Genomic DNA, 288358 nt, shown 5'->3' with positions numbered 1-288358 from the left:
TCCTTCCCACAGATCTTATAAGATCAATATAGAATGAATGAAGAACAAAGTAAGGGACTTCAAGTTTAACTCTAATAAGCAACATTCAGCCACATGTAGGCTCTCCTTTTCTCCTATACTTGTTAGATTTAAATATATCCTTGGGTGGGGCCCCTGGGTGGCTCAGTCTTTGAAGGGTTTGATTCATGACACCGGCTCAGGCACTGATCTCAGGGTTGTGAGTTCAAGCCCTGTGTTGGGCTCCATGCTAGGCATGGTGCTTACTTAAATATAAATAAATAAATAAATAAATAAATAAATAAATAAAATCTTGAACCATTCAAGTTGAAGGACTAGTGTGTCTATTTCCTGCCATTGTTCAAATATGTATGCTACTTATTTCGATGAAACTGAAGACACCACAGGAAAAAGATGTAGGGGAAAAAATAACTTGCCCCATGGTAGAGAGCCAAGCTTACTAAGGCTGCTCACAGACCTATCAGTCTAGGGTAGCATCAATGGGCCACATTCTGTCTCTTGGAAGTAATGAGAACATCCAAAAGGGAGAGAAAGAAAGATGTGAGGCTGTGTCATCACTGACCTGCAGGAGGAAGAAAGAGGAGGACATGTGCACTATATAATCTCCCCATTTCCTTGAAAGTGCTACCTATTAGGATCCTGGTTCTCATAAAATAGCCTGGAATGAAGCAATCCAGGTCATCCCCCTCCTTCCAACTCTTCCTTCTTGATGTGGGAATGCTGTGACCTTGATCCTGCTACATCTTTGGGAAGACAGGAAAGCAAGAGGGATGGATTGTGCCCTGGACTTTTCTTCTTAGAGAACAGCAATGACAGTTACTGGCATACAGCTGCTCCTGTGTGTGTGGAAAATGGAGGCGCTACCTTGGGTCTTTTATTCTTTCCCCTTAGATGGCACTTTAAATTTTGAACAGGGACTTCACATTTATTATCTCCTTTGATCCCTATAGTGACTCTGCAACATTGATTGGGATAGGACTTTAATCCCATTTGAAAGATGAATCAATAGACTTAGGTCTATTACATATTTGAAAACATTGCCAGCATGAAAATATTTTGGAATAACTTTTTTTTTAGAGTCTATACATTTTAAAAATGATCCTTCTCAAAGTATTAGAGGTCTAGCATTCTTATTAACTTATGCAGGTATTTGTGAAAATACTATGACTTTGATTGTTGAAGATCAAATTTTTTCCTCAAATATTTCTCCACTTTTCTTCTTCTTCTTTATCTGCCTGCCCCCTTGATTTCCCTGTCCTTGCTGAATGATTCAATCTTAAATCTATTAGTTGGGACAGAAGAAGGTAGGCATCAGCATCTGCAGACAAGAGAACGCAGTGTTCTGGGATGAGTAGCCAAGCCCAGGGAGTGGGGGAGGACTATATGTGAGGGCTGCCCAAGCAGAATAAGTTGAACCTGATCATGCAAATCAGCAACCTGATGTGAAGTGTCTGGGCCTGAAGCATGTGGAAAGGTTGTCCTTGTCAGGAAGAGTCATTCCAAGTGTGCCAAAGGGGGCATCCATAAAAAGGAGCAGCCCAAGTGTATCCATTCAGGTGGGCAAGGGCAGCTACCTAACCTGGGAATTCAGAACCATAACAGGATAAAGAGCATAATCCTAAGGAAGGGCAGTCCGTGGGGAGTGTTATGTGAGATAGGTTGGTAGGACTAGCTTATAGCAGAGATTGAGAGCATGAACAAAGTGGGCAGAGGTGCCTGGCAGTGGGTGCCAAACTGAAAGCATGATCCTTAAGGGTATGTCTATATGTGGGGCTGGCTCAGGGCAGGGGTCTCCAAGACCTAGCAGGGTAAGACAGGTGATCATACAGTGTGGTGGTCCCTCGTGGGGTACTGGAATTCAAATGGAATGAAGGGCCCATGTGCTCTGGGAGAGGCAGTGAAGATGGGAGATTAGATGTGTAGGAGGAATTGACCAAATAGAAGTAAATGAAGTAGGGCCAATAGGAACCATTTGGAGAAGGGAGATACAAATCTAGAAAGAAAATGAAAATGAAAACCATAGTGTTGTAGTACAGTTGGAGCAGATTCGTGGTTTTTCAACTAGATAGATAGAAATGTGAATGTGTGATATACACACATACATTCCCTGGCTCTGTCCACCAAGAAGATGTAGGAGCAGCATCACCCCCACCTAGAGCCCATATCTTGGTTTCTTAATACCATTTCTTAATACCACTAGAAGAAGCTAGAATTCATTGGGAACTATCTAATTTCAAGGGTGGGGCAGGGATGAGATCACAAGATGAAAAGAAAACTCCTTGTGACATAGAGAAATAATATGAGCATATTAAAGGGGCACAAACCTAGCTTGAATGGAATACTGCTGGTCAAATTAGAGATAACCTGAGTAACCACATAAATAATAACAGCAATAAATTATAACACACTGAATAAAATAGAAAACCATGAATTCACACATGATAAAAATGACTTAAAAGTTTGATGACAATGAGTTTTAGTAGTTTGGGGGTGGAGTCTTTTGGGTTTTCCAAATAAAGAATCATGTCATCTGCAAAGAGAGAGAGTTTGACTTCTTCATTACCAATTTGGATACCTTTTATTTCTCTTTGTTGTCTGATTGCTGTTGCTAGGACTTCTAATACTATGTTGAAAAAGAGTGATGAGAGTGGGCATCCTTGTCATGTTCCTGATCTCAACGGGAAGGCTGCAAGCTTTTTCCCATTGAGGATGATATTTGATGTGGGTCTTTCATAGATAGATTTAATGAAGGTCAGGAATGTTTCCTCTATCCCTATACTTTGAAGCATTTTAATCAGGAACGGATACTGGATTTTGTCAAAAGCTTTTTCTGCATTGATTGAGAGGACCATGTGGTTCTTCTCTCTTCTCTTATTGATTTCTTCTATCACATTGATTGATTTGCGAATGTTGAACCATCCTTGTAGCCCAGGGATGAATCCCACCTGGTCATGGTGGATAATCTTTTTTTTTTTTTAATTTTTTATTTTTTATAAACATATATTTTTATCCCCAAGGGTACAGGTCTGTGAATCACCAGGTTTACACACTTCACAGCACTCACCAAAGCACATACCCTCCCCAATGTCCATAATCCCACCCCCTTCTCCCAAACCCCCTCCCCCCAGCAACCCTCAGTTTGTTTTGTGAGATTAAGAGTCACTTATGGTTTGTCTCCCTCCCAATCCCATCTTGTTTCATTGATTCTTCTCGTACCCACTTAAGCCCCCATGTTGCATCACCACTTCCTCATATCAGGGAGATCATATGATAGTTGTCTTTCGCTGCTTGACTTATTTCGCTAAGCATGATACGCTCTAGTTCCATCCATGTTGTCGCAAATGGCAAGATTTCATTTCTTTTGATGGCTGCATAGTATTCCATTGTGTATATATACCACATCTTCTTGATCCATTCATCTGTTGATGGACATCTAGGTTCTTTCCATAGTTTGGTGGATAATCTTTTTAATGTGCTGTTGGATTCTGTTTGCTAGGATCTTGTTGAGAATCTTAGCATCCATATTCATCAGTGATATTGGTCTGAAATTCCCCTTTTTGGTAGGGTCTTTGCCTGGTTTGGGGATCAGGGTAATGCTGGCTTCATAGAAAGAGTCAGGAAGTTTTCCTTCTGCTTCAATTTTTTGAAACAGCTTCAGGATAATAAGTGTTATTTCTTCTTTGAAAGTTTGGTAGAATTCCCCAGGGAATCCATCAGGTCCTGGGCTCTTGTTTTTTGGGAGGTTTTTGATCACTACTTCAATCTCGTTACTAGATATTGATCTGTTCAGGTTGTCAATTTCTTCCTGGTTCAATTTTGGGAGTTTATAGTTTTCCAGGAATGCATCCATTTCATCTAGGTTGCTTAGCTTATTGGCATATAACTGTTGATAATAACTTCTGATGATTGTTTCTACTTCCTTGGTGTTCATTGTGATCTCTCCCTTTTCATTCATAATTTTATGTATTTGAGCTTCTCTCTTTTCTTTTGGATTAGTGTCACCAATGGTTTATCGATCTTATTGATTCTTTCAAAAAAACAGCTTCTAGTTTCATTGATACATTCTACTGTATCTCTGGTTTCTACCTCATCGATCTCAGCTCTAATCTTGATTATTTCCCTTCTTATGTATGGAGTTGGTTTGATTTGCTGTGGATTCTCCAGTTCTTTAAGGTGTAGAGACAGCTGGTGTGTTCTGAATTTTTCAATTTTTTTTGAGGGAGGCTTGGATGGCTATGTATTTCCCCTTTAGGACCGCCTTTGCTATATCAGCCACAGCAACTTCTTTCAAGATATGTCTCCAAAGGCAAAGGAAACAAAAGTGAAGATGAACTTTTGGGACTTCATCAAAATCAAAAGCTTCTGCACAGCAAAGGAAACAGTCAAGAAAACAAAGAGGCAACCCACGGAATGGGAGAAGATATTTGCAAATGACAGTACAGACAAAAGGTTGATATCCAGGATCTATAATGAACTCCTCAAACTCAACACACACAAAACAGACAATCATATCAAAAAATGGGCAGAAGATATGGACAGACACTTCTCCAATGAAGACATACAAATGGCTATGAGACACATGAAAAAATGTTCATCATCACTAGCCGTCAGGGAGATTCAAATTAAAACTACATTGAGATATCACCTTACACCAGTTAGAATGGCCAAAATTAACAAGACAGGAAACAATATGTGTTGGAGAGGATGTGGAAAAAGGGGAACCCTCTTACATTGTTGGGAATGCAAGTTGGTGCAGCCACTTTGGAAAACAGTGTGGAGATTCCTTAGGAAATTAAAAATAGAACTTCCTTATGACCCTGCAATTGTACTCCTGGGTATTTACCCCAAAGATACAGATGTTGTGAAAAGAAGGGCCATCTGTACCCCCATGTTTATAGCAGCAATGGTCACGGTCGCCAAACTGTGGAAAGAACCAAGATGCCCTTCAACAGACGAATGGATAAGGAAGATGTGGTCCATAGACACTATGGAGTATTATGTCTCCATCAGAAAGGACGAATACCCAACTTTTGTAGCAACATGGACAGGACTGGAAGAGATTATGCTGAGTGAAATAAGTCAAGCAGAGAGAGTCAATTATCATATGGTTTCACTTATTTGTGGAGCATAACAAATAGCATGGAGGATATGGGGAGTTGGAGAGGAGAAGGGAGTTGGGGGAAATTGGAAGGGGAGGTGAACCATGAGAGACTATGGACTCTGAAAAACAATCTGAGGGTTTTGAAGGGGCGGGGGGTGGGAGGTCGGGGTACCAGGTGGTGGGTATTATAGAGGGCACGGATTGCATGGAGCACTGGGTGTGGTGCAAAAATAATGAATACTGTTATGCTGAAAATAAAAAATAAATTTAAAAAAGTTTGATGACAATGGCATATGAACATAGTGAATAAGTACTTTCCTATAAAATACTTTTTAGTTACAAAAGGAAGAGGAGTGACTTTATGGTGGGGAAGCCTAGCAGATGCAGGCTTAATCAAGGAATCAAAGAAAGCAAATGGGCTCACCCACCACCTGGTGGGATGCAATGAGAAAAATGCAACATTGCTTCTACAATATTTCTGCCAATGAACCATAACCTGAATCTAATCATAAGGAAATAGAATATAAGCCCAAAATGAGAGACATGCTACAAAACAAATGACAGTACTCTTCAAAAGTTTCAAGGTCATGAAAATCAAAGAAAGATTGAGAAATAACCGAAGGAGACAAAAATCATGCAAAAGTAGATGCAAGGCATGATTAATAACGGAGTGCTTTAACGATCAGAAAAGTTACTGGGACAACTGGAGAAACTTGAGTGAATGGTGATGATGTATTAATGCTGATTTCTCGATTTAAGGGATATGCTATACTTCTGAAGGAGAATGTCCTTGTCTGTAGGAAATATGCACTAAAGGATTGGGGTGAGTTGGACATCAGTTTGCCAAAGTACTCTCAAATGGTTTAGAAAATAAGATGTCTATATGTGTTTGTAAAATTTTTTGTAAGTTTGGGTTTGTTGTAAAAATTTTCCAAAAGGGTAACTGGAGGGATAATGCCTCATTGTTAACAAAAATGCCCAAAGTCTTTGCTTTTGATGAATCACACTGCTGTCTTGCCCCACCCTGACTTTTAATCAGAAATCCTAATTTGCAGCCATGAATGAAATGAAATGGTAGGAGAGGAAAGATGTATTCCTTACATGGTTGAATAGACCAAATTTTACAATCTATAGATTTCCTGGGGAAGAGGATGACAAAGAGGATCTTAGGAACAACAGTTAACTGCTAATCATTGCTGGGAGTCTTCTGTTTTTTAGGTGTTAAGCAATGTGTCTTCCATTTATTAACTCACCTTAGTATTTCCCACATCCCCCTGTGAGATAGGTTTTTTTAATCCCATGTTTTATGGACAAGACCACATAGCTGGTAAATAGCAGAGTTGAGATTCAAACCCAAGTTGTTTAACTCCTGGGCCCACAATTACCATGCTGATAATTATAACAATTTTGGTGGTAATAGTTAATATATATGAAGTAATTAATGTGTTCCAAGCACAGCACTAGAAACTTATCTTGTTTAATGTTCCCATAAACCCTATAAATTAGGGTTTCCAGAGAAATAAAATTTGACCAGTGGTGCTCAGTACATGGGGAAGTGGGAACTCAAATGCCCGTCTGTGTTGACACCAAAGTCTGGTCTCTAAGCAATTACACCACATCGTCTGTGTGTTGGTGGAAGTCAGTAATTCTAGAACTTTACTGTGCTTTTCACTGTTCCTCACAAGGTCTGTATTCTTTGTATGAGACCATTTAGGAAAAAGTAGTAGAGATATGGTTTGATCTTTGTCAAACTCTGTCAGTAGCTGCCATGTTTAAGTGATTCAACACTGTGAGTGGTTGGTCAGTTAGTCAATACACTTCTGTGTGACCTTTCCTAGCAGAAAACTGACTTTGAAAGTCCCCCTCGCAGTAGTGATCACGCAGTGCTCTTGTAATCCATTTTTTTCAAAGGCCAAGCTGATCAAAACCTTCTAACAGGGAGCCAAGTTGTTTCCCGAATCTTCATCTAATGGGCTCAGAAACAGCTGTACTTTGCAGAATTGCCTGTGCTACGCTGTCATTTCTGCAACAGAACCACTGGCAAGTGGGATTTGATCAACAACTGTGTATAAATAAAACCCAAAGTCAAAGGTAGCCCTCCCTGTTGTCTCAGAGTTTCAACAGAGGTCACAGAGACCTAGCATAATGGGTAATGGGTACCCCAGTATCCTAAAATAAGAGGCCATACCCCCTACATGGTACATGGAAAGGATCTGAGAAAATTGGTTCTGCCACTGAGATCACTTATCTCCAGCCTGTAAAAATGTCGAATTGGAGGTATTTGGAGAACAGAGCCCTTTGAAGAGGGCTATTGGAGTGCTGCAGGATCTCTCTTCCTCTTTCCCTTCGAGCTGAAAATGTCAAGGACTGCACCTCTTGACATTAAATTAGATGAGAGAGGGTTAATGGGACCACACTGACAATTTGCCCTGTGTCCCTGAGGACTGAGGGAAGATTAGGGTGGCATGAAAAGCTGTGAACCGACAGTCAGTAGAATTCTAGCATGTGAAAGCCATCCTTTCACTGATGTTGAGACACAGCTGTGGATGTTCTTGCCTCAGACACCAACCACAACTAAGGGATCTTGCCTGGGCATCTCAGAAGGATTCTGTCTAGGTAGATGTACCTCACTATGCCCAGTAAGAGGATGGACTCCCAGAAGACTGAGGGCTGATGGGAAATGCAAGGTTGTTCCCCAGAGAATACACTGATTTTAGTAAAGGAATTGCCCTGCTGGGAAATCCCAAGGAAAACACACAAAAGTGGTCTAAGAAAGAAAAGTCAGTTTTAACTGCTCACTAAGCTTAGACCCCAAAACCAGCTTTATGAAATCAGCCACATAAAACTATGCTCCCCTCCCGCAGTCCTTCTTTATCTGAGCTGGCCCTGGTAACAGAAGCAGCTGGTGGCCAGTGGAACCAAAGGCTATCAAGAGAAAGACAAGAAGTCAACCATACCCTCTGTCCCCACTGTGCACCAACTTGAAAGCTAAGGTAAAACGTGAATCATATTTAGCCTTACATTGCATTATTCATTTGGACAATGTGAAATTGTCATTTAAATGGATCAAAAATTATCAAATATTAACAATGTCTCATGGTTTAACCTAAAACACAAGATTGGATTAGATAGTTTAACTGCCAAAATGAAATTTCTCTTGATATTGTAAGAAACTCAAAAAGTTATGGCACACACATAAGATTCCCTGCAGGATCAGGGTAATAACTCACCCATGAGCAGGCTTGGAGGCCAGTGGGAGAAAGAACTAAGCTGTATTACAGTTGCCTTCATCGAGTCCAGTTCTTTCCATGTAATAGGAACACCTGCAATGCATTTTCCTACTGGGAAAAAAAAAAAAAAAAAAGATGACCCCGTTATGTTCATGAGTTAATGTGCTTGGTAAAGAGTAATTCTTTAACAAACTGATTTATTCAGTAAATGCTTATTGAGATATTAGGACTCCTTTCAGGTCCAAGAATACATACTGAGGTGAGCAAGACAGACAGGATCCTTGCCTTCAAGGAGCTCATGTTCTTTTGGAAGGTATAGAGGGCTAGTGACTGCCATGAAGCAAAAAAATGGATAAATATGCAAGAGCTTTCCAAGATGCTTGAAAATGTTACAAAGAAAACAAATAGCTTGGTGTGACCAAGATTATTCGGGACTTGGTGATCAGGGAAGTGCTGTCTAGGAGACAACCCATGATATGAAGGAAAAAAGGAGTCCATCAGTCGATGAATTAAAAAAAAAAAAGGATCATTCCAGGCAGAAAGGGGCACAAGTGCAAAGACACCGGGAGGCTGTGAAGGCCAGAAAGGAGGCCAGTATCTATGGTGATAATCAAACCCTTCCCCTTAACTGTAACCAACATGAAGGCTGAGCCATGTCCCTGCATGTCAGTTTCCCCCATCCCCAGCTTGACACAGCATAGGTACACAATTCAGGTGCACAATTCCTGAATGAATCTCATTTATTCTGCTTGGGGACCCTGCCCAGGCCTCAAGTCCAAACCAATTCTGAGCAAATTTCTCAGCTGGATGTGACATTTGACCAGTAAGTAGGTGCACAGCTGAGTGCAAACCCAACACCTTACTCAAAGCCCAGGTCCTTCGGGTCCCAAGGGAGCACTTGACTTTCAAGCATAAAGGAAAGAGACACAGGGAGGAGATTGATAAGGATGGAGGACATTTTCAGAAGAAAAAGAGTTCAGAAGGTTGGTCAACAAAACATCTGACCTTCATTTTTAGTATGAGCCTTCTTATTTAATCATGCAGAACTGCTCCTGAAGGCAGATGATTTTTTTTGAGAGAGAGAGAGAGAGAATGCATGGGGAGGCAGGGGCAGAGGGAAAGGAAGAGACAGAGAATCTCAAGCAGACTCCATGGTGAGTGTAGAGCTGGACACGGGCCTCAGTCTCATGACCCTGAGATCATGACCTGAATAGACATCAGGAGTCAGACACTCAACTGACTGAGCCACCCAGGGCCCCGCTGCTATCCGTTTTTTTTTTTTTTGGGGGGGGGGGGGGACTTTCTTTTTTTTTTTTTTTGCCATATACATTTTTTTTTAATATACATATATTTTTATCCCCAGGGGTACAGGTCTGTGAATCACCAGGTTTACACGCTTCACAGCACTCACCAAAGCACATACCCTCCCCAATGTCCATAATCCCACCCCCTTCTCCCAAACCCCCTCCCCCCAGCAACCCTCAGTTTGTTTCGTGAGATTAAGAGTCACTTATGGTTTGTCTCCCTCCCAATCCCATCTTGTTTCATTGATTCTTCTCGTACCCACTTAAGCCCCCATGTTGCATCACCACTTCCTCATATCAGGGAGATCATATGATAGTTGTCTTTCTCTGCTTGACTTATTTTGCTAAGCATGATACGCTCTAGTTCCATCCATGTTGTCGCAAATGGCAAGATTTCATTTCTTTTGATGGCTGCATAGTATTCCATTGTGTATATATACCACATCTTCTTGATCCATTCAACTATCCGTTTTTTAATCATAAGGAAACTGAAGCTCAGAAAGGATAACTTTTTGCACCATAGTCACATGGCTAAAAACTGACAAAGACAGACTTTGAAACCCAAACCAGAGGATTCCCAGCCTGGTGCCCTTTCCACCACAATGTATTCCTCTAAAGTACAAGCAAAAATGAGACAAGAGACCAACACACGTTGTCTACCCACCGTACACCCCCTGCTATGTAACCTTTACTGCTTTCAGTCTCACAGCGCTGGCACAATCCCCTGTCGGTTAGTCTTCTCCGGGAAGCAGTAGTCAAGATGGAACCAGAAGCCCGAGGCATTCACTGGGTTAAAGGCCTACGAGGGATAAAAGGGAGAGAGCAGGAGTGGATGCGGAAGGTCTCAGACCAAGATGCGGGTCTGGCACCTGTGAAGGGAGGGTGGACGTCTGGGTAGAAGAGCAGGGGGCTAAGGTGCAGCTCGGAGAAAGTCTCAGCCAAATGGGGGCAGCCCCAGAGCAGAGATGGGCTGTTAGAAGAGTCCCACGTGGGCAGGAATGCTGACTATAGTCCCTGCCACGTGCTCAGTCCTTGGCTGGGAACAACTGGACATCAGCTCGGCCATGGGTCCTGAAGGTGTGACAGCTAGAGCTGTCAGCCAACTCCACTCCTCACAGCAGGTTCTCTTTTGAAGAGGGGTCAGGGTGGGCCTTCCCATGGCTGTACAGATACCTACTTTATAAGTGGTGTAACAGATCCAGGGACATCGGGTGCCCTGTCCAAAATCTCTGTCATTGGGAGAATTGCTTTTGTAAACCAGGTCTGTCCCAAACCAAAGTGTTTTCCGCCACAACAGAAGGACACAGAGAAAGCAGTGAAAAGATATGGCGCCTCTGAGGGTCTCCCGCTGTCCCCCTACTCCACCCTGCGTTTCCACACTCCCAAACCTTTATCTTCACAGCCCTACCCAGACTTAACTATTCGAGGCATTTCTTTCTCTTATCCAAGGTCCTAGCCACACAGTGTTGATCTTCAGTTGGTGTTTGTGGCTGTTTATCAACACAGGGTTTATCAACACGGTGACCAGTGTTGATCGCTCTGGGACACATGGGGACGACGGCCCGTATTTGCTCCCTTCACATTATTTCTAGTGAGCAGGACTTACTTTGAATGATGAAATATAAGCCAAAGTGGCGTGCATCACTTTGGGGTGGAAGCAACCCATTGTCAGGGCTCTCTTCCCCGCCAGGGAGCATCCCAGAGGCACATGTCCCCATGGCAAGGCCACAGGTCAGGAAAGCTTGTGATGGGAGCCACCATGTGGAGGCCAGCTGCTCCAGAGAGGGCCCCACACTGACAGCAGACAGTACAGGAGCGCAAAACGCACTTGTGTTAAGTGATGCAACAAAATCTGGGACGTGTCTGCTACCGTTCTGTCAAACGTCCTGCTGCACTTGACTTAACAAAGGCACGGTCCCATTGAATCCAAGAAGTAGGTAACCCACAGCGGTTCGCTCACTCCTCCACAGGAGGGAACTCGCTTCCTTCCGACGGGAGCTTGCTCAACCTCAGATTCCCAGGTCCCGTCCACAGAGATCTGTGATTCTCCAGGCTTGGATCAAGGTGTAAGAATCTGTTTTTTTTTTTTTTTTAAAGATTTTATTTATTTATTTGACAGAGAGAGAGAGAGATCACAAGTAGGCAGAGGCAGGCAGAGAGACAGGGTGGGGAAGCAGGCTCCCTGCTGAGCAGAGAGCCCAATGTGGGGCTCGATCCCAGGACCCTGAGATCATGACCTGAGCCAAAGGCAGTAGCTTAACCCACTGAGCCACCCAGGCGCCCCTAAGAATCTGTTTTTATGAAGCTTCTGGTGGTGAGTCAGATGTGTAGGCACGTTTGGGAAGCACCGTGCCACAGAATATTAAATATAAAGCTCCTGTTTCTTTGAAAGACTTTGTCACTTGGCAGAAAGGCTTTGCCGCAGGATAGCCCATCGGTGCTGGCAGAATCTGGATTAACACCATGGTCTTTCTCGCTCTTTCCACTTCCACACCGCTTGGAGTCTGAGCTCCCCTGCGCATCACCTGTGTGTTCTTGGACAAGTCACTTCACCTCTCGGAGACTGCTTCCTTGCCTAGGAAATGGATAAACACATCTTCTCGGCTGGGTTGTTAGATGCATGAGGACGGGCCTGAAATGAACGCGCTGAAGACATCCAGTAAATGGTGCTTACGGTCACCAAGAAACTAGAGTCCTGAGGATCCCATGAACTTGCCCGAGCTTATACTGCAAGTCTGTCGTCAAGGAGGGAATAGACAGTCAGGTCACTTCTGCCTCCCCAGCTACACACCTGGGTAACTGAGGCAGAAGGAGAAACTTCAGAAAAGAAAAGGGCCTGGGCTGGGTTAGGGTGAGCGCAGGCCAGCTCTGCTCTGTGAGGCATCGGGCCATGGCTGGCAGCCTGGCACATGCCTTCCTTGGTACCTAGTACAAAGTGAGGGCCCACAGCCAGGCAGCGGGAGTGCAATCTCTCAGCAATTAAAAAACTAATGGCTTTTAAATGGAGCTGCTCCTTAAGCTGGCAAACGTCAAGTTGCCTCCAGGTTGTAGCAGAAGATGGAGAGAGAAGAAGGTGGGGCTTTTGAACCCGAATCGGAGAGCATTAATTTCAAACCACCCAGCTCTTTCATTCTTCCAGTCCCACAAGCAGTGTTTCCCCCCGAAGGCTGGCTTAGGGGTTCTATGGGCAGGGGGAGCTCAGACACCAGGATTTGGACCAGAATAGCTGTTCTCTTCTCACATCCAACCAGTTCTTCCAGAGGGGGCCTGGCTGGGCTCACTGGTAATCGGTTACTTGACAAACATGTTTGGTCAGGCTAGGACCTGTGACACTATGCTGCCCAAACAGCCCCTGGCTGGGAGGTAGGACACAAGAGTTCTGTCTCAGCTCTGTCCCTTGCCTGCCATGACCATCTAAGTGATCTTAAGAAGGTCCCTTTCCCCCTCTGAGCCTCTTCCTCTATAAAGTAGCAGGCTCATTGATTCAGACTGTAATAATGACAAGCAACACTTATTTAGTGCTTTCCACTTCTCAGGCATAGTTCTAGAGGCCTTATGCTTATAAATGTATGTAATTCTGGTAACAAATCCATTTCATCATTCCCATCTTGCAGATGAATAAAGTAAGGCACAGGAAATGGCGTAACTTTCTGGAAGTGACACATGCGGTAAACACAAGGGTCCTCAAGGTCTCAGCTCTCAGAGTCTGGATTTCAAGAATTGGAGGGGGAGATGAACCATGAGAGATGGTGGACTCTGAGGAACAAACTGAGGGTTTTAGAGGGGAGGGGGTTGGGAGGTTGGGTGATCCTGGTGGTGGGTATGGTGGAGGGCACGTATTACATGGAGCACTGGGTGTGGTGCCTAAACAATGAATTCTGGAACACTGAAAAGAAATTTAAAAAATAAATAAAAATTAAAAAAAAAACAAAAAAGAATGAGCCTCTAAATATTGCACTCTCCTGCTCTCTAGACTCTGCCTTGCTTTACCAAGGATGGGAAACGGGCCCCCTGCTCTCAGAGTTTTCTTCCCTAGTAGAGAAACAAGACCATTGCCCCCAAAACGCAGTTCTGAGCATGATGGTCTGGACTGGGAAACTCGGAGAGGATAGAGAGAGAAGACAGGTCCCAGTGAAGGCTTCATGGCAAAGCAGACATTAGATATGGTCTTTGCAAAGGAGGCAGTATTTGGATAAGTAAGGGAAGAGGGGATGGACATGTCTAGTAACAGAAATGTATCAGTGAATGCAGAGAGGTTAGAACATATGTAATAAGCAAGCCAGAGGGCTTGGCTGAGGACCCCATCCCTTTCTGAAACCACATAGACTCTTGGAACACTCCTGCCCCATCGTCCAGGCTCAGCCCCAGAAGCATCTTCTTTTTATTGTTGCATGACTACCCTCCACCCCGCACAGACTTGGCTGCTGCCATTTGTGCTATGCCTCGCCTCTCCTGCTGGACCATGAGGTTCTTGAGGTCAGAAATAGGGTTCTGTTATTTCTTTCCCACCTCTGCTCCCCAAGTCACACAGCCTGGCACCACTTGGTATGCCCCAGATGATGAATTCACATGCAGATAAGATTTAAAAGAAATGACTGGACATGGTCTTACTGACAATTAGAAGAGTTTGGATTTGATCTGAATTTAGACTGGGGAGTTGAATGATCTTGGGCTGAGGAGTGACCCCATAGAATCTGTGTTCTATAAAACCCACATTGGAGGGGTCAAGATTTAGGGTATGCCAATAGTCATTGACCTTTTTAAAAATCTTTTACCTTTTTAATATGAGTTTAAGAGCAGAAGAAGAGGAGAAAACAATGGTTCATATTCTATAAGCTTTACAGGTTAAGGTCATTGGTAGAGGAAATGACAGTAATGGTGATACCAAGGGCAGTGATGGTCCAAGTTTGTCATTTGGGTGCCTTTCTCTTTCTTTCTTTCTTCCTTCCTTCCTTTCTCTCTCTCTCTCTCTTTCTTTCTTTCTTTCTTCTTTCTTTCTAATATTTTATTTATTTATTTGACAGAGAGAGAGGGAGCACAAGCAGGGGAAGCAGCAGACAGAGGGAGAGGGAGAAGCAGACACGCTGCTGAGCAGGGACCCACCCCCGCCCATGCAGGGCTAGATCCTGGGACCCTGGGATCACGACCTAAGCCAAAGGCAGACACTTAACAACTGAACCACCCAGGCATCTCTAGGTGCTGTTCTTTCAAAAATCTCTTTCCTTAAACCAGGCATATTTTTTACTTATTTGTTTGTTTGTTTGTTTGTTTCTTTAGAGTCTCTTTCTGCCTCTTCCCACCCCACTTTCAGGTTCTAAGACAAAGCTTTTCACATAATAGTTTAAAGGAAGAAGACAGGGAAGGTGCCTTTTATAGTGCACAGCACTTAGTAAATTTTAGGTCAAACTATCTAACTGAAGATTTCCAGGAAAAATATATATATTTTTCACATTACTCAGGTAGCCAATTTGAGCATTATACTACCCTTGAAACCCTAGTGTAGTTCCTTGCAGTTAATCAACCGCCCTCCAACTACATCAAGAACACAGGGGAAGAAAAAAGAAAGATGGATCCTAAATCTAAAAGCTCCAAAGTGCCCAGAGTGGTTTTTTTCCCCCCAAAAGTGAAAATAGATAGAACTCAAGATAAATTGGGATGGAGAGTTACGAGGTCATTGACGAGGAATAAGGTGCCCAAAGCTGCTGTGATTCTAGAGCTGGCCAAAAGAATTAGCAGGCACTTTGAACTCTTATCAGCAAAACTAGAAAAGACAAGCAAAGGGTAATTCTTCAGAAATAACTAGAAGAGAACTCTCTAGTTGAAGAACAAGGAACTGAACTTGAAAGGACATTTACACCTTCAAAATTTAATTGTTCGGCTCTTAGAAAGTATTTCCAGGACCCAGGAGGTAAAGCCTTGGCTCTTTGAGAGAAGAAACATACACACGCACAGCCACAGCACATGACTGGTACAAACAAAGCCATTAGGCTCTCATGTTTTAATTTTTTTTTTTTCAGATTTTATTTATTTGACAGAGAGAGAGAGCGCAAGAAAAGGGAGCAGCAGAAGGAGAAGGGGAAGCAGGCTCCCCACCAAGCAGGGAACCCCATGAGATGCTCGATCCCAGGACCCCGGGATCATGACCTGAGCCAAAGGCAGCTGCTTAACTGACTGAGCCACTCAGGCCTCCCTTGGCTTTCATATTTTAGAACCACATCTTACAGTTATCCAAGAAGTCCTGTTTCTCACTTGAGGGACGGCTTAAGAAGACAGAATTCTGTCTTCCCTTAACCCCACCTGTGCACCTGTGCCAGACAATTATGGACCTTGAGACCCCATGGAGGAGACAGATTCCTCGTTAGGAGGACACAATACAGGGTCAGGTTCCTGGAACCTGGGGGAGTCAGTATCTGATGAGATACACCCCAGAGAGTCAGTGGAGATTGTAAATGGCATTCACTCAAACAGAAATACATCCCACACCTTTTCCCTGCACATTGAGCCCAACCGCACACCCTCAAGTACACACTCATGCTCTTTTTTTTTTTTCACACTCACGCTCTTAGGGCCTGCTCACGTGTACACAGTGCACCAGCATGTGTAACGCCTGTCACCTCTGCAAACCTCCCTTCAACTCCTCACTAACTCACAAGTGATGACGCGTTCTGTAATCTCATTTCCACCATTCTAGAAAATTCTCTACCACCATCTTGCATGCACTCAGAGGCACAGACGCTCCACTGCCATGTCACCCCCACACCCATTTATTTACTCGCACTGTTCTAAAGAATCGATGTTATGTCGGTGAACGAGATAGATGCGGGCTCTGCCCTCATGGAGCATATATTCCAGTGGACAGACAAACAGTTAATTGAATAAATAATACAGATTATATATGATAAATAAGATAGCCATAAGTGAAAAAAGAAACTGTAAACAAGGTAATGTCCTGGGGACAAGATCGCTGAGAAGGATCCATGAGCCCACACCCTTAACCACTCACAGACATCACACCTCAGACCCCCTATTGTGAATAGGCCCTCAAATATGCCCCACACACTGGCAGGCAAATGTGGTTTCCCTGTCCGCCCCATGTCGTCACCCTCTAACACCCCCACCCCATCACTCCTGCAGATAAACAACCACACACATAACTCCTTCCCCACCACGCGCTACCACACTCCACCCATCACACACTTGCCAGGATACCAGAGTCACAGTCCCACACATGTCTCCCCATCACAGCTGCCCTACATCATTGCCCATCACACACTCTCACACATAGCTATACCCACACATAGTCTGCCACAATCCCAGCTCGACGTCATCAACGTGCGCCATGACTCCATGAGTACCACACGTGATCTCATGGCACTCTGGTACCTGGGGATTGAATATCCTATCTCTACAGACACACACACACAAACACACACACACACTTCATTTACACACAAACATACACAGCAGATCTTGTATTTAGCCTCATTTTGTATCAGAAGGGTGTGCATCTGGTCTTGTCATGGACGTGCTTTGAGAAATAACACAATCCCCCAGGGGCACCTAGTGGCTCAGTCAGTTAAGCATCTGACTCTTGGTTTTGGCTCAGGTCGTGAACTCAGGGTCATGAGATTAAGCCCCAGGTTGGGCTCTGTGCTCAGTGTGGAGTCTGCTTGTCCCTCTCCCTTTGCTCCTCCCCCTCCTCATGCTTTTTCTCTCTTTTCCTCTCTCTCTCTCTCTAATAAATAACATCTTTTAAATAAAATAAGAAATAATACAACTCTTATTATTTGCCCCACCAGCCCCAAGGATTATTCAGTCCACAGGGGCCCTGGGTGGCTCAGTCATTAAGCATCTGCCTTAGGCTCAGGTCATGATCTCAGGGTCCTGGGATTTGTACCAGTGGTACCCCTTTCCCAGGGACCTCACCAAGAGAGGGCCAAAACCATGAGGTGATCCAGAGAGAAATGTTCCCCTCTCCCCAGCCTGGCATCTGCTGGGGTCCCCTCAGCCCCCAAGCACCAGTATCTCAAGGAGGTTTTTAAAGAACAACGGAAGAAACCATTCCTCCAGCTTCTACCTGCATGGTTCCTTTTTCTAGGCTCTGGACACAGGGTTAGGCCTACTCTGGGTTAGAAGCACAATTTGCAGTTTGCTTCTTCCAACTCCCCTCCCCTGTGCTCAGGCATTGGTGATGTTCCTTCTACCAAACCCCTCGACCGAGTGGACTTGTGAAAATTGCATTTGGGAGTGTGTATCCCACACTCCTTCATAGCTGTTCGCACCAGACATATTTCAGGCCAAATCTGGGATGTTTGCTACATACCAAAGAGGAAATGGAGACCCAGAAATGTTAAGAAATGTGCCTTAAAGTACAAAATAGCTACACATTAGAGCCAAGATTCTGTCAGGCTCCAAAAACCTGTCCCGGGACACCTACGTATTTCTGCAGAGATGGAATCAGTAGCCTACCTTCTTCCAGAAGGAGAGAGAACAGCACATCCTTATCCTTCTGAATCCACAGACTCAGCCCCCCTAAGGCCATATTGTATAAAGTAAATTGCTAAGAGAATTTCAGCTCCTCCTTTTTCTTTTTTAAAGATTCTATTATTTATTTATTTGACACAAAAAGAGAGAGAGCAAGCATGGGGAGCGGCAGAAGGAGAAGCAGGCTCCCCAGGGAGCCAGACGGATGGCTCGATCCCAGAACCTTGGGATCACGACCTGAGCTGAAAGCAAGTGCTTAACCCACTGAGCCACCCAAGGATCCCATCAGCTACTCCTTCTTTATGCCTTTTACTTTGCTTTATGTACCGTTCCTTTTCTTCATATGATTTGTCCTAAAGTGCGAGTCACACAAAAAGGTGATTTGACTTAAATTTGCTCAGTGGCAGGGCAGACCCACTTCTGCATGGGAGTTGGCCTAAGTTGCTCCATCTGGCTTTTCTGAAATTCATTCATTTCAGTCTTTTCTCCAAAATTTGGGGTCATTCTCTTCCCTCAGGGGAACTGGAGTTTTCTAGCTCTTTCCTCTCCTCCTCTGGAGGTTCAAACTACCACCCCACTATTTCCCTGGCCTCCTGGTTGAGCAAAGCGTGGGTCCTCCTTCCTCCCAGTGCTCTCTGGGCTGCTTCTCTCAGCTTGGAGGGACCTTTCCAGCTCAGTTCCCATGGGAACGAAGGTTCACAATGCTGAGGCCTCCTGTGGCCACAGCATCAAGTTTTCTCAGTGAAAAAATAATGCTGACATACAACAGGTTCTGGTTTTCTCTGTTTTGCTTTAAGCCAGGCCCTGCCAAAGCCTCTTGTATATCACCTGAAGGGAGTCAGGTTCAGTGGGCCTGGAGTGAGACCCAGGGATTGGCATTCTTAATGATTTTAATTATCTGAGTGAGTCTGATGTTTAGCCAAGTTTGGGAACCACTGTACTCACCAATTAACAAATCTGCCAAGACATCCTGGAACCCAAGAGTTTCCTAGTTTCATTTTTAAAACAAAGCCTCCCACTAATGAAGGTTAGGGTCAGCTAGAATGGACCCATTGCCAGACCCTGTGTCTTGCTCCTTTAAATCATTCACTCATTCACAGATGATCTTTTAGGACCTATCATGAGCCAGATGCTGATTTCAGGGAACATAGTCCATGGAGGGGCAACAGTCCTCCTCAAGAAAGTATCTATAAGGGCTCTCCTACTCTTGGAAAATCCTGTCTCTGGTCTTCAGCGCTGGTCTACCTACCCAAGTGTTAACAAGCAAAAATCCCTAGAGGGTTTGTGATCTGTGTGTGTATGTGTGTGTGTGTGTGCGCGCGTGCGCGCACGTGCGTGTGTGCATGTGGTGGGGGAAGGTGCAGGTAGTCTGGAGGATAGGTTAGGAGCAGCAAATGTGCAAGTGGGTCAGGTGTGTCCAGGGGAGGTTCATGGATACTGGCACTATTAAAAAAGTAAAGACCTGGCATCACACATGGACCAGTGGTGTCAGCCAATCCAATTCTGGTCAACGATGGTCGAGCCGGAAAAAAAGATCCATGATGTTTCTGATAGTCACAAAAGGGTCTACTGAGAATGACTGGGTTCATACTTAGAATGAGAACTAAGCGCAGTTTGTTCTAGAACTTCTTATATTATAAACTACCAAGGCCACGTGGTGATGTCTTTAAAGTAATTTTCCTTAGAGTTCTTAAATTTTATAAGTTACTGTGTGTTTGTAATAGAAAGTGAATTAAGTACCATGTCAGTATAAAATGTAGGAAATGCAGAAGCTGTAAAGAAGAATATTAGAGTATTAATATTAATTCTACTACCAGTTATAACCTCTGCTAAAATTTTGGTGTATGTATGTTCATTTCTCTGTCTGTCTGTCTCTCTAGATAGATGGATGGATGGATGGATGGATGGATGGATGGATAGTATATATGTGTGAGTGTGTAAAGATCTTACGGACTGTATTTTCTCACTTAAGTTCTACTCTGAGTTGTTTCCTTTATGGTTAAATGTTTTCTAAACCCCCTGCATCCATAAGTATTCAAATTAGAGTGCCACATCTGTGCTGGACACTAGGTTTGGTGCTGCAACCTAGTGCACACCGCAACTTGTGTCTTTCTCTTACCTTGATTTGTCTAGTCCAGCACCAATGTGGTTATTTCTCTGATCCTCTCACTCCCCCAGCACCCACACACATCCTTTCACACATTCATACATACATGTTTACACACGATCTCACGTGTGTACACACATGCACATTCGCATATATGCTCGCCTATGCTCCTATGTTCCTCTCCTAGTCTCATTTTCATCACCCATGAAATAGGGTCAGTGATACTATTTCTCAGGGTTATGGTGCCATGGAAGTGAGAAAATATTAATAAGTACTCTCATTTACTAGATATTTAATGTGAGCAAGGCACTGCACCCTGGTATGTATGGTATTACGCCTTCGACCTCTCACAATGGTTCTAAGAGAGAGGTATTGGCCACTGTGGTCTTATAAACGAGGGACCTGAGGCATAGAGGAATTAGATAAGTTGCCTGAGATTAGGTAATAAGTTCTGAATTTAAACCGAGGCAGCCTCTCTTGAGGGAACTGTACTCAACCACTAAAGAATACTGCTTGTGTTTTATATAAAGCACCTAGCAAACTGCCTGGCAACGTCGGGCGCTTGCTGAATATTTCCAGTTCTATCCCCGGTGGAAATGTTGGTAGCACTGAAGTGGATGTTCAACATGGCACTGGATTAAATGCAGTTGAGGCTGGAACTTCCTGTTGTGTAAAAGCTGGATGAATAACCATTAACAGCTACAAATACAGCTGAGGGAGCGCACTGGACAGCAGCCCAGGTAGCCAGTACACAAGAGAAGGAGCCTGTTGATTTGTTTGCCGTGGGGGAGTGAGGCCTTGGGGTGGGGCCATGCTTTTAACAGTCTGAAGGGACTGGGGAACCTAACAGCAGAGTTCATGGCTACTAGATCAATCAGGACTCAAGACGCCAATATTCTCCAGTCATTCTTGTTCCAAGATTTCTTTTATCAGGGAGATCATTGAATCTGGACCCAAAGGCCTCAGCACTGTCCATGTGTGCTTCCAATTCAGGGCTGATTTGTCACTGATAGAAGCAACTCTGGAGAGTGGTTTTTCTGCTCTCCTCCCAACCCCACCCCACGTTCCTTCAATCTCCAGTTCCTGTTGCTTCTGCCTCTTTAGTATCTGTCTCATCTATCCTTCTTTTCCATCCCCAAAGCCCAAGGTTTCTGCAGTGAGTTGCTTGGATCTTCACCATCCCACCCCTGGACGATCAGCCCATCTTCCTGCCCCAGGCTCTCCCTCCTTTGCACAGATGCTAAACCTATAAGGGCCTGCCCCTCCCAGAGGAACTTGCTTGTGGACCCCGGATGTAGGGGTGGGGCAGGCCAGGTGGAGATGTACAATCGGTGCAGCATGTGTATATCCACCAGGGTGAATTGAGATCCGATTGGCCACCTGTATAGGGGTGGGGCTCAACCAACCGCATAAAGCTTACTGTGCGAGGCTAGCAGGGGAAGAGGAGAGCTGTGATGGGAGCAGAAGGAAGAGTTGGTGGGAGCAGAAGCGTCGGTGGGAGCAGAAGAGTCCACGGGAGTGGAAGAGTCGGTGGAGTGGAGGAGCTGTAACAGCTCTTCTAAGAGTTATAATCACCGCCAGGGGTCCCGCCACCGGTCCCGCCACCGGAGGTCCCTGCGCCGGCAGCCTCCAGCCGCCTGCGCTCCCGCCTCCGGCGGCCCTGAGCCACCGCCTGCAGCCACCAGCCACCTGCAGCTTCCAGCCGCCTGCGGCCCGCCTCTGGTGGTCCCGCCTCCAGGGGCCCTGAGCTGCCTGCAGCTTCGAGCCTCCTGCAGTCCCGCCTCCAGCGGCCCCGCGCTGCGGTCTGAGGCCTCCAGCTGCCTGGGGTCCCGCCTCCGGTGGTCCCGCCTCCGGTGGCCCCGAGCCACCTGCAGCCTTCAGCCGCCTGCAGCTTCCAGCAGCCCCGAGCTGCCCAGACACAAGCGGTCCAGCAGTCCAGCGGTCAGCAGTCCCCACGCCTGCAGCCCCTAGACGCCAGTGGTCCCGAGACGCCAACGGTCAGCCGTCCCTACGCCTGCAGCCCCTGGATGCCAGCAGTCCCAAGACGCCAGCGGCCCTGAGATGCCAATGGCCCCTAGCCGCCAGCAGCCTTGCCGCAAAATGCCTTGCCACCCCGAGCCACGAGCGGCCTTGTCCGCAGCGGTGGCTTCCTCTGGGTGGCAGCCTGGTCAGAGTGGCATCGTGGGGAGCAGAGTCTGTGTCCTCTGGGTTGTCCTCCTTGTCATCGCCGCTGTCATCGTTGCCTCTTTGTCGTCGGGAGCAGCCTCGTCCGGGAAGCGGTCTTGTCCAGAATGGGCGGCCTTCTTGGGAGCGGCCTTGTCCGGGGAGCAACCTCGTGGAGCAGCGGCCTTGTCTTGGGAGTGGCCTCTTCTTGGGAGCGGCTCCGATCATGGAGCGGCCTCATCTGCGGAGTAGCCTCATCTAAAGCAGCCTCATCCGGAGCAGCCTTCTTGGGAGTGACCTTGTCGGGATCATCGTCATCGCCTTTTTGTAAGAGATAGCCCTGACCGGTCAGTCTGATTCTTGATGCTTGGCGCGAAATAAGGTTTTGCTTGACCTTCGCTTTGTATCAGTCTCGTTCCTTTGATCACGGACCTAACAAACCTATCTTCTTAAAGCACATGTCCAATCAGTTCATTTCTTGACTGAAAACTTTCCACAATCTCCTACCAATCTCAGTTAAAAAAAAAAAAAAAAAAAAAAAGCCTAACCTTGTTGCATGACCCCTGAAAACATTTTTAGGTTCCTTCTCTTTTCATTCCTTTCTCCTCTGTTACCTCAAACTTCAGTTCTCCAAACTCCCTCCAGATATAAATCCCCTCCTCAGGAAACAGACTCACCCTGTACCTTCTGCTTTGACCTGGTGAGTTAGGATCAGCTGTTGTAGCCAGAGCATGTCATTCCACCAGGAGACCTTCCACCCTGCAGGCTGGATCACATGACTTTCCCGTGTTATCACTACCTGATGTCACCTGTATTGCGGTATCTACCATGCCAGAGAGAACTGGCCAGCTACTCCCTTCTCACCCTCCCCGATCATGAACTAGCTAAGGGTAGACAGAGCCCAGGTGGCTTGTCTTTAATATCAAATGCACTTGCAGCTCTTGTGCATCACAGACACTATGTTTTACATAAACAAAAGAAAAGAAGCATGTAAAGAGATGTATATGAAGATAAATACTTCCAGATGCCAACTGCATTTAAATCAAGCGAGGGGGTCACAAGCAACTCCACAGGCAAGACCTTTCCCCAGTTCTCACAGCTCAAGGAAGATCACTGGCCATGGAGTAGGTCTCACTCAGGATCATGATTGCAAGTCACAGAGGCCTAACTCATTCTAGCTTAGGCAAATAAGGGGCATTATTGGTCCACACACCAGGTCCACACCAAGGTCAGGGAAGGCTGACCCCAGGGACTTTAAGTCCACCTGGAGATTCACCATCTGGTGATTCAACTTTGGTCTTCCAGCTCTATTCTTCTAGATCAGCTTCTCCTTTTGACAACGAAGTGGGTCAGTTGTAGCTTCCAGCTGATATCTTGACAGTCTCTTTTCTAGTTTGTAAAGTTTTTCTTACCTGCTCAGTTCTCCAGTTGGGAAGTGCCATGAAGGACCTCGTTTGCCCTGGTTTGGTTCACGTGCCTTCCCCACGAATCACCATTGTTTGGAAGTAAAATACTCTGGTTTTGTCCAAACTGGGCCATTTGGTCATCTCTGGCCTGCAGAGGGGGTGGAGTCAGCAAGATGATGGCAGCTTTCCCTTTGAACCATGTGGCTAGAGAAAGGATAGGAGGAGAGGCAGTTACCATGGCTGCCACAGTCATGATTGCTGGGGGCATCACTGGAGCTGGAAAGGCAAGCCAATCTATAAAAATGAAAAATGGCTCAAGGAAGGATTTGGCAATGCATAAAATGGAAGTGTATCAATTTAGCTAGCGCTGCATAAAAAAAACAACCTCCTAACTTAGTAGCTTAAGATAACAACATTTAGTTAGCTCACCATTCTGCAAGTTGACAGTTGGTCTTGGCTCTGTTGGATGGTTTTTCTGGTTTTGGCTGGGCATATTCCTGAATCTGTAGTCAACTGCCAGTCGATGAGCGACTCTGCTTTTGGGGGTTTGACTGGCTCAGCTAGGGTGCCAGGGCTAAGAGGACAGTGTATCCCTTGTCATCCAGCTGGCCAGCCTGGGGTTGTTGACAGAGTGTCTCAGTGTGGTGCCAAGAGAGTGAACAGAAATGTGCAGGGTCTCTTCAGTCCTAGGCTCAGAATTGGCATAAGGTCACTCTTGCCATATTCTACATCTCAAAGAAAGTCACAGTACAGCCCAGATTCAAGGGAAGGGGAAACAGAATTTACCTCTCAGTGGGAAAAGTTGCAAAATACAGGGAAGGGTGGAGAAACAGTGTCTCCTAAGATGAAGGCAGTGGGAGAGTAAGAGGAAACATAAGGAAAGGAGGTTGACAGCAAGGAGAACATGAAAAAGCCAGAAGGACTAAGGTCATGAACAGGGTTCTGGGATGACAGGGAAGTGCAGCCTGGTGGGCTACTGGCCATAGAGTCAAATCCAGGTATTGTCCTGTGTCCAAGGAATTTGATGGTAGAGGCTAGATGATACCTGTGCCAGGGTCTCAGCTTCATGGTACCCAGTTCCAACACTGCCTCTTTGATTTTTTTTGGTCAAGTTTTTATCTTAATTGGCTACCTCTAAAAAGATATTGAGATTCTGCCTTGGCCCAGGATAGCCAGGGACACGAACAAGCCAGAGAAGACTTGGGAGGCATTTCCCAAGCAGATCCAAGCTTGGTTCTCTCCTTTTGTTTATGCATTCTGCTTTATAAAAATTAAAAAGATAAAAGGAAGGCAGCCCCTGTGTTCCACTAAACTGGCTGTTAGGGGACTCCAGAGGGGAATTAGCAATCGTGTGTTATGATGATAACATCTAGTTAAACCAGCAAAATGGCACCTCCGACTCCAGCAATGGAACTGGTGGGTGGGAACTCTCGCAGCCTCTGAGAAAGCCAAGCACTTGTTCCTACCAGGCAAGTTAGAAGCCACAGCAGAGGGAACCTCCTTACTCAAGAGTTTCTGCCCTGGGCAGATGTACGAGGTGCTGGCAAGGAAGCGACTGGGTAGGATGAAGATAAGAGGGCAGCCTGGGTAAGAGCTCACAGTTTGGCAACAGAAAACCTGTATTTGTGAAAAATGCCTTTCTGCCACTTTCAGGCTGGGTGACCTTGGGCAAGTGAGGCCAAACCACAGGCGTCACATCTGCACAACAAAGATAGGAATATTAGCCTCAGTGGAAATTGTCAAAGATTTAAGTGAGGTCCATTGGTAGTAATGTGAACATTTTAAACACAAGGTATAGTTCTAGCTATTTTGCGGAAAGTGAGTTCCCCAAGTCAGAGGCAAGATGCAGAAGGAAGGATACAATTTCCTCTCTGGGCTATAAAAATCCCCACTTCCTTTCCATAGTCCCAAATAAATGGAGTTTCTCTAATCAGAAATGCTAAGGAAAAGAGCTCACCCATAAACACGACCTTGTGTCAGTAATTCCAGAGCAGTTTTTTTTCTTTTAAGCCACTTAATTATTCAACATGTATGGCAATGTGGGTTGTGCCTGGGCTGAGTTAGGACCCCAGGGGTGGTGGGACCACTGTCTCCGGCTCCGGGCTTTGGAGGTCCCCAACCCCCACCCGTTGAAACCTTGGACCGGGGCCTTTTGGCTAGAGGGATCGTACACTAAGGACGAGCAAACATATCAGCCTTCAAACCAATATGATTAAAATAAATATCACTCACACTTTAGAAAATCATCTCATTTTCAAATAGAAAAACAGGAACTACAATAAGTACAACTGCACTAAGGAGTTGTTTGCTGTTTCTTTGTCATCGAAGTCAGGGTGTTTGTATATGACTAAGACACGTTAGTAATTATGCCATTAGCACACATGGCAGCAGCTGAATGTAATAGGCAAGCATCCCCGCGTGCATTTTGGGTGCAGTGAAGCTGTAGGTGCTAGCGAGAGAGAGAGAGAGAGAGAGAGAGAGAGAGAGAGAGGTTTGAGGGGCTGGAAAGGAAGGCATCATCACACCAAACAGTTTGGGCACAGAGGTGGATGGGAGAGAGAACAGGAGGGAGGAGGCCAAAATAGCATTTCAGGTGGGGTTCAGAGAAGTAAGTCTCAGTTCCACTGCGGACTGTGGGTTTTCTTCTTCTCTTTTTTTCTTCTTCCTCATCATCATTTCCCAAGTGCCTTACAAAATGCAGGCACATATGTTCTCCATAAATGTTTGCTCGATGAGTGAATAAAAAAGTGAATGAGGAGCACACCCACTGCAAATCAGGTGGCATCCCAACCGTGGTGGAGTGTAGATTACAACAATACAATTTGAATAGCTGGTTGTTGGTGGTGTTGTTTTTTCCCCTAGACCTCTCCCTAGAACCTCTAGAAGCAAACACACTGGCAACATTTCCTCAGAGGAAGATGGAACCGGGCCTCCCATTCTACTGCTGAGGCCGTGAATCTCTCACGTTCATCTGGGCCTGGGACTGTGCCATCCACCACTTCCCCACCTGTGGCCAGACCCCGTGGCCATGGCCATGGCAAGAACACTTCCCTGGTGTGGGTTCAGAAGCAGCAGAAGGGGCTGGCTGGGCTTTTCAGCCCAGGGTGGTGGTTTAGTGAGGGATGACTATAGGTGAATGAGCAAGACTGTCAAGTTTGACTTTAGGAGGTTTATACATTGCTTTTGGTTGTTGGTGTTGGCTTCCGCACCTAAATTGAGACACATCACAAATGAGGTGAGCATGTTTCTTCAATAAGTATTTATAAAGCTCCCACTGTTCTCCAGAGTCCATTCTGAGCACTGAGGATATAGAATGATATTACAAGGAAGGAAGTAAGGATGGAAGGAAGGAAGGAAAGAAAGAAGGAAGGAAGGAAGGAAGACAAGGATCATATAATGATGTGGAAGCCCACTAAAGAGTGAAAATAAGAGCAGATACAAAATGCTATATGATAAGTGCTCTGGAGATAAATAAAATGAGATAAGAGAAATGGGGCAAACTCTACTAAATCAGGTGGCCAGGGAAAGGGAGCTACATGGTGGACCACAGCTTGGGGAGCAGAGAAGACCACACAACCCAATAGGCATCTTCTTTCAAGAAGGAGGGAAAAAAAGAAAAGACTGATCGGCTCATGCATGGTGTCTCCTTCTCAAGTCACCAAAGGAAAATTCTCAGCTTCTACAGAGGCAAACATGGGGGTGAAAGTGAGCAGTACATCCATCCATGTGGAAGGAACAGCAGGCGCAGAAAGGAGATGTTCCATCCTCACAAATCATTAAGTGGGAGAACCCAGGCAAAACACGCAGCAGTGTTTGACCCCCAGCAGGAGCTCGGTCACAACAAAAATAACAACAAGATTAATAACAACCATAATCATGAACATTCCTTAGTGTGCCATACGTGTCTGTCGTCATGCCAGGCACTTCCTGTGTGTGTTCTCCATTTTCACAACAACCCTAGGAGGCAGGCATGACTATTAAGGTGACCCAGATGGAATTAAGGTGACCCAGATGGAATATTTTACTATTCCATCTACTATGAAACCTACTTAGCTTATGGGAAGATCAGTTGGTTACTATTATGGTACTGCTGTCAATGTGCACTATCAATTTTTGAATTCAGAGAAGCCCATCAAAAACAAAATGCAAGGTAGGACGGGTACAGTGGTTTCTTCTTCCCTGGAAGAGGCTGAATTGGAATTGGCTTATCCTCTCAGCTTACAGGAATCCTCCTTGGTCCCTGCAGCATATTCCAAAACATCGGGGTCATTTCTGGCATACTCTATGCTCATCTTGGACCCCTCACCAACCAATACTTTCATCAATAACTTGGGTGAAGATCTAGCATCCTGAACAGATAACATAGTGCCAAGAGAGCTAGATGAGCAAGGATGAGCCAAATAAAAATTTGATTGAGAGTTTCCATCAAGGTGACCAAATCCAATTGGATTACATGGAACAGGAATAAACTCATTCATACATGTATGCATTTTTCATTCAAAAATGATTTATTGGATGTCTACTATATGCCAGGCACTGTGTTAGATACTGGAGATTCAGAAATGAGCAAGGAAGACAAGGATTCCACTGTTGCTCTATTGAGCTTACTGTCTAGTTCAAGAGACCAACCATAAACATGTATGCCAATAATAATCACCTGCTATGACAAGTGCTATGAAGCAGGATGAAAAGCAGGATGGAAAGCAGGTAGGTAGAAAGGGCTTTTTAAGGTATGTGGCTGGGGATTGAGGAGGGACCTGTATCATAAGAAGGAGGCAGCCATGAGAAATTATGGGAGTGGGGAGAGCCTCCCTGGCCAAGGCACTACCTAGTGCCAGATTTCTGAGCTGGCAATGGCCTTGGTGAGTTGTAGGAGTTGAAAACCACAGAAGTAAGAAGGCAGAGAGTGGCAAGAACTGAGATAATGCAGTGACCAGATGGCAAGAGGCCTTGGGAGGGAAAAATGAGCTTAATTTCTTGTGACTAAATATGCCCTAATCCCCTCAGGCTCAAAAATTACCTGCTCAAACACTAGACGAGGAAGAAGTGGGAGAGACCATGAACTTCCTTAATGACATAATGATGGGACCACAGCATGAGTCAGCACAGGAACAGCAGGGTAAGTCTACGGAGAGCTAGGGCAGCCTGGCCCCATGTGAGCAGAACCATGTGGTTCTTTACAAAGAAGATGAGCAGCCCGGTCCCTTGGAGATACTCAGCACACAGCTGCTGCCCTGTGTGCAGACCAGAGCACCACATTTTCCAAATGGTATCAACAAACAGAAGCACATTTAGAAAACGGAAAACCATCTCCTGAGGGGTCTGTAAATAAGGTGAAGTGCAGAACCATTGTAGGAAATGGCTTCTTGGAATGAAGAAAAGGAGGTTGGGGATGATCTGTCCTCATCTTGTTGAATCTGCCCGACAACCCTCGTGTGGCACGGGGCGTCGTTCCCACATTCATTTCCCATGTGAGGACACTGGCTCTCAGGAAGATCCCTTACCTAGGATTTCATAACTAGTTGGTGACAAAGTGAGATTTGAACTCAGGACCAGGCAGGTGTTCTTTCTAGTACCTCAAACTATACTCAAAAGAAAGAGAGTTTTTTGCTTTTTGCTGTTGTTGTTGTTTTTACTCGGGAACCCAAAGGACAGAGAGAAATAGAAGTTATTAAGAGGTGAAACCAGTCCCCAGAGGAGGAGGAACTTCCTAGGAACACGTGTTCTGTGTAACAGTGGAGTTCGACAGCATCATCACAGGTGCTATTTGACCCGCAGCTGGAGGATCTTTGGTCTAGGAATCAGTGATGGGATCCCACATGCAAAAGGAAGATGGACTCGGGCTCTGAAGGCCCTTTCAGGATGCACGCAATTCTCTGGTTATGTCTCTGGAACAGTTTCCATCTATGCAGAACCAGTATGCTCAAAATACGATAGGAGGGTACAGACCAAGGCAATAGAATTGAGAGTCCAGGAATAAACCCATGATGTATCTGTGGTCTGTTGATTTTTGACAAGGATCCCAAAAGAAAAAAGAAAAGAAAAGAATGTATGATAAACTCTCTCCCTTCTGCTTGGCCAGCTCCTAGAGGATGAATCTCTCACTGCCTCTTCCCTCAGAACTCTATCCAAGGTCATCTAAGGCCAAGAGCTCTGATTTGACTCTTGGCTCTGTTCCCCTCTTGGATAAAGAGTCCTATCCCAACACATTGGCCCAAGGGTACTGCACAAACCCTTCTACAGACCAGACTCAAATCCATTTTGCAGATCCATCTGACCCAGATGCCAGGCCAGTCTCATTCTAGACCTAAGTTCCATAGAAGGAGAGAGGTCAAGAGACTGGACTATTCCTCCCTTCATAAAGAACTAATCATCTAAAATGAGTCAGGAAATCCATACACATAGACTGACATAAGCGTGACCATGCCTCATTCAGGAGCACTAGATCACTTGGGTTTACGGTGTATTTGGTTAAATTAGCAAGTGCACCTTACCTTCCACACAAGGGAATGCATATCGAAAACCAAAGCACAGGACACATTCCGTAGAAACACAGACACAACTTTCTACATACCTAAGGGCACATCTCCTGTCCAATCACAAATATTCAGCACATGCACACGTCCAAATTCTCCCCCATACCAATGCATATGAGAGCACACACACACACACACACACACACACGGTACAGTCATGTTCGTAAGGGTGTATGCATATTTATTATTAATATCTATTTATTGTTTATTATTATTTATTAACATTTATTATTATAAGGGTGTGTGCATATTTATTAAATGAGTTCAACCTGCCTGATTTTTCTTCAGAAACAGTCTCGTCTCTTTTCTCTAGCAACCTTACACATGGGAGCAGGTAGGAAAACTGCTTACGACCGTCAGAGGAAGCATGTGCTGCCTGTCTTCTCACCCCGTTACAAATAAATGTAACATCACGGCCACAGGTCCCCTGGGGCAGGAGATTAGTTTGGAGCCTGAGTTGGTAATCTCTAGATAAACAATTATTCATGTCTCCCAAATTGGAAACCAGGTGATCTCGGCCAGCTGGAAAAGTATAAAAAGCCCGCCCTGCTTTGTCTTGAACAAAATGAACTCTCTTCAAATACCCTTCAGCAGAAAAGCAGGAGATAAGAAACAAATGGAAGGCTACTAATCTCTCTTTTCTTTTATAAGAACAATATACTTTTTTTTTATTACTTATTTCATCCCACAGAAAGTGGTAATGGAATTGTAAACCAGTCTAACTGCTTGTGGAAGGGGAAATAAAGTTGTAGCCTCAGAGAGTCCAGCCTTAAGACATGGTTTTCTTCCCCCTGTCTGTTTTCCTATCAGAAGAATGGAATGGGCTCTAAGAAGTCTCCTGGCTCCTTCCCACGTCCAATGTCCTATGCAAGCTAGTTCCACTTCAAGCTGAATGTCAGACTGGCCTGGATACCAATTCCAACTAGGGGTGCTTACTGAGCAATTTTAAGTAAAATAGTTCATTTTGCTAAACTGCAGATTTCTCTTCTGTAACACAGGGAATTAATGCCCCCACCCCATCTCTCACAGAATTACAGAAGTCAATGAAATAATCATTGTGAAATGCTCTGCAAAATGTAATACATCTAAAAGGATTAGTTGCATAGAGCACTGGGTGTGGTGCATAAGCAATGAATCTTGGAACACTGAAAAAAACTAAATAAAAAAGAAAGGCATCACCAAAAAAAAAAAAAAAAAGCATTAGTTGTTTGTTGCACTTGGGGGAAATATCTCAGTAACTAATTTTCCATATTTGTTAAAAAATGAGAATTATGGACCATAAACATATGCCAAGTGTGGCACAGAAAATAAAAAGTGTTTAATTACGTTAATCCTTTCTCTTCTATTACAGCAAGGTTAGGGAATTACCATAGAGCTGATAACACATACATACTATTTTTATGACCTCTTCCTCTTTTCTGGGGTCTTATCCTACATCTTAGAGCTACATCTTAATGTATATTACAGGCTCTCTGAGGACATCAGGCAGCAAAGGCTGTGCTTTGTCTTTAAAGTCAGGGCAATATACTGAACCAGCATTCATGAGGTCAGAGCTTTAGTCCTGGCTTGGCACCTTGCATGCTGAATAATTCCAGACAGTCATTGTTAGGACACTGAGGTTCTCATTTTTCTCATTTATACAGTATGGGTGCTATTAATCTATCAATGTTCCACTACACAGGGCTACTGTGAGGAACATAACCAATGTGAAAGAACTTTGGAAAGTATTTGATTATTAATCAGGTCCCTGTCTGGATCAGCAGATACTGCCAAAGTAGTTAGTTAGCCAAGGGGCTTGGCTAGTTGTTTGAAACCTCTCAACCATGACTTCTTGGTTAATGGAACATCTAGACTGGGGGTTGGTAAACTTATCCTATAAAGGGCCAGATAATAAATATCTTATACCCACTCACCTCAGTGTCTCTCAGTGGAAAGAAGGAAGATGGTCTTCATCATGAATACTCAACCCTGCTGTGGAGGGACAAAAGAAGCCACAGATAATAAAAAATTATATGGGAGTGGCTATGCTCCCATATAACACTATTTACAACAAGAGGTAGAACTTCTCGTCTAGATGAGATGACATAGGCCCTGTTTTCCCTAATCCCTCCCATGAAGCACAACTATAAGTCCTGAAAATGGCACAAGAGACAAGCAAAAGAGAAACTTAGCAAGTAGTGAGGAGAAAACAAGCAGATTTGGGACCCCAGGGCTGGAGGAATAAAACTGTGACTGGGCATCTTGTACGCACCCCCACCACCAACCCATCTCATACCCACCCCGCACCAAGACCTAATGTTTTTTTTGACCTATGACATAATACCAGAAGGCATCTCACATAGATTCATTCCCCTACCATATCAAACAGAAGACCCTCTGATAACAATTTGTCTTTAGGTAAGACAAGATCTACCACAGGTGAAGTGCTCTCATTTCTTTTGGGGCCAGAGATTTCCCTTTTCTGCTGAGAGATATCAAGTAGAAGAGGCAGAACTGGCAGGGAGATAGCTACAGGAATCACTGGGTCCAGAAAGCCTTCTTGTACCCATGGGCTTAAGACGTTACTCCTCTGCCCAGAGATGCCAGAGCAACTTAGGAGTACCAATGGAAGAATATCACCATAGTCATCCCCAACAAAGAGACATTCAGCAGCCCCAACTCCCCAGCATGAGGGAATCCCTTTCACATCAGATAGCACTAGCAGGGACCCAAAGGGAACTCTAGAAGCACTATACAAACCAAGAACAAAAATAGCACTGCAAAGGCTCCGAAAATTAAACTCCCTTTGGAGCCATAGTCTACAGAAGTAGACCAAGACCAACATGCAAAACCAAAATAAGGTGACTGTCTGCTAAAATAAAAGATTTTTTTATTTTTATTTTTTCTTTGTTTTATTTAAATTTAATTAGTCAACATATACTGCATCATTAGTTTCAGATGTAGTGTTCAATAATTTATCAGTTGTGTACAACACCCAATGTTCATCACATCATGTGCCCTCCTTAATGCTCAGATTTAAATAGAACCCACTCTCTCCCAACTTATTATATATAATGGATAAAATGTAAAAAAAAAAAAAAAAAATCATACCAAGGCCAAGAAAATTACAATTTGAATGAGAAAAGACAATCAAATGATGCCAACACTGATTTGAATCCAATATTGGACTTATCTGACAAGGATTTTTTAAAGATTATTTATTTATTTGTTATTTATTTATTTATTCATTTATTCATTTTGAAGAGATAGAGAGAGCATAAGAATGTATGGGGAGGGGCTGAAGGAGAAGTAGAGAGAGAGTCCCAGACTTTTTGCTGAGTGTGGAGCTTGACTCAGGGCTCAATCCCATGACCCTGATATCGTGACCTGATCCAAAATCAAAAGTTGGAAGCTTAAGCAACTGAGCTACCCAGGTGTCCATGACAAGGATTTTTAAAGAAGCTATCATAAAAATACTTCAATAATCAATTAAAAATTGTTTTTAATTTTTTTTAATTTAACACAGAAATCATGATGTTATTTTATTTTATTTTTAATTTTTTTAAAGATTCTATTTATTTAGAGAGAGATCACAAGTATCAGAGAGGCAGGCGAGAGAGAGGGAAGCAGGCTCCCTGCTGAGCAGAGAGTCCCATTCGGGGCTCGATCCCAGGATGCTGGGATCATGACTTGAGCCAAAGGCAGAGGGTTTAGCCCACTGAGCCACCCAGGTTCTCATGGATGTTATTTTAAAATAACCAAATAGAAATTATAGAATTGAAAATTGCAATAATATAAATTAAAAAAAAAAAACCCTCCCAGAATGGGCTCAATAAGAGTGGGAATGACAGAGGATAGAATCAATGAACTTAAAGACAGAACAATAAAATTTACCCCATCTGAACAACAGAGACAAAATGAAAAGAAAGAGAGAGAGAAGGTGAGAGAGAGAAAGATCTGTGGGACAGTAACAACAACCTAACATTCATACATCAGAGTTGTAGAAGGAAAGAAAGAAAAGAGAGAATGGGCCTAAAGCAATACTTGAAGAAATAGTGGCTGAAAACTTCATTAATTTGGTGAAAGGCACAAATCTATGAATTCAAGAGGCTGAGTTAACAGCAAGCAGGATAAACCCAAAGATATCCACACTAAATATATCATCAGTAAGATTGTGAAAACTAATGACAAAGAAATAAATCTTGAAAGCAGCCAGAGAGAAATGAAACATTACCTGTTAGTGGAATTCAGATAAAAGAGGTTTTCTCATATGAAACCATGCAAACCAGAAGGAGGTAGCTAATTCTATATCCAGTGAAACTGTCCTCTACAAATTAAGGGGAAATCAAAACAGTCTAAAGAGAAAGGAAACTAAAAGAATTTGTTTCCGGCAGACTTATCCTTAAAGACAGTTCTTCAGCAGAAAGGAAAAGGAAAAAAAAAAAAGGAATATTGGAGCATCAGGAAGAAAGAAGAAAGAAATTCAAGTGACCTTTCTACACTTCACTTGAAGTGGCAAAATATTTGTTGACTATTGTAAGTTACATGCATATACTGTAATGCCCAGAGCAACCATTATGAAAACTATACAAAAAGACTGGGATCCAGCTCTGTGTGAGGCTCCCCGCTCATCAGGGAGTCTACTTCTCCCTCTCCTCTCCACTCATGCTCTCTCTCTCGCTATCTCTGCTTCTCTCTCTCTCAAATAAAGAAATAAAATCTTTAAAAAAGTAGATGTATTAATATCTGATAAAGTAGATTTCAGAGAAAAGAAATTACTAGAGATGAAGAAGTGTACTGTATCATAATTCTAAAAGTATCATACTGCTGGAAAGACAATGATCCTAACTATATACACAACTATACACACAAAAAACAGCTCCAAAATACATGAAGCCAAAATTGAGATAGAGCAGAAAGGAGAAATAGCCAAATCCACAATTACAGCTGAAGACTCCAACACCCCTCTCTCAGCAACTAATAGAACTATTAGATTGAAAATCAGTAAGGAAATGGAAGATTTTAGCAACACAATCAGCCAGTAGGACCTAAAAGACACAGAGGAAACACTTCACCCAACTGCAGCAGAATCACATTTTATTTTCCAAGTGGTCATGGAATTCTCATCAAGATGCCATACAAAGACCATAAAACAAGTCTTAACAAATTTAAAAAATTTTTAAAGAGAGGCCAAACAAAGTTGTGTTCTCTCACTATAATGGAACCTAAGTAGAAATTCATAGCAGAAGAGTAACAAGAGGGTGCCTGCGTGGCTCAGTGGGTTAAAACCTCTGCCTTTGGCTCAGGTCATAATTCCAGGGTCCTGGGGTCGAGCCCCACATTGGGCTCTCTGCTCAGCAGGGAGCCTGCTTCCTCCACTTTCTCTGCCTGCCTCTCTGCCTACTTATGATTTCTGTCAAATAAATAAATAAATTCTTAAAAAAAAAAAGAAGAGTAACAAGACAATGTGTAAATATGAAGATTAAACAGCATACATCTAAATAATCCATAAGGCAATAAAGAAGTCTCAAAGTCAATTTAAAAAATAGAAGTGAGGGCACCTGAATCGCTCAGTGGGTTAAGTCTCCACCTTTGGCTCAGGTCATGATCTGAGGGTCCTGGAATCAAACCCTGCAAAGGGCTGTCTGCTCAGCAGGGAGCCTGCACCCCCCCTCTCTGACTGCCTCTCCACCTACTTGTGATCTCTCTCTCTCTCTCTGTCAAATAAATAAATAAACAAAATCTTAAAAAGAACAAGTGAATGAAATTGAAACATAACATACCAATTTATGTGGGATGCAGCTAAAGTATACTGAGAGGGAAATTAATAGCACTAAATGCTTACATTAGAAATGAGGAGAAATCTCAAATCAATAACCTAAATTCTTACCTCAAAATAGAAGAAGAGTGAAATAAGTCCAAAGCAAGCAAAAGAAAAGAAATAATAAAGATAAAAGCAACATGGACAGGACTGGAAGAGATTATGCTGAGTGAAATAAGTCAAGCAGAGTCAATTATCATTTGGTTTCACTTATTTGTGGAGCATAACAAAAAGCATGGAGGACATGGGGAGTTAGAGAGAAGGGGGTTGGAGTAAATTGGAAGGGGAGGTGAATCATGAGAGACTATGGACTCTGAAAAACAATCTGAGGGGTTTGAAGTGGCAGGGGGGTGGGTGGAAGGTCAGAGTACCAGGTGGTGGGTATTATAGAGGGCACGGATTGCATGGAGCACAGGGTGTGGTGAAAAAATAATGATACTGTTATGCTGAAAATAAGTAAATGAAAGGAAAAAAATGAAAAAAGATAAAAGCAGAATTCCATAAAGTTAAAAATAGGAAAAGAATAGAAAAAAAAGGATATTTATTCGAAGAAAGTCAATAAAGTCATAAATCTCCAGCAAGACTAACAGCAACAACAAAAGGCACAAATCACCAATATCGGGAATGAAATGGGGTCATTCATTCAGAGCCCATCATTGTAGGTTCTGAAACAATTAAAAGGAAAATAACCTTTTGCCCATAAATTTGACAACTTAGAAAAAAGGGATCAATTCCTCAAAAACCACAAACTACCAAAACACACCCAAGATGCAGGTGACAATCCGAATAACCCTCCAACCATTAAGGAAATTGAATTTGTAATTAAAAACTCCTGAAAAACAAATATTCAGGACCAGATGGTTTCATCAAGAATTCTACCAAATATTTAAATATGAATTAATATCAATTTTATACAATGCCTTCCTAAAACCAGAAGAGAAGGGAATACTTCCTAACTCATTTTACGAGACCAGTATTATCCTGACCACCCAAACCATACAAAAACAGTACAAGACAACTATCAACTGATATCCCTCATGAACATAAACACAAAAATTCTCAATATAATATCAGCAAACTGAATGCAACAATGTATAAAAATAATTTTATATGCCATGAAGAAGGGACATTTATTCTAAGGATGTGGGACTCATTTGAAAATTAATCAATGCAAACTATCATATCAACAAACTAAAGAAGAAAAATCCTATGATCATATCAGCTGATGCAGAAAACTACCTAACAAAATCCAATGCCATTCATGATAAGAACCTTTAGTATAAGGAATTGGGGGAAATCACGTCAATTCAGTAAAGAGTATTTATTAAGGTCCTCTAACCAGCACCATATTAATGGTGAAAGACTGAATGTTTTCATCTTAGGATCAGGAACAAGGTAAGGAAGACTGCTCTTAACCACATCCAGCATCCCTGGGACTGGGGGCCAGATAGACGTGCTCACACAAGGGCAAACTACGGGATCCTGGTCATGTCAGAGCTGTTCATTATCTTCACAACTGTGGTGGAAACCTGTACCTACACAGGTATACAATTATGTAGCACCTAATAATACACAAAAACAGAAGTGGAAAATATCTGAATAAGATTGGTGGACTGTATTGATGTCAATTTCCTGCTTGTGATATGATACTACAGTTTTGTAAAATGTTACCATTGAGGAATCAAGGGATCTCTCTCTATTACGTTTTTGCAACTGCATGTGAATCTACAAATATCTCAATAAACATCTCATTTTTTTTTTAGAAAACGAGGAAGAACACCCAGGGAAGGGGTTTTGGCCTGTGATCCAGAATTTGCAGACCACTGAGCTAGACCATTGTTTCCCAATTCTGGAAACATGTTAAAAATCACCCAGTGATGGGTATTAAGGAGGGTACATGTTGCAAATGAGCACTGGTGTTAGAAGCAAATAATGAATCACAGAACACTACATCAAAAACTAATGGTTTACTGTATGGTGACACCATAACATAATCACCATCATCATCATCACCACCTGGTAAATTTTTAAAGCTAAAAATGCCAGGGTTGGTTTTGGGTCACAGATTTTGACTTAATAGTTTCTGTCTGGGGCCCTTGGATGCACAGTTTTCAAAGCTTCCCAGGTTATTCCAGTATATAGTCAGATGAGAGACTCCTTATTACCTTGAACATAAAATGACTATCATTTTTCTCTTCTTTTTTTCTCCTTAGCCCATAGTTAGTCACACACCAAAACCTAAGATACACCCACAGAAAACTTTTTTATTTTTCAAGATTTTATTAATTTATTTGAGAGAGAGAGAGAGAATGTGTGTATGTGTGTGTGTGTGTGTGTGTGTGTGTGTGTGTGTGTAAGAGAGCATAAGTGGTGGAAAGGCAGAAGCAGGCTCCTTCCCTCCTACCCCTGAGCAGGGAGCCTGACAAGTGGCTCAATCCCAGGATCCTGGGATCATGACCTGAGCCCAAGGTAGACTCTTAATGACTGAGGAGCTACCTAGGTGCCCCACTCACAGAAAACCTGTAAACATTTCTCTTCTATCTGTCAAGAATATCAATGCCTTAATTCTGACCTTCCTCACCCATCACCTGAACCAGTACAATGGCCTATGGGCTGCCCCTGCCTGTCTCTTGTGCTTGCTCCAGAAAACTAGCTCTAATGGTACTTCTAGACTGCAAGTCTGATTGTGGCATTATTTTTCATAAAATCATCTTTCAATCCCACTTTGCTGGAAGGGTACATCTGTGCTGTTTCCTTTGGCACATTTTATCCAGCCCCACAGTCAACTCCATCCCATGGATCTGAACTTCCCATCCTCCTCTGGATGCTTTTTGACTTCTCATAGCTCCATATTTCTGTGCACACGGTGCCTAAAGTCAACTTTTTAAGCCTTCTTCAGTGGCAAAATTCCTACTTTCCTTTCAAAACTCAACCCTCTCAATGAGATCTCCTCCACCAGGAATATCTCCTCACTCCTCTGCATAGCACTCTGCCCAGACTATCTTTCTGTGTGCCTGTCCCCACATTCCATTATGTGTTCTAAAGTCAGTAGCCAGGTGGCTGGTATAGAACTTGGTAGCATTTTCAAATGCAGAAATAATTGAAATTAAAAAAATAGGGCCAAGGTACCTGTTGGAACCCTACAATTGCTACTCATCCTTGAGTCTTAGTTTAAACATGGCCTTCAGGAAGGTTTTTCTAAGGCTCAAGAGTGAGGTACGATGCCCTCAGCTATCTTCCCAATAACATCATGCTTTTTTGTATGCTAGCACTAGTCACATTTTCTCTTACACTGGCTGATTTAATTGTCTACTCTCCTACAGTCTGGAAACTCAATGACATGGGGTTCTGGATTTTTGTGGCTCATTACTTTAGGCCTAGCACCTGGTACAGAGTAGATGCTCAACAAATGATAGTTTTATGTATGAAGGGATGATCTCCATCTAGTAATCTGTCTCTTAGTACATAAATAATCTCTATTCTTTGCTTCATACTCTAGAACTATGGCTTCACTGTCCCAACATCATTTCTTAGCAACAGGATATGCTCTTTCCAAGCCAAACTCTTGAACCATCTGTACTCCCCTGACTTGGGGATGTTTTTGTTGCCCAAGCAGTGAAGAAGTGACAATAGATTCCCAGTCTGCTTTGTCAGGACTTGGATATGACATCACTCTGCCTGCTGAGTGTACAATAGCCAACAATTCCAATGGGCTTTAGGACCTGTTTACACTAATTATAGAACATCCTTTTGTTTAGGGAACAGGAGAATTTGAACTGAATGTGAGGGATCCCAAGAGGGAAGGCAGCTTTGAGAGATGCGATGTTATCATCTGTGTTATGCAAATTAAGTTTGGGTTGAAATATGAGTTCTGTTTGCCTGACTCAAAAGTGCCTGGTGAAAACATTAGTGTTACTGTAAAATATGGTGACACACTGGAGCTCACACATTATGCCAAGAGGCTCCAGTAAAGCGAGGCAGCCCAAACAGTTCTCCTTTATTCTTTTATTCAGTGTTTGAGGGAGTTGCCGATCTAATAATAAATTCTTCTTCCTGGGAAGAGGGCACCTGATGAGTACAAAACAGCATTTTTGATTAAAAAAAAAAAAAGAAGTATGCACATTGGGGGAGGAAATCACTTTGCATTTTTTCAGCTCCTTCCATCGAAGAAGGAGGTGGTGCTGGAAAAACACACACTCATTTATTGTCACAGCAGCAGAACAGCAGGGACTCCACACTGTCTGTTTTTCTAAGGAAGGAAAATGGAGCCACAGGAGAGTTCTTGAGAACTAATAGCAAGAAGGAGCAGAGACAGAATGGAGAAATGGCCCAACCCTCTTGGAACCAGAAAGGTTCTCAGGGACCATACCCTCTGAAAGGACAGAAGAATGTTCAGGTAGATTGTGACTTAGAAAGCCTAAATAAATGGTTTCTAAACTTTTAAAAATTAATTACCTCACAAGTTTTTTTTTTTTTAATGTTGATTGATCATGCATCACCAATACATCTGTTCCTGTCTCTCCCTCAACTTCCACAAGGAAAACATAAGCTCCATGAGGACAGAGACTGTCTTATTCAACACTGTATCTGAAGGGCCTAGAACAGTATTTGGGACATTGTGAGCACTCGATAAATATTTGTTGAATGAAATAATAGACACATGAATAAATACATATGTATTTATTTATGAATTATATTCATGTACTCAAACAAACTAATGTATATTCATTTAGTGAATATTATGCAGATTTCAATGCCTATTGAAAATGGGAAAATTCAAGAAAGAGAGGCAAATAAATATGAATAGCAGTTCCTGTGATTTTTCCCTACATTCCCCCTCAGAACATTACTATCTACTCCCTTTTAGATTGCATATAATATTATTTTTAAACTTCAGGGTGAATATGAATCACCAGGGAAGCTCTTTAAAAATGAGTATTTTTATTCAGTTCTTTCCTTTTTCTTCTCCTCCACCTTTACTTTAGATTTTGATTTAATAGGTATGATTAAGCAAGGCTTGGAAATTGCATTTTTACAAGTCATGGGAAATTATGTTGTAGATCTACTTGGAACTGCATTTTATGAAACTCATTGTAGAGAAAGTGTTGGTTTCATGGGGCCTAAGCTTCTCCAGGTCCAAATTTCCGGACTGAGCCTGCTCTACCTTCCACAATCATGAAGTTCTTTGGAGCCCAGTTTTACAAATGGGAACACACACACACACACACACACACACACACACACACACACACATTCTCCATGGTACTTGGAACCCTAAGGGTCATATTCAATTACAGCAAATACATGGCAGGATCTAAGAACTACTACAACAATGCTTTGGCCCCGTTGAAAACTACAAACATTTCAGAACCACGGACAGCACCCGGGAGCCAACCAGCTGCCCAACTCTCTAGGGTCGCCAATGCATGGTTCTCTGTTGTCTGCTGCCCCCTATCCGGGGATTGCAGAACAACATACATGGTAGTAAGATGTTGCAGCTGGACCCCTGCTCCCCACGCCAATGCTTGTCTTGTGCCTGAAGGACATGGTAGTGGCTTTCAAACCCCATACCCACCTTTGTTTCTTCTCTAGTGCTTCCTATTCCAGAATTCTCATGATACTGACCACTCCTTCACACCAACATCAAACAATTCATCAAACAAAACACGTAACATCATAAAACTGGACATGGCAGCAAAACAACTGGACGAGCATACATTGCATTCTTTTAAAAAAATAATAATAATTCTATTGTTTAAGGGAGTAGCGTGTTTGGAGGGTCTTTTGTGTTTTTAGGGGTTTTTAAAGTTTATTTTATTTACTTTTAGTAATCTCTATACCCAACATGGAGTTTGAATTCACAATCTCAAGACCAAGAGTTGCCCACACCTGAGCCAGCCAGGCACCCCTATTACATTTCTACTGTATACCAGGCATTGTGGAGGAAGCAACCAGATTACATGCCTATTTTGCACCCTCCCCCAGTTTTTAAAAAGATTTTATTTATTTATTTATGAGCAGAGGGAGGGGTAGAGGGAGAAGGGGAAGGAACATCTCAAGCCGACTCCCCCATTGAGCACAGTCCAATGCATGGCTCAATCTCATGATCCTGAGATCATGACCTGAGCTGAACTCAAAAGTGTGACCCTCAACCAACTGAGCCACCCAGGCACCACCTGTATTTTTCCCCTTTAAAAAACTCTTTATTTTTAAATAATCTTAGATTTACAGAAAAGTTACAAAAACAGCACAGAGTTTTTACATTTTCTAAAGTTAACAATTTACTTAACCATAGTTCAACTATTGAAGATCAGGAAATTAGCATTATAGACTATTCAAGTCTAACCAACTTTTCCTTAATGTGCTTTTTCTGTCTCAGAGACAGAAAATCCCACATTCCATATATTATTAGTGATATTTCCTTAGTAACCTTACATATGTAAAAGTTCCTCACTCTTTCCTTGTCTTTGATGGGTACTGATCAGTTATTTCGTAGAATGCCTCTCCATTTGGGTTTATCTGAGGTTTTCTCATGATTAGTTTGCTTTCAGTGACATTGCTTCAGTTCTGTCAGAGGCCAGAGATAAGAAATGCATGCACATATTCATATGTATCTAATTTAATTCTCTGTATATCTATCTGTATATATTATAGAACTGTAGGTTCATACTGATACCTCCCATTCCAACCCAATGCCACTAAGCTTATTCTAGCAGTTTCCTTTTCCTTGTGACTTCCTTCTCTGACAAAATACCTGTTCATTATCTACAATGTATTCACTTGTTTGTACGACAGTATACACATACAGTAATAAAACTCTAATGCATATGCTGTAAGGATGCAGTATTTGTGTCTAATTCTTTTTAACCTTGTAACAACCTGTTTTTAAAAACTGCTTTCTAAATGAAGAGTATCTTTGAGGTCAATTTGTGGAGTGTGTATGTGTGTGTGTGTATGTTTGTGAGTATGTGTGTTCCATTCACTACCTCCCATGATTTAAATGTGTCTCCTGGTCTCATTTCCCAAATGTACACTGAAATTAAGCCGGTAGAAACATCTGTTAATATACCAGATAACTACCACTGGTGAAGGAACAATAGGAGGCTAACAGAAGGTGTTCTGTCTCATACATTAGCTCCTCCCTGTTTTAACCCCTCTCAGTGTGTATCCTGACATGCTCCACAAAGCTTAGGATTAATTGCTTGCCAGAGATTTACAAAGGCAATAATCAAACCTTCTCTGACTATTTTCCAAAGTCTGTGTTTCCACAGACAGCTGCGCTTGCCTCTGTCATAACATTTATTGCCCTCTATTATAAACTATCTTTTTACTACTCTCTTGGTGCCCAGAATGGAGTTGGCACTCTATCAGCATTTCTTGAATGACTGAATGAAGGTGGGGAAGGCTGGCTGAAATGGTTACCTTAAATCCTTGAAAGAATATCACCCAGTGTACTTGTGGAATATGGCAGCCCTAAGCCCTACCTGGAAGTCTTCAAATTCAGTAGATTGGGGCAACCCTCAAGAATGTGCATTTTTGCAAGACACCCAGAAATTCTTACTTACTTTCAAGTTTGCTAAACACCTGCATACTTGCTCATAGAGTCCTGATAAGAAGAGTTTGGTGGAATGGAGTAATCATCAAAAATGATTACTTGAAAAGCAATCTTGAAGAAGGAGTTATTACTTGACTTTTTTTGTTTTAAGATTGTATTTATTTTATTTGAGAAAGAGAGTGTGCATGAGCAAGGGGCAAGAGTGAGCATGAGAAAGGGAGAGAAAGAATATCAAACAGACACCACACTGAGTGCAGAGCCTGATGCAGGGCTCAATCTCCCAACCCTGAGATCATGACCTGAGCCCAAAAAAGAGTCAGTTGTTTAACCGATTGAGTCACCCAAGTGGCTCTATTATCTGGCTTCTTAAAAATGGATCTGAACCTAGATGTCCATCAACAGATGAATGGATCAAGAAGATGTGGTATATATACACAATGGACTACTATGCAGCCATCAAAAGAAATGAAATCTTGCCATTTGCAACCACATGGATGGAAATAGAGGGTATCATGCTTAGCAAAATAAGTCAACCGGAGAAAGACAACTATCATATGATCTCCCTGATATGAGGAAGTGGAGATGCAACTTGGGGGGTGAAGGGGGTAAGAGAAGAATAAACGAAACAAGATGGGATTGGGAGGGAGACAAACCATAAGTGACTCTTAATCTCACAAAAAAAAACTGAGGGTTGCTGGGGCGAGGGGGGTTGGGAGAAGGCAGGTGGGATTATGGACATTGGGGAGGGTATGTGCTATGGTGAGTGTTGTGAAGTGTGTAAACCTGGCAATTCACAGACCTGTACCCCTGGGGATAAAAATATATGTTTATAAAAAATTTTTAAAAATTAAAAAAAATAAAATTAAAAAAAAAGGGATCTGAGACAGAAGGCATGAACAGACACTTCTCCAAAGAAGACATACAAATGGCTAACAGACACATGAAAAAATGTTCCTCATCATTAGCCATCAGGGAAATTAGAATCAAAATCACATAGAGATACCACCTTCTACCAGTTAGAATGGCAAAAATTGACAAGGCAAGAAAAAATAAATGTTAGAGAAGCTGTGAAGAAAGGGGAACCCTCTTACACTATTGATGGAAATGCAAGTTGGTAGAACCACTCTGGAAAATAGTGTGAGAGTTCCTCAAAAAATTAAAAATAGAGCTACTCTATGACCCAGCAATTGCACTACCAGGTGTTTACCCCAAAGATACAGATGTAGTGAAAAGAAGGGCCACATGCACCCCAATGTTCATAGCAGCAATGTCCACAATCACCAAATTGTGGAAAGGGTTCAGATGCCCTTAACAGATGAATGGATAAAGAAGGTGTAGTCCATATATACAGTGGAATATTACTTAGCCCTCAGAAAGGATGAATACCCAGCTTTTGAATCAACGTGATGGGACTGGAGGAGATTATACAAAGTCAAGCAGAGAAAGCCATAAGTCAAAGTTCTCTGCTTGACATAAGTCAAGCGGAGAAAGTCAATTATCGTATGATTTCACATATTTGTAGAACATAAGGCATAACATGGAGGACATTAGAAGAAAGAAGGGAAAAATGAAGGAGGGGAAGTTGGAGGGAGAGAAGAGCCATGAGGGACTATGGACTTCCAGAAACAAACTGAGGGTTTTAGAGGAGAATGGGAGTGAGGGGATGGGTGAGCCCAGTGATGGGTATTAAGGAGAGCACAGACTGCATGGAGCACTGAGTGTTTGTGATGTCCTGTATGGTGACTAACATAACATAATAATAATAATAAATAAATCCAAGAAAGGAAGCAAAGGAAAAGCCAATGTACCCAGATAACAAAAGGGTTGACAACAGCCACTTCACATCTCTTTAAGTTGTCTGGGAGAGTGAAGAAGCCTTTAGAAAAATCCCCAACCCTTCCTTATAAGAATAGCTACTATTTTTTTTTAACAGATTGTATTTATTTATTTATTTGACACAAAGAGAGAGAGACAGCAGGAGAGGGAATACAAGCGGGGGAATGGGAGAGGGAGAGAGGGAAGTGGGCTTCCCACTGAGAAGGGAACCCAGTGCAGGGCTCCATCCCAGGACCCTGGGGTCATGACCTGAGCCGAAGCAGACACTTAATGACTGAGACACCCAGGTGCCCCAAGAATTGCTACTATTTATATGAAAATGCAGAAGATGTGTTTTGGGGCCAGCTCTGCCATTAAGACTCTGAATCTGAATGACCTTAACAAATACCACCAATAATAATTATTACTATGGTAATATTAGTATCATTATTTTTATTATTACTTACCCAACATTTAAAATACTCCACACTGGGGTGCCTGGGTAGTTCAGTTGTTAAGCGTCTGCCTTTGGCTCAGGTCATGATCCCAGAGTCCTGGGATCAAGCCCTGCATTGGTCTCCCTGCCAGGCTGGGCAGGGAAGCCTGCTTCTCCCTCTTCCAATCCCCCTGCTTGTATTCCCTCTTTCACTGTCTCTCTCTATATATCAAATAAATAAATAAATAAAATCTTTTAAAAAAATACTTCATACTGTGCTATGCTTTCCTCGCACATTGTCTCTGTATATTGGCCTTAGACTCAGTTACTATTATAACTTCTGTATTTCAGGAGGACATGCAGATTCAGAAAAATTCGGGAACTTTCCCAAATTTGCAGAACAGCCACATTCCTCATCTATAAACTGGGAATGATATCATCTCCCTCCTAGGAGTGTGATGAGTTTTAAACTAAAAGAGTTGCTACAAAATTTTCTGACTCCAAGTGCAAAAAAACTACCAACAGTGCCAACTCTTTAGAAAGGGGCTGGGAGTTGGGATAACAAGGAGGTTAACATTCCTTGTACATTATTTAGTACTTTGTAAAATTTGTGTGAGCTTTCAATATCACAAACAAGTGAAGTAAAAAAAAAAAAATTAAAGACAGAAAAGAGTGAAAGCAAAATAAAAACTAGAAGAAAAGTAAAAAGTTGCTACCAGGCTTAGGCTGGAGGCAAAAAGAAGGGGCAGCATTACCGGAGCCCAGGGGCCAGAGTCATCAGTAGCAGCTAGAACAAAAACATGCCTGTTAGGGGAAGCTGGAGTCATTAAGGAGATACAGCCCCAAGCAGAGACAAGGCAGAGAAAAGGAAGAAATACTCTGGCATGATTGATTACCCAATATTCAAAAATAATACTCCCTGCTCTTGCTACCATGGGAAAAGTAAAACTTCCCACTGCACCGATGTTGTGCTTGACCATGTAACTGGCTTTGATCAAGAGGTATTAGCAGATAGGACAAAAAAAGAGGTTTAAAATGTGCCCTGCACAGTTAGACTTGCTCACCTGTGTTTTTCCCATTGCCACACAAAGAGCATGTCTTGTGTAGCCAACTAGTGTCTGAAGACTAAGAGACACATGGAGTAGAAATACCCCAGGAAACATCCAGAACTGAAGCATGAAGCATAGTTTCCTCAACACTACAGGTCAAAAGAGAGCCACCCCAACAGATCCATTGACAGGATGCCTGAAGTATTGCCATAGCATGTCACTCAGTTGTGCTATTATGTTGCAATAACTGATGGACACACCTAGCTGTGCCCTTTCTCCTGCTCTCCAGTCTTCCACCCATGCCTCCTATTGGCTACACCAAGCCAGAAGCCAGTGGATACAGGATCTTGGGAATTATTGCCTCCTTGTGATGCAGAGATGAGCAAGGGAAGAGCAAGGAATGGATAAGGGTTGGGGGCAGGAGAGTATGGGACAGGGGAGTAGAAATAAGCATGGATCTGTCACAGCTTGTGACAATTTTATAGTGTCTGGCATAAAATCGGTGTTCAACAAATAAAGATTATTATTATTTGGGGTAAAAAAAAGAAAATCTCCACAAAGAGCATGGCTCACCATTGGGTTCAAGCTTACCTTCCAGGATAGTCTCTGGCTTCTAGTTGAAGAATACTCCTGAGAACTAGACTGACCGAGAAGCAAAGCATAATAATGTGATGATGACAACAATGATGATAAGGCCATACCCATAAAACAGTTACCATCGACTGGGCATTTAATGTGGTACAGGCAGGTTTTTTTGTTTTGTTTTGTTTTGTTTTGTGTTTTTGTTTTTGTTTTGTTTTGTTTTGTTTTTTGGTGCGTGTGTGTGTGTGTGTGTATAACATTCTTTTTTTTAATTTAAATTTTTTAAATTTTTGGTGTAGAGAAATGCAACTGATTTCTGTGCATTTCTCTACACCAACAGCAAGACAGAAGAAAGAGATATTAAGGAGTCAATCCCATTTACAATTGCATCCAAAACCATAAGATACCTAGGAATAAACCTAACCAAAGAGACACAGAATATATACTCAGAAAACTATAAAGTACTCAGGAAAGAAATTGAGGAAGACACCAAGAAATGGAAAAATGTTCCATGCTCCTGGATTGGAAGAATAAATATTGTGAAAATGTCTATGCTACCTAAAGCAATCTACACATTTAATGCAATTCCTATCAAAGTACCATCCATCTTTTTCAAAGAAATGGAACAAATAATGCTAAAATTTATATGGAACCAGAAAAGACCTCGAATAGCCAAAGGGATATTGAAAAAGAAAGCCAACGTTGGTGGCATCACAATTCCGGACTTCAGGCTCTATTACAAAGCTGTCATCCTCAAGACAGCATGGTACTGGCACAAAAGCAGACACATAGATCAATGGAACAGAATAGAGAGCCCAGAAATAGACCCTCAAATCTATGGTCAACTAATCTTCGACAAAGCAGGAAAGAATGTCCAATGGAAAAAAGACAGCCTTTTCAATAAATGGTGCTGGGAAAATTGGACAGCCACATGCAGAAAAATGAAATTGGACCATTCCCTTACACCACACACAAAAATAGACTCAAAATGGATGAAGGACCTCAATGTACGAAAGGAATCCATCAAAATCCTTGAGGAGAACACGGGCAGCAACCTCTTCGACCTCTGCTGCAGCAACATCTTCCTAGGAACAACGCCAAAGGCAAGGGAAGCAAGGGCAAAAATGAACTACTGGGATTTCATCAAGATCAAAAGCTTTTGCACAGCAAAGGAAACAGCCAACAAAACCAAAAGACAACTGACAGAATGGGAGAAGATATTTGCAAACGGCATATCAGATAAAGGACTAGTGTCCAGAATCTATAAAGAACTTAGCAAACTCAACACCCAAAGAACAAATAATCCAATCAAGAAATGGGCAGAGGACATGAACAGACATTTCTGCAAAGAAGACATCCAGATGGCGAACAGACACATGAAAAAGTGCTCCATATCACTCGGCATCAGGGAAATACAAATCAAAACCACAATGAGATATCACCTCACACCAGTCAGAATGGCTAAAATCAACAAGTCAGGAAATGACAGATGCTGGCGAGGATGCGGAGAAAGGGGAACCCTCCTCCACTGTTGGTGGGAATGCAAGCTGGTGCAGCCACTCTGGAAAACAGCATGGAGGTTCCTCAAAATGTTGAAAATAGAACTGCCCTATGACCCAGCAATTGCACTATTGGATATTTACCCTAAAGATACAAATGTAGTGATCCAAAGGGGCACATGCACCCGAATGTTTATAGCAGCAATGTCCACAATAGCCAAACTATGGAAAGAACCTAGATGCCCATCAACAGATGAATGGATCAAGAAGATGTGGTATATATACACAATGGAATACTATGCAGCCATCAAAAGAAATGAAATCTTGCCATTTGCGACAACATGGATGGAACTAGAGCGTATCATGCTTAGCGAAATAAGTCAAGCAGAGAAAGACAACTATCATATGATCTCCCTGATATGAGGAAGTGGTGATACAACATGGAGGCTTAAGTGGGTAGAAGAAGAATAAATGAAACAAGATGGGATTGGGAGGGAGACAAACCATAAGTGACTCTTAATCTCACAAAACAAACTGAGGGTTGCCGGGGGGAGGGGGTTTGGGAGAAGGGGGTGGGATTATGGACATTGGGGAGGGTATGTGATTTGGTGAGTGCTGTGAAGTGTGTAAACCTGGTGATTCACAGACCTGTACCCCTGGGGATAAAAATATATGTTTATAAAAAATAAAAAATTAAAAAAAAAATTTTTAAATTTTTTATAAACATATATATTTTTCCCCAGGGGTACAGGTCTGTGAATCGCCAGGTTTACACACTTCACAGCACTCACAATAACACAAACCCTCCCCAATGCCCATAACCTCACCCCCCTCTCCCCCCAGCAACCTTCAGTTTGTTTTGTGAGATTAAGAGTCACTTATGGTTTGTCTCCCTCCCAATCCCATCTTCATTTATTCTTCTCCTACCCCCTTAACCCCCCAAGTTGCATCTCCACTTCCTCAACTATCATATGATAGTTATCTTTCTCCGCTTAACTTATTTCGCTAAGCATCATACCCTCTAGTTCCATCCACATCGTCGCAAATGGCAAGATTTCATTTCTTTTGATGGCTACATAGGCAGGTTTTTTTTTTAAGTTCTTTGCATGTGATCCTCAGAACAACCCTATGAGTTTAGTACTAACATACAGACAGTCCCAGACATAACGATTTTTCAACTTTATGATGGTGTGAAAGTGATATGCACTCAGTAGAAACTGTACTTCAAATTTTGAATTTCGATTTTTCCCAGACTAGTGATATATGGGACAATCCTCTCTCCTGAGCCTGGGCAGCAGCAGCCACAGCTCTCAGTCAGCCCCGCAATCCTGAGAGTCAACAACCAATTCACTGACAGCCACTCTGTATCCACACAAAAAGTGTGGTTTTCTCTTTCAGTACAGTATTCAATAAGTTACACCAGACAGTCAGTGCTTTGTTATAAAATAGGCTTTGCCCACCTGTAGGCTAATGGAAGTGTCCTGATCAGGTTTAAGGTAGGCTAGGATAAGTTATGATGTTTTGGGTAGGTTAAGTGTATTAAAATGTATTTTTAACTTTGGATATTGTTAACTTATGATGGGTTTATTGGGGTTTAACCCCATGATAAGTCAAGGAAGATCTATGTATCTATTTTGCTGGTAAGAAAATTGAGGCACAGAGAGGTGACCCAAGACCACATAGCTAGCAAATGTCATGGTCAGTATCTAAACCCAGGTAGTCTAGCTGCAGAGTCCATAGCTTTGACCACTATAGTATGAGAGAAAAAGTTTTGTGTTTTACATAGTTGAAATGTAGAGATTTTGAGGGGTGTGTGTGTGTGTTGCAGTGATGGGGGAAGGGACCAGCTCCTAAAGCTTAATCATAAGGCATTGTGAATTTACAAGCCTAGCTCATGCTGGGGAAGATGAATGGGGAAGAGGCAGCTGGGCCAGGACATGGCATCTTGGAGCCAAGTTGATGAAGATGAAGCCATAAATCCTCCTGTCCTCCTTCTGGAGCATACACTTCTTCCTAGAAGACTGCAGCTGACAAGCAGAGAAAAGGGACACTGTCCCCTAAACTGGGGATATGAATGGGGCACCTGGATGGTTCAGTGGATTGAAGCCTCTGCCTTCAGCTCAGGTCATGATCCCAGGGTCCTGGGATCGAGCCCTGTGTCGGGCTCTCTGCTCAGCGGGGAGACTGCTTCCTCCTCTCTCTCTCTCTCTGCCTGCTTCTCTGCCTACTTGTGATCTCCATCTGTCAAATAAATAAATAAAATCTTAAAAAATTATTTAAACTTGGGATATGGCTGGCAAGTCCTTCCTTGGGAGCCCAGATACCTTAGGGGCAGAGAAATGTATCCGTGACAAGAGCATCATGTGTTCTTCTCTCAGGTAGAGGAGGAAGGAACCACCCAAGGACTGTCCCCAGAAGCTCTAAAGGATAATGGGCTTTGGAATTAGGGAAACATGGGTCCCAATCTGGACTCTTTCTCCTATTAGCTAGGCCACCCTGGAGATGTCACTTAATGTCTCTCAATCAGACCACTGACATGGGGTATCTCCCACATGAAAAACTAGATGATAATAAGTAACATCTTTCTCGGGAGGTTGTCAGGGAGATTCAGTAAAATAGTGTTTAATAAAATACTAGCCTAGCATCTGGCATCTGATTACATTCAAAGCCTGTTGGAGACAACTCCTTTTCTCCTTAACTGATGATGATGAGATTAATACTGGTCATAAGTGGTTTACCTATAATCAGATGCCAAGAATCACAGCAGCACATTCTGTAAGAAACACAGTTAAAAGGAGAGGACTTCCCCGTTTTAGAGGTGGTACAGCTAATAGGCTATGCACATGGGCGTGGGTCTGAGTTATCTGGGTTCTCTGTTGAACCCAATCACTCACCTGCAATATGGCTTACAGCAAGTTAGTTAATTTCTTGAAGGCTTATCTTCCTCATCTGTGGGGCAATAAAAACAGAGCCTCTACCACCAGGGAGTTATGAGAGCCTGCTGAGCTAACGCACTTCACACCAACATTGTCTGTGGCACACAGTAAACTTTTGATGTGTTACTTGTGATTATCATTGAGAATGAGGTTAGGTACATTGACCAAGGGTGCAGGCTCTACAACCAAACCTAATGAACTCAAAACCTGGCTCTGCCAGTTACCACTGTGTAGTAAGCAACCTTGGACAATAGTTCCCCAGGAGGGTCTCACCTATGACATAGTGAAAACAATGCAATCTTCTTCATGGAGGTTGCTATGATAATATATGGCTTAAATAAGGATTTAGTAACCATTACATTGTCTTCACTTCCAAAAAGAAATCAACTTTTTTGGGCAAAGGGCATTTTTTTAAAAAGTAAGCTCCATACTCAGTATGGAGCCCAAAAAGGCTTGAACTCATGACCCTGAGATCAAGACCTGAGCTGAAATCAAGAGTCAAATGGTTAACCCCATTGAGCCACCCAGGTGCCCCAGGGCAAAGGGCATTTTATCAGGTCACAAGATCACTTCATATATACATAAAACTCATTCCATTATGGACATGAAACAAACAACAAGCACATCAAAGACCAATGAATTTATCTAGGGAAAAGGGGCTAAAAACAGGCAGGGGTTATTGACTGGTCAGGAAATAGAGAGCGGTTTCTTTGTAAGCTCCATTAAAAGGGAGAAATCACACAAACAATTCTGTCTATAACACAGAAGAGGTCCTTGAAAAATTTTACATGTATATATATAATTTATATACTTTACATATATATACATATATTTTTAAATATATAAAATTTGTAAATACAGCAAAAAAGAAACGATTCTTTATACCTGATATCTTGGAAAATTAACCTGGTCTATAGCTGGAGAGGCAGTGTGGTATATACCAGATGTTCAAGTGATGTTTCATTGAATGAATGAATGAGTACTGGAGGTATTACTCAAAATTAGGAATGATAATATGCAAGATCAAAAAAGCGTGGAGACCACTGGTTGACAGAACTCCTATAGGACTCCATTCAAGACCTAGCACGGGAATCTAAACTCTTCCCACCTCAACCTCACCTCCCTTTCCTTTATCTTGTTCTACATCCATCCTCCAACCACTTGTGATTGCTTCTCACCCCCCAAACAGAGGCTGCCTTCCTTCCCTCTTCTGAGATGACCTTCCTTTTTCCTTTGTACTCTCCAACCCATCCTTTCAAGCCCTATATTTCAATGTCCCATCCCAAGAAGTCCTTCTCAGCTCACCCAAGGACATCTTCCCTCATTTCCATATCATCTTGTACAGGTGTGCACTCGAGCTCTGATCAAAATGTGTTGTGATCATACACTTGTGTGTGTGTGTGTCTTCCCCTCTCCCTGCGTTACTATCATAGGATACTGCTAGGCACAAAGTAGGTGCTTAATTTCTATTTAATTTCTAAGGATGGATTGATGATTGAATATTTTCAATTCCTAGATGGACTCCTGCCCTCTTCTCCCCTTCCCATCTCTCCCCCAATTGTCCCTGCAGGGCTGACTGTGTCATTCTTTTACCTTTCATTTTGCCTGTCTTGTCTCCTCTTTACCTTCTGGTGCTTTCCTTGCCATTCCCAACTTGTCTTTCACTGCACTCCACACCTGATCTTCTGCCCTACCTGTTTGTTGGTACTTCAAATGCCTTCCTGGCATCCCAGGCTCTGACTGAGCCTTGGAATCTCAAAAGTCTTCTAAAACATCTGTTTGACCCTTTCCTACTGAACCTTCAGAATTCTTGCCTGGCATTACCACCTCCAGCAAATCTTCTTGTACAACCAACCCAGATTCTTCAAAAGAGCCATTCAGAATTCAAGCTATGCCGAACAAGACCAGAGCCAGGATGGACCACCCCCACCCTCCACACCCTATGGTGTTCATTTCCACTTGATGCACTCGCAGTGTTCCTGGAAAGCTTCCCACCATTCTGGCTCAGCTTCCAGGCTGCATGCTGCGACACAGGGAGTTCTGTGTCAAACTTGCAATTAACTAACTACTGTACTTAAGCTAATCTCAGCCTAATTAATGGCTGCTTGAGGCATCAGTGCTGATAAAGCAAGACTGTTGCCACTCAGGAGCTCTGCTTCTTGCAGACGCAACTGTGTCAGAACAAGGATGTGGCACCCATCCAGACTTCTTCAGAGCCCAGGGGTTTCTTAGTCCAATCACAGGGGATTGAGCACAAAGAGGAATTTATTTGCATTTTCCAGCTTTCTAGGACTCTGGGGAAGTGTTGTCCTGGGGTGCCAGATCCAGTCATCTCCCCAACTTACCTAATGGGGTCTTCAGAAGCCTATAGTACTCCATGAACTAGTTGCCAGGCAAATCTGCTTACACTTAGTCAAATTGACATTTCTCTGGAAAACAGAACAAAATAAAACCCTTTTCCAAACTTTTCTATTCTTTTCCTTTAAGGGTTATGTTACTTTAAGCATACAGTTTTAAAAAGTATATAAAATTAAGTTTCCCCATTAATAAAATATTACAAGATGATCACAGAAGATTAAAGAAATACAAAAGTGTGAAAAGAAACACCCCTTCTACAGGCAATCTCTTCAATAGTTTTGATATATTTCCCCTCCAGTCTTTTTCTCTGCAGTCTTTTCTGATTTTCATTCACAATGTCTGCATAGTTTCAATCACTCTGTGGATGCAATCTTGAATCTTGATTTTTATTAGTATTTCCTAAGACCTTTTCTTGCCTGCTAGGAATATCAACATGAATCTTGTAACAAAATAATAAGAATAGTTCATATTAAATATTTACTATGGTCCATAGCACATAGTCCCATTCTCTCTATATTTCTCAAACTTAAATCTATACATGGATCCTGTGATGTGGTTACTGTTTTACCCATTTACCCCCTTAGGACACTGGGGCTCAGAGAAATAAAATAACCTACCCATGTTCACAGAGCTGGGGCACAGCAGGTGTACAGCTGGGATTCAGATAATCTCTATCCCAAACATAGTCACCAAACATACTGCAGCCTAAAAACACCTTCATCAATTTTCTCTACACCAATGGATTTTGCACATGTTTATGCACATGTGTGAGAAAAATCTAATTAGTGTTTTTTAAGATTTTATTTATTTGAGAGAAAGAGAGACACAGAGAGAGTGAGCATGAGCAAGGGTGGAGAAGAGGCAGAAGGAGAGGGAGAAGCAAACTGCCCACTGAGCAGGGAGCCTGACTTGGGACTTGATCACAAGATCCTGGGATCATGACCTGAGCTGAAGGTTGACATTTAACTGACTGAGCCACCCAGGTATCCCCTAATTAGATTCTAATATGTAAATATCTACTTACAGTTCAAGTGTTTTTAGGGCTCCTTTTTTCTTCTTAGCAGCTGGTTTCTAGTCAACTCTCCATGCAAGAGATAAGACAGAAGCAAAATAGAACAGGACCTTCATGGATTTCTCTGTCAGCAACTTAAACCTGACCCTCAGGTTCCCATTATCCTCACCCTGATTTTATTATGGTGGTCATACTATCTTTATGTCCATTGATATAACAAGGACTTGGGAACATACACATTCAATTTGAATGCTAACTTTGCCATTTGCTGTTTCCATGGCTTTGAGCAAGTTATATACAGACTTAGTTTTCTCATCCACAAAATAGGCATAATAATGCCCAACCTTCAAAGAGAATTGCTTTGAGTCGTAAATGAGGACATATAAGTCAATAGATATAAAATATTTCAGACCTTCCTTGATAATTAACAGAGTACTGTAAACAGTAGATACTTCTTCATGTAAGAATCAACACACCTGGGGTTTTAGCCTTCCTGGGCCGTAATATATTACCATTAATTTGTTCATAAATTTTCATTTTTCCTAAGTACCTGTCTGAGCTAGCTTTTGAGCTAAATAAGAGAAATGTGAAGATTAAAACTTTTGACTCATCTCTGCAGTTCTATCTCTTCTGAGAGGTCCAGATACTCTTGGTTTAAAAAAAATGAATAAATCACAGATCCCAGCATTGGCTCCAGTTCTGAGCAGTTTGATGGACCAGGAGAAGGGTCACCGCCAACCTGACATTGGTCTGTACAGTCATGATGCTGAGTGATATATCGTGGCATAAGGAATCCCAAAATGTTTTTTTCATGATGTGTACTAATCACAACTGTAATCAGTGGTTTAACCAAGAAGAGTCTGAAAACGTTGAGCCCTACATAACTGGTTTTACACATGGCTCAGTTTCTTCTCCCGAGCACCTTCTTTGTTGCAAAAATCCTTCCCAAATACCTCCCTGGACCCGCTTCCAAAATGGAGTTGCGCAGAACATTGGCTGCTTGCATCTAGCTATGATTTATTTCATCAACATATGGATGGGTTCCTCATTTCAATATCATTATCACAGGGTGGCTACACTCCCAGGATACAACTTTATTATATCTGTACCTTCTGCTTCATTCGAGCAAATTCTGTATACATACACAGCTGATCTCGCTTTTGTGATCATGAGGGTATAAGCATGTAGCAGTTCCTCTTCCTTATTTTCTGGTGCCCCATCTGCCTCTATGCTTTTTTTCTACATTCATTCATGTATCTTCTTCTACTTCCATTAACTAATACTGATCATTTTTCATTTCTCTTGTGATCAATACTGCCTATTCAGCAGAGTTCACCATGTAATAGGGTAGACAGACATAAAATCAAATACATCATTAGGTAAGACCATCTTTTTTAAATGTTTATTTATTTTTTTAAATTTCTTTACAGTGTTCCAGAATTCATTGTTTATGTACCACACCCAGTGCTCCATGCAATATGTGCCCTCCATAGTACCCACCACCAGGCTCACCCAACCTCCAATCCCCCTTCCTTCCAAACCCTCAGTTTGTTTCTCAGAGTCCACAGTCTCTCATGGTTCATCTCCCCCTCCAGTCTTACACCTGAACACTGTGCACATGGTAGAGTAGTAACAGAGGAGTCACTGATGCTTCTTAGAGCCATCAAGAAAAGCTTCTCAGGGAGGTAAAATTTGAATTGTGTCTAGCTATGGTTCAATGTGAGTCTTCCAAACATCCTCTCAATCACAAAAAATAATATAATAATAATCAAAAGATTACCCCAAGGCCATAACACATAGAAAGACATGGAAACCTGAACCATCACAATGAACCAAGTAATTACCTGGTTCTTCCATATGGTTAGGACACAGGCAGTGCTGGTTGACAGATGGATGATCAGGATGGAAAAACAGGTTTGAAGTCAAATTACAAAAGGTTTTAGGGCTCTATAGAGATTCAAACTGTAAGTGATCAGGAACCATTAAATAATAAACAAGCAAAACAAAAATCTGTAATTAGAACAGCAATCATATAGTGAGCCCAAAATAATGTGGCAGGCCCTATGCTGAGCATTCGGCATACATTTCACTGTTAGGGATTAAAGGGAAAATGTTTGACAATATCATATAGTATTACAGTGAGGGATCCAGGAAATGCCTGGATCCTGCTTGGGAAACCATCCGGCCCTACCAAGAAGTTCTAATATATATAGTAAAATGGGCAAATGGACATCGAGGGCTGGACCACTCAGATGTCTGCCCTTTGCACAACATTTTTGGAAAGACCACTGCCGACTCAGTGCAGGAAGCTCAGAGGTGGTAGAAAAGGAATCAGAATATTACTGAATTATAAGAGGATTCCCCTTTCTCCACATCCCCTCCAACACATGTTGTTTCCTATCTTGCTAATTTTGGCCACTCTAACTGGTATAAGGTGATATCTCAATGTGGTTTTAATTTGAATCTCCCTGATGGCTAGTGTCTGATAGCCATTTGTATGTCTTCATTGGAGAAGTATCTGTTCATATCTTCTGCCCATTTTTTGATATGATTATCTGACACTGTTGGTGGGAATGCAAGTTGGTGCAACCACTTTGGAAAACAGTGTGGAGATTCCTCAAGAAATTAAAAATAGAACTTCCCTATGACCCTGCAATTGCACTACTGGGTATTTACCCCAAAGATACAGATGTAGTGAAAAGAAGGGCCATCTGTACCCCCATGTTTATAGCAGCAATGGCCACAGTCACCAAACTATGGAAAGAACCAAGATGCCCTTTAACGGACGAATGGATAAGGAAGATGCGGTCCATATACACTATGGAGTATTATGCCTCCATCAGAAAGGATGAATACCCAACTTTTATAGCAACATGGACGGGACTGGAAGAGATTATGCTGAGTTGAAATAAGTCAAGCAGAGAGAGTCAATTATCATATGATTTCACTTATTTGTGGAACATAGCAAATAGCATGGAGGACATGGGGAGTTAGAGAGGAGAAGGGAGTTGGGGGAAATTGGAAGAGGAGGTGAACCATGAGAGACTATGGACTCTGAAAAACAATCTGAGGGTTTTGAAGGGGCAGGGGGTGGGAGGTTGGGGGAACCAGGTGGTGGGTATTAGAGAGGGCACGGATTGCATGGAGCACTGGGTGTGGTGAAAAAATAATGAATACTGTGGGCGCCTGGGTGGCTCAGTGGGTTAGGCCACTGCCTTCAGCTCAGGTCATGATCTCGGGGTCCTGGGATCGAGGCCCGCATCGGGCTCTCTGCTCAGCAGGGAGCCTACTTCCCTCTCTCTCTCTCTGCCTGCCTCTCTCTCTACTTGTGATCTCTCTCTGTCAAATAAATAAATAAAATTTTAAAAAAATGAATACTGTTATGCTGAAAATAAATAAATAAAAAGGAAGAAAGAAAGAAAGAAAAAATTTTTTAAAAAGTAAACCTTTGTTATGTAAACACCCCCCCAAAAAAGATTATTACTACATTGGTTGAGATACAAAGAACTTCAATTTTAAAAGTGACCAAGGGGAGGAAAAGAAGGAAACAGAACGGAGAAGTGGAATAAACAGGGTTTATAAAAATATGAGCTGGAATAAATGCAAGATTTATTAGTCCAAAGCAAAAAGTGGGCAGGATAGAAAAAATGTCTAGTTTGAGCTGGTAAACAGAACTGGCAGGTGTGAGGGCTCTCCAGCACTCTGTTAGCTGTCTTCCTGGCCAGAAACTCAACTTTTTCATCTTGAAGCTTTGTGAAAGTTTCCTCCACATGCCAGGGTGTCCACAGCTCTCGGCCTTCCTCCATAACCACTGCAGACCCTGAGATGATTCGTCTGCTCCCTGTCAAGTTTCTCATCACCTTTGATTTGCCAATGAAACATTCCTCTTCTTCACTAACCATTCTGGAAAACACAGTTGATGCTCTGCCTCTTCTAGTCCCACCAGCCAGCCACGCACGGAGCCTGAGCTCCTGTAGCCATTTGTAGAGTGATGGGAAACTGAGTTTGACTCTAGTTTTAAACCTCCAATACCTGGAACATAGAAGGCACATAGAAGGCAAATGAATACATGAACCTCGGACTTGAATTTTCTGAGCCTGAATTTCCTCAAATATGTAAAGGGGATGGGAAGTCTCATCTCAGTGCATGGTTCTGAGGACAAAACATGGTCAAAAACCAAAACAAGGGAAAGTATCTTACAGGTTGCAATGTGCAATGAACACATGATTAATTTTTGTGTCAACTCAACTGGGGCATGTTGTATTCAGGCATTTCATTAAATATTATTCTTGGTGTGTCTGTGAGGGTATTTCTGGATGAGATTTATACTGGAATCAGTAGACAGAGTAAAGAAGATTGGCATCCCCAATGTGGGTGAACACCATCAAATCCATGGAGGACTTGAATAGAAGAAAAGACTAACTCTCCCATGAAAAAGAGGGAACTCCTCCTGCTTGAGAGCCTATCAGATAGGGCATCAGCTCTCTTCTTGCCTTCAGACTGAAACTGAAAAATCAACCCTTCTTGGGTCTTGAGCTGTAGCTTTCAGACTGGACTTTGGCCTCAGTCTGGAACTACTCCATTGGCTCTCCTGAGTCTCCAACTTGCCAAGTGAGATCCTGGGACTTCTCAGCCTTCATAATCACATTAGCCAATTCCTTATGGTAAATCATTCAATCTCTCTCTCTCTCTCTCCCTGTGTACCTCTCTCTCTCTCTCTCTCTCTCTCTCTTGCTTCTATTTCTTTGGAGAACCCTGACCATTATGCCATGGTTACTCCTAAGGCCAATATTCAGGAATTTTCCTTTTTGGGAAGCTCACACTGAAATCCAGGCCATGGCGAACAGAAAAAGAAACATTGTTCTAGGAAACTTGGGGAAATACAAGGTATGGGGACTGGAATGAACTGGGCACATGGGGGGTGGTGCGGGCAGGCAGGGGAAAAGAGCAAGACCAGAGGCAAAATCCAAATTTCTACTAAGGAAGAAACCTCAGAATTGTCCTCAAACCGCAGGGCAGTAGCAACTGCTGAACCATCAACTACTGGAAAAAGCCATGACCAATGCATGAAAATAAACCATAGGGCTGCAAGCCAAGAGTTCTAGTTTCTCACTTCTTGTTGCATTGTATCAGGATGCACTCTGATTTCAAGAAACAGGATAGAGAAAAATAAAACAGCTGGTGAATGGCACAGGGATGGGCATCTTCGATAATCATGAAAAGGTCAAGAGATGCAGAGCAGGTTTTATCAAGTAGTTTAACACCAAAGTAATAACAAATGCTAGGGTCTCAGGGGGTCTATTTTTAAGTGCCAGCTCCTGTTTGGCATGACAGTGGGAGGGACCTAGTATCTTTAAGAAGTCAGGCAAACTAAAGACTCTGAGGGAAACTCTTTTCATTTCTTCATTTTTTAAAAATATTTGAACAGAAGCATTCACTTTCCAAAAGAATTTCTCTCTAGAAACCGGTGCAAGTGTACACTGGGCTTGAGTTGGTAGTGAATGCTTTCAATACAGCTTCACCCTACTTGTCCAGTCACAGCCTTCCCTGAAACAAATTACCTCTGAAGCTGGCTCTGAAGGTCCCTGGGAAATGGATGTCCACAGATGGCAGAGATACGGCGGAAATATGAGTGGCCTGCTTGACCTGAAGGGAGATTGATCAATGGGTTCTTGAATGTCTAGGAAGGACCAGATATAAACAATATCAACTTCACTGTGAAAGAGTGTGCAGGGCACTTGACAGAGGAGCTGCCCAACCTGGAGCCAATCACAAAAGGCTCAGATATGTTAAAGGATAAACTGGAGGATCAATGCTGGGTCTGGGCCAAATCGGCTGGTGGAGCCAGATGAGAGTTACTCAGTTTCAAGGTCACCTGTCTGACTCAAAAAGGTTAGGCCAAGAGTGTGGCTCAGAGCCCTGGGTTGATCTCCATGAATATATAGATTCTTACAGAGACATCTGTACATTAGTAGTAGGAAGATATTATCATCTGAAAGAAGAAATTTTCCAACATTACTTATACCACTATAAACTATGAAACATTTAAAGGTTTAGATAATGTCTCTGCTTTATTTGTTAAATAGAAATTATAGTACTTTGGATACAAGTAAGAGAAACCCAACTTAATGAAGCTTAAGGAAAAAGGAATTTGTTGACTCATTGACTTACATCATTAAAAAGTCTAGAAAAATACAAAAGTTAGGCAAGAAAGATCCTGAGGATCTGTCAAAATAGTGGAGATTCTGTTATTCTTTTCAATCCTCACAGAGGGTCTTTCCACATGAAGGAAAAGATGGCGCTGGAAACCCCAGACCCACCGATTATTTCCAGTGAAAATAAGTCTTTCTAAAAATTCCAGCAGAAAGTCCCATGGAAGACTATAATTGGTCCATCTCAGACCATATTTCCTAATCTCTAAACAAATCACTTTGACAAGGAAAATAAGATACCCTTATGAAAAGAGAGAAACAAGAAAACGAGGTGCAGTGGTAAAGAGGGTACTGTACAGATGAAAAGAACAGATGTCTTTACTCATTTCCTTTTCCAGGTGTTTTAGACCAGATGAGAGAACTGCTTGCACATTGGGTGGTAAAGTGAACTTTCTTATAAAAGTTCTGAGATGTCCAGCACTTAACTTAGAGGTAGTAAATATAATTATTTACCAGTATCCACAAATAGTTGAGAGATCAATGTGAGAGACTTTCTTCATTTTTCTTCCAATATTGAACAATAGAAAGATACCATTTCTGGAATAATGAAACCTAAGTTCATTTTTTTCAAGTATTTATTTATTTATTTAAATTTTATTTAGGGTTCTAAGATTCATTGTTTATGGACCACACCCAGTGCTCCATGCAGTATGTTCCCTCCTTAATACCCACTACCAGGCTCACCCAACCCCCAACCCTCCTCCACCCCAAAACCCTCAGTTTTTTTCTCAGAGTCCACAGTCTCTCACGGTTCATCTCCCTCTTTTTATTCCCCCAACTCATTTCTCCTCTTCTTCTCCCAATGTCCTCTGTATGGTTCCTTATGCTCCACAAGTAAGCAAAACCATATGATAGTTGACTCTCTCTGCTTGACTTACTTCACTTAGCATAATCTCCTCCAGTCCCATCCATGTTGATACAAAAGTTGGGTATTCATCCTTTCTGATGGAGGTGTAATATTACATTGTATATATGGACCATATCTTCTTTATCCCTTTGTCCATTGAAGAGCATCTTGGCTCTTTCCACAGTTTGGTGACTGTGGCCACTGCTGCTATGAACAATGGGGCACAGATGGCCGTTCTTTTCACTACATCTGTATCTTTGGGGTAAATGCCCAGTAGTGCAATGGCACTACTGGGGTCATAGGGTAGATCTATTTTTAATTTCTTAAGGAATACCCATACTGTTTTCCAAAGTGGCTATACCAACTTTCATCCCCACCAACAGCGTAAGAGGGTTCCCCTTTCTCCACATCTTCTCCAACACTTGTTGTTTACTGTCTTGTTAATTTTGGCCATTCTAACTGGTGTAAGGTGGTATCTCCACATAGTTTTGATTTAAATTTCCCTGATGGCTAATGATGATGAACATTTTTTCATGTGTCTCTTAGTCATTTGCATGTCTTCTTTGGAGAAGTGTCTGTTCATGTCTTCTGCCCATTTTTTTATGTGATTATTTGTTCTTTGAGTGGTGGGTTTGAGGAGTTCTTTATAGTGGTTATCAGCCCTTTGTCTGTAGTGTCACTTGCGAATATATTCTCCCATTCCATGGGTTGCCTTTTTGTTTTGTTGACTGTTTCCTTTGTTGTTTTTATTTAAATTCCAGTTAGTCAATGTACAGTTTAATACTGGTTTCAAGCATAGAATTTAGTGATTCATCATTTACATGCAACACCTAGTGATCATCACAATAAGTACCTGAGTTCTAACCCAGACCCCTCTGTTACTAGATCCATGCTCTAGGGCATGATATACTGGCTCATAGGACAGATAGTAGTGTTAAAGTAAATGCAGTATGTGGAAGTACTTTGTAACTCAGACAGCTGTATGCAAACATAAAAGGAAATACTAGGAGTTGTGAAGCCAGTTCCAGTACAAGGAGAAATGGGCAAGGTGCAAATACTTAGAAGCTGAAATTTCCCCCTCAAAGCCTTCTGGGCAGATTCAAGGCCTGAGATGGAAAGATCAGAGAGACAAAATCCTCTAGAGCAGTCAGTTTCAGAAGCAGGGACAGTCTGGGGTAGTTGTTGTTGCCAAGGTCCTTCGTTAGATCCTTTAAGGGCAGAGATGATCAGGCTCAAGACTTCTCGGTCATGCCTGCTTTTCTCCATCATCTTACATCACTCTGGTCCTACAGCCTCTCCTTCACTCTGCTTGGGAAGAGTTTAAGAATGAAAGGACTCCAACAAAACAAAGGTTATCCAGAAAGCAGTTTATTGTTAGTGTCTCTTACCCAAGGGCCAATGAACTCTGGATCATCCTGGTCTATCCAGACCTGCTTTTAGAGAAGAAGGGAAGGGGAGGAAGAGAGAAACTGGAGAGGGAGGGATCTGAATGATTTGGATAGTGTACATGGATGTCTTCTACACCATATTCTTGTGTTTAATCTTATTTGGTGAGCCCTGACAAATAGAAAGAAAAGCTCTATTCTTGGCCATGCCCTACTTAATTCTTTGATTCAGTTAAAATACTTTAGTCTTATTCTCTATTCCATAGTGTTGCTCAGTTCTGTTCTGCTAAAATCCAGAGTCCCTACTCTTTGCCAGGTCCTATACTAGGAGCTGGGGTGTGAGAATGAGCAACACATGATCCTTGTCTTTCCAAGGAGCCAAGGAAGTAAGTACGGTGCAGCATGATGAATGACATGACAGGGGAAGCAGAGCTGAATTGGAAGAATGGGAGGGTGGTATCACACCCAGTCCAAGGAAGGATTTCAAGTCTACTTCCTAGAGTATGTAATCACTGGGCACAGTTGGCACTATCCAGGCAAAGAAATGCGGGAAGACTGTTTTGTGGTAAAGAAATACAAGCGGCAGCATAATATGTGTAGAGATTATTTAAAAATTCATTTTACCAGAGGGTGAAGCATGAGGTAGAAATTAGGTGGTTGAGGAAGAAATATCTTGAGAGCGTGTGGTATGCATTAAGGAACATGGACCTTACCCTGTAGTTGTTAGGGAGCAACTGAAGGACCTTAAATGGAGTGCCATCGTCTTGTTTTTGTTTCAGAAATATCTTTACGGTGTCTGCAAGGATGATGTATTAGAGGTGAACCTGTGTGTAGGAAATAGAAAGCTAGAGCAATAATTCAGGTGAAAGATAATGAGGTTTTGAATAAAGACAGAGCTCTAGGAGGGATGAGAGAAGAGAATTAATTAAAATACATATAAGGTAAAAATGGCCAGAAAGGCAATTGATTGAATGCAGAGCTGAGGAAGAGGACAGAATCAAGAATAACTCCTAGGCTGCCAACTCCACAGAGACTTATGGTACCATTAAAGGAGTTTGTTGAAGTGGGTGGAGCAGGTTTAATGGGGACAAGAGTCGGTTTGGTTTAGGACATGTTTGAAATTGTGACGTTCATGGAACATCTAAATGAAGACATCCATTAAGTAGCTACATCCACAAGAGTTTATGCTGGAAAAAACCTAAAGGGCATGTCATCGGACTAGAGGTGGGAGTTAAAACCCCCAGAGGCATGTGCAACCACTCAAGGATAACTCAAAGACTGGTAAGAGGGGCTAGCTGTGAACACCAAGAATCCGAGCTGATGGGAAGACGTAGGCAGTAGAGCAGAAAAGAGATGATAAGAAAATAATGACCAGGAAAAGAAAAACAAGAAAAGAGAAGTTTCAAGACAGAAGGAAGTGATCACTACTGCCAAATGTAACTGAGATAGAGTCTTTGGACATGGACATTAGGAAGCCACAGATGAGAAGAGTAATTGCAATAGAGTGTGACCAGTTTGGGAGAGCCAATCAGTAGCATCCCTACCTTCCCTGACTATGCATGGAATCAACTGAGAAATTAAGAGACAAAAATCAGATAGAAAGCAAAATGTAGCTGCGATATATGGTCCAGGGGGCTTGCTATTTCTCCCTGAAGTAGCTGACCTTCTTCTCCCCAGTTTAGTTCTTTTGGCTGCAGGGTAGGATGCTCCCAAGTAAGCTCATTGTATAAGGATGCACAGATAAGCCTGAAAAAAAAAAAAAAGGAGAGGATCATTGGGCAAGTAAACCTCAGTCTTCTTCCAATATCATCAGCCAAGTGAATCTATCCATCTATAGAGAGGTGGAGGGAACAGTGAAGCTGCCTTTTCCACAAAGGTCCCTTCTGGAAAGGGAAGGAAAAGTTGCCATTCTTCAAAACAAAAATGAGAGGGTGGGGAAATAATGCTCTTCTCCAACAGTGGTGGAGATAAAACCCAAATGCCAGGACACTGAGTAATGAATGGGGGTTGAAGGAGTAGGGGCTGCTGATGTAGACAGCTCCTTCTGGAGGTCTGCTGGCAAGAGCAAGAAAGATGGGAGAGAGATCTGAATGACTCGGTCAGAGCACATGGGTGTTTACTACACCCAACTCAAATTTTGTCTTATCTGCCAATAAACAACACACCCTGAGATGAGAGACCACTTCATCCTAACCAAATTGAATTAGCAAAGTCAATCCTTTTGCCTCAAATACTTTTCTTCTAAGAAGGTAGAAAGAGCACTGGGCTTGGAGTCAGAATATCTGGACTCAAACACCAGCTCTTTTTCCTACTTCTTACACCCTGTTAAATAAATCTTTTACTATTCTGAGCCTCAGATTTACCTTTGCTGAATTGGAAATAATTGACCAAATCTCCTAGGATTGTTGCAAAAATCAAGACAAATGAAATTGAATCAGATTAGGTTGATATCCATGAGAATATATAAGAGGAGACTTCGGCACTTAGCTCAGGTGTTCAATAAGTGCTCTTCATCTAAATCTGTTTACTGGCAATAATCCTCTTCCATAAAAGCATTCAAGACCGACAATTTAGGACAATGACAAATAGTAATATTGTTAGTATATTGTTAGTATAGTAGTATAGTGTATCATTTGGTAGTATATTGTCCTTCTGGGAAGATTCTCTTTTTGTTTAGAGAAAAAGTATCACACTAGGAGTCTGGCCTGCACCCTTAGAACACAGCAACACCTTGTTGAATCTTATTTTCCTAGTTTAATCTCTAGTTTTGTAAATTTGGTTCCTCATATTTGTCTCAATATCTTGAAGTGATATAATTCAAGGGGATAGATTAACACCGCCCAAATTTACAAGAGACCTGATAGGTAATGTAGGCACCAATATGTTTCCAACAAATATCCTGTTTATTGATCATACAACAGGTTAAATTTATTTTTCAATCATTCATTCATTGCCTAGTTGCATTATGTGCCAGATATTGTGAATATGAAGATGAACAAAAATGAGCTCTTGCCTTTAGGAGCTGGCAGTCTGTTCTCAAGACAGGCATAGTAAATGCACATGAAGCTAGAGATGAACATGAAAATCTAAGTCTGGGGACCTCAGTGCCACTGAAAAGAGGGGCATTCACCCAGCTTGGAGGAAATCAGGAGAGATTTGAGAGTAGCAGCTGCGTGAGCTGAGTTGTGAAGGGTAAGTAGGAGTCTGTCATATGGAGATGGTGAGAAAGAGCTCTCCAGACAGAGGGAAGAGTGCTCATAAAGCTACAGTGGCATGAAATGGCCCACTAATTCCAGGAACTACCCATTTAACACACAAGTTTAGCAACAATGGAGGGAAGGATGCAAGTAATGGAAGCTGGAGAAGAAAAGGAAAGGGAGAAGTCACATCAGGGAGGACCATGAAAATGAGGAGCTTGGACTCAGCCTATAGGCAGAGGGTAGTGATGCAGAGGGACCCCCAAGAGCCGGTCTCTGCCTTTAGGGAGGTCACATGGGAAATAAAATTCTCCCAGGAAATTGTTTGCTGATCCTGATGTCAGAATAAGTATATTTTGGTAACATTCTTCAAGATCATACAACTCATCTTACCAGTTCATTACTCAGTTGACCTGTCATCATCATCATCTGTCAGAGCACCCCACTCCTCCTCCATGAAGGAAGGACATATTCTAGGCTCCGTGCAATAACCTGTTGCCATTAACAAAATCCTTTTTCTCACCCAAATCCAATATAGCTTAGCCAGACTACATTAATGTGACTCTTTTCTTCTCTGCTGACTAGTTGTGGGATCAAAAATGTGGACATAAGCATTTTATGCCTGTTTCCTCAACTGTAAAATGGGGAATAATGTAAATATCTACCTAAGGTATTGCTGGATTACATGAGTTAGTACATTACATATAAGGTGTACATAACAGAACTTGATCTGGTTCAAAGGAAAAGCTATGTGATGTCAATTGTTGTTATATCTCAACAACTAAATTACAGCTTTGAAATTCTATTCTATACCCAAGGGACTTCTCTAGACTCTGGGAGATTTTGTCTAGTGTTAATCGAGGAGACTCAAATCCTAGTTCTGGCCCTCCATGTCCATTTAGTCTCTGATAAGAAACTAAACCCCTTTAGCCTCAATTTTGTCATTTATAATATAAAAGCAATAATATGCACTCAAAGGGTTATTGTGAAAGTTTAACACCATGTTTGTAAATAATCCCACCACATAAGAAAGACAATAATTTTCTCTTCCTTCCATTAGAAATCAGCCAACACTGATTCTTTCCCATGTCCTGAATAAGAATTGAGCAAGTAAACTTCAGCCTTCTTCCAAAAACATCAGTCAAATGAATCTATCCATCTACAACCCAACAAGGAAGAACACACGAGAATTTTTGTCAAATAAAGTTATCAGAGAGGAAAAACTGAAATGAGGGGCACCTGGCTGGCACAGTCGGTTGAGTATCCGACTCTTGATTTTGGCTCAGGCTGGGATCTCAGGGTCATGAGCTCAAGCCCCATATTGGGCTCCATGCTGGATGTGGAGTCTACTTAAAGTTCTCTCTCTCTCTCTCTCCCTCTCCTTCTACCCCTCCACACCCCCAACTCACACACTCTCTTTCTGAAAAAAAAAAAAAACTAAACTAAAATGAGAGCTGACTTTGAATGTGTCTTTAAAGTCCAGTAAATAGGTTAGTTATGATTTATCCAGACATTAATTTGTCTACACTGATTTCAAAATTGTGAAAAATGTCTTCTTCCACAGTGACCCTAAACTCAAGTCATGGGCACATCCATTCCAAATCTCTTTCATGCAGATAAATGATGCTGAAGATTGCACTAACTGTGATAACTCACCTTGGTTACAGCCTTTGGATTCCAGCAAAAGTTTCTTTTAAAGTTCTCCAAACATATGTCTATCTGCCCTGAAGAAGTGCCAGTTAAAAGGTGACTTTGAATTAACCTAGCTGCCTTTCAAGAGACACTCAAACTTCTTCCCTCTGTAGAGCCATGTTAAGTAAACATTCATTTACCAACATTTCTTCTGAAATGTAACCACTGGGGCAGCCGATTTGTCACTGTAAAATGCAGTTGAGATGAATAGTGATTCTGAATGAAAATATACATGGGATGGCAAGAGGATTGGGGAGCTGCCGATGTTTTCAGGATATGCTTCCTTCAAACTGTGCAGGCCTCTTGGGGATTCTGATAACCAATTTTCAAGTGAAAGAGGGAAATGGTGTAACTCTCTGTTCCCCCAACTCCCACTACTGAGAACTGGTTTTATAGGACTATGACTAGCATGGAAAGGAAATAATGTTGAGAATATATCTATTACAATATTTCTGAGAGCTTTGGAAACTCTCAGAAGTGAGGCAATTGGAATAATACAGGTTTAGATCCTGCAGAAGTGGTGTTCTAATACCAATTAGATCTTTTATTAATGAAAGTGAAAGGTTGTTCAAGTTGGCCTAGCTTTGATTTCTCCATCTACAAAATGGGAATGATGGTCACTGTCTCATAGAAGAGAGACTGAATGTAAAATCATGACCAGAATAAGAAATAGTAGGTACCCCAAAATGTTAGATCCTTATTCTTTTTTTTAAGATTTTATTTGTTTGTTTGTTGGTTGGTTGGTTGGTTGGTTGGTTGGTTTTAGGGAGAGAGAGAGAGTGTGTGAGTGCAAATTGGGGGAAGGGACATAGGGGAAGGGAGGGAGAATCTCAAGGAGACTCTGAGCTGAGTCTGGAGACCGACATGCATGGGGCTCCATCTCACAAGCCTGATGAGATCATGACCTGAGCCGAAACCAAGAGTTGGACATTTAGCCCTCTGAGAAACCCAGACACCCCATTCCTTTTCCATAACACTCTGAATCTCTGATTTTCTGGGTAGAGCTTATAAGCAGACATATTTTCATCCCATATTAGGAAGACCTTTCTAATAAGGAGTTTCCTGGCCATGCAACAGACTGCTTCACAGAATGCACAATCCTTTAGCTCCTGCTGTCTCCTGCCATTGCTGACAACATTCAGTCGTACACTCAGTAATTTGCTTTTATGGCATTTTAAAAGATCAGGAAATAGGAAGTTGGATGGAATGTCATTTAAATTCAAAGATTTCAAGATTTTTTAAAAGTAATTGTTAATTTTTAAAATTCTCTACTGGAGAAACTAGATGCTTCTAAAAGCATCACAGGAGTTCATAGTGAGATGCCCCTATGACCCAGGGAAAGAAGGTTCTCAAGTATGACTTGATTATGAGAAGGAAGTTCTACTGATATTATTTAACCTCAAGGGCATCTACCTCCTTGAGACATGATCGAATTAATTGCTTTAGTGTGTAAAAATGGAGATTACACAGTGTCCCAGCGGTCAACTAAAAAAATGAACAGGAGTAAAGCGTTCAACAAATGGTTGCTCATTGAGGCACCTGGGTGGCTCAGTTAGTTAGATGTCTGACTCTTAATTTCAGCTCATGTCATGATCTCAGGGTTTTGAGATGAAGCCCCACCTTAGACTCCATGCTGGGCATGGAACCTGCTTAAGATTCTCTCTGTCACTCTTTCTCTGTCCTTCCCCCCATCCTCCCCGTCAAAAAAAAAAAAAAAAAAAAAAAAAGTTACTCATTTACATGACTCCAACTCCGAAAAAAAAGTTTGATTTCTCATTCTCTGTGAATTGACTTGAACTAACTTCGATACTTATTAGAGGGAGAATAATTCAAAGAGTCTTGGGGGTTGCTGTTGGCTCTTGTAGTTAAAGACAAAGCAAAACTTCATGATGAAATACTACACAGCAGCCCCCATCCTTGCCCCTCGCAGCTCTGTCCTTGGGCTCGTCACAGAGTGCCCTGGACTTCCCATTTCTTCATTTCTAAGATAGGAGTAAGCTTTTAAACACCTTGTATAGCTGTTAGAAGAATAATTGGAATCCGATTTTCAAAATGTGTTTCCTTGCAAAAATGGTACAGCCACTTTGGAAGACAATTTGACAGTTTCTTACAAAACTAAACATATTTTTACCATACAATCCAGCAATTACACTCCTTGGTATTTACCAAAGGAGCAGAAAACTTATGTCCACACAAAAATCTTCACACGGATGTTTATAGAAGCTTTATTCATAATTGCCGACACTTGGAAGCAACCGAAATGTCCTTCAGTAGGTGAATGGGTAAATAAACTGGTCCACCCAGACTGTGAAATATTAGTGATAATCAGTGATAAAAGGAAATGAACTATCAAGCCATGAAGAGACATAAAGGGAACTTCAATGCAGGTTACTAAGTGAAAGAAGCCAATCTGAAAATGCTACCTTCTGTGTTATTCCAACTATGTGATGTTCTGAGAAGGGCAACCTATGGAAACACTAAAAAAAGGAGTGGTTGCAGGGGTTGATTTGGGTGAGGGTAGGGGAGGAAAGAGTAGGGGAAGCACAGAGGATGTTTAGGGCAGTAAAAAGACTCTGCATGATACTATAGTAATGGATACATGACCCCACACATTTGTCAAATCCATAGTATGTACAACACCAAGAGTGAACCCCAAGGTCAACTATGGATTTGGGGTGATTATGACGTGTCAATGTAGGTTCACCAGTTGTAACAAATTTATCACTCTGGTTGGGGATGATGGGGGCTACACAGGTGTGAGGGCAGGGAGAATTGGGGAAAGCTCTACCTTCCTCTCAATTTGCTATGAACCTAAAACTGCTCTCTCCCTATCCCCAAAAGCTCTTTTAAAAAATGTGTTTCTGGAGGGAACGTATTGCATGGAGCACTGGGTGTGGTGCATAAACAATGAATCTTGGAACACTGAAAACATAAAATAAAATTTAAAGTAAAAGGACATGTTTCTTGAGTCACTATGGTTCTGCCAATGAGGGGTTCCCAAGAAACCAGTCTGGACACTGCTCCACAACATCCAGAGCAACTCCATACTCTGTTTTCAAGTTTGAAAACCCTTAAGCTCTTTTGTTGTTGACTCATTTGTGTACTCACACAAAGTCCTGGGCTTCATGGGATTATGTTCCAATGGGATAATGCTCATAGGACATGAGAAAACAGAAAGGAAAGTGATTATTATTTCACTAAAGGATTGGTTCTAAGAAAACCAAGTCTCCACTGGGAGAACATGTGAAATCAGGGTGTAGAAGTCAAATCTCTATGTCTGGTTTCTAAGAAGTTGTGCCCATCTGCCCCAAACCTTTTGCTTTTGGGGAGGGGAGTTGTCAAATGGCAACATGGCCTCCAGCAGTCAGGCCAGGCATCCTTCCCTCCACAGCCCCGATGCCCACATGCCTAAGTAGAGCAAGAAACCCACTGCTCAAAATTACTAGCCAAACATCCCCCTTTTGTAATATGCAAAATTCACCACTCTTCATTCTAACTGTATCAAAGCTTAATCTTCAATCAAAGGCTGTCTCTCCATTGCCTGGGAGTGGGGCATGGTTTTCCCTAAACCTGGGAAATTTCCACACCACTTTCAAGATCTTTTTTCTCTTTTTCCCTCTACCTATATACCTCTTTTTTTAAGCTCACAATATAGTTTTAAATCTACTTACATTTTCCTCAAATAAATTTACTTAAACAGGAACCTCTTAGTAAATAAAAAACCAGAAGGTAGACATAGGGAATAAATACTGCTCAGACAAAATGTTATTAAACTCTTAAGTGCTGCCTGCTAAGGATTCTGAGCCTGAGGCTTCCTCTGTCTTTGTTAAAATGTATTACAGCAAGGGTTAGAATCCTGCTAAAGATTTGCTGACACGACCCTGGAACTTTGCTTGCCTTAATCAGAAACAGGGAAATTGAAGGAAACAAAACAACAACAACAACAACAAAAAACCAAGGATCTCAGGATATTGCTCAAGGTTATATAATTCCACGGCTGCATACCACCTGAATGCATTTCTCATACTATCCAAACTCAAGTCTCACGAGCACCATTTCTAGAAAGCCATCTCTAAGGAGTCTGCCTGTTGTAGACCTTAACAATAGACTCTGGGAATCATCAGATCTAGGAGACCGGCCCAGAGGATGCTTCCACACATCTCACAGTTTACGAACCAAGGATGAAGTCACTGCATCTCAGCTCCAAAGCCACCCTTCGCTCTGCTTCTGATGTTGAAGCAGGCAGGGGCTCTGCAAACCACGTGTCCCTTAGCCAGGGCTTCTGATTAGATTCTGCTGGTCCGAGGCATTGCAGGGATCCAGCATGTGGAGGGAATTGGAGGGAAGGGACTTGCTCCTGTCCATTTGCTTGCAGTTTCTGCCAGCTCTGCCTCAGCAAGGATCTTTCACTGGGCACAGCATGGGTGTCATTTTCCAGCCTTTTTACATACTCCTGGGGTCAGCCTCATTGCACCTCTCAGGGATGTCCTTGGCAGCTAGTCAATGCCCTCCCTTTGGACCATCCATACCTCTGCACCCCATCTCCATGGGGACCTCCAAATTTCAGAGATACCACCACAGAGGCAAAGTCTGGGCTCCCTCCAGTCCATTTCCAGCTCATGTGGTCCTGGTGACCCCACCCTCTCCCATTGTCCCCTTGATGCTGCAGTGGTGGCTCTTCCCCCATAGCCACAATCTCTGTAGAATTTGAATACCCCCTTTTGGCTTTTTCAGCTCCCCAACATCTATCTCACAAATTCCTTGAATCTCGTTCTCTTGCCTGAAATCCCAAGTCACTTCTGAGTTCTGACTGACCCCTGACTGACCCATGTGTTCACCTCTTTCTGGCTAGTAGGAGCTCTTGAAGAATAGAGGCCATTATAGGTTCTTACCCAGTGTCTTCTGAACGAAGGATGCAACATTTCCCTCTTGTTATCATCACTTGTCACCCTTTCCTCACTCTGACTCTGTCCCCTTGAGGAGAGAGAGCTGCCCATCTGATTGGCTAGGACCCAGCACCTTGGTTTGGCATCATTCTCTAGTCGTCAGCATACCCAGGAGCCTTGCCCTCTTCTGCATCTCCACTTCCACTCTGCACTGAATCAGTCCTTCTCAGGATTTCTCTTTTCCCCCACAGACAACCAAAAGCATGCTCTTCCTAAAGTTTTGCTTCAGAAGAAAACAGGAGTCTCTCTTGGACCTCCAAGACCAAAAGCTCAATACAACTTTTAACATAGACCTTATACAATGGGGTTGTTGGACGCTGGATCTGCAAATGATAAAGTAGAACTCTGACATATCCTTCTATTGGTTCTTACATGCCTTCCTCTGCCTTAGGAACTTAATAGAGATGGAGGTTGTATTATTTTCTATTACTGCATTACAAACCACCCCAAAAACTACTGGCTTAAGATGACTACCATTTATTTGGTCACTCTGCAGGTTGACAATTTGGACAGGGCTCAGCTGGGATGGCTTATTTCTGCTCCACGTGGTGTCAGCTGGGCTCATTCTTGTGTTTGTGTTCTGATCCTCAGTGAATCAGTCCAGGGCTGGCTGGCCCTGGATGCCTCAGAATTAGCTGGTGTGATGGGAGCAATTGAGCCACCTGTCTCCCTCCATCTAGCCAGTTAATCTGAATGCCTTCATAGGGTGGCTTACTCCCAAAGCCGCAAGAAGAATAAGCTCTAATGTGAAGTGACTTTCATGCCTTTGCTACCGTTGCATTGGCCCGAACAAAGGAAGTCACATGGCAAGCCAAGTCAATGTGGGAAAAGGACCTGGGTGGTAAGGCCTTGTGTGACAGGGGGCCATGCTCATCTCGCTGGTTTAACCTCTAGCTAACCTTCCTCACCCTAAACCACATCTCCTCCCTCCAGCCTCCTGCCTGCTTCATTTCAACCCTATCTTATAATCCAGACTTATGGAACTGCTTGCATTCCCTGCCTCCAGCATGTTTATTTATACCTCCAGGCCTTTGCACATGCCATTTCCCTAGCCTCGGGCTCCTTTTTTTCACTACCACTCACCCCTCCTCTACTTCTTGTGATTTGCTACTGATCATCCTTCAGCAATAAATGAAACTTCCTACTGAAAGCTTTCTGCCAATCCTCTGAGGCCATGTAAACTGTTCCTAAAATGTGTTCCTATGGCACCCAACTCCTGTCCCATTATCTAATATGAAACTTGTCTGTTTGCCTCTCTGAATCCCCTGCCAGACTATAAACTCTGTAAGAACTAAAACCATGCACACTGGACAAGAAGAGAGTTCCTTTTCTGTGAACACAGCCCACAAATTTCGTTCTCTTTAGACTTCCTGAGGAAAGACTTCTCTAGAATAGAATGAACTGTTCTTTTTCCCTCTCACATTAAGATAGTATGAGAGCTAGGCAAATCCAGGATATTGAGGTGTGGCAATTTTCCATCCTTTTGAACCACTTTTGGTTAATGTGCTCTCTAAGAAGTTTCCTGAATTCAAACCATTTTCCTTAGAAAGCACTTTACCTACCATACACAGTTACTCTAATGTGCTCCTTGGTGGGGGGCATTCACAGGGTGGACAAGAGAAGCTTTAACTGCTAAGATATTAAGAAGTTTTCCACCTTGGGGCACCTGGGTGGCTCAGTGGGTTAAAGCCTCTGCCTTTGGCTCAGGTTCCTGGGATCGAGTCCCACATTGGGCTCTCTGCTCAGCAGGGAGCTTGCTTCCCTTCCTCTCTCTCTTTCTGCCTGCCTCTCTGCCTACTTGTGATCTCTGTCTTTAAATAAATAAATAAAATCTAAAAAAAAAAAAAAAGAAGAAAAAGAAGAATTTTTCCACCTTATAACACTCTTGTATTTGTAGACATAAATGGGGTAAAATTCACTGACGGGGTACAACAGTAGAGAAGTCACTCAGACACCAAAGCTAGAACAGAACAGCTCAAGAGCCATACTTCAGCAGAATCCCCAAGATCCCTGCTTATAAGACATGTGCTATGGGGAAAACCCCAGGAAACTCTCAGTGAGTAAACTTTGTCTGACCTTTAAGGGTTAGGAGAACCTTTGGCTTTTGATCAGAAGGAACCCCTTACCAACACACCCCCCCCCTGATCCCAGCCATCAATGTGGAAACAACAGATAATTTTGCAAAGTAGTCATGTAAAAAGGGACATTGAAAAAACCCATCCCCCTACATCCAGTAGCCATTAAATTTGGATGCCATATCCTATAGTGTTCACGTACAGCCTTGTGCATAGAAGGGACTAATAATTATATGATGAGTACATTGATGATGTTGGCCAACAATAATGTGGAGTCTACATTCATGCCTATGTTCAACTGTACAAAATTAAAAACAAGAGGCATATCTCATATAGAACAAATATCCGTTGAATGAATGAATGAAGCTCGGGCCCCAGGCAAGGCCATAACTTCCAATAAAGGCAGTAACCTCAGGAGTCAGCCTCCTCCTCTTGACATTTTGTCCAAAGTCAAAGTCAATAAATCAATTGTCCTTGAAACCTGACCTGATACTGCATCTCTGATTATTCTCAAATATGTTAACAAAGGGAAAAATGATAAGAAGATCACCTGAGGAAATAAACTTTATGATGATAGGCTTTGAAAGAGACACTTGATTCAATCTGGCAATCCAGACAGCAACCTAATATGCAGCCATGGGAAAACAGTGGCAATGTCTCTGGCAGGACATGAGTCCTGCCCACTGCTTCCCCCTTCCCCCCAGTCTGCCATCCTTAGTCATTAGTACATCAAGACCAGATCTGAATAGAGGCCAGCTTGGGTCTGTACCTTCTCCTACTGCATAAAACCACAAATTAAACTCAAGGTGAATAGGGTGGGCAGGGCAAGGCATAAAGGAAAGAGCCCTGTGCCGCACATTGGTAAACGGGAGGTTCAAATTCACTCTCCACATTACAGGCTTTAGGAACTGCATAAATTATTTCCCCTTTTGGGGCCTTAGATTTCTTTTTTTTTTCTTTAAAGATTTTATGTATTTATTTGACAGAGGTCACAAGTAGGCAGAGAGGAAGGCAGAGAGAGAGAAGGAAGCAGGCTCCCTGCTGAGCAGGGATCCCGATGTGGGGCTCGATCCCAGGACCCTGGGATTATGACCCGAGCCGAAGGCAGAGGCTTTAACCCACTGAGCCACCCAGGTGTCCCTAGGGCCTTAGATTTCTGATGTGTAAATAACAATAATGCCTCGGGTTGTGGTGAGCAGTAAAAGAGAAAGTGATTTATAATGAGCAGTGCTACGTAGCACAAGCTGTCATTACCGTTACTAGAAAGACGGAGCTCCTGACCATAGGAACTTAAAAACCAATCAGAGAGATGGATACATGTTTGATGCTAAAATTCATGAAAATCTATATTCCTAATCTATCGGTTCCTTGAGTGATTTTCAACTGTTACTTGTTCATTTAACAAATATTTATTGAGGACCCACAAACAGTCAAATAATGCACTTGGCATGGAGGGGATGTCATGGCAGGAAGAAGGAAAACTCTCACTTTCCTTCTAATTGGGTGGATGCTGACCTACAGATACACAACCTTGATGTTGAGAGCTTCTGAAAAGAAATTTCATTTGGTTGCCTCATATCTTTTCTTGAATGCTATGATCACTAGTTATTTTAACTGAGTTGGCAACAAATAGGCAAACTGTGTGTGTGCCTGTGTGTTTGTGTGTGTGTGTGTGTGTGTACTCTGAATGGGATATGCTAGTCAAGGGGAGGATTAAAATACACTTGACCATGGAAGAGATATGAGAAGCCTGGGTATGGAAGGGTGACAACTCTCAGAGATGTGGGAATTCCTAGTCTGAAAGTTGACATAGACCTAAAGTATCCAGTTTAGATGAAGGAACTCCTGTGTTTTTCCCTGAGCTGACTCTTGAGGCTGAAGTTTTAGAAAGGGGCCCTTTGGAAACAGTCAACAAAACTTAGAGGCAACCCGTGGAATGGGAGAAGATATTTGCAAATGGTATTACAGATAAAGTCCTGGTATCCAAGATCTATAAAGAACTTCTCAACACCAGCCAAAAAACAAATAATCCAGTCAAAAAATGGGCAAAAGACATGAACAGACACTTCTCCAAAGAAGACAAACAAATACATAAAAAAATGTTCAACATCACTAACTCTCAGGGAAATACAACTCAAAACCACAATGAGATACCACCTTACACCAGTTAGAATGGCAAAAATAAACAAGGCAGAAAACAACAAATGTTGGTGAGGATGTGGAGAAAGGGAAGCTCTCTTACACTGTTGGTGGGAATGTAAGCTGGTACACCCACTCTGGAAAATGATACAGAGGTTCCTCAAGTTGTTAAAAATAGAACTACCCTACAACCCAGCATTGCACTACTAGGTGTTTACCCCAAAGATACAGATGTAGTGAAAAGAAAGGTCACATGCACCCCAATGTTCATATCAGCAATGTCCACAATAGCCAAACTGTGGAAGGAGCCAAGAGGCCTTTAAGGGATGAATGGATAAGGAAGATGGGATTCATAAATACAATGAAATATTACTCAACCATCAGAAACAATGAATACCTACCATTTGCATTGACATGGATGGAACTGGAGGGGATTATGCTAAGTGAAATAAGTCAAGCAGAGAAAGACAATTAATTATCACATGGTTTCACTAATATGTGGAGCATAAGGAATAGCCCAGAGCTTAGGAGAAGGGAGGGAAAACAGAAGGGATAGAAATCAGAGAGGGAGATAAACCATGAGAGACTCTGGACTGTGGGAAACAAACTGAGGGTTTCAGAGGGGAAGGGAGTCAAGAGATGGGTTAGCCAGGTGATGGGTATTAAGGAGGACACATATTGTGATGAGCACTGGGTATGATAATCAACTAATGAATCATTGAACACCACATCAAAACCTGATGATGTACTATACGCTGGCTAACTGAACATAATAAAAAATTTTAAAAAAGGAAGAAAGGGGCCCTTTGTAGAGCAATGTAGGAGGCAATGTGGCCCCCTGCTCTAAAGTCCACGCTAAAAGGAAAGAAAATTGGTGATCGCTCCTCGAGAATATGCACAAAGAACTTGAATCATCATCTCAGTAAGAAGGTCATGAAAAACCCTGGGAAGAGAAACATGGGAGTTTGTGAAATTGTGACACTCTCTTTCATTGGTATTTTCCAACCGATGATCAGCAGTAAAAATCCTTTGGGGGGGGGGGAATAGAGAGAAGGCACCACTTCTTTGGGAGGCACTGAGAAAAGAGGATGAAGAGAGATGCCAATCCACCCTGCAGTCAACTGAGTCCCAAATAGAAGTCAGGGTCCAGGGCTCTGGTCGGAGATGGGGCCAAACAGCTTGTATGGTTGCTGACCTGAGCCAGGGAGGCCCACCTGAACTGAGCCTCAGAAACACTGAGGAGGATTCACTACATGAAGGATTTGCTTATAAAACCAGAGAAAGCCATCCTCAGGCAACTCCCTCATCTCCCAGAAGAAAAAAACTGAAACTGATTTAAAAGTGGTGTCCCGGGCGCCTGGGTGGCTCAGTGGGTTAAGCCGCTGCCTTTGGCTCAGGTCATGATCTCAGGGTCCTGGGATCGAGTCCCGCATCGGGCTCTCTGCTCAGCAGGGAGCCTGCTTCCTCCTCTCTCTCTCTGCCTGCCTCTCTGCCTACTTGTGATCTCTCTCTGTCAAATAAATAATAAATAAAATCTTTAAAAAAAAATAAATAAAAGTGGTGTCCCATTGAGATGGGAGCAAAGACCCGCCTTTGCAACATACCCACAAAATGAAAGTAAGAGTAAATCTGTGAGTGTTTGCTTTTGAAAGTAAATAATTAAATGGAGCCTACATGTTGCAGCGCAGAGGTGATCTTATCCTACACAGGAACGCCATAAAATTGCTCAGGCCCTACGAGCTGCGTAAGGTCTGAGAAAGGAGAAGCTCAAGTTCTCGTTTCCCTGAGCTTGGAAACCCTGCAGTTTCCAAAGTGGTTCTTGGCTGATGAAGAAGACTGAGGCATTCTGATAGGGGAGGGGGGAGGAGGGAGGAGTGAGGAAGAAGGAGGGAAGGGGGAGGGGTTGACAGGGTCTTGTTCTGTTCATTCTTAGGCTTGACATGCAGTTTTCACCATTTGAAAAAGAAATAAGGCAGACCTCTTTCGCCTCCCTCAGCTCATCCTAAACTCACAAGCGCTTTCCCACAGGTCCACAAAACTATCAAATATCTACTGGAGTGGAAAAAACAAGAGGTTCTCTATCTTTCCAGTCACAGGCTTGGCAACCCCTCCCTTACAAAGAGAAGACTTGGTCCGTCACCTCAGTAATGACACTGTCACTGTAAGACAGGACCCAGGACTGGGAGAGCCTGGCGTAAGCCTACTTACACAGGTAAGTGGGGACCCAGAGCCCTCCTCTAGAAGTAGAGTTCTGTTCAAGTTCTCAAGACTAGGACTGAAAGGGGTTGAGCCTTCTTACTTAGCACACCAGGGGGTTCCCCCAAAAAGCAGACATCAGGGGTGTAGAGGTATCTGGGCATGGTGAGGCAGATAAGATTACTGGACTCTAGGACTTTCCTCAGAGGCTCAAATGTGCCTCAGGAGCTCCTACCTTTACTATTCTTTCTTTCTCAACATGTGCTTCCCTGGTATCTTCCATTCCAACCCAGCCAAAAGATCACCTCCTCCAGGAAGTCTCCCTTGACCATCAGATTTTGTCAGAATTATGGAGTCTTCAAGAGCATGGGACCTAGAATCCCTACGCCTGGAGTTGTATCCATAGCTACACTTACTAGCTGTGGGCTTTGGGCAAACTACTTCACCTCTCGGTCTTCAGTGCCCCCTTTTAATATTACATTAGGGGAGTAACATGGTGAGCATTAATTAAGTTACATCACATAAATCACACAGAGCTGTCCCTGCCATATAATAAAAACCCTATAACTATCAGTTATTGTCATTTGTATTATGATTCCCCTTTATTGCACTCTTGACACCCAGAGTTATGTGTTCAATATCCACATCTGCTCCCAGACTTCAAGATCCCAGAGGTTCAGGGAGTGTGTCTGTCTTGTTTACTGCTGAATTATGACTGCTTAGCACGGCACATCCATGGATGAATAGATTTTGAATAATGAGTGAATCAATCAATGAATTGAAAATCTTCAACAAACACTGAAGTGACACCAGACCCCTCCAAGAATATCTATCATGTTTTCTTTAAAATTCCCAGGACCTAACACAATTTCGGGTTTCTAATAGACAGGAAATAAATATTTTTTGGATGAGCAAATGACACTTTCGGGGGGGGGAGGGGCAAAAGCAGTAGGGGTAGGAAATGCCATTACCAAGCCTGTGCAAAAACAACAGAAAATGTTTGTTCTTGCACACACTTAACCTTCAAGGAAGCTCGTCTACGATAAAGGGGCTTGCCGTGGAGTGACCCACGAAACGCAGAAAAAAAGCACAGCTGTGGCTGCCAAGTGAGTATCTTTGGAAAGGTTTGTCTGGATTGTGTTGTTGGGGAGAAAGCAGAAATAAACGCCTTGCCACTTAGATCAATGGAGTTTCATTTCCACTTCTGGTATCTGTGCAGTGCTGATCTACAGGGAGTCCAAGCCTCCTGGAACCCCTGGGGCACCAGGCTGGCAGAAAGGCTCTACCGTCATATAATGTTGCCATCTCGACACAAGATTCTGAGGTTTACAACAGCAATGGGAAGGGCATGGGGAATCACACAGCCGACAGTTCGGGGAATGAAACGGAGCCTCGTATCACTTGAGCTCTGTTCTGAGTCGGTATCGGGGATCAGATTCTTTTGTGCAATGCCTGGAAGGCGAGAAAGTCTTTGGAAGTAGAGTAGGAGCAACAGTGTATTCTCTTAATTGCTGGTAGCAGAGTTCTTCCTAAGGAGGAAATGGTGGGGGTTTTTTGTTTGTTTGTTTGTTTGTTTTGTTTTGTTTTTGTTTTTAAAGGGAAGAACGTAGGAAGTTTCTTAGGGTAAAAGGTGGGGCTCTGGAAGCATGAATGTTGGCAGGAGCTCTGGCAACAGAGGAAAAAAATAAGCCCCTGTGCATGACATAGAAGAATATAAGGGAGAAAAAAATCTCTTTTGTTCCAAGGAAGGGGAAGGTGATTAAGAGAGCAAAGTGATGTGCTCAAGGTGTGAACTGTGCACCAACTTTATTCTCTTATGTACATGTCTTCGGCAAGGCCACCAGCACAAGATGGCTTCCCATGAACCTATCATGAGCAGGCGTGGGGTGGGTGGAGGGAGTCTGAGCTCCTACCTTGGCTAAGCACGTGTGCCACTGTGACACCAGGCACCAGAGAGTGAGATAGCCCTCGAAGCAAGGAAGCCAGACCAGTGCCAAAGACAGCTGGGTGAAGTGTAAAGTCCCTGGGAATTGTTAGAAATCTGGGACCATACTTCGAATTTTCAGGGACTAGGATGGAAGCCAAAACACATCTCCCTGAGCTCACAAGTGATGGGAAAACTTGGGCTGGAGTCTGGGACACCTATAAATTAAACACTCACCAAAACGTTTGTGCTCTCATGCCTTGCAGTCATAACCACTGTATGCTAAAAATAAAAGTGTTCCTGGGAAAAATGGGTCGGGGAGGATCGACGATCCGTCAAAACTGCTTTTAACCAGAGACCTTAGAAAACAATCTCAACCCTAGTACAAATCCTAACTCAGTTAACTTGGCACCAGCAGAGGCATCTGAACCACACTTAATTCTCAGTAGGTGTATCTCCTTGGACTCACTATTTCATCAAAATTAAAAATATGACTCAGAAGGTAGCCTTCTTCCAAAACCCGCTGCTTTAATATGGGGGACAAGTCCTCCCAGATTCTCTAGAAGCGTCACGTGTGGAAAGCACAGCAGTTACTGGCGCCCTCAAACGAGGCATCACGTATGCTAGAGAGAGAGATTTTGCCCTCTGTTGCATGGTCTTCTTTAATTACTTGGAAAACTTGCTCTTGCTCACATGAAAGCCTTAATGTGCTCGGAAAATCAGAATGAACTCACATGACTTCCAAGCTATACACGTATGTCCCTCTTAACTGATCACATATGAGACGATCCATTCAATGAAACGCATTATAGCAAGACAAACCGTATTGGCTCCTTGCTTCTCGCCATCCCTTCTCTGGCCTTTGGAAGGGCAAGATGGGGACTCCAGAGCATCTTGGGACACTGAGGGCCCCGCTGACTCCCAGCGAGCATCCTTGGCCACAGAGCTGCTGTGATCTTGGGCAGAAAAACCAGAGAAGCCTTGAAAGGTGTGGAAAGACCATTGTCCGAGCCCCTGGTTCTTAACTATTCTGTGACTCTTTCAAGATCGAATTTTGTCACAGAAACTTAATTAGATTTTTGGAAACTTCTCATTGTCATATGTTCATCTTTATAGCCTTTCACTTATTCATTTTTTATTAAATATACATTAAGTGACTGCTGTGTTTAAGTGGAGGTTAGAAGGCATGAATTTATATTAATACGTATTTGTTTTCTGGGCAATCTCTCTCTAGATGTTGAGAGCATCTAAATCAAATGCCCATCTCTCTTTCTGTGTGTTGTCTGTCACCGCCTGGCCTGGAATGGGTCCCCACAAATCCTGCAAGTAAAGGTATACAGCTACAACTTCGCAGTTAAGATCATACACTGTGGACCTTAGAAGAGCTAAATTTGGATCCCTGTTCCGCCCTGAGCTTAGACATGGGCCCACAGCCCCAGTTCCTTATGTGTGCCATGGGAACAACAGTTCTGATGATTAAATGAGATACTGCGCGTGCAACATGGAGCACATTATATTGGATACGGTGCTTGTACACAATACATGCTAGTTGTTTTTATTACCATATTGTTATCTGTTATTTTAAGTATATGAATAGGACATGTGTCTTGCCCCCAATTCCCACGTGAACTCTTCTCGAACTTTTTATTAATAAATATGCCATAGGTGCAAAGGAGGGACGTAATATAGATGAAAAATTTTAAAAATAAAAATAAAACAAATGATGGGCACGTGGGTGGCTCAGTGGGTCCTGGGATCAAGCCCCACATCGGGCTCTCTGCTCAGCAGGGAGCCTGCTTCCCCCTCTCCCTCTGCCTGCCTCTCTGCCTACTTGTGATCTCTGTCTGTCAAATAAATAAATAAAATATTTTTAAAAAATAAAAAATTTAAAAAGTGAAACATAAACATTAGTTGAATAAAGAATTTATGAGTAAAAGACAATTAAAAAAGGGAACAACTGAACAAGTTAAAAAGTGAAATTAGAACAAATGTCACGACCTTACTCCCCAGACTGCAAAATAAAATTTGCTAATATTGTTGGTACTCCCGGTGTTTTCCTGATTTCTTCCCCTTGCATTCCTCCCAGAAGTCCCCAATGTTTTGAATTTTTTAAAATCCCTTTGATTGCTTTTCTTGATAATCTTACCCAAAGGCATGTGTTCTTAAACTCCAAATTACCTAGTTTTGCTTGCTTTTGAAAGTTGAATAAATGACACCAAAATGAATATATTCTTCTGCAACTTGTTTTTTTCTCCCTCAAGAGTATAGTTGAGACTTATCCACATTGATGCTTGTAGCTGTATTTATTTTCACTGCTTATTTATGTGTTGCCTGAGTGAAACACAATTTATTTATCAATTTCATAATAGATAAACATTTTAGCCATTGTTCTTGCAATTTTAAAACCAATGTTGCAATGAACATTCCTTATATGCCTCTTAGTATTCATAAATATGCCATTTCTACAGTGCATACACTTTGATGCAGAATTTTGGGACATTCACACGGCAGGTTCATGTTCTACTTTATAAGTAATGCCAAGCTGTTTATCAAAGCAGTTACTCCAATTTCCACTTCTCCTGTGAGTGAATACTATGTCTTTCGTATTGTCAGACTTTTAAATTTTTTTAGTTCAACATATATCTCTTGCCTTTTCCTAATTAATGACGAGGTTAAGAACTCTTTGTCATATGTTTATTGGTCAACTACATTTCCTATTCTGTGAAATGCCTGATTGTGTCACTTGCTCATTTTTTATCTTATATGATGGACACATTCACTAAACATTCTTCCTTGATCATTTATATTGCAAAATATCTACTCCAAATTTGTGGCATATGTTTGTGATGTCTTTTAAATGAGTAAGATTTCTTAAATTCAGTGTAGTCAAAACCATCGAACTTCTCCTTATGGGTTGCACATTTTGTATCTTGTTAAAAGTTCCTACCCTTTCTGAGATCATTCTCTTATAGTGTCCTCTAGGAATTTTAAAGGCTTTCTTTCACATTTAAATCATTAGATCCATGTGGGAGTGATTTTTATGGATGATGCGCAGAAAAGACCCATTACTAGTTTTCCATCTATCTAATCCTTGAGCAACATATATTGAAAACCAGACCATCACTTCCATTGGTCAGAAATACTGGTTTCGTCATATATCATGACCGCATATGGACGAGGGTAAGTTTATGGTACTTCATTGTATTCCCTTGGAGTAGTTGTCTCTTTCTGCACCACTGTGACAGACGACTAATTATCATAAATTTATAGTGAGTTATGGTATCTGGCAGGTTGACTCTCCTTGCTTGGTTCTCTGTCCTCTGGGAGTATCTTGACTATTAGTTGGCTTTTGGTTCTCTTGTGTGATTATTAGAATCAGCTTATCAAATTCCATGAAAATTCTTCTTGGCATGTTGATTGGAATTTTGGTGTAGAGATGAATTTGGAAGGAATTGGCATATTCATGACATTGAAGTTTCCTGACATCTAGCATAGTATCCCTTTCCCAGCATTGGGATCTTCCTTAATGACTTTCTGTAACATTTTTGTCTTTTCAGGGTTAAAGTCTTAGACAACTGTTGGGGCCCCTTGGTGACTTAGTCATTAAGCATCTGCTTCAGCTCAGGTCATGATCTCATGGTCCTGGGATCGAGTCCCACATCAGGCTCCCCACTCCATAGGGAGCCTGTTTCTCCCTCACCTAGTCTTTCTGCTTGTGTTCCCTCTTTTGCCATGTCTCTCTCTGTCAAATAAATAAATAACATCTTTCAAAAAATATATAAAAAAATAAAGTCTGGACAACTTCTATATTTTGGTGATTTTCATTTTTTGTAAATGTTAGCTTGTACTGCACTTTCAACCTGATTGTTGCTAATGTATTAAAATGCAAGAGACTTTTGTATATTGATGTTCTTCATCTGGAAAATTTGCTAAGCTTTCTTATGCATTAAAATAATATCCCATAGATTCATTGAAGTTTTTCATATAGAAAATATCATCTTCTAGTAATGACCCTTTGATTCTTGGTTTTCAGTGCTTTACCTTTTATTTCCTTTTCTGTCCTATTTTGCTAACTAGAAATTTCTAATAAAATACTGGAGATAACTGGTGATAGCTATCATCCTCATCTGTTTTTCTGTAAAGGGAATGCATTAAATATTTTATGACGACTATAATGTATGCTTCAGGATTTTTGTGTCTATGCAGGAATAATTTTTCTTCTCAGTTCCAAGTCTGAGAAGAGTTTTCATGTTATCATGATTGAGTGTGGAACTTGGAAAAATTCCTTTTTTATCTGTGGAGGTGATCATTTGTTAATAATTTTCCTTGAACTTGGGATGAAGTGGTTCTAATAATAATTTTTTCTAATTTTGAACAAACCAAGCATCTTTAGAAGAAACTCAGTTTGGTCATGTTATATTACTATAGCATGTACAGTTGGATTTGGAGTATATGTGTACATTGCGGGAGGACAGTGAGCTGTCATTTCCTGTTATAATAGCAGGGTACAGTTTTGATGTTTAGGTTAAGGAAGACTCAAAGAATGACTGGGAAACTTTTCATCATTTAATTTCATTTTTAAACAATGATTTTAAATTTATAATAGTGAAATTTATTGTTTTTGATGCACATGTGGTATGGCTTACTTTTTTTTTCTATTTCAGCTGCCATATGGATAGATGTGTGTTGGCTTCTCAACCAGTGAATGGTAATGGTACTGTATATCTTCCTATGTGTCATTCAAAGATCTTCTAAGTGTCTGTTTAGCCCTTGCAATAATTTTTTAATTGAGTTTTTTGTTGTTGTTGTTTTTTACTGTTGCATTTTTAAAATTCTTTGTATAATCTTGCTATAAGTCCATTATCAGACACATGGTTTACAAACATTCTCTTGCTGTTACAGTACTGATCATTCTTCAAGCATTGACTTCCTTCCCCAAATGGCCTATTATTAATTATTTTTCAGAATCCTCAGGTGGTTGATTTTTTTTTTTTGTCTAGAATTTTTAGTTGTAATCAGGGTAATTCCACCTTAGCCTGTACCAAGAGCTAGTCCTTTTTTTATTCTCAAAATGTTTTTATTCAAGTTTGGGAGCATCTATCCCTTCACGTTCTATGTAAGATTGTGTGGGCCTTAGTGGGTAGATTTTAAAGGCTCCTCTCTTTTGAAGTGGTCATAAATTCATTTGGATTTTCTCTCTCTCCTTCAGTCAGTTTGGTAACATAGGTGTGTATCACAGGGGGCGTAATTTGTGATTTCACTTAAGTTTTAACACTTATCAGCGTGACGTCATTCACAACTCTCCTTCAGATCACTGTTTTACTTCTAGTCACAGTCTCTTGTCACAGTGTTCTTCACCCTTTGCCTCCTTTTTTCTGGGAAGGGCACGTCAACCTTGCCAGAGGTTGACAAATACTGATACAAAGACTGATTTTGTTTTCTTTTTTACATAGGCATTATATCCCATTTTCTCTCTTCCTGCGCTCTTCTTTATTATTTCCTCTCTTCTACTTTCATTGGGTTTTTGCACTTATTCTGCTTGAACCTTCTTTAGTCGGTTATTTCATTTATGTCTGTCTATTCTGACCTTTAAGCATCACAAACAATGCTTCCCTTCTGTGTAATACTTTAGTTTTATTCCACAAGACTTTAGGATTGTAGTTAAGAATTCCTAGAATAGATTCTTTTGTTTCTGTTAGTCGTGTATTTCTAATACTGTATTCCATGGGGAAAAAATAAGCCTTTCTTTTCAGGTTTCTCTAGTTTCCTGTCCATTGTACCCATGCCGCACATCTCGCGCATGCTCAGTTCGTCTCCCCCCCCACCCCAGGGTCCGTCTGTGTGTCATGCCTGACCCTCCGCCTGTACCTCGAGAGGCAGGACCCTTGGGGAACAGATGGTTGGCAATTATCAGATCACCTAGAAAAGGCTTCTGTCTCTCTGGAATTTTCATTCATCTACTGCTCTTGGATTTTACATCTCCCAAATGTTTTTGAAAATGTGAGTTTTTGCAATTCACTAAATTTTTTTTCCTAGTTGATGCGATGGGAATGTAAGCCTGCTACAAACGATCACATATTACTGAGAAATAAAAGTCCTTTTTGGAAAAAAATTCAACCACTTCTTATATCCTCAAGAGTCATAAATTTATATCTCCAGTTCTGTGCTTTCCCCAGAGCCTTGAATTCATATATTTGTCCACCCTGAGACCCATCAACCTGAAGGTCCTACTTGTGATTCTAAGAGTATCCAAAATTGAATCATTGTGTATCACTTCCCTTTCCTGCTCAATCCTCTCGTGCTCCCTGCCTCAGTTGGTGGCACTGCCATCTCTCGAGTGCTCCAAGCTGTTTCCATAAACACCATCTATACCAAATAGTTCTGCAATTTATTATCTGTTCACCTTATCATTTTAACAAAGACCATGGATAAATACTTAACTCAGAATGAGCTGATCGAAATCCTTCCCCAGAAATTTCATGCTTAGACCTAGAAAAGAGGGTCTTTCCCATCTGGAAAGACATGTGCCTGTAGCTATTCGAGACCATGGCTCTAGTCAGACGGATAAAGCAGAGTGGAGTGGGTAATATCGACATGAAGAGAGTGGCAGAGATGAGGGGACAGTGAAGAGAAGGGATCCTACGAGCATTTGTGTGCCCTGGTCTAGCCATTCAGGTTTTTCTCTAGGCTGGGAAATTTCTATGGCTTCAGCTAGTACATGTTAGGTGTCTCTCACATGCAACCAATAAGCCCTGACCTAAGACAGGACTCAAGAAGTCTTTACTGGCCTTAGGGTGGGGCATGAAGCTGACAGCTAAGGGATTAAAATGGAGAATAGTCCTAGAAGCTCCTTGTTAAGTGGGGGACAGAGAAGTAAGACATACACTTAAAATGATCATTCTGTGAATGTTACCAATCCTCGGTACTGCATGTGCATGGGGCTGTCTATTCAGGCATTGTGGAAGACAGGGAGCAACAATACTGAGGGAGGAGGGAGGCAGCCACAGACACAGAAAACTGAGAGCACAGGTTAACTGAGCACTCCCCATGTGCCTGGCACGGTTCTTGGTGTTTTGCATGTATTAACTAGTTAATTCTTACATTAGTCGTATGAGGTTAAGCATTATTCTTCTCCCCATTATAGGGATGAGAAACTGAGGCACAATGAGATTAAGAAATGGCCAAGAAGTGTCTGTTCATATCTTCTGCCCATTTTTTTTGATATGTTTGCCTGTTTCGTTTGTGTTGAGTTTGAGGAGTTCTTCATAGATCCTGGATATCAACCTTTTGTCTGTACTGTCATTTGCAAATATCTTCTCCCATACCGTGGGTTGCCTCTTTGTTTTTTTGATTGTTTCCTTTGCTGTGCAGAAGCTTTTGATTTTGATGAAGTCCTAAAAGTTTATTTTCGCTTTTGTTTCCTTTGCCTTTGGAGACATATCTTGAAAGAAGTTGCTGTGGCTGATATCGAAGACACTTCTCCAATCAAGACATACAAATGGCTATCAGACACATGAAAAATGTTCATCATCACTAGCCCTCAGGGAGATTCAAATTAAAACCACATTGAGATATCACCTTACACCAGTTAGAATGGCCAAAATTAACAAAACAGGAAACAACATGTGTTGGAGAGGATGTGGAGAAAGGGGAACCCTCTTCCACTGTTGGTGGGAATGCAAGTTGGTGCAGCCTCTTTGGAGAACAGTGTGGAGATTCCTCAAGAAATTAAAAATTGAGCTTCCCTATGACCCTGCAATTGCACTCCTGGGTATTTACCCCAAGGATACAGATATCGTGAAAAGAAGGACCATCTGTACCCCAATGTTTATAGCAGCAATGGCCATGGTCGCCAAACTATGGAAAGAAACAAGATGCCCTTCAACGGATGAATGGATAAGGAAGATGTGGTCCATATACACTATGGAGTATTATGCCTCCATCAGAAAGGATGAATACCCAACTTTCGTAGCAACATGGATGGGACTGGAAGAGATTATGCTGAGTGAAATAAGTCAAGCAGAGAGAGTCAATTATCATATGGTTTCACTTATTTGTGGAGCATAACAAATATCATGGAGGACAAGGGTGTTAGAGTGGAGAAGGGAGTTGGGGTAAATTGGAAGGGGAGGTGAATCACGAGAGACTATGGACTCTGAAAAACAATCTGAGGGGTTTGAAGTGGTGGGGGGGTGGGAGGTTGGGGTACCAGGTGGTGGGTATTATAGAGGGCACGGATTGCATGGAGCACTGGGTGTGGTGAAAAAATAATGAATACTGTTTTTCTGAAAATAAATAAATTGAAAAAATTAAAAAAGAAAAAAGAAATGGCCAAGAAGGCATAGGTAATCCTCACCAAGGCGTCGCTATGAACACAAGCAGCTGGGCTACTCTCTTAGCCTCTACACTATACTGCCCCCTGATGGCCAATCAGACATTGCAGATGAAGCCTGCCACGTGGCAAAACCGCGATCATAGGCAGAGGTCATGTTAACAAGAATTCCCATTTGCTTGGATTAATGTTCTTATTTAAAAGAAATGAAAGAGGGGGCACCTGGGTGGTTCAGTCGGTTAAGCGTCTGCTTTCAGCTCAGGTCATACCAGGGTTCTGGGATCAAGTCCCGATGGAGCTCCCTCCTCATTGGGGAGACTGCTTCAGTCTCCCCAATCTGCTCCATCCCCACTTGTGCTTGCTCTTTCTCAAAGAAATAAATAAAATCTTTTTAAAAAATAAAAGAAATGTTAGAGAAGATGGAAATACCAGCTTGCAGGATACATCCTAAAGACTTTCAACACCATGTGAATCTGGACTCGTATTGTCGTGAGATCAATGCGTCTAAACCACAATCAGACCACAATGGAGATACATTGTTGGAGTCACCAGGCACGACTGTTGGAGTTGTGCACTGCACACAGGAATCTAGCTGTCAGGACAGGTGGGACTTGAGACCCAGACTGTGCATCTCTTCAAACCAGGGGACAAACCAGGGATACAAACGGCCACTTGGAGAGTCTACCCTTTTATAATTTGCCCTAAGTACTGTACTAGCTAGCAGCAAGCTACCCATCTTCCCCGCAAGGCTGTTTGCTGGTAAGAAACTGGGTTCCAGAGACTATCATGGAGAGCATCCTCAGTGCAAGGCAATGAACTGGATGTTTAAATGCTTTGACCCTGCTAATACTTAGAGTCCAGCAACGTAGGTTATGACATCCCATTTATCCCATTACAGAAAAAGACCAAAGCCAAAAGAGTCTATGTCACTCAGCTCAAGGCAACAGTAAACATTCAAATCCAGTCGGACCCCAAACCTCAGTGATGGTTCAATGTGCCTGCCCTACCTCTTCCATATCCAGAATGACACAGAATTTCCACTTTCCGACACCATGCTGCTTACATGCCAGCGCCAGAGGGAAGCTAGCCACAGCAGGACCAAAGATGCTGCTGGAATTGCCCCGGAGCTATAGAGGGGTTAAGAACATCAGCTTCAGGACTGGAAAAGCAGATGCAGACAGAGTTGGATCCCACAGGAAATAAAGCACTGGAGACAGGTGAGTGGTGTTCCTGGCAGCAGACGAGAGTGAAAATAAAATCTATTCTAAGCTGCCAGCTCACACCTCTCCTTCAGTTTAACAAGTGTATTACTGTCAAATTTGCAGCTACGGACATGCCACTTATAGTTCAAAACCACTTCTGTTTTAGCCCCAAAACAGTCAGTCAGAACTGGCAGAGAAGGATTTTTTTTTTTTTTAAGAGAAAGAGAGAGAGACTTTCGACCATTGTTCTCCAAGTGAATTTGAAGTCCCTGCAACCTGGGCATGGAGATGTTCAGGGAAGTCCCCAGAGATCTCTCTCAGGTCAGCAAGGAGGCCATTTTACCCCATGGCCATCCCCCGGTCTTTATAAGATAGCTTTTTTTTTTTTAACAGTTTTTTTTTTTTCCTGAAATTATTTCAAATTTCAAACATCAAACAACCTCCAGAAATTCCTGGTTGAGGACATAGGATTGTCCTTGTGCCAAAGGAGAAAAGGGGTGATGGAACTTCCTCCCTTGCAGACGAGCTACCTGGGGACTAGCAGATGGATGACAGGTTAGAAAACCAAGAGATCCCTGTTAAAATGAGAAAGAAAAGGAAGGCATCCCCGCTGCATGTGCTGCGTCCGGGGTTGTTGGAAGACCCTTGATGCTTAGTCATTCATTTAAACATCACAATGGTCCAGGTGGGCAAATAACTGATTTTCATCTCCACTTTGCAGAAGGGGAAACTAAGTCAATGATGAGGTTCAGTAAGTCATCCAGTCAAAAACATTGGTAGGACTCTGGTTGAATCCAAGCAGTGTAGACCAACACACTGTGCTCCTATACCATATGGCCTCTTGGGCCGGCTTTTCTGGAACATTCGTGAAGACAGTTCTGACACTATTGAATGGAGGAGAGCTTTACAAGGCACAAGAAATGTGTTGTGAGTACACCTAGGGAGAAAACAGAAAGGGTGGGAAATTAGGGCTCACTTTCCAGAGTGGGAAGCTTTGGGTGGGCTCTTGAGAACTTGGTCAGATTTTGAAAGGCTACAGGTTAAAAGGAGAACTTTTGAGATGGTTCCTTCTCTTGATTCCTCTGAAACCCTGAAACTCAGCCAACCACTAGGACTCCAGCTCAACATGTCTGAAACTCTTCCTTCCAAGTCTGCTTGACTTCCACTCTGCCTCTGATGGAAGCCCCTTCCCTTACCCAACTTAGCAGTCAGCTTTCATTCTTCCCTTTCCCTATCTCATCAATAATCATCCTGTCCTCCACAATCTTATCTTGAGAAAAGACCAATTTAATGAGAGGGTTTGGACTGAGGGACACACAGGGGAGTGTCTGAGAAAGCCTCTGTGGGAAGTACCCTGCAGTCAGTCCATGGAGAGCACATGTAGGAACAATTCAAGGAACCTGGTTTCTCAAACTTGGCAGTCACTAACTTCTGCCAAACAAATTCATGTTCCTGGACTTCAGGCCCCACCACCCTTCTGTAAAATGGTGGGTGAAACAGGAAAGAATAGAAGTTGGTGGACTAAATTATTTCTGGGCTTCCTCTTAGCTTAAACATCCTCTCATTCTTTGCTTTCTGTCCAGGATTCTCTACTTCCGGGCCTCTTAATCCTCTTCCTGTCCTTCATAAGTTCTGAAGTCAGACAGAATTTGATGTACTTGTGACCCCTGTTCCTGACAAGGGCAGGAGCCCCAGGAAATTATCTCATTGAGGTCTTCAGCTCTCCATCCTAGTTTCAAATAGAGTCTATTGGTATCTGTACCCTTGGCTGGAGAGCAGGTCTAAAGCTTCCTTTTCTCTGAAACATGTTATCATTCCTGCCTGAACCCCTCAGGATGAAATCTTCTCCCCAAAAGAGGTATCCCCTGACCTGTCTCATTAAGCCAGTTACATGGGAAGGAAAAAAGAGAAAAATCCAGATAAGAGAGAAAGGCAAAAGTCTGAGACAAAACAACAACAACCAAAAGAACACCCTAAGTCCCTCATATTTGAAACAAGAAATCCCCAAATGGAAAGGTACCTGGAAACAAACAAAAAAAAAGTTTATTTTCCATTGCAAAATTTATACCACCATCACTGCCCTCCAGCCCTTGCCAAGTTCACAGCTCGAGACTGTGTCTTGGACAAACAAGGAGCTGTCCTTCAGAGTAAAATGAGAACGAAGAAAGCCTGAACTGCTCTCAGAAGCAAAATTGTGCCACAATCATCCATTCTGCCAAATAAACAATAGGTATGCAATCAATAACTGTCAAGCGACAAATGAATACATTAACATTGTAATGTTCTTCTCAACAATTCTCTAATAACAAAATCCAATGCAAGGCATCATAAATATTTGACCAAAGAAAACAAGGTTTCTTTCTTTCTCTCTTTCTTTTTTTCTTCCAACCACTTGATCTCCGGGGTCTCTGTTCGTTACATTTTTATTTTCGTTTTAGAAGCCTGCTGACTTAAAACCTACTATTCCCATCACACTTATCCTATCAATGAGGAAAGAGAGTTTCAGAGCTCCAACAATTGCCAAGTAACAGAGTTTTGAGGGGAGCCAGGACTCAAGCCTCGTTCTACCTCACTGCCAAGCTGCTACCGTCTCCATTCACCGTGCAGCGATAGAAGGAAATGGGAGCAAAATCCCAGATGAACAGGCTCGTGTTTTTTATCATCCTCCTCCCCTCCAGCTTGCTGAGAAAGGCAGAGCTTTGCTGTCCGGCTTGCCTGTTCGATAGATGCCTTTTAGAAGCCATGTAGAGAGGAAGGTCATATTCCTTTGAGGAGTATCCCTTTCCCCATTTCTAGAAATGTTGCCTTTACCACAAGGCTAACATTGCATTACTATGGATTTTTTTTTTTCACTTAATTGAAATGAATGAGTCTTTCAGCTTAACTCCCTCCTCCTAAGAAGCTGTCTGAAGAGGCCGGAAGTGATATCGGGTATATTTTGTTATTCTTTCTCATCTCAAGGAAGAAGAAGGATAGAACAGCCTTCCTTCTGTGGGTAGAGGATGACAAGGGAGAGGACCATCATGTTTGCCTCTTACCCTCCCCATCTTCCTCACTGTAATTGTGGTTTAACTACTATTCCACACTCCTGTTGATCCTTTTAGTATTTTAATTGAAGTATAATTGACACAAAATGCTATATTAGTTTCAGATATATAACATATTGATCCAACAATTCCATACATTACTCAGAGCTCATGCCCCTGGTGAATCTTATGGAGTCTGCTGGTTTTTCCAAAGGACTTCAGCCAGAATACAAAGGCTTGGATCAAACTCAGGGATATCAGCATGGGCAGGCTTATTGAGATATTAGCTCAACTGAATGGAGGCTGGGGCTAAACCTTGAAAAAAAGAAAAAGAGAATGTTTATACACTGCAAAGTCTTTGTCTTCCAGATAACTGACCCATACACGTGTAGTTTTAAGAGTTTCTGTATGCAAGCTGAAGCAGTCACTTTGGAAAAAAGTGTTTTCAAACTATTAAAAATAGAGCTACCCTATGACTCAACAATTACACTACTGGGCATTTGCCCCAGAGATACAGATGTAGTGAAAAGAAGGACCATCTGTACCCCAATGTTCATAGCAACAGTGTCCACAATAGCCAAACTGTGGAAAGAGCCAAGATGTCCTTCAACAGATAAATGGATGAAGAAGATGTGGTCCATATATACAATGGAATATTACTCAACCATCAGAAAGGATGAGGCTTGGAGGCTGGAGGTAGTTTTGCATCAACATGGATGGGATTGGAAGAGATCATGCTGAGTGAAATGAGTCAAGCAGAGAAAGTCAATTATCAAAGGGTTTCACTTACTTGTGAAACTTAAGGAATAACATGGAGGACATTAGGAGAAGGAAAGAAAAAGTAAAGGCGGGGAGATCAGAGAGGCAGATGAACCATGAGAGACTGTGGACTCCAAGAAACAAACTGAGGGTTTTAGAGGGAAGGAGGTTGGGGGGATGGGTTAGCCCAGTCATGGGTATTAAGGAGGGCTCATATTGCATGGAGCACTGGGTGTTATACACAAACAATAAATCTCGGAACACAATGTCAAAAACTAATGCTATATTGTATGGTGACTAACATAACACAATAAAAATTTTTTTAAAAAGAGTTTCTGTCCTTTGATGATGATGTTTCAGTTACTGTATGTTCTTAAGATATTAGTAGAAGGACTGCTTGGATTGTGTCAGTATTAGCCAGTTACTCTTGATGTAGGTATACATACACACAAACACAGCCATTCCCTCTTATCCTTTTCTACTTTATAATTATTGAGGAAGTGCTCTCTTTGGCAGCGCATATACTATAATTATTGGGGAAGACAACATATTCCTATAGCCCAAAGCTTCCTTGCACATGAATTCCTATCCCCTAGCATGACCCACCCCCATATTCTCTGGCATGCTTCACTCACTGCCTCCCCACCCGGTGCTGGGGGCACTGTTTGCTCTGACAGTGAGCGAGTCACAAACCAAGTGTGTGTACATCAGTCCCTTCCCACCACTTTCTCTTTGGGACTGACCTGCTCTCAACCACGTGGTAATTTTATCTATAAAGTCTGTTCTTCTGTTGATGGGATCTTCCCCCACCCTACCTGTATCTGTGGTGGAGAAGTCGGTCTCATCCTGAAGTCTAGCATCAGGAAGCCCACGTGAAATGCATCCAAGCTACACACTGCTCTAGCTTTACCAGTTGTAATGCCTCGCTTGCCATTCTCCAGCTTCCTTTTTCTCTCTCAAGTGGCTCAGAACTGAAGCAGGGGAAAGAGGGGAATTGTAGATGGATTTATACCAACAACCCTCAAGAACTCCAACTACCTCCAGCCTCCAAGCCCTGAGCAGACATTGGCTGACAGAAGGGAATAAATACGGACTGTCTGGATGGAACATGAAGGACACCCCTAGATACCAAGTGTCCCTTTTAATACTGGGAGGAGAGAAGGGAATCCCAGCTTCCTTCCTGGACCCAGACATGAAACCAGCACCATCACATGAATGCCAACAGGAATTAAGACCCTTCCACACCCCCCTCTTGAGCATAAGCATCCTTTACTGACCCATTTTACAGATTAGGCATCTCTCTGGGCTGCACCTCCCCCACCCATGCAGTAGGGATCATGAGAGTAGTGCCATCCTCCTTAGAGGATTATTGGAGGAAAAAAATAAGATGAGAGGAGAGTACTTCATTTCCAGCATTCTAAAGGTCTCAGTGAAGTTTATCTAGGTTTACTGTTTTTCAGTTTTGTTGTGATCATGTATTTTTATTTTGTTGTTGTAAGAAGGACAATGAGACCCAGTGAAGTTATGTATCTCAAGCAAACACTCATTTCACAATTTGCATCTGTTGGCTTTGACAGCTTGCCCATCTTTCCTCCAGTTGTTAGTGTAATGCCAAATTAGCCTAAGTGGACCAATCTCCCTTTTATGGGATGTTGTGAGAGTCCTAATCATTTTTTTTTAAAGGGATCGCCTTTAATCAAGAGAGACAGGACCTCCATGTGCCAAGAGTCCTCCCCCAGTCCTGCATTGATTGGCAAAGGCATCAATGGTACCAGCCTGTAATTAATTATGCAGCCCTCCGAGTCAGCATTTTTATTATCTCCAGCCTCATCACTAATGTGTCTGAAATGAGGGAGGAAAGGAGCAACGGTACCCTCCAAGGCAGTCCCTCTCTCCTGGGAGCCACTGGGCAGTAGGATCAGATCAGATCAGGAGGAGGCAGTGATTATAAGAGATCAATAGTTCAGGGAGTTGGATCCTGCAGTAGAAAGGGACTTAACCTCTCAGTCGGGAGTTCTGGGTTCGAGTCACACACCTGCCACTAAGTAGCTGGATAAATAACATGACCAACTGCTTACTCTGCCAACCCCCAAAGGTGTGATTTTATTTCAGCTCTTTAATGCCACCAGGAGGGAGAGAGCATCCTGCTCCCCAACCCCTGCAATTTACAAGAAGTAAAAATTTAAAAATTACACTCAAATAGCTAATAGATTACAAATACAGAATTCAAACCCTGTAGACTGGCTTGTTGTACCGTATCCTTTTTTTTTTTTTTTAAGATTTTATTATTTATTGGAGAAAGAGAGCATACGTGGGGACAGAGAGGCAGAGGGAGAGGGTAGAATCTCAAGCAGACTCTGCATCAGGCACAGTGGCTGATACAGGGCTTGATCTCAAGAACATGATATCATGACCTGAATTGAAATCAAGAGTCAGATGCTTAACCAACTAAGCCACCCAGGCGCTATGCACCATATCCTCCTGTCTCCAAGAGCTATTGCTTGTAAACTGCAGGAAGATGGTCTTGCTTCCACACCATAATCCTTCATATCCTACTCATCAACCAAGGAGAAGCCCCATGCTACCTCCTCCACGATGTTGCCTCTGACCCCAGCTGCATGGGACAAGTCTTTCTTTGCTCTTTCCATGCCAGGGGTATAGTCAGGGGAATCTTGTCATGCCCCTGCCTTAGCTATACTAGCTCTTTTTAAAGCATTTTATTTGTGCCAATATGGATATAAATTATTAGGTCTTCCCCCAAATCCCTCCATTCCACTGGGAAAAGTATCTTCTTTCCCCAGAGCTTATTCCCCTATAGTTCCAGCCATGATGCTTAAATGAGGAGTGCTATTGTCTTACAAATGCAGTCTCCTTGATGACATCAAGTTCAAACCAGCCACATCCCCCATCCTTTTTCCACTCTCAGTTGATTGGCCTAAGGTGAAACAAGCCAAAGAGGGACTCTGATAGCCAAACCAGCAAGCTGCAAAATACAGAACTCATCAGTGGCCGTGTCTTGGACCATGTGGGGAAAGCAGCATGCATGGGAACAGACTGCAGCCAAGATGGGAGACCGAGCCAGAGGAAATCCCAGCCACACTCAAATCCTCTCCGTCAATGGATCTGCACCCCTTCGCTACCTGCATTTTGTAGTTCAGCTGATAACCAGGGTACCCTGGCCACAAATTATTTTTTACCTTGTTAGTTTCACTTATTGGTAACTGAACTACCTGAACATAATATCTATTCATCCATCCATCTGTGGCACATGTATGCATTCCATCCTTATTATTTGCAAATCCGCCTACTTGCTAAAATTTATTTGTAACCCCAGAACAATACCCACAGCACCTCCACAGTAATTAGCAGACATGTGCAGATGTGCAGAAAGAAGAAAATGTGTCTCTTGACACGCATGTTCTCAGCTAAGGTCGAAAAAGACAGCACTCTGCCTCATTTCTGCTCTCATTTGGTAAACAAGTGTCCTTCTCACAGGCTATGTCGTGCTACATTTTGCACATTTTTGTATTTTTTGTTGGTAACTGTGCTGTTTAAAATGACCCCAAGCCCAGCACCGAAGTGCTGTTTGGTGTTCATAAGCACAGTAAGGCGGTGATGTACCTCAGGGAGAAAATCAGTATGTTAGATAAGCTTCACTGAGGTGTGAGTTACAGTGCTGTTGTTCGTGAGTTCAATGTTAATGGATCAACAACATACAGTAAATGAGATGTCTTAAAGCAGATACACCTATGAAAAACAAGGTTATGTACTGATGAGTTGATGTGAATGTGACCAAAGGCTTGCAGGAACCTAACGCTGGGTTCCCCTTGGAGCAACGGTTGAGTGTTTGCACTGGCTTTAAAGAATATTACTGCAAATAATAAGAATCAATATATATACACTACATATATATATGTATAGACATATATATACACTACACTCCATATACAAATGAGTGTATACACACACATATACAGGCGTGAGTATATGCATATGAATTTGTATCTGGTGGAAACACCAGTTCCCCTGACTGTATACATATGCACACATGTGTGAGAAACAGGGACAGAAAGAGAGGGAAATTTATCATACATATTTTCCAGCAATCTTTTGAGGGCAAGAACAATTTCTTACACACTCTTTTTTTTAATAATGATTTTTTATTATTATGTTCAATTAGCCAGTATATAGCACATCATTAGTTTTTGATGTAGTGTTCAATGATTCATTACTTGTGGACAACACCCAGTGCTCATCACAGCTGAGCCCTCCTTAATACCCATCACCCTGCTGTCCCATCTGCCCACCCCCCTCCCTTCTGTAGCCCTCACTTTGGGTCCCACAGTCCAGAGTCTCTCATGGTTTGTCTCCCTCTCTGATTTCTTCCCATTCAGTTTTCCCTCCCTTCCCCTGCGGTCCTCCTCATTATTCCTTATGTTCTCCATGTGAGTGAAACCATATGATAATTGTCTTCCTCTGCTTGACTTATTTCCTTCAGCATAATCCCCCCCAGTTCCCTCGCTGCGAATGGTGGGCATTCATCCTTTCTGAGGACTGAGTAATATTCCACTGTGTATCTGAACCACGACTTCTTCATCCGTTCATCTGTTGAAGGACATCTCGGCTCCTTCCACCTTCTTGACCTCTGTCTTCACCTCTGATGTTCACCACAACACCTACGTGATCAGAGGCTGATTTTCAACCACCTACTCATCACCCTAGATCAGCGGTCCTGCTTGGGCAATTAAAACCAATCCCACAGGAAGGACACCAGCTTACCCTCCATCTGTGCGTCATTAGGGACACTCTGATTGAAGTGGTACCGACTGTGGTCTCCCCACTAAATCATGACCCTGGAGAGTCACTTTGAGAAGAAGATATGAAGTCAAGAACATGGACCTTGGTGGCTCAGACACTAGAGTTCAACTCTTGGCTGTCCCTTCTGGGCCTCTGGAATGTCCTTCATTCTTTCCTCAGTGCACTGTTCCTCTCCCTATGAGAAGGAGCTCTGAACTCACCCTTGTCCCCAAACCCTCTGTGCTGTGTGTTGGGTGGGGATGTCCCTGCAGCCACTCAGAGGACGGGAAGGTTCTAGAGAATCTTGCTCTCACTGCCTCCCTGGGTATCTCCGCATACACCAGGTAAGGCGAGAAAGTTCTGTGTGCCATCACCCAGCACAGCCATGCAAAATGGCTCAAAGAGGCCTCGAGACTACAACTGGTTGCTCACACTGCAGAAATAAGCAGCCAGGCACAAAGCTTAAGGGGCACGCAGGGCTGAGCGGAGGCCTAGGAATTAAAAGGCCCAGTGAGGGTTCTGTGGTAAGGGGAAAGGTGAATCATGGCGTCGTGGGCAGCAGCCATCCCGAGGCTACTTTCGAATTAGGAGAACAAACAGACAACTCCCTGGGGGACCTTTAGTGATCTGGAGAGCCAGGCCTCCATGGCCAAGCCTCCTGGGGCATGCACTGAAGCTGCTGACTAGTCAAATTTCTTGCATAAAAAAGAGTAAGTGTTTACACAGGGTCTCAACGCTTTTTAGTTGGCAAAGCACTTTCCTTATATTACCGCACGTTGGATTCTCTCAAGTACTCTAGAAAGTAGGCAGTTGAATTTTAATAAAGAGGAAATCAAGGCACAGAATTTCGGTGGTTTGTTCAAGGCCACATTGCCAGGAAAAGGCAAAGCTGGGGCTCAAAGTCAGGTCATCTGATTCTGAACCCAGGGCCCTTTTCTGCCCACTATCACCGTTCCCACTGAACTCAGGGGCACTTGGGACTGTGAGTCACATGTTCAGGGCTCCTTCATAGGAGACCAGCAATGAACAAGCCCACTTCCCAGATGGACAGCAGGGAACCTGGATGCCGCCAAAGGAACAAATATCAGGTGGACCCAAGCCTCTTCTCATGGAATGGCAGGAAATACTTTTAAATATTGCTTCAGCGATTCCAATGTGTGGCCAGTCTTAGAACTGCTGTGTACAAATCATGTTTCTCAAATTTTGGCAGGAGAATCACTGGGAGTATTTGTTAAAACACAGATGGTTGTCCCCTCTTCTCCCCCCAACACACTTGTGTTTCTGAGTCAATGGGTCTGAGTGGAGACTGTTAATTTTCACTTTTAATAAGTTGTCGGGTGGTTCTTATTGCTATGGCTGGCCCAGGGACCACACTTTGAAAACCACTGGGTCAGGGTGTGGGGCTCAGCCTTGTCCCTTGCCTCTCAGTCCCACCAGCACGCCGGGACATTTCTCTCCAGGTAGCTTCGCTCTCAATGGTAACTGTGTGACACAGTCGACACTCCATAGTGAGGTCTGTAGCTTTTTTAAGGAAATCCCCCCAAAGTCCTATTTCCTGATCTCATTGTGCTTGAAATGAAACTAATATTTCTGACTCCTTGTATAAATTTTCGATCATGTCTGTACTCCGAAGAGGAAGACAAAGTATTGTTCACAGATAGTCTTCAAGTTCCAATAATAGCACAATTTTCGGACCTTCGAGCATGATGCTAGATTGGAAGAAACTTTTGGGGGGGTCTCGGGGTGAGAGTGCATTTCACATGTGTGACAAAGAAGACCAGCTGTGAGATATGGCAGCATTAACCCAGTGCTTCATTCTCCTGCACCAGTTATATATCCATAGCTTGGCTGTGGCATCCAGGCTCACCATGATTTGACTTAACTTTGCTCAATGGGATATTAGCACATGTGACATGGTCACGATTTGATATATGCCTGCCTGTTTGGATCATCCTCCTGTTTCCTGAACCACATCACTACAGAGAAGGTCTGTCCTTGATAGCCATGCCTCTAAAAGGGATATGTGGGGCTGATCTTACCGACACTCAGACCTGCAGACCAAGCAGAGACATCCCAGCTGCTCTGAGAACACTTGAGTGAGACATACGTGATGATTAAATACTGTTGCATTTGGGGGTGAATTGTGATGCAGCGTGAATATAATAATTATTGACTCATACAAGAGGAATAATAGAAACCCCAAATGAGACTTTAGAAGAAACAGAGGAATGGAAATATTTGGAGAAATTATTAACGTATGAGTCAGGATTTTCCAGAGAAATGGAAATAATAGTGTGTGTGTGTGTGTGTGTGTGTGTGCACGCGGGTGTGTGCTTTTATAGTGTAATGGAAAATTTTAGCCCCTCACTAGGGGAGGAAATGCTAATGGGTGTGGGGCTCCTTTTTTGGGTTAATGACCAATTCTAAAATAGATTATGACAATGGTTGTATGACTGTAAATATACGGCAACGGCTGAACAGAATACTTTCATGGGTAAATTGTATAGTATGTAAATTATATCTCAAAAAAAGGAAGGCTTGAGCCCAGGTAAACAAACATACTTCATGAATGCTGACAATAATAGTATCAGAAAAAGAATTCAAAACAAAAAGTGCTTCAAAAAGGACATTTTAAATTAATAAAATATTAATTCCAGAGTGAGGATAAAAGAATCACACATTTTAAGGTTGGAAAAAATAAGGTAACAATATGAAGAAACTTTTATATATTAGATGAGAAACTTAAAAATACATAATTCTTGGGAAAGCCTTCAATGTCCCTCTGTCAGCCTTCAACAGAATAGGAAGTGAAAAGAAGAAAATGACGCAGAAGATTTAATAATTTACACAGTGTGAAAAAAATTAATCAAATATATATGTAATTATATTAACATCAAAGAGAAAATATACCTTTGTAAGCATTCATGTGGCGTTTACAGAATTTAATTATACAGTAGAAATTGTAGAGGCCATATTCTCTGGCAACATTGCATTAAAGCTAGTGTAATCACAAAGTGTAATCAAAACAATGTGAGAAAACCTCTTGGAAATTAAACAACATTCTATTAAATAAGGATTGGTTCGAAGAAGAAATAAAAATTATAATTACATGCTATTTAGAAAATAGCAAAAATGAGAACAATATTTATCAAACTGAATGGAAAAAGGTTACCCTTTACCTAAAGTCAAACCTTGTAGAAGCTGTCATTATTAAATAGAAAATCATGTAATTAGAGTAACTAAGCATTTCATTTCTAAAAATGAACGAAAACATCAGGAAAGGAGGAAATGATAATGTTAAAAGCAGATATTTGTGAATTACAAATAAGTAAATAGAACTCTCATACTTCTAACAATGAGACTATGACAAGAGAAGTCCAGAGAGACATCTCAGAATAACATACAGAATGCTAAATGAAATACAGGGCTTGAGCCTTTAAATGCATCGTTCAGCTGGCTAGGTGGTAATAGAAATCGCGAAAGGCCAAACAGAATAAAAAGAACAGATTCACGAAGATAAGTGAGCCTTGTAGCACCATTTGCCCTCAGGACTTAGGTCATCAGCTGCTGGCCTACACAGTGAGTTTTAAAGGATGTCATATATAATGGAGATAAGACGTTTAATCAAGGACAAAACCTGAGATACACAGATGGGAGACCCTGGCATAAAGTCAAACCCTCTAAGGGCTACACCATCCTCTGTGAATTAAAATTACACACACACAAACACACACACTCACTCACACACATTCCTTCAGAGAGAGACAATATGGATTCTAGTCTTTATTGACTCAGGCTTCTGCAAAACCAATAATAAAAACAAAAGCAAAAGATAAAGGATTTCACTCACTAAATCCTTAATACCAAGCTTATATTTGCATAAGTTTTTGGGTTTTTAAAATTTTTTTTAATTTTTTTTAGATCTTAATAGTCTTTTTTTTCTCTTTTAGTAGCTGTATATTTTTTATTAATTTTTTATTTTTTATGAACATATATTTTTATCCCCAGGGATACAGGTCTGTGAATCGCCAGGTTTACACACTTCACAGCACTCACCAAAGCACATACTCTCCTCAATGTTCATAACCCCACCCCCCTTCTCCCAACCCCCCTCCCCCCAGCAATCCTCAGTTTGTTTTGTGAGATTAAGAGTCACTTATGGTTTGTCTCCCTCCTGATCCCATCCTGTTTCATTTATTCTTCTCCTACCCCCCAAACCCCCCATGTTGCATCTTCACTTCCTCATATCAGGGAGATCATATGATAGTTGTCTTTCTCTGATTGACTTATTTCACTCAGCATAATACCCTCTAGTTCCATCCACATCATTGCAAATGGCAAGATTTCATTTCTTTTGATGGCTGTGTAGTATTCCATTGTGTGTGTGTGTGTGTGTGTATATATATATATATATATATATATATATATATATATATACCACATCTTCTTTATCCATTCATCTGTTGATGGACATCTAGGTTCTTTCCATTGTTTGGCTATTTTGGACATTGCTGCTATAAACATTCGGGTGCATGGGCCCCTTTGAATCACTACATTTGTGTCTTTAGGGTAAATACCCAGTAGTGCTATTGCTGGGTCATAGGGTAGCTCTATTTTCAACTTTTTGAGGAACCTCCATTCTGTTTTCCAGAGTGGTTCACCAGCTTGCATTCCCACCAACAGTGTAGGAGGGTTCCCCTTTCTCCGCAACCTCACAAGCATCTGTCATTTCCTGACTTGTTAATTTTAGCCATTCTGACTGGTGTGAGGTGGTATCTCTTTGTGGTTTTTGATTTGTATTTCCCTGATGCCGAGTGATGTGGAGCATTTTTTCATGTGTCTGTTGGCCATCTAGATGTCTCCTTTGCAGAAATGTCTGTTCATGTCATCTGCCCATTTCTTGATTGGATTATTTGTTCTTTGGGTGTTGAGTTTGATAAGTTCTTTATAGGCTTTGGATACTAGCCCTTTATCTGATATGTCACTTGGGAATATCTTCTCCCATTCTGTCAGTTGTCTTTTGGTTTTGTTGACTGTTTCCTTTGCTGTGGAAAACTTTTGATCTTGATGAAATCCCAATAGTTCATCTTCGCCCTTGCTTCCCTTGCCTTTGGCTATGTTTCTAGAAAGAAGTTGCTGTGGCTGAGGTTGAAGAGGTTGCTGCCTGTGTTCTCCTCAAGGATTTTGATGGATTCCTTTCTCATATTAAGGTATTTCATCCATTTTGTGTCTATTTTTGTGTGTGGTGTAAGGAAATGGTCCGGTTTCATTTTTTTGCATGTGGCTGTCCAATTTTCCCAACACCATTTGTTGAAGAGGCTGTCTTTTTTCCTTTGGACATTCTTTCCTGCTTTGTCAAAGATTATTTGACCATAGAGTTGAGGGTCAATTTCTGGGCTCTCTATTCTGTTCCATTGATCTATGTGTCTGTTTTTGTCCCAGTACCATACTGTCTCGATGATGACAGCTTTGTAATAGAGCTTCAAGTCTGGAATTGTGATACCCCTAACTTTGGCTTTCTTTTTCAACATTCCTCTGGCTATGCTGTGTCTTTTCTGGTTCCATATAAATTTTAGGATTATTTTGAACATGTATTTTTATAAAAATGTTCATGGTAGCATTATTCACCCTAGCCAAAGGTAGCAAACTACACAAATATCCATAAAGAGACAAATGGATAAATTAAAAAATGTACATGATATATATATACGTATATGCACACACAAGCACACACAGATATATATATAAATGATGGAATATTATTCAGCCTTAAAAAGGAATGAAATTCTGACATAAGCCTAGCAGAGATAGACCTTGAAAACATTATGCTAAATAAAATAAACCAGACATGAAAAGGCAAATGTAATTATTCCACTTCTGTAGATACCTTATATAGAATAGCCAAATTCACAAAGACAGAGTAGAATGGTGTTTGCCAAGGGCCAGGAAGAGGGGACAAGTCAGGAGTGGGATGCTATTGTTTAATGGGTGCAACGTTTCAATTTGGTAAAGATGAGCAAGGTATGGACATGGACCATGGTGATCATTGCACAACAAGGTGAATGTGCTTAAACTCTACACTTAGAAATGGCTAAATAGCAAATTTTATACCATTTATATTTTATATTTTACCACAATACAAAAGATATGGATTAGATCTACCCATATATTGTCCCAGTTTTAGGGTTAACTAAAAATTTCAGGACTACCAAACCAAGTTACTGAAAGTACAATACAGGAGAAGGTAAGACTGCTATCACTAATGACCAAACATATTTGAAAAAGAACCAAAAAGGAGCTCCTAGAAAAAAATGTCTATATAATAATAAGTTAAGAGCAGATTAACACATCTGAACAGATGGTTAGTAAACAAAGATAGAACTGGAGAAATTATGTAAAATTATGTAAAATGTAGCACAGAGGGACAAGAAGAAAAAAAAAAGTGGAAAAGAGGTTTACAAGAATAGAGGAAGGGGAGAGAGTTGATTATGCGTCCAGTTGGAGTTCCACAGAAAGATAATAGAGACAAAGGGGAAGGTACGGTATTTGACAAGGTAATGGCTGAAATTTGGCCAAATCCATGTAAAACTCAACTGTTCAGACTTAGAAAGACTAGTGAAACATGAACAAGAGAAAAAAATTAAAAAATAAACTTACATCTTAAACTGGTCACGATCAAACTGCACATCACAGTAGAAGTGAAAAATATCTTGAAAGCTGACAGAGAGAAATAATAAATTGCACAGAAAACAATTAGGGTGGCAGCTGACATCTCCCAGCTAAAAATGGAAGCCCGAAGAGGGTGGAATAGCATTTTCGAATTTCTGACAGAAAATTATTGATGACTTAGGAAGTATACCCAGTAAAAATATCACTTCAACATGATGGCAAAATTAAGACATTTTCATGGAAAAACAAACAATCTTTTATACATAGACTCTTGTTAAACTTTTTAGAGAATGAGTTTAGAGGCTTCATTTTAGGAGGAAATAAAATATCTCACAGCATATGTGTAAATCCAAACAAACACTGGTTAAACAAAAATCTTGTCTAAACTTTAGACTTTAAAATAAGGTAGAACTAATGTGCTGGCTAATGAGCAAGTAAACATCGGGAGAAGAGCACAGGGGTTAAAATGCACTGTTCAGAAGGAGACTAACAATACTGATTAACTTTTGACTTTGTTGTGGGTAAGTATGTCTGGAGTTCTAGGGTAATCACTACAGAATAAAAACAGAACTCAGAATTTTCCAGATGATTAGAAGGGAGAAGTAGAATGGGGATGAGCATAATGAATCCACAGAATGGCAAGAAAGGCCAGGAAGAGGGACACAGAAACAGTTTTATAGAAATAAATCTAGGACTTCTGGGTCATTCAGTTGGTTAAGCATCTGCCTTTGGCTGGGGTCGTGATCCTGGGATCCTGGGATCGAGCCCCGCATTAGGCTTCATGTTCAGTGAGAAGCCTGCTTCTCCCTCTCTCTCTCTGCTGCTCCCCCTGCAGTGCTCAATTTCTCTCAAATAAATAAATAAAATCTTTAAAAAATGTATTTATTTGACAGAGAGAGACAGCAAGAGAGGGAACACAAGAAGGGGCAGTGTGAGAAGGAGAAGCAGGCTTCCCACTGAGCAGGGAGCCCAATGCAGGGCTCAATCCCAGGACCCTGGGATCATGACCTGAGCCGAAGGCAGAGGCTTAACAACTGAGCCACCTGGGCACCCCATAAAAAAAATCTTAAAAAAAAAAAAAGAAAGAAAGAAATAGGGTGCCCGGGTGGCTCAGTCATTAGGTGGCTGCCTTCGCCTCGGGTCGTGATCCCAGGGTCCTGGGATCAAGGCCCACATCCGGCTCCCTGCTCAGCGGGAAGCCCGCTTCTCCCTCTCCCCATGTTTGTGTTCCCTTTCTCTCTGTGACTCTCGCTGTCAAAGAAATAAAATCTTTAAAAATAAAATAAATTTCTAAAATTAAAAAAATAAGTAAATCCAAATATTGTAATCACTACCTACAAAACCTGATTAACCACTCATAATAAAAGACAGAGTTGTTAGACTGAATGATAGAGACACACTCAAGAGGCTTTCTTTCCGCAACCAGAACGTGTTTGCAGAGGCTTGTAGAAGGCCAGCGTCTGCCTGTTAAGGCTCCGGCTTTTAAGCCTGAGACCACATTGTGTTTGATGTTGGCTGGTGAGTTCAATTATGGCAGTTTTATCCAGGCAAGTGGCAGCACAGAGAAAGAGGTGAATTCCAGAGCCCAGCAGCTGGGTCCATAGGAAGATTATCAGGGTCAACGATACTGTCATAGATCTAAGAGGCACACATCCATGACCACCACACTAAGCCACCTTCCTTACACCAGCTATAGCAAAAGCGAAGGGCCACCCAGACCTCATTAAGGATTATGTCTGCAGAGAGCTTGGTAAGCGAAGGCAATGACCTTCTGTTCTCTGCAGGTGTGGGGTCTACCATCATTGTTCTCTACAAGCGGTTAGGAGACCAGCAGAATCACCCTGGCCTGGAAGCCTATTAAAAATGCAAATTCTTGGGGCCCACCCTCCAGCTACTGAAACGGGCTCTGTGGTAGTAGGTCAAGCCAGCAATCTCAGTTTTAACAAGGTCTGCGGTGGATTCTGATACACAGGGACGTCTGGGAACCGCTGGTCTGTAGCAACGAGGGAAGCTTCTGGAAGACATGGACTCTTGGCACCGCCAGGGATCCAGGATGCAGGCTGCCACCGCCTCTCCCACAGCTTCTCCTCGGCATCTGTGTCTGTGGCAAACAGTCCATGATAGAGAAAACAGCATCTTTATCAGATTTTGAGGCATGTGGGAGATGAACAATATTTGCTGGGTTTAAATTGTGGAACAGCTTTGTTCTGTGTGTGCCTCTGAGTCCTGTTGGAATTTCTAACTTTAAATGACTGGTATCCAACCTCAAAATGAAGGGCTGGGCAGCTGCCCCCATTTCCACTCTACATTCTCACCCTAGAACTAGACTGGGAGTTTAAAATTTGGAAAGGGTAAACCTAGGGTGTTTGGATTAGCAAAATTAGAAACAAGAACCGATCTGCTCATAATCATCTCCATTTGTTACTTAACATTGTGCTGAACATACTACCCGCGACAATTTAACAAAATCAATGAAAATGAAGAAAGTAAAAAATTCATTAGTTTTACATTTTTTTTTCCAGAAAAAAAAAATAAAAAACTACAAATAAGAAGAGATTGCAGGTGGGGCACCCGGATGGCTCAGTTGTTAAGCACCTGCCTTTGGGTCAGGTCATGATCCCAGGATCCTGGGATCAAGCCCCATGTCAGGCTCCCTGCTCCATTGGAAGTCTGCTTCTTCCTCTTGCTATCTCTCTCTCTCTCTCTCTCTCTCTCTCTGTCAGATAAATAAAGGACTAAATAAAATATTTTTTAAAATTAAAAAAAAAAGGAAAGTAGCTTATGTCATGGTTGTGGGTAGGTGGGTGGGTGGGTGCCTCTCAGATCTGTGATTCTGTCAATGACTCTGATACTGTAAGTCAGGATGCAGCTGTTAGGATCTGGAACTCATCTCCCTCTTTGTGCTGAGGCCAGGCTTTCCAGACCATGGCTAAGTGTGACAGGGATAAGAAGACAGGGTCATTCCTGGGAAAGGGAGTCTTTCAGGAAGACCTGATCTATAGGAATAGAATCCTGACCAGAACAGTGTCTGGCCAGGGTGCCCACATCAAGGTAAAGGAAGTGTGGATAGGTCCTTGATGGTGGATTCCACTGGTCAGCTCACATACTGAACCAGCCAGAGACCGTCTGTCTCATAGGACAGTCAGGCTCAGCAGGAGGGCCATACTGGACAGGAGGAGACACTGAAAGGAGTGGGGTGCCATTCTTCAGAATGCAATGTGTGAGTATTTCATCAGAGAACTCTGCATGGTACTAGGTCCTAGAATGGAAGACCAGCCCGGAATGGAAGAAGGGGTAGAAGTAGGCATAGCTATGCTTACCGTCATGCCCGATGACCCACTGTGGGATTTTGTGCTTTCCATTCTCTCAGTTTTGTACTCTGCAGAGTTGGCGGGCCTGATCTCCCAAGTAGGAACCTTTCCAGGAGACAGAGCAAGGGTTCTACTGAGCTACCAGGTGTGGCTGTCACATACTTGGGACTCCTGTGACTAGGGACCAAGGGCAAGGAGAGCTGTCCCTGGTGGGGGTAAAAGATCTCAATCCAGCATGAGGAGGGAGGGCTTTCACACAAGCAGTGAGGGGAGGAAGAGCTAGACCTCAGGCACCTCCTGCCTTTCCCTTGACTCACTATAGCTGACCAAGAAGGATATAATTATCAATAGCTCATACGCTCATCAAACAGGATTTGGGTTATAATACCAGAGAAGCCACCCAAACTTGCTGAGGGGAGTGAAGGAGTTCAGAATGGTTGGAGGAGGGAGCAGTGGAGGGCAGCCACAGTCCTGAGATCGTTCCAGTGACAAGGGCTCCACTCACTTCCATCGGCGGCTATGTTGTCCCTCACGAAAGACCCACCGGCGCCATAGTGGAGCTGCTCCTAAGTCTGTGTGGAGACGCACAGTGCCCAGGGTGGACTGTGGTGGCCAGAGGATGTGTTCTTACACCCCACGGTGTGGAACTGACCACCAAGCCCCACTGCTTAAAATCCATCACCACATGCTTACAGAAACCATACTGTCCTCAGGCTGTTCCCGCCAACCACCGAGCGCATCAGGGAATATGGGGGAGCCCCCTGACAGGCAACATTGATCTCAGGACTCCCCCACCCCTAACAGTGGCTTGCTAAGCTTTCCCTAGAACTTCACTGACGTTTGACATGCTCCCCACCCCCGCCCCACCCCTGCCACCCGCCTTTGTCAGCTGGGTGACCTACGTGCATCTTCCAGCCTCCCTCTCTCTCAAAGCGTTTCCACTAATCAGGCTACAGCACACCAGACTCCTGTCTTGGCACCCACTTCTTGGAGTTAACATACTTAATGGAAAATTAAGGAATCTGTCAGTTACTCATATGACAAATTCTTTGTATATTTCGGCATCCGTCAACAATCAGCTGACCCCCCATACCATCACAATACAAAAGATGAGCTACCAGAAGATAGAATAAGACACATCATTCAGAATGTATCTTTAAAAAAAGACTTGTAGAAATAAACAGCATCACTATGTTTTTGGATATCTAAATTCAATGTCATGAAGATTTCAGTGCTTCTTATGTAGTTTAGGACTTGAACATAATCCCCAGAGAAATAGCAATAGATTTTGTTTCACAAAGCAGATGCACAGATTATCAAGTGTGTATGGAAAAATTTCAAATGCCTGGACCATCTGACCCAGCAGTCCCAGCTCAGGAAAATGAGCGCTACAAGTAAGTTATTGTAACCTTGTTTAACATGACAAGACTGAAAATGTTGTGCCCAAATTTTGAGACCCCCCAAAGACGACCACAAGAGCCCAGAGTCAAAGCCAAACAGCAAGGGTCATTTATTACGAGTTCAAACCCGGACCTCCGCGCACTCGTTGCCGGTGACGCTAAGAGGTCCCGAGCTCAGGATCACAACACTTTTTATACACTATTTTTGGGGAGGCAGGGACTTAGCATACATCATAGTATCTTGTAACAAATCACCACATACCATGGGAAAATAAAAAAGGAACTCTGTAATATGGCTGGCGCGCTACAGAGCGGGAAAGGGCTGGGAACAGATTATTGGTTAGGTCAAAGGGCTGTCATTCTTCAAATTGCTGAGTTGGCGCCACTAGGGTATGTGTCACCTCAGGATTGACCGGGGTCTTCCTGTCAAGCCACGGGGCACCAGATGGTTGTTATCTCTCGGCCCAGAGCCGGATGGGGGGCCCAGGAGCAGCCATTTTGTCAGGTTCAATTCTAGGTGGGGGATGTGTGGTTACAGAGTGTCTATAGAAAGTCTGCTGGTATTTTTCCATCTCCTCATGGGTTAGCAAGCGAAGGTACAGAAGCAGAAATAGCAGTAATGGTTATAATTTTGACATCTCAGAAACAATGAAATACTCCTCAGCAGTGGACTGGTGGGGTAGAATCTGAACCAATCTATACAATGAAATGTGCTATCCTGCTCAAAAGAAAAAAGAAAAGAAAGAAGAGAAACAAAGTTACCTACACACTGATTCCCAAAGATCTTCAAGTCATACTGTTATGTGAAAAAAAAAAGGAGGGAAGACTGTATATAGTATGCTACACTTTATGTATAGAAAGAAAATAAAAATGTGCAATCATATCTGTCTGCATTTGCAAAAAAAAAAAAAAAGGTCTGGAAGTTAACAAAACTAATTAAAAAATGGTTAATTCTGGTCTGGCATGATGGAAACTATACATAGTGAGAGCAAAGGTAAAAAGCAACTTTGTCTTTGAACCATGCACATAACCATGCACACCTGTTGTGGATAATCACATAAGTGTATCTCTAAAATGGGTGGCTTAGTCCTTAAGTGTCTGCCTTCAGCTCGGGTCATGATCCCAGGGTCCTGGAATCCAGGCCCACGGAGGGCTCCCTGCTCAGCAAGAAGCCTGCTTCTCCCTCTCCCACTTGCCCTGCTAGTGTTCCCTCTCTTGCTGTGTCTCTGTCAAATAATAAATAAAATCTTTTTTTAAAAATGCCACTAGGATTTCACACTGAGTAGGATACTATTTCATGCTCTCCAGTTTGGCAAAAATTAAAAAGCCTGGGAAGTGCCAAGTGTGATGAGGGTGGGGGGTGTCTCCACACCTTTCCAGTGCCTGTGTAAACTGGCTGAACTCCATCAGAAAAGAATAGAATCTAGTAAGTTTCAACTCCGAACATCCTATGCTCTTCAAGTTTCTCCCCTTAATACATAGCTGAGAAAGGATGCTTAGGTTCTCAAAAATGTGTGCAAGAATATTTGTGGCAGCGTTAGTTATGAGAGAAAACACTTGATGTCTCTCTGAAGCAGAATGGATAAACTGTATCCCTTCATGTGAGTGCCATACAGTAGTGGGAAAGGGTGGACCCCACGACAGGTATAAAAACCACAGTGAGCCTCGAAGACCTGAAAGTGACAAAAAATTAGAGAGCATGAGTCCACTCACAAAAATTTCAAAAGTGGCAAAACTAGATTAGATCTTGTTTAGAGGAAAGTACCTATATTACAAGTATGTCCCAGACTTGTACTCTACATTCAAGGATGACCTTATTCCTCAGCAAAGGAGGGAGGGGCCCTTTGGAGAGGGGAACTCTGGGGGACTGGTGTTGTCTTCTCACCTCCAGATGGAACAAAATGTTTAGTTTCAGCATTTAAATATATCTACATATAAATGTGTTTTTTTGTATGTAGAATATATTTGATGGGTTTTTTTTTTAAGGTAAAGAAACCCAGTTCTTTCAAAGATTAGTAAAGCAGACACCTCTGGCATAGTAAATCAGGAAAAAAAAAATCACATGAAGAGAAATCTTGCTACTGATGAGGAGGAAAGAATAAAATAGTAAAAGACTATAAGCAATTTAAACTTCAGAATCTCACTGAAATGGAAAGATTCTGGGGAAACAGGCACTTTAAAAAACCTCACTCGTGAAAAGGAAGAAAACCTGAACAGACAAATTACTGTGAAAGACTAAAAAATTTATCAAAGAATTACTTTGCAAAAACTCCTGCACCAGACAGTTCTGAGATTTAATACTTTCCAAATTTCAAGGGACTAAAATCCCTATGCTCTTAAAATTGTTCCAGGCTTAGAAAAATATGAATACATTTTTCATTTTGTAAAGCCAACATAACCCTGATTCCAAAATGTGAGAAGTGGAGAAAAAAAATTATAGTAAAATTGGAAAGTCATGTAAAATCTTAAATAATATATTATTAGACCAAACCAGCAGCAGAATTAAGAGAATTATTCACAATGACCAAGTAGGATTTAGCCAAGAAATGCCAAGATCATTATTATAAGATCTATTAATGCAACATCCCATATGAATATATTTAAGGAGAAAATAGGAACAATCACTTTAATGGAGAAAGAAAAAAGCAGTCAATAACATTCCAAGTACATTCTATAGTCCCAAAATTTGTTTTGGGGGAAAATTAGAAATAGGAGATTTTTTAACATAGGAAGACTTTATATCTTAAGCTAACTATCAATATTATCCTTAAGAGTGAAAAACTAATAAGAACTCTTATTAAAACCAGTATCAAAAGCAAGTAAACAAGATACTTATCATTATTACCATTTAGCATTTTGCAAAAACTCTCAACAATGCAATTGGCACAAACCATGAAGCGATATGATTATTAAAAAGATGACAAAATTATCACTTTGTACAACAATGCTATTTTATCTTTATAAAACTCCAGAATTTTTTTTTTTAACAGGGAGAGAGGGATGATGCAGAGGAAAAGAGAGAGAGAATCTTAAGCAGGTTCCACATTGATCTCGGAGCCTAACATGGGGCTCCATCTCACAACTCTGAGATCGTGATCTGAGCCAAAATCGAGTCAGTCTCTCAACTGAATGGGCCCAAGCACCCCAGAGAATCTATTTTTAAAACATATCTTTTAAGTAAGCTTTATTTTTTTTTTAAGATTTTATTTATTTGACAGAGAGAAACACAGCGAGAGGGAACACAAGCCAAGGGAATGGGAGAGGGAGAAGCAGGCTCTTTGCTGAGCAGGGAGCCAATTACAGGGCTCAAAACCAGGACCCTAGGACCACAACCTGAGCCAAAGGCAGATGCTTAATGACTGAAGCACCCAAGCACCCCTTAAGTAAGCTTTATAACCTAACTTCATTGAGGATATTTTTTCAATTTGTTTATTTCATATATATCAATAATAATCCATATAAAAACAACAAAAAATGAATCTACAGAGGTATCTAAAACATAAAATTCTGTGGGGGAAAAAACACTTTGAAGAATAAGTGGGATCTATGCTCCCAAATTTACTGAAAAATAACAACAAGCATTTTTAATTTATAGGCAAAAATATTTATGTATGAGAAATTAATACATTAATTCTTCTGAAATTAATTTATGGGCTTAATAAAATCCTACTTACATTCCTAATGGAATTTGCTTGGAAATTAATTATTGGATTCTTAAGTTCACCTTGGGAGAAAAGTGGAAATAATATAAACAAAATAGATTCATGAGAAAACAGCTGAGAACTTTGTAGTAAGAGTGATTAAGGAAGAATTTTCTTGGAGTGCCTTTGATGAGGGAGCAGGAGGCTGGCTGAGGACAAAGCAAGAGCTGGCGCTTTGCACCCCCCCCTTCATCTGCTCCCCTCCATATGTGTAGCATTCCTCAGGCACCCCTGACTGCCATAAAATGATAAATAGTTAACTTGCTGAGATCACAATCCTGCAAGACAGGAGTCTCCCTTGGTTTGCAAATGTCCTTGAGATTACAACCAAGAAGTTACCTTATCTATAGCCCAATTTCCAAAGATACAGAACTCAGTTCCTCAAGCCCTAATGTCACCCTCCCCTCCATAAAAAAAACCGAAGGAGGTGGAAGTAGAAGGAAAAGTAAATAAAGTTAAATTTCTTCTAAAACCTAAATCTCATTAACAAGGATGCTTGATAGCAGGAATGTAACATTCCACCAGACTTCCAATTGTCTATACTTGATAGCAACTAAGCCTTCAATATCCTGATAGTATTCTTTGCCCCAATAGCTCTTCTGGACACCACTTTGTCCTCACCTACCCAACTCCTGTGTATATAACCAACCACTCCTAACAACCTGGGGCAGCCGCATCTCTGCCTGCCCACGGGCCCTGTCCCCATGCTTTAATAAATCACCTTTTGCACCAACGACGTCTTAAGAATTCTTTCTTTAGTCGTCGGCTCCGAACCTCCTCACCCCACCGAACCTGACTTAGGTTCTGGGACTTCATCACCTTGGTGGCTCAGTCTGTTAACTATCTGCCTTCAGCTCAGGTCATGATTCCAGGGTCCTGGAATCGAGCCCTGCATTAGGCTCCCTGCTCAATGGGGAGTCTACTTCTCCCTCTGCGCCCCCACCCAGCTCCTGCTCTCTTTCCTTAATTGTCTCTCTCTCAAATAAGTAAATAAAAATCTTTTAAAAATATTTTCCTAAAGAAACTAAATGAATCAAAACATGCAAACATCAGAATTGCATTATAAAAGCCAAAGAAGAAACACTGTGACAAGAGACTAATAAATAGGATGGGTTCCTCATGGAGAAGGGAAAACCCACCAATCGACAAGGAAGTGAGAGGTCGCCCAGGACACTGTACTGGTGAGATCACTATCAGGGGAGGGGAATAAAAATCGCAGCTTCAACTGAACCACTAAAAACACATTCTACCCTGATACAGAGGTAGGAGTACAAATAAGAAATCAGAAATCTAGGGGAACACATAGGGGCAAGTGTTCAACTATCTTCAATTAGCCCAGACTTGTTCACCAAGCCCTGCCTCCCTCTTCACTCTCCAGTTCCAGCCCATCATCATGCCCCACGGAACTGAGTTCTCGTGCTTATCTCTGATGCAGTCCCATTTCTCTGACTCCATGCCACTCCCCCCTAGACCACTATGGTAATCTCCATAGGTCTTCTGGATTTATATTCCTCCAATCCATTCCCCATCCAGCTACCAAAGTGACCTTCATCACACACAAATTAACTTGCTTTACCACTCTGTTGACTCGCCGTCCTATCAATTGCCCGTAGTATACATTCAAAAATCTAAAAACCCATGTTATATGATCCCTCACTGTCTCTCCCATCCCAGTTTTGCTGGTGTCCCTTTGCTCACTCTACTGATCTAGCTATCTTGGCTTCATCAGTTTCTCAAATGTGAGAAGCTTGGGAAGAAAACAAAACCAGGCAATGAAAGAAATAGCCAAGAGAAACGATTGATAGATTTGATTACTTAAAACTTTAAAACCTCTTTACATAAAAACCATCTTTGAAAAAAAATCATCATGAGTAAGTTGATGACCGATGATGAAGGGAGTGTGGGGCAAAGGATTTGCAACAAACAACTACACAAGGATTCCAATGCACCACTGTTCAACAAGGCTGTTCGAGTTGGTGAGATAAGAACACAGATTTCTGTCGGCACATCACCGATTTCTGTTGGCACACGGTCTGGACTACACTCAAGCAATTCAACAAATAATGCTTAAAATAGATAAAGGTGTGAAAGATTTTCTTCCTTTAGTTAGTCAAAGTGATCGAAGTTTGAACTACAAGACAGCATTTCTCATCTATTGCTTTGGTAAATATATCTTCTCCATTTAGAAATGTTTTCGTTGAGCTACAATTTACATAAAGTATGCCAATGTTTGGCATAGAGGAGTCTTACTTCTCATATAGTTTTTATAGCCATGTAACCACACCCAGATCACAATATAGAACATTTCTTCCACCCCCCTCTCTGCCCCGGGAGCTTCCTTGTCCTTCCTCCTAGTTAATGCTCCCCCCATAAGAAGCAACCCCTATTCTTCTATCTCCAAAGTTTAGTTTTGCCTCTACTTGAACTTGATAAAAACAACATTTCATACAATGTATCTTTTCTGTACCTGCCTTGTTTTGCTCAACAAAATCCCATGGGGTTGCAATGATCACTAGTTGCCTTATCTTCTGTTTAAACTTGCTGTGGGCTACCCTGTTGTAAGAAACACCACAAAGCATCTCTTCATTTTCCTGTGGATGGACACCAGGGTTATCCCACGGGGTCTAGTCTGATAGATATGCTCTGAATGGTCTTGTGCGTGTCTTTGGGTGGGCGTAGGTCTTCATTTTTCTTACACAGAGACCTTGCAATGAATCACCTGGGTCTAGATAAGATGTATGGCTTCAGTAGATAATGCCAAACAAATTTCCAAAGTTATTATACCAAGGATTGGTGCACAAGATTTCTAAAATGAAGTCTGGTGCTCTTTCACTATAGTCATCAAGAGTGAAGATGGAAGGCACCTTCCTTCCTTAACTTTTCTTTCCTTCTTCTCTCTCTCTCTCTTTCATCTCTTTCTTTCCATCCCATAAACTCCCTGCTCAACCTGTCTGCAACCCCATCTGTTCCCTCCTCTTCCCACACCTTTTCAGGCCACTTACAGGTGGAAGACATTCCAGGCCTGAACAAGCCCATAAACTAGATTCTGAGCTTCCTGCATCAGCAACTGCCTAATTCGGGGCACGATTTGTGGTCCAGTGAAATCTCCACCGGCCCTAATATGTCTGCTGGAGCCTCACTTCTGCGAGTAATTACCTTCAACTTCCAGTTAACAGAAGGGCAAGAACATCTGTCTCAAGAGTGATGAGAAAGACCCTGCCCAGGGTCCTCTGGACCTCAAATGTGGAGCAGGATGCAGGAAGAAAACCTCATTAAGTAAGCCATCCTTTACTTATGCCCAGACAGCACCTCAGCTTCTCCCATTACCTAGGAAGGAAGGAAGGAAGGAAGAAAGGAAGGAAGCTCACTTGCTTTCTGCTTCTGGAGCCAGGTCTCTGTCCAGTATTTATTATTTAAAAGGGAGAACAGGAAGAAAATGTGGTATGGAGCTTAGATTTTTAAACATAAGGACATTGAGGCACGTTGTGAAATTAGTTGGTTCCTAATAATTAAAGAACTAGTCTCCAAGGGATTCCCTTTTCCAATAGAGAAAAGATGCAAGTCTTCCCTTACAAGAGCATTCTTCTCATTTACAATTCCAACACCTTGCATTTAACTCTCTTTCTAGCACCTACCATGTGCGCAGCAGCAATGAGCACAAATGGGGAGGAAAACCGAAGCGGTCCCTATTATAGGGATCCTACGGTCCAGTGACAGATTAATCAAGTAAGCTCTTGGCTCTTTGCTTAGTAGCTGTTTCATGTCGGGAAAGAAAGCAGAGAGCATGAAGGAGGAATGAGACTTATTTCAAAGGTCTTGAAATGGGTGGGAGGGTCAGGAAAGGCTTCCCTTAGGAAGTGACAGTGACAATCTCCAGGATGAGTGAAGGTTGGGGTGCTGGAAGGCAAGCCACCAAGTAGCCTGGGATGAGAGTGCTTTTGTGGTGGGAAAGCAAGCACCAGAATTATAGCAGGGCACAAAAATGACTAGCTTCCCTGGTTGCTCCCATTAAAATATCATAGGCATGTGACAGTTTATCTAGTTTCATTTACTAGGGCGGAAAAAAAGAGAAACATGGTCTAGCCACTCCGAGTTTTTGAGCATGTGCTGTCTCAGGCACTGGAAGTCTCTTCTTGTTGGTCGCATCCTTACACTCATCGTTTGGAGTCGGCCTTTCTATTACCCCAAATGTACAGAAGTGGAAACAGACACAGAGCAGTTAAGTAAACTTTATGAGGTTGCCCTATCATTAATTGCAGAGTGTTAAAAAAAAATTGAACTGGGTAAATTTTAAAGAGATTATTGTCTTTATTCAATGATTTATGAATTGGGCAGCGACCCATCCAGGAAATAAAGAGCTCCAAAGAGCTGCACAAAAGGAAATGTTTTTATAAGCAAAAGGGGGTGGAACAAGTTAATTACTAGCAAAGAATGGGCTGTTTCAGGCAAGGTCACCTTCTCTAGGGGATTGCAGTGGCTGTCAGGCAGAGACCTCACTAGTACTGACCAAGTGATTCTAGATGGACTGGTTTAAGATCCCACTCCTGGGAGAGCTTGAAACTGTAATTCAGTTAGGTATTAAGTCTTGGTTTGGTGACACAGGCTTAGCACTACTGATTCCATTTTGAGCTTGTTGTCTCTTTTTAATAGCCAAGTACACTAAGATTCCTGTGCTCTACTGAAGCAGTGATAGCCATCACCAGTGTAGGCTTTCTCTCTAGCAGCAAATCTTCTGTCAACCCCAGCAATTCTTATGAGACTTAATGGAGCCAAGAGGCTTCTTTCTGCGGCCACAGCTGGTGGTCCCAACCTTGCCCAGCCAACGTCTGAGACAAGGCTCCTGGGAAAGGACCAGGGAAGTCTAGGAACAGCATGAGGAAGGGCAGCCTCTACACTCAGCCTGATGTCACCCAGTGAGGACTGATCAGCGTAGCCAGCATGAATTTATTCCATAAATTTCGGGTTTAAAAAAAATATTTTATAATACATTGTTTTTCTGAACCAAATGGAATCTGGTTTCTGGGGCCATTAAGGAGTATCAGTTCCTCTCCGTAAGGTCACCCGAGAGCTTAAAGTACAGAAAATGTGGGGAGCACTGTTCTTTCTTCCCTCCTGGCACAGTGTCCCCAGCCTCTCTCGATGGAGGCTTGCACCTTTCTCCTTGGCAGGAATCTCAGCCCTAAGGACCACCTTTGGGGGGAAAAGTGTTCATTCATTCCCTATTGGTGCAAGTGAAATTCAACCTTCCATTTGCTGGTGTCAGAACCAAAATAATATACCACTTGGTACTTCTTAATCAGCTTAGGGAGGAATCAAATTATCCTCTGTGTGTGCATGTGTATATGAGGGTGTATGTTCGTGTGTGTGAGAGGGGTGAGAGGAAAAGAGACAGAGGAAGATAAAAATCTAGCTAGAAGAAAATACTCCAAATATGGCTACCAATCGTCTCAGCATTTTGGGATTTGGGATGATTTTTTTTTTCTTTCTTTATACTTTTTTCTATTTTCTCTCCTTTTTTAAAAGATTTTATTTATTTGAGAGAGAGAGAGAGAGTATGAAAACTCTTTTCAGAAGGAGGGGCAGAAGGAGAAGCAGACTCTGCTCAGCAGGGATCCCGAGGCAGGGCTCCATCCCAGGACCCTGGGATCATGACTCGAGCTGAAGGCAGACGCTTAACTGACTGAGCCACCCAGGTGCCCCAATTTTCTCCATTTTTTAAAACTGACTTGTACTGCCATCATCAGAAAGGAAACAACACAAGCGCTTTCTTCCTCCTTCCCTCCTTCTTTCTTTTCCTCTTGTCTTTGTTCAGGCTGTGGAATTGCAGGATGTCTCTACCAAAGGTAAGGCCTTCGAGCTCCACTGCCCCTCCAACTGCCTCTTTGTTTCCTTCTGTCTAACGGGCTCGAGCAGCCAGCTTTCCTCCGGCCTCACCATCCAGAGAAACAGGAGCTCAGAAACCCAGCCTCTTCATCTCACACAGATTAGGTCTAAGGCTGGGGTGACTGTGACCCACACATGGAGTCCAGAATGCAGAGGGAATTTCTTGGGACCACACCAGTCTCAGCCAAGAGGGGGGAGATAGAAAGAGAGAGAGAGAGAGAGAGAGAACTAGGACAGAGGGACCTAAGATGCCACAGTGCTGGTTCTGCGATGTTGTGTGTTTTCACAGGAGTAATTTAGTTCTAATTACTGATAATAATTATTTCTCAACCCACAGTGGGAAACTGTTGGGCTTGTAGCTAGGGCAAATTCCAAAGGTCTCTACTTGGGCTGTGCCTCTGTTGTGAAGCAGTTTGGATCCTAGAGGCTCACTGGGAAGAAAGCCTGAACTGAGAGATAAAGGGGAAGAGGGGGTGGAGAATTCCAGGCAGGAGGGGCAGAGCCCGAGGAGACCAGGCTGGTGGCCAGAGCATCAGCACGAGAGCACAGGCCGAGGAGACCCAGCTCTGTGGACAACACGGACCTCTGTAGAAATATGGACTGCCTTTCCTTTTCTTTCCTTTTTTCACTTGAGTATAGTTGACACTCAATGTTTCATTAACTTCAGGTGTACAACAGTGACCCCACATCTTTCTACATTGTGTTAAGCTCCCCACAAATGTGGCTACCAAACATGGACCTCTTCAAGCCTTTGCTCTGCAAATGAAGACCTGCCCATTAGTCCTCTGCTTTCCCATCTTAAAATGGCAACAACACAGTGCCAACCTCACAGGCTTATTGAGAAGATTGTATGGAAAGTTCTAGAACAGAAGGCCTTTGTAAGATTATGGCCTCCCAGCATTCTTTCTACCTTTCTTGAGTAACTACACTTCAACTTCTGATTGAGGAACTTCTCCCTCCCTGACTCTCTGTTCACATGCCTCAATGGGCACTCCTCAGGTGACTCAAATGTCCCCAAGCCCATGGGTGTGCATGGCTCCCAGGTCCTCTGGTTCTCACAGGAAGAACGTGTGTGTGCAATTCAGTTACAAAAGCCAAATAGAAATTGTACATGAACCCGAAGTGAGGCCACTCAAGCAAACTGAAATGTCAAGTTTTCTTTATTTTTTTTAAGACTCAAACTATATTCATTCAATGTAGGAAAACTGATTAATTCATGCCTGTCAGAAGGTCTTTTTGTGGAATGCCTTTGGTTTTTAAAAAGCATGAGTACAAATTAATTATTGCTTAACAGATGCACTGTTTTAGACATAGCCTTCTAAAACATTAGATCCCAGGGGGAAATAGCTACAGGGCTGCTTGGGTGTTAAAGATGATGAAATCCTAACTAATTCCCTTCTGGCTCTAACAATCCATGAGCGTCATGTGGAAATGGTAAGCCTCTGACAGGCCGATGAGAATATTTGAGGATTTGGGAGCACAGCTCCACAATCCTGAAACCCTACCACATTCTCAGGAGAAAGAAGGTAATAACTGAGCAGAGGTTAGCCCTTTACTGGGCTCTTTCCATGACTTTTCTCACTGCAGTCTCACAAGAACCTGACCGGTTGGATTAGTATGCACACTTTGCAGATGGGAAAACTGAGGCATGGAGAGGTATCATGGCTTTCCTGAGCTCACCCATGAGAGCAGGATGGTCAAGGTCACAGGGCAGGGTTTCAGAACTTGGAAGGCACACAGGCCCAGCACCATATCAGTCCCTCTGAGCAGGCTGGAAGCAGCAGCTGCAGCCAGCTCCCTGAGCCCTTGACAGGAATTCAGTTGTTTTGTTGCCAGAACCAATATCCCAGCCCTGGGACTTCTCTGTTCCCCAGATTCTTGATGCGGCAGAAGATGGAGCTCCATGGGTAGGATGGTTCCACCATGTTGTTCTGCAGGCCCCCAGACTGATGGCTACTGCTCCAATGTTCCCAATGACTTTGAAACACTCTACTGCTCTGTTTCAAATACTTCCTGCTGAAACTACCTGGGAGTAGCTCTTTTACCTGCAACTGAGTCCTGATCAGGTCAACTCCCAACCCCATTCAGGTTAGGAATAGAAAGAAGGGAAACAGCCCAAGGGAGTATTTGAACACAGAGCAGAACTCTTTCCATGGGGTTCACTTTCATTCCTTTCCCCAGAGGGTTCCCCTTTTCTCATGCAGGATAGCTAGGACTGGAATGAGTTTGGGGCTATTGATTCCAGTTCTTTCTTTCCCTCATGGCTGCGGTGCTGCTCACAGAACACATTTATTTAAGAAGCAGTGATGAATCTCCTTTCTGGGACGTCCTCTAATTACAAATCAGCATTAAGGATGATCTCGCACATTTACAAAGAGTTCAGCAAAAATGTTTCATTAGCTATTCCTTGTGCTGATATACCACACCGGCTCTGGAATAGGACTTCAGAATTTGTGTGGGGGAAAACCAAAGATTTGTGTGAGCAGAATAAGACTGAGCACATTCTGGGATTAGAGCTCCACCTGCATCTCCTCCCTGCTGGAGGGCACATGGGGCCCTGGAGCCCCCAAGCCTTGCATAAACATTTCCAATTCATCCCACTTCTCCATGATACTATGTGGTCATGGACATTAATTTAACTAGTTGGGGTTATTGTTGCCTTGACTATAAAATTAGTCAAAATTATAATAGTACCTATTCCAGAAAGGTGGAAAACTTAAAAGCAATCATGTGTATGCTTCCCTTAGAACAGGTCCAAATAAAATTAAGTTCTATCCAAGCATTTTCACTATTATTATTTTTCACTTGATTTATACATCTTACCTTTCATTTTACATTTGAGGAATCAGAGGCTCAGAGAAAGGCAGTCATTTTGCCATATAGAGTCAACAAGGGGACGAAGAGTGTCCCTTGTTATGAATTGCAAGGCTCCACAAAGACAGAGACCTCATCCTCGAGGGTCTGAATTTGCCCCAGTGGCTAACATAGTGCCTTGCGCATGATACTAAGAATCATGACATGTGTACATGGAGCAATCTTTCACCTGTGTCCCACCATTCATTTCTAACCATCCTTGTATGGACAAGGTACTGCTCTCCACATCTTACAGCAAAGAGACAGAAGCTGAGAGTTGAGACATCATGCAGCTCGTGCGAGAAAGAGCTGGCATTTCAGCCAAGGTCTGACCGAAAAGCTTCTGGTTTTTCAAAGACACTACTGTCCCTTTGGGGCAGAATGGGGTGGAATGGAGGCACAGGGAGAAGAAGAATGGATTGGAGAGATAAAACGCAGAGAGAAGAGGTCAGGAGAGGACAGTGTGCACAGGGAGAATAGCACCCATTATCAGAGTCAGGGTGGAGAAAAGAACAGGGCAGCCTGACTCCTGGACCCCATTTCCACAATCAAAGCACTTGTCCCTTCCTCTTCTTCAAGGCTTTTGTGAAAATGAAATGAAAAACAAAACAAAAGAACTAGAAAATGTAGAGGGGAAAAAAAACAAAACAAAACAACTCACAAAAAAACAGCAGTCCCCCGAAGTAAAGGATGGTTAATGCTATCTCAGTGACAAAGGAGATGACAGGGCCTCTGGGTGCCCCCCACCTCCCAGACAGGATGTCCTGGCCTGGTGATGCAGATATCAAAACTACTGGGGGCAAAGAGTAGGTCGTCCTCTCCCTCCTAGCAACGGCTATGTCCATTTATTCTCTCCGTGGAGCAGAGATATGTCAGAACAGAAGATAAGGAGTACGGCCGCCAGGCTCTGGACAGTCTGAGAGGAACCGGGTCCCCCAGGCAAGCTGAGCTCACGTTTCTGGCAGGTCAACTAGAGGTGGGAAACCCTGGTGGGATGGCATAGGGGATGGGGGTGGGGAGGGGTGGAGAGGGGAGGAGCATCGCTTATGATGAGCTTCAGGGCACCCTGAGCAAAGGCAGCCAGTACTCCCTTCACAAGAATAGGTTTGATGATCAGAACTCCATTTCTTTAATGAATTTTGTGCAGAAAAAAGAGGATGGCAGAGAAAGTCAATTATCATATGATTTCACTTACCTGGGGAACATAAGGAATGACATGGAGGATATTAGGAGAAGGAAAGGAAAATTGAAGGGGGGGAAATCAGAGGAGGAGATGAACCATTAAAGACTGTGGACTCTGAGAAACAAACTGAAGGTTTTAGAGAAGGGGGGTGAAGGGATGGGTGAGTCTGGTGGTGGGTATTAAGGAGGGTATGTATTGCTTGGAGCACTGGGTGTGGTGCATAAACAATGAATCTTGGAGCACTGCATCAAAAACTAATGATGTATTGTATGGTGACTAATGTAACACAATAAAAAAGAAATAAATAAAGTATATATACAATTCAGGAAAAAAGAAAGGAAGGAAGAAAGACCAAAAAAAAAAGAAAAGAAAAGAAAAGAAAAAAAGGACAGGCACCTTTTTCTCAAGCAAACTGCCATCCCAAGGGCAAGAACTAGGCCACAAGAAAGCTCTTGGTCATGTCCCCTCAAACAAAGGCCAAGGGCTCGAGTGAATCTAGGGCAAAATTTCTCTAATGCTGAGTCCCTGGAATTCCTCCCTAGAAGTCGTACAAGCTTCAGGATGGTCCAGGCTGTTCTTCCAGCCAGAGGTCAGGAGTTTCCATCCTCTGGGTTCTGTGTCGACCCCTGTTCCACAAAGAATAGGGATCTGGCAGCATCTGAATTCACAGGCAGTTATGTCTCTGCTTTACTAATTAATGGGATGTGTGTGAGTGTATGTGTGTGTGTGTGTGTGTTCTGGGACGGAATTTTGAAAGCACAGCCTGAGCTTTGTACCCACTGCAAATACAAACACTTCCAGATTCTGAAGACCTATTTATATGAGAGTCCAAGGAGCACATTAGAGGACCAACGCCTGACCATGTGCTGTGATCGGGGACCAAGGCACACAAGAATTAATTCTTTTTATTTCTCATTTATCAAACATGACAAATAAAAGATTTCCCTTGACTTTGAGGAAAGGGCCATGTCACAGGCAAGCCATTATTATGAGGGCTTAGAGGAGTAACATCTTAATCAGACTTGGCAGAGGGAGGGAAGGCTTCCAGGAAGAAATGAGGCTTACCTTGAATACTAGGGTAAGAATGAGTCCACTGGATTATTAAGAGAAAGAACATCTGGGAAAATGTCTAGGTTACTGAACATGTATTTGCTGAGACTTAGCCCGTGCCAGGTACTCTACTAAAGAGTAGGGACGTGGCCATGGACCCTAGTTTTAGGGAAATTGCACCTAAGTACTCACCATAGACCATGCAAAACACTGATGGACATCCCTAATGCAAAAAGAAATTGGAGAGAGGCTTATTTTAGAGACATTGGTAGAGGGAATGGATGAAGGTCAAAGAAAAGCCAGAATCAAGCCAAATGTGAGCATAATCAATGACTTTTAGTCTAGGGACTTGAACCAAAGTCTTAAGGAACCAAGTAGTGTGATAGGGTAGCAGGCTGATACCACAGTAAGATTGAGTCTGATGGAACAGCCCTATCTCTAGTCCCTTAGTAAGAACCAAAGCTTTCTCACCCAGTGAGGGAAGGCCAATGTGGATGAAATAGAAGGTGAACCTGGGTATCATGACAATTTTTGGAGTAGACAAAATTTAAGTTGGTAAGGAGGTAACATTATCTCCCCTCAGTAGACTGAGGTAGAGAGAGATTAGTGGTCCATACCAAAGGAGGAAGAACTAACAGGTGCCAGGAAGTGGAAGAGAAGGGTGGACTGGTGCAGCCATTGGTGAGGCCCTCTGAGGTACCCTCATGGACTCCTAAGAAGGGCAGAAAGGTCTGGATGTGGTCAGGGTCTTAAGGATTACACAGTAGGGACTGAGTCGGAGTAACAATTCTGGTGTGACCCTCAGAGAAGGCAGGATACCCCAGCCCCAGCTTGAAGGCTACCACCTCTTGTTCATCAAGACTCCTCCTCTTGAAGATCAGGACACCAGATTTCAGGCTAAGATCGCTTGAAAAAGAGAATGATCAAGAAAGGGAAGTGACCTGAACAACCAGTGTCTCCACAAGGAAGCATTTCCCTTTCAAAGTGGATTAAAAGAAGTAGAAGGACAGCCAATGGTCAGTGTTGGGGATCACAGAGACCTCTGTCACAGACATTGGGAGGTACATGGATGAAAGGCAAATGGCCCTTCTCTATCAAAACAATCTTTCCCTCTGAGCCTCCACATCCTCTCTTCCACTCCCTGTGTGTCAAAACATCTTACCTGTTCTTATTACCGATAACCTTCTTTATCTTACAACCTCCACACCAACTGCCCACAGGTACTAGGTCGGGCTGACCCCAAAATAAGCCCACAATGGCTCACAGCTGTCTGCCCAGGCCTTTCCCAGGGGGACAGGCTTTGATTCTCCAGGAGGGAACCAGGATGGGAGAGAAGAGGTCTGGGAAAGGTGGTGTAGCCCCTCCAACTCTGGTATCAACTCATAACATAGAGTGTCCAGAAGGCAGTGTGTACCTGGGAGGAGGAGGATAAAGGCCAAGATGGGTGGGAGAAAGTGCAGCAAGGGGATAGCATTCGGCTCAGATCCAAGGGAGGAGAAATGAGCTCGGAGAGGCTATAGATTCAGCAAATATCACACAGCTCAGAAGTGGCAGAACTAAGCTGTGAAACCAGGTCAAATTTAAATTCCAAGTCCAAGTTAGAAATTACATCCCATCTACCAGAATAATCCCAGTTAATATTTATTGAATATGTATCACACTTCCTGCCCTGCTCTAAGCACATTTTCCATGAAATAACTCACCTAATCTCCACAACAAACCAGGAGAAAGATCAGTATTGAAGGCGGGACTCACGTTAAAGTTTTCCCCTCTAAACAAAGTAGAACCACCTCATTTTCTCCAAAGACCTACAATACTACCTGTTTTTGCAAACCAAAAGAAACCTGAAGGGGATTTTGGTTTTTATGAAAAAAGTCATTGCTGGACCAATGCAGGTCTTTCATAAAACATCAAGGGGCATAATGTAAACTTTCAGAAAGCAGGAGATACTCTTAAATCCATTGCACAGATTTTTTTTTTTTTTAAATGGAGTTATACTCACAACCATTAACTTGGTGACAGCGCCAGGATTTGAATCTAGACAGACCACCTCCAGAACTCACATCTTGAGCTCTGTGTCACACTGACTTTCTACTCTTTGCTCACAATCAAGACTCACTTCATTAAGTCCTCAATTGGGGAAATATGTGTAGACCGTGCCCAGCTAATTGAAAGCAAAGAAGGTCTTGTTTTATCAGCTGGGACTTGGACTGGGAGTCCAATCCAGAGACCTCTGCCCACACGGATCACAAATCAGGTTATGTGCTTCTCACCCCAACAAGACTCAGGGCTGCTCTACCTGCACACCAAAGCTGTACCTCAGATCTTCCTTGCCTCAGACCTGACCAGCTGTCATGGAATGGGCAGGTCTAGTACATTCGGAGGTTGAAGTGATAGCTTGCAAGGAAATATGAATTTGACGAAGGAGGAGTTTGGACTCAGGGGAGGAAACATCGGTGAAGAAGGTCAAAATCAGTTTCCAGAGGATCCTGTCCCAGAGCAACTTAGATCACACCATGAACAGGTGCTCATGGGCAGGAACCCCATCCTCCAGACTCAGTTAGCAGCCAACATCCTGGAACTGGGACTCCAAGCTCTTACAGAAAAGGGGTAAAATGTGATGCTGGGTCCCCTGCATCTTCAGCTTTGACCCTGAATCCTTCCCTGAAGTCTGGTGTGGGGACACTCAGGGATCAGAGAATGAGAAAATACTCAACAGTATCTGACCCAGGATGACCCACTTCAAATGCGACAACCCTCACAGTCACTGAGGAAGAGAAGCTAGTGACCAATTCCACTTGTGCGGTTGTGTTCCCTTACCCCACTGCCGTGAGGACACTCAGAAGGAGTGAGGCTTTATTCTTCTACTTTACCCACTTCATGGGATGTGAAACCATTTGAATTGGGACCTCTAGGGTAATGGGCTTAGCTCCTGGCACTGAAATGTCGCCTTTCTTCAGCATAGAAATGCTTCAGTTCAAGGTCTCTGCCTTTGCCCTTCTGGGCTGTGCAACATTGGGCATGTTACTCAACCTCTCTGGGCCCTAGATTCCCGTCTGTAAAACTAAGAAAGATGGGAGTGATGGTGCCTAATTCAGCAAGTAATTATGAGGATTAAGTGAAAGAAGTGGTTTGAAATACTTCGCATCATGCTTGGCCCATTAGAAGATCTCAGTAGATGTTTGCTAATGCATTATTTTTTTTTTCTACCTTTGCTGAGGTAGCAACACCAAATTAAAAAATGTATATATTTAAGGTGTACAAGGTGTTGCTTTGCTATTTGTATACATTGTGAAATGATGAGCAAAGCCATTATTTTGAAGGTGGGAGAGCAGCGTTTTTGAAACAAATCCCAGGGATTCAATTTGTACCAACTCTGGGATTTTCACTAAGCCCAGATCCACCTGGTTAACCATGGAGGGGGCCTCCCACCCTCTTCCCACCAGTGACTGCAAAGCCGTCAGCTCTCCCTCCTGCTGCTACCCTGATCTGCAGGGGCCAGCGGGGGCCCATCCGGTGGGCGGGAGCACATGGCTCAGGGAGAAGGACAGCCATGGACAGGACAGACAGAGCCCATCAGGGGTCACGAAATCAGAACCCAAGGTTGTGGGAACAGTGTAACACTCACTCATTCCCTCAAGTTCCAATATACTTCTTCCCAGAAAGTTTTTAAAGAGAGAGAGAGAACACATTATTTTACGGACTTTAAAAGCACTGACCTTTTCATCTGTCCTTCCAAAGAGAAAATGGTTTGTGCTTCACAATTTCTTTGAAGTCAATGATCCTGAATACATTCATTGAAACAGACTCTCATAAATCCGTATATGTACAAGTTAAAAAGATAATGAAGTTCTTGGATTCTGAGAACGAGCTGTCCTGGACAATTAAGACCCAAAATGCATTCATCTCCACCTCTTCTCTTTTTGAACCCAAAGAACTTTTCTTGCCTTCTCACTTACTCTCCTAATAATTCAATCAAAACAATACTCCTTAAGTATCTTCTCTCACCCGGTTCCAAGACATCCCTGGAGAGAATACAAAGTAAATAAGAGAACAGGGACCTTATTCTTAAAGAACTTAGACCAGCTTCAAGGCAAACTCAGCGATTTATCACACCGATGTTGTCATGTGCTAGAGATAGAACAGTGGCCCAGAAAGACACGGTCCTTAAGGACATGGAGGTTAAAATCTTAAAAGCTCCTGAAAATAAGTAATGAGCAAACCCACAGCTAAGATTAGAAGCCCAGAGAAGAGGGGTTTGCCTCCTCCAACTTATGGTGGCTCTCAGTGTTCCCTGCTTTGTGGCTGTGTCCCTCTAGTTTCTGCTCCGTCTTCCATGGCCTTCTTCTCTGTGTGTCTGTGACCTCTCATAGGGACACTGGTCATTGGATGCAGGGGCTACCCTAAATCCAGGACAATCTCACCCTGACATCCTTAATTAAATATATCTGAAGAAATCTTGTTTCCAGATAAAGTTGTATTCTGAGGTTCTGGATGGACATGAATTTTGGGGACATACTATTCACCCCACCATTGGACCTTATCCTCCATTTCTTTGTTTTATAAAGACAGTTCAATGTTGGTCAATTCCAAATAGTCTTTTTTAAGTTTAACATTAGGATATGAGGAAAAAGCAGAGGAGACAGGGTCTAGACTGACCTAAAACGTTTTTATGATGTCGTCAGGTGTAGTTAGTAATAATATGGAACACAAGCAATGAGATAGTGCTTGTAGTAGCAACCTGATCATTGATCAATTATATGACCTCGGATAATCGATTTAACCTCTCTGGTTGCTCAGGACCTAAGGTATGGAAATTTCCAGAGGTTTAGAAATAGCTAACCGCCCACCAAAGTTTTCTTTGTGATCTCTTCAGTAGTAGAGATCATTGCTTGAAAGCTCACCAGCCAAAGATCACATATCAAGTTCACTTTTAGTTTAGTTTAGTTTTGTTTTTAATTTTTTTCAGGCACCCCATCCCCTCTCCCATTCTTGGTTTTAATTTTTTTCACTGTTCCAAGATGCATTGCTTATGCACCACACCCAGTGCTCCGTGCAATACGTGCCCTCCTTAGTACCCACCACCAGGCTCACCCATTCCCCCACTCCCCTGCCCTCCAAAACCCTCAGTTTGTTTCTCAGAGTCTGCAGTCTCTCAAGTTCACTTTTGACTAGTTAGGGCCCCACGGCAGGACCCCATTGATGGAATGTGTGTCACTGCCAGGCTGAGTTGGCTAAGGACTGGTTATGCCTTCTCCACCCTTTATTTTCCCCTATGTAGACTGGAGGAAGGGGACCCTGAGGGTCAAGAGGAGGAGGCAGGATGGGCACAGTCTGAGTCCCGGAATCACCACAGGGAATGCTAGCCAGTAACAAGGACCACATAGGGCAAACTGGTAAATGAAAAGAAATAAAGCGCCTGCTACATTATCACGCAAGAGTTGGGCTTTGCTTGTTTAACCCAGAAAAGCAGCCAAAGGACACCCAAAGTCATGTGAGCACACCCTTCCTGCAAGCCCCACACTCTTCCCACCATATTTTCCTGTCCCAGATACAATAGGGAATAGGATCTGGACTCAGGCCAGAATCTTCATCGTAGAATCAACGATGAGCATTTGGCCGGAAAATAGCTTATCCTAAAGCTCTTAGGAAATAGCGTTTTATGGATGCTGTGCAGAAAATCCAATGCTGAAGGGGTCACAGTGTCATACTGGGAAGGTGCATTGGGTGTATCAGCAAGGAGAATGAGGGGGAGCTCAGCGTCAGATCTGCAGGGCCATCTCCACACGGACGGGCAATCCTTCTGCGTCTACACAGGGGAGAGGTTTTGACGCATGGAGTGACCCCTTTTAGACAGACTTCAGCTTCTTCCTTTCCCACCCAACTAGCATGGCACAGAACAATGTCTCAGGCGTGTTTTACGGTTCTTCTAATAAACCCAAGCCCTCTCTTCTCTCTCCTGCCCCAGAAATGTACAGGCCTGACACAAAGAAATCACTAACTACAAATTCAAACATCAGACATTAAAAGCCAACTGTTGGGAGCTGAAAAATAAAATAAAATAAAAAGAACACTTCTTGTAGAGTACATTCCTTTGAAAAGCCTTTGTACCTCCCTGTACTGAAGTGATAGTGTTTCATTCAGCCAAACAGAAGCTATTCGAAGCCGTTGTAGAATATCCAGAGGAAGTCTGTGGATGGAATTTTCTGCTCGGGATTAAAGGAGTATTTGAGCAAATGCTTAGCATTTTATTATACATAGGAGATCCCATCAGAGCTGGGGCTTTGTCTGGTCGTGGGAAGGTCTATATTACTGCATTTAATGCCTTGTGTTATGCTTAGATTTGTATACTCAGAGCCCTGGATTTGAAGCCTGACAGACATGATGTTCAGAAATTCATCATAAGATTTTGGTCTTTGGAACCCAAGAGAATATTCAGATCCAGCCACCCTGGTTTCGTCCCAAGGGAGAAATACCCACAAGGGACAATGACGAATGGAAAAACTCGGTAATATTTTATTATTAGTTGGGCTTGGGCCCAAAGCCGCATGCAGAGCTCTCTGGAAGATTTATCTGGAGAATGAAGATGTGTTCACTTAATGCCTGTGAGGGATAGATGTGCTCCTACCCCGTAGGCCCAAACTCCACATTTACCAGCTGACAATATTCAAGTCTGAGAGAGAGAGAGGTGCCATTATTATCCCTGTGTTACGCAGTCACCTGCCTACTGGAATACCAAGCCCAGTCAGATTTCTACAATTTACCTATCAAATGAGGAACTCCTGAGTGGAGGACGAAAAGGAAAGCGAAGTTGGGGGTTAGGGGGGCAAATTGTTTGGATGCATCTCACACCCTATAAACTTACCCTCCATCAAAACACAATCTTCCCTTGGGGTGCCTGGGTGGGTCAGTGGGCTAAGCCTCTGCCTTCAGCTCAGGTTTGATATCAGGGTCCTGGGATTGAGCCCCCCGCATCGGGCTCTCTGCTCAGCAGGGAACCCACCTCCCACTCTCTCTCTCCCTACCTCTCTGCCTACTTGTGATCTCTGTCTGTCAAATAAATAAATAAAACCTTAAAAAAAATAACTCTCTCTCTTACCACTTATATGCCCCTGGGAAAGTCACTGGTCCTGATTTAACCTTGTTCAGATGACTGACACCAACGACAGAAGGAATAAAATACATAAAGTTTCTAAAGCAATGCCTGAACTATACCAAGGCTGTGGCTTTCCTAGCTCAGATCAAAACAGTCCCTAGGATTAGGGGGGGTCTGAGCAGAAGATGGAGGTCAGGTGGCCTCGGCCACAGAAAGGACGAAGGGTAAGTGAGAGAAGGTGCTGGTCTGAGAGGGACTAGCAAGAAGGATGACAAGACAAAAACTAGAATGAGAAACAAGAGGCAGGCTTGCTCTAGGGCTGGAGGAGAGGCCACCGCGAGAGCCTCAGTGTGGCTGCGTATCCAAGGATCTTTTTCTCTCTGATGAAGAAGATGGTTAGTTCTAGAGCCCGAGCCCGGGGCAAGCCAGGCCTGCTGGGGGGATAAATGGCCTGAGCTGCAGTGGACCAGGGAAGGCGGGGGAGATGGGTGTGTAGGTTATGACAGATTCCAGGTGCTAGCTGACTCCAGAAGAGGAGTCTGGCCCACACAGGCCAAGGAAGTGCCAACACTTTTGACAACTGTTATTTGGCTTAATTGTTCTGAGGCAGCATTGCTCAGCAGTAAATACACTGAGGAGGTTCACAAGAACTCGGGAGGTTCTCTTGATGAACAAATGAATAAATCCATCAAAAGAGGTGGGCAGAGGGAGGGGTGGGGACAGGGCCAGGAAAGGAGCTGTGCTTCCCTATTGTTCCGGCTGAAAAATGTCCAGGGCCCCAATCCCTGATCTAGAAGTTTATTCAAGGTAATCTTCGTTCAGAGATCCCTGCCTACTGGGGAGGCCTGGGAGAGCTGGCTTTCCTAGGTCTTGCAAATATTGGCCACGTGCAAGGGGTTTTCCTTAGCCAGCACTGTTAAATGAAGGTTATACACAGTAATCATAATTATATTTATTGGACACTTATCATTTTGAAGCACAGCACAAGAGCTTTCTAAGAATTATCAGATTTCATCCTCTAAATAGCCCTATGGATTCAGAAAAATGATAATACCGATTGTTTTGATGAAGAAATTGAGGCTCCTGTGTGTTAAGTAACTTGTCCAAGAACACACAGGTAGTTAATGAGCCAGGAACTCACTCCAGTGCCCATACCCCAAACCACGAGACCACGCTTCCAAAAAAAGAGCCTGGCAGAAGCTTATACCTGGTCCCATTTCTTCTAGGTCTCACGTGATTGCAGATAACAGATTGCTTGCCTGAGAGTTAGTTAGGATTAGAGTAGCTAGTCTTTGCTTAATATCAGCACCTCATCGGTGTAAGGCCTCTGGCCAAAGTCTCTGAAGTTCCCTTGGCCTTTCCCTGGTGGCTGAAAGTCACTGTTGCCGCTGTAAGTCCTACATCCTACCAAAGAGCTACAACCTATTTCCCTGCTAACCTTTAAAGTGAGACTTTTCAAAAGAATTTTCCTGACCCTCTGTGTCTCCTTCATCTCCTGCCATTCTCTTGGGAACCCAATCCAGTTTTGCACCAACCCCATTAAAACACCCCCTTGGAAGGTCACCAATGACTCTTACCAACTGCCTGATCCAGCAGTTCATTCTTAATCCTGACCCTTAACCCATCAGTGGCCTTTGATACACATGATAACTCCCTCCTTTATGAAGGACAACGCTCACTTCTTGGTCTTTCTTTCATTTTTTCCGGTCATACCATCTCATTTCTCTGCTGGCTTCTCTTCATCTTTGCCAACTTCCAATGGTTACTATGTCTCAGGGCTCATTCTTCTGTATATCCTAAACAATCCCTAGCTAATACTATCTTGTAGAGCTTTAAACACCATTTATAAACTTATCAGTCAAACTGTATGTCTCCAGCACTAAATTCCAGACCTTAACATAAAGCTGACATCTCCATCTGGATGTCTCCAGAGTTGACACACCCCAAACTGAACTTTTGATCCCATTTTTTCCTCCAGATCTAATTCTTTCTCAGATAACCCTCCTTCTCAGTAAACAACAACTCTATTCTTCCAGTTGCTCAGTCCAAACCCCTGGAATCATCCCTGGCTTCCACCTTTTATCATTCTGCATCCAATCTATCAGAAAATACCATTTGGTCTAGCTTTGAAAGAAACAAAAACAAGAATCAGACTACTTCTCACCATCTCTTCTACTACCCTTCTGATCCAAGCCACCTTTACCTCTTCTGTAACCTCTCACAATGGTCTCTTACTCTTCTCTGTGCTTTCACCTTTGGCCCATCATATTACATCCTCCAAAGAGCAGCCAGAGTCGTGTTTTAAAAGCACAAGTCATTTCTCAACAGTAAGTGTTCTCATAGCCTTCCTACTCACTCAACTCCTTATGTTAAGAACCTGAAAAGCCCATCCTCCGCTCCCTCAACTACCTCTCTGATCTTAATTCCTAATACTCTTAGCCCACCTCAGTGTAACTGTAGGTTCTGACCTACTGGCAGACTATGTAATCAATTTAGGTAGTCATGACCAGAATTTTTTAATAGATAGACAATTTTACAGTGTACTGTACACAGTAAAGGTAAGTATTCTCTTGTACAACTTTAAATTCAGCAAGAGTGTGTACAAGTGAGTGAGTGAGTGTGTGTGTGTGTGTATGTGTGTGTACTGGGTCCTTATATAAAATTTATATTTCACTATGAGTCATGGTCCAAAAGTTTAAGCTTTAGCTCATTCTGTTCCAATCACTCAGATACTCTTTTTAAAGATTATTTATTTATTTATTTGACAGACAGAGATCACAAGAAGGCAGAGAGGCAGGCAGAAAGAGAGGAAGGGAAGCAGGCTCCCTGCTGAGCAGAGAGTCCAATGTGGGGCTCGATCCCAGGACCCTGGGATCATGACCTGAGCCAAAGGCAGAGGCTTTAACCCACTGAGCCACCCAGGCGCCCCTTTCACTCAGATACTTTTTAATTTCCCCCAACATACCATGGCCAACCATACCACCACCTGAAGGACTTCACTCTCTGTCTGGAATTCTTTTGCATCACATACCTAGTCCCTCACTTCTTTTCAATTTTTCCTCAAGATTTATCTGATGAGAGAGGTCTTTCCTGGTCACATTATATAAAACAGAACCACCTGTCCTACGCTGCTTTTTTTTTTTTTTTTCATTTTGCTTCTTACCACTTGACATTCTCTAGATTAATTTGCTACCTTTGTTGTGCACAGCCGTGCAGAGCCGTAACAATGACCACAAAGCTGAACAATGAAACCTTAACAGTGGGAAAATTATGATTGTTCCATGACCTTAAAAAATGCTTGTCAAACATTACTTCTTACTATCAATCCTAAATCTATAGAGAAATGAAAAAATAAAACTAATACTATAGTCCTATTTCCCTTCCTAGGTATCCCCTCTCTGTGACAGGATTATATGTTTCTGCCCCATTTCCCTTAGATTTACTGAGGACAAATGGAATGTGAGAGTAAGTGATACATGTAACTTCAGAGCAAAGTCTTAAGATCTGGCTCTTGGTCCATCATGTCTCTCTTTTCAGTCCCAATAGGGACTGCTCCATACACAGGCCAAGTAAGGTGATGTAGAACAGAGATACAGACAACCCCCAGTGCTCTTGCAAGGTGAGTGGGAAACAAATCTTTATTGTTCTGTGCTGAAGGTTCTTAAACTTCAGTGTGCACCAAAAACACCCAGAGGGTTTCATAAAGCAAAGACTATTGGCCCCATCCTAAGAGTTGCTCACTCAGTAGGTCTAAGGGAGAGACCAAGAATCTGAATTTCTAACAATTTCCCTGGTGATACTATTGTTCAGGAACCACACATTGAGAATCGCTATTCTAAGCCACCAAGATTTGGGGGCACAATTTTTACCACAGCATAACTTAGCCTACGTTGACTGGTATAGAGCAGAATAAACAAGTTTTGTATAGATACAGGGAAAGAACAACTCAGGCGGAAAGTACTTCAGAGCTTTGGAATCAGACATATTGGAGTTAAAACCCACCCCCTCTCCTCTTGTCATGGATTGTGCCAAGATTCATGAAGGTGAGTTAGAGTTTCTGCTCTCAAAATTTATGCCCTTTGGAATATTATCTAGATTTTAAAGGGGGGGGGCTCCCTAATCACTTCATTACCTAACACAGTGACACTTAAGATTCCTCCAAGTGCCATTACACTGAACAAAGATGGGCCAATTTAAGTATTTCTCTCAGAAATTTAACATTTGGTTAAAGATATAGTAGTTAAGTTAGTTATTCCCTCATTCAGTTTACTTAATTGTTGTTGTTAAACTAACCAAAGAGGCTGAGGAAAAAAGAGGAATTAGATACCAGGAGAACTTTGCTCCCACATCAGATAGAACATGCTCCTGGTTTTGGTGTTTGCAGACATTGATAGAGGCTGTCACTCCAACCCTCTGGAGAGTAGAACAAGGAGACCAATATCTCCTATGATCTCACAGCGGCTGACTTGGACCTGGCTGTTCACCTCATGATTGTCCCTCATCCTGTCCCTTCTCTCTGCTTATTATCTTTTCAGCCCCCCAGCACCCCTATACCTCACCACTCCATCCCTAGTCCTAGTGCCCATTCTCTGAGGGCTGGCTCTGACATAACTAATTTTGTGGTGCATTAGATCACATAGGCTACACCTTCTGACTCTCAGTTACTGTGCCTTGTCACAGACCTCAGCATGTAGTGAACTCTCATTAACTATTGGATGGGTGGTTGGATGGATAGATGGATGGTAGAATAGTATGGTTATTAAATTTATGAGTTTTGGAATCAGGCGGAATTGGTCTGGAATCCAGCACCATCACTTACTACCTCAGTGATCATGGGCAGATGATTAATTTTCCATACCACAGTTTTCTCATCTGAAAAATATTACCTACCTCATGGAGGAGAATATCCAGAAATATTCACTTTTCAAAAATCATTATAGGAGTTAGTGTATTGGATCCTGAAGGACCCCCATTCAAGACTGTTTTGACAGTGATGGAGGAGGTGGGGGGAGATGTTCAGGAGTACAGGGAGGAGAAAAAGTATAAAAGATCACTTAGAATTTAAGGATGAGTGAAATGATTCTTGACATTCAGAAGACCCACACTGATATAAGTGGATGAAACAATCAGCTCCAGGGACCTACATGGACATCCAGAAGTGATATGGAGAGGGGAAAAGGGAAAGGCATATCCCACTTTCTCCTTCTATAACCTTGAGAAAATGAGTTTGGAAATGGTTTTAATTCCCATCTGTTGACACTATAACATTGGAAGCCATTACAAATCAATTAACCCTAAAGGCTCTGATACTAAGTTACTTGTAATCCCTCTTCCTATGGAGTGAATAGAAAGAAGTTGCTGCCTTTAAGAGTCTGTGTCCATGCAGGAAAACAGAAATCCAAGCAGGAAATTCAAAAAGAAAAGATGTAACATGAGGAACTAGTTACAAAGTGTTGCCAAGCCTGAGAAAACAAAGAGCAAAAGGTGTGACAGCCTGGAGATGAGTAACTGCAGGAAGCAGCAACCATCCTAGGGTAGGAGGAAGAGGGGGAGGAGATGGTGCTGGCAGAGCCCAGAGTGCACTCACACCAGTGCTGCTGTGATGCCGCCTGGTCAGGGCTGGAACTGCCCAAGAGAGCTGGCCCCAATCAGTGCTCAGAATGTGGAGAAGGGCTGCAGCTGGTGGATGCACCAGAGAGAGGGTCCCCTTTTAAAGCTATGATCACCAACAAGGGGGTGCTGTGGCTGATGCTAGGATCATCCTAAAGGGAACCAGCCCCATCCAGAGACACTGCCAAAAGCAGAAAAAGAAGCCAGTAGGAGGCCTTTCTGTCTCTGACAGTACCTCCTTATTGGCAAAATTGAACAAGGAACCAGATGGCAGGGGAGTTCAGGAAAGGTAATTTACACAGGCTCCCAGCCTCAGCATTACATAAAAAAAGGTACAAGTCTATTACCTCTACTGAAGAAATGAAAGTAAGCAGGGAGAGAGGAGATGATGATGATGATGACAATGAAGACAGTGGTGATGATGACAACAGTTAAAATAGAAATACAGCAATGCAACAAAAACGGGCATTTATGGCCAGGCACTGTCCTAAGCACTCTGCATAAATTTACTCAGGAGGGAAAAGTAAGGAAGAAGAAAGCAATCAGAGGGAAAGAGGGTGAAGAAGCAGCCTCTCTACTCTGAGACTGAGCATTTCATCCCTTAGAATCTTGTGTCCTTGCCCCCCTCAGATCCCCCTTGACCTTACACAGGTGCGTGCGCGTGAGCACACACACACACACACACACACACACACACACACACCCCACACTCCCCAGGAGGAAGAATCCGGAATCCTGAACAGGTACTGGATGGCAGCTGGGAGCTAGCCGTGGTGCTGAGAACTCTTTATCGCATTACCTTATTCAATTTTCACAAAAATCATATGTCGGAAAGAGAAACAGGACCAGAGAGTTGCTCACAGCCAGTAAATAGCTCACAGACGGCAAAATTTAGTTCTGTCTGATTTCAGAGCCCATGTTCCTTCAAAATTAAGTGGAAAAAGTAGAAGCTGTTCTCACTCAGATGTCCAAAACGAACACTCAGAACTGCTCCCTCAGAATTTCCAGAGAGGCTCTGGCAACGGGAATGTCTTTCAACTGGGAATCTACTGAGGGAGTGAGGATGCTCTGGCCTAGGGCTAGCCACTCTGGCCTAAAGGGGATTTGCTTTGAGAAAGGGGTTTTGAAGTTGACAATGAAAGTCATTTCCCTTCTAATAGAGCCTAAATAGCAGATCTTGAAAGCCCAGTCAAGTAAAGAATAGTTTAAAGGAAAGAAGGAAAAATTAAAAGTGCTGTCACAAACTGCCAGCCCCCAAAAGGGGACATCAAAATTCAAGCATAGTGAACTATCTAAACCGAATAGAAACCATAAGAGACTCTTCACACTAGGGGACAAAGGGAGGGCCACTGGAGGGGAGAGGAGTGGGGGTATGGGGTAACTGGGTGACAGGCATTAAGGAGGGTATATAATGTGCTGAGCACTGGGTGTCACACGCAACTGATGAATCACTACACTATCTCTGAAACTGATCATACAGTATATGTTTTTTTTAATTTATTTTTTATTTTCAGCAAAACAGTATTCATTATTTTTGCACCACACCCACTGCTCCATGCAATCCATGCCCTCTCTAATACCCACCACCTGGTACACCGACCTCCCACCCCCCGCCCCTTCAAAACCCTCCGATTGTTTTTCAGAGTCCATAGTCTCTCATGGTTCATCTCCCCTTCCAATTTCCCCCAAATACAGTATATGTTAATTAAATTAAGTTAAATTAAATTTTAAAAATTAATTAATTAATTAATTAAATGGAATAGAAAGGGCCAATAGCCCCCCCCCAGCTTTATTTAGGTATCATTGACATGCAGCCCTGTCAGTTGAAGGCGTACATGTGCTACTTTGATGCACGTATAAATTATGAAATGAGGATCATGATAAGGTTGGTTAACACCTCCAATCCCTACAGAAATACTGTTGTGCGTCTGGTGACAACATTTAAGATTTCCTCTCTTAACTTCCAAGTATGCAGTACAGTCCTATTGATCATACTCACCCTGCTCTACCCTGGATCCCCAGAGCTTACTCATCCTATAGCTGAAGTTTGTACTCTTTGACCCACAGCTCAATCCCCACTGTCGACTCTCTGTATGAATTCGGCTTTTGCAGACTGCACGTGTAAGTGGCATCCTACAGCATTTGTCTTTCTCTGTCTGACATAGTTCATTTGGCATAAGGCCCCCAGGTGCATCTGTGCTGCTGTAAATGGCAGGATTCCCCTTTTTTGTGGCTGAATAATACTCCATCGTGTACATGCCACAGGTTCTTTACCCATTCATCCATCACTGGACAGTGGGTTGTTTCCAGGTCTCGATTCTGTGAGTAATGCAACAGTGAACACGGGACTGCAGATGCCTCTTTGGGACAGTGATTTCATTTCCTTTGGAAATATTCCCAGATGTGAGGTTACTGAATCACATGGTGGTTCCATTTTTAATATTTTGAGGAACCCTGATACTGTTTTTCCATATTTACATTTTCTGATTTACATTTTCGCCAACAGTGCACCAGAGCTTCCTTTTCTCCACACCCTCCAACACTTATTACTTGTCTTTTTTGATAATACCCGTCCTAACAGGTGTGTGGTGATACATCTCCCTGTGGTTTTGATTTACATTTCCCCGATGATTCGTGATGCTGAGCACCTTTTCTAGTACCTGTTGGCCATCCTTATATCCTCTTAGGAAAAATAGCTCTTCAAACTACTTACCCATTTTTAAATTGGATTGTTTCATTTTCTTGCTGTTGAGTTGTATGAGTTCCTTATATATTTGATAAGCAGTTACTACCCAACAGACATTTTCTACAAGAAGCCTCAGGTGATAATGTTTATCTGTGTATGGGTGACTCCATCGAGAGAGAAGCAACCTAAGCTGTGGCCGGTCAAGGTCATGCTTACATGAGTGGGTTTATTGTCCTTTTCCAGGAGATTTTTCTAATGATGGAAAAGGATAAAAGCATCCACCAGTGCTTAAGGCAGGAAGGAAAGGGGACCACTCTCTTTGTTTCTTATCACTATTCATTTCTATCACCAGAACAAGTTATGGCATAGTTAGCAGCTTCAAACAACACACAGTTTCTGTGCATCACATGTCCCACCGTGGCTCAGGGTACTGTGGTTAAGGGTCACGAGGCTGCAACAAGGCATCACCAGAGCTGGGTTCCCATCTAAAACTAGAGGTCCTCTTCCAAGCCCACTCACATTGTCAACAGCACACAGTTCCTTGCAGTTGTAGGACTCATGGTGTCTTGCTTCTTCAAGGCCACATGCATGTGCACCCACCCACCCACACACACACACACACACACACACAGGATGAAGGAGAAAGAGGGTCTGAGGTGAGTTGGCTGGCAACATGAGACTCCCATAACACAATGTGATCTCAGGAGAGATATCTCATCACCTTCCACGTGTGGTTAAAAACAATTGACAGGGCCTGTCCACACAGAAGCAGGTGGAAATCATTCAAGGGTGACAACACCCAAAGGAGAGGCTCCCAGGAACACCCTACAGTCTGTCAGCCAAAACCTCTGAGGCTGCTGAACACCACAGTGACGCCATGTGGCTAAGAACCTCTCATGCCTTCCTACTCTCTCTCCCTGTCTGGTACCTGTACTACGACGACTCCTTGCTCACCTCGCCCTCCTGTCAGACCACGCAGCAGCTCCTGCTCACACCTCACTGGGACCCATTTCCCTGGAAACACCAACAGCAGCCTCTGCTGCTGAGTCAGGGCTCTCCCGACAGGTCCAGGACAGGAAGGAAGGTCCCTGAGGGCCTCCCACAAGTCAGCAGAGCCACACCGCAAGTCCCACACCTGTGCCCGCTGTGGGAACAGAGAGGAGGGAATTAGCAGGTGATGAGAAGAAGCACAGGTGTGTTTAAACCTTCTCCCTACATAATCTCTTATTGACCAAGAAACATCACAGGGAGGTGTCTGGGAGGAATTAACACTAATCCCCTTCCAAATCTTGGGCGACTTTGCTCACCAGCCCCTCCCCGCCTGGACAACCACGAGAGTTGGTTAGTCACAGAGGATGCTGGGTAATCAATTAGGATGTTAACACACCACCTTCAGAAATGCATTAGCTCTGGTCCCACCAGCACATTCTTAAATAAATCACAATAAAAGTGAGATTTGGAGCATTGCAAATGAATTAAAAGACGAAGATGAAAGCAGAGGGAAACACAGGCATGGCATGGGGTTTCATTTAAATAGGAAACAAGAAGACAGGACATAAAAGGTAAGAAAAATAAAAGGAAAAAAGAGGAAAGGAAAAGAAGGGCTGGATATTTTTTGTTTTTTTAAACTTAATCGTGCGGCTGTAAAGTGGGCCAGATGAGCCCGAGTGAGTGGTCAGACCTGCTCAAAGGGGAGATTCACAGAAATAAAAGTGTAACCAGAGCCAAGTGGTCTGAAGTCAAAGTCCTACTGATTGAGAGACGTCCAGCCCTTGTCTCTGGGGTTCTCCATACTGCCTATCACACAGCCTGATAAGGAGGAGGTGTTCTGGAAATGTTTGTTAAATGGATCCCTCTTTTGTTTCCTACACCAGCCACATCATTCCCCTCCAGGGTTCCGGTCACCCCACCTTCATTCACGCTTCCATCAACTCGTCCACTCATCAGCTATTTATGGAGCACTGTCCAACACCTGTGCCAGGCACTCTGCTAATAAATGGCATTCTCACAGTGAGTCAGAGGACATGGTTGCTTTCCCCACACACTCCTGCTCTTGGGCAGAAATCCTCAAAGCTAGAAGACAGTATAAATAAAAAGTAGAAGTTAGCACTTAACCCCAGTTTCATGGGATATAGGAACCTTCCGGAGCTAGTTACATCCAGCTTAAAATTAGCAGGTGACAGCAGGCAAGAGAGCTTGGGACAGGGGTATCCCAGGCAGAGAGAAGAATGGGCTCCAAGCCCCAGTGTCAGTGTAGCATGTCAGAGGAAACTGACCTAGTTCAGAAGGACAGTGGTGGGACCAGGTCCAAGTTGCCATGTACAAAAATCCAGGAACATCTGAGATACAAGCCGGGAGGATTAGCAGGGTCAGAAAGTATTTGATATTCTGTTTCTGAGACCATGGAGAACACCTAGAGGGCTTTAGGCAGGAAAAATGGCATAATTTGACTTGTGTTCAGCATAAAAACTAGACTAATGGAGGTGAAATAGAAGGTAGTAAAACTAGTTAGGAGGTGGGAGAGAATGGGTCAGATGAGATACAGGCGATTTGAATGTGAGAGATAGTAGAAGTGATGCGCAGTGAAGAGATCTGGGGGGGAACTAACAGAACTGAGTGGCCTGTTGGACATGGGCAAATAGTGGGGAATGACTTTCCTCCTGGAATCAACATAGCCCAGCTAGGCGGGTGGACAATGGTGCAATTTACTGAGTAGGAAGGCATTTGGAGAGAGGACGAATGATGGGTTGGAGTGTAGAGGAGTCCATGGGATGTCCAAGCAGAGCAATGTCCAGTAGGTCTCCCGGAAGAAGTCTGGGCTGGCAGCGGGAGCGTATTGGTCCCGATCAAGGCCATGGGACCCTATGAGATTACCCAGGGAGACGTGGGTCCTGCAGCCCTGCCCTGCCCTACTCATTCTTCATCCCCTGCCAGACCCTTGGCTGGAAGAATGTGCATAGCTGAGTGGCCCTAAGACGGACTTTGTGGCAGCTCTTTTTTGGAGGGAGGGGAGGCAGCTTCCTTAGCATCAGGTTTGGGCAGCAGAAACGCTCTCTTCTTGTTTCCACAGCGATTCTTCGAGCCAGCAGTTCATATTTGGGGAGCTGGCTATTTCGGTACTGCTTCTGTTTGCTATAACCACTTCCCTCCAGCTTCCCTTCGTGTTTAGTCAAAAATCTTCCTCAAAATATCAGCCTGTCTCAGTTTGTGTTAAAGGGAGGGAGGAAAAGAGAGTTTTGTCAAGCTTGGGCTCAACTGTTGAAAGGGAAGCTTGCGGCCCTTGGAGGCTTGGCACACTCTCCCAGGAGGACCCTCCAGAAAGAGACCAAAATGGGAGGTGAAACCCTGGGGATCTGTACATCTGTGCCCTCCAACATGCAGACAGTCTTCCAACCTGGTTCTGTGCAACAAAGAAAAGTGCTGTGAAAAGAAAAAGGACATGGGAGTCCAACAGAAATGGCTTTGACCCCTGAGGTTGCCACTTAAAGAGCTGAGACACTTTGAGGGAATTACGTAACCCTTTTGAACCTCTGTGTTCTTGGGGTAAATAATAATAATAATAATATCCAGCCTGCATGTTTGTTGTTGGAATGATGTCTGTTAAAGTCAAGGTGTAGAGTGAGGACACAGTTATCAGTAACTGATGCCATCATCAGCCCTGTCGGCAGCCATAAATAGTGAAAACAGTGGAGAATCAGAATTCAGAAGTCAAGGATGAGACTCAAGGGACTGAATGAAGAGAACTAAAAGCCAGAATTGGGTCAACATTGAGGGTGGGCCCGAAGCCAGGCCATAGATTCAAACCCAATGACTGATCCGAATCAGGAAGCCTATAGGAAGAAGAAGCGCAGAACAGAGAGGAGATAAGATTCTCTAGCTTTCGAAAAAGGTCATCTCGAGTCCAAGTTATGCCCCAGTCTTTGCATTCTCCAAGTCATGTCCCAGACTTTGCATTCCTGCGGGGATGGAAACCTGCGTGTCAGCTCCATCTCCCCGTGATCCGAGGTTGGTCCAGCAGGCAGAGGGAGGAGGTATCTGGAACATAGGTGAGGATTCTGGTGTTCTTCCTGGGATGTTGAAGTTCTCTGCTGATCATTGACCTTGAGCACCTACAGCTCACCCCTGGTTCTGGGTGCAACCCATAAGCTCCATCTACCTTCTCTAACTATTCTTTTCCTCAAACCCCAAGAAACCGAGCAGTATAAGAACTCAGCTGCATCCTGCTCTGGGCAACCCTTTCAGAGCCTGTGCTCTCCAGCCTCGTTTCCTCCCCTTTATCATTGTCTCCGTGCCTCTCCCAACCTCCCACGGGAGGAGGTAGACAGATAACAGTCACTTCCTAGGAATTACAGCTGTAGAGATGACAAGAGGGCTGGGAAGGAGGTACATCTGGCATGGATTCACCTTTTTTTTCTAGATACTTAAAATGCCAGAACTGAAAGGGCTCATTAAATCACAAAATCCAGGGGGTGGTAAACTCAAAATGTCTTCACCTCAATCCTGTGCTCCATTGTCCTGAGGCCTCTGCCACCAGCATACAGCATCCTCCTGGGGGACCTATGATGTCAAAAGAGAATGAGGTTCAAGACTTGTATTCAGTGGCTGGCGGATGAAAAGTCATGTCCCCGCTCCTGGACTCGAGAGAGGAACCAAGTAGCCCCAGGAGCTGTCAGCATCTATATCATTAGCATGAGAAGTCAGCTGAGATCAAAGGCGAACTGCAAAGGAGAGGAGAGCTAGGAGAGGAGGGGGGAGTTGGAGCTGTGGCCTCACATCCATTGTGAGCCCCTAAATGAAACAGACCCTGAAACCCACTCTACTTCTGGATCGGTGCCAGAAAGCCAGCTTGTGTCGGATTTTTATTACTCCAGAACGTCAGTGTTCCTTCCTGATTTACTACTTAATGATTCCTACTCTTCTCTTCCCACTTTGGATCAACAAGAGCCCCAGGTCACCACTCCCCTTGCTCCCTGTGATTGGAGGGCCAACTACCTTCTGACCCTGGATAAATTACTTAACATCTACATCTTGGTTCTTTGCAGTAATATGGGACCAGAACAGATGGATGACTGTCATGGGCTCAGGCCAGCACACAAGGGCTTGACATACGTCAGTAGTTGTTAACATAAATAGGAAGAAATAGGATTAGTATTAGTATTGTTACCCTGTTACTCTGATTCTGGGCAAATTCTTAGTTTGCTTCCTTATTCCGTGGCCTGGGGTAAGTCCCTGGGGGAGGATTAGTTAACTCGGTATGGAATATTCCCTAAGTCTGGGGAACATCCCAGGATCTAAGAAGTGTCCGGAAGGGAGACCTAGCCAAGCATCAGGTTCAGTGGAGTGTGGTGTTATCTGGTGGACAAGGGGTGATGACCAGACTTATGTCTCTTATCAGAAGAACTGGGAAAGAAAATAGATGAACAAGCAAGTCAAAGCAAAGCCCTTACTGCTCATGGTTAGCTAACCCAGGCAAGCTGAAGTCAACCAGCGCATCCAGAGATGAACAGCTGAGTCACGATTCACATAGAACAGAACGGGAGCAGGACAGGAGGATCCAAAAGTTCTGGGGAGATTGTCAGCTCGACCTTGGTGAACTGGACTGCTTTCTTTAGATACCATCATTACCAGGGGAGATGCCATATTCTCTGCTCCCCCATACTGATCACTAGTTGTGTAGGTCACAGGGATGGGGTGCAGAAGGGCTGGATTAAGAATCAGAGATTCAAATTAAAACCACATTGAGATATCACCTTACACCAGTTAGAATGGCCAAAATTAACAAAACAGGAAACAACATGTGTTGGAGAGGATGTGGAGAAAGGGGAACTCTCTTCCACTGTTGGTGGGAATGCAAGTTGGTGCAGCCTCTTTGGAGAACAGAGGAGATTCCTCAAGAAATTAAAAATAGAACTTCCCTATGACCCTGCAATTGCACTCCTGGGTATTGACCCCAAAGATACAGATGTAGTGAAAAGAAGGGCCATCTGTACCCCAATGTTTATAGTAGCAATGGCCACGGTCGCCAAACTATGGAAAGAAACAAGATGCCCTTCAACGGACGAATGGATAAGGAAGAGGTGGTCCATAGACACTATGGAGTATTATGCCTCCATCAGAAAGGACGAATACCCAACTTATGTAGCAACATGGACAGGACTGGAAGAGATTATGCTGAGTGAAATAAGTCAAGCAGAGAGAGTCAATTATCATATGGTTTCACTTATTTGTGGAGCATAACAAATAGCATGGAGGACATGGGGAGTTAGAGAGGAGAAGGGAGTTGGGGGAAATTGGAAGGGGAGGTGAACCATGAGAGACTATGGACTCCGAAAAACAATCTGAGGGGTTTGAAGTGGCAGGGGGCTGGGAGGTTGGGGTACCAGGTGGTGGGTATTATGGAGGGCACGGATTGCATGGAGCACTGGGTGTGGTGAAAAAATAATGAATACTGTTTTTCTGAAAATAAATAAATTATTTTTTTAAAAAAAAGAATCAGAGTCCAAGGAGACAAGAGTTCCTGAGGATTCAGTGTCCATTACTGCAAAGCCCCTAGGGGATTATATGAGTCTGTGAACCCTGAAACAGAATAGGGGGCAGTCATCTCTGATATTTATTTTGTGCAATGGTGCACCTCAAACCTTCCTGAAATCTTCTGAAGAGAAAGCAGTCACCAGCCTGCCTGGTTCCTCTCTGATCAGTCCCCTCCTTCTGCTACCAAATCATGTCAGGTGGACAGAACGGTTCTCCAGGGAAACCAAGGGCTAGCACTTCCTTCCCACATGACACAATTTGTCTCTGATCATCTGTTTGTCATATGTGACTTGCCCCCTTCCTAGCGGCAGTGACAAAAGCTCCTCTTAGGATATGGTTGCCAGGCCTGCTCCAGCCCAGCCAGCCTCACGATTAACTTGTCTTGTCCACCCCGCCATGGGGATGCACCAGGTGTCAGAGCCTCGAGCAGCTGAAACACCTGAGGGAAAGAAGATGGGCCACCTGCGTCACTTCCCTTCTGGGGTACCACAAACAGCATGTTAAGGAACATGCCTGAAGGTGCTGTGGACAGATCCGGGTACCAGGAGGATGGGGACCTGCTTTTGAACCTAAGGCCGCAGGACACATGTTTGTAAGACATTTTACACCTTCCAAAACACTTTCTCACATGTGAAGCAGGCCACAGGGAGGTGATTATTTCTCTGTTCCCAGAGTCCGTTGCCATGCTGCAAAGAAACTCCTCAGCTTGGAGTCGGGAGCACCTATTTAAGTGAGGTCTCGGCTATGAACCAATTTGTGACTCTGCGCGAAGTCCCCCCCAGCTGTTTCTACCCTCAGTTTTCTCAGCTCCGAAATCAAAGCCATAAAACCAATGTTAAGAGGCCTCGATCCAATGAACTTAATTTTAAAATGCCTTATACATTTTAAAATACCGTCCGCATTGATCCGTGATAGGGATTCTATTACGAAACGGGGGCTCGAGCAGAAGTGATAAGTGCAGCTAAGGCAGGGAGGGCAGTGGGCACCCTGGGGCCGGGCTCCCCGGGTTCCCATCTCCGCTCCTCCTCCTCCTCCTCGCTCAGTGGCCTGGGGTAAGTTGCTTGGCTTCCTTGTGGATCCGTGATTGCATCTTTAAAATGGAAAGTAATAAAAGCTACTTTGAAATGTATTTGGAGGATTAAGTCAGTGCAGGCCAAGCACGGCACCGAGGCTAGAGCATGCCTGAATGCCATGAATAGTTGGCATCAGCATCGTCAACTTCCAGTTACTACACTTCAGAAGAAGAATCCAGAACCGGTGCCTGCAGGCCCAGGGCTGCAGAAGTCCCCCATCAACTGGACGACGCTAACGACCCTGCCCTCAGGCCACAGGTGGTTAGAGCCCAGGGCACCCGCGACCACACTCTTTTCTTTTATTACAGACAAGAGAACTGGGGCACTCACAGGGAATTGACTCCCTACCCCCCCCCCGCCCCCGCAAGAGGTGGGAGTTAGGGAAAGAGCTCAGACTTCAGCCCACGTCATTGGGCTCTCACTCCAGTGCTTCTTCCACCATCCTGCTAACCCAGAGACTCCCAGCCCTTAGAGCTGCAGACTGAGAGAGAGAGATCACCTAGTTCATGACATGTCATGACACAGACAAGGACAACCACATCCCTACTCCGGGGTTCTCCTAACCCACCTCAACACCCCCCACCCCCACCCCCACCCCCCAGCGATGTCACACTGAACACCACTACTGAAGGAAAAAATCCAAAAATTCCCACCAAAAAAGAGAAACTGCCTTCAGAGAAATGAAAATGAGAGAGAGAACTCACTTATCAACAGACACAAGGCATGCCAGAAAACAAAAGAATGGCCTCTTTAACGCTCTGGAGGAAAAAAACCAAAAAACGCCAGACTAGAATTCTACTCAGAAAAACTGTCCTTCAAAAATAAAGGTAATAGACTCAAAATGGATAAAGGACCTCAATGTGCGAAAGGAATCCATCAAAATCCTTGAGGAGAACACAGGCAGCAACCTCTTCGACCTCAGCCGCAGCAACATCTTTCTAGGAACAACGCCAAAGGCAAGGGAAGCAAGGGCAAAAATGAACTATTGGGATTTCATCAAGATCAAAAGCTTTTGCACAGCAAAGGGAACAGTTAACAAAATCAAAAGACAACTGACAGAATGGGAGAAGATATTTGCAAACGACATATCAGATAAAGGACTAGTGTCCAGAATCTATAAAGAACTTAGCAAACTCAACACCCAAAGAACAAATAATCCAATCAAGAAATGGGCAGAGGACATGAACAGACATTTCTGCAAAGAAGACATCCAGTTGGCCAACAGACACATGAAAAAGTGCTCCATATCACTCGGCATCAGGGAAATACAAATCAAAACCACAATGCGATATCACCTCACACCTGTCAGAATGGCTAAAATTAACAAGTCAGGAAATGACAGATGCTGGCGAGGATGCGGAGAAAGGGGAACCCTCCTACACTGTTGGTGGGAATGCAAGCTGGTGCAGCCACTCTGGAAAACAGCATGGAGGTTCCTCAAAATGTTGAAAATAGAACTGCCCTATGACCCAGCAATTGCACTATTGGGTATTTACCCTAAAGATACAAAGGTAGTGATCCAAAGGGGCACATGCACCCGAATGTTTATAGCAGCAATGTCCACAATAGCCAAACTATGGAAAGAACCTAGATGTCCATCAACAGAGGAATGGATCAAGAAGATGTGGTATATATACACAATGGAATACTATGCAGCCATCAAAAGAAATGAAATCTTGCCATTTGCGACAACATGGATGGAACTAGAGCGTATCATGCTTAGCGAAATAAGTCAAGCAGAGAAAGACAACATTCATATGATCTCCCTGATATGAGGAAGTTGTGATGCAACATGGGGGCTTAAGTGGGTACGAGAAGAATATCTGAAACAAGATGGGATTGGGAGGGAGACAAACCATAAGTGACTCTTAATCTCACAAAACAAACTGAGGGTTGCTGGGGGGAGGGGGTTTGGGAGAAGGGGGTGGGTTATGGACATTGGGGAGGGTATGTGCTTTGGTGAGTGCTGTGAAGTGTGTAAACCTGGTGATTCACAGACCTGTACCCCTGGGGATAAAAATATATGTTTATAAAAAATAAAAAATCAATCAATAAATAAATATTTTTAAAAAAAAAGGTAAAATGAAGACGTTGCCAGACAAGCACATACTGAGAAAATGTGTGACCAGCAGGCTTACACCACCAGAAATGGGGCTTCCCAGAATGAAGGAAAATTATTCCAGATGGATGCATGCAAGTTCAAGAAGGAATGAACAGCATCAGAGAGCATAAATATAGGGGACACTTTAAGAAATATACTCATGTGTGGTGCATAAACAATGAACTCTGGAACACTGAAAAGAAATTTAAAAAACAAATAAAATTTTTTTAAAAAAAGGAAATATACCTATGGTCTAAAGCAACAATAACAATGCCTTGTAAAAAGCACCATATACATTGAGGGAAATGTAACAGCAAAAAGACAGGAAAGAACCTAAGCGGAGTCCAACTAAGGTAAAGGTATAGCAGTGTTCTAGATGTGATAAAAATATTAATCTCAGCAAGGCTGTAATAAGTTTGGAATGCACTTTGTAATTTCTGGGATAACCACAAAAAAAGGATATTGAAAGAACAAAAAACAATGAGAGGAAATGAAACAGACTAAGGAAAATATGTACATGATAAATAGCAAAAGTAGTCAACAGGGAGCAATAAAGCAAAGAGCAGAAAGGACACATAAAAAACAGCAAGATGATAAATTTGATAAACTTAACCTCAATTATATCAGTAGCGGTATTAAATTAAAATGAATAAATACTCCAACTAAAAGGTTGTCAGACTGGAGGGAAAAAAATAAGGATTGTTTATGTACTGATTACAAGAAATACATTTATTTTATTTTATTTTATTTTACTTTATTTTATTTTATTTTCTTATTTTTTAAGTAGCCTCTAAGCCCAGAGTGGGGCTTGAACTCATAACTCTGAGACTAAGAGTTGGATGATCTACTGACTAAGCCAGCCAGGCTACCAAAGAAACACATTTTAAACATAAAGGACAGGTCACAAGTAAAAGGATAGAAAATAAATGCCACATAATATGCAAACACTAAGCAAACACTAATCAAGGGAAAGTAGGTGTGGCCATATTAATATGAGAGAATGCCAACTTTAAAGAAAGAGTTACAATGAGTGAAAAAGAGGAATATATAATAACAAAAGAGTAAATGTAATTAGAATATATAACTATCCTCAAGTTGAAAATACTTAATAAGGGGCACACGGGTGGCTCAGTTGGTTAAGTATCTGATTCTTGATTCTGGCTCAGGTTGTTGTCTCAGGATTTTGAGATTGAGTCCCAAATCTGGCTCTGTGCTGGGTGTGGAGCCTCCTTAACATTCTCTTTCCTTCTCCCTCTGTCCCTCCCCCCACTGAAACAAATTCCTAATAATATACCTTTAACATATATAAACTTTAAGTAGGCAGAACCAATAAGAGAGAGAGAGACAAAATCACAATAAGGGTTGGAAACTGTAACACACATATCCAGTAAATCATGGAATAACCAGAAAACATTAGAGGCGCTATAGAAGATTGGCAAATCTGACCAGTCTGACGAAACTGAAAATGTCCAGCCACCCCAAATACCTATCTATTGCAAGTGCACATGCACCATTCACCAAAACAGACTACACCCCGGGCTACAAATCAGATCTCAAAAAATTTCCAAGAAAGGCAATAACTTAATGTGTATACTCCAGTGACTGTGGAATTAAATTAAAATTCAATGACAGAAAGATAAAGAAAATCTCCCAATGATTGAAAATTAGATAACACATCTCAAATAGCCCATGCACAAAATGGAAATCAGAATGGAATTTAGGAGATAGTTTCATCTGAATACAAAATATCTCAAACACTAAATATATGTATTTGTGAGATGAAGCTAAAGCAGAACCTGGAGGGAAAGTGTGTATTTATGTGCATATATTAGGAAAAGAAGAAAAGTTGAAAATCAATTATCTAAGCTTCCCACTCAGTAAACTTGAAAAAAAAATAAAAAACACCAAATTAAGCCCAAAGAAAGTTAAAGGGAACAAAAATGAAGCAGAAAAAAAAAAGCTATGAGAGAGTATAAAATATAAGACATAAAATAGAGAAAGTAACAAAGCCAAAAGTTCATTCCTGAAAAGATCAATAAAATAAAAATGTAGCAAGAAAAAGAAATAAGACAAAAATCAAACATGAATAACAAATATCAGGAATAAAAATGTACATTATTATAGAATTTAGAAGGTAGAATATTATAGAATTTAAAGGTAGGAGTATACTATGGACAACTTTAGGCCAATAAATTTTTTAAACATGAAATGGACAAATCCCTTGAAAACCACAGTCTACAAAAACTTTTACTAGAAGAAATAGAAAATGTGAGCAATCCTATAGCTAAATGGCTTCACTGGTAGATGCTATCAGACATTTGGAGAATAAATACAAGTTTTTTAAAAGCTCTTTCAGATAATAGAAAAACAGAGGACACTCTCTACCTTCCATCATGAATTCAGTGTACTCTTGTCCTAAAACCTAACAATAAGATTGTAAGAAACAAAAGTTAAGGTCAATATCCTCCATGAACACAGAAGAAACAATCCAAAATAAAGTATTATCAATTCTAATTCAGTGGCTATTTTGACTTATTCCAGGAATGTATTGAAGAAATAAAGATTATAAGAAACATTATTTTTAAAATTTCATGTCAATCTCTTTTGTGAAGACAGAAATAAAAATCATAAATAGGAAGAAGGAGGAGGAGGAAATGGAGAGGGAGGAGAAAATCATGTAGTACAATTTATTCCAGGAAAGAAAGTTGATTTTACATTAAAACACCAGTCCTATAATTCATCATAAACAGAAGAAAGACAAAAATTATATGATTATCCCAAAAGAAGAAAAAGCATTTGATAAAATTCAATGCCCATTCATGATCTTAAATAAAGAAAAACTCAGTAACGAAACATTGAAAATGTCTTTTAATCTGATAAAGGGTGTCTTCAACAAATAACTATCACTAACATTTTTAATGTTTAAATGTGACATTGGGAACAAGACAATGATTTCTACTATGAAGACTTTTATTATTCAATTTTATTGGAAGTCTTTGACCAATAGGACAAAAAAATAGAATAAATGGTATAAAAATTGGGGGGGAAAGGACTAAAACTATCTTTATTCACAGAAAATGATTCATAAAATTGTATCAGTAGAAAATCCAAAGGATCCAACAAGAAATTATTAGAATTAATAAGTGAATTTGATAAAATCAATGAATACAATGTAAGTATATGAAAATTGGGTATATTTCTATATTCCACAGCAAACAAAATATAAAATTTTAAAAACTGAAAACATTTACAACAACATAAAAAATATCAAATCCTGGAAGTGCAACACTTCCATCCTGAAAAACAAAATAAAACAAAACATTGCCGAGAGAAATTAGTGTATTTAAATAAATAGGTAGTCCATATTTATAATTTAGAAGACTCACTATACTATAGTAAAGTATTTCACTTTACTATAGTAAAGATGTCAGTTTCCCTAGAGCTGATCTGTAGATTAATGTGAAATAATCCCCATTAAACTACCAGAAGGGATACGTGAATGACTCTGTGTGTGTGTGTGTGTGTGTGTGTGTAAATTGACCACCTAATTCTAAAAATTATATGAAAGTGGAAAGTATACATATTAGTCAAGAAAGTCTTGGAAGATCAAATTTGGAGGACTTCAACTATCACATTTCTATATTTACGATTAAGTTACTGTAACTATGACTCGGTGGTATTGGTCCAGTGATGGGTAAATAGAACAGTGGAAGACAACAGAAATTCAGAAATAAATCCTCATATACATTGTACTTAATTTATGGTGTGAGGTCCAATGCAACTCAATGGGGGAATAATGGGTTTTTTAAAATACATGATTCTGGAGCAACTATATATTCATATTTTTTAAAAAAGGAAATTGATATCTATCCCACATCAAAAGTTCATTTGAGGTAATCAAATTCCTAAACATAAAAGGCAAAAATATAAAAGTTTCTGATGAAAATGTAGAATTCTTTTATGAACTTGGGAAACGTTAAATTTCCTTAAATAAGACACATAAAAACCTAATCATAAATGAAAAAAATAGATAATTTTTACTTCCTAAAAATTAACAACCACTTTTTCATCAAAAGAAATGATCAAGAAAGCAAAAAGTCAATTACCATATAGTTTCACTTACTTGTGGAACATAAGGAATGGCATGGAGGACACTAGGAGAAGGAAGGGGAAAATGAAAGGGTGAAATCAGAGGGGGAGACGAACCATGAGAGACTATGGACTCCAAGAAACAAACAAGGTTTTAGAGGGGAGGGGGGCTAGCCCAGTGATGGGTATTAAGGAGGGCACAGATTGCATGGAGCACTGGGTGTTTTATACAATGAATCATGGAACACAACATCAAAACTAATGATGTATGGTGACTAACATAACATAATAAAAAGAAAAAAAAGCAAATAGGCAAGCCACAGACTTGAAGAAATTCTCAATATATGTATTTGACAAGGACTCATATCCAGAAAATATGAGAATATCAAAATATGAGAATTCTCAAACAAATGAGAATATCCAACTGGCCAATAAGCCCATGCAAAGTTATTCAACATTGAGCAAATGCAAATTAAAATCACAGTGGGACAGGGGCTTACCTCTAGAGAACAGCTAAACTTAAAAGACAATTCCAGATTTTGGTAAGGGTCATAAGGGACCAAGAAATTCCACTGCTATGTATGTACACAGAAGAAACAAGTGCATATGTACACCAAAAGATATGTACATAAATTTTATGGCAGTTTATTCATAATAGCCAAATCCTAGAAATGAGAAAAATGTCAAACAACAGAAAAAGTGATAAAATTTGGTATATTTGGTATGGAATACTGAACAGCAATAAAGAAAAGAACAAACCACCCAAACACACAACAAGAGGAAAGGACCTCACAGGTATTAGGTTGAATAAAAGAATCTCACAGGTATTAGTTTCCATCGTCTGGTTGGATACCATGGTAGATACAAGTACATAGTATATGACCCCATTCACAGACATTCAAGAACAGGCCAAATCAATTTATGGTGACAGAAATCAGAGGAAAAGTTACTCTGGGGTGGTAGTATTGACCAGGGAAAGGTAGGAAGGAACCTTCTGGAGTGCTGACTGTATTCTCTGTTTTGATCAATATCATAGGTATCTAGTTGTGTATGTGTGTAAATATTCATTGAGTTCCTCATGGTATGTTAGATTTCAATACAAAAAGAAAGTACTGAGCTGCCTTTTCTAATCCATTTTCCTGTTGTATTATCTTTTCATTGTCGAATTGTGAGCACATTTTTATTTTATCATTATCATATTGATTGATTAGCAATATTACATTTTTTTCAGATCTATTATTTACTGATCCTGTCCATTTATTTTGTTATGGTATTTTTCATGATACTGTTTTAAATTATTTTAATTTAAATTTTATTTAGTTAACATACAGTGCAATACTGGTTTCTGGAGTAAAATTCAGTGACTCATCACTTACATACAACACCCAGTCCTCATCAGAAGTGCCCTCTCTAGTACCCATCACCTATCTAGCCCATCCCTCACCTACCTCCCTCCATCAACCCTGAGTTTGTCTATCTTTAAAATCTCTTATGGCTTTTTTCCTTCTCTCCTTTTTTTCTCTTCCTCTTTCCCGTATGTTCTTTTTCCTTTCTTAAATTCCACATATGAGTGATATCATACAGTATATTTGTCTTTCTATGACTGGCTTACTTCACTTAGCATAATACGCTCTAGTTCCATCCATATTGTTGCAAATGGCAAGCTTTCATTCCTTTTGTTGGCTGAGTAATATTTCATTGCATACATATACCACATCTCTAGCCATTCATCATTTGATGGACATTTGGGCTCTATCCATAGTGTGGTTACTGTTGATAATGCTACTCTAAACATCCAGAGTGCATGTACCTCCTTCAGACCTGTATTTTTGTATCCTTTGGTAAATACCCAGGAGTGCAATTGCTGGATCAGAGGATAATTCTATTTTTAACTTTTTGAGGAACCTCAAAACTGTTCTCCAGAGTGGCTGCTGCATTCCCATCAACAGTGAAGGAGGGTTCCCCTTTCTCCACATCCTCACCAACACCTGTTGTTTCTTATGTTGTTGATTTTAGCCACTCTGACAGGTGTTGGGCAGTATCTCCTCATGGCTTTGATTTCTACCTCCCTGATGATGAGTGATGTTGACCATCTTACACCATACACACACAAATTCAAAATGGATGAAAGACCTAAATGTGGAGCAGGAAACCATCAAAACCCTAGAGGAGAACACAGGCAGAAACCCCTTTGATCTCAGCCATAGCAATTTCTCAGTAGACATGTCACCAAAGACAAGGGAAACAAAATCAAAAATGAATTATTGGGACTCCATCAAGATAAAAAGTTTCTGCACAGTAAAGGAAACAAGCAACAAAACTAAAAGTCAGCCTACAGGATGGGAGAAGATATTTGCAAATTATATATCTGATAAAGGGTTGGTATCCAAAATCTTAAAAATCTTCTCAAACGTAACACCCCAAAACAAAATAATCCAGTAAAGACATGGGCAGAAGACATGAATAGATAGACCTACAGATGGCTTACAGATATAGCTTTTAAATTTTTATGTAGACAAATATTCCTATCTTTTAAAGTTTCTGGTCCTCTAACTATGGTTAGGAAGTTCTCAAGATCATGTTGTACATGTAGTTGCCCAGATATTTTATAAGACTTTTATTCATTCATACATGTGTATTTAAATATATTCATCTATATTTAAAACTTTAATCAATGTGGAATTTGTTATTTTACATTTTGGTGCTTTCTGAGGACCAAATTGTGTCCTCCCCAAAATTTTTATGTTGGAGCTCTAACCCCCAATGTAACATATTTGAAAATTGGGCCTATATAGAGGTCACTAAGTTAAATGTGGTCATAAGAATGGAGCCCTGACATTACAGAAAAGACATGACAGACATGATCTGTGTTTCCACCAGAGGACACAGTGAGAAGGTAGTTGTCTACAAGCCAAGAAGAGAATCCCCACCAGAAACCAAACTCTTCCAGAACCTTCATCTTGGAGTTTTTGGCTTCCAGAACCAGGAAGAGATAAATCTGTTGTGTATTCCTGTCTCATGTTGAGGTCTTTTATCCATTTTGAGTTTATCTTTGTGTACAGTCGAGTTTCATTCTTCTACATACAGCTGTCCAGTTTTCCCAGCACCATTTATTGAAGAGACTGTCTTTTTTCCACTGTATATTTTTTCCTGTTTTGTCGAAGATTATTTGACTATAGAGCCCATATCTGGGCTCTCTACTCTGTTCCACTGGTCTATGTGTCTGTTTTTATGACAGTACCATGTTGTCTTGGTGATCACAGCTTTGTAGTAAAGCTTGAAATCAGGTAACATGATGCCCCCAGTTTTATTTTTGTTTTTCAACATTTCCTTAGCGATTAGGGATCTCTTCTGATCCCATACAAATTTTTGGATTATTTGCTCCAGCTGTTTGAAAAATACTGGTGAAATTTTGATCGGAATGGATTAAAAGTATAGATTGCTCTAGGCAGTATAGACATTTTAACAATGTTTGTTCTTCAGATCCAAGAGCATGGAATGGTCTTCCATCTTTTTGTGTCTTCTTCAGTTTCTTTCATGAGTCTTCTATAGTTCCTCGAGTACAGATCCTTTACCTCTTTGGTTAGTTTATTCCCAGGTATCTTATGGTTCTTGGTGCTAGAGTAAATGGAATTGATTCTCTAATTTCCCTTTCTGTATTTTCATTGTTAGTGTATAAGAAAGCTACTGATTTCTGTACATTGACTTTGTATCCTGCCACGTTGCTGAATTGCTGTCTGAGTTCTTGTAGTTTGGGGGTGGAGTATTTTAGGTTTTCCATATAAAGAATCATGTCATCTGTGAAGAGAGAGAGTTTGACTTCTTCATTGCCAATTTGGATACCTTTTATTTCTCTTTGTTGTCTGATTGCTGTTGCTAGGACTTCTAAGACTATGTTGAACAAGAGTGGTGAGAGTGGGCCTCCTTGTCGTGTTCCTGATCTCAAAGAGAAGGCTGCAAACTTTTTCCCATTGAGGATGATATTTGCTGTGGGTCTTTCATAGGAAGATTTTATGAAGTTCAGGAATGTTCCCTCTATCCTTATACTTTGAAGCATTTTAATCAGGAATGGATGCTGGATTTTGTCAAATGCTTTTTCTGCATCAATTGAGAGGACCATGTGGTTCTTCTCTCTTCTCTTATTAATTTGTTCTATCAGAATCCTAGAGGAGAACATAGGCAGTAACCTCTTCGATATCAGCCACAGCAACTTCTTTCAAGATATGTCTCCAAAGGCAAAGGAAACAAAAGTGAAGATGAACTTTTGGGACTTCATCAAGATGAAAAGCTTCTGCACAGCAAAGAATACAGTCAACAAAACAAAGAGGCAACCCACAGAATGGGAGAAGATATTTGCAAATGACAGTACAGACAAAAGGTTGATATCCAGGATCTATAAAGAACTCCTCAAACTCAACACACACAAAACAGACAATCATATTTAAAAATGGGCAGAAGATATGAACAGACACTGCTCCAATGAAGACATAAAAATGGCTATCAGACAGGGGCACCTGGGTGGCTCAGTGGGTTAAGCCGCTGCCTTCGGCTCAGGTCATGATCTCAGGATCCTGGGGTCGAGTCCCGCATCGGGCTCTCTGCTCAGCAGGGAGCCTGCTTCCCCTCTCTCTCTCTGTCTGCCTCTCCATCTACTTGTGATTTCTCTCTATCAAATAAATAAATAAAATCTTTTTAAAAAATGGCTATCAGACACATGAAAAAATGTTCATCATCACTAGCCATCAGGGAGATTCAAATTAAAACCACATTGAGATATCACCTTACACCAGTTAGAATGGCCAAAACTAGCAAGACAGGAAACAACATGTGTTGGAGAGGATGTGGAGAAAGGGGAACCCTCTTACACTGTTGGTGGGAATGCAAGTTGGTGCAACCACTTTGGAAAACAGTGTGGAGATTCCTTAAGAAATTAAAAATAGAGTTTCTCTATGACCCTGAAATTGCACTACTGGGTATTTACCCCAAAGATACAGATGTAGTGAAAAGAAGGGCCATCTGTACCCCAATGTTTATAGCAGTAATGGCCACAGTCACCAAACTGTGGAAAGAACCAAGATGCCCTTCAGTGGATGAATGGGTAAGGAAGATGTGGTCCACATACACTATGGAGTATTATGCCTCCATCAGAAAGGATGAATACCCAACTTTTGTAGCAACAGGGATGGGACTGGAAGAGATTATGCTGAGTGAAATAAGTCAAGCAGAAAGAGTCAATTATCATATGGTTTCACTTATTTGTGGAGCATAACAAATAGCATGGAGGACAAGGGGAGATGGAGAGGAGAATGGAGTTGAGGGAAATTGGAAGGGGAGGTGAACCATGAGAGACTATGGACTCTGAAAAACAATCTGAGGGTTTTGAAGGGGCGGGGGGTGGGAGGTTGGGGGAACCAGGTGGTGGGTATTAGAGAAGGCACGGATTGCATGGAGCACTGGATGTGGTGCAAAAACAATGAATACTGTTATGCTGAAAAGAAATTTTTAAAAAAATCTCTGTTGTGTAAACCACCCAATCTATGGTGTATCATTATGGCAGCTTGAGACCCTAATACAGGGAGATGCATACTTCTCTTCTCCCAGGTACATAATGGGTCTCTTTTAAATTACCTTTCTTTATTCTTCTGATTGAACTTATCAAATATTTGATGTCTGGATTCTCTATTCTATTCCATTGATAAGTTTACCATCTCCATACAAATTTCAATGCCATATGAAAGAATAAATGCCTGGGAAGAACCATAAAAAAGAAGAAGAACACCATGTACCAAACTGTATTATGGCTCCTGATCAATGTGGGAGTTGCCAGTATAAACTGAGAAGTGTATTTCTATATATTTTTAGTGGAAATGTGAAGGTCATAGCATTTGTAGGAAACAGTGTGTTTTAACATCTATTGAATTTCATAATACATATTTCCTTTCCTCCAGCCATTTTGATTCAGGGTATATGCCTATAGAAATAAAAACGTAGGTACAAGAGGACGTGAATTCTAGGGTGTTTATGTCAGTAGTGTTCTAAGTGGCAGTGTACTGGAAATAAAAGAGAGTGTCCATCAATAGAGAAATGGCTGAGTAAATTGTGGAGCATTCACACCATGGAATATTAGGTAGTTCACTACAGAAAATGAATTAAAGCTACCTGAGAACTTGGAAAGCTTCCCAAAAGGTATCACTGAGTGAGAAAAGCAAGAAAATGTAGCATATACTACCCGGCTAAATGACTATATCTTCTATCCCAGAAAGGCGTGGCCAAGTGACAAAGTTCTGTCCAAAGAAGATATATGGGTGGTTGGTAACTACCCTTGAAAAGGAAAAGGATATGCTTGTTCTTTGTTTCCTTTTCTCCCACCATATTTCCTGAAATACAGATGTGATGGCTGGACCACCCTAGATTATAAGGATCAGCTGTGAAGACTGAGTTTATCCCAGAAGTGGCAGGCACAGAGCTAGAAGGATCCAGAAGTAATGACCTTTAGCAGCGGTCCCCAACTTGGCTGTAGGTTAGAATCACCTAGGAAGAATTTAAAAACTCCCAATGTCCCCCCAGATTAGAACCTCTGTGGGCATTTGTATTTTTTTTTTAAGATTTTATTTATTTGACAGACGGAGATCACAAGCAGGCAGAGAAGCAGGCAGAGAGTGAGGAGGAAGCAGGCTCCCACTAAGCAGAGAGTGCAATGTGGGGCTCGATCCCAGGACCCTGGGATCATGACCTGAGCCAAAGGCAGAGGCTTTAACCCACTGAGCCACCCAGGCGCCCGGGCATTTGTATTTTTAATAGTGAGGGTTACCTTGATGGCTAAGGTTGAGAATGACTGTTCTAATTACTTTTCAGTATTTCTCCAGCAATGCCCAATAAATGTCAAGAGTCTCTCTGCCCATCCAGGCCTCTCCAAAGGAAATCAGAATTCAATAGGGTTGGGGCCCAGGAATCTGTTTTGTTTTGTGGTTGGTTTTTGTTTTTACCAAGCACTCCAGGTGATACTTATTCTTAGCCAGGTCTGGGAAACACTGTGTAGATCAGTTTGTCTAGGTCAGCACATCTAAACCAGAGTAAGCATCAGAACCACTTGGAAAGCTTGTGTTTTTTAAATAGTTTTATTGAGGTATGTTTTACATATCATAAAATTCACCTATTTCCAGTGTACAATTCAATGCTTTTTAATAACTTTACTGGGTGGCATCATAAGGCACTTTTAGAACCTCTTCATCTCCCTCCACTCGGTAAAATCCATCACACCCATTGACAATTAATTCCCATTCCCATCCCCCACCCCAGGCAACCACTAATATACTTTCTGTCTTTATAACTGCCTTTTCTAGAAATTCTACATAGAAATGGAAGCACGCAATACTGATCCCTTGTGTCTGGCTTCTTTCACTGAGCATGATGTTTTTAGTTCATTTATGACCTAGCACTTGCCAGGAGTTTGTTCCTTTTTTACTGAATGGTATTTGGAGAGTTTGTCGAATCCCAGACTTTGCAGGCACCTGGGTGGCTCAGTTGGTTGAGCATCTGACTTGTGATTTTGGCTCAGGTCATGATCTCATTGTTTATGAGATGGAGCCTTACGTCAGGCTCCATGCTCAGCAGGGAGTCTGCTTGAGAGTCTCTCCCTCTCCCTCTGCCCTCTGTCCCTTTCCACTTGTGCACACTCTCTCTCTCTAAAATAAATAAATCTTAAACAAAACAAAAAAATGGACTTTGTCCTGGGATCTCTCCTGGAGATTCTCATTCAGAGGAATTTGCATTTTTCACCTGTTCCTAGGTAGTGCAGCTGTTACTGGTCCACAGAGTACACTTGAGGAGCACCAGTCCAGAAAATGCCTAATCACACCCACCTACATTAACACACCATTCTGCCAAATACTATTCCCTGCCAAGTGACAAAATCTCATCATGAAAGTGCCCTGGGCATATGGGTTCATCCTGAGAAGGTTTACCATCAGAAGCTGCCTTTTACTTTTACCTTGTCATTTACTGATGAAGGTGTCACTGCACACAGATCCCTGACAAAAGCCCAGAAGCCATTTAGAAAAATAAAGAGAAATCAACACATGGGAACATTACATTTGTCCATCAATGGGGAAAAAATATTTGACTACACTAACAATTCACAGGATAAAAACTGATATCGTATTAACTTATGATATTGTCAAAGATAGATTTAAATATCAAATGATCAATGTAGATAAAGGCATAGTGAAATAATAGCTGATGGAAGAGTAATTAGGAAAACCATTTTGGGGGTTAATGGCAATGTGTCCATCTCAAGATCTTTGAAATGTTCCCACCCCTTTCTCTTCTTAATTCTAGTTTTTCAAATTAGTCCTAACATAATAGAAACACGTTATCTATACACAATGTTATCTGAGGCAGTGAATTTTTTCACACTGAAATGTTCAACATGGTAGACAGGGGGGCTGGGGCTATGCATGTTTTAATGCATTCAAGATGGTCAGACCAAGAGCAGTGACCAGTGGAACCCAGATGAGTTCAATCCCAGTTGTGTCACTTGCCAGCTGCACGACTATGGGCAGATCACTTAATATCTCTCAGCCTCAGCTTCTTCATCTATAAAATGGCTATAATAATATTACCTACCCCAAAATATGTGATGATTAATTTTATGTGTCAACTTGATTGGGTCACAAATGCACAGATACTTGGTCACATATTATCCTAGGTGTTTCTGTGAGGGTGTTTTTGGTTGAGTTTAAATTGGGTAAATTGTCCTTCTAATGCATACCTCATCCAATCAACTGAAGGCATGACTAGAACAAACAAAAAAAAAAGACTGACACTTCCCCAGATAAGAGAGAATTCCTCTTACCAGACCGCCTTCAAGCTGAGACATTGAGTTTTTCTTACCTTTTGACTCAACCAAAATATTGGCTCTCCTGGGTCTCCAGCTTGTTGCCTGTGCATCTTGGGGTTTATCAGCCTACATACGTAATTGTGTGAGCCAATTCCTTACAATAAATCTTTTTTCCTCTCTCTTGTCTGTCTCATCTATCAATTGACCAATCAATCATTTGCTTATTTGTTCTATTTCTCTGGAGAACTCTGACAAATACAAAACAGCAATATGTCCAATAACTTAGAAGCAAATGTTAAAAATATATTTTAAATTTATTTTAAAAATTAAAAATATAATTATCATGGGGCCCAGAAATATCACTTCTGGGTATATACCAAGAGCACAGAAAGCAGAGACTCAAATGGGTATTTGTGTGCCCATGTTCACAGCAAGCATTATTCACAATAACCAAAAGGTGGAAGCAACTCAAGTGTCCACTTATCTATGAACTGATCAACAAAATGTGGTCTATTCTTGCAATGGAATACTATTTAGGCTTTCTTAAAAAGGGAATTGTTATACATGCTACAATGTGGATGGACTCTTGAAGACACTATGCTAAGTGAGACGAGCCAGTCCAAAAGGATAGATACTGTATGATTCCACTTTTATGAGTCACCTAGGATTCTCAGAAGGTAGAATGGAGGTTACCAGGGGCTGCATAGAGAGGGAGATGAGGGATTAGTATTTAATGGGTGCAGTTTGAGTCTGGAAGACAGAAAGTCTAGAGATGGATGGATGGTGGTAATGGTCACACAGCAATGTGAATGACCTCTGTGCTACAGAATTGTACCCATAAAAATGGTTAAAATGATAAATGTTATGTATATTTTACCACAAAGAAATGAGGGGAAAAACTCTGAGAGATTAATGAGTTCATACATGTATAATGGCACATGATAAGCCTGACATAAGTAATAGTGGTTTCACAGATAAAGATCCTACCTATTTTCAAAGTATATTTACATGTGAAAATACTCATGAGAGGTGAAATGAAAATGCAGAATACAAAACCGGGCATTACCAGTATAATTCCAATTTTGCTTGAAATATTTTTTAAGATCTACATGTATCTATCTATGCGTAGAAAAGAAAGCATGTAATCTTATGGTTCTTGGTGCTATAGTAAATGGAATCGATTCTCTAATTTCCCTTTCTGTATTGCTCTCCTGGGAATTACCCCAAAGATACAGGTGTCATGAAAAGAAGGGCCATCTGTACCTCAATGTTTATAGCAGCAATGGCCACGGTCGCCAAACTGTGGAAAGAACCAAGATGCCCTTCAACGGATGAATGGATAAGGAAGATGTGGTCCATATACACTATGGAGTATTAGGCCTCCATCAGAAAGGATGAATACCCAACTTTTGTAGCAACATGGACGGGACTGGAAGAGATTATGCTGAGTGAAATAAGTCAAGCAGAGAGAGTCAATTATCATATGGTTTCACTTATTTGTGGAGCATAACAAAAAGCATGGAGGACATGGGGAGTTAGAGAGAAGAGGGTTGGGGTAAATTGGAAGGGGAGGTGAATCATGAGATACTATGGACTCTGAAAAACAATCTGAGGGGTTTGAAGTGGCGGGGGGATGGGAGGTCAGGGTACAAGGTGGTGGGTATTATAGAGGGCACGGATTGCATGGAGCACTGGGGGTGGTGAAAAAATAATGATACTGTTATGCTGAAAATAAATAAATGAAAAAAAAAGAAAAAAAAAACAAAGAAAGCATGTAATCAAGAGCGACAAAATGTTAACTCAGTGAGTTCCAGGTAATGATATTATATGATATGGTATGTTCATGAGTTCTGGGTAATGATATTATATGATATGGTATGTTCATTTGTCTTAACATGTTTCTGCTTTTCCCAGTTCTGAAAAAAAGATGTGTTGTTTTTGTGTATTTCTTTAAATTTTTTATTTAAATTAATATATAGTGTATTATTAGTTTCAGGGGTGGAGTTTTGTGATTCATCAGTTGAATACAACACCCAGTACCCATCAAGTGTCCTCCTTAATGCCCTATCATCCAGTTTCCCCATCCCCTATCCACCTCCCCTCCAGCGACCCTCAGTTTGCTTCCTAGAGTTAGAGTCCCTTATGGTTTACCTCCCTCTATTTTTGTGTTTCTTTATTTTTCCCTTCCTTCCCCTATGTTCATCCATTATGTTTCTTAAATTCTACATAACAGTGAAAGCCTGTTGTATTTGTTTTTCTCTGACTGACTTATTTCACTTAGCATAATATCCTCTAATTCCATCCACACCATTGCAAATGGCGAGATTTCATTCTTTTTGATGGCTGAGTAATATTTGTGTGTGTGTGTGTGTGTGTGTGTGTGTGTGTGTGTGTACACCACATCTTTTTTATCCATTAGTCTGTATATGGACATCTGGGCTCTTTCCATAATTTGGTTATTGTGGACATTGCTGCTATAAACATTGGGGTGTTATGTCCATTTGAATCACTATTGATATGTGTCATTTTTTTATAAGTTTCACCCCTAACTGATGATTTTAGGTGTTTAATGGAAGTATGTCTACAACCAATAACCTGTTTACACTTCCTCATTAACTAGAGGTGCATTTTTCTTCCAGTAGGCAGCTCACCCTCTCTGTGCACTGCTTATATCCCCCAGGTACTTCATCTGCATGTCCAAGACAGATCAATAGTCCCTATAGTATGGGCATGCTTGCAGATTTTGTTTCACACCCTGAATTCAGAAGAATCTTGAGAAGAAACAGTGATCTAGAGATTTCAAGGAAATAGGAGTCAGGCAAGAGAGCTGGCTCTTATCATTTATGGCTAAACCTGGCACTTCTGAGTGTGAACGATCAGTTCAAGTAACATCAGGGAACTAACCCCACATTCTGTGTAATCAAGGCTCAGTTCAACATCTCCAAGACAGTACTAATCTCTGGGATCTCTGTGTTAATCACACCCTTTCTCTTGGCTCCTGTGGGATTGGAGGGTTTCAGAAGAAATGCAAAAGAGAATGTCACTCCAGGTCCTTCAAATTCAGACTCAAGTATCCCCACACTGCTCCAGATGTCCAATATCTGACCATACAAGGCTATGGCTTGCCCCCATCCTAGGTTCTGTACATTCAGATCATGTTTGTGATTTTTATCTCTGCCTAAACCATCCTAGTCTTCCAATTTGTCAAAATATTTCCTAGTTTTTCAAGGCCCAAGTGGATTGCCGTCTTGGTGCAGCCTTTCCAATTCTCCAGGCAGAATGGAGTTCCCCATCTTTGGAGGGCAACTGGCAACTACCCAACTGATTCTCTTGTGATGCATCTCCCCAGGCAACAAGAATGTGAGCCTCCTGCAGGTATGGGTGGTACTAACTCAGCTCTGTAAATACAGATCAGATATGTTTTGTTCAGTTCTACCTTGGCTGTGACATATTACTAATGGCATCCACAAACTCATATGGTGAATGGAGGGACCATTCTTATCTACTCTGCACGGTTGGCAGGAGAACATGAAGATCTAATAGGTTATTCTGGTGGGCGTGGTAAAAGAGAGACAACAAAATCTCTCATTCAGAAAGTTTTTAAATCATCCAAAGGATTATGATAATAATCATGAACTTGCCTGACTCCGACGAAGCAAGTTGGGCCCAAAACATTGCCCTGGTCACAGCTTTGCTTTGTACTACTAGAAATGGAAACTTCTCAGCTCATTCACCTGAATAATTGAATGGTTCACTGCTTGGGAGTGGAACAATTGAGTATTCAACTGTTGGGAGAGGAACAATTGAGTGCACTCCATTGTTTGGGAGAGGACTGATTGAATGTTTCATTGCTTGAGAGGAACAATTGAGCACAAAACTATTTGGAAGAGAAATAATTAGGCATCCCATTGTTTTGGAGAAGAACAATTTAATATCTCATTCCTTGGGAGAAGAACATTTAAGGACAGACTTCACCAATTTAGGACTCTGTTCTATCTAAAAGTTAGCTTCCAAGTCATTTATTTGTTTGGAACTGAGAATAAATTTACCCAGAGACACAATGTTTGTAATGGTTTGTAGATATATAGGCTTCCAGAGTAGTACCTTCACCCCCATCAACACCTATTATCTTTCCATTATCTTTGAAGTATGCTGGCTTTGATTTCATTTATACCATACCACCACTTCTGACACCACATCAGTAAGGAAATGCATTTCCAAATCCAGCTTTAGGTGCCAAAGGGTTGCATGACCTGCCTTTACTACATACACATGACCTATCCCCCACTGTCCCTGTCAATTGCCTTCCTTCACAGGTAGACAGGTTAGATACTCTGGCCAGGTCGCTGTAACCCTCAATCCCTCCATGTAAACTGAAACCAATTCTGTTTATTAGCATGAGAGAACGTAACTTTCTAGGCCAGTCATTCCCAAGGGTCTACTGAATGGAACATCGACTCAAGTATCCTGCCTCCAGAGGTAATGTTAAATCTCAGGTTATTAGAGTCTCATCACGTTGCATGTCTTTCCTTCCAAGAGTAAGTGACAGTGAATGGCACCATCTGCTGAGCCATTGACCAAGATTTCAAAGAGTTCACTCTCTTCAACTAGTTGCCTCCATCAGAGATAAAATCTGACAGTGACAGTGTCCTTCAGATAGGATTTTAAGTTAATCTTTCCATCTTTCCCCTCTCCATATTTATATTTATGGTAGATAGCTTATAAAACTGGTTGCCATATTTACCCTCCCTGTAACCACAGCCTTGGGGATCTCCTCCAATGCTGACTTGAGCTTGGCTCAGTAACTTGACTGACCAACGGGACAATCTAAAATGGGATGCAAGCAGAGACTAGAAAAGTGTCAAATACTGGAACTTGCTCTATCCATGCTTACAATTCTGCTACCATTAGAGGAAGCCTGGGCTAGCTAGATGGGTGATAACAGGCATGTGGCCAAGTTAACTCTGTTGCCCCAACTCATAGTCTGCCAACGTCCAGGTATGTAAGCAAGGATAGACTACAAATCAGTCATCAGTCTGCCAGCTGACGATAGGCTCAAGAGCAAGCCCAGCAGAATTCAGACAAGCTGCCCAATCCCAAAGAACTAGCCGATTCACAGTATCAGAAGCTGAATACATGGTTGTTATTTTAAGCCAGTAAGTTTTGGGCCATATTATACCCAGAGAACAAGCTAACTGGTACAGGAATTGATACCTAATGGTTGGGTGCTGCCATAAATAAAATCTTATACCTGTGGCATTGGCTTTAGGACCAATGGATGGAGCCTGCAGAAGAGGCAAGAAAAATGTTAGTTAACAGAAGGGATGAAAATGCTGAGTAAATTGTTAATGGAAACTGGAAAATCAGCAAGGAAACTGCAAAAGAATGAGGAAAAAGTGTTGACCTGTGATATATAGCATTGAACAATTAGCATGGCTGTCATCAGTGGTAATATATGCTAGCAATTGCACTTAAACTTTTGGACCTTGGCAAAATTATTTCCAAGCATAATGTGGAAAGAATCAGTTGGCTTATTTAGATGCCTATGTTAAGACACCAAAGAAGAGATGGTATTTAAAGGAAGAATTGTCCAGTTTGCAAGCAGAATTTTGAAGGCATAGAAGAATCAGAATTTTTTGGATGATAAAATTTTTTTTCCAATTCCAGTCTCCAGCTGGTAAAAGATTCTCAAAGTAAGTAACAGTCTCAAGGTAAAGATAAATTAAGATGTGACTCCAAGAAACTGTAAACCTTTTGCAAAGACTTGATGTGCTGCCTGTCAGACATTCTTAACTAGAGAAAGGGGCTTATCAGAGTCTTACACTGCTCTGGAGTAGAGACAAGCTTTTGTCAACTGGAGTGGACTTACAATTTGATACATAGGAAATCCACAAAGTGTTGTGGGTCCTGAATCAGTAAAAGGGCCATCAGCTTTAACTGAATAAGGCTGATATTGCTCAAATTACAGAAAGATCTCTAGGATCCTGACTGTGTGAGCATAAAGCAAGAAGAAAAGCTATTCAGCTGCCAACCAGGTCATTTCTCATAGAAAAGGAAGTATATTTCCAAAGGTAGGTTTGAGAACCAAGATAATGGATCCTTGAAAAACAATAGATTCAGAGACCCTATCAAGGTGCTAAACTGAGTCCTGGGGCACCCGGGTTGTTCAGTTGGTGAAGAACAGACTCTTGATTGTAGCTCAAGTCATGATCTCACCATCCTGAGATCAAGCCCCATGTTAGGCTCTGTGCTGGGTATGAAGCCTGCTTAAGACTCTCTCTCTTCCTATCAGGAGCCTGCATGGCTCAGTTGGTTAAGCATCTGCCTTCAGCTCAGGTCATGATCTCAGAGTCCTGAAATCAACTCCCACGTAGGCTCCCTGCTCAGCGGGGCATCTGCTTCTCCCTCTCCCTCTGTTCCTCTTCCCACTTGTGCTCTCTCTCATTCTCTCTTTCTCAAATAAATAAAATCTTTTCAAAAAATTTTAAATTTAAAAAAGACGCTCTCTCTCCCTCTATTGCTGCCTCTCCCTCTTTCTCTAGTGAAAAAGAAAGGAGCTAAACTGACTCCTGATCAAGGAACACTTCCCAAGTCCACAATATGGAAACAATGCAACACCCACCTGGAGGGATTCCAAAATCACTTTGGATCCTGATTGCTATGTGCTTCTCACTATTTTCACTTCCATGATTGTCCTTCCCTGTATTACTATGGTATTTGAGGGGTGAGGGGGTTGAGGTCAGATTTCTTTTCAGTGTAACAGAATTTATTGTTTTTGCCACAACCAGTGCTTCATGCAATACGTGCCCTCCTCAATACCCACCACATGGCTCCCCCAACCTCCCAGCCCCCACCCCTTCAAAACCCTCAGATTGTTTTTCAGAGTCCACAGTCTCTCATGGTTCACCTCCCCCTCCAATTTCCCTCAACTCCCTTCTCCTCTCCATCTCCCTATGTCCTCCATGTTATTCCTTATGCTCCACAAATAAGTGAAACCATATGATAATTGACTCTCTGCTTGGCTTATTTCACTCAGCATAATCTCTTCCAGTCCCGTCCATGTTGCTACAAGAGTTGGGTATTCATCCTTTCTGATGGAGGCATAGTGTATATGGGCCATATCTTCCTTATCCATTCGTCCGTTGAAGGGTATCTTGGTTCTTTCCACAGTTTGGCAACCGTGGCCATTGCTGCTATAAACATTGGGGTACAGATGGCCCTTCTTTTCACTACATCTGTATCTTTGGGGTAAATACCCAGTAGTGCAATTTCAGGGTCATAGGGTCATTTCTTGAGGAATATCCACACTGTTCTCCAAAGTGGCTGTTTAAATATAAGCTCAGTCCATACTATGTCTTTACCAATTTCTCCATTCTCCATTCTCCATTATCAACTTCTCCATTCACAATAACACTTGCTACTTTATTTACTCCAGAAAAAAGTCTCCTCTCTTAAATTTCATCAAACTTCTTAAACTCCTTTAAGGGGAAATGTGGCATAGTACTTAGTGGCACAGACTTTGTGGCTAGATTGCCTGCGTTCAACTCCTAACTCCATGACTGTAAGTCCCATGACTTGAGTAAATCATGTGATCTCATCTGTGTTTAATTTCCTTAGCTTTAAAATATTGAAAATAATGGTACTTACTCTAGGGCTATGGGAGAATGACAAGAATCAACACATTGTTATCTGCTTACGATGGTTCCTGACATATAGTAGTGGTGAATGATGTATGTTCCCATTGTCTGAGGTCCAAGATGAGCCTAAGTAAATGCCAGATGCCCCCCCACATGCTTCCTGGTGTTTTGAATGGTAATAAATATCTGTAATAAAGCAATCATTCATCAAAGAGGTGGGGAATTTCAGGGCACAAATTAGACTATAAGCCAGTGAAACAGGTGTAATATATTTGTAACATCACCAGTACAAGGTATTTGGGTAACGCTTTTCCTTTGAGAACCCTGTGAGTGTTCCCAGCCATTATCCCAACCAGCCCCACCACACATACTGCTAAGTTCCAAGCCTAAACATAGTTAGACTATTTTTCCACATCGGTGCTTTGTTTTATTATCAGAATGTACCTTTGTGTACAGAGAAAACAAGAACACATCTGTTGTGCCATCTCAAAGGCTGGTCAAGGCCGAGAACAACCCCCACGTGCTGGCATCCCACCTTCTTGACAGAATCTGCCATATGGTCTGTGGGCTCTGCTTTTCACAAGAGCTTTACCAAGTCGCTACACAATTACTGGACAATCAAGCAACACCATTTCTGTGAAGGCAGAGCCACAACATTGTCACATGAGGCAAAGCCTAGGAATGAGTCCTCCGTGAGCCGGTGAGAGTAGAATTTCCCTAAATGAGGAGGAAGCAATGAATGGATAATTCCAAGAAAAGAAGAAGCTGTCTCAAGGCAAGGAGTTTTCTTCATCTCTTAGGACATGAGGTATGTCAGCCTCGAGCCACTTGCGGTCCCTGTAAGTATGGGTACCACTGAACAAAGCTGGCACAGTTCACTGGCATCAATAAACACCTGCAGCCTCTTGCATGCTGGGTATTTGTAAAGTGTGGTCTTGACTCTGCATCAGTATCTGCAGGAAGCCAGTTAAAACTCTGATGCTGAGCCTCCGCTCTGACCTATGAGGTTAGTGTCCCAAGGGTGCATGGGGCCTGAAGTCACCTCTCACATCTCCCCAGATGAACCTTGCTCACACTGACATTTAGATCAGGTGCTGGCTTGAACTATAATGACAAGAGGCGCCGTTAAGAGATCTGAGAAGTGAAGAATCAGATATGCTTTCTTAACAGGGTCCTCCAGTGATTCAAAAGAAAAAGAGACAGACACAAAGGGAAAGGAGGAGGAAGAAGAGGAGGGAAGGGAAGGAGAAAGAGAGAATATTTGTACAGAATGCTTTTGGCATCAAGACCTGACACATAAACCCATGAATGACACATACGTAACCAAAACAGAAGTTTCAGGAAACAATACTTACTGAAACTTCCTGACGTCAACGTCATTTGAACATCCTCTATCCTATATATATATATATATATATATATATATATATAGTAATTTAATAATAATTTAATAATTTAATTTTTAATAATTTAATAACTTTTTAATATTTAATAATAAATATATAATTAAATTAATAATAAATATTTAATAATTTGATTTAATGATAATTTAATAATAAATTACTATAATTACTAATTATAGTAATTTAATAATAATATAATGTGACCAGGAGATATATATATCTCCTGGTCACATTCAAGCATCTTGGTGCTTCTATCCACTAGTGGATAGCAAAAAGCACTGGTGTCAGGAATTGGGGGCAGTGGTGGTAGTGGAAATTAAGATAGAAGGAATCAAAAAAGCTCAGGTTTTTTCTCTTTACAGTGAGAGCTAGTGGCTGTTATTGATCTGAAAAGAGAATATGCCTTGGTGATGATCTTCCTGTTCTTTGTATGAAGTGCCAGTGGGGAAAATGAACTGAGAACAAGAATGGTGGCTAGGCAGGAACCAAACCCATTGACCTGAGAGAAGAGAATAGAAGAAGATAATTTTGCTACTTGTGGGGACACTTACGTTTCTCTCATGGAGGAGAAACTGTGCTTAGGTTAATACAAATCTGCAAAGAATGCAGAGAAATCAAGCCGGTATCCATGGCCAGACCACTTAGCATTCCACACCATCCTTTTCTTCATTCAACATATCTTTATTGAGTGCCTAGTAGAACTAGGCACCAACAAGAAACGAAAAGTGCCCGCCTTCATGGACCTCATGCACCAGTTTAAAAAGTCAGACTTTTTCTTTTTTAATGAACAAAGTACAAAATGTTAGATAGTGATAGAGAGCCCCGCTCTCTTCTACTGAGAAGTGGTATCTGGAGACCAAACTATGGGTACTTGGGTGCTCACTGCTATAGGATTGGTCATTGCATCTAGAAGCTTCCAGTGGGCCAAGCCAGAAAAACAAGGTTTTTGTGTTCTTTTTTCTTAGGAGGAAATTCATTATGAGTCACATTCCAACATCCAAATCAAATTCGGGACTAAGGGGCTTTGACTTAATCTCTTCAAGGTGATACCTTCCTACCCTTTCTTCCACTAATAATTCTTGTTCTCAAGGCTACCAACATAAGCATTTAATTTCTCTCACCGTGCCCACTCACAACTCCCAGAAAACTCCATCTACACAGCACCCGACATTAGGATTGCTACAGATGTTTACATTTATTTTACCAGTGTTTTTATCTGTAGAGTATATGCCACTAGAGATGAAGTCAAACTATGGTGCTTTGAAGTCACTTGAAACAATTCTCTATTTGATTGTTTAACACACAAATTCATTTTTTTCACTTTGCTTTCCATCTTCAGAGACTGCTGTTTTCTAGATTTGATTTTGCTTCGTAATTATGTAAAATGTCTTCCTAGTTCCTGAGTTCCCCAGTTTCCTTCAACTCATTTCTTCACTGCACTTAGAGGTATGCATAACCTTTTTCTTGGTCTGTTTTTGGTTTATCTTCCTATCACTATTCTAAGTATGTATATATGTATATGAAGCTTATATCCTTACCCCCATTTTCTTAAATTGCACAGGCTTTTCTCCACTTTGCTTATCTTGCCCACTTTGCCCAGAACACATTTCAGAAGCCACTCCATTCATGTCTCTAAATATATTCCCAGTTAAAGCAAGGTTTATTCAATTAGTGCCCTGCTGCTGATGTACATTGGACACTTTTCCACTCTTTCGGGGACCTTTCCTTTGGGGCTAGGGCATTTTTAGATCCTCCTGTAAATTTTCCACTCTTTTGAGTATCTCTCCTTTTGCCTAAGGGGATTTTTAGATTTTTTTTTTAAGATCCTCCTGTAAATTTTATGAAAACTTTGGCTTTATAGACAAGAGGAATCTCAAAAGACTTGTTTGGAGGTAATACATAGAGAGAAATACACCCTGTTTATGTCTTATTTCAATTTAACAAGGGTTATTGATCCTATGTTGTGTTGAAAGCAGAGTGCTAGTATCAAGGGGGACACCATGATCAAAAGAACCATCCTGCCCTAAAGGGCCCCAAGCGGGTCAAAAAACAACAGACAATTATTTGTGACATAAAGAGTGAAATAAGCTCAGAGTTACAAGACAATTAAGGAGAAAAATCTATGATCATTTATAGCTCAGAAGAATTAGATAAGACTCACAATGAAAGAATACTGGGTCCTTCCAAACAAAATGCAGAGATGTTGGACAACATGGTAGAAGATAGGTATGCCAGGAAGAGTAAGGACATAGGGACACAAACACAGATAAGCTCAGAAGATAATGTGGGGCAGAGCGTGGGGTGCTCACACGAAAGTGTTAAGAGTGACTTACGGAGAGCATGGAGGCTCAGGCTTGCGATCAGACATTGCAGACCAAGTCCCAGATGCTCACTTACTCTCTTTTCTTCAGCAAGTACATTCAACACATACATATGCCTATTCTGGACCAGGAATTGTGGGGTAGACTTTGTCCAGCCAAGTCCTGAAACAGAATTTTGCAGTGTCTGACATGGTAGATGACCTCCTTCCAAAAACTCTTCACCTTGGACTTCTGAGAGGACCTCCCCATTTTCTAAAAAAAAAAAAAAAAAAAAAAAACAAAACTCCCTACTCATCCCACTCGCGGGCTGTCTTTCTCCTAAAGACACAGAGAACAACCACTGCAGAGGAAACCTGGCCTTTGTTCTTAGCACGGAGGTGTCTTCTTCCCCAGGTGTGTCCACCTCCTTGGCGGGGGATGTGTTGGCTTCTACGGCAACCAACTCCTCTCCACACACGTTTCCTCCCCAGACACCTCAAGAGAGCGTTCCCAGGCTTGGGCTGCGTCTTGTCCCTGCAGCATCTCAGCCCTCCGATGATTCTGTGTCACAGAAGTTTCCCCACCTTGTCTTTGCCTACTCTCAAGCACATTAGTCCTCGCAGCCACATCAAAAACTCTTCCGCACACTGTGATGTAAGACCACGTTTCATCTCTCTACAGCAACAATAACGGGAAGTTTTGAGAGATGACATTTCAACACGCATTTGACAAATGGTTATGGACTGCCTCCCTTGTGTCAGGCAGGTGTTAGGCACTGAGGATAAAGGTGTGAACAAAACACCCGGATGAGACTGTTATGAAGCAAACAATATATGCCAGGTTTATCACTAAATATTTTATGACAATGGGACAGTTGGATCCTTGCACTTAGTCTCTGATATCAGTAATTGTGTTAAGTCAATATAGAGATGAATAAAACGAGTGTTGGTTAGATGAACTCACTCGACACCTTCTCTGACTCATCTTTTAACTTGAGGCAAGTTTCCTTAGAAGCACTCTGCCTCAGTTTTCCGAGCTGGAAAACGAGGATTACAGTAGCTACCTCCTAGTGTTTTGCAAGAAATAAATGAGCTTTTACCTGGAATGAGTCAAACAGTACCTGGCCCACTGACAGTAATTCATAAATCTCGGCAGTGATGATAATTTCTAGTCTTATATAACATCGATTTGTTTAAGCATTTTGTCCTATTAGATCATGAGAGTCTAAAGACCTAGATTTTGTTTTTATCATCCAAAATCCCCATGTGTAAAATGGGGTTAATAATACTCCCTTTGTGGCACAGTTGCAAGATTAGGGAGAATGTTTTATGTTTCTATGAAAGATTTCACACAGTTCCTAATCTACAGTAGATGCTCAGGAAGTTTCCAGTATTAAAATTATGGTTATCACTATTATCACTGTTAATATTACTCTTTAGTGGTTAGCACAGTTCTAGGGAGGGAGAAAGTGTTTCAAAAAACATTTTGTGACTCAAATGGAAATAAATGGTGTAGCACTGATTTGGAGGCACCTCCCCCTACCTCCCACGGGACTGGAGGGACTGCCTCCCTCTGTGTCCTGAGTGGCAACTCATCCCTTGCTTTGGTTAACATGGAGCAGTAAGGGCTCACCCCTGCTAACTACTTAAAAACTAATATTGAGTTTGCAAAAACTGCTTTTTAATGATCTTTAACAGCCCTCCAGAAAACCTCATTAGCAGGCAGCGAACCACTCAGGGCTGTGCAGAAGGAGGTTTGTATGCATGGCTAAAGGCCTTTAGCTCCCATTTGTCTCTGACTGAAGGCAGAGCACACATGCCATGTCCCAGCTCCACATAGTCCCCTCCACCAGGTCTCTCAGTCACCTCTTCCCTCTTGTCCACCTTGTCTGGGGTCTTGGACCTTCCAGAAGGAGTACTGTAGTCACCTACCAGCTGATTCGCCAGATTCCAGTAGCTTCCTGTACAGAACCTCCCTGGTCCTACTAGCTGGGCATCACTCTTCTGCTCAAATGCCCAGTAGGGCTCCCTATTGCCTCTTCTATCAACTTTTGAGTCTTCGCCAAGGTCCCCTTCCCACCTCCCTCCCTTGTCCCTTATGACTCCCACACATGGAGACTGTCTACATCAAATGAATTAAGATGTCTGTCCCAGACCAAAGCTTTGTGGTCCATTTTTCCCTGCTTCTAATCTTCTGCACATCGGGTTCCCATAATCTGGCTTAGTACTGCTCATTCCACAGCTGTCCCTGGGGCAATGTGGTGGAGAGAGAACTCAGGACCTAGACTGTAGCGATAGGTGTTCTTACCCCATTTTTGCCCTAAATAATTCTTGGGTTAAGCCCAAAGACATCAGTCCATAGTCCACCTGCTCTTTTTAGTTGGTCAAAATATTACGACAATGTTCCCAAACCTTGACACCATTGACATCGAGGGGCAAGACAATTCTTTGTTGCTGGGGTGGGGGGGGGGGGTGCCCTGTACATTGCAGAATACAAGGAGCATCCAGGGCCCGACCCACTAGAAGCCCATAGCTATCTTCTCTCCCCCAGTGATGACAATCAAAAACGTATCTAGATCTCTTCAAATGCCCCCTGGGGAGCAAAACTGCCTGCAGTGAAGGAGCATTTCCTTACATTGTAAGAGTCTTTGTGTTGTCTACCCAAGGTGCTCTAACTTCCTAATCCACCGGTCTAGATCAACAATCCTAGCTAATACTTACGTAGCACTATTACACGCCTGGCATTGTCCTGACGAGATTTACTTATGTACACTCGTTTTCATCACCTAGCCCATGAACTACCTGCTTTTGCTGTCCTCATTTTATAGATGAGGAAAAGAAGACACAGAGAAATAGAATAACTTGTCCATAATCATACAGTCAGAATTCACTTCCAGGCAGCATGTCTCCAGATTCCCTCTTCTGAATCCACAGCACGTCTTAGAATCAGCAGGTATTTGAAATAAGAAAGATCTAAGCTTAGATTCCAGCTCTGGCACCTGTGAGCTCCAGAGCTTGGGGCAAACTGGCTCCCCTGTTTCCTTGGTCAGCAAAATGAGAATAATAATATTGATATTGAAGGAATGTTTGAAGCTTAAAAATAATATGTACATAAAGCTCCTAAAATTGGGTCTGACCCATAGTAAATGTTTAATGGGGGTGCCTGGGTGGCTCAGTCAGTTAAGCATCTGCCTTTGACTCAGGTCATGATTCTGGGGTCCTGGGATTGAGTCCCCCATCAGGCTCCCTGCTCAGTAGAGAGTCTGCTTCTCCCTCTCCCTCTACCCCCCTACCCCTGACTATGATTTCTCTCTCCCTTCCTCAGATAAAAAAATTAAAAAAAAATTTTTTTTAAAAAAAGAGGATGCTTAATGAAGGAGTTGCTAATGGTAGTGGTTGAGATAAAAAAGAAGGAATTGAAAAAGCAAGAGAGGGGAGATTATAAAATCCTAGAAAAAGTCAATAATTTTTTTTTTCTTCTATATATTCCCAGAGCCCAGACAGTGCCTGAAAGAAAGTAGTGACTACATCTCTGTCTTTCCGGAACCCTAGAGCAGGAGTTGCCAAACTTAAGCCCATAGGCCAACCCGGCCCACCATCTTTTTTTTGTTAATAAAGTTTTATTGGAACACAGCCATGCCTGCTCATTTATTCATTGTCTGTGACTGCTTTCATGCTACAATGGCAGAGCTGAGTAGTCGCAACAGAGACTGATGGCCCACGAAGCCAGAATTGTTTGCTGTGGGGCCTTTTTCAGAAAAAAAGCTGCTTGTCTCCAATGTACATTTTAAAAATTAGAAAACAGACAATGTGAAGACTTCTCATATCCTTTCTTGGCTCAAACACACTCCCTGATTTTCTGGATTCCCGGCTCTAAACCCACCCCTTCTGTGCTGCCTTCTGTAATTGACTTCAGTTACAAACTCAGGCTTTGTTGGTTACTTCTTCTCGTTGTCCACCTCGCACCTTCAGAGGAAGGCACAGTGCGGTTAATTCTCACCATCTCTCACACCATCCGTATGCGGGTATCCACGACTGCTTCCAGCATGCGTTTCTGCTGACAAACTACCTCCCCAGTGCTCGTTCAGCGTCGTTGCCAAGGGGTGCCCTCTGACGCTTTTTGACAGTGTAATCACCAAGCCTGCATTCCAAGGGAAATGAGAGGGAAGACTCGGGTGGGCCCACAACTGGGCCAAACCTTCTCCTCGCCATTTCCCCTCCTTCCCCGCTGGTGGCTGTGGGACCAGGAGGCATCTTTCTTCACTAGGGAAGGAGCTTCTCCCCAGAAACACCCTAAAATAGGTTCATATGCTCCTACCATAGCTGCAAGGGAGTTGGAAGAAGTGAAAACCTATAATCTTCAGCGTCTGTTTGAGATGTGGTCTCTTTCAGAAGGAAGAAGGAGGGGAATGGCTACCGGGCAGGAGTCATCGGTGTTTGTTGCAAGTAGTTATGACTAGTTAAAACATACAATAAAATATCCCATTTCTATGTCCAACAGTGAATATTCTTGTTTATAAATGTCAGTTACTCAGAGGCTCATGTTATGGTCTGTTTCCCTCTTTGCTTTCAGAAGGACAGGCATCTCTTTTCTCTAGGATGTTTTTCTTTTTTTTTTTTCCCCCTTCAAAAGACTTAAAATTTCTAACAGATTCTTAGGGCCACTTTCCTAGAGTCTGGTGAGACTGGCACAATGGAGCTAGGAAAGGAAGGGACCTAAATGTTCACACTTCCCATGTATCAGGCACTCTGTAAATTACTGTGTATATGTGATGTTTTTTTTAAATTCTCACTGAAGTCCTATGACGTAGATACGATCATCACCAGAGTTGGGGAACTGAGATGAGAAAGTAGGGTGCCTAGGGCTAAAACCTGAAGAAGGCACTCATTCTCAGGGCTAAGCCAGTGGCATCCTTGCAACAAAGTAACCCAGAGCACGAGTGCCTCTTTAAACTTCACCCACTAGCTTCTCACTCACCTCCACCTCACCCCAGCCATGATCGTCGTCATGACTGTATAGATGAGACAATCACAGAGGTTACAATTTATCCAAAATGACACTCCTGAATATTGACATTAAACCCAGTCTGTCTGACTCACTGTTAAACACTGGGCAATGCTCTTTTAAGCATGAGTGATGCAGCTACCATGGAAACAGGATGGAAGTCTGGTCAAAGAGCTGGGACCAACTGGTAGACCAGACATCTTGAAGAAGCAAGACTACCTCACTGCGTGCTCATCCTTTTAGGGTTGCATGCTGACCACAGCTGGTAGAAGGCAGCTGCCCACTTCATCACCCTAGTTTACTGTCACTCACACCCATGGCTTTAGTCCCTTTGATTCCATTCCTCTTCTATGCCACTGTGCCATCCTTCCTGGTGAAACACACATATAAGTCCCAATAGCACTACTGAATCTCTCTTTCAGATAATTAAAGAGAAATCTAAAATAGAGCGTTACTGAATGCTTCCCTGGAGGCCCTCCATAAAGCTGTGTCCCCACTGGACACCTTTGTTGTCTGCTACTTAGTTCACATTTCCTGTATGGTAAACACTGATGAACTAAGTAGCCAAGTTCCTTTCTATACTCAGGCAAATTCCACAAGAGAGTTCATCTAACTTTGCCTACGTTCTTCTAGTTAACCACAAGAATCTGAGTCTAGAAAAAAAATCTGTCTGGTCCCAAGAAAAGAGGAATAGGCTCCAATGGTGTTTAATTCCTGATTAGCAAGTTTTCACTGATGTGATGAATGAGGCACTGTGCACTGTGCTGAGCTCCTCAGATTATGTTCTTCCTCGAGCTCAAATTAACTTAAATTTTGTGGACAATTAACTCTTACCTATAGGTCCATCCTGCCACAAACAAGAAGACCAATTTTTATTACCCAAATAAGGGGTGCATCACAAAAGTACTTCCAAATCTACCCAGGGCCTGCCTTTCAATTTTATTCTCCTAATTATATCAAGGGGTATTTTGTTTTATTATTTAACAACTGAGCATCTCTCTACTTTATATCCCCCCATTTAGCAAGCAGATCTCAGTTCTGTCCCACCAAACTCACACACCTCTTCTCCCAGCCCTGGGTAGACATCATCATGGGAGGGAAAGAACAGAGGCTTTGGAAGAAGTTAGGTTGGCTTGGGAAAAGCTGAATGAAGCAGGAAGACAGGCTCCTGGTCTAAACACATCCTACTGGTACTCATCAACAATTATGCAGCACAAATCACATGCCAGGGACTGTTCCAAGTGCTTTATGTAGACTGACTCACTGAACCCCCACAGAAACTCTACGCAGTAAGCACAATGCTGTCTACTCGATCACTGAGGAGATCTGGTACACAGAGTGCTGAAGCTACTTGTCCAAGTTTTCACAGCTGGAGGGCAGTAGAGCCAGGATGGCCTGGTAGTCCAGTGCGAGATGCTCTGCTCTTAACTACTATGCTTCATGGCCTCTCATACAGAATTCCTGGATAAAAATAATAAGAAGAAAGCCAAAAATATGGTGACATTTGAAAGCAATAGAGATGGTTCCCAGCTTCCAGAAAGAGTGAATTTAAAGCCAAGAAGTGAGCAGGGACTGAGGTCAATATCTAAATTGGTATTGGAACAAAACATGAGACTTAGGATCAGGACCTTGTATTTTGATATCTACCCAGGAACAGGGACTGACACCTCTGTTCCTGGATGACCAGAGGAACCTTCCTGGCACAGAATTCATTAAAAACCCTGACTAAAATATAAAAAAATGATCTAATTCTCCAGGAGTTAGATATGATAAGAAAATAAAGAAAGAGGGTCCAGAAAAGAAAGTATTGCTTTCTCTAGGATTATCTGTCAATTCTTGGCAAGCAAAAACTTGGGTTTATAACAATCCATGCACCTGGGGGACAGTAGACAAAACATAGGACTTGCAGTTGGGGGAGGGGTGATGGGAGTTTTACCTGGAACCCTTTCTAAAGACAACACTTTCAAAAGGGATTTTAGGAAAAAAAATTTTTTTTAATGTGCTCTCCAGAAAGCAAGGTTGGAATGTTGTTTATCTTTGGGTAAAGTAGATTAAAGCCTCCTCAAGCATCTCTACATATAAGCCTATCAGCACAGGAGTTTGGGTCTAGAATTCATGTCTGATACATCGTCCAAAAAAATCACCCAAACTAAACACATAACTGAAAGTAGTCTAATGTTGTGGTGCCCCAGGTTCCTAGCAGAATATAAGTTGAATCCTCTTTTGAGAGGCCCCGAGGAATGATGTTCCAGGGAATATGCACTGACAGTAACAAATTCCATAATACGTAGACTCAAGTCACTATGATTAAGATTCAAATCATGAACACCAATAAAACAACAAACTGAAGAACTAGACTCATAGAGACTCTCAGTGTTGAAATCAACATAAAATAAAAATAAGTTTGAATAATATATTTAAAGAAATAAAATAGGGTATTTAAAATACAGAAGACCAAGTTCCACCCCTCCACCTAAAATAATTACCAAAGCTGAGCAGGAAATATTGAAAAATAATCAAGAACTTTTGAGAATAATAAATGAAAACATGAATATTAGGAACTCTATGAATAGATTAAGTGGCAGATTATATAGAGATGAGGAAAGTCTTGCTCAACTGGCAAATAGGTTTAATTAATTTCCAAGATTGAGTCAAGAAAGGCAGGAGACAAGAAATATAAAAAAGGACTCACAGAGAATAGAGCAACAAGATCTAGCAAAAAACCAACTGATGTCCACAAGGTGCTGACAGAAAGACTAGGGAGATGGAAGCCTTATGATCACTGTGAGAAATTTTCAGAATCACTGAAAGGCACAGTTTCATAGGCGCATTCAAACTAACGAACACCAGGAAAAAAAAAAGCACATTACTATCAAAGGGACTAGTGACTGTAAGCTGACTTTTCATCCACAAAAACGGAAGCCAGAAGTCAATAGAGCAATATTGTAAAGTAATGAAAGAAAATCCTTGTCAGTTTCAAAATATATATTAAAAGAAACTATTTTTTCCAGAACAATAGTGAAATAAAGACATTTGTAGACAGAAACAAAAAAAAAATTTATTACCAAGAGAACTTCATAAAGTATGTATATTTAAAAGAAGAAAAATGAGCTTGAAAAAAATTCTGAGATTGAAGGAGGGAGAGTGAAGGGAAAAAAAATCAACAAGTGTGAATCGACACAACATAGGAATATACAAATCAATCAAACGGCCTATTTGTGAAGTTTAAGAAAGACTAAAAGTGGACATCATTTTATTATTGGAGGGTAAATAGTACAAAAAGATCCTATGATCCTTTTCAGGAAGACAATCAAGATAAATTCGGGGCTATATTAAGTTAAGTGTACATGTCAAACGTCTAGGATAAGCATAAAAAGAATCAAAATAGCTAACACTAACATGTGTAGTCATAAAAATACAATTTAAAACATCTCAATTCAAAAGATGGCACAGAAGGAGATAAAGTTGGTTGGTATGTGGAAATCAAAAACCAACAAAAATAAGACACATGACCTATACTCCCTTCCATTGCTTGGAGAAGACTAATAAAACCGGCTGATTACCTGAGCTAGAGGATAAGAAAGTTGGCACTGAGTAATGGAAGCGCCAATCCTTGCCATGGGCACAGCACCCAAATTCACACTGCCCATGTGCTGTCAGAACCCCAAACTGGGAAGTGTACAAAAAGGTTGGTCCAATACAGGTCAATTCTGTCGGTCCTCTGGTAGACCCATAATAAAATAGGTAAATGGTAAAATACTTAATGGGATGTTTGTGTAAATCAGGACACATAAGATTCACAAAGTAAAACAGATGCCACGGAAGACAAGCTTGTAGTAAAAACAGATGCAAACTACAAGAAGAATAAATGTTAATGAGACCCAACCAATTGAGCAAATATCTGAGTCACACCCTACAGAAGAACCAAGGATAATAATAATGAACAAAAACTAACAGCCACTATTCTGCAGACATAGAACTCAGGTTGAGGGAAGTTCAGTTGTCTTTCTAGCTCTCAGTGTATTTATCACACTTTGCTCAGATTTCTGACAATTTTGGAGCCCAGGACAGATTGGGGATGCGGATTTCAACTTAAGTATGTTTAAAATATTCAAAGAGAAGAAGGAAGGAAGAGCATCAATAACACAGTAACTATGAAATTTGTAGTAATTTACTAAAATAATTTACTATAAAATTTTTAATTCACAGTAACTATGAAATCTATTATGCACAGATCTGAAAAAGAACCAAATACAAATTGTGGAAATGGAAAATATAGTAACAGAAAATAAGTAAGTAAATAAAACCTCAGTGGATGACTGGCATGATGAATCTGCAATTAAATTTCAATTCTACCACCTACCAACTAACCTTGGTTAAGGGAGTTCTTTTATTTCTCTGAGCCTTAAATTCCACATTTATAAAATGGTCTGTTGATAGCTATTTCATAAGGTTATTGTGGCATTTAAACAAATAGTACACCTGAAACCTGGCATATGGTTATTCTCAACCTTGTTCCTTTCCCACATTCCTGCCTTGTCTTCTGCTTTGTATTATAGTTATATCTATATTGATTTCTCTACAAAGACCTAATACAGAGTTTGCATATAGAAGTTTCTAGATAAATAAAATTTTACAGAATATACACAATTGAAAAATAAGAAAAGTAAAAAATATATATTCTTTATTATGTTCAGTTAGTCAGCTTATAGTACATCCTAAGTTTTTGTTGTAGTCTTCAACAGTTCACTACTTGTATGTAACAACCAGTGCTCATCACAACACATGTCCTCCTAAATACCCATCACCTGGTTACCCCATTCCCCACTCCCTCCCTTCTGTAACCCTCAGTTTGTTTCAGAGAATCCAGAGTCTTTCATGGTTTGTCTCCCTCTCTGATTTCTTCCCATTCAGTTTTCCCTCCTTTCCTCTGTGGTCTTCCGCTCTATTCCTTATGTTCCACATATGAATGAAACCATATGATAATTGTCTTTCTCTGCTTGACTTATTTCACTTAGCATAACTCCCTCCAGTCCCATCCATGTTGATGCAAATGGAGGGTAGTCATCCTTTCCAATGGCTGAGTGATACTCCATTGTACATATGTACCACATCTTCTTTATCCATTCGCCTGTTGAAGGACATCTCAGTTCCTTCCATAGTTCAGTTATGATGGACATTACTGCTATGAATGCTGGAGTGCATTTGGCCCTTCTTTTTACTACATGTGTATCTTTGGGGTAAATAACTAATAGTGCAGTTTCTGGGTTGTAGGGTAACTCTATTTTTAACATTTTGAGGAACCTCCATACTGGTTTCCAGAGTGGCTGCACCAGCTTGCATTCCCACCAGCAGAGGATTCCCCCTTTTCAACATCCTTGCCAACACTTGTTGTATCCTATCTTGTTAATTTTGGCCCTTCTAACTAGTATAAGGTGATAGCTCATTGTGGTTTTGATTTGTATTTCCCTGATGGCAAGCAAAAATGAACTTTTGGGACTTCAAGATAAAAAGCTTTTGCACAGCAAAGGAAGCAGTCAACAAAACTCAGAGGCAATCCACAGAAAGGGAGAAGATATTTGCAAATGAAATTTTGGATAAAGGGATGATACCCAAGATCTATAAAGAACTTATCAGACTCAATACCCCAAAACCAAATAATCCAGTCAAGAAATAAGCAGAAGACATGAACAGACAATTCTCCAAAGACAGACAAATGGATAACAGACACATGAAAAAATGTTCAACATCACTAGCCATCAGGGAAATACAAATCAAAACCATAATAAGTAAAAAATATATTTGAAAATGAAACTAAGGGGAAAATCAAGGCTCAGTATTCAAACATATTTAAGGATTCTGAACAACTACCCCAAATTTGAATTTCTGATTCCTAGCATTCAGCCACACTCCTTAAGTTAGCTCAAGAGTCAGCAAACACTTTCTGTTGAGACAAGAGAGGAGGGGCGCCTGGGTGGCTCAGTCAATTTAGCAGCTGCCTTTGGCTCAGGTCATGATCTCAGGGTCCTGGGATTGAGTCCTGGTTTGAGCTCTCTGCTCCGTGAAGAGTTGGCTTTTTCTTCTCCTTGCCCCTCACTACTGCTCATGCTCTCTCTCTCTCTCTCTCTCTCAAATATACAAATAAAATCTTTAAAAAAAATTTTTAAAGACCAGAGAGTAAATATTTTAGGCTTTGCAGATCACATGATTTCTCTTGTCACTACTCACCACAGCCACAGACAGCATGAAAGTAAATGAGCATGACTGTGCTCAACTATGACTTTATTTATAAAAGCAAGTATCAGGTTGGACTTGGCCCACAGGCCACAGTTTTCTACTCTCTGAGGGAGGCTACCTTTTTTTCTATGTCCTCTTGTCATTGAGTTCCTGCCTTTGCTAGCTTTTATCTCACCATGTGGACATGGTTTGGAGCATGAGTGATTCACTTCTGCCACCACCTGTAGTAGCTAGCAAAGGCCTGACACAGGCTGGGCAGTCTACAAATATTTGCTCTGGAAGTGAATCCTCAAGCAGTGGAACCCAACTCCCCTCCCCTTGAATCCATACCAGTCTTAAGGACTCCCTTGATAAATGGGGTGTGATAGAAGTGGCATGGGGGACACCGAGGGTATGACTTAAGTCATCCTATAGCTTCTGAGTGGGCCTCCTGGAACAGTGTCTGGTAGCCCTGAGAGCTAACTACAAAGTCTGACATCTCTGCAAGAGAGAAATTTGGAGAGGCAGCCACATAGAGAAAGAGAGTGACCTGACTTAACGCCATCCTTCCCGCCTTCATCATCAAGGTACCAGAGGTGTGAACAAGCCATATCCGATCCTACAGCATGGCCACCACCAGCTGAACACCACAAGTGACTCTGGTGGATGCCATGTGCAGCAGAAGAATCATCCAGCCGAGCCCTGTCTGAATTCCTGAGCAGTGACGTCACTTGTCACCACCGGGAAATGTTGGTTGTTCCAGGCCGCCATATTTTGGAGTAGTTTGTTATACACCAGATTACCGGGAAAGCTGGAAATATAACTACACCAATATGGTAAGCTCTGTCCATCTCCCTTGATGCCGCTCTCTGAGAAGTTGTCTCTCTCCAACGGTTTTAGAATTTTCCTGTCCTGCCCTTCATTCCCAGAGAGCTCTCCTAGCTCTGGCTGACCTTCAAAAATTCTGCCCTGAATGGCTAAAATCAACAAGTTTTGGTGAGTGCTGTGAAGTGTGTAAACCTGGTGATTCACAGACCTGGGGATAAAAATATATGTATATAAAAAATATATGTTTATAAAAAATAAAAAATAAAAAAAACCAAAAAAAAAAAAAAAAAAAAAAAAATTCTGCCCTGATGCAGATCAGACCATGGTCCTCAACCTTCTCTGCATTTCAATCGTACATGTGTCCTGTCCCACCCTTTGGAAATTCTCTCCAAATCCTTATTTTCCTGAAATTGTGGTTTAAATCTTCTTTGGGTTTTTACTTTTTTTTTTTTTTTAAGATTTGTTTGTTTATTTATTTGACAGAGAGAAAGAAATCACAAGTAGGCAGAGAGAGAGGGCGAAGCAGGCTCCCCGTTGAGCAGAGAGCCCCCGATGCAGGGCTCGATCCCAGGACCCTGGGACCAATGACCTGAGCCAAAGGCAGAGGCTTAATTCACTGAACCACCCAGGCGCCCCTTGGGTTTTTATGTTTTATGTTCCTGTATTTCTCTCCCTCTGATGCGTTCTCCTCCAGTTCAGCCATCCCAAGGTTACACTGAGGATATCTGCACACTTACTCGAGTGAGGTCTGAACTTCTTCTCTTTGGAGATACATCAGGAACAGGGCCTGGGGCAAACCCCAGAGTGTCCCCTGATGCATGGCTCTCCTGTAATCTTAGCATCCTGCAGCCAGAGGTGCTGAGACCTGGGCACAGCCGAACATCCTGTGGGTCTGGGCTCTAGGGAAGGGACCCCCACCTGTTGCTCTGCCTTTTTAGGGGGTGGTGACCATGAGAGTGGCCTCACAGAAGCAAATAAACATTTTAGACTCAGATACCAAGCCGACTGAGCCTAGCAGCCAGACATTTAGAGGAGCCCTGGGATGACCCGATGCCCAGCAGGGGGAGACCTTGGGAAGTGGGTGTCAGGCACATCGCCTCCCACTAGAGGGCGGGGCTTAGCCTTAGCTCCCTGGTTGCCCAGCAACTTGAGAACTGGAGCAGGTCATTCCGCCCCTCTTCCCTGCACACGGAGCAGGGCCTTCCCCTTTCATGCCCACCAAACCGTGGTCTCTCCCGTTTTGTCCCATTGGCCCAAACCATCCTAAACCACCGCCTTTGTGTCCCTGGCTCCATCCCCCACCAGCTCTGCCCAATGGATAAGAGACATACGCTGTGCCTCTTCAGCGCGGTCAAGAATTTCTTTCGCTCCCACTCTGCATCCTTGAGCAGTCCTTCATGAATCCACAGCAGATGTTTCTTAGTCCTTTCATTTTCCTTTTTCAGAGGAATTGTAATCGGCTGTGCTTTAATTAGGATCTCCCTCAGGATACTTGGGCTTTTTTCCTCACGCGGGAGTTTGCAGATTCCCTCTTAGTGCACCAGGCTGATTAGATTTCTTAATTCCCTAAAATTTGCTGTCTCAAAGCCTAATACCCTTGTAGTGATGAGATCTGTTTCTCTCCCCCTCCCCCCATTGTGCTAAATCCGGGCGCCGGTCACTCACTGTTAAGGCGCTTAGTCTCTGACTTCCTGCAGATGACTTTCTGGAATGGGTGAGCTGGCCGTGCGGATGCGGTCTCTCCCCGATGGACAGATTTGTTGGAGCTGAAAGGGGCCTCTGACCCAATCTGAAAAGTCTTCCTCCACTCAGCAGAGCGGGGCTGGCCCCTGTGGGTTGGATCTCACTTGGGGTGACCAGAATAAGCATAGCTGGCTTAATTCTGGCTTATTCCGCACTAAGCTTAGTTGTAACCTCTCATCCATTCGCATGACTTCTGTGAATCTGTATCCGGCTCCTTCCCGGTCCAACGAGGACACAATGATAAACGTGCTTCTTAATTTGTTGGAAATGATCATCTAATGAGAAAGACCAGTAAGTGAAAAGAAAAATTCTCTGTCATACTGAGAAAGGTGTTTTCAGCGAAGCGGGACACCCGTGTCTGGGGAATAGGGAAGGGTTTCTGTGAAAATCAACGTCTCAACTGAGGCCAGAAGGGTAATAAGGCATTTCTGGCCAAGGAGACTGGGGAAAGGGTGCAAAGGCAAGGTAGAGAAAAGGAGCATTTTCCAGGTGAAGGGAAGACATTAAGAGACAGTGAGGCTTATACTGGGACTCCAAGTAACTCACTGCTGCTGGAATGTAATGCAGAGGCAGGGACCCGAGGTGGGGTAAATGCATGTAGGGTCTTAAGACCTGAAGGCTGAGCAGTAGGCAGGGCCCAGAGCACATGAGAACCAAGGAGCCGCTTTAAATCACTGATACTGCACCCACAGATATGGATCTTTCTCCTTTCCATCATTGAGAGTGTGGGTTTCAGGCTCCAACACATGCTCCCAGGAATGGAGAGAGCCTCTGACTAAGCATGTCCTAGTGAGGGCTGGTCCTGCCAGCAGATGCCTCCAAATCTGGACACATGCACCACCATCTCTGCTCAGTAAAGTCTGCAAACCTTCTGACAAAGGAGGGCAGCCTTAGAAAGACCAAGTGAGTCCAGTAGAGAAGCAGATGGAAAACAAAGCCTCAGTGAGCCAAGACATGGATGTTCTGGGCTGCAGAAGAAGCCAGCGTGGTGGACCAAAAGTGCTGACAACTTTCTATTGTCAGTGACATCCTTGCAACTCCCAGCCATGGCCCAACAGCCACCCCTGGTAGACCCGAGGGTTAATACTTGTCACAGATAGATGGGCTGCCTTTTTTATTTTTGAAGTTATAACATTTTAGACTGTCTCAAAATATTCTTGTCAGGAGGCACCTGGGTCACTCAGTCCTTAAGCATCTGCCTTTGGCTCAGGTTGTGATCCCAGGGTCCTGGGATCAAGCCCCATATAGGGCTCCCTGCTCAGCAGAGAGCCTGCTTCTCCCTCTCCATCTGCTTTCCCCCTGCTTGTGTTCCCTCTCTTGGTATCTCTGTCATAAAAAAAATAAAATCTTAAAAAATAATTCTTGTTAGTCTAGAGGGTAGAAGAGTGGAAGAAGGGGCAGAGAGAACAGGTATGCTTGTGTTAATTTTTGAAAAGATGCAGGGCAAAGCAGAGAAGTATAACTTTCTTGGAGGATCCAAGGCCAGGAGAAACAGGAATTCATGGAGATCAGAGATCAGAGCAGGCCTGGAGTTAGGGACCAGGATAGGAAAAACAGAGATTAAAGGGCAGAAAGGTACCAGAAGTTGAAGTTGGCCAAAAGGCAAAACCACACAACCCAAGTAACAGATTGGACCAAACTATCAGCAATAGAACATTACCAGTTATCAATCAATTGACAACACTGTTATAAGTTATAGTTGACAACAGCGATTTTAGCAAAGATACAATCGTTATCAACTGACTGCATCAGCAGAGATCATTGATAATAAAAACAAGCATTTATGGGGCATTTAGTGTGTGTCAGACACTCCATTTCATAGAAGATCGGTATACAGACAGACACATACCTATGTACACGCATACAAACCCATACATGCACAAATGTGGTTAGAGGACTCAGGAAGTAGGACTGGATAGTAGGACTCTCTGTCTCCTTGTTCCCTCTGACAGGGAAATAAAACCTAATGACTCCAAAGCCATAACTGGGCAAAGTGGTTTCAAATTTAATAGGAAATGTCTATGTAGAGCAAGAAATAGACCCAGGCACCCTTAATAGATTAAAAATTATGGTGATATAAGAAATGGGATCTTATACGCAGCCTGGCTGAGGGTTATTGATACAATATTAACCCATACAGGACAAGGTATCTGATTATTTCTTTCCCTTCTTCCCTCCCTCCCTCCCTCCCTCCATTCATCTCCCTCTTCCTTCCTTCCTTCTTTCTTCACTACTTCAGGCTACTGAACAAAAATGGGAGGTAAAACATCAAGGAAGACAAAAGGCAGATGATTCTCCCATCTTTGCTCAACCCCACTTCACCATCACGGCTTTCCACATCCCTCTACTCAATGGCAGAAACAGATGTGAGGATCTCTAGATGCAAAAGGAGGCTGGGAGCTTGACAATTGCTGGGGAAGAATGACAGTGTGGAAACAGTGGGGAGAAAAGAAGACGAGGGGAGAGGTCCTGGGAGAAAGGCAGGAATCTGCTTGACATTCTTTACCGGATGGGAGATTGTCTGCAAGGGCATCTGGAGGCTGGCAGCTGGTGCCATGGGCTGCTACAGAAGACTTGCTATCCAGAATAATTCAAACCAGCAAGTTGAAAGAAGAGAAACCTTTAAAAATGCAAGAGGCACACCTGAAAGATTTTGTTTCACCCTAAAACATATCAACGCCCCTTTGTTTGCCTTTTGCCATAAGATGCACATCCTTCTTTCTGTAGAAGCTTGCAAATTGGAAATGCCAGTCCTCTTGTATGAACCTCCTTTCTGCATCAATGTCCAGCTTCCAATCCTTTCAAACAGGAGGAGAATGTCGAGACCACATGAAGCAGTCTGAGTGGAGGACCCATCTCTATTTTTACTACAGTTCTCCAGCCACTAGCTCTGTTCTTGCACACATCTGAACAGCATTTTTAAATGACTTGGCTTTTCAAGGTTTTTTCAACTAATTTAATTTAGTTTTTATGGAAACACTGCTCTATTTCCTTCTACATGCACATTTTATCAACTTATATAATTTCTAATTAGGTTAAGGTAATAAGAGTAGCAGAAGAGCAAATGGAACTTTTACTGTTGACCCAGAATGAGGTACTCAGACTCAAAGCAAATGGCCAAGTAACATCCAGTATCCCACATCCTGAAGGGAGCTGGGAATATTGGGTGACCACACACCCCCTCTGGGATGATGATCCTTCGGCAGCTGAACTAATAACAATCTCTTTTAATGCAACTAATAATATCACCCCCCAAAAGCCTTATACCTAAAAGACTACAGGTCTAGATCTTAAATCCCTTCTATTTTGTTCAGTTACATTTTTAAGTACATTATGTCCATAAAGAAAAATGAAGTGATACAACTGTATCAATTGCACATTAAGAAACAAAAACAAATCTTCTTTGGAAGATGTGAAATGAATTCTTAAGAAGACTATATAAATACAGTAGTACTCTATGAAAAGTAACTTCAGTATAATTAGTCAGCCTCAACTAGGAAGGGATTGAATAGCTTAAAAGCAAGACTCTGATTGAAAAAAATATACTATCACAGGGTTTTATCAGAACAAGCAAAGTTATGGTCTCATTGTTTTTCTGAGCATGTCTATTCTAATTATAAGAGAATAAGGTTTAAAAGCGAAGCAGAAAAGGTGTGCATCGGTAGCTGGGTTACCTAGGAGAGAGGAAAAAATGGGGAGGGGGGAGTTGATGAGTTCAAGACTGCTTCCATACTAAGTAGGAGTAAGTTTTAAAAAAAAAAAAAAAAAGAAGAAGAAGAAGTCAAGCCGCATATTGAACATTAACTTTTGCTCGTGCCAGCCAGCAGACCAAGCCGCCCAGGGCAGCTCAAGTTAACTTGTATTATGATTCATCAAGCACCCGTATGCTTCTCCCCTATTTGCGATGATGTACATTTAGGTCCAGGCTGCAAGGTGCCCTCAGTAAATAGGAATAACTTGGGCTTCTGAATGGACGACTCTTAACACAGGTAAGTCTGCTCTGAAGAAGGGACTAACAGGATCTTCAATTTTGGAAAAGCAGCGGCCAGAAACATATCTTGGTCAAGTGTCTTTTGATTGCAAGTTAGAGAATTCAGCTCAAACCACCTTTCAAAAGGGGGAGTGGGAGGATGTAGTAAACCGTTTATGGCTCATGCAAAGAAAAAAAGTAGGGTATTCCAGCTTTAAGCAAGGTTGGATCCAATTGGTCACACAAAGTGGACAGAAATCCATCTTTCTGTACCTGAACTCGGTTTCCCATCTTATAGGCATAATTTTCAGCCTTCTCAGGTGGGAGGGTGGAGATAGAGGGCAGAAGTTCCTATGGGCTTGTGTTTGTATGGTCCCAGCTTCAAATGAAGTGAAAAGAGAGCTTCTTTCCAGAAATCATGATTGAAGCTCTAGAATTGCATCTCATTGATGCCCAGATTTGGTCACATGCCCATCATCTTCATCTGCTTGGGCTGCTGTAACAGAATACCACAGACTAGGGGGTCTCAAGCCAGAGACATCCCTTTCCCACAGTTTGGGAGGCTGGAAGTTCAAGATCTAGGTGCCAACATGGTGGCATCTGGTTAGAGCCCTCTGGCTTTCAGACTGCTTCCTTCTCTCTGTATCCTCACAAGAGAGAGAGAGAAATCTAGTCTCTCTTCCTCTTCTTATAAGGACACTAATCTCAGTATGGGTCCCCATCTTCATGTCCTCATCTAAACTTAATTACCTCCTGGGGCACCTGGTGGCTCAGTCGGTTAAGCGTCTGCCTTGAGCTCTGGTCATGATTCCAGGGTCCTGGGATTGAGTCCCACATCAGGCTCCCTGCTCAGCAGGGAGTCAGTTTTTCCCTCTTCCCGCCCCCCAACCTGCCAGCTCATATGTGCACATGCACTCTCTCTCTCAAAAACAAACAAATAAATAAAATCTTTAAACTTAATTACCTCCCAAAGGCCCATCATGCTGGGAGTTAGGGCCTCAGCCTATAACTTGGTGGGGACCCCAACATTCAGTCTGTAGTACCCATCCTCAACTCACCATTGTGGGAAAAGGGATCCTACATGCTGAAGGGCCATGCTTACAGGGTTTTATACTCGGCCCTGAGGCCAGGGGTGAAGTCAGCTCTGCCTTGGCCACACAAACTTAGTGGACCAGGACGGTTAAGGAAGGTTCTTGAACAACCATTAAATGAATGTGGAGTAAGCTACATGCATTTTATCTTTTGATCTATATAATAAGGTAGATACCATTACCCTTATTTCACTATAAAAGACACTGAGCCCTGGAGCTACTAGGAGACTCTGCCAGGCATCACACATCTAGTAAGTAAGGCTTCAAGAGCTCTAAGATGGAGATATCTCACCCCAAAGTGAGTAAGGCTTCCACTGTATGATTTATAAACCTGCTTAGTCTGAGGCGGTGCGAGGAAGGATGGTGGCAAGGTTGCTGGTTCTCCCATGTGCTTGGGGCCAGCAGGTAATTTCACAGATGAGCAGAGAATTGAATGGGACCCTGAAGTAGATACAGAGTTTGTTCATTGTGAAGAAAAGGCACATTCAGAATTGTAAATACTAGAGTCTAATTCTGGAAAAATCCAGCAAGGGAAAAAAAAAAGAAAGAAAGAAAGAAAAGAAAGACGAATCATATCCAAAAAGGCTAGGAGTAGATGTTTCAGGAAATTAAAATGTAAGAAATTATTTTCTTGTTTATACTTTTCTGGTCTTTCCAAATTTTCTACCATGAGGATGGATTTCTTTTTAATCAGAGGAAGATCTATTTTTAAACCATCCTGGAAATACAGGGTGAGCAAATGTAAAATAGCCTCTAAGATATTTGAACCAAGTCGATAAGCTGGAAAAAGCTGTAAAAATCTTGTCAGGTTTCTGTGAATGAATTTTTTTAAACGAAGTGTTAGAGTTACTAGAAAATTTTCTAACAGAAGTTAATATTTTCGTGCCTTCTGGCACCTGGAGGAGGACAGCAACACAGAGTGCAGGCATGTATCTTAACAACCTGGACACCGGTGCAAATGGCAAGGTTGGAAAACTTGCTGTCTCATCCAGGCCCCCGGTGGGTGGGGGTGAAGCGAGGACAAACTCCCACGACTGTTGAAGATCAGGAAGTTCTAGCATCAGAGGCAGAAGGAAACAGGAGCAATGAACCTGAGAAAGGAAATAAAAGTGATTCCTCCCTGGAGCTCAGGACCCTGGACAGTTCTTTTTCCCTGGGACTCAGGACCTTGGACAGTTCTCAGCAGGCCCTCCTGTCAGCTCCCACCTGAAACCCTTGTTCCTGGTGAAGTCCAATAAAATAATCCACATAACAACCAGGGCCCCTCAGGTCTCTGTCACTCTGCGGAGTTTACAAGTGATTTTCCCCTTTATGGTCTCATGTGAGCCTCGCCATCTCCTTATCAGGCAGTCAGAGCTGGAGAACCAGATCTCTTACAAGTCTGGCTGTGATGAACTCTCATTGGAAAGTAAAGAACACAGTAAGCTTCAAGCTATGATGGGGGGTGGACAACATCTCTTAAGAAAGCCAAAGTGAGTTTGGAATTATTAGAGATGGCTAATTGCAAAGTTGCATACAGTCCTGCTGTTGCTATATGTTGTGCTGGGGCAGGGGAGGAGAATGGGTTTGAATCATTAAGAATGAAATCTCCCTCCTGTAATGGGATAAATCTACCGCATCTGCCTCCCAACACAACACACAGGGAAGGACACAGCACCACTTCTGTGATATTCCTACCAAAAATTCATAAACTGAATCGAATCATGAGAAAACATCAGACAAACTCAAATTTAGGGATATTCGACTAACAACTGGCCTGTTCTCTTCCATAATAACAAAGTCATGAGCTACAAAGTGAGTAACTCTTCCGAATTAAAAGACACTACAAAGATAACAATAACTGAATGCACCATGGGATGCTAGATGAGATTCTAGAACAGCAAACTTCTTTTTTAAACTCTGAAATTCATTATAAGGACTACTGATGAAATTTGAGTAATTTCTATATATTAGATGATATTACTAAATCAATATTAATTTCCTGATTTTGATCATTATACTCTCGTTATATAACAGAATGTCTGTGTAAGGTTTTACAGGTGAGATAAACATGATACCAGGTAAGGTAGGCACAAGGCAAAATTTATTAAAAGCACTCTCCGGTGAAGTTTCAGGGCTCAGGAGAAGGGGAGCCAGGAAAGTTGCACTGGGAGGAGGTGGGCACCCTCAGGCAAGGTTCCGTGACTCCAGAAATGGGAGTCGGGGAAGTTGCACTGGGAGGGGGTCGAGTGGGTCTTTTCTCTGGGTTAAGAGAGGGAATAGGTTCACAGCCATATAAGGTAGGTATTCAGGTATTGGAAGGTTGGGAGAGTCCTGATGATCCGGTTTCTTGCATAGGTATCAGGTTACTTGTGGAGATGTGACCTGGGCATACATCCTTACGGTGGGAGAGTCAAGGGTTAGGAAAGGGGAGGGGCCTGGAAGATGAAGGCCTGGTGGTCATTTTTATTGTTCCTCCTGCATTCCTGGAGCCACCAACCCAACAGTCTGTTTTTAGGAAATACACTTTGACATATTTAGGGTAAAGGAGCAGGAGCATAAAGCTTGCACTTGCTCTCAAATTATTCAGAAACAGACACCTACTTACATACATAATTATACAGAACAATAAAGCCCATAGGTACACAGATAAAGAGAGAGAGATAAGTATAGTTATAAAATGACAAAGCCTATTGATAATTTGGAAACCTAAGTAAAGGGTATAAAAGATTTCTTTGTACCATTCTTGCAACTTATTTTTTATACTATTGCAAAATAAACAGATTAAAAAGGACAAAAATAAGTAAGTCCTCGTTTCTGATAGGGCAAATTCGGGACAGAAGGGTGGGTAAGAAACAATTCCCCATCATGTCTGACAAAAGATGCAAAAAGAAAACACGTGGTTGGATATGCTCACAGGTGAGACTTGTACATTACTTGTTCACAAGGTGAGCTGGACATGACTTGACTCTGTTCTTCCCCTGTGTAAGCCACTGTCCTAGAATACTCATCATGATCACAAGAACCTCTAGCCATGCTTTTATCTAGACAGACATCCTAACCCATGTGAATACCATGCCCTGGAACCAAGGATTGGAGATGAAGGGGAAAAGCTACTTCTCTAATAAATAGACTTCAGTCTTAAAAACATAAGCTTTAAAAGCACTTACTTGAATTGGTCCATATGGATTGACTGTTGAGGAATGCCATAAACTCTTTTTACAGTTGAAACAATGGAGCTTACCCATGATCTAAACACCATGTCCATCATTCCAGCTATAGTAAGATGGCCTTGCAGAACCAAAGGATCCTGTCTTCAACACACCCCAGCAGAACAGAGGGACCATGGAAACCTGTCTCCTACAAGATGCCAGTGTGTTGCAAAAGACTCGGTGCCCAGATGAGGACAACATCTGAGGAAACTGGAACACAAAGACTTCTTAAATAATGTGACTTGTTCCCAGTTTCTCAGAGAGCTGTCAGTACTACTCACACATCAGTTAAATTTCAAGACTCCCAAGTCAGGGTAGGGCCAGCTGTATTATAGCCTAGCTAACCCAAGGTTTATTTGGAGGAATAATATCATTTCTCCTTTGACGATGATGAAGTCCAGAAGTAGTAAATGGCTTACCCAAAGAAACACAGAACAAAATTAGAGACCTGAAAAATACACATTTTATATCCTCTTAATTACACATTACCTGTGTCACATCCAGAACTTGTAATTCCACACCATATTTCCCTTTTTTTTTTTTACCTTTGGCCACTAGACAAAAACATTTTATGGACCAGATCTTTGTAGATTCAATTCTAAATACAACTCATTCCTAGTATAATACCATTATACAGTTAGTGCACAATAAATGTACATTGAATAGATAGTAACAAAACATTTGTGACCATCCAGCCCTGTGATTCTCAACCTTGGCTATAGATTAGATTCATTTTGGATGGTTTTTAAAAAGCCCCAAAACCAGGGGTCCCTGAGTGGCTCAGCTGATTACATGATTGACCCTTGATTTTAGCTCACGGTTATGGGATGGAGCCCCGTGCTCAGCATGGAGTCTGCTTGAGGATTATCTCTCCCTCTGCCTCTGCCCCTGCCCCTGCTTGCACTCTAAATAAGTAAATAAAATCTTTAATAAATAAATAAACAAACAAACCCAAAGCCCAGGACCCACCTTATACTGATTAAATCGAGATAGCTAGGGGTTGTGTGAGGAGGTGAGAAGGGACAAGTTCTGCCTGTCTTTAAAGTTCCCCCAAATGGTTCTAACACACCCAGGACTGAAAACAGAGATCTAACCAAAATCTCCCACATTTCAGATACAGAATTGAGGAATGTGGAGAGGAGAAGTCAGTTTCTTAAGATCTTGCATAATTCAGTGGTACTACAGGGACAGGGACTAGAATGCTCCTTTTCTGGCTCTCTGCCTTGCAGTCTTTCCATTTGTCATGCTTCTCCGTAATGTAGTCATATTGTTTAGAATGCATTGAGATGGGGTCCAGTGGCATGGAACAGAATGGAAAAGGATGGGAAGAGGAACAGGATGGAATGGGAAGGAATGGAATGGAAAAGAACAGAAAGGGATGGGAAAAAATGAGTTGGGTTTGGATGGATGGAAGGATGGATGGATGGTGGGTGGATGGATGGAAGGACGGATGGATGGATGGATGGTGGGTGGATGGATGGTGGGTGGATGGATGGATGGATGGATGGAAGGATGGATGGATGGATGGTGGGTGGATGGATGGATGGATGGATGGGTGGATGGATGGATGGATGGTGGGTGGATGGATGGATGGATGGATAGGTGGATGGATGGATGGATGGATGGAAGGATGGATGGATGGATGGTGGGTGGATGGATGGATGGATGGATGGGTGGATGGATGGAAGGATGGATGGATGGATGGTGGGTGGATGGATGGATGGATGGGTGGATGGATGGAAGGATGGGTGGATGGGCAGGTGGGTGGATGGGTGGTTGGATGGAATGCAAGGAATGGGAAGTGATAGAATGGTAGGGGGAAAAATGATATAGAGATCTGGGGCACAATGCAATACACTGCAGTGAGATGTAAAAAGATTATAAAATGAGAAAGACACTATCAAGCAAAAAACACGATGTAGATGATAGTTCCTGACATTAATGGTACCAAATCACCTAGCATCTGGATAGTGCTCTCCAAACTCAAAATTCAGGGTGATTTCATTCCATGCTCTTCTTTATTTTCTTCTCTGCTGAAGACATAAATCTGCAAACATTTGATTTTCCAGTCAGGAAGATCTGGATTTTTTATACCCTGGCACCACCACTTGCTAGCTGGGCAACTTCTGCAAAGTCCTTCACCTCGCTAAAACCCAAGGCCCTTGATGGGAAACTATGCCAGTGTCACAGGGCTTTCATGAGAAAATGTGAGATACATGAGAAATGTCACAGAGAAGAAACCTTGGCAGGCAGAGACACAAAATACTTCTCATTCTGATTTTGTCCACATTTATGTTCTCAGAACCTGGCTGCCACATGCAGTATCCCAGTGGGACTGGAGAGCTAGGCCAGGCTGCAGGTGCTTCCCCCTAGAAGGTCCTCATCTCATCATTATCCGCTGAGTGACCAGGCCTGACCTAAGATTGGGATCATAAGCCACTGGGGCTCCTTCTGGAAACTTATCCTCATACATACCAAGTCAACATTTTTATCCAAAAACGTAATTAAAAACATTAGAAAACTTAATGGAAAATAGAATGTGAACCACCTTATTCTTTACAAAGCCAAAAAAACAGGACACCATTATTAAAAATGAAACGTGATGCTCTGTTGCTTTTGGCACAATTTGTGATTTTTGTATTTATTCACTTTTTATTTTTACAGTGTCTCTCTCCCCTCTAGATTAATCACCAGAGAGCAAGAATTAAGTCTTACTCATCGATATTTCCATAGTGTCTGGTAGTGTCCAGCACATGGTAAATGATAAATAAATATGTGTTGGGTATATGACTGGCAAATGAATGAATGAATGAGATTTTCTAGGTCTGGAGGTACTTCTAAGAGCCTATGACTTTGCCTAGTTTGCATTCATTAAACCTCCAACCGTCCATTCAATTCCCAAAAACTGTCCACAGAGACTTGGAATGTGGAATTATCCATCTTCTAAATCCACATTCAATCTTGCCAACTTCCATTTTCTGGGACTCATCCTGAAAGGATATGCCTCCAACCTACTGGATAGAACCATGTTGGAAGACATTCCCTGTGTCCTTATTCTAAAAAAAGCTGATGAGGCTCCAGGGGACTGACCTGGAGCTCTGTCTTGGAGTGATCCTGTCACCTCCAGATACAGAACCATCAGCCTTCCACCTACAAGCTAAAGTGAGCAAGTAGTAGAGGACCTCAGAAACCAAGGATCTGGAGGGGAGCCACTGGAAGTCAAAGCCCAGCCTGCACAAGAGTCAGAGTAGCATCAGTTTATGTGGCCTTAGTACCTAGATCTGAAACCCAGGTCCACCAGGTGAGTGCTCTGTGACCTGGGGAAAACCCCATCCACCATGAACACTTGTTTCCTCATGCTTCATATGGAATGGGATGATAGAATATATTTCACAGGTTTTTGTGAGCCATAAGTCAGGTAATACAAGAAAATAGAACAGAATCAGGCCCATAGTAAGCATTCAGTCTCTGCTACTTATGGTTATCCAGAGTGAAGAATGAGCAGGTGTCAGTGAGAGACTCCAGTAAGAAAGCCTCAAAGTGAAGGCAACAAATTGTGACCTCACTTCATTAGGCAGAGTGCGTCTGGGACGATGTGCTCTTAGAGGCCTACAGCAAATCCTCCAGACTGTGCTGCAGCCATCTCAAAGGTTCCAGAAACATCAGATAAAGGCCACTGCTCAAAGCACAGAGCATAGCTGACTGGTGTAAATACATTAGGTGTCCTCTGCCTGAATTCGGCTCCCTCCTGCCCCATCACAGGTACCCCGAGAAGACCAACTTGAGACTCATACCAACATTTAAATTGTCAGGATATGATTAAGCCTTGGAGAAGATTAATTACCAGCTTTCTTATGTAGCAACCCCCTCCCCACAAATGTTCCCTACTCCCTACTAAGCCTCTGAAAGAATCTAACATTATAAACAAGGATCTAATTAACAACTTGAATTCAGGCTTAAGATGTTTTGTGGAGGTTTGGTCACAGATGCTGCTTTAATCTCCGAGGATTATTCTTCAACTTCCAGAGAGAAATCAGTTGCTTTCCTGGGCCTTTGAGGAATTTTATCTCAGTTGAATAATGCTGCCAGAACAAAGGACCTGCTGAAGAGTGGACCCAAGATTAACTCTCGCTGGGCTATGAAGAACTCTCTCTCTCTTTTTTTTTAAATCAGAATTCCTTCCCATTTCATTTACATCTTCAGAGGAAGCTAATTCCCCCCATTCCAGCCTCTCTCATTTGGGGTGGCAAGGGAGATATGGATCTTCAAATGCTAGCTTCAAGTGGGCAGAGCTCTGGTCCACTAGCCAACTCAAGGCAGCAACTCAGCCTTGGTGATAAAGGCTTATGGTGTGGCTCTAGGGCTCGTGCTCCTCCCCCTCCTCATTCCCACTACTCTGCCTTGTGGGGGTCTCCAGGGGCTGTGGACTATCTCCACTCCATTCCCCCCAAGATGGCTTCCACATTCTAGCCAGATTCATGCTCCTCCACGCAGCCGTGATCACAACACTGTTACAATAAAACCGTTAGAAAAGTTCCCAGTTGCCCATTGACCGAAGTCCAGAGTCCTTGCTCTGGCATTAGAGAGCCTTCCTGCTAAGGATCCAGGGCCCCATACCCACCCTTCTGCTTTACCCACGCTTCTGTACCTCTAGTCTATAGTTCTTCAAGCCACAGGCAGCGGCTCATTAAGGAGGTCCTGAAATCAATTGAGTGTATTGTGACCAGCATTTTTAATGTGCTTTATAGCAAAAGAGCAAACACTTCCATGACTTTTCCTCTACAGCAGGCTCTGTTCTAAATACTCTGCAGAAACTCACAGACTCCTCCCACTGACCCTATAGGGGAGGCACCAGCACCATCCCTGTTTTACAGATGAAGACACTGGCAGCAATGAGGTCAAATAAGTTGCCCTAGGGGATTAAGGCAGGCTTGAACCCAGGCAGCCATGGTGTCAGAGGCCATGTCCTTAACCACTATGCAATACTGCCTCCATATACTGTACAACTGTGTGGAATAGGAAAGAAGTTCCAGGGCACACTTAATACAGAAGGACAACTTTTGAGAAGGTCTAGAGCAGATAAATATAAATGTATACAGGCATAAACACCATAGGAAGGGACCATCCTACTGAATATCCTACAGTGTAAAATGTGTCTTGCTGTGGCTTGTGGTCAGAATGTGTTCTGACCAAACCACAGGCCTGGCCACTGGTCCCTCACGCTTCCCTGCCTCCGTACCATCTTCACCCATTCTGATCCTAGCCCTCAAAATGTCTTTCCCCTTCTCCCCCCGACCCCCACACCTCTTCAGTCCAAATGTTGTCTCCTCTACACACCCTTTCTTAGTTCTTCCATTCTGTCTTCCATGTTGGAAGCTTCTAGAGGACCTGGGTGCATTGATTTCCCCACTGGGACTCGCTTTCTGACTGAGCCTCATCTTCCCAGAGGCTCTTTCCCTCACTCCATGTGGGCCTGGTGGCTTTCTGGCACTCAGCTCTACGTTGTTAGTACAGTGGGAACTGTGGTCTCCAGACCAGCAGCTCAGCACCACCCGGGAACTTAGAGATGCAAATTCTCGGGCCCCACCCAAGACCAAATAAATCACAAATTCTGAGGGGGAACAACAGCTCTTAGGGCCATAACAAGTCCGCCCAATGATTCTGATGCTCACGCAAGTTTGAGAATCACTAGATTAAGGAAAAGCCATTTTTATTCAGTATCAGAGAAGAGATGTCTCCATGATTCTGGGCCAGTTGATTGCAATGTGATGCTTATGAGGACAAGGTCATGAGATCAACCTCATGAATCAAGGTCAGTGATATTTCTCACCCATATACAAACGATCTGCCCTAGCCTCTGTGCATTTGCAGGCTACCGAGTCCTAAGAGAAAGGATGAATGTCTCAGTGGGAATCTGTTTGCTCAAGATCTTAACTCCCATCCAGCTCAAAATTACTCGTGCACTGTCCTTACTCATTCATGGAGCTCGGCTTGGGGCCGTGAGCTATCCACATCCAGAAGATGGCAGAATGGGCGCCTGGGTGGCTCAGATGGTTTGGTGGCTGCCTTTGGCTCAGGTCATGATCCTGGAGTCCTGGGATCAAGTCCCACCACAGGCTTCTGCTCAGCAGGGTTTCTGCTTCTCCCTCTGACCATCTCTACTCTCATGCTCTCTGTTTTTCTCTCTCTCTCAAATAAATAAATAAAATCCTTAAAAAAAAAAAAAAAAGGAGGAGGCAGTAAAAGCAAAAACAGGAATGAACAAGGATATGGTTGGAGGCCAAGGGAACTTGGGCAGAACACCAGTCTGTAAGGCAAAAACCATTTTAGGAGGTATGGTCAAGACAGATTGCAAATGATAATCACAGGCAATGAAAGGAATAAAATTTCACAGAAAATCCAAGGTCACAGAAATAACAAACCAAGAAGGCCTGGGAGCTAGCTCTCAGATTCAAAACCATTTGCATGGATATTTTGTGTTTGAAAAAACTCCAGTCTGAATTCTAAGAGATTAAGAAAATCAGAAATCCTTGGTGTTCATTGGTGTATAGATACATCACTCCAGTGTCTGTCTCCATCCCACATGGCCTTGCCCTCTCTGGGTCAGTGTCCACATTTTGATCGTAAGGACACTGGTCATTGGATTAGGGCCCACCTTAGCACAGTAGGCCCTCATCTAATCTTGACGACGTCTGCAACGACCCTATTTCCAAAGAAGGGCACATTCATAGGTAATGGGGGTTAGGATTTCAACAGTCTTTGGTGCATACTCCAACCCACAACAGTGCCAGACACTTCCCACCACAGTACTCTATTTTATCTTCTCCATAATGAGCATCACCACGTGAAGTTATCCTGCTTGCTCAGAAGTTTACGTGTTCATTGTCTTCCTGCTCCCCTTGGGGAAACCAAGCTCCTCACAGCCAGGGTGCCTCTGTCTTGTTCACAGCTGGATCTTTGGCACCTAGAATGAGGCCTGGCACAAAATAGTCTTTAACAAATACTACCTGGCAGACAATGGCCTCTCCCCAAGGGGTCTTTAATTACAGAGACCCAACTTACCAACCACAGGGATGAGTATACGCCCTAGGCTGGCGAATCAGAACCATTTTAAGAATAGACTGTAGGGCACCTGGGTGGCTCTGTGGGTTAAGCCTCTGCCTTCGGCTCAGGTCATGATCTCAGGGTCCTGGGATCAAGCCCTGCATCAGGCTTTCTGCTCAGTGGGGAGCCTGCTTCCTCCTCTCTCTCTGCCTGTCTCTCTGCTTACTTGTGATCTCTCTCTGTCAAATAAATAAATAAAATCTTAAAAAAAAATAGACTGTAGGAGAGAAGGATTCCTGCTTTTTCCTCTGAAGCTACTGGCTATGAGGACAATACTTTAAGGTTGCCAGATAACATACAGAATGCTTAATACATTTTTTAGTGTAAGTATATCTCAAACATTCCATGGCTATACTTATGCATGTGACAGACAATATTTTTAAATGTATTAGTTCTTTATCCGAAATTCACATCTAACTGAGCCTCCTATATTCTTATCTGATAAATCCAGCCACTTAGTGATGTCCGCCTCAAACTACCAGCAGCCATGTTATCTACCCCATGTAGAAAGCCTGCCTGAGGATGCAGAGAAAGCAGAGCCGAGAGAAAAAGACAGATTCCCTGTGACATTTTTCCAAGTGCCTGGATCCAGGCAGGCCCAAATGCTTCCTTCACTACTGGGACTCCCCAGTAATCCAGGTTAATAAAGTCTTCTTCTTTCTCTTTCCTAAACTTTGTTTGTTAAATTAAGCCTTTGCCACTTGCCAATGAAGGAGTTCCAGGGGGAGCAAGTCACTGAGCAGTCAGTGCTGATTCTTCTCTCCAGGATCACCCAGAAGACAGCAAGACAGATGGCCTCTTCCGTACTGATGTGGGTCATTTCCAAGCGTGACCTGAGTATGTCACACCACGCAAAGAAGACCATTCTGGGTCAGGAGGGAAGAATGAGAGGACAACAGCAGTGAGGAAGGCAGAGAAGCCCATCCTGCTACAGCAAAAATCTCAGCCCAGGCTCTAAGGAGACAGGTCCCGCCGCTATGCTTGGGCAATGTAGGGAGTGGCCGGAGTCCAGCCTTCCCAGCCCCTCTCCAGATTCACTGCAGAAGTTCAAAGAAAGACCCGCTTGACCATACAAGTGTGACAGCAAAGGGTAAGGTCCACAGAGGCGAGTAACCGCAGGTGATGTGGGTACTATCCCTGCTATAAATTGCATTGCTACGGGTCTACATAGCAAGTCTCTTGTGCAGTGACAGACAGCTGGGATGAATACATCTAGCTTTGGCAGATCCTGATTTGATAAAGATCAACTCTTTCATTCCAAGCCAGAGAGTAAGAACAGGCCCAGGGCTAAGGTGCCAGTCCCTTAGCATCTGGGCAGGGGAGAAGAGAGAAAACTCGGGGTTTTGCCAAGAAATCACTCAAATGGCCGTGGGCAGGGACATCGACCTCCATCCAAATTAAACACTAGGCCTTCTGAGCCCAGTATTTGCCAAGCTTACACTTTGCAAATCAAGACATTGTTTTTTCATCCAGCCAATGTTTATTAAGATCAAACAATATGCAGACCCTGTGCTGGGCACTTGGGAAAAATTCATGAACCAATGTAAACACTCCCTCTTCGTCCTCCCACTTGTCTGGTTGGGATTACGGGCCTTGACCGAATAAATACATCAGTAAGTAGAAACAGCATCATGCTAAATGCTACCAACGAGAGAAATGTGTAACATAAGAGTAACAGGAGAGGTTCCTCAGACTTCATTCTGTATTCACCCAATTATTGGCGGTATCCTCTGCCGTGGTCCAGGCCCCATTGTGGGTGCAAAGCTCCATCCAAACTTGATCCATCAAGGGTTTGGATCTGTTTATTCACTGGAGTCATTGACCCTCCCCTCTCCCCCCACCCCCTGCAGAGACTCCTCTCAGCCCCAGCTTGTGTGAGGGTGAACGTGCCTCCCATCCTGGTGCTGGCTTCCTAGTTAGCTCCATCCCCTAATATATACCTGCCACACCTTGTAGCTGAAACCCACAGAAGTCCACTGTGAGCAATCAGTCACCCCGTGCTTCCGGGAAAGCAGGCCGTAGGCAAACAAGAACTAGAATCAGAATGGAACGGGCTGTTATTTTATCTTTCGGACTCCATCTGCAAGGCTAGTCGAATTCAGAGAACTACACAGCAGAACTTAGGTAGTAGCCAACTCGTTAGCATTCAGGAGCTCTGCACTTTGGTGGTGATTCACAAGCTGGGAAGCTGGGGATTTTAACTGCTTTGGATTAGCCCTTGCATATTTTTTTTTTCAGCCTAACAGTATTCATTGTTTTTGCACCACACCCAGTGCTCCATGCAATCTGTGCCCTCTCCAATACCCACCACCTGGTTCCCCCAACCTCCCACCCCCCGCCGCTTCAAACCCCTCAGATTGTTTTTCAGAGTCCATAGTCTCTCATAGTTCACCTCCCCTTCCAATTTCCCCCAACTCCCTTCTCCTAACTCCCCATGTCCTCCATGCTATTTGTTATGCTCCACAAATAAGTGAAACCATATGATAATTGACTCTCTCTGCTTGACTGATTTCACTCAGCATAATCTCTTCCAGTCCCATCCATGTTGCTACAAAAGTTGGGTATTCATCCTTTCTGATGGAGGCATAATACTCCATAGTGTATATGGACCATATCTTCCTTAACCGTTCGACCATTGAAGGGCATCTTGGTTCTATCCACAGTTTGGCGACCATGGCCATTGCTGCTATAAACATTGGGGTACAGATGGCCCTTGCATTTTTGTTTAACATCCTGGCTGCCTATGGCTTCTCTCCAAGCCTGATGGAGAGTCTGCCACCACAGGGGTGGCCGCTGGACACCAAACCCACCCACCACAGTCAGCTGAGGAAGACCCAGTGATCATTTCCCTGCCAGGAAAGTGCCCTTGCTCTTCCCATGGAGTATTCTGGCTATTTGCCCAGACTCAAAATTCTCCAAAATTCCGTGAACTTAGAAAGCTTCCTCCAGGGGCGCCTGGGTGGCTCAGTGGGTTAAGCCGCTGCCTTCGGCTCAGGTCATGATCTCAGAGTCCTGGGATCGAGTCCCGCATCGGGCTCTCTGCTCAGCAGGGAGCCTGCTTCCCTCTCTCTCTCTCTCTGTCTGCCTCTCCATCTACTTGTGATTTCTCTGTCAAATAAATAAATAAAATCTTTAAAAAAAAAAAAAAAAAAAGAAAGCTTCCTCCAGCTGTTCTGGACCTTGGCAGCTCATGTGTTAGTCAAGAGTCTTGGGGCTGAAGGTAAAAACATCCCACTTCAAAGGAGCCTGTACAGCAAAAATAGAAGGGTGAGGGGGGGATCCAGGGCGGTGGGGGGGTTGTTTATTAGGAGGATGCGTGGGTGAGTTACAGAACACAAGGTAACAGAGCACCTCTGGGCACCACAAGGGTCTGGAGCCAGTAACTGGCAAGCCAACAGGAAGCAAGATGGCGGCCAGTCCACCGCTCTCAGGCTCCAGGTCTTTCATTTCCACTGACCTCTGCAGTATCTGGGTCATTCTTTTCCTCTACAAAACCCTTGTCTCTTTGCTCTGTTCACAGATGGAAGAATGACTCGTCTACAGTCCCTGCACTTCTGTGTTCTTGCTTTCTGCCACACCAGAGACTGACTAGCTGTCGTTTTCCTGAGGTGCTAAAATCCGCCACTTACTCATTTCCCTGCAATTATAAAGTACCCACAATAGCATCCGACATCGTTCTTAGTACGCTACAAATATTCGCTCATCAAGTTGGGCCCCTCAAAATCCCCAAATCATCATTGTTGAGATCTTTTTGGACCCTCCCTGTGAGAGTCCGATAAATGGCATCCCCTCCCCATACTCTATAGAAAAGAGTGCTTCAAGAGGTAAGAATCTCAAGCCAAAATATTGCTTTTATTGTTGATAAAGACTAGGTTGGATTATGTGAGTTCTATTTGTTGGCTAAGACTGAACTCCAGAATTGAAAAGACAGCTTCTCAGACACAGAAAAACCTGCCCAGAGAGGCCTGGGGCCCTATACCAAGATAAGACACACTGCTTCAAGGAGCAGCTTAGAACTCATTTACCCTAAGGGCAGCTCACTCCCAAGGAGAAGCCAGTCAGAGCTGAGATGAGTGTGATCCATTTGCTTCTAAATTTACCGAATAGATAAATCCCATCACCTCCCTTGGGGCAGGGTGTCTAAAGGAGCGGAGAGAGAGGTCAGGAGGCACGGAGCAAACTTTCCACTGGGAAAGAAACAGGAAGAACAGGACCAACACTGCCGATCGCCAAACAATCCTATTTAATATTATTCTTTGTATTTCTCACTAAAGGTTTTTAAATCCTTCACCAAAGAGTCTGATTTCCTTCCCTCCCCCCTTTTCCTTTTTTAAATGTGCAGGCGTGTTTTTCCACAGCTCTTTTGAAGTTTCATTTTTGTTGTGGTTCTAACAGGTGTCTTTGTAACTATGTATGATACAGAGTTCTCTTTCTTGGACCAGCATCTATCAACTCCTTAGTAGGAACTAGGACAGAGTGGTTCTTCTCTTCCTCCTGCACACGCTTTTTCTCACCAGTTTTAGTTAATTGTTGTATCTTTGAGTAGATTTCTGTTAACTGATTTATCAGCTTTGAATAATACCTTTTGACCTCTGGCTATGAAAACTTCCAAAGCAGCCTATGAAACATCACCTTCCACCGTTCTGCCCTCTTCCCCCAACTTTTGCTAATGAAACAATTTCTACCTTGTGAAAGCTTACAAGGTTCTGTGCTATAGCCACAACACTCAAGTTCACTTTAGCCTTTAGTTCTGTAGTTAGATGAATTCCCCATGCGTCGCGTGCCCTATTTCTGTGATGCCTCATGCTAACCTGAGGGTCATCACCCAGTGGCTTCTTCCAGTGGTGGGACTTTGGGGAAATGCCTCCCAAGTGAGTGTGTGCTCCACACTGTCAGTCTTCTGCCTTGACCCACAAACAACCCAGCTCTGTAGAAAAAAATTATTTTATCACATTTTTTCCTAATGGGTTTTATAACTATTGCTCCCTTGCTTTCTTGCTCTGAAAACTGCCATGGGGAAGACCATGAGTGGGGGAACCCACTGAGCCACCCAGGTGCCCCAGGACTAGACTTCTAATAAGCATATGTGTTTTTGGTAACAGAAAAGAACACAGTACATAGGAGTTAATCTGGCAGGTTCACATATGTGGTAGGGGAGCATGTTGGAGTTTTCTTCTCATTGCTTCTACTTTTTCCAAGTAACAGAAGGTGTTATTATCAGCTGAGAGGAAAAGTGGGGAAGGACATGTGGGAGATTTGAGGGGAATGGAGAAAATGCACAACTACTGTCTAGGACAGAGGGAGCAGGAAGGAACAAAGGAAAAATTATTCATATGCTGTCGGGTATTCCTAAAGGGCCCATTTGAATTTACTGGTCACAAGGCCAAAGCAAAGCCAGGCAAAGTGTGTATGTGCATGTGAGCATATCTTATGAACACACATGTGTATCTTATGAATGTGTTCCCTTTCTTGGATAGGAAGAATTTCACTAAGATTCTTTTTTCCCCAGGCTAAAAATATCTTGAAGGTAAAGGGAAAAAAAAAAAACCACCAAAGTATTTGAAGATGTGTGTAAGGGAACTTAAAACCTGAGTTGGATAAGCAGAGCGATAAGGTTATGAAATGGGGTGCAGTAACGTGGTGGCAGAATCAGGCAACTCAAGGTCCTTGTTAGATCAAATAATCCTTGCTTTTGGAAAACTAGAAAGAATGAGCTGGACACATCAAAAGAGGTAGGGCTTAGGATGCCCAAAACAGCTGAGGACAGAGTAGAATCAGGAGTAATCGTACGAGTGCATGTGGTTGTAAGAGTGAGAGTCTAAGTTAGGTGGAGAATGAGATCATTGAAATAGAAGCAACAAAGAAACTTAGAGAATGTAGTATTGGGAGGATCTTACATAAAGATACTGTAATAAATTGGAATAGTGGTGGTGGGAGTTGTTGTGATGCAGTTGCTAAAATCTTTGAGAGATCAGGGGGATTGACCCAGGTTCCTGGAGACAAATGCAGGAAGGGCTGTGGTCGTGAGGGATATAAATGGGAGAAGCATCAACGCCAAGGTTTTTCAGGCAGAAAGGAGTGAAAATTGTCCAAAAATAAAAACAAAAAACAAAAAAAGCAGTGATGAGTAGGGAGGCAAATACCACACTTCCAGGTTCAGTGGTGCAGAGGAATTTGGGGGAAATTGACCAGCTCTGGAAAGCTCTGTAGGAGATTACTTGTCCTTCGTTAGGGCCAGGCTTCACTTGGAGAAGGAACATGAAGGATCCTTTAGAGAAGATGTGAGAATATTCGGGGTTTTGCTGATAATGGACTATGAGTTCCAGAGGGCAGAGAAGAGAGTTTTCCAGAAGTGAGGCAAGGTAGGTGAGTGGTTGAATTAAAGAGTTTACATTGTCATATGGGATTGAGAATCCAAATGAGAAGTGCCATCCAGAGAGTTACAGTTCTGGTGGTTCTGATGAAGAAATAATACAGGTGTGATAAGGTTGGTCCTGAGTATTTTCTGGGCAATTTGTAGTGATAACATTGTGAGTGTCTTCCTTGTATGTGAGTGTGGGTTGGTTGGAGGTTTGTGTGCCTATAAAGATCAAGCTAATCTCTGGGACCTCATCACTCTTTCTAGAAAGTGTTACTATAAAGCACATTCTAAAGAAGCTGTTTTATCACTATGTTAAAAAAAAAAAAACACACACACACACACACACACACACACAAAAACCCTTGTGGGGTTAAGCCTCTGCCTTCCAGCCCAGGTCATGATCTCAGGGTCCTGGGATCCAGCCCTGCATTGGGCTCTCTGCTCTCTGGGGAGCCTGCTTCCCCCCAACTCTCTCTCTCTCTCTGCCTACTTGTGATCTCTGTCAAATAAATAAATAAAATCTTTAAAAAAAATTAAAATAAAATAAAAGTCTAGTCCTTCTCCTGTGCAGTGGACCCCTCCTGTCTCACCTCCATAAGAATACTGCTCTCGCATTTGTCTCCCCTTTCTCCCACCTTATCAGTATCTCTCTTCTAGTAATTACCATCAGCACATTAGCTTGCTTGTGCTCCTTGTATTAGTCAGGGTACTCCAGAGAAACAGATTCAATCAATGTATCATATCGATAAACAGAAAGAAATGACTGACCATGTGAGCAGAGCTTTTGAATGAGATGATTTTGAGAAAGCCAAGGAAATTTTAACAAAGATGAGATACGTTTCAAATGTGGAAGAGAAGATCGTGTTAAAGAAGATTCCTCTTTACTGATTACCAGTGTAAAAGTTTTAAAAATAAAGTTCTTGTATATTTCAAAAAATATGTTAAGAGATTTATTATGAGGAGTTGGCTCATGCAACTATGGAAGCTGAGAGGTCCCACAGTCTGCCATCTGCAAGCTTGGTTCCAATCCAAGTCCAAAAACCCATGAACCTGGAGAACCAAATGTTCTGAGTTCTAGTCTAAGTTTGGAGGCCTGAGAACTGGCAACACTGATGATGTCCCAGTTTGAGGAAGGTGAAGACCAACATCTCAGCTCAGTCAGGCTGAGAAAACAAAGTCCCCCTTTTTCCACCTTTTTGTTCTATCTGGGCCCTCAACAGATTGGATGATGTGCACCCACACTGAGGGCAATTGCATTTACTCAGTCTACAACTTCAAATGCTAATCTCATTCAGAAACACACACACAAACATACCCAGTAGTACCTACCGTTTAACCAAACATCTGGGCACATCATGACCCAGCCAAGTTGATACATAAAATTAATCCTCACACTACTCAACCCCCCCTTTCTGCAGCTGCTACCCCACCACTCTGCTTCCCTTTATAGAAAAATCCCTGTTATACTTCCTTACCTCCTATTCTCCTTTGACCTTATCCAGTGAATTTTCATCTCTACCTTCCCATTATCTTGGGAAATGTCATTCTATTCTTCAACTTGCTCAGGCAAAAAGCACTGGGCTCTGTTTTGCCTAACATGCTTCCCCTGTAGGCTGCTTCCTGGATTTATAATTTGTCTGTGTGAATTTCTCATTTGGTCCTGTCTTCTCTGCTTCTTTTCCAGGGGAAACTGGGTCCAGGGAAACTCTTGTCATCAATCCACAGAACTATACCCATTGCTTCAAATAAGGAGGCTCACTGCATATGCCCTCTGGATGTGCCAAGTACTTGGGAGAAACATGTTTGACCATATTTTCTTGAGATCTGTAGCTGTGAGCATCCTTTGTACTTTCCTTCACCTTATCTGATCTTCACAGCATTCGGCTGTTCTCTATTGTGGCTCAGGGTTACAGATATCCCCTGGTTTCATCAGAACCAGAGCTTTCAAATCTTTCCACCTAATCTTTCTTGCTTTGAGAGTAATCCCCAAGTGGAGAAAGGAGAAACAATATCTCTGTCCACCAATTTATTCTTTTTGTAGTTATAGACCTTCATTTTTTCTTTTTTCTTTTTTAAATTTAAATTCAACTAATTAACATATAATGTATTATTGGTTTCAGAGGTAAAGGCCGGTGATTCATCGGTCTTATATAATACCCAGTGCTCTGTTCACCAATTTAAAACTAGAAATCACAAGGTATGCGATTACCTTTTTGCCTTTTTTTTTTTTTTAAAGATTTACTTATTTATTTTTAAGAAAGAGAGAGGGAGGGAAGGAGGGAGCACAAAGGCGAAGGGGCAGAGAGAGAGAGAGAGAGAGAAAGAGAGAGAAAATCTCAAGCAGACTCTTTGCTGAGCGCAAAGCCCAACTCAGGGCTGATCCCATGACCCTGAGACCATGAATTGAACCAAAATCAAGAGTCAGATGCTTAACCAACTGAGCTCCCCCCAGAGTCCCAATACTTTGCTTTTCAGAAGATAAATCTGACAACAGTATATAGGTTGGATTGGGAATAGGAAACCAACAGGCAGGGACACCATTTGGTAATGGCAGATGGTCCAAAGAGAGGTGTTGGGGAGGCTGTTGGAAGTTAGAGCCTGAAAAGGTCAGGAAGGATTGTGCAAATGGTGCCTTGGGTGTCTTTAGAGATGAAGCCACTGCAGTGTACTGGTCAGGGCTCAGCTGTAGGTAACAAAACCTAATGCTGTTCTAGTTTTTTTTTATTTAAAAATAAAAAAGTGTTTGAAGCAGGGAATCATATACTTATTAAATCATTAGAAAGTCTGGAGAAGTAAGTTCTAGGCATGGAACAATAAGGAATGATTCTGGAAGAATCCCTCAGAACCAGCTCATCAAGGGTACCTCTCTAACAATAAGGCTCTTTGGGGCTTGGGAAGCAGGGTTATAACTACTGCTTCCAGAATCATATCCTGTTGCACAACCCAAGACCCAGGAGCCAGTGCCACAGCTGCTGGATCCAGGAATAATTCTCCTAACGAGTATCTTGGGGGTCAGGAAGCCACCATCAGAATGTTGACCTCTCTAGATGCCCGGGTGGTTGTGACACTGGCCATACAGACTCAGCATCTGTGTTGACTCTTCCTGCTCATCTTGCTCCTCAGTCCAAACCCCACGTGTGCCCAGCTGGCAGAACTGTACATCAGAAATTGTGTGTTCAACTGAAATTCCCAAGCTGGCAAATATAGAAATGCACAGAAGAGGGGCACTTGCATGGCTCAGTCATTTAAGCATCTGCCTTTGGCCCAGGTCATGATCTCAGGGTCCTGGGATCAAGTCCTCCATCCATCACCTAAGAATCTGCTTGTCCCTCTTCCTCTCCCTCTCCCCCTGATCATGCTCTCTCTCCCTCTCTCAAATATATAAGATCTTTAAAAAAAGAAAAAGAAAAAAAAAAAGCACAGAAGAATGTAATTGGATCTCAGGGTCCTGGGATCGAGTCCTGTATCTTGCTCAGCTAAGAATCTTCTTGTCTCTCTCCCTCTGCTCTTCCTCCTACTCATGTTCTCTCTCTCTCTCTCTCTCTCAAATAAATAAGATCTTAAAAACAAAAAAAAAAAGAAAAGAAAAGCACAGAAGAATAAAATTGGAGCAAATGATACACAAAACCTACTCAGCCTCCTTCGGAGGAAGGAGGTTCCTCTTCCCTCACTGATGTGTTAGCTGCTAGGCCATGGGCTCCTTCCTCTCCCACAAATACCTTTGTTATTGTACATCACATATTATCCTATTTGCTTATTATGACAGCCCTAGGTATTATTAACCCCCATCTTACAAACAAGGACACTGAGGCCCATAATAGGTAAAATACCATGTCCAAGGTCACCTAGCCAATGAATGACAGAATTAAGACTTAGCCCCATGATCTAACCCTAAAGTCCTTCATCTTTCTTCTGTCTGTTAAACCCATTAACTTCTGTGACTAGGTCTCCTTTTCAACAGAGAAGGGCACCAGTCTCTTCTGAGCAAGCAAAACAAATGGGCTTCTTAATCACTATTTTTTTCTGTTTATTCATGCCAGGTGGTTAATGCTGTTGCCGGCCTGGCGGATGGCTACACATAACATTACTGTGCTCTGCAGGGGCTGCTGTCTTCCTGCTTGTGTATTTGTCTGTATGGATCATCGATCAGGTGTTTCCCTCATGGGTACAAGTTATTGATGGTCACTTGCTCCTCCTGAAAGTCTAAAAGGAACCCTCCGGTCTCTCCAAGACATAAACTTTGTTCAGTCCATAAACTGATTAGGGCCCTCCCTAGTCCCAACTTTCCCTGTTAACCAGAACTTGCCTCCATGAACCCGGCCAAGTCTAACTTACTCATTATTCCTGGATGTGTCCCTGCTTTTGTGCCTTTGCTGATTTTACTCACTCTTCCTAGATTTTTCCTTCTCTTCTCCATTGCCTGGGTATCCAACTCTTACTAATCTTACAAAACTGATCTCAGTCACTTCCTTTTCCACAATATGTCCCTTGAATTCTCAAACAGTTCAAAGTAAGGTCTCTGACTTTTGAGTTATTTTGACACTTCTGTCTCTCTTATCACATCCCTAACTTTCTTCTTGTTCTTGAATAAACACAAAGTAGGTTGAATCACTGTCCCCAACCCTCCTACTACCCTGTAATATTATAGATCTGCAGTCTTGGGCACGTGGGTGGCTCAGTGGGTTAAGCCTCTGCCTTCAGCTTGGGTCATGATCTCAGGGTCATGCGATCGAGTCCCATATCGGGGTCTTTGATTGGCAGGGAGACTGCTTCCTCCCCTCTCTCTCTGCCTGCCTCTCTGCCTACTTGTGATCTCTGTCAAATAAATAAATAAAATCTTCCCCAAAAAAACCCCACAGAATTCTGAATACAGATCTGCATTATTGGCGTGGCCAACATTATTTGGCCTTGGGCTTTGACATGTGACTTTCTTTGGCCAATGGGGTTGTTAGAGAATGGGATACAAGGAGAGGCTTGGAAAGGACCTGCAGAGTTGGGCCTGTCTTTTTGCATTTCTGCCTTTTGCCAGGAGAACATCCTGAAGGTAGATGTTGCTGAAGGAAGATGAGAAGCACCCAAACTACGACTTGAAACCAAGCCTGGCCTCACCTAGATCAGCCAAGCCCCAGCCAATCCAGCATCTGCATGAGTGAAAAAATACATGCCTGTTTTGCCTGCTACTGTGACTTTGCTGATGGTTTATACATCAGTGACTAAACACCCATCATTGCAATTTCATCTCCCTTCCTGGATAGTGCACACCCCAAGAGGGCAAGCTTCCCATCTCACTTTCTGTATACAACTTTGTGATGACAACCACGTTCAAATGTTATACGATGTTTACCGCAGCTCCTAGGAAAGAGCTGAGGCCCAGCGAGGTTCGGTAAGTTATCTAGAGTTCCATCATGAAGCAGTAGTGGGGATGGAGTTCAAATCCAGGGGGTCTGGCTACAGAAGTTTCATGAAATACATCCATCTAGATAAAAATTGTTCACAAAAATATCTGTGGATGGGAAGGAGAAGGAAAGGTAGAGAACTGTAAGAGATTCTTTACTCTAGGGAACAAGCCAAGGGTTGCTGGACGGGCAGGGGGTAAGGGGATGCAGTAACTGGGTGATGGGCATTAAGAAGGGCATTTGATGGAATGAACACAGGGTGTTGTACAACTGATGATCACTAAACTCTACCCTGAAACAATACTACACTATATGAGCACTAATTTGAAATTAAATTAAATCTTGAAAGAAAGAGAAAAAGAGGAAGAGGAGAAATAAGGAAGAACCCTATGATTTTTGTCGTGTTTTTTTTTTTTAATGTTTCTACATCTGCTACTGAGATTTCTAAACTATAACAGTGATTTATACCCTTCAAGGCGGTATTTATCATCTTAACTGCTCAGGTGTCATTCTCCTAAGAGCACCCGACTACGTTTTAGGGAATGCCTCTACACACGTCTTGGTGAAGTGTGCATCCTGGCGGGACCTCCCTTTACAGAACTGCCCCCACCACCACCTACAGGATCTCCTTCCACCTGCCACAGAACAGCCTAGGGATGGGCCTGTCAGCCAAGCTGACCCAACTGTCATAGCCAAGCTAACCCCCAGACTCAGGTGAGTTGTGGAAAGAAGAGTTATAGCCATCATCACAGGGACGTGTGTGCATCAGACCTCCTGGTTGGGAACCATGGTTGGGACTCCTATGCTGAGTTCTCCTGAGCTCCCCTCAGCTCCTCCTCATTTCCCTACTGAGTCTCAACCTCCCTAAGATCTGTGAGTTCCCTATACCCTTCCAGTAAATCTCCTTGCACCTATGAAATCCAGTGCTGGTTTCTGTTGCTTGCAAACCAAAACCCTGATTGACTCTATTCTTTCTCCCAAAACCATTCCCATAGTTATGGAACTGTGTGCTCCCTTGGCCTGAAATCATGAATGCCCTAGATTTTGAAAGAAAATAAGTTCGAGGCCAAGTTGCCTGTTAGTTGCTCTTCTGCCAGCTGTGGTCTGAATGAGAACAGCTCTAGGCCCAGTAGTCAGTGGTTTGAATATATCTACTGTCCAGAGAGGAAAATGAACATGATCTTTATAATAGCTTCTGTCAATAAATCACAGAAGGTTGGGGGTGGTGGGGAAACTGGGTGATGGGCGTTAAGAAGGGCACTTGATGGATTGAGCACTGGGTATTTTATGCAACTAATGAATCACGAAACTCTAACTCTGAAACTAATAATACACTATATGTTAATTAATTGATTTAAAATAAAATAAAAAACTAGATAGGACTTAAGAGAACACCTGGGCCAACTCCCTCATTAAATAAATGAAAATAAATAAGGCCCAGAGAGGGGAGGTGACTTATCTGGAGATTTACAACTTGGCATCAGGGCTGAGGCTATAAGGAAGGGTCTCCTGATTCCCTTCCAGGACTCATTCCAGCCACCACCTGCTGTCTGTCTGTGAGAAAGTTTGGTTTTCTTGGTATAGTGGTTAAGAGCACAATTTTAGTGAATAGACCACTAGGCTCATATCTTAGCTAAACCATTTACCGACTCTCTGACCTTGGGACCACCACTTCCCTATTTGCACTTCAGTTCACCTACCTGTAAAATGGGTATTATATAGGATCTATCCCCTAAGACTGTGATAAGTAACAAATAGTATAAATATATTAGCCTGATATCTGGAGATAGCAAGCACTTGATGAATAGTAGACATCATCACAATTACTCATAAAGGAAGTAACCTTGCATATCAGTTATCCTTCATTTTAGCATCTGAGCAAAGATAAAAGGAACAGACCAAGGTCATGCATCTTGAAGCTGGCATGCTATTCTCACACCCCATGCATGTGTTGTCCAAGCCCAGGCCATTTTTAGTAGCAATTGACTAGAAAATCTCCACCTAGTGAGAACCTACTGATTGATGTAACTGAAAAACATGGTTGTTGATTTCAGTAGAGTTGGGTCCAGCTGCTTACATAATGGTCTGTCTGTCTTTCTGTCTCTCCTCTCAGCATTTTCCCAGCTCTTGGCCTTGTTTCTTGCTGTGTTGGCTTCATCCTTAAATAAGCCCTCTTCACACATGGAGACAGATACTTGCGTCTTCAGGCTTAAGTTATTTGTATAGGTAATAATCCCTGTGAGGGGAAAAAAAAGAACTGGAACCAAAAGTCGGATGCTTAGCCAACTGAGGCGCCCTAAGCCTGCTCCTTCTCTAATGCCTCCTCATTCATGTAGAGCTTCAACCTTACATGCATCACCATAATCAGGCCATATCCAAGGACACGCAACAGGCATCCCACACAGAGAGATGAAAAGAACCAGCCAGGTAGTGCAGACTCTGTCATCAGAGGGCACATCCCCAACTGGTCTACCCTCTGCATTTGACTCTTTCCCAGGAGTTCTGAAAAGGCTCCGCATGGAACCAGTCTTCAGTCAAAATCTCAGCACCAAATATGTCTATGACCTGAAAATTTCATCCATGTCTTAAGATGTATTTTTCCATCAAACATCCCCCTGGTGGTCAGATCAGTTGGAAGGTGTGTATCCTCATGGATTGATGTATAACCATGGAGGGACAGAGTTGGTTGCCTACCAGTATCCCTTTCTCCAATTCTCTCTCTGCCTGTTCCACAAGCCACGAACCTCAAGACACTCACAATCATGGGTTCAGGAATTGGTTCTAATTGGTCTAAGTATAGCCTCATTTCCCTGGTCAAACACTGGTTCAGGAATAAGAAATACCCAAATGAGGGCCTAAACCATACCCAAATGAGGGCATAAACCATAAAATGTGAGGAGGAACTCTGCAGGTGAACTAGTGAGAAGAATTTCCTTAACCAAAGAGACAGGGAAGGAGAGGAAGAGGGGAGAGAAGAGAAAGAGATGTACCTTCTTTTCTTCTCCAAACATCACTGAGTCTGGATATGACACCTTTAGCCTAAGGATGGAGGCAACACTCAGGACAACAGAGGAGAGATTGAGAAACAACCTGGATCCTTGATTAAAAAAAAAAAAAAAAAAAAAAAAACATTGAGCTTCTAAATCAACCAGTTTGGAAGCCTGAAATGTTTTGGATATGTTCTATTATATGAGCCTATAAATTTGCTTTATTATTTAAGTCAGCTTGAGTCAGTGCCTGATACTACTAGCAAGACCAAAGCATTTCAACAAATAAAGTGAAATATTTTTAACAGAATTAAAATATTGAAAATAAAGTTTATCTTGCTTTTTCACATACCAGGAGATTTTTCCTATGTCTGTAGATAATCTTTATAAATTAAATTTTATAGGGACATTACCGTGTTTTGAAAATGCATCGTAATTTACTTAACTATTCACATACTTTTAGGTAATTAAATTATTTCCATGTTTTGCTACTATAAATAACATTGAGGTCAACATCTATAAAACCCTATTTTGTTCCTTAAGATAGATTAGAGAAGCAGAAATTCCAGTTTAAAAGAAAAAACAAAAACTTTTTAAGGGTTCTGATATTGCCAAACTGCTTTCGAGAAAGACTAAATCAATTTATACTCCCATTAACATGGTATAAGAGAACCTTCCTCACTACAACATAAGTCATAGGCAATTTATTAAGATAAAAGAATAGTATTCTCATCTTAATTGAAATATTTTGATTACTACTGATGCTGTGTTTCCTTTTATTTAATAGCCCCATATTTTTTTCTTCAACAAATTACCCATTCATGTTCTTACTGATTTTTAATTGAGGTTTTACATTTCCCTGCAGACTTTTAAGAGCTCTAGGGCTAATATGTGCCATAAACCTTAAATTCATAATTCATTTTAATCCTCAAAATAATTTCGTTAGGTAGGTTTGATTAAACCCACCCTACAGAAGAGATGTCAGCTCAAGAAGCTAAAGAACTTGTACTTGCCATCAAAGTGTGTTCCACGTTTGAGTGCAGGTGCACACACCCAAACCCCGATCTGACATCTGCCCCTTGAAGTGACTCAGCTGTCCCCCACACTGTGCTCTTTTCCTCCCAGGTGAGCCATTATACCTTGGGGACTGTGTGGTCCTCCACATGAAAGGGTTTCTGGTAATTCACTTTTGAAAAAGGCAAGGATCCATTTTTTTCCACTAGGTATGTTTCCTCTTTTGATGATACATGTAACATCACCTCCCTGTGTATGAGATGTTCCCCACTGCTAAAAAGCCCCCCAGTGGGGCCACTGGAGCAGAAAATAGAGATGTTCCAAATGTGGCCAATCCAAATAGGGCACTACCTGCTTCCAGCTTGTAGCCATTGCGGGGATAACTGCATCCCAAGCTTGAACGGACCGATGATACAAGTGGTAGGGGATGCTTGGAGCTCCCATTTTAGTAGAAATCATAAAAGAAATCCAAAGGGGAAAAACTGGTAGGGTTGGGTAAAGCTAGGAACTAGAAAGCAATGTAGTTCATGTAAGAATCATATGGGAGATGGGCGACTGAGTGGCTCATTCGGTTTAGTGTCTGCCTTGGGCTCAAGTCATGATCCTGGAGTCCCAGTAGGGAGCCCCACATGGGGCTCTCTGCTCAGTGGAGAGTCTGCTTCACTTTCTGCTCCCTCCCCCCTTCTCATGCTCTCTCTTTCTCACTCACTCACTCTCAAATAAATAAATAAAATCTTTAAAAAAAAGAATCGTCTGGAAGATTTTTAAAATTCCCCACAGTTCAGGCCACTCTCCAGACCATCTACCTCAGAATCTCATGACCTGACGGAGAGACCCAGACATGGGTATTTTTTTTAAACACCCCAGGTGATTTCATTGTGCAGCCCAGTCTAAGCACTGGTGTTATAGACTCGCACCTCTGATTTCTTGTCTTCAAGAGGAAACCCTGCACCCAGAGATGCAGGAAGGCTCCAGGGGAGAGAAGGAAGGAGGTGCTCTGGGAAAGCGTGGTGCTCTGTGGCAGGACCAGCAAGACTGCACTGGGATGGCATATTTCTTCAGGGCATGCCTCAACGTGAAGGTGTCTTTTGATGTAAAGTAAGTTATTTCTGCTTGTTTGGGGGATACACGTTTGGCTATGTCCATCCACCTTTGACTCATACACTGAGAAAGTCAGCCTGTTGTCTCAGGAGAAAGGCATGAGTCAAAGGTGGAGGTGGGTCCTTGGCTTAGAAACCAGGGACTAGTTAGGAAATGAAGCCAGTGATGTAGACAGGAGCTTGGGGGTGGACAGGACCCAGGAACCCCCCTCACTGAGTATGATGACGCTATGAGCACTCCCCTAACCCCAACCTCCTGCAGGTCCTTCCTAGAAGCTGAGTAAAACAGTACGAGGATACCCCCCCCCCCTTCCAACACCAAACAAAACAGAACAAAACTGCCAAATATGCAGAAGTCACCACTAGCCTCCACAAACAGTGAACTCCCATTTCATCCTTGACCCTTTCTTTCAGTCCTTTTCCTACCTCCGCACGGAGCTCTCTCCCAGGCTAATTAAATAGGGGTTGCCCATGCACAGATGTGCTTCAACATTTCTGTTGTCCCAGAAAAATCTTGCTTTGACATATTCCCAGTTGAAACAATGACTTTATCTTCCCCTGTGGTTAAGAGTTTCCTGAGCTTTCTTTCCCATCATTGTTAGCAACTACACTCTAAAGTCCCCTAGTGCACAGCAAGAACCACAATCCCCACCTTACGTATGGACCAGGTCAAGAGAATTCCCAGGGCACAAAGCTAAGCTACACAGCAGGAAAATGGAGGAGCAGTGAAGCAGGGATGGGCAAAGAGAGGGTCAGCTGCTCAAAGATGATCAGAAAGCAGACAGATGCTCAGAGGTTCAAAGAAAGAGAAAGACACCGAGATTCTGGGGGTCGCAGAGACACGGAGACATAGGAAAGAAAGATCCAGAGTTGGGACTAGAAGGTTCTTACTTCCTGATTTGGGAGTAAAGCACCTGCAGGCAGGTCTTGGCCATAAAACCTGCCAGCGGGTGGTGCTGGGTCATTTCCACCGCTCCTTTCCCCTGTACAATTGCTGCGACCAAATCAGGGGTGACAAACGAGTTCTGACATGCCGACTGCAATCAATGAGCCATCACGTAAATTCTGTATTGACAGCACTGAAGCTACACCCAGGCACAGAGAAAAAGACTCTAGTGATGGATCAGTGATGTCTGCCACGGGTGTGGAAGAGAATTACAGTGTGCGTGCCAGGTGTTCATCTAGAAAGTAGATTACTTCTAAATTCAGATTTCAGCTCTAACCATCTCCGATTCAATGTCACCACAGTAAAAATGCAAGATCTTTTCATTAGACCACGTTTTTCTCTAAGACTGTGACTCTTCTGCCATCGTTGCGTATGAAGGGGAAGAAAAATATGATAGGAGGAATATTTCAAGAGGGAACACTTGCAGTTTTTTTTTCTTCTTGCTCCCAGAGCTTCTAGAAATATGAACATTTTAGAGTGCTAGAGGCTGCTTTTTGCATCCCTTGGAGAGATGGAAGAAGGGAGACAGCTGGAAAAATTTAGGACAGTTGTAAATTATTGAAGACCCTTTGCTTAACTTGTACTTTCTGAAAGAACACAGGCACCAAGGTCTCAGCCACATGCACTCCGCCCACTCAGTGAGAAATATGGAAGCTTAGGCTGCAGAAAGGAAAAAAACCACAGCGTGTGCTCAAAAATATCTGAAAGCTAGAGTTTAGTGATTTGTGTTTTACAATACAAGGACTCTGTCCTCCAGGAACTGAAATTGGCAAGGAGCTCAGACACATAGTGTTCAAAGGATGGTGATCTATGGGAATAGAGTTCTCCAGCTTGGGGTCTAGGCTCTAGCACCAGGCTGCTCTTGAGGGGGGTCTTGCCCTCCCATAGCCTTACAGTGGAAGCAGCTCTATAATGAGATGCTCAGGGCTGAGATATCTTGGAAACTGATTTTAGATTCGAAGTACAACTGACCCTCGAACAACATGGGGGTGGTAGAGCCCTGACTCCACACCATCGGAATTCCAAGTATAACTTCTGACTCTGCAGAAACGTAACTATGAGTAGCTTACCATTGACCAGAAGGCTTCCTGATAACAAAAATGGTGGATGAACACTTATTTTGTGTGTTGTATATATCTGATACTCTATTCTTACAATAAAGTAAGCCAGAGGAAAGACCGATGTTAAGGAAATCACAAGAAATTAGAAATGTATGTACAGTCCTGTAATGTTAAAGCTTTACACAGAAGTGGACCCACACAGTTCAAACCCATGTTTTTCAAGGGTCAGTATGTCAGAAGCCAGTTCAACTCTTTCTGACTCGCCTACTTCTGCCCTCAATGAGGTCCTCATTCTCTTTCTCCCGGAACACTTCTACGTCTTGTTCCTCCCCTCTTTATCTCTCATCTTGACATGCTTGTCCATCCTCAACACCAGCCACACCAATCTTTTCAAAATGCCCATATGGCTGTACTGCTCCTGTCTAAAACCCTTCAATGGCTCCTTTAATTATTGGATAAATCCCAAGTTCCTGAAAATGTCCCAAGAGATCTGACCCGACGCAGGACTTCTGATCCACTAACACCAACACAGTTGAGTTTCCCTGCAGAATAGGCCTTCTCTTACCTTTATTCCCATCTTTGTTCAGGTCCCTCCATCCAGAATCCATGATCCATAGCTGTCTTGCTGGAGAATTCTTCAGCTCCTCCATGTAATCCCATTCCACATATCATGATATTCACCATATTTTGCTGTAACAAGTGTCTTTGTTTCTCTGCTCTTCCAGACAGGATCTCCTTGGGAATAAGAGCCACATCCTACTCATCCCTAATTTTTGCCATCTGGCTGTGTGCCAGACACCCTCCAAATCTTTGTTCAATACGAGTGATATTAAAAAGTACTTACCTTATACAAGACTCGGTCCTGTTCTTTTGCAAATTTACCCAAAGGAGGTTACAGTGTATCTTTAAAGGATTAAATCAAAGTCAATTTGAAATTTGAAGTGGGTTATATTAGGAGTACACTGACCCCTTCTCTAACTCATCTTCCCATTTGACCGTCTTCTCAGTGAAAACCTGCTCAGGTTCCCATCTCTTCATGATCACACGGAGTTACTGTTCCTCCTCACAGCTCCCTTAACAGCATATTTCACATCTTCATTTCAGCACAAAATGAGTTTTAATTTCATACATCAATATAAAGCTCAGTCTCCCTAGCTAGAATATGAACCCCCTGAAGGCAGCAATTGTGACTGACTTGTCTTGGGAAGAAAAAAATCAGAGAACATAGAGTAATCATGTGATACTTTTGAAAATAAACAAGTGAGCTATTTTTTATTATAATAATTTGTATTTATTAGAATTTTTATTTTTATTAGAATATTTAACAGAATACCTATTAAATTCTCACAATGAGGTGAAGCAGGTATGATTATTTTGCAAATGAATAAATGGAATCTTCTAGATGTTAGATGACTTGTTATATTACTCCCAAGTGGCTGAACCAAAACTTGAAGTTGGACATGTCACACTGTGTCATGCCTCCATGGATGGATGGGTAGATGGATGAGTGGATGGATTCATGGGTGGATGGATGAATTATAAGTGGACAGACAGATGAGTGGATGATGAGTGGATACATGGGTAGATGGTAGATGGATAGACAGGTATTAGTCAGGGCTCCAAAATCATATGAAAACATTAGACATTCTTCAACACCACTACCCCCTGATGTCTTGAGAAGACTAACAACTCTAATGTTCATTTATGATAATGATTTCAGTGAGAAGCTAGAGAGAATATCTGAGAGGAAAAACCTGGATCGATTCACAAGAAATGAGAGTTCCTTAGTACTTGCATCCTATCTGCAAATTTATTACAAGTTATGGGATCTAAGCCTTTGCCCAGATTTCTTCCCTTTTTTTACTCCCTAAATATTGCTTAACGTGTGTGTGTGTGTGTGTGTGTGTGTTGAGAGTCTTTTCCCTTTACAAAGGAAATATTGATATTTTATTTTGTAAAAGAACTTATATAATTGCACTAAAAAAAATAAATGAATTTATTTGGTTCCAAATGCTACTGGAAAGAAAATTATTTCTCCCTGATTCTTGACACTTCCCTGTTCAGAAGGAATTCCCACTTAGTCTAATTAGGCTCTCTCTCTCTTCACTGGGTCTCCATCACTCATTAGTTTCCAGCTGGGTGATGCATTACAAGGAACTTTCTAATTACCTTTATATTTTAGATATCCTTACCTGCAGGTGACCAATGAATGCTTACTTAAGCCAGATTGCTGATCTCCACTGACCACCGACCTAATACCTACAATCTGCTTGTTCTCTCTCTCTTTCTTACCCTGTTAGAAAATCAGGAACAAAGACTCACACCAGGCAGGACAGAGTAGCAACACATAGAGGTTTCTCAAAGGATCAACACGCTCAAGGTCAAGAAGTAGAGATCCACTTTGTTGACTTTTCTTAAAGCCCAGAGTTTATTCAACACAAGATTTCTCAATCAGACCATCCTGGTCCAACAGAGGCTCTCTTTGTGCTCTATTGTACAAAACCTCTAGCTGGTTGCTACCAATCACCACTCTTTCGAAAGCATCAGCAGTCCACAGAGATTTTCAATAACTGGAGTGACTATATAATTTATCACTCAAATGAGGCACTTTGGGAAGTCAAAGTGAGCACTATTAGAGCTACACCAGGAAAACAAGTGCAACAAGGACCATCCCAATCAATAACCCTATCAATAACCGACTTAGGCATTTGTGTACTCCTCCCCTTGACCTCTGTCCATTTTTCCAAGTCAGGTTGGGCTGTGTGATCAGGCCTCCAGTGCCCTGACTCAGGTCTCACCAGCTACACTCTGGGCCAGCACGAGGTGCCTCAGGTCACAGAGGTTGACTTTATCTTGACTGCTTGTGACGTCATGTTCCCTCTGAGACTACAGGCTAGAATACAGCAAGCACTGGGTCTCTCCTGTGTCCCTAGCACTTGACACAGTTCCTGGTATACAGCAGGCATCTAATAAATCCTTGTTTTGCACTTGAATGGAGAGTACCTACCATGAAACCTATTTCACCTGTGACCCAACTAAGACCTTCAGATCATGGTGGTAAAGTTGATGACAGTTCACCCACTTGTTCATTTTTCCATTAATTTAAATATATACCGACTGATCTCTTAATTATCTACCAGCCACCACACGTATATCTGTGGACAAACCAAGTCTGGGGTATTTGGTCTCTGTTACTTTGCTTCTCATTCTCTTCTACCGTGGATCAGCTGATACCTGGATCTTACCCCTTTTAATTCCTAAATTTTCACTTTCCTTTTGCTCTTTTTGCTGCCCCAAACACAATGCCTATTTTCTAGCTGGAAAGGCTGTATCTTTTTTAAACTGGGTCAGCAGATTTTGACCTCGATGCACCACAATGGGATAATATGATAGATTAAGCCTAGACAGTCACAGTTAATTCCTAAACAGACTTAATTTGATTTCCCTTCTCCAATAAACCCAATTTACCTCCGTGGAGGTGCGACACGTCTGATTAGGCACAGCAAAGCTCGGAGCAGGCAGGCGGCCTCATGGAGAAAGGCTTGTGTGTGCAGAGCGATATGAGGTCAAGGCCGAGTGGGATTCCATCGCAGCGTGATTAGCTCTAATCCAGCAAAACTTCCGGATCAGTGGCCCACCCTTTGCTCTTCAACTGGGGAGATGATTACATGGGCAGAAGTAGGGAAGGGAAGCCGGGGTCAACCTTGCTTAACACTGGGACTACGGAGAAGAGACTAGTTCAGGGAAATAATTCTATAATATTCAAATGCTAACTCAAATTCCAACTTCAGCTCGCATAAGTCCTACTGAGGAGAGAATGGCGTCCCTTCCAGGACTGTGGGGATTGCCACCTTCCTCAAGAGCATTGAGAGACACTGATTTTTAAGTCAATATGACAAGTTTTGTTTTGTTTTGTTTTGTTTTTTTCATTGAACAAGTCTTGATTAGACCTCTGTGAGTGCCTGTGGCACAGAACTCCTGGTCCACACTGTTTTGACTTAATCTGGGCCTTGAGGGGACTGAAATTGTTATAAGACACACCAATTCTTTTGCTAGTTCTCAGAAACTTTAGAGGTTGAGGGTTACAAACTTTGGATTTCCCCCACCCTCCAGTCAACCTTGTGAACTACTCCTGGAAAGCCTTCAGATATTTGAGAACTCACCCTTGGGAGGGCAGTGTCTTCAACCTATCTCTCCCTGCTTTAGCATTCCTGCCAAGATGGAATGGGAGACAGCTGACTCTGTGTTTTCAATCCTTGTTCCTGCCCTGACGAGCGGGGATGCCTTAGGTAAGCTACCTAACCTCCTTGAGCCTCCGTTCCTTCCCAAAATGAATGAGGATGAGAGGACCTGCCAAATCGCCGTCAAATAAAGTAGCCAACAAGAAGTATCACTTCGAGTGTTCTCAGTAGAACCCACTGGCTTTCTTCTCTAGGAGTTGTGCCAACGATGCACATCCCACAAAAATATTTCAGACAACTTCCCTGAATAATCAAGGAGGCATCACGAGCAGGGGTTCTCAAATGATAGCAGAAGAGAGGAAGACAAAAACACCTCTTAATTGTGACTCTGTTGAACAGAACTGAATTTTAATTAAGCAACAAGATGGGAGACGCCATGCATTTCCAGGCAATTATGGCGCACCATGGGGGGTGTTGTAAAGTGGAAGGCTGCAGGCTGAGTGACTTCGGAAGTTCACCGACTCCCACTGAAACGGAGCCCGGGATGTCTTGTTGACAATAGGGAGCGATATTTGTCAACGAAAATAAGACAGAGCTCTGGTGGCAAGACCAAGAGGGTCAGCAGAGGGAAAAGATGTATTTTTTTTTTTCCTCAGTTCAACATCAGGATCAGTGAAAGCGGGCAAGGCACATGTGAGAAGGGAGGCAAGACCCAAAAAGCCAGCTGGGAGACTAGGAGAGAGAACCCACAGAGGAATGGGGAAATCGAGAGCAAAGACGGAGGCAAAGAGAGGATCCTAGCACAAGACCTTGAGTGGGAACACAGATCGAATTTCAGTGCTCATGCATTTCCTCAGAGCAATGCCAAGTGCTCTCTAAAATAAAATGAAATATGGCTTCTTGTACCCCTTTAATAGGAAAAAAAAAATCACCATACACGTTTAGGAATTTCCTCCAAAGTTGCACAGCTAGTAAGTGATGACTGAGGGTTTCACTCCAAGTGTTTGATTCAGAACCCACAATCTATTTCATGATCACTATGTGGTCATGAAATAGAATGGATATGCTCAGCCAGATGCAAAATGCAAGGAATAAGTCTCAGAAAGCAGGCAGGTAGAGGGTCAGAGTCTGGACTCTGGGTCAGAGCCCAGAAACTGGAGCTGAAATGTGGACACTCAAGTCACCATATCAGGCCAAAGCAGGGAGATGGTCCAGGCACATGAAGGTCCTCGGAGTTGCATGGGTCAAATTCCAGGCAAGGAGAACACCCAGCCAGAAGACAGTTTATGCAGTGCCAGCCCTCTCTCAAGCCAGAGATCTGTGTACTCTCTGCTGAGAAGCATCCTGTCCTTAGGCTTTTTAAACTACTCCCTGATGTGCTGCTTTGCCTTGACTGCCTGGAGCCTTCTTACTGGTTCAAAGGCACAGGTTGAAAACGGACAACCCAGAGCATCCTGCATGTGGATTCATTTTGCCAGCACAGTGTTCTTTAAAAGGTTAAGTTCAAATGCCTTTGGAGAGAATGGGTACAGCCCTAAAGCAGGAAGATGTGGACCACCAAGCAGGTGGGGATTGAGCCCAGCTGTGTCACTAACAGCTGGGGACCAGGCTTGTCTATTACCCTACATAGGGATTACTCTATGTAAAGTTTACCCTACATAGGGTGCATGGTAGGGTGCTGGGAGACATAAAAATCCAACTTGAATGGCTTAAATAAAAGGGGGATATTACTGATTCATGTAACAGGAAAAAAACAGGAGTAAACTGAACATCAGGTATGGCTGGATCCAGGCCTTCGGGTTATGTGATCAGGACTGTTTCTTTCCATCTATCATCTATTGGCTCTGCTTTTCTTCCTATTGGCTTCTTTATCAGGCAGACTCTCTTCAACAGCTGGCCTTCAGAAATCCCAGGCTTGGGCTCCTGGGTGGCTCAGTGGGTTAAGCCTCTGCCTTCGGCTCAGGTCATGATCTCAGGGTCCTGGGATTGAGGCCCGCATCGGGCTCTCTGCTCAGCAGGGAGTCCGCTTCTCACTCTCTCTGCCTGCTTCTCTGCCTACTTGTGATCTCTCTCTCTCTATTTCAAATAAATAAATAAAATCTTTAAAAAAAAAAAAAAAAGAAATCCCAGGCTTACTTAATATGCCTGGGCTCAAGTCCATCCCACAAGAGAGCATCATCCTCTGAATACCCTCAGAAGTCACTAAAATTAGCTCTGAAGGATGGTTCAGATTACCTGATTTTATACCTGGAGCTGCAGGACAAGTCAGATCACCTTGAACTTCATAGAAGACCTCTGGGCTTTGTCTTTGCTCCTGTTTTTTCTGTCTACAATTCCTCCCTAAATGATTTCACCTGGCCCCATACCTTTAAATATCATCTACATCCTGAAGACCCCTAATGCATGCCCATAGTCCTGACCTCTCTCCAAAACTCCAGACTCATGTACCAACTGCCTCCTTCATATATCCCTACTTACCTATTAATCATTTCAAAGGTACATTTCCAAAATAGAATAGTCCTACTCCAGGCCCATACTTCTTTTTATCTTCCCAATGTCATTAAATGGCACCACCATTCTCCATGTTTCTGAAGACAGAAATGTGGGGGTCATCTTTGATTCCTCTCTACCTCTACACTTGTCCAATCCAACAGTCCTTTTAGCTCCTCCTGCAAAACACATGTCCCATCTAATCACTTTTCACGTTTGTAGTACCCTCCTAACTGAATTCTCAGCTTCCTTTTTTCCTTCCTGTAGTTCATTCCCCACACAGCAGCTTGAGTCATCTGTAAAAGACATAAATCCCTCTCCTATCAATACCCTCCAGGGGCATACACTCACTCAGAATAAGAGCCACATTTTTTTTTTCTATGACTCACAAGGTCCTACCTGATACAGCCCCCACTGTCACTTCTCTGCTTGGATCTCACTTCACTCACCCTTGCTTACTCTACTTTAGCCATGCTATTCATGCTATTTCTTGAAGATATCATACTAGTTGCTACCACAGAGCCTTTGCACCTACCTTATTCTCTCCCTGGAACACTTGCCCCTGACAACTCTCACACAGCTTGCTCTTTCACTTCTTCAGTATTCTATGTTACTGAACTGCCTCAAAGAAAATTTTCCTGCCACATATTCTTCTTTTCCCATCTTTCCCAGCCAAATTCTATTACCTAATTTTTCTGGATAACATTTATTTCTTCCATAAATTATGTATTTATTTATTTCCCATTTTCCCTACAAGTGTATAGACTCCATTGGGATGGGAATCCTATCCACCTGACTCACCACTCTATCTCTCACACCTATCATAGTACAAAGCACACGGCAGGAGCTCACTAAGCAAAGAGTGAATGGATAGCAGAGGATGGGTAATGATTTAAAAAAGAAAATGAGGGCGAATGTATTGGCATAAGGAGAAAAGAATGTCAGCCAGGTGCTGCCCCCAATACCTCCCTATCTAAAAATATCTGATAATCAGATTGTAGTGAGTACGAACCTTTAATAAATAAAGTGTAATAAATAAATGAATGAATAAATAAATAAATAAATAATATGTAGTGAGTGCAAACCCCTACTAAATGAAAATCAGGCAAAAGGAACAAAATACAAACTAACCACATAGCAAATAAGCCTAGACCACATGTGTGTAGTGATAACCACATAGAAAATAAGCCTAGACCATATGCGTGTAGTGATAAGATTAGCACGGAGTAACAAGTTGTAAATATTTTAACTTGTGCGAAATATTGTAAACCAAAATATGTTTACGACGTGTGTGTTTTTGGTGTGTAAGCATAAGAAAAACAAGTGATGTAATGTGTTTATGGAGGAGACTTAGCACAGTATATAAAGAGGCATCGGGTTGGACTGAGGTGAAGCGAGTTCCCTGTCGGGAGAACATCATCGCTGGTGCTACTGACGCCCCGACAGTTTCGTTGCCCAGCACTCGCTGGTTCTCAGTCTCAACTTCTGCGGTGACCTCTCTGTCTAGATAGTGAGGCGACGTCTCCTTCTCTGTGACAATGTCAGCGGACCATGACCGGACCACGATAGTGGTGCGGACCTCGTCCCAATAAAGATCAAGTGAATTACATCATATCCATCTCTCTATCTCTTCTTTACACGTTGCGACCTCCTGGCGGGATGCAGGGGTTTTGCTCGCAACACAGATCAAACCATTTTCTGAGAATTTCCAGTAACGAAGAGGTACCACACATAGTTACACACAGAAGAGTCCATCCAACTTTTCCTACCTTATCCAAAATGTAAGATTTATGAGATCCTGTAGATTCAAGAAAGATGGCAAAGGATGACAATAGGGCAAAGGTTTGAGTGTCTGTAGAGCCTTGGTTCAGAAGTTCAAAGGTCAGTGAGGAGTTTGTGGAGGAGGGAGCAGGAGCTGTCCGCGTGAAGCTGGACCACACAGCCCCCATCGTGCACTTCGCATGAGCATCAGAGCACGCGGATTAAATATTTTCATATTCTTCATTGACATAAGAAGAACCATAAGGGTGGGTGTTTAAGATGGTGAAAGTAAGGGTTCCATCATCCTGAACAGGGCTGATTTGATTTCCTCCCTAAAGGTTGAACTACTTAGAATGCATGAACTAGATCATTCTCTTCCTATTAATACAACAGAGCAGCCTAACCTATTTTCAGATTGCGTGACAACTTTTTTTTTTGCCTCCCGAAGCTTGTATCCGGAGTCCGATTTTAAGAGCAGGTGATCAGCAGTATGGCCTCATTTGCAGTGATGAAAGGCTGAAACTGTTCTTACCTGTTTTCTTTACTCTCTTTCAATCAATTACCTTGAGATTTTAGAGATAGCTTCATCGATTGCCCCAAATCTCCCCATCCACCCTTCTATCAATACCGAGTTCAAGGTTACAGGAGGCACCATTTGTCTTATTGATGTAATTCCTCCTTCTATTTCCACTGGCCTACCTTGGATCAATTTTATTAATAATACAATTGGTATCTTTCCACGCCCTGCCCCTCCCTCAATCTCCAAATACATTTCAATGTTTGCCTCCCTCCCTGAAAGCATTCACCCTGCCAGAACATTCTGAAACACTGCACTCTCAAGAAGGATTGTCTCTGAGCAGAGGGTAGTCAACCTTCAAAGAATGTTTCAAAAACCGTATGGTGTATTTAAGAAGGTATAAGCTTGGAGAGTCTTTCTTTCCCATGTTGATGTGTTCTTTTCATTCCACAGGGTTCTATAGTCCAACTTCTCTTTATTTACCCTTCTCCTATGAGCGATTATTATTTTTATTTATTTCAAACTCTTTCCTCTAGAGTAAGCTTCTCAAAGGTAGATATTACCTATCAGCCACCCTGTAGTCTGCCCTAGGGCTCTGCAAAGAGCTCAGTGCACAGGAGACCCTCACTAAGGATTTCCAACAGTGCCCTCCCCCCAAAGCTTAAGTCTGCAGAAGTCCAAATCCTGTGGAGGTGAACTTATGAGGGAAAAGAGTCTTTGAAGATGTAATTTAGTTAACGATCTTGAGATGAGACCACCCTGGTTACCCAGTGGGCCCTCAATCCAATGACAGATGTCCTTCACAGATACAGAAGAGGAACAACACAGCAAAGAGGAAAGGCCATGTGAAGAAAGAGCCAGAGATGGGGGGGGAGGTGTCACAAAGAAAGGAACACTACTGGCCAATCCCCAGAACCTGGAAGAGGTGAGGAGGCTCCCCTAGAGCCTCCAGAGGAAATGCAGCCCTACGGGCCTCCAGACAATAAGAGATTACGTTTCTATTGTCTTAAGCCCCCAAGTGTGTGGTGGTATGTTCCAGAAGTCTCAGGAAATTGACACAGGCAGTGACCCTGTATTTTCATTCCACCAGATCCTCTCAACCCTTAATGCCTTCATTTTTACAGAGGAGGAAAGAGAAACACAAAGAAGTAAAGTGACACCCGGGTCCTAGCTCGTCAGTGACCACACTGAGCTTTCAAGCACGGCTCAGTTTCAACAACAGTTCAGTAGGTCTTCATTGAAACCAGGCTCTGCGCCCAGCCCAGGGAAGGCTCTGCAGACCCAGACTCAATTAAGATGGGAAATCCACTTTGAAGGAGCTCCCAGGGAACGGACTACCTTGTACTAAAGCCCATGTTCTGTTTCATTCTGTTGAAAAGAAGCAGAGTTCCACCTTACACTCGTCCAATCTTTCTTCCACACTTTGCTTTTCAGCCTAGATAGCCTGCATGTCAGCAAGCCATCTACACGGTCTCCCTGAGATCCTAGATGCAGGGAAGGAAAGGAGGAAGAAGAAAGGGAACACCGATTTATCAGGAAGGGGTAGCAAGGGAATTGTTCTAGGAAGCCACTGGCTTACCTGACACAGACTTGGTTGCCCATGTTGCCCTCTGGAGTGACAGAGGTGTTAAAAAACAAACAAACAAACAAAAAAACCCCTCTTTCTGTCTTCCCTGGGAATTTCTTCAGACATTTCAAAACAGTTACCGAATGCTACCTTTGTGTACTCTCTCTCAGGCTAAATCTATCAGTGGTGTACTGCTTCCTAGCTTGTCAAAACCCTGTCACCATTTTTATCATGTTCAACCCCTTCCGCAAGATAAGGAGAAAGAAATGCTTTTTCTTGCTTTGTAGGAAAGGAAACAGTTTCACAGATGTGCAGTGATTTTTTTTTTAAGATTTTATTTATTTATTTGAAAGAGAGACAGTGAGAGAGAGCATGAGCGAGGAGAAGGTCAGAGGGAGAAGCAGACTCCCCATGGAGCTGGGAGCCTGATGCGGGACTCGATCCCGGGACTCCAGGATCATGACCTGAGCTGAAGGCAGTCGTCCAACCAACTGAGCCACCCAGGCACCCCAATGTGCAGTGATTTTTTGGGTCAGAGATAGTCTCCAAACCCAAGCATTCTGAATACATGTCCTCCTACATCCTCCCATGAAAATCTAGGAACAAAGAGACTTTGTATCAGGGAACGCTAACCCCCTGGTACCCATTCTCACCTTCAAATTTTAGCTGGGCTCTTGGCCATATAAAATAAACACATTTCCAGCCTCCCTGGCAGCTAATTATGGCATGTGACTAGAAGTTCTAGCAAGGAGACACATGAAGAAAATTGCCTCCAATTTCTAGGACAAATCCATACACAGAAAAGCTATGTCCTTCTCTTCCTCTGCCCTTCCCACGCCTAGCTGGAATGCTGATGGGTTGGCAAGACCTGAGCAGCCACCAAAGACTATTAGGTGAATGCTGTTTTAAAATACTGAAATAATTGCTAGAAAGGATCTGGGATTCAGTGACCAAGTAAGTGCCTTATCCACCCAGCATTATCTATATTCCCCTCTATTTACACAGGGGAAAAGTGAATTTCTACCCATTTTGTATAATTCATTATTGTCTAGAGGTTTCTGTCATTTCTCAGCCAAACCTAATTTTAACTGATATGGTTCCTAAACTTCTAAGGAAACCAAATGGTTTAAAAGCTTTGGGTTTTAAAGGTTTGGGTGGTTTGCTGGGTCTTGTACTTTCCCTAAAACTGCTTTCACTTCTTGAAAACTGTGAGGGAAGTTAAAGTCAGAATGGTACCAAGCCACAGAACAGTTATGAGGAGTCGGGATTTCATTAAGAAAGAATTATCTACATCAATACAGAGGCATTCTATTCTTTTAGGTCTTGCTACAGGTTGAATTATTGTCTATTAGAGAAACCGGTTAAATAATTGCATTTTGTGTAGTCTGCTTATTTCAACCTTTTTTGGTCCCAGCTTTATAGAGATATAATTCACATGCCATTCAATTCACCCATTTAAAGTGCACAATTCAATGGTTTTTATAGTCACAGAGTTGTTGCAACCATCGCTACAATCAATTCCAGCACATTTTCATTATCGCACAAAAGAAATCCCACACCCTGTGGCAGACACTCCTCACTCCTCCATCCCTCCTCAGCCCTAAGTAATCACTACCCTACTTTCCATCTTTGTGGACTTGCCTAGTCTGCACATGTTGTATACAGATCTTTCTTGACTTACGATGAGGTCGCTATTCCAATAAACTCACCCTAAGCTGAAAACGCATTTACTACACCTAAACTATCTGACACTGGAGCTTAGTCTCGCCTGCCACAAACATATTCCAAACACATCAGCCGGCAGTTAGGCAAAATTATCTAACACACAGTGTCAACCGCTCCTGTAACTTACCAAATACTGTACTGAAAGTGAGAGACAGAGAGGCTGGCTAAGGACAGAAGGGATGTCCGTGTGCACCTTGCTGACCCTCGTGATCACATGGCTGATGGAGAGCTGTGGCTGCCTCCTCCCAGCATCGGGAGAAGACAGTACCTCTTACCACTGGCCCGGAAGAAAATCCAAATTCAAAAATCAAAGTATGGTTTCTGCTGAATGCCTAGCCTTTTCACACTACCATAAAGTCCAAAAACCCTAAATCGAATCATCCCAAGTCAGGGAGCTTCTGTAAATGGAATCTTGCAAGGTGAACCCTTGTGCCTGGCTTCTTTCCCTTAGCCCAAAGTTTTCAAGGTTCATCCATGTTGTAGTGTATATCAGTACTTCCTCTCCCTGTAACTAACATACCACCTTCTGATCTACCACATTCTCTTTATGTAATCGTCAGCTGCTGGGCATAGGGGCTAATTCCACTCGGGGGCTAGGGTGAATAACGTTGCTATGGACAGTCAGCCTCGAAGAGTTCCCTTATAATGTTCTTATTTATAGCAAACCATGTTCTAGCATTCTCTACGTTGCAACCATTAGTCTTAATTTCATTTCTTCATAATTATTTTAGGACAGCATATGTTCTTTCTAGTGAACTGGTGTCACCACCATAGCACCATGGGAAAAGCAACTTGTTCCTAGGGTCTGAGATGGACAGTACCAAGGTTACTAATATGTACCAATTAACAATCATAATAGCAGCCACCAGCTGCTTAGATTGTCCTATGTTGTTTATTACTTCCCATTCATTCAGCTGATGCGCCTAATTTATCTAATAATTCTCCTATTGCAGGTTGATTTGGGTTGTTCCCATTTTATTTTTTTTAATTTTGAAATATATTATCTTTTTTTCTTCTTGAACTAGTGTTTCTGTTTTCTTTTTTATTATGTTCAATTAGTTGACATAAAATACATCATTAGTTTTTTATTTTAATTTTTTAAAGATTTATTTGTTTGTTTTAGAGAGGGAGAGACAGCACGTGTGGGGGGTGGGGCAGAGGGAGAAGAAGGGAGAGAATCTCAAGCAGACTCCTCACTGACTATGGAGCCCCACAAGGGGCTCGGTCCCAGGGACCTGAGATCATGATCTGAGCCAAAATCAAGAGTCAGCTGCTTAACCCACTGAACCACCCAGGTGGGCCCTTCATTGTTCCTACTTTGTAACATGAAGGTTACTCCTTCAACCACGATTTCTGTATAAAAGGTTTTTTTCTTCCCTCCAAAGTATATTCTCAGGCTAAATTCACAATCTTGGTAAAAAGGATAAAGTCTCCTCTGGTGTCCATGTTTAACTGCCAGACTGTCTTAGAAAAGTATTTAGAAATAGCCAGTTCAGCACACTTCCCCAGAAATAAGTACTGACTTTTTTTTTTTTTTTTTTTTTTTACAGACAGAGATCACAGGTAGGCAGAAAGGCAGGCAGAGAGAGAGAGGAAGGGAAGCAGGCTTCCTGCTGAGCAGAGAGCCTGATGTGGGGCTTGATCCCTGAACCCTGGGATCACAACCAGAGCTGAAGGCAGAGGCTTAACCCACTGAGCCACCCAGGCGCCCCAAGTACTGACTTTTGTTTGTTTGTTTGTTTTTAAAGATTTTATTTATTTGTCAGAGACAGAGGGAGAGAGAGCAAGCAAGCACAGGCAGACAGAGAGGCAGGCAGAGGCAGAGGGAGAAGCAGGGTCCCTGCCGAGCAAGGAGCCCGATGTGGGACTCGATCCCAGGACCCTGGGATCATGACCCGAGCGGAAGGCAGCTGCTTAACCAACTGAGCCACCCAGGCGTCCCAGTACTGACTTTTTAAACTTATAAATTTTACCCATGAAAAACACAAACTCCTCCCTAATGCTTTAATTTGCATATCTTTGATTACCACTATATTGTATTGTTGAGGAGTAAGACTGGGTTACCTCAAGGAAATCTTTGTGAAAAACTGAAATCAAAGGAACACAAACTTTGACTGCATATCAAAGTCAACCACTGTGAACCACTGACTGAAGGGGCGATAACAAGCTTAAATTAATGATGATTATTTGGAACAAGAGCGAGCCTCAGTGGAATTTTCCAGAAATGGCTGCACAACTCAATTTCATTAAATGTTTTATCTTCATTAATGATTTGGAGGAAAAGAGTAAACAACACTGAAATTAACTTCGCAAATGGCTGAAAACTAAGAGAACTGTAAATAGCAATGAATAATGAGAAAATGTCCAGGGACCAGAAAGGTATGAACTCACAATATATTAAAGCAAATCCAGCCTGAGAAAGAAGGATGACAGGTCAGGAAAATAAGAGTATCCAGTACAAAAGTAAGGAGGAGCTACCAGCCCACATCCACCAGACAGCCAGAGAGCACAGGGCAAGTACCAGGACCTGTGGGATCCCCATAGGGAGCTGCCTTCTTGATTCCCTGACCCCTCACACATGCTATTCCCTGAGTATTTCATCCTCCCTTATTTACCCAACTGACTCCTTCTGAAACATAATTCAGATAGAAGCTACATCATCTAGTCAAGTTCCAAGCCACACCCCCCCCCCACTCCACCTTCCTCTGCATCCCAGGGGCATCCTGTACCTACAGCCATTTTCTTACTTTTAAGACCACATTTTGGAGTCATCAAAAGATGGCTACTATAGTCTACTAGATTTTGAATCCCTTCCCATAAAAACATATGCAAACTAATAACAAAACTAAAATTCCACAAGCAATATCTACACTACAACCAGGTGATAGATATCCTCATGAACACTAGAAGAAGCCCCAGTGAAAGCAGACCACTGCTTTTCATTCCACCTGGTGTCAAATTGTGTATCTGTGTGTCAGGTGGGAGAGGGAAGCAGTGGGGCATCTGACAGACTGGAACCAGAAGAACCCCCCAAATCACATCCCATATTCCTTACATATGGTAGGACAACTTAAGAATAACGACGGATGCTGGGGGATATTTGCCCCATAATCTGTGAGTGATGCCAGGTGGTTCACGTAATGCTGGAAGGGTGGAAACCGTCTATACCCTATAGACACTCCAAATTAACTGGTCAACCTACAATCCCCTTCAAAACAAAGTTCCACCCTGAAGACAACTGCTGAGAACAGAGGTGAAATTCATAGAACAGAGGCAACAGGAACAAAGGAAAAGACATCGAGATAAAAGCGGGGAGGGGAAAAGGAAAAGGAGTCAGGAGGTGTCAGAATTCATTACGGCCTTGACTTTTGAACACTTCACAAAACAACAGAAGAGAGATCTCCAGAGCTGAAGGTAGAAAATTTTTCCTGTCCACCCCACCACCACCACCAAAAGAGAGCCAGAAAATATAGCTTGTGTAAAAATGAGCATCAGAAAAAGATTACACAGAAATTCCCTACAAAATTATTATGAAAACAGCCAAGTCAGAACAGAATAATGTCCTTCCCTATGATGAAAGAATGACTAAAAAATAAAATGCTTTTAAAGAAACAGGGGAAACTGTTCATAACTTCATTATTTCCAAATGATCTAAAAGAAATTAGAAGCAGGAGAACTTGGCTGGCTCAGTTGGTAGAGCATGTGACTCGCAATCCTGGGGTGGTGGTTCAAGCCCCATATTGGGCACAGAGCCTACTTAAAAAAAAAACTGCTTAACTTAAAAGAAATTAGAAACAATAATAGAAGATATGAGCTCACAACACACCTCAGAATAAGAAATACTAAAAAAGGGGACAAAACTCACGGAAGAATTAGGAACAAAGACAAAAGAGCATTTCAGAGATGGAGACTAACTCAGAATGCTGGGTCTTATATACAACTGATAAATTATTGAACACTACCTGTGAAACTAATGATGTACTATACATTGACTAATGTATTTTAAATAATTTTAGAAGTGTAAAAAAAAAAAGAAAGAAAGAAATGGAGACTAAAACTGAAAAGAACAGAAGAGTTAAGGAAACATAACAGATAGCAACAGATAATGCCTTAAAAGAAATAGAAGATATAAAGGAGGCATTTTAAAATTAAAAAATAAAGACCTAAGAAGAATTAAATGAGAAAGTAACAAAGGCAGATGATAATCAAGGATAATCCAACACATGTATCATTAGAGCACTAGAAGAAAAACAGCCAAAGAAAAGTAACAGAACAAATCCTTTCCTAAAATACTGCTTTTTAAATATGAAACATTTAAAGTGCCTTATCCTATATCTAGGTACAATCAAGCAAGGACAACCAGCATAGAGACATATTCTAATAAAAGAGTTTGATTTTGAAGAAAAAAAGGCCTTAGTGTATCCAAACATAAAAACTAAGTCACTTATAGGGGAAAGAATACCAGATTGCCATCAGATGTTTTAAGAGTGGTACCACAGGCTACAAGACAATGGGTAACACTTAATATAGTCAAAGAAGGAAAAGGTGAATGCTGAGTGAATAAAGCCGGTCCTAAAATACCAAATTGGAATGATTCCACTTACTTAAAATTTCTGAAATAAGTAAATCTACAGAGACAGAAAAGTAGATGAGTGGTTGCCAGAGCTGGACAGAGGAGGAAATGGGGAGTGACTGCAACAGATATGGGGTTTCTTTTGAGAATGATGAATGTGTTCTTGAACTAGATAGTGGTGGTGGTTTCAAAACTTGGTGAATACACTGCAAGCTACTAACAGTACACTGTAGAAGAGTAAATGTTATGACATGTGAATTACATCTTAACAAAGGTATAAAATGAAAAAAGAAGACAAAAAATAATGTGAACCAAAGATTTTATATCTAGCCAAACTAACCTTCCAATATAATAACTAACAAATAATTCTTATCAAGACAATACTCAAGGAGTATGGTTCCCAGGGGCCCCTCTTGAGTATCCTCTTGAGTGTGAGCTTCAGTTTGCCAAAATCACAGGAATATTAAATATATACAAATACTTTATAAATATATATACTTGTAGAGCTAAGACTATTACAAGGGAGAGTGTACAGTATGCAATATCTAGGCTGTCAAAAATAGGTGGGAGACATAAATAAACAAACAAACAAACAAAAAACCCAGACTCTCAAATACAGAAAACAAAGTGGTTGTTGCCAGAGGGGAGGCAGATGGAGACATGAGTGATATAAATGATGAGGAAGAAATGTACACTGAGCACCAGGAATATAGAGAATTGTTGAATCGTTATTGAACACTTGAAACTAATATAACACCGCATGTTAATTATACTGCAACACTGCATGTTCAATTTTTTTTTTGAATGGGTGGGAGATGCAGAGAGTGCCTAAGAATTAAATTAAGCTAGTGGATTTACAGTGATTAACTGGGAATTAGAAAGGATAACTTGTGGGGAGAGATGAGCAGAGGAAGAGGAGGTTATTCATTTGCAATGACGTGGATGGAACCAGAAGGTACTATGCTAAGTGAAATAAGTCCATCAGAAAAAGACAGTTATCATATGACCTCACAGACATGTGGAATTTAAGAAACAAAACAGAGTATCATAGGGTAAGAGAGTAAAAAATAAAACAAGATGAAACCAAAGAGGGAGACAAGCCCTCTTGATCATAAGAGACTCCTGATCATAGGAAAGAAACTGAGGGCTGCTGGAGGGGGAGGAGGCAGAAGGATGGGGTACCTGGGTGATGGACATTAAGGAGGGCATGTGATGTAATGAGCACTGGGTATTATATAAGACTGATAAATCACAGACCTGTACCTCTGAAACCAATAATATATTATATGTTATTTAATTGAATTTAAATTTAAATTTTTTTTAATTTAAAAATGTTTTAAAAAAAAAGAAGAGGTTACTCACTGATTTCAATATTGCTCATTGCAGAGAATAGACTATATCCAAAACCAAGGGACCAAGAGTACTATGAAAAGCTGTTATTATATGGGTGGAAAAAAAAATAAATGATGTGTATCTCTATATACCACTATGGTATGTGCCCCAAAATATATAGTTAAGAGAAAATATGAAAGAAGAAATAGAAAAGCCCATGTGATATGCTCCTGTTTATTGAAAAAGGGGGTTATATATGTTTGCTTCAATTAAAAAATTCAGTGAAAGATAAACCATAAAATTTTTAATGGTTATCTATTAGGGAGGGAAGCAATAGGATGAAAGGTACAGAGATGAAGCTAGACTTACTTGAATAGGTCTTGTTTTGTATATTTTATTTAAAATCATGAATCATTTGATGGAATTGTATAGTAAAATGAAAAGTAATGACTATAAGTTAAAAATAAATGAATTTAACAATATCAAAAATATCTAAAAGCATATCCAGTTGGTGGCAGAGCCACACAGAGAATTATTATTCCCAATAACTGTAAGAGATAGTAATTTTAACTGTAAATCCTTAGTAGACTAGGGGCACCTGAGTGGCTAGGTGGGTTAAAGCTTCTGCCTTCAGCTCAGGACATGATCCCAGAGTCGTGGGATCGAGCCCCGCTTCGGGCTCTCGGCTCACCGGGGAGCCTGCTTCCCCTTCTCTCTCTCTGCCTACCTCTCTGCCTACTTGTGATTTCTGTCTGTCAAATAAATAAACTCTTAAAAAAAATCCTTAGTAGACTATACACCAAGGATCATCACATTATTGGAGGTAGTGTTGGTATTGTTTTTCTGTGGAGTGTGTAATGATAAAGCGGATTTTTAGGCTATTCTATTATTCCTAATTTCCATGAGATCAATCTCAGAATAGAAGATATGGATGTAATATGGAAAAAATTAAAAGGAAATTCTATAGTCCTGACATTTGATTATAAATACCAATATAAATTCATGATGTATTTTATTTGTTAAAAATGGCTTAGCACTGTCCCCTGAAAAGACCTAAAATGATGAAAACCCCAAAAGCAATGAGCATCCCTAAAGCACAGATTGTACTCTTGAAATTTCATTTTCCAGTGGAAGAAATCAAGCTCCTTGGAGAAATGACTGACTCCCTATCCAGAGCAGGAAACGCACAATGTGAGCCTAAAACATATTGCTATGCTGAGGTCCTAGGAAGCTATCAAACACCTCTAGAGTAATGTCAACATAGATTAGGAACCAAAGTGAAGAGACCCCCCACTGGCCAAAAATAGGACATTTTGAGCATCAGTGGAAAAATAACTTCAAAGGGCTAACACACATCGAATTTATTTACACCTACAAGTGCATAATCATGCTTTAAAGATTTAAACTAATTGGTCTGTACTGGAAGATATTAGAGAACTCAATTTACTATTTTTTAAATACATACTTTCCTTTACTTTTGGGCAAGAGGACCGATTGAGAATGTTGCCATTTTGTAACCTCTAATTAATTAACAAATGTAGGCACTGAACGTCATCACCAAGACCACAAAGAGACATACCTTTGCCTCCTGATGGAAGAGTCTTGCCAAAAATAATAATAACAATAATAAAAACTAAAGCTGATTCTTATCATTGCCATTTTATAGGAAGTAGAAAGGATAAAGAATCTTTTTATGTCTATAACAGGTGGGTATAATCACTTAAATCCAGACCACAGGAAGTTATAAAAGACAAAAGAGAGCTGTAAGGGGGCAAAAAGAGAGAGACGAAAAAAGTATACATTAGATTTTAAGAGCCAAATTACATATCAAACAATCACAAGTTGTGGACCTTATTCAAGCAAGTTATTAAAAACTCACACTTACAAAAAATGGAAATTCAAACAATATCTTAGTGTTTGGTGGCAAAGAGTTACTGTTAAATTTTTTTAAGGTATGAGAATATTGTGAAATTTATTTCAAAAAGACTCCTTATTTTGTAAAGCTATATAACTGTAAAATTCTGGGAGCAATTCTACGTTTGTGATTTGCTTCAAAATAACATAGACAAAACACACACACCAAGTGAGTAGGAGAATACAGCTAAGTCTAGAGAAACCAGAGTCAGATCAGCAGATAGTATCAATGTCAATATTTTGGTTGTGATATCATACTATAGTTTCACAAGATATTCCTCCTGGGGGAAACTGGTTGAAGAATACACAGATTGCTCTGTGTCGTTTCTTATAGCTTTGTGTAAATCTAGAATTATCTCAATAAAAGTTCCAATTAAAAAAGCAATATGGAGGATGTTGGTGGAGGTACAGACAGCACAAGATCCATGAGGTTGGTAATGAATTGACAATTGTTGAAGCTGAATGATGGGTTTGGGGAGTTCATTATATGATTTTATTCACACTTGTATATATTTGTCATTTCCTATATTATAGTTTTTAATGCATTTGTTTTTCATATCCATCCATCTGTGAACTTTTGAAGGTAGGATTTGTGTATTATGGATGCCCTTTATTTGCAGAGGACTTGGCTGAAAATAAGTTAGATAAATTTGTGAAGAAAAGGATGGAAAAACAGCTACGAATGAGTGCATAAATAGAAGGAGAAATACATCAGACTGGTGAGTTCTTCAATCTCAGATCTGATGCCAAAGCCCGACTGTTACCAGTTAGTGCCGAGCTAATGACTAGATACCAGAAGTACGGAAGACAACTGCTTACCAACATGTGATTCCCCACCTTGGTGGTGGATCATAACTCCACCGAAATCAAGTTTGTTGTATGACTCCCTTTGACCAGTTAAATATGATGAAAAAGACTTTCGTGTCACTTGTAGAAAAACCTTTCAGAGATAGTTCGCCATGTTCCTTCTCTTTGTCTTGGGGGCGCGGGGAGGGTCCCGCAGAAAGTGGCCGCTCCATTCCAGTGTGTGGGTCTTCAGCGATGCCAAGAGGAGGAACAGCCAGTGGGTGACCCACTCGTAGTGTGTGCAAATAAATAAATAAACCTTCGTTGTTCAACACCACTGAGATTCTGGAGCTATTTGATTTTCCACTATAAGGAAGCATACCCTGAAGGAACTCCTGGGGTTTGCTTTGGTGTCGTTGAGCAGGAGCAAGGACAGTAAAGTCTGGGCTTGTGGTAGCGTGGAACAGAGCTGGTGGAACAGAGCTGGTGAGACGATAAACCAGAACACACGCGGCTGAAGGCAACAGAGCTGAAAAGTTATCGAGGTAGACTCCACTGCGGGGCTGGGAAAATGAAGAGTGAGCATCAGGGGGGAACTCCCGGGAACACGGTGTGAATGACACCAGCATGACTCTGGAAAGGAGCACTGGGAGACAAGGGTGAGGCTGTTACCGAAGGGGAAGATGGGGATGACTTTGGTCTTCACTTTAAAATGATCGAGCCAGGGGTGCCTGGGTGGCTCAGTGGGTTAAGCCTCCGCCTTCAGCTCAGGTCATGATCCCAGGGTCCTGGGATCGAGCCCCACCTCAGGCTCTCTGCTCAGCAAGGAGCCTGCTTCTCCCTCTCTCTGCCTGCCTCTCGGCCTACTTGTGATCTTTTTGTCTCTCTGTGTCAAATAAATAAATAAAATCTTTAAAAAACAAACAAACAAAAAAAAAAGGATCAAGCCAGGCTAAAAATTTGCTCAGCAGTCTAGCTCACAGTAAGCACAACAGAGCCTCAGCACATGCACCCTCCCACCCCGCCACCCCACGCCACAACGCTCTCCCCACCCCCACCCCACCCCCACCTCCAAGCTGGGCTGGGCTTGCAAAATGCCTGACAGATGGGCACCTTCCTGCTTCCCAGCCTTTGCCAGGAAAGGCGGTTTCCCTGACTTCTCCAGGAACCCAGCAGTGTCTGACAAGGCCCGTGGTCAGCAGGTTTTCCCCTTGGTAAGCAGGCAGCATTCGCCCCTGGAGTAGGCAGACCACAGAGCATTAATCAATAATCACTTTTATCAGGGCTTTCAAGAATTGGCTTTGGCAGTAGGGTTCCCGAATTTCTGAGTTTCAACCTTGAAAAGACCTCTTTCCAGAAGTCTCTTCTTGTCCAAAGTAAAACAAGCCATGAGAGATCTAAGTAACACAGCTTTATTTGGTAGTTTCCTATAATAGCAATCTCTTCCTGGTAGCATTAAAATGCAATAACAATAATAAAAATTATCATTTATTTAGCACTTTTGGACATGCCAGGTACTGTGCAAAAGGTTTCAAATTTACTACCTCTTTCGTTCATGGAGCCCCCACATCAACTGTATGAAGTTATAAAAAAAAAATGTAATAGAAAACATAGACATTACAGGGGCGCTTAGGTGGCTCAATGGGTTAAAGCCTCTGCCTTCAGCTCAGGTCAGGATCCCAGGGTCCTGGGATTGAGCCCCACATCAGCCTTTCTGCTCAGCGGGGAGCCTGCTTTCCTTCCTCTCTCTCTGCCTGCCTCTCTGCCTACCTGTGATCTCTGTCTGTCAAATAAATAAATAAAATATATTTAAAAAAAACCACAGACATTACAGACTGGGAGAAATGAAATCTCTGACTATGGCCTTTCTGCTTGCTGAGCAAGGTGGTAATTGTGGGGATGTAAGCTTGGAAGAATCAGAGGTAAATGACTCTGTACAAGCAGCGGGAAAGAGTGATGGGAAGAGAAGGAAGAAGACGACGGAGGGGCCAGAAGGCAACACCGAGAAGCTGTAGTCCTGAGTGGGAGGAAGGAAAACAGAACACGTGCACGTGAGCGCGCACACACACACACACACACACACACACACACACACAACTGGTGGGACATCTGGGAATGTCAAGCATCCTGTTGCTTGTTCCGGGGTATAGCATGTAAAACATCCCCGACTTCCCTCCACAGTATCTTGTAATGAAATCTGTATTGCAGGTTAATATTTGGAGAGGATTATATGGGGGGAAGAGGTGTTATAAAGAGGTAAAAAGTCCCACTTGAAGGTTAAGGAAAAGCAAAAGCAAGGATGTTCAGGCTTTATGCCAAGTGAAATAAGCCAAAGATAAATCCGAGATGGTATAACTTCTTAGTAGAATCTGAAAAAAGAGAGTCACACTCATAGAAAGAGAATGGAATGGCAGTTGCCAGGGGCAGGGGTGGGGAGGGGGGTGGAAGAAATGGGAAAATATTAAGCAAAGGGCACAAACTTTCATCAATAAGATGAATAACTTCTGAGGATCCAATGTACAGCACAGTGACTACAGATGGTAATACATATTATTTCCTCGAAATGCACAAAGGGAGTCTATCTTAAGCATTCTGACCATTAAAAAAAAGGTAATTATGAATATGTTAATTAATTGGTTGTTAATTATTATATTATATTATTATAATTATCATATTTATTATAATAAATATGTTAATTAAATGGTTGTGGTAAATATTTCACAACATACGCAAATACCAAGTTATCTCATCATACACTTAAAAAATATATATAAGTGTATTTGTCAATGATACCACAGTAAAACTTGGGGGTGGGATGCTCGTGAGTTTTTACAATAATAATGACAGCAACATTTTTATTGAACTGAAAAAAATCCAAAGTTCTAAATGGCCCCATCAAAGCATGGTGCATCCGTATTCTGGAATACTACCAAGCAAAAAAAAAAAAAAAAAAAAAAAGCAATCTATTGATCCAACAGTATCAAAGATGCATCTTAAATGCATTTTCCTAAGTGAAAGAAGTTCAGACCCAAAAAGCCTCATAATATATGATTCTATTTATATGATAAAATGAAAAAAGGCAAAACTAGCAGGTGGAGAAAACAGATCAGCAGTGGCCAGGGGGCAAGGGAAGGGGTTGGCTATAGGGAGCACACAGGGGAATTCTTAGGGTGATAGAGCGTTCTGTGTGGTTCTGAAGTGCTGGACATATGACTCCACATTTGTCAAAATCCTTACGGAGTGAACTTTATTATATGTAAAAAAAAAAACATTTTAAGCAACCAGGATGCCCAGGGATCTCAGGATGGAATAGAGACCATGAAAAATGAACCTATCCGTATCAAAATATATCACATGACCTTATGTTGGGAGTAGGAGAAAAAGGAGTTCATCGAAGTAATTTTGATTACTTACAGTATTTTGGCAATTTATCTAAAGAAATTGCAGATAATGGAAATTAGATTTCCTAACGGTCTGAGAAAGAAGGTAAAAGTCAGCAAGGAGAGACAGCTAGAATAAACCCTGAGTGTATGCTGACTTGGTGATTCATTCTCAAAGAATAAATCATGGAAAGGGAAAAACACAGCCCTTAACGTGGGCAGCCTGGCAGACCCCACTGTATCCAAGCCACCAAGCTTAAAATCAACAGTCTCCAGTCACATGGATGTCATGTGACCCAGACACTCAGGAATAAGACGACTTGACTTCAGGAGTATTCTTTTTTTTTAAACTTCAGTAGTATTCTTCCTTCAACCCCATAATCCCCATCTAATCATGAGGAAAAAAAATCAGAAAAAATAAAATTGAGGGCCATTCTATAAAATATCTGACCATTTCTCTCAAAAACTATTAAATTCATGAAGATCGAGCAAAGAATAAAAAACTGTCAAAAATTAGAACAAACCGAGGAGATGAGGTATATAAGGGCCTGAGATAAATAAGAGGGCCTGAATGGTGTCCCTCTCCCCCAAATATGTGTGTTGAAGTCCTAACCCCCAGAACTCAGAATATGGCTGTATTTAGAGATACAGTCTTAAAAGAGATGATTCAGTTAAAATGAAGCCTATAGGGTGGTTTCTTTCTTTCTTTCTTTCTTTTTTAAAGATTTTATTTATTTATTTGACAGAGAGACCATAAGTAGGCAGAGAGACAGGCAGAGAGAGAGGGGGGAAGCAGGCTCCTACCGAGCAGAGAGCCCGATGTAGGGCTCGATCCCAGGATGCTGGGATCATGACCTGAGCCGAAGGCAGAGGCTTAACCCACTGAACCACTCAGGTGCTCCTGTAGGGTGGTTTCTAATCCAACATGTGCAGTGGCCTTAGGAGAAGAAAATATCTGGACACTGGCACACAGGCACAGAGAGTAAAGACCATGTGAAGACTACCATCTCCAAGCCCGGTGACAGACCTCTGAACAAATCAACCCCACCAATACCATCATCTCGAACATCGAGCCTCCTGAACTGCAGAAAAATACATTTTTGTTGCTTAAGCCACTCAGTCTATGGTCCTTTTTTATGGCTGCCCTTGCGGACTAACACGGCCTCCTTACAGTTACCCCCAAGTCATGAGTGTCCCAGGAGAGTGAGTCCAAAGGGAGAAACCGACCTCAAGGAAGTAAGGTGTTACCCACTCCCTCAACCTCTGAAAGAGCAGGAACTTTATTCTGCCCATCCCCACTTGTGACCTCAATAGCCTTGCCTGACAAGGGGTCATCCAGTGCAAAAAAACAAGGCTGTGTCACTTACCAGCTGAGAAACTTCAAGAGGGTGACAATCTCTCAGAGTCCGGACGACCCCGCCAAGAAAATGAGGAAAATGGACAACGCCTGCCCAACAGAGTGCCAGTCAGGCTATATTGGTCTAATGTTCGTGAAAACACTTAATACCAGGCCCAGCATACATGCAGTCAAAACACCAACATAGCAGCTCCCATCGCTACCACTTGGAGACTCTTAGGACTTTCCTCGTGTGAGTTACGGCCAAGAGTCAGGATATGGGAATCGAAGACATCTGGGCACACATCCCCAGGTGACCATGCGGTGACCTTAGTCGGGTCGGTTCTCTGAACTCCGTTCAGCTGTGAAATGAAAACAGAAATAGTGACTCCCTTGGGGGACTTCTCTTGGGTCCCGAAGATTTTGTACGCACAAAGCTCTCCATGTGGAGGCAGGCCCATCGTTATGCTCATTGCCAAGATGAATAGAATGTTTAGTTTTGTTCCTTTTCAAATGTCTCTTTTTCTATTTCCCTGGAATGTGCTAGCATGAACACAGCTCACTTGAACTCGTCTGAAAATACCAGGCTTTGATCACCAGTCAGGCTGGTCTGTGGATGGGCAGACTAGGAGCCTCATCAATGTTAGAACAACTCACAGGGAACATGACTGGCCTTGGACTGTGTTTTTAAAGCAGCCTTTTATTGGCTTCTAGGGAATGGAAACCTCCTTACAAATCTTCGTTTTCAAGATGTCTCTGCTTAAAAAGGCAAAGAATGTTCCAGGAGGGGATACGATATTCTTGTTCTCAGACATGGTTCTGGAAAAGGAACAGAAAGTGCTCCCAACAGGTCAGCATCAATACAATTCTATATTTATTCATGCGGTTTGCTTTTGTGAATTCTTGATTAGCTGGTCATTAAGAGCATAATCACTGATTGGAATCGGTGCACAGGGAGGGATTTTCTTGCTGCCTGCTTTTGAATCTTAATTGTAAGGCAGATGGAATGAGTTTGTGTACTGACCTGGGAACGAGCCTGAAGACATCTTTTCGGGGGAGTCAAAAACAAACAAACCAGCCCCCACACAGCCTGGCTCAGAACCGAACAACCCGGAAGGTGGTAGGAGAGGAGAACTGGACAGACCTCTCTGGAGCTGAACTTGGGCTCCAGGGGCCACGGGATCTGAAGTTGGCACGGACCCCCCAGAGAGACAAAGGCTAAAAAGAAGCTGTCCCAAAGATTCCTCAGGCTTGTCCTGAGCCCCTAGAAGCACTCTGTCCTCGATACGCTCCACTACATACCAAACACGCAGCCCTGGGAAAGTCCCCTACTCTCCTGGAGCCAAATAATAACGCCGTCTCGGTAGAATTGTTAGGAGATTGAAGGAGCTGATGTCGGGTAACCGCAACTGTTCAGTAAGAATGACTCTAGATGACATTTGTTGTTTGCTATGTGCCAAGTGCTTCCCGTGGGTTGTCTGACTTAATACGCACATCGTACTTAAAATGTATTTATTTACTTGTTTGTTTGTTTATCTATTTTAAATAGGTTCCTTGCCCATTGTAGAACCCAACGAGGGACTTGAACTCCTCATCCCTAGATCATGACCTGAGCCGAGATCACGAGTCAGATGCTCAACCGACTGAGCCACCCAGGTGCCCCTAAAGTTTCTTTTAAAATAAGAAATTTTAGGGGCGCCTGGGTGGTTCAGTGGGTTAAGGCCTATGCCTTCAGCTCAGGTCATGATCTCAGGGTCCTGGGATAGAGCCCCGCATCGGGCTTTCTGCTGAGTGAGGAGCCTGCTTCCCTCTCTCTGTCTCTGCCTGCCTCTCTACCTACTTGTGATCTCTCTCTGTCAAATAAATAAATAAAATCTTTAGAAAAAAAAAAAAGAAAGAAAGAAAGAAAGAAAAAGAAGCAATTTTAGGAGGCACCTGGGTGGCTCAGTTCACGGAGCATCTGACTCTTGATTTTGGCTCAGATTGTGATCTTGGACTCTTGGGGTAGGGCCACGTGTGGGAATCTGTGCTCAGCAGAGAGTCACCCTGGGATCCTCTCTGCTAGTGCATTCTCTCTCTCTCTCTCTCTCTCTCTCTCTTAAATGAATAAATGAACCTTTAAAAAGAAAAGAAAAGAAAAGAAACTTTAGACTTAAGGAAGTTAGGTAACATCCCTTGCTCTCGGATCAAGCAAATGTAGGCTGGACCCAGGCTTTAAATTCAAGTTATTGATTTCAAAGTCTCGAGTCTTAATTACCTCGATAGCGTGGTCAGTGGCAGAAGCAGGAACATCTGGATTCGTTGATAATTAAACCACCCTCCTGGCCCCCAAACAGCTTGCAGACTGATAGGGGACTCAGACACTGTAAAGACCTGAATGACTTAACAATGCATTAAGTACCAGAACAGAGTCACAGACAAAACACTGTGAATATACAAAGGATGGGGGAGCTTCTCTGCCTGCTGGAGTCAGAACAGAAACCCTTGAGGAAGTCGGCGTGAAGCTGGGGAGCTGGCCAGGTAGGGAAACTTGGGAGAGGTGTGGGCAAAACAAGGAAATGATAGAGCAGGTAGGAAGTCACAAGAGCATGAAGGGGCCTGTTTTGTCCAGGCCACAGTGATACGTCCGGCGTGTGTGCACTGGACAGAGCATGTGCAGGGAGAGCAGTTAGCTGTGCCTGGAAAGGTTCACTGAGGCCAGTAACGAGGGTTGTATACCGTTATGTATAGCAAGTGATGGGGTTTATCCTGTAGAAACCAAAACCTGAATGGCATGTGAAGCAGGCCAAAAATGTATCAAATCGTGTTTTTTAGGAAAACACTCCAAGGAACAGATGGGACCGTGGAAGCAGCCCCTGAAAAGGTGAAAAAGACTTTGAGAACTGGACAAGGAACCGGTAAAAGTTGTCCTAAGACAACTTAGGACCGTGGTGTCCGCAAACTATAGCTAACCAACTAGCCAGGATGCGATCCCCGGTCCTGAAATGAAATACACATTCCCAAGATGAGGGATTGTGTCTGCCTGGAAGGGAGACGCAGCGATGGAGGTGGCCTCGGAATGAGAAATGAAGGAAGGGACAAGTGAAATAAAACCTTTTGGCTGGGGGAAAATGAACAGGCATTCAGACATTCCACAAATTCTTATTAGAGGCTTGTTAAACTGTTGGCACGGGGGCAGCAAGACGGCGGTAGCTCCTGACCGCAGGCAGCACACCGTCAATGCACATGACAAACGCTGAGTGCAGAAACTGCCCCAAGGGACATATGGGAAGGACCCTGGAAAACATGCCCAGAATCTCTCCACCTGCCTGCAGAGCAAGCTTGGAGGTGAGTCAGTTGACCTGGTGGTCATCACCCATGGAGGCAAGGCACTCCCAGAGCACCACAGCGACCTCAGAGACAGGATTCAATGAAGGACATCAGGAATAAGAGCGTGTTCTTCTTCCCTTTGGGATGGAAAGGATGGAGAGTCCACTGCCCCAAACCTGGTGACCTAAGTGACAGTGGAGCAGCTTTTCTTTAAGATATGTATTTTTTTTAAAAGATTTTATTTATTTATTTGACAGAGAGAAATTACAAGTACACTGAGAGGCAGGCAGAGAGAGAGAGAGAGAGAAGGAAGCAGGCTCCCTGCCGAGCAGAGAGCCCGATGCGGGACTCGATCCCAGGACCCCGAGATCATGACCTGAGCCGAAGGCAGATGATCAACCGACTGAGCCACCCAGGCGCCCCACAGAATAGCTTTTTAGACCAGCATTTGAATAAGATAGACTAGCCGGGCGCCATTTTAGGCACCTAAGATTTGGAATTCTGCCCACCTAGGTTCCAACTTCAGACTTTCCTGTAGACTATCTGAATGGTCCTGATTGGTTGCGGCATCTTTCTCCTGCCTGTGGGGGTCTCTTCATCTGAAGAATATGAACAATAATACCTTCCACCTAGGTCTGAGGTGAGAAATAGGGGAATACATGAGGCGATTTTATAAAATGCCTACTGAAGGCACTGGCATACAGCAGGCGACTGTCAGCGCCTCTGAGACATACCCAATACGTAGACACCCTCTCCTCTCACCTAAATTTCTAAATAAGCTGGGAAATAAAATGCAAGAATAAAACAGAGGCCAAATAGCAACTTGATTGCTGATTATCTACTGCTGTATAACAAACCTCCTTAAAATTTAGTGGCTTGAAAATGATATTTCTTGTGCTCATAAAGCTGCCATTTGGACAGGGCTGAGCAGGGACAGCTTGCCTCTGCTCTACTCACATCGGTTGGAGCCGCCCAAAGGTCCAGGGCTAGAATCAACCCCAGGCTCCATCACTTCACATGCGGGGCAGCTGGGACTTGTGGCCAGGACCAGGCTACCTGTCTTCTCCCCGTGCTGGCTGGGTTCCAGGAGCAGGCATCCTCAGAGGCCCAGGCGGAAGCTGTATTGCCTTTTATGACTCCGCCTTGGGGTTCACATGGCATCATTTCAGTCATTTTCCTCGTCCTGCCCAGATGTAAGGCAGGGGGAGACAAAGACTCAAACTCTTGACGGAGGAGGATCAGGATCGCATTTGAAGAAGGACACAGAGGGCATGGGATGTATACTGGTGTGGCCCTCGCTGGTTAACCCACTGATAGAAGCCCGCCAGTCAGTTACAGGGGAGGGTTTAATAAAGCAGCTATTTACAAGGATGGGGGAAAAACTGGGGAAAAGCATCAGACCTGGTTACACTGGGTGCTGTCACCACGCCTAGGCTCGAAGAGGGAAGGGGAGGGAGTGGCTGGCTGAGAGAGTCACAAACTCCAGTGAAGGGTACGGCTGCCTGATGACAGCAGGCGTGGGGATAAATACCCCAGCCTTCCTGTCCTAATTGCTTCTGACCTCGTTGAAGACCTTCCCAGTCTGAAGCCAGAGGACAAGCATATAGTTTGTTTGTTTGTTTTGATAAGACTTTATTTATTTAATTATTTATTTGACAGAGATCACAAGTAGGCAGAGGCAGGCAGAGAGAGAGGAGGAAGCAGGCTCCCTGCTGAGCAGAGAGCCCGATGTGGGGCTTGATCCCAGGACCCTGAGATCATGACCTGAGCCAAAGGCAGAGACTTAACCCACTAAGCCACCCAGGCGTCCCAGGCATGTAGTTGAGGACGCAACTAAGAACAGAGAAGGAAGGACCTCCAGAAGCCAACAAAAGCCACCAAGTACAAAATCCATGTTGGAATCTCTGGGTTTTGGAGGGGTTGCTAAGTGAATCCACTCTCTTCCAGTTTCCTAATCACAAGCTAGGACCAGCCCATTGGGAAGAGGTTTGCATCTGCAGAACAAGTACATTTCCCTGGGCCCACTGCCTCCTACTACTGGTCCTGTGGAAGAGGAGGAGGAAAAGGCCCCAACAGTCTCCTTGGCTACATAAGTCTAAACAGAAACGTGGACAGGTCACCCACTGGACAATTCACTCCACCACTCTGGAGGCCTAAGGGATGCCGGGGGTGCTGTTTTTGTAATAGGAGAATTCCCTCTCAAGAAAATGGGGCAGGGGCACCTGGGTGGCTCAGTGGGTTAGGGCCTCTGCCTTCAACTCGGGTCATGGTCCCGGAGTGCTGGGATCGAGCCCCACATGGGGCTTTCTGCTCAGCAGGGAGCCTGCTTCCCTTCCTCTCTCTCTGTCTGCCTCTCTACCTATTTGTGATCTCTGTCTGTCAAATAAATAAATAAAATCTTAAAAAAAAAAAAAAAAAGGAAAGAAAATGAGGCAGACTCTCCCCCAACAGGGCCCAGCCATATTCCTCCTTTTGTCTACCAGCCCCTGCCTTCCACTGTAAGGAAACCCAGACCGTGCGAGGGCAGCGTAGAGCAGAAGCAGAGATTTTTGTCTATATTAAGCCGGCGGCGTTATCCATCAATTTCAGGCACATCAAACAGACCAATTTAAAACAAAAGACTTTTCATTGGATTTCTGCATTTCCCATGTACACAAATAATACGAGAGGAGACAAGCAAGGCCCGAGCATCTCAATCTTACTCCTTCCAGATCCTAACAGAACCTGACATTCTTTAGGGCAACTTTTCAAACAAACAGCCAGGAATGGACAGGAGGCAAATGCTTTGTGCAAACACCAATAAGTCTCATTCTATCCTCTTACATATTGACATGTTCTAGCCGTAATCTCTTCTTTTTAACCTGTTCTGCTTTGGGAGAAGGTGGAGGGTCTCAGGAGGTAATTGCAAGGACAGGGAGAGTGGGAGAGGAGGAAGAGGAGGGTGGGAGACGTTAGCCCGGGGCAGCTGCACCCCCCTCTCCAAGGACCCATCCCGGACCTCCCAGGCACGGCTAACCAGCTCCCCTTTTTGCTACCCCTACACTAGGAGTGATATACGGCATTTCCTTGCTTGTTCGCTCTTCCCCTGCTACCTTCCAGGAAGGTAGAGGCAGCGTCTTGCAGACACAAGCTATGCCTTTCTGTGTGCTACACAGTAGCACCAGCCCCTTACTGAGCCTTGGCTCTCCATATCTGGCTCATTAAACACGGGGGCCGGAATAGCCTGAAACAGGGCAGACTGCAGAGAGCACACCAGCTCTGGAGATCACTATAACACTCTCCCCTTCTCCAGTGAGTGATACATGCTCAATGGACCAGATGTGTGAAACTGTTGCATCAGCTACGTTGCCCAGACTGCACCCCACCAATTAGTCCAAGGGCTGGGGGGAACCCAACAATCAGGACCCCGAGACTCCATGATGACACCAGAATAGACCATTTCAAATCCCCGAAGTATGGTACAGAGATTAAAAGCAGGACAGCCTCCGTTCAAATCCCAGCCGAACCTCTAACTGGCTGTGTGATCTTGACGAGGTCACTTGCCTTCTCTGAACCTTTGTTTCATTTTGGAAACACTGGGAGTGTAATGGAACCTACCTCCTAGAGGGGCTTGAGAATCAAATGAGCTAATGTATAAAACTTTTGGAACAGTGCCCAGGGTATGGCTATCACTATATTAACATTAGCTACTATTAATAAGCACTGGGACTTTCATTATTAATGTTAATAGCTTGTATCTGGCTACTGCCTGAGTCTCCGGAAATCTCAGAAGTGAAGAGGATTTTCGAGGTCTGCATTCCAACCTCTTGCCCTGCACCCCGACAGGTGGGTGGCCAACCACAGAGGGAATGAACGTTTTTGAAACACAAGTGCTAGATGTGTAGTACACATCGTCACACTTTCATCTCAATAAAATTCAGTGCGACAGGAGCGCCTGGGTGGCTCAGTCGGTTAAGCGTCTGCCTTTGGCTCTGGTCATGATCCCGGGGTCCTGGGATCGAGTTGCGTATCAGGCTCCCTGTTCAGTGGCGAGTCTGCTTCTCCATCTCTCTCTGCCGCTCTCCACTTATTCTCTCTCTTTCTCTAATAAATAAATAAAATCTTTCACAGCAACAACAACAACAAAAATTCAGTGAGGTAGGTAGGGCTATTCCCCCATTTTACAGATGCGGCATTGAAGTTCAAAGAGAAAGATGCCTCTGATGGGGTTGGATTCCAACTGGGATCTCCACACCCTAAACTTAGGACTTGGCTAGCTAGAGCCCCGCCCGGTGCTCCATTCAGTGTGTGTGTGTTTTAGCCTTCTCTCTGCAGCCAGTCTCAGCACCTGCCATCTCCTCCAGCTCCATCCCCTCCACCCACTCCCATTTAATAAGTATAAAAATACTCATATTGAATCATTTATTCATAATTTCCTGAACACCCACCATGTGCCAGTCACTAACATGTGTGCTGTGGGCACAACAATGAGTAATCCACAGTCCCTGACCATGGAGTCTAGGGGGAAACTGGGGAACTCTGGGTTTCTCATGCCAAGTAAGTATCAATTACACCATTTAACGGATTGAGACAGAGGAAGAGATGGACAGCCACAGTCCATGCCTCAGCCTGAGCCTCCCCTGGAAAGCAGAGTCTGAGTCAAGGACGTGCATGCAGGTAATCTGTTCTGGAAAGTAACACCAAGGCAGTCACCACCATGGGCAAATGGGGCACTATTCCCCTGGGACCTTCAAAGTCAATCTCCTAGAAACATCTACCAACGTTTATCCACCGGCTCTCATCCTCTGTAGTACAAGGGTTCACCACAAGTTGTTTAGAGTGTGGTGCTTCCAGAAAGAACATGTGCTTGAGTACCAAGCAGTTTCCCCACAAGCATCCAAGGCGAAAAATCCCACGGTGCCCTGGGGCAGAAAACAGTGCCAGGGCATTTGCCAGAACAGAGGAGGTTCCTTCCGTAATGGCTGGAGCAAAAGGAGGACAAGCAACGTCAGTATCACATTACCAGTTATTCTAAATACCAGCTCTCATGCCCCAGCGCAGACTCACTGAGTTACACCCTCAAGGACTGGGCTCAGCCACCTGTTTCGCCAAACCCCCCAGGTGATGGTGAAGCACACACGGGTTTGAGAATCACCGATCCGGAGAACGGTTGGTCAGGATACAAGAAGCATCTAGTCCATTTAATACGCTGATCTGGAACTCTAGCCCCTGAAAGTTCCCGTTACTTCAGATCCCAAAGTAGAAATCTGCAGGAGACCTTCAACTCACCTTCCGCGACTGACACCAGGGGCTCATTATAGCACCTGTTGTCCGTCGCTACTTTCATTGCAAATAGACCACGTGGTCACAAGCCTAATGTATGTACTATTTAGCCCTTTAAGAAAACTTTCGCCAACTCCTAAAACACAGTCCAGAAATATACCCACACAAATATGGTCAGAACTGATTTCTGGCAAGTTTGCAAGAACAACTCAAGTGATAGTCGTTTCAGCAAACACTGTTAGAACAGGTGGGTATCTACAGTCAAGAAAATAAACATCAACCTGCATCTTGAAACTTATACAAAAATTAACCCAAAACAGGTAACAGATATAAATGGAAAATATAGTCCTATACAAACTCTTCGAAGAAAACATCAGAGAAAAACCACTGTGGCCTTGGTGAGGCAAAAGCTCTTAGGCAGGACCCAAAAGCACAATCTATAAAATAATAAATGGATAGATTCTGCTTCATTAAAAACTTTGGTCTGCAGAAAGCAACGTTCTGAGGGTGACACGCAAGCTGAAGGCTGGAAGGAAATATTTGCAAATCACTTTTCAACTAAAAAAGCTTGTATTTAGAATACATAAAGATTCTCCAAGGGCTCCTGGGTGGCTCAGGTGGTTAAGCATCTGACTCTTGATTGCAGCTCAGGTCATGATCTCAGGGTCATGAGATCGAGCCCCACACGCACTGGGCATGGAGCCGGCTTAAGATTCTCTCTCTCCCTTTCCCTCTGCCCTTCCACCACCACTCCCAACCCCGAGTTCACTTTCATGCACACACTCTTTCTCTCTCTCTCTCTCTCCAATAAATAAAGTCTTAAATAAATAAGCAAAATCTTAAATGTTTAAATTCAACAATAAGAAAACCAACAACCTGGGCACCTGGGTGGCTCAGTGGGTTAAAGCCTCTGCCTTCGGCTCAGGTCATGGTCTCAGGGTCCTGGGATTGAGCTCCGCATTGGGCTCACTGCTTAGCAGGGAGCCTGCTTCCCCCTCTCTCTCTCTGCCTGCCTCTCTGCCTACTTGTGGTCTCTTTCTGTCAAATAAATAAATGAGATCTTAAAAAAGAAAGAAAGAAAGAAAGAAAAGAAAGCCAACAACCTAAGAAGATGGGAGTAGATACTTCACCAAAGAAGATGTGTGGATGGCATGTAAGAACAGGAAACATTGTCCAACACCCTAAATCATTAGGAAAACATAATTTAAAATCATGACGGGGCACCTGGTTAGGCGGCTGCCTTCAGCTCAGGCCATGATCACAGGGTCCCGGGATCTAGCCCCCATCAGGCTCCCTGCTCAGTGGGGGGCCTGCTTCTCCCTCCGCCTCTCTCCCCCTGCTTGTGCTCTCTCACTTGTGCGCTCTCTGGTGCACGAGTAAATAAAGAAAATCTTTAAAAAAATAAAATCATGAGACATGACCCCACGCACATGAGAATGGCTGAATTTGTTTACGAAAATGTTAAATCTCATACTACTAAGTGCCGGTGGGACAGGGAACAAATGGAGGTTTTGTACATTGCTGCTGGGAGGGTAAAATGCTACAGCCACGCCAGAAAGTATCTTGGCCGTTTCTTACAGAGCTGAAAACATACACTCAACCGCATGACCAAGAAATCACACTCCTTATATTTACCTTGGTGGAATGAAAACGGGTTCCCTCAATATCCTGCACGTGAATGCTTATAACGACTCTATTCAAAATCACCCACCCCCCCCCAAAAATGGAAATAATGAAAATGTCCCTCAGTAAGGACAAGGATAAACCAACTGGGGCACCTTCATACAGTGGGACACTTCTCATCGATACAAGGAGCAAACTATTGACAGTCACAGCAACTTGGACGAATCTCAAAGGCATGAGGCCGAGTGAAGGAAGTCGATCACAAATGGAGTCGATCTCCTAAGATTACAGACTGTTCTATAATATATGACATTCTAGAAAAGACCAAACCACTCGAGTGGTTGCCAAAAAGGCTCAGGGGAGGAAGAGGCGGGCAGACTACAAGGGAACAGCACAAGGGAGATGTTGGAAATGTTGGTGCTGTTCTGTGTCATGGTGGTGAAGGTGTTTACAAAAATCTATGCAATGGGGCGCCTGGATGGCTCAGTTGACTGAGGGCCAACTCTTGATTTCAGCTCAGGTCATGATCTCAGGATCGTGAGATCGAGCCCCATGCTGGGCTCCATGCTCAGTGCCGAGTTTGCTTGAGATACTCTCTCTGCCCCTCTCCTGCTCATTCTCTCTCTCTCTCTCTCAAATAAATAAAAATAAATAAATCTTTAAATTAAAAAAACTATGCATGTATTAAAATTCGTAAAACCATATGCCAAAAGAACATGAGTTTTATCATACATAAATGAAAAACAAGCAAGCAGGAACACAGAAGCTAGGTTCTGCAGCCCCTTGCACTGTCTGGTTCCCAGCTGGAACTCTTAACGGCTATGTTCCCTTCAGTGGGTCACTTACTCTCTCTTTGCCTCAGTTTCCCAAATTCTGAACTGGAGCTAATATTTTCTACTTCATAAACTTTTTGTGAGGATTGTGAGGATTAACTGAGAAAACCATACAAAGAAAGCCCTCAGACAGAGCTTGGCACATGAAAGAAAAGTAATACTAATAATAAAGGTTTTACTCTCATTAAGTTTAGCCCAGTTGTTACATCAAATGGATTTTATTTTGTTCTCCAAAAAAATGATCTCTTCAGGGAGCTGGAACAGTAATTCTCACTTAATTCAGAATATCCTATTTCACATAACAACTCTCTCGTCCGTACGAGATTCAGAAGGATTGTATGAGTCGTGTCTTTTATCCTTGGAAGACCATGAGATCATCCCTATGTATTAAAACTGTCCGTCGCCTGGGTTGCAAGGGTTTCTACAAACCTAACAGCTTCAGATCGTTTATGGGAAAGAGTCAGGATCCAACGTTGGAGTCCAGAAATAAAGAGGCGTCGTCTGTTCTAACTCTGCGCTGTTGAAATTCCTTCCATCTGGTCTTGAATACCATCACTTTGATGGAATGAATTGTGATGCTTGACACATAAACAACGAATGACTCACACTCTATTCCTCAACCATGGAATCTTCTCAGTTCCTTTCCTGTCCTGTGGCTCTTGAAATAATCCCTCTTTTGTAGCACGTCCACCACCACCCCCACCGCCCAGAGCTTCCCACCAACCCTGCCGCTCCAAGTGGATGATGGCCTTTGATATGCCATTTCTGTCTTCAAAGGCCCTGAGTTTCTCCTTCCCTTCACAAATCATCATTAGCTTCCTTTAGCACATTTTCCACTGGAGCTAATTGTTGTGACATGTCCTCAATTCCTTTCTAATGAAAGTGGAGCGGAACCCAAGGCTTTTCAAAATCTGAACAAAAGGATTTCATCCCCGTCATCCATAAACGCGGTCATAGCCAGCTGTCAGTTCAATAGCTCCACAAATGTATATTGAACATCGTTTGTGCCATGCGTGATGGGAACAAACATGCCTGAGAGTGGCCCTGTGGAGCCACCGGGATTCTCATACACTGCTGGGGAGAGTGTAAATTGGAAGGACACTCGAGAAGACAGTGTGCCATTATTATTACAGCTGAAGCCGTACCCGATGACCCAGCAATTCCACTCCTGGGTCTACAGCCTACAGAACCCCACACGCATGCGCTCCAAGAGATACACACAAATGTTGCGGGGCACTGTTCCAACAGCCCCAGACTGGAAACAACCCAAGTGCTCATCGGCATTTGAAGGCATGAACACATCGCTCTATATTTATACGATGAGAAACGGAAATGAAAACTAACAAGGACCGCTATGCCCCGCCAGGTGGACGCGTCTCCCGATCTTGAACAAAGGAAGCCAGACATAAAAGAATATATCCAGTATGGTTCGGTGTATGTATAGTTCAGAAAATGCACAACCAATCCATACAGTGGTGTAGACGTATAAAAGGTAAGTTCCATAAAGTCGGGAGATAATGGGCACTTCCAGCCGGACAGGGGAAGAGTCATCGCTATGGGGATATCCCGGTTTTATTTCTTCACCTGGGAGGTTGCTTCAACAGCTGTCATTTTATACTGATTTAACTGTATATACACACATCTTTCCAAAGTGTCTATGTACACATCTTATGTGTATATATACATATATATATACACACATTCACTTTTCTTATGTATCTTGTATTTCATCTTAAAAAGGTTTAAAAAGAGGTCAAAAGAAAAAGGACGGAGCAAACAGACCCCACCCTCCTCTCCCACGGAATGCAGAAGGCTTAGGGCGGCTGTTTAGGGACCCTGATAAGTAAAGAGCAGCAGGTGGGTCCGGGAAGATGAGAATTGGAACCTGCAAGCGGGAGGGGAGTTCACCGTGGCTTTTCCTCTGGTGGCGCCCGCCGGAACTGCACCGGGACGGGGAACCAGCAACTGAGCACCCACGTGAACACAGGGAGCCTGAGAAGCAGCTTCTGGTCGTGGCTCCAGACGCACAGCATAGGGGGCTGCTCTTAGAGGGAGCGTGGGAACACTCATTTTTCCCTCCCTCCCTTCTCACATCCAGATCCCAAGCAATCCTGGGACGTCAGTGGCAGAGGTCCCTGTGGCATGCCAAGCTGGGCGTGGGGGTGTGTGAGGGATGGTGCCTAGCTCTGCTCCCCGCAGCTGAGATCCCTGGTTTTTGTTTTTAGGTTGTTTTTGTTTGTTTGTTTGTTTTTAATGTACTTTTTCCTTTTAGAATGGTTTTAAATTTACACACAGTCGTGAAGATAGTGCCGAGAAGTCCCAGAGGCCCCAGAGGCAGTTTCTCCTACCTGTTAAGCCTCTTCACAGTAGTCTCTATTTCTCTGTCCTCCTGCAGCTTGGCCTCCGATACAGACACAGCCATGAAGTGCTTAGCACAGCAAACTGACTAAAGCCCCAACTTTCTACCCAAAGGAAGGAAAAGGGGAGACTCGGGCAAATAAATGTGAAATGCTGGGGACATAAGGGAGCCAGAGGAGCTCAGGAGAGAGACCTCCTAAAGTGGCTGGTAAATTCCTGCGCTCACACCCGAGCTGTGCCTGCAGGGGTCCCACGCAATTCAGCGCCTTAACACCGAGAAAACAGACGCCCAGATAGACCACGAGTTATGTCCTTAGACTGACCACCGGGTGGCGCAGCCCTGGGGCAGCTCTGAATAGCCTGACCGAGGTCTGGAAGCTGAACTCCTACTGGAACCGGCATCCACAAAAGGGAGGCTGGAACTTGCCACCTGAATCTAACCAGATTGATTTCCTGCTAAAGCAAAAAATTTCCATAAGACTTAAATAAGGACCAGAGTTGCATAACATATGACTCGAATTGTTCAGAATCTGATTCAAAATCACTCAGAGTACAAGAACCAGAAAGCTCTTAACTCCGTTGGGGAAAAACAGTTAACAGATGACACAGATGTTAGAATCATCCGACGAAGGCTTTAAAGCAGTCATACAAAAGCTCCAGCAAGCAATCATAAACCATCTTGAAACAAATGGAAAATGGAAAATCTCAATAAAGACACAGAAGATATATCAAAAAAGTCAAATAGAAATTTAAAAATAGGGGCACTGGGTAGCTCCATCAGCTAAGCCTTTGTCTTCAGCTCAGGTCATGATCCCAGGGTCCCGGGATGGAGACCCACATTGAACTCCCTGCTCAACGGGGAGCCTGCTTCTCCCTCTCCCTCTGCTGTCCCTCCAGCTTGTGCTCTCTCACTCTCTCTGTCAAATAAATAAATTAAATCATTTTTAAAAAATTTAAAAATAGCTAACTGAATTTAAAAAAAAAGAAATTCACTGGATGGGCTCAGGGTGCCTGGCCAACTCAGCCAGCACAGCATGGCACTCTTGGTCTCAGGGTCATGAGTTCGAGCTCCACGCTGGGTGTAGAGATAACTTTAAAAAAAAAAAAAATCAGTGAATGGACTCATTGCAGATTGGAGATGACAGAGGAAATATTCAGTGCACTTGAAAGTATATTAATAAAAACTGTCTAACCTAAAGAACGCAGAGGGGAAAAAATTAAAAAAAAATAAGTAGACCCTCATATACCTGTGGTTCTATTACAAAAGGTCTAACATTTGAGTCCAAAGAGGGGAAATACATTTTTTTGGTGGCATTTTAAGTGACTTTAGAAGTAATATGTGAGATAAATATAAAGGTGGGAAGGCAGAAGGACCATAGGATGGTAAGTTTTCAATATGTGTCTTAGAGTGATTAATATTGATTATAAGTAGACTTCCAGAAAATAAGAATGTATATTGGCATCCTTTGTTGAACACTAAAGTAACTATAAAAGAGGGACAGTACAAATCTAAATTGATAAATTAACATAAAACACTAAAAAATATTAAAATAACCCAAAAGAGGGCAGGAAAAAGGAAACCGAGAAAAGAAAGGAAATAAAATGAGAGTTCTAAATCAAAACATAACAACAATTACATTAAATGTTAGTGCTCATAACACACTAAATAAAAGAGATTTTTCAGAATAGGCGAAATCACATGTTCTGATATGTATAAGAAACTCACTTTGTGGGTGCCTGGGTGGCTCAGTCGGTTAGGCGTCTGCCTTCAGCTGGGGTTGCGATCCCAGGGTCCTGGAATCCAGTCCCTTTTCGGGCTGTTTGCTTGGCAGGGAGCCTGCTTCTCCCTCTATGTCTACTGCTGTGCTTACTTGTGCCGTCTCTCTGTCAAATAAATGAATAAAATCCTTAAAAATAAAAAATGTAAAAAAAGAAACTCACTTTGAATATACTGATACTGTTAAATTAAAAGGGAAAAAATTTAAAATGACATAACACATAGACACTAATAAAACAAAAGCTGGATAGTTAAATAGACTTCAAAGCAAAGAAAATTACCAAGAAGGAACAGGGACAAAATATAATGGTAAAAAGGTCAGTTCAGCAAAAAAAGTAACAATCCAAAATGTGTATGCAACTTAGAAACGATTTTCAAAACACATGAAGTAAAACTGGAAAAGTGAAAGGAGAAATAATAAAACAATTACAGTTTCAGATCCTAACACTCCTCTTTCAGCAATAGAACAACAGATTAGCAAGGACATTAGCCAGCTATATGTAATTGATATATATAGAACATTCTCTGCACAACAACATCAGAAGACATGTTCTCTTCAAGTGCACATGGACTACTTGCCAAGAGAGGCCATTTTATTTATTTATTTTTTTTTTTTAAGTAGGCTCCACACCCAGCTTGGAGCCCAGTGTGGGGGCTTGAACTCACAACCCTGAGATCAAGAGTTGAATGTTTAACCAACTGAGCCATCCAGGTGCCCCAAGATAGGCTATATTCTAAGCCATAAGGCAAACCCAAGCAAGTTTAAAAGAACTAAAACCGTACAGAACATGTTATTTGATGCTAATGAAATTAACCAAGAACAGAGAGCCTGGAAAATCTCAATACACTTGTACATTAATAACATACTTCTCAATAGCAAATGGGTCAAAGAAGAAGTCTCAAGGAAAAAATATTTTGAACTGAACAGAAATATACAAAATTTGTCAGCTGCTACTAAAGTAGTGCATAGAGGAAAAATTATAGCATTAAATGGTTGTTATAAAAGAAGAAAGGTCTCAAAGAAATAAGCCAAGTTTCCACCTTAAGGACTAAAAAAAAAATAAAATAAAATAAAAGAAGAACAAAATAAAGCCAAAGTAAGCAGAAGTAAGAATATAATAAATATAAGAGTAGCAATCAATAAAATTAAAAAGAGAAAGTCAAGAAAACCAAAAACTGGTTTTTTTATTTAAAAATTGATAAACCTCTAAAACTTGTTATAAAAGATACAAATTGCCAATATCAGAAACAAAAGAGACAATGTCATTGCCAACTCACAGGCATTAAAAGGATAAAAAAAGATTATGAACAACTCTTCAACAATAAACTTCACAGAACGGAAGAAATTGACCAGTTCCTTTGGAAAAAAACACAAACTATCCAAGACAAAATAGATAACCTGAACAAACCTTTAACTATTAAGGAAATTGAATTCAGAGTCTAAAGCCTTCCAAAAAGAAATCTCTGTGCCCACATAGTTTCACTGGAAAATCCTCCCAAACATTGAAGGAATACACAACACCAATTCTGTACAATCTCTTGCAGATCATATAAGCAGAGGAAACACTTTCCAACTCATTTTATGAGACCAGAGTACCCTGAAATGAGGGAGAATTCAGGGCTGGCGGTATTGAACTGGGAGTCAGCAGGGTGACAGCAAATAGCATTGCATGTCAAAATCCACCCAACGGCTGAGATTGCCCAAGGAAAATACATCCAGCAGAAAGAATCAGGGGCCAACAAGAGAACAGTGGGGAACCATCAGGGTCTGGCAACGGAAAGGGATGTCCGTGAAAGAGACCACAAGGAAATGGTCAGAGTTGAGACCGAGAGAAACAGCAGCTTCACAAAGAAGTGAGAGGCCGATGGTATCACATAAAACGGTGTGATTCAGACGAGAAAGGTCCCCACAATTATTGCTTGTTAAGAAGAGTATAGGCTCCCCGAAGGGGAACACTTGTACACTGTTGGTGGGATGGTAAAATGGTACAGCCCCTATGGAGAACAGTGTGGAGGTTCCTCAAAATATTGCAGCTAGAACTACCATATAATCCAGCAATCCCACTTCTGAGTATATATCCAAGGGAAACGGAAATAGGATATTGAAGAGATCTAGGCACTCCTATGTTTACTGCAGTATTATTCACAATAGCCAAGATTCGGAAGCAATCTCAATGACCATCGATGCATGAATGGGTAAAGAAGATGTGATATGGATACACACACACACACAATGAAGCACTACTATTCAGCCATGAGATAACAGGAAATCCTGCCATTTATAACAACATAAATGGACCCTGTGGGCATTAGGTTGAATGAGATCAGACAGAGAAAAAGACAAATACTGTGTGATACCCCTTATATTTGGCATCTAAAAAGAAAAGATCTTGAAATGGTAGGGAATAGGAGAAATGTTGTTTAGGGGAGCATAGTTGCAACTAAGGGATACGTTCGTCCTGTAGATCTGATACACAGTACTGTGCTTACAGGAAACTGTAGGCTCTTCACCCGCTCCCCGTCCTTGGAATGCAGGCCCTGCTTGCCTTTACGGCAGCCAGAGGCTCTTCCAAGGACATGGCCTTGAAATAATGATGTTTTTCCCTTTGTTTATTAAAACCCTCACCTACCCACAGAGAATGGCTTGCCTCTTTCTTCTGTCTCTCTCTCTCTGCCCTCCAGGCACAGGGGACCAGTTTCACGTTAACACCCAGAAAGCTCCAGAGAAAGTTACACACCAAGAAGAAAACTATATTAGGAACATTAAACTTCCTGAAAGGATAGATCTTAATTGTTCCCTCCACTAGAAGAAATAATCATTGATTGATGCAAAGAAAGTGTTAGCTAGCTCTACAAGGGCAGTCACATTGCAACATAAATGTAGCAAAGTGGTATATTGCAACCCTTAAAATTACAGCCTTAGGTGTCAATTACAGGTGACCTTTGCATAACAGGGTTCAAACTGCACTGGTCAACTTATACATGAAATTTTTTCAATAAACACAGTAAAGTGCTCTAAATGTATTATCTTTATGACTCTCTTAATAACATTTTCTTTGCTCCAGCTTACTTTATTAGAAGAATATAGTATATAACACATATAACATACAAAAATCTGTGTTCACCAACTATTTATGCTATCTGTAAAATGGGCCAATGAATAGTCTCTGCTTCAAAGACTGATATGAAAGAAGAATGAGCTAATGGGAGTAAAACACTGGAGCATAGAAAGTGCTAGATACCTAACAGCTGCCGGTATTTCAGTGCTCTTCCAGCCAACTTTCCTAGCAGGATCAGCTCTGAAATATGCGGAGGCAAAATGAAGTCAGCACCCACCCCCCACCGCAGCTGGTCTTGTTGCAAACACATCACTCTCATCTGGGCAGTGAACTCTGTTGTCCATAAAACCTCAGCCCTTTTCTGAAAACACTCAGAGAGCACAGGGAGTCCCTCATTAGGGGCGTGGTCTTATTTTCTGATTGTTCCATGTCAGTAAGCCTTATCTTCCACATGTAATTATAAGGCGGCGTGGTAGTCCAGTTCTCCAAAGAAAATGTTTGCAGCCCTTGGTTCTGTCACCAGTGGGATGTGCAAATCCCGGAAACTCCATTAACACCGAGCCTCAGTTCCTCCTCAATACTGAACCCCTCCCATCTTATCACATATATTATATATATTAGATAGATAGATAGATACGTCTGAAGTTTCAACCTGAAACTTACCTGGAGGTTTTGAAGAGCAGCAGGCCAGCGCGGATAACAGAGAGAGTGACCACATCACTCCAGGTAATTTCAAATCCCCTTCCAACATCTGTTCCATACTTCTGGTCTCACCATGCACCAAGACCAAGCCCCAAGAGCCTGCTCCACCTTTCAACAGCTCTCACCATTCGAAAGACACCTAAGGATGTGGAAGTAGAAGCATCACCAGCACGGGAGTCGGGGACCTGGGTGCCCAGCCATGTCCTGACCCCAATTAACTCTGAGAGCATGAACAAGGTCATTCCTCTTTGTGGGTATCAGTTTTGTCATCCGTTAAATGAGAGTGTTGACCTGGGCTATAAGAAGTTCACTTCTAGCTCCTGGGTCCTTCATCCTAACATGAAAGGGAGAGAGAATTCTTCCTGAAAGTCAGTGAGAGAAACTTCCTGGATGGTTCACCTCAGAATGAAAAGGACTTCAGTTAACCTCTAGTTTTTCAGAGTCTCTGGGACTCACCCATAAACATGTAAGTTTCCAACCAAAGTACATTGTTGCTTTTTAGCAAGGAATCTCCCCTGTCTCCTTCTCTCTCTCTTAGAGCAGCATTTCATGTCCACAGAAAGGTAGGTTTTAAAGGTATAGAGGCCGAGGGCGCCTGGGTGGCTCAGTGGGTTAGGCCGCTGCCTTCGGCTCAGGTCATGATCTCAGGGTCCTGGGATCGAGTCCCGCATCGGGCTCTCTGCTCAGCAGGGAGTCCGCTTCCTCCTCTCTCTCTCTCTGCCTGCCTCTCTGCCTACTTGTGATCTCTGTCTGTCAAATAAATAAAATCTTAAAAAGAAAAAAAAAAAGTTTATAAAGGTATAGAGGCCGAAATTCGGGGTGACAGTGATGCGGGGAACTTATTCTCAAAACTGCTTGTCATTCAAGGACACAGAAGGGAATCAACCCACCATCATTTCTCAATTATTTCTCCTCCTGAAGCTCATTAAGGCTTTCTCAATTCATAATCAATACATTAAAGTCCCTCTGTTTTATAAAACAGTTCATCAATATTTTATGGTTTTAATAATTTATGTTTTATTACAGAAGCAGATGGAACCCTACAGCACACATGTTCTCTAGAGACGACAGAGGAGAGAGAAAACCTGAGTTGCAGATTCTGGACTTAAATAATCTGCCTTTCTGGGCCCCTGTCTCCAATTTGGAATTTTCGGAGGAAGGATGGTGCCTGGGTGATGACCCACTTGACTACAAACTTCCTGAAGGAAGGAGCCACTCCCAGTGATTTCTTGATCATGTACCATTTGTCAAGCACTATGCTGAGTATTTGACAGGCATTAGTTCATCTACTTCCCCCAAATTGCCGTGGTAGAGAATTATTGTTGTGCCCATTGCACAGATGAAGAAACAGAGGCTCAGAATTTGCAAAGAACTTCGTCAAGGCAGCCCAGCCAGGAAATGGCAGTGCGGGGTTTGAAATGAGGTCATCTGATTCCAGCATCCATGCAGTTAACGTCTCTGCCCTTCAATGGCCAACATTCCTTCTCTTGGAAATATTATTTATTGTCAAGTTCTGTAAGCAGTGGGGATGCTGAGATGAATGGCGTAGGTGAGACCTGAGAGCATGGAGCTAATACCCAGGGGCGGGGTGGTTAGAGCACATGTATCTAACTCTTTTTCAAAATGTAGAGAGCTCAGAACTCCCACCAGATTCCACCCAATTGCCCCCAAGCTCATAACATGTCTCCCGCAGCCCATTTCACTAGCCAGGTCAGGGCATGGCTTGGTCATCTCAGCTGGGCTCGCGTGGTCAAGAACAGAGACCCCGACTGGGCAGTGGAGACACCAGGCTCCAAACCCGGACCCCAGAGGTCCATGTTTTGATGAGCTATCCCCCTGGGAATGTGTTTTCCCAGCACACCAGGGAGTGTTCTCCTGGAGGTTCATGTTTTCTCAGTAGCTGTTATTCCTAGGGGGCCTGTGATTTACCAAAGGCCTGGGGCAGTTAGCTTCTTTCATAAACACAGCAAGGAATTTCAGGCTGGTGGAAACATTTTGCTTCCATTTCCAAGGTGGAGACCAATGTAGAAAGGCTTGGTGCACTAAAGCTTCGTCATCTGCTTGTGAATCTGTCTCCATCGCTTTATGAAAACTGGGGTTTACGTCTCTTTCAGTGTTAGACCCCACTGCCTAACACAATGTGTGGCGTGTAGTAGGTGTTCCCTAAGTGAATGAATGAATCATTGCTTGAGTTCAAAGCCAGGGGCTATCATTTACTTCCTGTGCAAACTTGGGCAAGTTATGTAAGTCTCTGTACCTCGGTTTCCCCAAATGTAAAACAGGATGTCAAATAGCACCTATTTCCCAGAGCTTTTACGAGGACTAACCGAGTGACTAGACATGAAGCCATTAGAAGAATGCATGACACCTGACATAAACAGAATAAATGACAGTTTCCTGCTTTTCACAGTATCTGTATTGGCAAAGGACATTTTCCAGATGAATAGAATTTTCCCATGCATATTTTCCCAGTGAATTCAATTTATTCAATGCAGGATATGTTTCTGTAGGTATTTGTCATACTAGGAATGATTTTTTTTTCCCAGATATTTTTCGGTGCATTTTTTGAGTGGCCATTTCTCTTGGTGAAAATTTTTCTGGAAGGCATTTTTCCCAGGAAGACTCTCTCTCCAGAGGTTTTCCCCTTTCCCTTTTTTTGTACTTACTTTTTTCCAGTGGCTGCTTTGCCCAGTGCATATTTTCATGGTGAGTATTTTCAAAATAAGTAGTTTTCCCAGAGGATATTTTTCCCAAGGAGCACTTTTACTGAGACTTATTTCCTGGTGGGTATTTTTGCTAAACACTGTATGTTTTCTTGAGATATTTTTCAGAATGAAGTGTGCCTCCAGGGTTATTCTCCAAATAGGCACTTTTTCTTAGAAGTTAGAGTGTTTCCATGGGTGTTTCCCCCCAAGAGGTTTGATCTCATTATGGACCAAATTGTGTCTTCTAAATTTGTATATTTTAAGGCCTAACCCCCTCATTGTGATTGTATTTGGAAATGGTGCCCTTAAGGTGATTAGGGCTTAATGTAAGGATGGGGCCCTGATCCGATAGGATAAGTGTCCTTATAAAAAGAGAGACAGACACCAAGAGGCCAAGTGAGGACTCAGCAGGAAAGGGATTATCTGCAAGTCACGGAGAGAAGCCTTAGGAAAAACCAAGCCTGCTGGTACCTTGATCTTCTGGAGACGTCCATCCCCGGGCACTGGGAGAAAAAGAAAATTTCTGGTTTTTAAGCCCTCGCGGCATTTTGTGATGGCAGCCCTAGCTAATTATTACAATTCCAGGACTTTGGATGTTTGTGTTTGGAGCTGCAACAGAGTGGTAACATCTTTCCTTCCAGCTACTTCTGCTGGTCTTTCAAAGGCCTCCCTTGCTCAGCCCACGTTGAGCATGAAGTCCAATCTCGATGCAAGCAGGAAGTCAGGGCGGGCCTAGGGCTGGCTCCCTTTTGTGCTGCTAAAAGAATATATTGTCCTTAATCCGATTTATTTTCTAACCGGAAGCTCTCCGTGCGTCTAGTCCTGGCAAAACCAGCTTGCTAACAAGTGTTCTGGTCCCGTCCACGCAGCCCTGAGGCTGTACCACAGAGCGTCGTGGATACCTAAATGTCCTGAGGAGCACAGAAGACATGGCTCGGGTCCCTTTGCCCACATAATCCCTTCTTGTCGCCATCCAGGTCTTTTCAACCACAGAAATAATCAAAAACCGATTCATGCCGAAGTGCAAACCACTGATGGCAACTAAATCCGTCTGTGAATTAAAGGAGTTAAGGTCTGCTGTATGGAATTTGCAGGATCTGCTCACGATGGAGGGGAGGGGGCATGATTGGCAGAGAGCAGCCCATCTGCTGAGTATCATTCCTACCCTTCCTACAAAGTGCAAGATGTGCTTCTCTGGACTCAAGTCAGCACGGGGACACTGCATGGGGTGGAATCTCACCACGTGTAGTAGGAAGGATAATGCCCCATGCAAACATGCAAGAGGCTTCGGGCAGTCCTGACTTTTCTGTTGCGTTGCTCCCCAGCCACGCCTCTGCCGGCTCCTCCCTGTTTGGTTCTGGTGGACAGGACGCGTGTGCACCAGCCTCCACATTCTCTTCCTCACAGGCACGTGGCCGGACAACATTTCCTCGTCGTGGCCACAAAACGGGATTGGAGTCAACAGGATGTGAGCAGAAGTGACGAGCGCCACGGCTGAGTCCAGCCCCTAAAAACCTCTCTGGCGTGATTCTCACTCTTTCTGCAGCTGAGCCAAAATGTCTCTGGAGACTTGTCACAGGGAGGAGCCACAGCGTGGAAGGCACCTGGCTTCCCAAGGGACTATTAAGAACAGAGTCTCCGCTCGTCCACGGTGGACTGTGGCATGAATGAAAAAGTCAAACTTTCCTGAAGTGAGCCACAAAATTCAGGGAGTAATTAGCCCACGTCCAACCATTTCCTGGCCCTCTCGGAGCCTCAGTTTCCGGACGAGTAAGATGGGGAGATCACGTGACATCTGAAATGCCTTGGCATGAAAAACTCTGCAGGCCTCTAACTTTGTCCAGAATTTGGTCCCGGGTCTTCGGACATGAAAAAATAAAAACAGAAAAACAGGTGCATTCATCCACCAACCAGGCTCTTAGTGTTCCATATGTTACTCTCAGGGCAGATCCATTCTTCTTTTATTTACTTAACAGAGAGAGATCACAAGTAGATGGAGAGGCAGGCAGAGAGAGAGAGAGAGAGAGAGAGAGAGAGAAGCAGGCTCCCTGCTGAGCAGAGAGCCCGATGCGGGACTCGATCGCAGGACCCTGAGATCATGACCTGAGCCGAAGGCAGCGGCTTAACCCACTGAACCACCCAGGTGCCCCCATTCTTCTTTTAATAATAGAACAGCAGACCACCCATAACCCACTCATTTTTGAAACAGGGTTTCAATTGACTGAGTCTCCAAGCCTTGAATTCCATAGCATGAATTCAGTCAACAATTGACTGAATTGAACTACTTTCAACTTATGGGGAGGCCCCTGATTTAAAAATCATTTCTTGGGGCGCCTGGGTGGCTCAGTTGTTAAGTGTCTGCCTTCAGCTCAGGTCATGATCCCAGGGTCCTGGGATCGAGCCCCATGTCAGGCTCTTTGTTCACAGGGAGCCTACTTCCCCCTCTCTCTCTGCCTGCCTCTCTGCCTACTTGTGATCTCTGTCAAATAAACAAATAAAATCTTTAAAAAATAATAATAAAATAAAAATAAAAATCATTTCTTAGGTTTTTACCCATATCACCCAGCTTCATGCCCACTATACCCTAGAGAAGCATGATCACTCCACATCTGCCAGGCCACATAGCTCTCAGGGGGATTGTCTACCTTGATGGAACAAACAACACATGGCTTGACTTTCTGTTTGAGAACTTTGGGACATTGCCTGGAGGGAATGGCAGCTGTCTCCCCAGGCTAGCTTTAGTCACAGACAATAATGACATCTTTCCACATTCCCGTGATATCGGCTCTAAATGAGACCCACCAGGATGCGTGAGAGAATAAAGGTGGATTTTCTTTGTTGGATGAGGATGACTGATCTGAATGGTGCCGTGGTTTCCCTACTTTCCCCTTGAGTTGACTCTCAACACAGAAGCCAATTGGATCCTGCTAAAATGGGATTTGCAGAATTGCAACTTGCTCCTTCCAGAATTGCAAAGAATTTTATCAGGCTCAAAGTAAAAACCAAAGTCATTCTTAACTTGGCCCATGAGGCCCTACCTTTTCTGGTGTGACTCCATTTCCTTCTCATGTTGTCATCTCTCACGGCTCCCTCCATCTCAGCCACATGTCCCTCTTTGCTGTGACTCAAACACCCTAAGTAGACTCCTGCCTCAGGGCCTTTGCAATTGCTGTTTCTGCTTTCTGGAACACTCTTCCCTAGATATCTTTATATCCTGCCACATTTCCTTCCACTCTTTGTTCCAATGGAGAGAGCCTCTCTGAAAATTCTGTTTATATTTACAACTCCCTTCATCAAAGGCTCAGCCTATCCCTCTTTCCCCGATTTTATAGCCCTTTTCTCCTTCTAGCATGCTCTACCTATCATACCTAGCTTTATTTTATTGTCTACCCAGCCCTTCCTGAATATAAGCTCCATGAGAACATATCATTGTTCTTTTACCACTGTTTCCTTAGCACCTAGAAGTCTGAATGGTAAGAAGGAAATACTCAATAAATATTTATTGAATAAAAGTAAAATTTTGTTCTGCCCTTATATCTATCAAAAGCCCCTAGATTGAATATATTTCATTATTTGCTTTGGACAGATGTCAATTGTTGTTTTTACTTTGACTCTATTGTAATTCCAGTTGGGTCACCCAAATTCCATAGAGAGTGGAATGGCCTTGCCTTAGTGAGAAAAGTAAGCCTGGGGAGAAGGAAGAGAGTGGTGACAGGTGCCAAGCTGTTAGGACCCCATCCCCTCAGAGCTGGCGATCCCTGGCCACGGCAGAGGTTGCTGATCCAAGATGTGTGGACCCTGAAGTGGTAGGCCTGTAAATCCCCTGAAACCACAGGCAAAAATGTGTTTGTGTGCGTATGTGAGTGTGGGGATGTGAGAGTGTGTGTGTGTGTGTGTGTATATGTGTGTGTGTGTGAGTGTGGATATACAAATGTGTGTGTGTGTGTGTGTGTGACTGTAGGGCATGAAAGCGTGTGTGTATATGTGAGTATCGGCATGTGAGTATACATGCGGGTGTGTATATGAGTGTGGGCATGTGAGTGTGTGTGTATGTGTGAGTGTGGGTGAGTGTGGGCATGTGACTGTGTGTGAATGTGGGCATGGGAGTATGTATGTGAATGTGTGTGTGAGTGTAGGTATGTGTGTGAGTCTGTTATATATGGATGGGTGTAGAGTGAGTGTGTATGTGTGGGTGGGTGTGGAGTGTGTCTGTGTGTGTGTGTGTGAAGCATCGGTGTATGCTCATTCTCTTCACAACACCTGCAAATGCCGCCCTCCCCCGCCCCTGGCCCGCGGGCTCTAGGATTACAAAATCCTCAAGTCCCTCTCTTGTGCGGCTTACATTCCGGTGAGAGAAGAAATGTTAGGCAGATGCCTATTTCCATAAATAGTAAAGCTAAGAGGCCAGAGAGTGAGCAGGCTGGCGGGGAGCTTTTCCAGGTAACTTAAGCCAGAAGGTGTCTTTGAGAAGGTGGGACTTGAGCGGGGATCTGAATAAAGCGGGGAATGAGAGGTGCAGTCCTCAGGACGCGGTGGCCAAGGCAGAGGGAACTGCAGATGCGAAGACCCCGAGGTAAGAATTTAGCATGTTTAGGAGATGAGAAGGAGGCCGGCCCGAAGGGAGTGAGGGGAGCAGAGGGGAGAACGGCAGGGCAGGAGGACAGAGAGATTAAGGGGAGGCAGGTGTGTAGCAGCGTGCAGAGCCCTGTGCCATGGCGTTTTACTGAGCTAAGAGGACAATGGGATTCCAGCGGGAGGCTGTGAGCAAAGACCTATCACCCTGGGACTTGGGTTTTAAAGGGCTCTCTCAGGCTGCTGTTCGCAGAACAGACTGAAGGGGGCGACGTCGATCAGGGAGCTGAAGGGAAAGGCTGCAGAGACCCCCATGAGTGGATGGCCAGGACCAAGTAGGTGGCCTTGGAGGATGAGACATGGGGTTGCTGACTGAGACATGCGGATGTATGGACATATTTCTGGAGGGATGGCCTATATTGGCCACCTGTATCTCCTGACAGCCCAGCAGGCCTCTTCTGGAGAAAATGGGTCCACTTCACATATGGCCAACAACCTTGTCTTGATGGACATGGTGGACATGGAATGGTCCCTCAGAGTTCCCAAACCCACCCAGCTGAGAGGCCAGTCCTGGACCTCGGCAAGGTCAGCAAGGCTCCCTTCCCTGGAAAACTGTATCTTTATTAGAAAGACAGAGTTCTGGGCACCTGGGTGGCTCAGTGGGTTAAGCCTCTGCCTTCAGCTCAGGTCGTGATCCCAGGGTCCTGGGATCGAGCCCTGCATTGGGCTCTCTGCTCAGCAGGGAGCCTGCTTTGCCCTCTCCCTCTGCCTGCCTCTCTGCCTTCTTGTGGTCTCTCTCTCTGTCAAATAAATAAAATCTTTAAAAAGAAAGAAAGAAAGAAAGAAAGACATAGTTCTGAAATTGGATCATATTCACCCTGACAGGGGTCCCCTGAAGGGGTTGCCCATGGGTTCTACTGGTCTGACCATGGGGCTGCTTCGGTCCCCTTCTTTTCTGATGACTGGAAGTTCCAAGTTTTCCTTGTTTCTATTATCCTATCATGTATATATTCATGCACATATATGAAAATATATATACCTACATGTATGAATATATACATACATATACATGTATGCATTCATATACACCGTGATGTTATTAGATTATATACAATGGATTATGTTATGCTATATTGTGCTATGCTATGTACACTATGTTATGCTATGTATATTAGCCAAAGTTTCTGTGCTTATCAACAAAGTAACCTTAAACAACACAGAGTCCACAGCTGTAATGAGATTATAAAAAGGGTCCAGGCTCTCCGGAGGGTTACAGTAGTGTTCCGGAGCCTCGTGCATCAGAACTCGGTCTGTGAACGAGCATCCCCATCACTCAGGCTCTTGGCAGAAACGCAGTACAGTTTCTAACCCCACCCCAGACCTACAGAATCAGAATCTGCTCTTGCACAAAATCCCCAGGTGATTCCTGTGCCCGCTAAAGCTTGAGAAGAGCTGTCTGAGAACGTGACGTGGGAGGAAGCTATCAGACTAGGAGGCAGGACGCCTGTGTTCTAGACTTGATTAGCGCCCTAAATAGTCACGTGACGTTGCCAACTCTCTTCCTAATATTTCGTCTCTTGTTTTCTCACCTCTTGCAAAAACTAAAGCAGGTCTGTGACTTGGTTTGCTCTCATGACTCTTTGGGCGCACCCACATTCCAGCAAGAGGCGCAGAACATTTTAACCAGTTAAATGTCCGTATCCCCCACGTCTGGAGGAGTGGGCAGCTTTATTCACTCATCGAGAAATGTTTGCTGACTCTGTTCCGTCTGACAGGCACCTGCCGTGTTCTGGGATGACTACCTGTGCCTGCCCCAGCCCAGTACCAGTGCTCAGTAAATGTTTCCAAATACATGATTTAATGAAAGGATCCCTTTAAAAAGCAGTTAGTGCACTGAATGTACAGTGTAAAGTGGTTTTTAATTATTATTATTATTATTATTATTATTATAAGCATCTCTTTAGAGATCCTTTTCCAGTTCCAACAGCCTAGGAATCTATGGAATGAGTCATTTGTCAGCTGAAGGGTTAGCAAGGATGGATCGTATTTTCTGGAAATCCCAGACCCTCACCTCATGCTTCTCTTTAAGACACGCCATCCGCAGGTTCCTCCACCCAACTCGTGGAGACCTTCTTGGAATTCAAGGATTGGTAGGTAATTTACCTGCCTGGAAAAACAGGTGCTAACTTCTTTATAGCTAAGCTGTTAGGGGGGGAGGGTAAAAGCAACTGTTTCCATAGCAACAGAAATGTACAATTTAAAGGACATAGTGTCTTGCTTAAATCTATTTATAAAGAATGTGTAGGAAAACAATTAAGGAAACAGCAGATGAAGTCCTCGGGCTCTGGCTTAATTGTCTGTCTTCCATCACTTAGCACTCATGAAAAACAGGCTATGACAGATAGGGTCGATGGGTCATCGGCCAAGAAGGGGCACCAAGAGGCACGTGTGACTTTCCTTGTTGGCTGCAGAGAGCTGAACCCGTTCACAGTCTTAGTATTCCCAGCCCCAATATTGGAGAACCCTCTGCCCGTGGCTAGCCTGGGTCCAACAATTTGGAAGGCAGGCCAGAGATGTGGGTAGAAAGTCATCACCTTCGGGGCCACTTTCACTGACCCCTGGGGCACTCTAGAGCGAGAGAAAAAGTCTTTTCTGTGACCTGCTACTCCCGCAGTGAGATGCGCAAAGCTGCATTTATATCCACTGCCTCCTCTCCAAAATGCATAATTCTTCCTGGTGCTCGGGCGGGGGCGGGGGTGGGGGCTCTCACTCAACAGTCCCAAAGCCAGTCGTCCCCCTGCCCGCTGACTCGGATCCCATCACCATCTCTGGCATCCAGGAGCAATACCTCCCACATCCCTAAATCTTGCCCACTTTTTCTTCTCGTTGTCTCCTGCTACGTGTCCATCATCCTGACCCAAGACTGCACAAAACACAGCAGAGCCAGGCTGGATGCGGGGCTTCTGAAGATGGTTCTGGGCTCTTCCCCAGGCCACATCACCTCTTCCATCGCACGCCCTGGTGTGGATCTCCAGACCCCAGGGTACCCAATGGTGTAAATCCGGTCTGCTGAGCTGAAGAACCCGTGACCACGCATGTCCTGAACTTGGAGCCCAGCCTGCAAGATCCAGATGTGGGACTGATGTTCCCTGCACAGCTTCGCAAAGGCTTTTAGCTTTCCGTTTTCCGATTCCATAGGAGCTGTGGAGCTGTGCCCTCCCCTCCCTTGAGACCCTCGTCATCGTGGCGCGGATGCAGCCTGTCCCCAAGAGGCAGTGGTGGCTGCTGACCTCCTTCCTCTATCTTTCCGTGCTCCCCAGCAGCCTCACACATGTGTTCAGCCTGGTAAATGGAAAAGACCCCTCACTGCCCCCCGAGCATGAATGCATCTCTTTCACTAATGAGGCAAACCTGTTAGGCCCTGTGCAAACAGCATGCTCTCCAACTCTGAAGATGTGCCTCTCTCTGTCACGTGGGCTGATAATGACCCAACACTTCAAAGTAAAGAGAAAATCAAAATAAAAACCCAAGAATGCTCAGTGTCTTGCTTGTTCAATAAACCCTCCTGGGCCATTTCTCCAGCATCTTCTTCCCTCCCCCAAAAGACCAGATCTTGTTTTTTTTTCTGTAACAGCTCAAACTCTCTGGCCACAGGAGTGGTTGGTGGTACTTCAGCCTCAGACCAGCCTCCCCAAGCCAAGTCCAAGCTCCTTCTGTGGCTCCAACTCCTTCCCACAAGGGCCAGACACCTTCTCTTAGGATGCACAGCTGCCTCCCTCTGCATTTCTCCTCCCCAAAACCATGTTTGTCTGGCCCCTCCTTACCATACAGTTCTCAGCTCCGAGCCACTTTCCTGGACCACTGTGCCTAAAGGAGCCTCGCCCAGGGTCATCCTGTCCCTGTCCTACTCCCTTCACGGCACTGCCTGACGTTATTCTGTTCCTTTGTGACTCCATTTATCTTCTGTTTCCTCCACTTGGATCTCTACTTACTGAAGCAGACACCCTCGATCATTTCCACAGCCTTAGTGTGTACTAAGAGTCTAGCACGTAGTGGGAGCCCCACAAATAAGTTTGTTGAATTAATGCATAATCTCTGTTAACAGCTCCCTGATGTGTGGTTGGCCAAATAATCCCCCCAAGTATAAGAGGACCGTAGATCCTATAGGATTCTGTGAGCTTTTGGGTAGGAACCTGGGGTGAGTCTCTTCTGGGAGACCCGGTACTGTAGACCAAGGTCAGGTACCCCGCGTGTGGACAGAGAAGTCAATAGATAGCAATCCATGGAAGAAGGAGTAGCAAATGCAGTGCGAAATTCTGAAGACAGTTTTTAAAGCTGTGAGACGCTACAGAATGGTTCAGATTTCAGGCAGAAAGTTGGTATGGAGCCTCCATTGGTTACCGACTCCGTAGACATTAGTTATCACCGCATACTACCTGCTGCACGAAGCAGAGCAGAATACCGCCTGGTTATGAGGGTGAACGTATTAACCCGTTCAGGCTGCCATGACCAAGTACTACAGACGACGTGGCTTAAACAACAGAAATTTGTTTCTCACTGTCCTGGAGGCTGGAAGTCCATGATCGGGGATGGCGAGACTAGTTTCTTCCGAGGGCTCTCTCCTTGGCTTGTAGACAGATGTCTCCTTCCAGGGTCTTCACTTGGCCTTCTCCACGTGTCTGTATCTCTGTCCGGGTCTCTTCCTCTCGGAAGGACATCAGCCATGTTGCACGAGAGCCCAGCCCACCCTACTGACCTCATTTTACCTCCATTACCTCTTTAAAGGTCTTATCTCCACGTAGAGCCACAGGCTGACATAACAGGGGTTAGGACTCCAACATACGAATTTGTGGGGAGACATAACTCAAGCCATAATGGCTAATGAGATTTACTGACATAATACGTACAATCTTTTAGAACGGTGCCTGATACACGATTTCCTCTGTAAGTGTTGTTATGATAGTCATTATCTGTAATTTTAATAGATTTCATCTCTATATCTTTGCCTGGCCCATATTGCTCAATAACTATGAGCTATTGCTATTAGTTTATTCAAGAAATACTGTCCATCATCCATTAAGTGCTCATCCCTGTTCTGGGGCAGGGTGGTGCTGTGACGAGGAAGGATGAGGGACCTGTCCGCAGGGAATTTATTATTATTATTTCCGTGGCCTTTCATTATTACCCAATCACATAACCTTTAAAAAAAAAAATCTGCGATTTAACAAATGTGAAACCACGTTAGTGCCAAGAGATGTATTTCTCTTAAATGTTGGTAAACCATCTATTTGTTGTCTGTACTAGAACTTGATGGGATTAAAGTTTAATGCTTCATGGTGTCAAGGGTCTACTTTCTCAGATGCTGGGACAGAACAGGCCCGTGACTGTCTTCCCCCTCCTCCACCACTCTGGGCTTCTCTCCAGGATCACCGAGTTTGGTTGTGGGACCGGCTGACATTCCCTCCAGCACTCTGGGGTTTGATATGTGAGGCTATGGGTTGTCAACTCACGCAAAGTGGTTCCTGTCCCCTCTCCCCATGGATGACATCTGCGTCCCACCTGCTTATGGCTGCAAGTCAACCTGCAAGCTGCTTATTCACCGTTCCCCAGTTTGTAACCTGCATTAGGCAGAACGCTTTTCAGTTAGAATAAACTATCCAAAAAAATGAATTTGTTGACTATATGGACTAGATGTTTGTGTCCTTCAAAATTCACAAGTTGGAGCCCTGATCCTGCCCCTCCCCCATGGGATGGGGTATGGGGGTTAAGCCTTCAGGAGATGATTGGGTTCAGATAAGGGGGGTGTGGGACTGCCTTGATGGGATTACTATCTTCCCATGAAGAGGGATAGAGACAGAGCTTTTCTACCATTTTTCTCTAGTACTGCCCATCTCTTTTTCCTGTTCTTTGCTTCAAATAGTGCTGACACTGTCATTTTTGTGCAGTTCAAGATATTTAAGGAACTCCTCCTGCTCATTGTGAACTGTTCTTATACACTGATACTGTACTTCTGATTTTGACCACCACCTTTTCTTTAAATTTTATTTTTTATTTATTTTCAGCATAACAGTATTCATTATTTTTGCACCACACCCAGTGCTCCATGCAATCCGTGCCCTCTATAATACCCACCACCTGGTACCCCAACCTGCCCCCCCCGCCCCTTCAAAACCCTCAGATTGTTTTTCAGAGTCCATAGTCTCTCATGGTTCACCTCCCCTTCCAATTTCCCCCAACTCCCTTCTCCTCTCTAACTCCCCATGTCCTCCATGCTATTTGTTATGCTCCACAAATAAGTAAAACCATATGGTAGTTGACTCTCTCTGCTTGACTGATTTCACTCAGCATAATCTCTTCCAGTCCCGTCCATGTTGCTACAAAAGTTGGGTATTCGTCCTTTCTGATGGAGGCATAATACTCATAGTTTATATGCACCACATCTTCCTTATCCATTCGTCCATTGAAGGGCATCTTGGTTCTTTCCACAGTTTGGCGACTGTGGCCATTGCTGCTATAAACATTGGGGTACAGATGGCCCTTCTTTTCACTACATCTGTATCTTTGGGGTAAAAACCTGAGTAGATATCTTCTCTGGGTTTCTTAAGATATCTATAGGTTTTCTTTGTCACTGTATTTATTCATGATGATGCAAAGTCCAACTGTTCTTTTTAAGAATTTATACATTCTTTCAACAGTGATTTATTGAGCACCTACTATGTGCAAGATACCCATTGTAGATCCTGACAATATACCAGGTAACAGGGGAGACGCTGTCATCACACTCCCAGACCTTGTATTTCAGTGAGGTGGGGCATGGTATGGATGTAATATTGTTTGTTTGTTTATGTCTTAACCTACTTTTGAGGCTCTGGCTAGAGGATGGTCAATTCCCCTTGTAGAGCCATTAATTAAGTTGACACCTCTACCCACCTACCTTGTAGGGCTTACACTCTGGGTCACTGTCCACCTGCCCTTACAGCACCAGGGTCACATACCAGACAACCAGAGAGAGCCCTTCTGTCCCACAACCTCCTGAAGTTATTCAAATTTGTCTATCCTAGAACTACTTGCCCCACCGCAACTTTTCCTCCTGCAGAACACACAATAAAGCTCTGGCCTACGGGTACCTCCCCTCTACCTCATGACCCTCTATAGTACTTCCCCTGAGTGTCCATGAATAGTATGCTATTAATCCCCAGGGAGCTGAGAGTAGTAAAACAGCAAAACTCTTTCTAGTTGCTCTCTCTTGATTTGTGTCTGGCCTCACTGTACCTCAACCAAGATAAAAAGAATAAAACAGTGTACCAGTTGAATCCCTGGTTCTTGATATCTAAGTATAATTGCCTCAGATTCCCGCTATCATGACGTGGAGGAGCCCTCAAATACGGTGGAATTTCTGCTAATTCCTTGTGGTCTGGATTCCCGCATCCCCACATAGTATCTCTGTTCCAAGCCGAAAGTTCCTTGATAAAAACTCACCTTCTTCATCTACTTCCAAAAAAAATCCACGCACAACTAGTGTTTATAAAATGATACTGAAGACAGTGCATTTGGGGTAAATATGAGAGCAGTTACCTAGGGAGAGTACAGTAACAGAAGAGATCCAGAATGACACCCCAAGGGGCTCTGACATTTCAAGGCTGGGTAGAGCAGGATGTGGCTAAGGAAGACTGAGGTGGTTAGAGAAAAAGCAGGAGAGAGTGTGTCCCAAGAGCCAAAAGAAAGGGAAGGTCTTGTCAACAGTGCTGAGAATGGCCAGGAGACCAAGCGACCTGAATGCTGAAAAGCATTTCTTGGATTCAGCCATGTGGGGATCTGTGGAGATCTTCTCAGGAAGCATTTCAGTAGAGTGGTGAAGACAGATAACAGCAAGCTGAGGACGGCGTGGGAGGTGAGAAGAAAAATGCATGCATTTCCTTGAAGGAACTTGACTAAGAATGGAAGTAGAATGTGGTAGGAAATGCTTCAGCAGCCCCAGACTCCAGCCTGCAGCTTGGCATCATACTCAAGTGGCATGAGGCAAATTTACCAGTATGGCCGTCAGAGTGGATAGATGGATAAGAGACAAGGAGTACTCCTGGGCCCCTGTGACCTGCACCTGTGGCCAAGGGACCGGAACACCTATCACTACAGTGAGAAGACTCAGAGTTGCCAAGGGGAATGCCACAGCAGCCACCTAAAAGCTGCAGAAGCAAATACCCAAGACCACCATCTCCAGCAGAGCCAGCACACATGGCAACCCATAGAAATGGATGGCACAGCACACACACACACACACAAAATGATGCAAGCATGTCAAAGAACACAACAGTCAATGGGAGGGACTCAATGACCAGAGCTGGAATCACTTAAGCAACAAGATAAATAAAGTACTATTAGATTATAACCCAAGCTATAAAATCAACATCCAAGAGTCCATACTGATACAAATAAATAAATAAGGAGACAAATCTCTGGTGCAGATGGGGCATTACTTTTCACTTCTTGCATGTGGGCGGTGCGTAGTGACTTCCTTCTGAAGAGGACAGTCTGGAAGGGGAAGGATACCTTCACAGTGGAGAAACCGGACATATACTACCTTGGTCAGGTGATCAAGGTCAACATCAACAGCTGTAAGTCATATCAATACCATGTACCCTTGAGGTGGTATGATGTGATAAAAATGGAAATTTATCCCTGTGTTCTTGCCCCCTAAACTCATAGCCCCAGTCTCACCATGAGATAAACATCAGACAAATCCCAAATGAGGGATGTTCTAGAAAATATATGACCAATGGTCCTCCAAATTGTCAAGGTCATTGAAAACCAGGGAGCTCTTAGAAAATGTCACAATCAAAAAGCGCCTAAGAAGACATGGTGACCAAATGCAACGCCATGTTCTGGATAGAATCTTAGAACAGAAACAGGAGAAACTGAGGAAATCGGAATAAAGTATGGACTTTACTTAATAATAATGTATCACTGTTGGTTCATTAATTGTGACAAATGTACCATACTCATGTAAGATGTTAATAATAGAGGAAACAGAGTGTGCAATGTATGGGAGCTCTCTGGACTCACTTCACAATAATTCTGTAAATCGAAAACTGTTCTAAAATAAAAAGTTTATTAAAAACACAAAGCAGATGGCATCAGATGAAGTGTGCCTCAGGGCTCTACATGTCCCTGGAGATACTCTGACCAGCCCCTCCGCAACAATTGTCAGGAAGGATTCCAAGGATCTGAAATGAATTCAAAGACCCTGTCTTTCTCCTCCCACTACCTCCTTAGAGTCACCTAAGACAACCCCCCCCCTTTTCATTCAGATTCTATTTTGCAGAGAAACGGGAGAAAAAGAACATTCTGAAAATCAATTAATTACAAAGCTAAAGAAAAAGCCTAAGACACTGGACTTTGATTACTGGGTTGGACCCACCCAGTAGGGTAGAAGGTGGGGACAATCAGAACAGTCTTGAGGAAATAAAGAAGCTCCATTTATGTTGCACAATTGAATGTATTGTGAGTAAAGGCGCAACTCCTTTATCCTTGGGTCACGTTCAGGATTCTTAGTCTGTGTGCGGCATGCATCTGCCCCCACAAGCTGATGACAACTACCTAGAAGAGAAATGGCACAAGGTCTTCTGTGGCTGCTGCCAGGATGCCAAGATACAAATGATATGCAGAGACCCCGTGGAAGCAAGCCCACAGAAGAAAGGGAGGATGTGGGGAGGCAGATTCTTCTCACTTGGTAGAGTTCCTTGTCATGCATAATGGTCTACCACTCAAATTGTCTCCACTCTGGATGTGCAGACCATACGACGGCAAGCTGGAACGAAGAAATCCATACCTGCTTGTGAGCCATCCTTCAGGGACCCTCAACCAGAGATCCCAACTATATTGGTGTTACTCTCCTCGGGTGGAAGAAACAGAGACATAGCACTGAGCATTCCTCATGCATTCTATAATGCCCTCACACGTGACGCCATTAGTTTGTCCTCCTCATTTTTCCATGTTCACATGGGAAATTAGACCACCCACTGTACTCTGCCTTGGGGGATGGGGGAGCAAGGAGGTGATGAGGATTGGGGAACATTACTATTACGTAGTACATATTGTAATACGTAATGTAATTGCAATATGTGATATATTACATATTAATGCAGCTAATTTTAGACAAAAGGCTAGGTGGGTCCAAACTAACTGATGTTGTGGGTTGTTACAGATACTTGAAAAAGCAAGTGTGCAAGACCAGACTAGGCTAGCAGGGCCTGCAAGAGAGGAACCATGCCTTGCTAGGGAACACCAGATAAGGAAATACAGTTAGTGGCAGGCAACCCACTCCCTTGCTCGTGATCCGGAAGCTTTGTTCCAAGTATAGAAGGAGTGAAATGAGGAAACCCACAAACTCTCTCTGGAGCCCAGTGGTTCCCATCCTTCTTGCCCACTTTCTGATTCTGAATCAGTAGACTAATTTGAATTTCTAGCAAGATTCCGAATGGCACTGCCTGCTGGACCAAGGACCACACTTTGTGTTGCATTACTATGAAAACCAATCAATCAATCAATCAGTCGGTGAGCAGAGTCTAGGCAGACATTCTTGGCCATCTCCCTTCCCAGCTCACCATATGTGCTTCCTCTCTGCCTGTCAGAAGCATCCACATGATCTGAAGATGTAAGATGGTTTGAGAAAGAATGGAAAGAACCAAAAGTTGTAGCTATAGGGGGTTCATGAACAAAAAATTCTCCCATCCTGTCCAGTGCAAAGTCACTCTTCAAGACTCTGTCCCCAGGATCTGCCTTCCTAGGTTCAGAGATAAGCTTTGACTTAAACTGGTGAATTTTTTAAACGGGGGGAGGGGTAGGATCAGACATGACTGAAGTGAACTCATTGGTTGAAAATTTGATGAATTATTGAACACTACCTCTGGAACTAATAATGTACTATATGTTAGCTAATTGAATTTTAAAAAAGAAGAAAGAAAGAAAATCTGGGTCCCATTGAACAGAGGTCAGAGCTAGCTTCCTTCTCTTACCTAGTTAGGAGGTTAACTAATAAGCAAGCCTTAACAGTGCTGTTCTCATGGTGTCTGAAGTATAAATTGGCATTCATAACACCCATCGAAAGAGTGAACCATAATCTCATCTATGACACATTTCTTCAAAAGTACTTGCTTATCTTCTGTGATATCATTTATTGAACACTTACTAGGTACCATGTACACTGGGAATAGAGACAAATGACAAGGCTCTACCCTCAAAGACTCACAATCTAATGGGAAAGAAGACAAAAACATGACCTGTGGTGGTACAATTTGATGTGTGCTGCTGTAAGAGGTATTTACAGAGGGGGATGTCAACCCAGGTTGAGAGTTTTGCCAAAGGCTTTCTGCAGCCACTGACATCTGAACCGAGATCTACAGGTCAAGAAAGAGTTGGTCTGTTATGGACTGAATTGTGTTCCCCCATATTCATACGTGGAAGCCCTCACCTCCAGTGTGAGGTGGGACCTCTGGAAGGTAATTAGGGTTAGATGAAGTTATGACGATGAGGCTTTGCAATGTTGGAAGTAGTGGCTTTGTATAAAAGAGGAAGAGAGAGAGATACCTAGTGTCAGGATCTGTGAGAAACAAATTCTTATCATTTCAGTCCCCAATCTATGGTATTTTGTGATAGCAGCCCCAGCAGAGTCCCCGGGGGATGGGAGAGCTAACCTTGTCCGGGGAGTACCAGCCCTTCCGGATTCCTGAATCCCAGGACTCCCATTGCTGGTACTACAAAGGAGGTGACTACAACAATGACAATTAGAAGTTCAAAGCAAGATACCCAAGAGCTAGAACGCACGCTACTAACCATGACCAGTATACGCATTCAAGGAAGGACAGGGCCGGTGAACGTGGAGCAGGGGGCAGGTGGCCCAACGATTTCTTGGAGGGGGTGTGGCAGCAGAGGGGAAGAACCCTGGCCCAAGGCCAAGAACAGAATCCAATACATTCTCCCTTTGCATTCCATTGTAAAATGAGCACCCGACGGATTCTCTCCTCTCATCCTCTCTTTCCAAGCTGGCTTTCCACAGGAAACTGTTTGGGGACGTGTGTTTGCTTGAGGCAGATTGGAGAGGCCATGGCTTTGGTAAATGTGCATGGAGCTCATTCAAACTGGATGGATTCAAGTACATTTTGGCCAAAGGATTCTCAGAAGCCTTTGCCTAACTGGTTACACAGTGGCAGTGCTGCTGACTCCCTCCCGTGAGCTGGGCTGCACATCTATGGCAACCTTTTAGGGCACTTACCCAGCGAAAAAACAAAATTATGCATTAAAGTGGAGGCGTGATGTGCAGGGGAGAGACAACAGCGTCTCTATTAAACCACTTAGCACCACCATCCTCAGCCACTTGGGGCCGGAAAAGATGGTGTGTTTGAAGGGTGGTGTTTTAAAAAACTTGTTCCGAGCATGTACAGAAATAGTGTTTTTTTGTTTTTTGGTTTTTTTTTCCTAACAATTAAGAAACACTTTCAGATACTTTGCTGCGGAGGGATATTTCAGAAACATTTGTGTCTTTAAATGCCAGATTCCTCGGACTGGTTATTGCAGAAGTATGGGTGTGGGGAGCTTCTATTTGAAGACATTTTTTCAGAATGCACGCAAGCAGTAGTGGTTGGCATGGGGAGTTTTTTGTTCTTTTTCAACCTCTTAAAGGGATGTATCTTGGGACCCTCAAGTTGCTTACTGACTGGCCCCCTACTGACCTCTATATTCTCTTCTCTTGAGACTCTTCAGTTGACCTCTTACACAAAACAGGGCCCCAATGTCAATAATAAGCCAAATATTTCATGCTGTTGGGTGCCTCTTGTTTCTGCCCTGTTCCCTCCGCCTAGAATGAATTTTTACCGCTGCTTGCCGAGTGAACCCTTTCCTACACCCTCTGAAATAAACATGAGGTATGACTTCCTCTAGACTCTGCGAGATTTTAAAAAAAAAAAAAAAAAAGACTCATTTTCTCTCTTTTGCAGCAACACCTTTGAGATTAGTCCCTGCTCCTGGGCACTTGGACAGTATAGACAAGTTTCTGC

This window comes from Mustela lutreola, chromosome 8 (genome assembly GCF_030435805.1).
Source record: "Mustela lutreola isolate mMusLut2 chromosome 8, mMusLut2.pri, whole genome shotgun sequence".
NCBI classification, from domain to species: Eukaryota; Metazoa; Chordata; class Mammalia; order Carnivora; family Mustelidae; genus Mustela; species Mustela lutreola.
Note: the sequence above shows the minus strand (reverse complement) of the source record.